At 43.2% G+C, this 255,629-nt stretch overlaps 1 protein-coding gene, 1 non-coding gene and 4 pseudogenes across 3 annotated transcripts; 3 read left to right on the top strand and 3 right to left on the bottom strand.

Moving 5' to 3' along the window:
- Positions 1-91,012: 91,012 nt before the first annotated feature.
- LOC142449224 (gamma-aminobutyric acid receptor-associated protein pseudogene) lies at positions 91,013-91,565 on the bottom strand (annotated as a pseudogene).
- An 8,403-nt stretch (positions 91,566-99,968) lies between these two features.
- Positions 99,969-254,093, top strand: IARS1 (isoleucyl-tRNA synthetase 1). 2 transcript variants are annotated; one of them, XM_075549827.1, is made up of 34 exons: positions 99,969-100,085; positions 123,740-123,862; positions 125,061-125,217; positions 125,457-125,576; positions 129,060-129,142; positions 132,118-132,235; positions 135,654-135,801; positions 144,329-144,416; positions 144,656-144,716; positions 154,038-154,133; positions 156,786-156,908; positions 157,528-157,619; positions 162,889-162,987; positions 164,368-164,494; positions 168,678-168,751; positions 169,143-169,337; positions 171,222-171,308; positions 181,573-181,656; positions 185,881-186,025; positions 188,504-188,624; positions 190,066-190,157; positions 194,508-194,585; positions 195,102-195,223; positions 196,934-197,036; positions 197,276-197,359; positions 203,312-203,486; positions 204,830-204,942; positions 212,831-212,926; positions 215,675-215,851; positions 216,394-216,499; positions 220,812-220,937; positions 242,810-242,953; positions 243,554-243,706; positions 253,936-254,093. In XM_075549827.1, exons 2-34 carry the CDS (start codon positions 123,744-123,746, stop codon positions 254,016-254,018), a joined length of 3,789 nt encoding a protein of 1,262 aa, XP_075405942.1. In that variant the 5' UTR covers positions 99,969-100,085; positions 123,740-123,743; the 3' UTR covers positions 254,019-254,093. The 2 variants fall into 2 exon arrangements, with proteins under 2 accessions (XP_075405942.1, XP_075405943.1); XM_075549828.1 differs by lacking the exon at positions 212,831-212,926.
- Positions 104,320-105,006, bottom strand: LOC142449223 (peptidyl-prolyl cis-trans isomerase FKBP3 pseudogene; annotated as a pseudogene).
- LOC142448895 (malate dehydrogenase, mitochondrial pseudogene) lies at positions 138,752-139,456 on the top strand (annotated as a pseudogene).
- On the top strand, positions 189,008-189,136 carry LOC142449739 (small nucleolar RNA SNORA84). The gene has a single exon (XR_012784853.1). It is a non-coding gene; the product is annotated as a small nucleolar RNA SNORA84 (small nucleolar RNA).
- Positions 203,054-203,175, bottom strand: LOC142449447 (U4 spliceosomal RNA; annotated as a pseudogene).
- Positions 254,094-255,629: the final 1,536 nt, after the last annotated feature.

The following is a 255,629-nucleotide window of genomic DNA, read 5'->3' as shown; positions in this document are numbered from 1 at the left end:
AGCCTAAGCCTAAATCTAACACTAACCCTAACCCTAACCCCAACCCCAACCCCAACCCCAAACCCAACCTCTACCCTCACCCTCACCCTCACGCTCACCATAAACCCTAACCCCTAACCCTAACCCTAACCCTAAACTTAACCTTAACCCTAATCGTAACCCTAACACTAACCCTAACAACCCTAACAACCCTAACCCTATTTCTAACAACCCTAACCCTAACCCCAACTCTAACCCTAACATTAACAACCCGAACCCTAACACTAACAACCCTAACTCTAACAGTAAAACAAACCCTAACCCTAAACCTAACAACCCTAACCCCAACCCTAACACTAACCCTAACCCTAAACTAACCCTAACCCTAACCCTAAACCCTAACCATAACCCTAACCCTAAACCCTAAACCCTAAACCCTGAACCCTGAACCCTAATCTTAACCGTAACCCTAACCCTAACCCTAATCCTAACCCTAACCCTATCCCTAAACCCTAACCCTAACGCTAACCCTAATCCTAAACCTAACCCTAACCCTTACCCTAACCATAAACCCTAACCCTAACCCTAAACCCTAACCCTAACCCTATCCCTAACCCTAACCCTAACCCTAAACCCTATACCTAACCCTAACCCTAACCCTAACCCTAAATCCTAAACCCTAAACCCTAAACCCTAACCCGAACCCTAACACTAACCCTAACCCTAACCACAACCCTAACACTAACCGTAACCCTAAACCCTAACCCTAACTCTAACCCTAACCCTAAACACTAAACCTAACCCTAAACCTAACCGTAAACACTAACCCTAACTATAACCCTAACCCTAACCCAAAACTAACCCTAACCGTAACCCTAAACCCTAACCCTAACCCTAACCCTCACCCTCACCCTCACCCTAACTCTAACCCTAAACCTAACCCTTAACCCTCACCCTCACCCTGACCATAATCCTAACCCAAACCCTTAACCCTAAGCCTAATCCTGACCCTAACCCTAATCCTAACCATAACCTTAGCCCTAACCCTAACACATAACCCTAAACCTAACCCTTAACCCTAACCCTAAACCTAACCCTACCCCTAACCCTAACCTAAACACTAACCCTAACCCTTAACCCTAACCTTAACCCTAACCCTAACCTTTACCCTAACGCTAACCCTAACCCTAAGCCTAAGCCTAAGCCTATACCTAACCCTAAGCCTTAGCCGAAGTAGAACCCTAACCCTAACCCTACCCCAACCCCAACCCCAACCCCTACCCTCACTCTCACCCTCACCCTCACCATAAAGCCTAACCCCTAACCCTAACCCTAAACCTAAGCCTAACCTTAACCCTAATCCTATAGCTAACCCTAACGCTAAAGCTAACACTAACACTAACCCTCACAACCTTAACAACCCTAACCCTAACTCTAACAACCCTAACCCTAACTCTAACCCTAACCCCAACTCTAGCCCTAACACTAACAACGCTAACCCTAAACCTAACCCTAACCCTAACAAACCTAAACCTAACACTAACACTAACCCTAACCCTAACCCTAACAACCCTAACCCTAACACTACCCCTAACCCTTAACGCTAACCCTAACCCTTAACCCTAACCTTAACATTTAACCCTAACCCTTAACACTAACACTAACCCTTAACCGTAACCCTAACACTTAACCCTAACCCTTTACCCTAATCCTAACCCTTAACACTAACACTAACCTTTAACCCTAATATTAACCCTATACCTGACCCTAACCCTAACCCTTAACCCTGACCCTAACCCTCACCCTCACCCTAACTCTCACCCTAACTCTAACCCTAACCCTATCCCTTAACCCAAACCCTAAGCCTTAACCATAACCCTAACGCTAACCCTTAACCCTCACCCACACCCTAACCATAACCCTAACTCTAATCCTAACCCAACCCTTAACCCTAAACCTAATCCTAACCCTAAACCTAACCCTTAACCCTAACCCTAACACATAACCCTAACCCTAACCCTTAACCCTAACCCTAACGCTAACCTTAACCCTAACACTAACACTAACCCTAACCCTTAAATGACCCTAACCTTAACCGTAACGCTAGCCCTAACCCTAACCCTAAGCCTAAGCCTAAACCTATCCCTAAGCCTAAGCCTAAATCTAACACTAACCCTAACCCCAACCCCAACCCCAAACCCAACCTCTACCCTCACCCTCACCCTCACCCTCACCATAAACCCTAACCCCTAACCCTAACCCTAACCCTAAATCTAAACCTAACCCTAAACTTAACTTTAACCCTAATCATAACCCTAACCCTAACACTAACCCTAACAACCCTAACAACCCTAACCCTATTTCTAACAACCCTAACCGTAACACTAAAACTAACCCTAACCCTAAACCTAACAACCCTACCCCAACACTAACACTAACCCTAGCCCTAAACTAAACCTAACCCTAACCCTTACCCTAAACTCTAAACCTAACCCTAACCCTAACAACTAAACCCTAAGACCTAAAGCCTGAACCCTGAACCCTAATCCTAACCCTAACCCTAACCCTCACCCTAAACCTTAACCCTAACTCTAACCCTAACCCTAAACCCTAACCCTAACCCTAACCCTATTCCTAACCCTAACCCTAACCCTAACCCTAATCCTAAACCCTAACCCTAACCCTAACCCTATACCTAAACCTAATCCTAACCCTAACCCTAAACCCTAAAGCCAAAACCCTACCCCTAACCTTAACCCTAACCCTAACCCTAACGCTAACCCTAACCCTAAACCTAAACCCTAAACCCTAAACCCTAACCCGAACCCTAACCCCAACCCTAACACTAACAGTAACCCTAAACCTAACCCTAACCCTAACACTAACCCTAACAACTAAACCCTAAGCCCTAAACCCTGAACCCTGAACCCTAGTCCTAACCCTAACCCTAACCCTCACCCTAAACCTTAACCCTAACTCTAACCCTAACCCTAAACCCTAACCCTAACCCTAACCCTATTCCTAACCCTAACCCTAACCCTAACCCTAATCCTAAACCCTAACCCTAACCCTAACCCTATACCTAAACCTAATCCTAACCCTAACCCTAAACCCTAAAGCCAAAACCCTACACCTAACCTTAACCCTAACCCTAACCCTAACCCTAACGCTAACCCTAACCCTAAACCTAAACCCTAAACCCTAACCCGAACCCTAACCCCAACCCTAACACTAACAGTAACCCTAAACCTAACCCTAACCCTAAACACTAAACCTAACCCTAAACCTAACCGTAAACCCTAACCCTAACACTAACTCTAAACCCTAACACTAACCCTAACCCTAACCCTAAATCGTAACCCTAACCCTAACCCTAACAATAACCCTAACCCAAACCTAACCCTAACCCTAAACCGAAGCCCTAACCCTAACCCTGACCCTCACCCTAATTCTAACCCTAACCCTAACCCTTAACCCAAACCCTAATCCTTAACCATAACCCTAACCCTAACCCTTAACCCTCACCCTCACCCTAACCATAACCCTAACCCTAATCCTAACCCAAACCCATAACCCTAAGCCTAATCCTGACCCTAACCCTAATCCTAACCATAACCCTTAACCCTAACCCTAACCCTAACACATAACCCTAACCCTTAACCCTAACCCTAAACCTAAGACTAGCCCTAAACCTAACGTAAACACTAACCCTAACCCTTAACCCTAACCTTAACCCTAACCCTAACCTTTACCCTAACGCTAACCATAACCCTAACCCTAAGCCTAAGCCTAAGCCTACACCTAACCCTATGCCTTAGCCGAAGTAGAACCCTAACCCTAACCCTAACCCAACCCCAACCCCAACCCCAACCCCTACCCTCACCTTCACCCTCACCCTCACCATAAACCCTAACCCCTAACCCTAAACCTAACCCTAAGCCTAACCTTAACCCTAATCCTAACCCTAACCCTAACGCTAACGCTAACACTAACCCTCACAACACTAACAACCCTAACCCTAACTCTAACAACCCTAACCCTAACCCTAACCCCAACTCTAGCCCTAACACTAACAACCCTAACCCTAAACCTAACCCTAACCCTAACAAACCTAACCCTAACACTAACCCTAACCCTAATCCTAACAACCCTAGCCCTAACCCTAACACTACCCCTAACCCTTAACACTTACACTAACCCTTAAGTGTAACCTTAACCCTTATCCCTAACCCTTTACCCTAATCCTAACCCTTAACCCTAACACTAACCCTTAACCCTAACATTAACCCTATACCTGACCCTAACCCTAACCCTAACCCTAAAACCTAACCCTAAACCTAACCATAACCCTAACAATAACCCTAACTCTAACCCAAACCTAACCCTAACTCTAACCCTAAACCCTAACCCTCACCCTCACCCTCACCCTAACTCTAACCCTAACCCTAACCCTTAACCCAAACCCTAAGCCTTAACCATAACCCTAACGCTGACCCTTAACCCTCACCCACACCCTAACCCTAATCCTAACCCAACCCTTAACCCTAACCTAATCCTAACCCTAACCCTAACCCTAACCCTTAACCCTAACCCTAACACATAACCCTAACCCTAGCCCTAACCCTAACACTAACCCTGACCCTTAACCCTGACCCCAACCTTAACCCTAACGCTAACCCTAACCCTAACCCTAAGCCTAAGCCTAAGCCTAAACCTAACCCTAAGCCTAAGCCTAAATCTAACACTAACCCTAACCCTAACCCCAACCGCAACCCCAAACCCAACCTCTACCCTCACCCTACCCTCACCCTCACCATAAACCCTAACCCCTAACCCTTACCCTAACCCTAAATCTAAACCTAACCCTAAACTTAACGTTAACCCTAATCGTAACCCTAACCCTAACAACCCTAACCCTATTTCTAACAACCCTAACCCTAACCCCTACTCTAACCCTAACATTAACAACCCTAACCCTAACCCTAACACTAAAACTAACCCTACCCTAAAAATAACAACCCTAACACTAACCCTAACCCTAAACTAACCCTAACCCTAACCACCCTACCCCTAACCGTAACCCTAACCCTAACCCTAACCCTAACAACCCTAACCCTAACCCTAACCCTAACCCAAACCCTAACAACCCTAACCCTAAACCTAACCTAACCTTACCCCTTACCCTGACCCTACCCCTAACCCTAACCCTAACAACCCTAACCCTAACCCTAGCCCTAACCCTAACAACCCTAACCCTAACCCTAACCTAACCTTACCCCTTACGCTGACCCTACCCCTAACCCTAACCCTAACAACCCTAACCCTAACCCTACCCCTAACCCTAACCCTAACAACCCTAACCCTAACCCTAACCTTAACCTTAACCCTAACTCTAACCCTAATCCTAACAACCCTAACCCTAACCCTAACAACCCTAACTCTAACACTGACCTTAACAACCCTAACCCTAACCACCATAACCTTAACCCTAACCCTAACCCTACCACTAACCCTAAAAACCCTTACAACCCTAACCCTAACTCTAACAACCCTAACCCTAAACCTAACCCTAACCCCAACCCTAAACCTAACCCTAACCTTAAGCCTAACCCTAACCCTAACAACCCTAAACCTAACCCTAAGCCTAACCCCACCCTAACCCGAACCATAACCCTAACCCTAACCCTAAAACTAACCCTAACCCTAAACCCTAACCCTAACCCTAATCCTAACCCAACCCTTAACCCTAACCCTAATCCTAACACATAACCCTAACCCTAACCCTTAACCCTAACCCTAACCCTAACACTAACCCTTAACCCTGACCCTAACCTTAACCCTAACGCTAACCCTAACCCTAACACTAAGCCTAAGCCTAAGCCTAAACCTAACCCTAAGCCTAAGCCTAAATCTAACACTAACCCTAACCCTGACCCCAACACCAACACCAAACCCAACCCCTACCCTCACCCTCACCCTCACCCTCACCATAAACCCTAACCCCTAACCCTAACCCTAAACCTAAACCTAACCCAAAACTTAACCTTAACCCTAATCGTAACCCTAACCCTAACCCCTACCCTTAACCCTAACCCTAACCTTAACCCTAAACCCTAACCAATAACCCTAACCCTAACCCTAAGCCTAAACCTAACCCTAAACCCTAACCCTAATACTAACCCTAACACTACCCCTAACCCTTAACCCTTAACCCCTACCCTAACCCTATTCTTACCCTAAACCTAACCCCAAACCCTAACCCTAACCCTCACCCCGAACCCTAATCCTAAAACTAACCCTAACCACTAACCCTAACCCTAACCCCTAAAGCCCAACCCTAACCCTAAACCTAACCCTAACCCTAACCCCGAACCCTAACCCTAACACTAAACCCTAACCCTCACCCTAACCCTAACCCCTAACACCAACCCCAACCCCAACCCTAACCCCAACCCCAAACCCAACCCAAACCACAACCCCAAACCAAACCATAACCCTACACCGAACCCCAACCCCAACCCTAACCCTTATCGTAAACCTAACCCTAAGGCTAACCCTAACTCTAACACTAACCCTTACACTAACCCCTAACCATAACCCTAGCACTAAATCTAAACCCTAAACCCTAAACCCTAACCCTTACCCTAATCCCTAACCTTTAACCCTAACCCTTACCCCGAACCACTAAACCTAACCCTAAACCTAACCCCTAACCCTGACCCTGACCCTGACCCTGACCCTGACCCTGGCTCTGACCCTGACCCCGACCCCGACCCCGACCCTGACCCTGACACCTAACCCGACCCTGACTACGACCCCGACCCTGACCCTGACACCTAACCCGACCCTGACTACGACCCCGACCTCGACCCCGACCCCGACCACGACTCCAACCCTAACACAAAACCTACCCCAACAGGACCCCGAACCTGAACCCCGAACCCATATCCCTAACCCTAACCCTAACCCTAACCCTAAGCCTCACCCTCACCCTCACTCTCACCCTAGCCCCTAACCCCTCAAACTCAAATTCACCCTCACCCTCACCCTCAACCACACGCCTCACCTTCCCCTCACCCTCACCCTCACCCTAACCCCTAACCCTAACCCTAACCCCTAATCCTAATCCTAACAACCCTAACACTAACACTAACCCCAACCCCAACACCAACCCCAACACCAACCCCAACCAAAAACCAAAACCCAACCCTAACCCCAACCACCACCCCATCCCCAACACCAAACCTAACCCTAAACTTAACCCTAAGCCTAACCCTAACTCTAACCCTAGCCCTAACACTAACCCTAACCATAACCATAACCCCTAAACCTAACCCTAACCCTAAACCATAACCCTAATCCTAACCCTAACACCTAATATTAACCCGAACCCTATCCTAACCCCTAAACCTGGCCCTAACCCTGACCCTGACCCTGACCCCGACACCGACACCGACACCGACACTAACCCTGACCCCTAACCCGACCCTGACGCCGACCTCGACCCCGACCCCGAACCCGACCCCAACCCTAACCCCAAACCCGAACCTGACCCTGACCCAGACCCCGACCCCAACCCTAAACCTAACCCTAACCCGAACCCGGACCCTGAACCGGCCCGGACCCGGACCCTAACCCTAACCCTAACCCCTAACCCCTAACCCTAACCCTGACCCCTAACCCTAACCCCTAACCTTAACCCTAATCTTAACCCTAACCCCTAACCCCTAACCCTAACCCTTAACCTAACCCTAACCCTAAGCCTAACCCTAACCCTAAACCCTAACCCTAACACTAACCCTAACCCCTAACTCTAACCCTAACCCGAACCCTAACCCCTAACCCTAATCCTAACCCTAACCTTAACACTAACCCCCTCGCCCTGACCCTGACCCTGACCCCAACACCGAACCCGACCCCGAACCCGACCCTGACCCTGACACCTATCCCGACCCCGACGCCAACACCGACCCGGACACCGACTCAGACAATAACCCAAACCCGACACCGAATCTTAACCCCGAACCCCAACCTAAACCCCTAACCCTAACCCAAGCTCTAAACCTAACCCTCACACTCACCTTCACCCTAACCCTTAACCCTAAACCCTAACCCCTCCCCCTAATCCTCACCCTCACCCTCACCCTCAACCTTCACCCTTACCCTCACCCTCACCCTAACCCTTACCCTAACCCTAACGCAAACACTAACTCTAACCCCTAACCCTGACCCTGACCCTGACCCCTAACCCGACCCTGACCCCGACCCCGACCCTGACTCTAAACCCGACCCTAAACTCAAAACCAAGCCCGACCCCCGAACCTGACCCCGAACTGAACCTAACCCTAATGATAACGCTAACCAGACACCAAACCCGAACCCTAACCCGAACACGGACGCAGACCGGGACCCGGCTGGCACCCGGACCCGGACCCTAACCCTTAACACTAACCCTAACCCGAACCCTAAACCCTAGCACTAACCCTAACCCCTAAACCTAACTCCAACCCTAAAACTAAACCTAAACCGTAACCCGAACCCTCAACGTAACCGTAACCATAACCCCTAACCGCTAATCCTTAACCCCTAAACCTAACGCTAACACTAACCCTAACCCCTAAACTAACTCGAACCCTAACCCTAACATTAACCCTAACACCTAACACTAATCCTAACCCTAACCGTAACCCAAACCCTAACCCTAACCCTAACCCCTAACCTTAAACCTAACCCTAACCCCTAAGCCTAACCATAACCCTAACCTTAACCCTATACCTAACCCTAACCCTAACCCACCTAACCCTAACCCTAACCCTTACCCTAACCCTAATCCAGCTAACCCAAACCTTAACCCACCCAGCCCTAACCCAAACAATAATCCGCCTAACCCTATCCCTAACCCCACGAACCCTAACCCTAACCCCCTAAACCTAACCCTAACCCCCTAAACCTAACCCTAATCCCCCTGACAATAACCCTAACCCCCTAACCCAAATCCCCCTAACGCTAAACCCTCTAACCCTAACCCACCTAACACCCCTAACCCTAACCCCCTAATCCAAACCCCCCTAATCCTAACCCTACCCCCTAACCATAAGCCCCCTAACCCTAACTCTAACACTAACCCCCCTAATTCTAACCCTAACCCCCCTAATCCTAACCCCCCTAATCCTAACCCTCTAACCACAACCATAACCATAACCCATCTAACCCTAATCCTAACCCTCACCCTAACCCTAGACTTAACCACCCTAATGCTAACATTAACCCTAACCCTAACCACCCTAACTCTAACATTAACCCTAACCCTAACCACCCTAACTCTAACTACCCTAACCCTAACCACCCTAACCCTAACCACCATAAACCTAACCCTAACCACCATAAACCTAACCCTAACCACGCTAACCCTAACTCTAACCCTAATGCTAACCACTCGAAATCTAACCCTAACCCTAAAGCTACCCACCCTAACCCTAACCCTAACCACAACCCTAACCCTAACCACGAAAACCTTAACCCCCTAACCCTAAGCCTAACCCTAACCATAAACATAAACCTAACCCTAACCCTAACCCTAACCCTAATGCCCCTAAACCTAACGGTAACCCTATCCTCCCTAACCCTAACCCTAAACATAAACCTAAACCTAGCCCTAATCCAAACCCAAACCACCCTAACCCTAACCCTGACCCTAACCCCATCCCTAATCCTAACCCAAATCCCCTTACTCCGCTAACCCTACCCCCCTAACCCTAACCCCCTAACGCTAACCCCCTTAAAGCCCCTAACCCTAACCCCCCTAACCCAAACCCCAATAACCCTACACTAACCCCCCTAACCCTAAGCCTCCTGACCCTAACCCTAACCCACATAATCCTAACCCTAACCCTAAACCCACTAATATTTACCCTAACCCTAACCCCCCTTACCCTAACCTTAACCTCAACCATAACACCCCTAACTCTAACCCTAACCCTAAACCTAACCGTAAACCTAACCCTAACCCCCTAACCCTAACCCTAAACCTAACCACCTAACCATAACCATAACCTTAACCCACTAAACCTAAACCTAACCCCCGTAACCCTAACCCTAACCTTAACCCCCCTAACCCGAAACCCCTAACCCCCAAATCCTAATCCCTCTAACTCTAACCCCCCTAACACCCCTAAACCTAACCCCCTAACCATAACCCACCAAACCCTAACTTTAACTCTAACCCTAATACCCCTAACCCTAACCCTAACCCTAAACGCCCTAACCCTAACCCTAACCCTGCTAACCACAACCCCCCTAACCCTAACCCTAACTCTAACCCCCCTAAACCTAACCCCCCAAAATCTATCCTTAACCCCCCTAACAATAACCCTAACCCTAACCCCCCCAACCCTAACCCTAACCCTAACCCTAACCCAACACCTAACCCAAAACCCCTAACCCTAACCCTAACCCCCCTAACCCTAACCATAACCCCCCTAACCCTAACCGTAACCCTAACGCCCCTAACCATAACCCTAATCCTAACCTCCCTAACCCTAACCCTAAGCCTAACCCTAACCACCCTAACGTTAACCCTAACCCTAACCACCCTAACCCTGACCCTAACCCTAACCCCCCTAACACTAAACCCCCTAACCCTAACTCACCCAACCCTAAGCCTAACCACAACCACAACCAAACCGAACCCCCCCTAACCCTAACCATAACCCCCCTGACCCCCTTAACCATAACCGCCTAACTCTAACCCTAACCCCCCTAACCCTACCCCCTACACTTACGTTAACCCCAACCCTAACCCTAACCCCAACCATAACCCCCCTAACCCCAACCCCAACCCCAACCTTACCCCTAACCCTAACCCACCTAGCCCTAACCCTAACCCTATCCCACCTAACCCTAACCCCCCTCACCTAACCCTAACCCTAACACCCCCAACCCTAACCCTAACCCCCTAACCCTAACCCCCTAACCTTAACCGTAACCCTAAACTTAACCCCCCTAATCCTAACCCTAACCCCCCTAACGCTACCCTTAACCCTAACCCAACTAACCCTAAGCCTGACTCCCATAACCTTAACCCTAACCACCCTAACCCTAACCATAATGCTAAACACACTAACCCTAACCTTAACCCTAACCACCCTAACCCTAACCACCCTAACCCTAACCCTAAACACCCTAACCCTAACCACCCTAAACCTAACCCTAACCTCCCTAACCCTAACCAAGCTAACCCTAACCACCCTATCCCTAACCACCCTAACCCTAAACCTAAGCCTAACCCTAACCAGTATAACCCTAAACCTAACCCTAACCCTAACCACCGTAACCCTAACCCAAACCACAACCCTAATCTTAACCATCTTAACCATAACCTTAACCCTAACCCCCCGAACCCTAAACCTAGCCCTAACCCCCCTAACCCTAACCCTAACCATAACCCTAATGCACTAACCCTAACCCTAAACCCCGGAACCCTAACCCTACCCCCCCTAACACTAACACTAACCCTAACACTAACCCCCTTAACCCTAACTCTAAACCTATCCTTAACCACCCTAAACATAACCCCCCTAACCTTAACCCTAACAGTAACCACCCTAACCCTATCTCCAACCCTTACCCTAAACCCCCTAATCATAACTTTAACCCTAAACCTAAACCTAAATCCCATAACCCCCCTAAACCTAAACCTAACCTTAAGCCTAACCCCTCTAACCCTAACCCTAACACTAACCCCTAAGCATAACCCTAACCTAACCCTAACACCCCTAACCCTAACACCCTAACCCTAACACTAACCCACCTAACCCTAACTTTAACCCTAACCTTAACCCCCCTAACCCATACCTCCCTAACCCCCAAAATCCTAATCCCTCTAACCCTAACCCCCCTAACACCCCTAACCCTAACACCCTAACCCTAACACTAACCCACCTAACCCTAACTTTAACCCTAACCCTAACCCCCCTAACACTAACCCTAACCCTAAACCCCCAAATCCTAACCACCCTAACCCTAACCCCCCTAACCCTAACCCTACTCCCCTAACCCTTTTCCCCCAAACTCTAACCCTAACCCTAACCCCAAAACCCTAACCCTAACCCTCATAACACTAACCCACCTAACCCTAACTCCCCCAACCCTAAGCCTAATCACAACCCCAACCAAACCGAACCCCCCTAACCCTAACCATAACCCCCTAACTCCCCTAACCATAACCGCCTAGCTCTAACCCTAACCCCCCTAACCCTAAACCTAAACCCTACTCTAACCTCAACCCCAAACCTAACCCTAACCCCAACCATAACACACCTAACCCCAACCCCAACCCTAACCCTAACCTAACCCACCTAGCCCTAACCCTAACCCTCTAACCCTATCCCACCTAACCCTAACCCTCTCGCCCTAACCCTAACCCTAAACCCCCCAACCTTAACCCTAACCCCCTAACCTTAACTGTAACCCGAAACTTAACCCTCCTAACCCTAACCCTAATCCCCCTAACCCTACCCTTAACTCTAACCCCCCTAACCCTAACCCTAACCCTGACTCCCATAACCCTAACCCTAACCCCCCTAACCCTAACCACACTAACCCTAATCCTAACCCTAACTACCCTAATCCTAACCACCCAAACCCTAACCCTAAACACCCTAACCCTAACCACCCTCAACCTAACCCCAACCCCAACTCTAAACCTAACCCTAACCCTAACCACCCTAACCCTAACCCTAACCACAACCCGAACCTTAACCACCTTAACCCTAACCTTAACCCTAACCCTCCTAACCCTAACCATAACCCTAACACCCCTAACTCTAACCCTAAACCCCGGAACCCTAACCCTAATCCCCCTAACACTAACCCTAACCCTAACACTAACCCCCCTAACCCTAACCCTAAACCTAAACCTAACCACCCTAACCCCCCTAACCGTAACCCTAACCGTAACCTCCCTAAACCTATCCCCAACCCTAACCCTAACCCCCCTAACCATAAATTTAACCCTAATCTAATCCTAAATCCCATAACCCCCCTATACCTAAACCTAACACTAACCTTAATCCTAACCCCTCTAACCATAACCCTAACCCTAACCCCCTAAGCCTAGCCCTAACCCTAATGCCCCTAACCCCCTAAACCTAACCCTAACCCCACTCACCCTAACCCGCCTAACCCTAACACTAACCCACTAACCTTATCGCCCCTAACCCTAACCGTAACCCCCCTAACCCTAACCCTAACCCAAACCCCCCTTAACCTAACCCCCCTAAGTCTATCGCCCCCCAACCCTAATCCCCCTAACCCTAAGCACCCTAACTCTAACCACCCCACCCCCAAGCCCTAACCCCTAACCCACATCAATTTTTGAGATCAGATCAGGGTGGCCTGGATGCCCAGAAACAGATCTATGACCTCTGAGAAATAGGGGAAGGGAAAACGTGTCTTGTTTGAGCACATCGGGGACTCTTTCTGCCCAATCACCTTTAAACAAATTGCGGAATCTCCAGGCTTTTGGGTTGAAACCACATTCTCTTTGTGAGTGCCTAGAGCAGGGGTCCTCAAAAGACAGCCGGCGGGCCACATGGGGACAACCGAGGACATTGATCCTGTCTGCTGGGTGTTTGTGCCCCGTTTGTTGGTTTGTTTTTTAACTCCAAAATTAGATGTTTGCAGTGTGCTTTGGAATTTGTTCGTTGTTTTTTTTTTAACTTCATTCTGGCACTCCAACGGGTCGGAGGGACAGTGAACTGGTCCCTGTTTAAAGAGTTTAAGGATCCATGGCCTAGAAAAATCAGAATTCCCCTAGTTCTGGGGACAGCCCTCCTGTACAGGTGGTCTCCTTTCTATGCAGGCCCAGAGAAGTGGCAGTCGGAGCTCAGTGCACCTCAAAATGTTGTAGCCACTGTCCATTCCCAGAAAAGAACAACTCACACCGTCAGCAAGTTCAACAGAAAAAGTTTTATTTCCTGAGCAGGGTCGGTCAGCCATCTTGAGAGGAGTCTGAGCAGCCCGGAGTAGAATTTTCCAAAGGTTTTAAAACTTTTGCAATGTGCATGTGTGCAAGCAGGCAGAGTGAGATGCGGGGTATTAGGGTTAGCCATTCTTAGTTGAAGCAAAACTGCTATGGTCGTTCTCGCAAGCCTTCTGAACATCCATTTCCTTTGTGACATTCCCTTGGGTGATGTCTGCACAGCCTACCTCCCCAATATCAGCTAGTTGATTTACACTTCCTAGCTACATTATTTTCTTTTTGTGGTGGTTTCTGTCAGCCCCCAATGGCTTCACTCTTGTCAAAGCTGTTTCAGCTTTTCCCAGAGATCCTACACAGTCGCCATTGTAGCCGAATAAAAACCAAAAAAAAAAAATTTCCTGAATTTAAAACCTGAGGCGTTATAGGGCTAGTGTTCGTCCATTTTAGATTTGTTCCTTGTTACAGGCTGGTTTTCCATTGCCCACGCTTAGGCCAATGGCGTTCAGAAGCCTAGGCGGAGCCACTGTTACCTTTAGGCTTTCAGTGATGCTGCTTCAGGCACTTTTGGGGACAGCTCTAAACTTAATACACATCTCCTCTGCCATGATGTTCCAGCCAGAAATTCCAATTTCCCTTAAGGTTCCCTGAGCTGCCACGTGTCCCTTCCCTTCAGAGATTTGAGCGTCAGCCCTGCCAGCAGGCGTCTTGGAGGGCTTTGGGGCCATCCCAAGCAGTGGTCGTCCTAGCCTATTGTCCAGAAAAATGGTTGGACCTAAAGGTCTCCCTCGACAACTGGTCCTTGACCCCTTCCCTCGGGCTGAGGCATGAGATTCAGGGCAACCCAGGGGTGCGCTCTCAAGTGGGGGTTATTGACATGGATGCAGGAAGCTCTCAATCGCCTCCTTGTTTTGTGTTTTCTAGATGGGACTTAGCAGCTTGATGCTCAGGAATTGCCCCCTTGCATGAATCCTGTCCAATTGGGATAGAGTTGATACAGAGTGGCTGGGCAAAAAAAGCTGATAGATTCACTTTGCAACTCTCTTTGGCCACAGTATCATTTTGAGAAAGGAGAATGGTGGGCAGAGAATGGTACGCTTTCCCTTCCAACCATGATTCACCTGGAACAGTTCGGTAGAGTGCCAGGAAAGTGGGCAGAGATGCCAGAACTTAGAGCTTTTCTCCTCTCAAGGAGCAGTAGGAGACTTCATCCCCAGTGCACCCAGGAACCCCTAAGGCAGGCGTCCTCAAACTGTGGTCCATGGGGCACATGTGGCGTGATGCCATTTATCCCACCCTCGGGATGTTTTTGCTGCCACTGCCTGTCCTGCTTAGCAGCCGACTCGTGCAGTGTGCATAGGAATTTGTTCATATGTTTTTTGAAAACCATAGTCTGGCCCTCCAATGGTCGGAGAGACAATGAACTGGCCCCCTGTGTAAACAGTTTGAGGACCCCTGCCCTAAGGGATCCTGGACTTCAGGTCACTATTCTCCCAGCCCTGAGCCATCCCTGAACATTCTACCCCTAGTAGAGGCACCAGGAGCATTTGGTCCCCGGGTAATTTACAAGCCTGTTACTCAAATGGAACCCGAGAAAATTAAAAATGACACAGGCAGTTACTTTACTTGTGATCCCTGTTGACTCCGTCTGTAGTATCCCAATATTACAATTTAACCCTATAACGCCGAGCATGACCTTTCCCTAACATTTAATGAAATGAATATAAATGTATATATATTGATAACTGTGAAAGTAATGAATCAAAACGAAATATTTATTGGCCCCAAAATTTAAAAGTTAGGCGTTATAGGGTTAAAAAGAAGGATGGTTCTTATCAGAGGGGCCAATGCCTTAGGATCATAAGTGAAGCGGTGATCCCCCTGCACCCAGTAGTGCCCAAAACCTGGACCCCTCTAGGGGAAATTGTGAATGCTTTTACCCCCGTGCCGGTACTTAGAATGAACAAACACACACGCCTGATAATCCTAAGATTTTTACTTACTTCCTGTGATACTCACCTACTTTCAAGGGCAGTCCCACCTCACAATCCTAGCCTTGTCTCAGTTAAACTGTTCACCCTTTTGTGCATTTGTTGGTTTTCCCAGAAGTTCTCAAGTTACGAAGGCCCCTAATCTAAGTGTGCCAGCTCCAGGACCACCATCTCCTGGACCACTTCAAGCTTATCCATCCTAGGGCTGAATGGACAACCCCTCCCAGCAGAGCAGGAAGGGTGTGGACCCAAAGCCCCACTTCGCCCCTTATGCCAGCAGGAAGTAGCTAGAGATGTCGTCGCCCAGTACCCCAAAGATTGGGGTCCATATCTCTTCAGGGTGGAAATGTTAGGTAGCTAGCATAGGGCCTGGGGTGTCCATTACACATGCTCAGAGGGTCCAGTTAGCGGCCCAGTAAGGGGTGGCACACTGTGCGTGCTCAGAGGTCCAGATTTCCGGCCAGGAAGGGCAGGTCCACCTGGGTGGGCGCTGCACCTGCATCGACCCACCTCGGCCAAGTATATACAATTCAGACACTGGGATCCACCAGGGTTGCCCACCACACCTCCCTAACTCTCCTAAACCTCACTTGGATCACAAACCAGGCTTTGGCGTGAATTCTTTCTCACGCAGAACCAAGGACCAAGGCATATATGTCCCCAGAGAGATTTGACCAACCCAGGAAAGCTCTTTGGAGGCAGCAGGAGTGGACGTGAGTGGCTGGTGGATACTGTTCACATGCATGGCTTTCTGCTTGGAAGGGTTTTTAGTCTCGGCTGACAGGATCTGAGGAGGTAGTATGTCTGGATCACATAGTATCCATGTCCACAAATGAGCTGCCCATTCCAAAGTCCTGACAGTGCCTTTGGAAAACACTGTGCTTTGGAATGTCACCCCTTGCAGAGGGCAGTGGGAGGTGCTGGGACCCAGGTATGCTGCTCCTTACTCCCAGTTGCCGGTTTCTGGATCCTGATCATATCTCTCACAGGATCAGTTAGTGGGCTTGTTGTCTGCCTCAGGCTTTGTTCACCGAGGTCCTCCAGCTAGGTGGTGGTGTGTGTGCATGAGCAGTGGCTTCCTGCCAATCCCCAATGAGTTGTAGAGCTCCCCTGGTGTGGGCTCCGTGAAAGAGGTGCCCAGACAGCAGGACTACCCAGGAGGGTGGGCCCTGCAGGAACCGGAGGGCCATTCCCGCTGTGGAATGACGTCAGAGCCCCGCCACACTCACTGTCCAGCTGCCGGGGCTGTGGACTCTAAGCTTCATGCCTCACACAGGAATAGACTCAGGGTGAGGCGACTGTAGCACCTGATTTTGCTGGTCTAATCCAACCCTCTGCCAGGGTCTTTTTTTCTCTCCTTTTATGGGGGCTCATTCAACAATAACCACAATACGTGCAAACATCACTGATATAAGGCACATTTGTACATTCATTGCCCTCATTATTCTAAAAATATCATCTCTCCACCCAAGCCCGTGGCCTCAGCTCCTCATTCCCCCTGCCCCCATTCTCACTACCCCTCCCTCATAAATCCTTCGTCATTTACTAATTATTATTTTGTCATATCTTACACTGTCTGATGTCCCCCTTCACCCCCTTTTCTTTTGAGGTGTATGTAGATCCTTGCCATCGGTTCCCTGGTGCCAGCCTACCCTCCCTCCACCCTTCCAGCATCCCCATTCATAAAACTGGTCCTAAAGGGCTCATCCACCTTGAAATCCCTATGTTTCTAGTTCCTATCTGTCCCAGTGTACATTCTCTTTTCTAGCCAGATTTGTAAGTTATAATTGGGATCTTGATAGTGAAGGGAGAGGAAGCATTGAGGAGCTAGAGGAAAGTTGTGTTTCATCGTAGCTGTCTAGTAACCTGTGTAGGCTTGTCTCCTCCCTGAGACCTTTCTTAAGCGAATGTCCAGTGGACTGCAAATGGGCTTTGGCTCTCTACCCAGCATTCCCTGCTCATTCGCAATGATGAGATTTTTTTGTGCTGATGATGCCTGATCCCTTTGAAACCTCGTGATCGCACAGGCTGGTATGCTTATTCCATGTGGGCTCTGTTGTTTCTGAGCTACATGGCCGCTTGCTTACCCTTCAAGCCTTTAAGACCTCAGACGCCATATCTTTTGGTAGCAGGGCACCATCAGCTTTCTTGACCACATTTGCTTAAGCAACCGCTTAGTCTTCAGGGATCGTGTCGGGAAGGTGAGCATCATAGAATGCCAATGTAATAGAACAAAGTATTCTTGCAATGAGAGAGTCCTTGAGTGGAGGCCCAAAGGCCATCTGCTACCTTAATAGGAAACCTATAAAGATATGGACATAGGTGTATTTCCCCATGCTCACAGATAAATATATTTACATCTGTTCGTGCCTTTCTTTAGACCTCTACAACTGGCCAGTGCTTCCTAGGTCGCTCTGCTATTCCCTTTCATTTCCCTCCTGTGCCCACTGCCATGCTCAGTCTTCATTTGGGTTTCAGTAAATCCTCTTGGTTCCTTTACCCTTGATCACGCCCTACCAGGATTCTTACATCGCCCTCACCACTGATTTGCATCCACTTGTTGTTCCCTTGTTTCTGGGTTTCTTGACACCACTCCCTTTCCCCCCAACTCCCTCGTTCCCGTGGCCCTCCCCCGGAGCGTTGGTCCCCTGTTTCTCTCCTGCAGATTGTGCATCCAGCATCTCTTTTTAGACATACAGTAGAGGTAATAACATGCACAAACACAAGACAGAGCAAAAGCAAGCACCAAAAGAAAGAAAACAGCCCAAATCCATTACCATAAAAGAAAGCACAACTCATCAAGAAAGGAAAGCTCATAGTTAGTTCACGGACTGTTTGTTGTCCCTTAGGAGTGTTTTCCAGTCCAGTCTGTGCGGGCACCAAGTCCTGCCCCAAAGTCCTCCTTTGGCATTCCCTGGGGACCTTGCTGCTCCACTTCCTTGCTCTTCTGCTGCACCCCCTTAGTGCTATGCCTCGGTGTGGCGGGATCCGTTCCCGCACTGTGTCTCCAGTGTTGTCCCTTCTAGGGCTATGTGTCTTTGACGGACGTCGTGTCTCATCTTCGGCTGGCCATGTGGTCTTCTGTGTGGACTGTCTTCTCTGAGTGGGAACATCATCCTCAAGGCCTGGTGGGCCAGGATGTGCTCCACTCTCCCCTCCTCCCCCTTTGTCTGCTCCGTGTGCTCCCAGCAGCTATGTCCCTCTCCCCCAGCTGCAGATACGGTGCCATCCTATGAAAAAACATATTTGGGCAGGGGAGGGGGGCACGGGGGTGGAGGATCTGCTCAGATCTTTTAAGGGCCCAGGAGAGAGTGACTGCTCAGCTGGGCACAGGCATGTGGGGCTCCGAGCTCTGGCTCCAGACACTGGTTGGGAGTGTGGCTTTGTTGTTACCCAGTTGTGTTCCTATGGGTCAGTACCTGTGTCTTTTTGAGTGAGTTTTCTCATTTGGAAAGTAAAGGTATTCCATGCTCTAGTGTCCCATGTCACTAAGTGATCGAGAGGGGTTAACCCAAACCTGATTCAAACCATGTGCACATGTCAGGTGCATTCTAGATCTGGGATGGTGATTCCGAGCCTAGGACAATGATAATGCCCAAGAGGTGATATAGGTGGCTTCGTATTGAAACAGGAAGCCCACTGTGGAGGTTTTGTCCTTCCGATGATGGCCACCTCAACTCCTGCTAAAAGAGTTTCACTAGCTCAACAGCCGAGCCGGGAGCCAGTGCCATGAAAACCATGTGGCTAACTGGAACATAGGGCAGATAGACATTTTTTACCTTGATGGCTTGGGAAGCCCCCCAGTCTCCATGCAAACCTTCTGGTATGAGTTATCTTTGGAAGCAATCATAGGCTGACAGTAATTCCAATCTTTCCTTTGACAATGTGCCTGTTCTCTTTTTTGAACCTGAGAAGATGGCCCCTGTGTCCTCCAAGACATTTCCTGGCTGGCCCCCGACTTGGACAGTTAGCACGGGATCTTGGGGGCCAGTGAAACAGAGCCCTGAGACATTCCTTCAGCTTCCTCAAGCGTTATTGTCTCTCGCTTGGGTTTTTCTAGGCGAGGACGGGCCCGTCCTCTCTAGTGGAGGTTTGTCCGTCTCTCCTGGGGTTTTCAATGCAGTGGTTTTTCCAATGTCTGTCTCTCTGTAGTAGGCACATGGATCCTTCCTTCCTTGGAGCTTGGCGATGCCACAGGTCAGTCTCTCTGTGAATGGGCCATGATCACTTTTCCTGAGTCTCTGGTGTGTCTCATGGCAATTCCTAGTATTTTAGCTATTTCTTTTTAGCTATTTCTCTGTCGTGGTAGGGTCATCTGTGTTGTGATACACCCACTAAGACACTTCTCCCAAATAACTAAGATTTTTCCCTTCAAATGCTTCCCATTTCTTTTTCATGTCTGAGGCGGGCTGAGTAATAAAGGCAATACTTATTGCCCTCTTGTTCTCGGGTGCCTCTGGGTCCTTGGGGGTACAAAGACCTCAGGCTTCCATCAGCCACTCTAAAAAGGAAGGCAGGCAGGCAGGCAGACATTCTCTTGTAGGCGCCTGAAAATTCTCACTGACCTTAGATAAATGCATAGGTTTCCTAGCTGTCCCGCGGAGGCCCTGCAAGAGGAACTGGTGATACCTGGTTAAGCCCTCGGGGCCTTACTGGGAGTTTGGGTCCCACATTATTTGTGGAGTGGCAAAAAAGAGTTTCTCTCCAGTGGGGAGTGCCGGCTGGCTGACCATCAGGTCTATTGACTGCTTTCTGGGCCTCTCTCTGGAAGGGCTCCCGTTCCTCTGTTGTGAACAGCACCTGGAGAAGTGGCTGGCACTTGTCTGAGGTGGGCTGATGCATGTGGAAAAGCTTGTCTAGCAAAGAATCAGACCTTGTGGTTTGTCAGATCAAGGGGGTTTGTTGATTCCAATTATGCAATCCCTGGAAGAAAAGGAGACATAGACCCAAAGAGGGACTCCGGGGGGTTTCCTCAGGTGTTGGGGCTGCTTGCCTTAAGCAGAGAATACTGCTGCCCAGTGATCCTTCTGGGGGGTGGAGAGGACATGCCAGCCCTTGGGGGGTGACTTTAAAAGGGGTGGTATTTCTCTCTCTCTCTCTGGCCCCCCATGAACTGATACGCAGGCAGCGGTCAAAAGGGGTGTTAAGCCAGCTCTTCCGCTCCCCAAGTCCTCCTGCAAGGTGGGATAAAGACGATGGGGATGGGGATGGGACTGGAGGGGAGGGGAGGGACGGCCTCCACCTCGGTGGCCATAGGAACTTGGACCGGTTGTCTTTCCCGGTCATGCCATGTTTCCTGAAATTGGGGGAAAGAACCCATTCTTTGGGGAAGGGAGTAAGTCTTTTATATATGCTGGCTTATTAGAGGCCCTGTCAAGTCACACATCAGTTTTATTTATTTTTTCCCTAACCATAACCCTAACCCTAACGCTAACCCTAACCCTAACCCCCTAACCTTAACCCCGTAACACCCTACCCCCTAACCCCCTCAGCCCCTAACCCCCTCAGCCCCTAAATGCCTCAGTCCCGAGCCCCCTTAGCCCCCTTACCGCCTCAGCCCCAGCCGCAGCCCCCTTACCGCCTCAGCCCCAGGCCCAGCCCACTAACCGCCTCAGGCCCCAGCCCCAGACCCCTAACCGCCTCAGCCCCCTAACCGCCTCAGCCAAAGCCCCAGCCCACTAACCGCCTTAGACCCAGCCCGAGCCCCCTAACCGCCTCAGCCCCAGCCCCAGCCCCCTAACCGCCTCAGCCCCAGCCCCAGCCCCCTAACCACCTCAGCCCCAGCCCCATCCCCCTAAGCCTCAGCCCCAGCCCCAGCCCCCTAAGCCTAAGCTCCAGCCCCAGCCCCCTAAGCCTCAGCCCCAGCCCGCGACCCCTAACCGCCTCAGCCCCAGCCCCAGCCCCCTAAGCCTCAGCCCCAGCCCCAGCCCCAGTCCCCTAAGCCTAAGCCCCAGGCCCCGCCGCAGGCCCCTAAACCTAAGCCCCAGCCCCAGCCCCCTAAGCCTAAGCCTAAGATCCAGCCCCAGCCCCCTAAGTCTAAGCCCCAGCCCCAGCCCCCTAGCCCTAGCTTAAGCCCCAGCCCCAGCCCCCTAAGCCTCAGCACCAGCCCCAGCCGCCTAAGCCTAAGCTCCAGCCCAAGCCCCAGCACCCTAAGCCTAAGCTCCATCCCCAGCCTCCTAAGCCTCAGCCCTAGCCCCCACCCCCTAACCGCCTCAGCCCCAACCCCAGCCCCCTAAGCCTAAGCCTAAGCTCCAGCCCCAGCCCCCTAAGGCTCAGCCCTAGCCCCCACCCCCTAACCGCCACAGCCCCCTAAGCCTTAGCCCCAGCATCAGCCCCAGCCACCTAAGCCTAAACCCCAGCCCCAGCCCCAGCACCAACCCCTAAGCCTAAACTCCAATCACAACCCCAGTCCCCTAAGCCTAAACCTCAGCCCCAGCCCAAGTCCCCTAAGCCTCAGCCCCAACCCCAGTCCACAAAGCCTCAGCCCCCACCCCCTAATCCTAAGCACCAGCTCCCTAAACCTAAACCTAAGCCCCAAAGCCAGCCCCCTAAGCCTAAGCCCCAGGCCAAGCCCCCTAAGTTGAAGCCTAAGCTCCAGCACCAGCCCTCTAAGCCTCAATCCCAGCCCGAGCCCCCTAACCGCGTCAGCCCCAGCCACAGCCCCCTAAGCATAAACCCCAGCCCCAGCCCCCTAAACCTAAGCCTAAGCCCCGCCCCAGGTCCAGCCCCCTAAGCCTAAGCCCCAGCCCCAGCACCTAAGGCGGAACCACAGCCCCCTAAGCCCCAGCCCCGGCCCCCTAACCACCTCAGCCCCAGCCCAAGCCCCCTAACCGCCTCAGCCCCAGCCCCCGGACCCTAACCACCTCAGCCCCAGTCCCATCCCCCTAAGCCTCAGCCCCAGCCCCTAAGCCTAAGCCTAAGCCCCAGCCCCAACCCCCTAAGCCTAAGCCTAAACCCTAGCCCCAGTCCCCTAAGCCTAAACCTAAACCCCAGCCCCAGCCCCCTAATCTCCTCAGCCCCAGCCCCAGCCCCCTAAGCCTCTTTCCCAGCCCCAGCCCCCTAAGCCTGAGCCCCAGCCCCATAAGCCTAAGCCTAAGCCCCAGCCCCAACCCCCTAAACCTAAGCCTAAGCCCTAGCCCCAGTCCCCTAAGCCTAAACCTAAACCCCAGCCCCAGCCCCCTAATCTCCTCAGCCCCAGCCCCAGCCCCCTAAGCCTCAGCCCCAGTCCCCTAAGCCTAAGCCTAAACCCCAGCCCCAGTCCCCTAAGCCTAAGCCTAAGCCCCTGCCCCAGCCCCCTAAGCCTCAGCCCCAGCACCAGCCCCCTAAGCCTAAGCCCCAGTCCCAGCCCCCTAAGCCTAAGCCCCAGCCCTAGCCCCAGCCCCCTAAGCCATAGCCCCAACCCCCTAAGCCTCAGCCACCCTAAGCCCCAGACCCAGTCCCCAAAACCTCAGCCCCCTAAGCCCCAGCCCCAGCCCCCTAAGCACCAGCCCCAGCCCCCTAAGCCCCAACCCCCTCAGCCCTAGCCCCAGCCCCCTAACCACCTCAGCCCCAGCCCCAGGCCCCTAACCTTCTCAGCCGCAGCCCCTAACCATCTCAGCCCCAGCTCCAGCCCCCTAACCACCTCAGCCCCAGCCCCCTAACCACCTCAGCCCCAGCCCCCTAACCTCCTCAGACCCAGCCCCCTAACCATCTCAGCCCCATCCCCCTAAGCCTCAGCATAAGGCCCAGCCCTTTAAGCCTCAGCCCCAGCCCCAGTCCAGCCCCCTAAACCCCAGCCCCCTAAGCCCCAGAAACAGCCCCCTAAGTCCCAGACCCAGCCCCATAAAACCCAGCCCCCTAAGCCCCTGCCCCAGCCCGCTAAGCTCCAGCCCCAGCCCCCTAAGCCCCAGCCCCCTAAGCCCCAGTCCCCTAAGACCCAGCCCCAGTCCCCTAAGACCCAGCCCCAGCACCCTAAGAACCAGCCCACAAAGCTTCAGACCCCTAAGCCTCCGCCCCCTAAGCCCCAGCCCCAGCCCCCAAACCCCAGCACCCTAAGCCCGAGCCACTGCCCCCTAAGCCTCAGCCCCCTAAGCCCCAGCCACAGCCTCCAAAGCCCCAGCCCCTAAGCCCCAGCCCCATAAGACCCAGCCCAATCCTCTAAGCCCCAGCTACCTAAGCTCCAGCCCCAGCCCCCTAAGCCACAGCCCCCTAAGCCCCAGCCCTAGGAGCCACAGCTCCCTAAGCCCCAGACCCAACCCCCTAAGCCATAGACCCAGCCCCCTAAAACCCAGCCCCCTAAGGCCCTGCCCCAGCCCCCTAAGCCCCAGCACCCTAAACCCCAGCCCCCTAAGCTCCAGCCCCAGCCCCCTAAGCCCCAGCCCCCTAAGCCCCAGCCCCCTAAGCCCCAGTCCCCTAAGCCCCAGCCCCAGTCCCCTAAGACCCACCCAGCACCCTAAGAACCAGCCCACAAAGCGTCAGCCCCCTAAGCCCCAGCCCCAGACCCCTAAGCCTCCGCCCCCTAAGCCCCAGCCCCAGCCCCCAAAAGCCAGCACCCTAAGCCCCAGCCCACTAAGCCCCAGCCCCAGCCCCCTAAGCCCCAGCCCCCTAAGCTCCAGCCCCAGCCCCCTAAGCCCCAGCCCCCTAAGCCCCAGTCCCCTAAGCCCCAGCCCCAGTCCCCTAAGACCCAGACCCAGCACCCTAAGAACCAGCCCACAAAGCTTCAGACCCCTAAGCCTCCGCCCCCTAAGCCCCAGCCCCAGCCCCCAAACCCCAGCACCCTAAGCCCGAGCCACTGCCCCCTAAGCCTCAGCCCCCTAAGCCCCAGCCACAGCCTCCAAAGCCCCAGCCCCTAAGCCCCAGCCCCATAAGACCCAGCCCAATCCTCTAAGCCCCAGCTACCTAAGCTCCAGCCCCAGCCCCCTAAGCCACAGCCCCCTAAGCCACAGCCCCCTAAGCCCCAGCCCCCTGAGCCACAGCTCCCTAAGCCCCAGACCCAACCCCCTAAGCCATAGACCCAGCCCCCTAAAACCCAGCCCTCTAAGGCCCTGCCCCAGCCCCCTAAGCCCCAGCCCCCTAAACCCCAGCCCCCTAAGCTCCAGCCCCAGCCCCCTAAGCCCCAGCCCCCTAAGCCCCAGTCCCCTAAGCCCCAGCCCCAGTCCCCTAAGACCCAGACCCAGCACCCTAAGAACCAGCCCACAAAGCTTCAGCCCCCTAAGCCCCAGCCCCAGACCCCTAAGCCTACGCCCCCTAAGCCCCAGCCCCAGCCCCCAAAAGCCAGCACCCTAAGCCTCAGCCCCCTAAGCCCCAGCCACAGCCTCCAAAGCCCCAGCCCCTAAGCCCCAGCCCCATAAGACCCAGCCCAATCCTCTAAGCCCCAGCTAACTAAGCTCCAGCCCCAGCCCCCTAAGCCACAGCCCCCTAAGCCCCAGCCCCCTGAGCCACAGCTCCCTAAGCCCCAGACCCAACCCCCTAAGCCATAGACCCAGCCCCCTAAAACCCAGCCCCCTAAGGCCCTGCCCCAGCCCCCTAAGCCCCAGCACCCTAAACCCCAGCCCCCTAAGCTCCAGCCCCAGCCCCCTAAGCCCCAGCCCCCTAAGCCCCAGCCCCCTAAGCCCCAGTCCCCTAAGCCCCAGCCCCAGTCCCCTAAGACCCAGACCCAGCACCCTAAGAACCAGCCCACAAAGCTTCAGCCCCCTAAGCCCCAGCCCCAGCCCCCTAAGCCTCTGCCCCCTAAGCCCCAGCCCCAGCCCCCAAACGCCAGCACCCTAAGCCCCAGCCCCATAAGACCCAGCCCAAGCCCCCTAAGCCCCAGCTACCTAAGCTCCAGCCCCAGCCCCCTAAGCCCCAGCCCCATAACCACCTCAGCCCCAGCCCCAGGCCCCTAACCTTCTCAGCCCCAGCCCCTAACCATCTCAGCCCCAGCCCCAGCCCCCTAACCGCCTCAGCCCCAGCCCCAGCCCCCTAACCACCTCAGCCCCAGCCCCAGCCCCCTAACCTCCTCAGCCCCAGCCGGAGCCCCCTAAGCCTCAGCATAAGGCCCAGTCCTTTAAGCCTCAGCCCCAGCCCCAGTCAAGCCCCCTAAGCCCCAGCCCCCTAAGCCCCAGCCCCAGCCCCATAAGCCCCAGCCCCAGCCCCCTAAGCCCCAGCCCCCTAAGCTCCAGCCCCAGCCCCCTAAGCCCCAGTCCCCTAAGACCCAGCCCCAGCACCTTAAGAATCAGCCCACAAAGCTTCAGCCCCCTAAGCCCCAGCCCCAGACCCCTAAGCCTCCGCCCCCTAAGCCCCAGCCCCAGCCCCCAAACCCCAGCACCCTAAGCCCGAGCCACTGCCCCCTAAGCCTCAGCCCCCTAAGCCCCAGCCACAGCCTCCAAAGCCCCAGCCCCATAAGACCCAGCCCCATAAGACCCAGCCCAATCCTCTAAGCCCCAGCTACCTAAGCTCCAGCCCCAGCCCCCTAAGCCACAGCCCCCTAAGCCACAGCCCCCTAAGCCACAGCTCCCTAAGCCCCAGACTCAACCCCCTAAGCCATAGACCCAGCCCCCTAAAACCCAGCCCCCTAAGCCCCTGCCCCAGCCCCCTAAGCCCCAGCCCCAGCCCCCTAAGCCCCAGCCCCCTAAGCTCCAGCCCCAGCCCCCTAAGCCCCAGTCCCCTAAGCCCCAGCCCCAGTCCCCTAAGACCAAGACCCAGCACCCTAAGAACCAGCCCACAAAGCTTCAGCCCCCTAAGCCCCAGCCCCAGACCCCTAAGCCTCCGCCCCCTAAGCCCCAGCCCCAGCCCCCAAAAGCCAGCACCCTAAGCCTCAGCCCCCTAAGCCCCAGCCACAGCCTCCAAAGCCCCAGCCCCCTAAGCCCCAGCCCCATAAGACCCAGCCCAAGCTCCCTAAGCCCCAGCTACCTAAGCTCCAGCCCCAGCCCCCTAAGTCACAGCCCCCTAAGCCACAGCCCCCTAAGCCACAGGCCCCTACGCCACAGCCCCCTAAGCCACAGCCCCCTAAGCCCCAGCCCCCAAAGCCCCAGCCCCCTCAGCCCCAGCCCCAGCCCCATAACCACCTCAGCCCCAGCCCCAGGCCCCTAACCTTCTCAGCCCCAGCCCCTAACCATCTCAGCCCCAGCCCCAGCCCCCTAACCGCCTCAGCCCCAGCCCCAGCCCCCTAACCACCTCAGCCCCAGCCCCAGCCCCCTAACCTCCTTAGACCCAGCCCCCTAACCATCTCAGCCCCAGCCCCAGCCCCCTAAGCCTCAGCATAAGGCCCAGCCCTTTAAGCCTCAGCCCCAGCCCCAGTCCAGCCCCCTAAACCCCAGCCCCCTAAGCCCCAGAACCAGCCCCCTAAGTCCCAGACCCAGCCCCATAAAACCCAGCCCCCTAAGCCCCTGCCCCAGCCCCCTAAGCCCCAGCCCCCTAAGCCCCAGAACCAGCCCCCTAAGTCCCAGACCCAGCCCCATAAAACCCAGCCCCCTAAGCCCCTGCCCCAGCCCCCTAAGCCTCAGCCTCCCAAGCCCTGGCCCCATAAGCCCTAGCCCCAGTCCCCTAAGCCCCAGCCCCAGCACCCTAAGCCCCAGCCCCCTAAGCCCCAGCCCCAGCCCCCTAAGCCTCAGCCTCCCAAGCCCTGGCCCCATAAGCCCCAGTCCCAGTCCCCTAAGCCCCAGCCCCAACACCCTAAGACCCAACCCCCTAAGCCCCAGTACCCTATGCCCCAGAACCAGCCCCCTAAATCCCAGACCCAGCCCCATAAAACCCAGCCCCCTAAGCCCCTGCCCCAGCCCCCTAATCCCCAGTCCCAGCCCCCTAAGCCCCAGCCCCCTAAGCCTCAGCCCCAGCCCCCTAAGCCCCACCCCCCTAAGCCTCAGCCCCCCCAAGCCCCGGCCCCATAAGCCCCAGCCCCAGTCCCCTAAGCCCCAGCCCCAGCACCCTAAGACCCAGCACCCTAAGCCCCAGCCACAGCCTCCTAAGCACCAGCCCCCTAAGCCCCAGCCCCATAAGACCCAGCCCAAGCCCCCTAAGCCCCAGCCACTTAAGCTCCAGCCCCATCCCCCTAAGCCCCAGCCCAGCCCCCTAAGCCCCATCCCCCTCAGCCCCAGCCACAGCCCCCTAAGCCACAGACCCCTAAGCCACAGCCCCCTAAGCCCCAGCCCCCTAAGCCACAACCCCCTAAGCCACAGCCCCCTAAGCCACAGCCCCCTAAGCCACAGCCCCCTAAGCCACAGCCCCAGGCCCCTAAGCCCCAGCCCCCTAACCGCCTCAGCCCCAGCCCCAGGCCCCTAGCCACCTCAGCCCCAGCCCTAGCCCCCTAACCTCCTCAGCCCCGCCCCAGAACCATCTCAGCCCCAGCCCCAGCCGCCTAAGCCTCAGCCCCAGCCCCAGTCCAGCCCCCTAAGCCCCAGACCCCTAAGCGCCAGCCCCAGACCCCTAAACCCCAGCCCCGTAAGCCTCAGCTCCAGCCCCCAAGCCCCAGCCCCCTAAGCCCCAGCCCCAGTCCCCTAAGCCCCAGCCCCAGCACCCTATGACCCAGCCCACAAAGCTACAACCCTCTAAGCCCCAACCCTAGCCCCCTAAGATCCAGCCCCCTAAGACCCAGCCACCTAAGCCCCAGCCCCTGCCCCCTAAGCCCGAGCCCCCTAAGCCCCAGCCCCAGGCCCCTAAGACCCAGGCCCAGCCCCCTAAGACACAGCCCCTGCCCCCTAAGCCCCAGACCCCTAAGCCCCAGCCCCAGCCCCCTAAGCCCCAGCCCCCTAAGCCCCAGCCCCAGCCCCCTGAACCCCAGCCCCAGACCCCTAAACCCCAGCCCCGTAAGCCTCAGCCCCAGCCCCCAAGCCCCAGCCCCCTAAGCCCCAGCCCCAGTCCCCTAAGCCCCAGCCCCAGCACCCTATGACCCAGCCCACAAAGCTACAACCCCCTAAGCCCCAGCCCTAGCCCCCTAAGATCCAGCCCCCTAAGACCCAGCCACCTAAGCCCCAGGCCCTGCCCCCTAAGCCCGAGCCCCCTAAGTCCCAGCCCCAGGCCCCTAAGACCCAGGCCCAGCCCCCTAAGACACAGCCCCTGCCCCCTAAGCCTCAACCCCCTAAACCCCAGCTCCAACCCCCTAAGCCCCAGCCCCAATCCCCCTAACCTCCTCAGCCCTAGCCACAGCCCCCTAACCGCCTCAGCCCCAACCCCAGCCCCCTAACCGCCTCAGCCCCAGCCCCAGCCCCCTAACCACCTCAGCCCAAGCCCCAGCCCCCTAAGCACCTCAGTCCCATCCCCTAAGCCTCAGCCCCAGCCCCCTTAGCCTAAGCCCCAGCCCCAGCCCCCTATAAGCCTCAGCCCTAGCCCCAGCCTGCAAAGCCTCAGCCCCAGCCCCAACCCCTTAAGGCTAAGCCCCAGCCCTGCCCCAGTCCCCTAATCCTGATCCCACCCCCTGCCCAGCCCCCTAAGCCCCAGCCCCCTAAGCCCCAGGCATCCAAGACCCAGCCCCCTAAGACCCAGACACAGCCCCCTAAGCCCCAGCCCCCTAAGCCTCAGCACCAGACTCCTAAGCCCCAGCTCCCTAAACCCCAGCCCTAGACCACTAAGCCCCAGCCCCAGCAACCTACCCCCAGCCCCAGCCACCTAAACCCCAGCCCAAGCCCCCTAAGCCTAACCACCATCCCCCAAAGCCTAACCCCACTAAGCCTAACCCCCACCCAGTAAGCCTAAACCCTGTAAGTCTAAGCCCCCTAAGCCTAAACCCCCTAAGCCTAAACACCAGCCCCCTAAGCCAAACCACCCTAAGCTTAACCCCCCTAAGCCTAACCCCACTAAGCCTAACCCCCTAAGCCTAACCCCCTTAATCCTAAGCCTAACCCCCCTTAGCCTAACCCTCCTAAGCCTAAGCTTAAGCCCCCTAACCCCCCAAGCCTAAGCCTAACCCCCCTAACGCTAAGCCTAAGCCTAACCCCTCTAACCCTAACCCTTGCCTAACCCTAATCCTAAGCCTAAACCTAACCTAACCCTAACTCTGAGCCTAGCCTAACCCCCTAACCCTAACCCCCCTAACCCTAACCTCCCTAACTCTAACCCTAACCCTAACCCTAACGCCTAACCCCTAACCCTAACCCTAACCCTATCCCTAACCACCGTAACCCTAACCCTAACCCTAACCACCCTAACCCTAACCCTATCCCTAACCACCGTAACCCTAACCCTAAACCTAAAAACCCTAACCCTAACCACCCTAACCCTAACCCCCCTAACCCTAATCCCCTAATCCTAACCGCCCTAACCCTAATCCTCACCCCCCTAAACCTAACCCCCCTAACCCTAACCCTAACCTTAACCCCAACCCTAACCTCCTAACTCTAACCCTAACTCCCCTAAACCTAACCCTAACCCAAGCCGAACCCCAAACCCATCCCCAACCCTAAACCCCCCAACCACAAGCCTAACCCTAACCCACCTGACCCTAACCCTAACACCCCTAAGCAAACCCTAACCCTAACCCTAACCCTAACCTCCCTAACCCTAACCCTAACCCTAACCACCGTAACCCTAACCACCCTAACCCTAACCCTAAACCCCCTAACACTAACCCTAACCCTAACCATTAACAACCCTAACAACCCTAACCCTAACCCCCCTAACAACCCTAAACCTAACCCTTCTAAACCCCCTAACTCCCCTAACCCTAACACCTTAAAAACCCTAACCCTATCCCCCCTTACCCGCCTAACAACCCTAACCCTAACCCCTCTAACAACCTTAACCCTAAACTCCCTAATCCCCCTAACCCTAACCCCCTAAAAACCCTAACACTAACCCCCCTTACCCTAACCCCCCTAACCCTAACCCTAACCACAACCCTAACCCCCCTAACCCTAACCCGAACCCCCCTAACCCTAACCCTAATTCCAACCCCAACCCCAACACTAACCCCCCTAACCCTAACCTCCCTAACCCTAACCCCTAACCCCTAACCCTAACCCTAACCCTATCCCTAACCACCATAACCCTAACCCTAACCCTAACCACCCTAACCCTATCCCTAACCACCGTAACCCTAACCCTAACCCTAAAAACCCTAACCCTAACCACCCTAACCCTAACCCCCCTAACCCTAATCCCCTAATCCTAACCGCCCTAACCCTAATCCTCACCCCCCTAAGCCTAACCCTAACCCCCCTAACCCTAACCCTAACCTTAACCCCAACCCTAACCTCCTAACTCTAACCCTAACTCCCCTAAACCTAACCCTAACCCAAGCCGAACCCCAAACCCATCCCCAGCCCTAAACTCCCTAACCACAAGCCTAACCCTAACCCACCTGACCCTAACCCTAACACCCCTAAGCAAACCCTAACCCTAACCCTAACCCTAACCACCGTAACCCTAACCACCCTAACCCTAACACCCCTAACCCTAACCCTAACCTTAACCACCTTAACCACCCTAACCCTAACCCTAACCATTAACAACCCTAACAACCCTAACCCTAACACCCCTACAACCCTAACCCTAACCTCCCTAACAACCCTAAACCTAACCCTTCTAAACCCCCTAACCCCCCTAACCCTAACACCTTAAAAAACCTAACCCTAACCCCCCTTACCCGCCTAACAAGCCTAACCCTAACCCCTCTAACAACCTTAACCCTAACCTCCCTAACCCCCCTAACCCTAACCCCCTAAAAACCCTAACACTAACCCCTCTAACCCCCCTAACCCTAACCCCCCTAACCCTAGCCACAACCCTAACCCCCCTAACCCTAACCCTAACCCCCCTAACCCTAACCCTAACTTCAACCCCAACCCCAACCCCAACCCTAACCCCCCTAACCCTAACCCCTAACCCCTAACCCTAACCCTAACCCTATCCCTAACCCCCCTAACCCTATCCCTAACCCTAACCCCTCTAACCCTATCCCTAACCCTAACCCCCCTAACCTTAACCCTAAACCTAACCCCCCTAACCCTAACCCTAACGCTTCTAACCCTAACCCCCTTATCCCTAACAGCCTAACCCTAACCTCCTTATCCCTAACAGCCTAACCCTAACCTCCTTAACCCTAACCCCCTAACCCTGAATCCCTTAACCCTGTCCCTAACGCCCTACCCATAACCCTAATCCTAACCCTAACCCTAACGCTAACCCTAACCCTAACCAACCCTCCTAACCCTAACACGCCTAAACCCTAGCCCCCTTAGCCCCCTAACCCCCTTAACCCTAACCCCCCTAACCCTAACCCTAAAGACCGTAACCCTAACCCCGTAACGCTAACCCCCCTAAACCCCTAAACCTAACCGCCCTACCCTCCTAACCCTAATCCCACTAACCCCCCTAACCCTAACCGTAACCCCCCTAACCCTAACCCAACCCTAACTCTAACCCTAAGCCCAAGCCTAACCCGAACCTGAACCCCATCCCCAACCCTAATCCCAACCCCAAACCCAACCCTAACCCTAACCCTAACCCTAATCCCCCTAACCCTAACCTCCCTAACCCTAACCCCCTAACTCTAGGCCCCTAACCCCCCTAACCCTAATCCCCCAAACCCCACTAACCTTAACCCCCTAACCCAAATCCTAACCCCCATAACCCTAACCACCCTAACCCTAAACCCCCAACCTTAACCCCCCTAACCCTAACCCCGCTAACCCTACCCCTAACCCTAACCCCCTAACCATAACCCCCTATCTTTAATCTCCCTTACCCTAACCCCCCTAACACTAACCCTAACTCCCCTAACCCTAACACCCCTACCCGCCCTATATCTGACCCTAAACTTAACACCCCTAACCCTAAGCCCCCTAAACCTAACCCAAACACCCCTAACCCTAATCCCCCTACCCTAACCCCCCCTAATCCTAACACCCCTAACCCTAACCCCCTAACACTAACTCCCCAAACCCTAACCCTAAGCTCCCTAACCCTAACCCCCGTAACCCTGACCCTAACCCTAACCCCCTAACCTTAACACCCATAACCCTAACCCAAACCCCCCTAACCTAACCCTACCCCCCGAAACCTAACCCTAACCCCGCAAAACCTAACCCTAACACCCATAACCCTAACCACGCTAACCCTAACTCCCCTAACTCTTACCCTAAACCTAACCCTAACCCCCAAAACCCTAACCCCCATAACCCTAACCCCCCTACCCCTAACCCCCCTAACCCTAACCGTAACCCCCCCAACCCTAACCCAACCCTAACTCTAACCCTAAGCCCAAGCCTAACCCGAACCTGAACCCCATCCCCAACCCTAATCCCAACCCCAAACCCAACCCTAACCCTAACCCTAACCCTAATCCCCCTAACCCTAACCTCCCTAACCCTAACCCCCTAAATCTAGGCCCCTAACCCCCCTAACCCTAACCCCCCTAACCCTAACCCCCCTAACCCCCCTAACGCTAACCCTAATCATAACCCCCCTAACCTTAACCCACATAACCCTAACCCAAACCCCCCCTAACCCTAATCCTAACCCCCCGAAACCTAACCCCGCAAAACCTAACCCTAGCACCCATAACCCTAACCACGCTAACCCTATCCCCCCTAACCCTTACCCTAAACCTAACCCTAACCCTAACCCCCCAAACCCTAACCCCCATAACCCTAACCCCCCTATCCCTAACCCTATCCCTAACCCCCTAACCCTAACCCTAACCCCCCTAACCTTAACCCAAACCTCCCTAACCCTAACCGGCCGAAACCTAACCCTAACACCACGAAACCTAACCCTAACCCCCATAACCCTAACCCTAACCCCCCAAACTCTAACCCCCCTAACCCTAACCCCCCTAACCCTAACCCCCTAACCCTATCCCTAACCCCCTAACCCTAACCCTAACCCCCTAACCCTAACCCTAACTCTAACCCCCTAATCTTAACCCTAACCCTAACCCTAACCCTAACACCCTAACCCTAACCCCCCAAACCTTAACCGCCCTAACCCTAACCCTAGCCCCCCAAACCTTAATCTCCCTAACCCTAACCCCCAAACTTTAACCCCCCAAACCTTAACCCTAACCGTAACCCTAACCCTAACCCTAGCCTTAGCCCTAGTTAGCCCTAACCCTAACCCTAACCCTTACCCTTACCCTTACCCTTACCCCCCAACCCCCAACCCCCATCAATTTTAGAGATCAGATCAGGGTGTCCTAGTTGCCCAGAAACAGATCTAGGACCTCTGAGAAATAGGGGAAGGGAAAACGAGTCTTGCGTGGGCCCATCGGGGAGTCCTTCTGCCCAATCACCTTTAAACAAATTGCGGACTATCCAGGCTTTCGGGTTGAAACCACATGCTCTTTGTGAGTGACTAGAGCAGGGGTCCTCAAAAGACAGCCGGCGGGCCACATGGGAACAGGCGAGGACATTAATCCTGTCCGCTGGGTGTTTGTGCCCCGTTTGTTGGTTTGTTTTTTAAGTCCACAATTAGATGTGTGCAGTGTGCTTTGGAATTTGTTCGTTGTTTTTGTTAAAACTTCAGTCTGGCCCTCCAATGGGTCAGAGGGACAGTGAACTGGTCCCTGTTTAAAGAGTTTAAGGACCCATGGCCTAGAGAAATCAGAATTCCCCTAGTTCTGGGGAGAGCCCTCCTGTACAGGTGGTCTCCTTTCTATGCAGGCCCAGACAGTGGCAGTTGGAGCTCGGTGCACCTCGAAATGTTGTAGCCACTTTCCATTCCCAGAAAAGAACAACTCACACCGTCAGCAAGTTCAACAGAAAAAGTTTTATTTCCTGAGCAGGGTCCGTCAGCCATCTTGAGAGGAGTCTGAGCAGCCCCGAGTCGAATTTCCCAAGGGTTTTAAAACTTTTGCAATGTGCATGTGTGTAAGCAGGCAGAGTGAGAAGCGGGGTATTAGGCTTAGCTATTTTTAGTTGAAGCAAAACTGCTCTGGTCGTTCTCGCAAGCCTTCTGAACATCCATTTCCTTTATGACATTCCCTTGGGCGATGTCTGCACAGCCTACCTCCCCAATATCAGCTAGTTGATTTACACTTCCTAGCTACTTTATTTTCTTTTCGTGGTGGCTTCTGTCAGCCCCCAATGGCTTCACTCTTGTCAAAGCTGTTTCAGCTTTTCCCAGAGATCCTACACAGTCGCCATTGTAGCCGAGAGGTAACAGGGTCTGTGACCATGGCCAAGATGGCACCCACCAGTCCAAATATGTGGAAGGGCGCTGCCTAGGGAGCTGGGTAAAGAGGCCTGGAATTAGTCCTGCCTGGTCCTGGGAGCCAAAAGTTTCCCTTTTCCCCTTCATTCCCTTTGCCTTTCTCCTGGTTTTTCAAACAAGTTGCTCTAGCCCTATAATGCCAAGCACAAAATTGTCATAATTCTTAATGAAAACGTATCTGGTACCCAAATTATAAATGTGACTATTTGGTCACATTTCAAAAACACTGAAAATGTTATGCTTTTACAATATATTTTGAATGCCATATATATTGATAACTATGAAAGTAAAGAATAAAAACCAAAAAAATTTTCCTGAATTTAACACCTGAGGCATTATAGGGCTAGTGTTCCTCAAGTTTAGGTTTGTTCCTTGTTACAGGCTGGTTTTCCGTTGCCCACGCTTAGGCCAATGGCATTCAGAAGCCTAGGCGGATTCACTGTTACATTTAGGCTTTCAGCGATGCTGCTTCAGGCACTTTGGGGGACAGCTCTTAACTTAATACACAGCTCCTCTGCCATGATGTTCCAGCCAGAAATTCCAATTTCCCTTAAAGTTCCCTGAGCTGCCACGTGTCCCTTCCCTTCAGAGATTTGAGCGTCAGCCCTGCCAGCAGGCATCTTGGAGGGCCTTGGGGCCATCCCAAGCAGTGGTCCTTCTAGCCCATTGTCCAGAAAAATGGTTGGATCTGAAGGTCGCCCTCGGCGACTGGTCCTTGACCCCTTCCCTCGGGCTGAGGCATGAGATTCAGGGCAACCCAGGGGTGCGCTCTCAAGTGGGCGTTATTGACCTAGAGGCAGCAAGCTCTCAATTGCCTCCTTGTTTTGTGTTTTCTAGATGGGACTTAGCAGCTTGATGCTCAGGAATTGCGCCCTTGCATAAATCCTGTCCAATTGGGATAGAGTTGATACAGAGAGGCTGGGCAAACAAAAGCTGATAAATTCACTTTGCAACTCTATTTGTCCACAGTATTGTTTTGAGAAAGGAGAATGGTGGGCAGAAAATGGTACGCTTTCACTTCCAACCGTGATTCACCTGGAACAGTTTTGTAGAGTGCCAGGAAAGTGGGCAGAGATGCCAGAACTTAGAGCATTTCTCCTCTCGAGGAGCAGTAGGAGAACATCATTCCCAGTGCACCCAGGAACCCCTAAGGCAGGCATCCTCAAACTGTGGTCCATGGGGCACATGTGGCGCTATGCCATTTATCCCACCCTCGGGTGTTTTTGCTGCCACTGCCTGTCCTGCTTAGCAGCCGACTCGTGCAGTGTGCATAGGAATTTGTTCATAGGTTTTTTGAAAACCATAGTCTGGTCCTCCAACGGTCGGAGAGACAATGAACTGGCCCCCTGTGTAAACAATTTGAGGACCCCTGCCCTAAGGGATCCTGGATTCAGGTCACTATTCTCCCTGCCCTGAACCCTCCCTGAACATTCTACTCCTAGTAGAGGCACCAGGGACATTTGGTCCCCGGGTAATTTACAAGCCATTTGGAACCCGAGAAAATTAAAAATGACACAGGCAGTTACTCTACTTTTGATCCCTGTTGACTCCGTCTGTAGTATCCCAATATTACGATTTAACCCTATAATGTCGAGCATGACCTTTCCCTAACATTTAATGAAATGAATATAAATGTATATATATTGATAACTATGAAAGTAATGAATCAAAACGAAAATTTTTGGGGCCCAAAAATTTAAAAGTGCGGCGTTATAGGGTTAAAAAGAAGGATGGTTATCAGAGGGGCCAATGCCTTAGGATCATAAGTGAAGCGGTGATCACACTGCACCCAGTAGTGCCCAAAACCTGGACCCCCCTAGGGGAAATTGTGAATGCTTTTACCCCTGTGCCGGTACTTAGAATGAACAAACACACACGCCTGATAATCCTAAGATTTTTACTTACTTCCTGTGATACTCACCTACATTCAAGGGCAGTCCCACCTCACAATCCTAGCCTTGTCTCAGTTAAATTGTTCACCCTATTGTGCATTTGTTGGTTTTTCCAGAAGTTCTCAAGTTACCAAGGCCCCTAATCCAAGTGTGCCAGCTCCAGGACCACCATCTCCTGGACCACTTCAAGCTTATCCATCCTAGTGTTGAATGGACAACCCCTCCCAGCAGAGCAGGAAGGGTGTGGACCCAAAGCCCCACTTCGCCCCTTATGCCAGCAGAAGTAGCTAGAGATGTCGTCGCCCAGTACCCCAAAGATTGGGGTCCATATCTCTTCAGAGTGGAAATGTTAGGTAGCTAGCATAGGGACTGGGGTGTCCATTACACATTCTCAGAGGGCCCAGGGAACGGACCAGGAAGGAGTGGCACACTGTGCGTGCTCAGAGGACCAGGTTTCCGGCCAGGAAGGGCAGGTCCACCTGGGTGGGCGCTGCACCTGCATCGACCCACCTAGGCCAAGTATATTCAATTCAGACACTGGGATCCACCAGGGTTGCCCACCACACCTCCCTAACTCTCCTAAACCTGACTTGGATCACAAACCAGGCTTTGGCGTGAATTCTTTCTCACGCAGAACCAAGGACCGAGGGATATCTGTCCCCAGAGAGATCTGACCAACCCAGGAAAGCTCTTTGGAGGCAGCAGGAGTGGACGTGAGTGGCTGGTGGATACTGTTCACATGCATGGCTTTCTGCTTGGAAGGGTTTTTAGTCTCGGCTGACAGGATCTGAGGAGGTAGTATGTCTGGATCACATAGTATCCATGTCCACAAATGAGCTGCCCATTCCAAAGTCCTGACAGTGCCTTTGGAAAACGCTGTGCTTTGGAATGTCACTCCTTGCAGAAGGCAGTGGGAGGGGCTGGGACCCAGGTATTCTGCCACTTACTCCCAGTTGCCCGTTTCTGGATCCTGATTATATCTCTCACAGGATCAGTTAGTGGGCTTGTTGTCTGCCTCAGGCTTTGTTCACCGAGGTCCTCCAGCTAGGTGGTGTGTGTGCATGAGCAGAGGCTTCCTGCCAATCCCCCATGAGTTGTAGAGCTCCCCTGTTGTGGGCTCCGTGAAAGAGGTACCCCAGACAGCAGGACTACCCAGGAGGGTGGGCCCTGCAGGAACCGGAGGGCCATTCCCCCTGTGGAATGACGTCAGAGCCCCGCCTCTCTCACTGTCCAGCTGCAGGGGCTGTGGACCCTAAGCTTCATATCTCACACAGGAATAGACACAGGGTGAGGCGACTGCAGCACCTGCTTTTGCTGGTCTAATCCAGCCTGAGATCATCCTAGCATCAGCCCTCTGCCAGGATCTTTTTTTTTCTCTCCTTTTATAGGGGCTCATACAACAATAACCACAATACATGCAAACATCACTGATATAAGGCACATTTGTACATTCATTGCCCTCATTATTCTAAAAATATCTTCTCTCCACCCAAGCCCCTGGCCTCAGCGCTTCATTCCCCCCCACCACCATTCTCACTACCCCTCCCTCATAAATCCTTCATCATTTACTAATTATAATTTTGTCATATCTTGCACTCTCTGCTGTCCCTCTTCACCCCCTTTTCTTTTGAGGTTTTATGTAGATCCTTGTCATCGGTTCCCTGGTGCCAGCCTACCCTCCCTCCACCCTCCCAGCATCCCCATTCATAACACTCGTCCTAAAGGGCTCATCCACCTTGAATCCCCTGTGTTTCTAGTTCCTATCTCTCCCAGTGTACATTCTCTTTTCTAGCCAGATTTGTAAGTTATCATTGGGTTCTTGATAGTGAGGGGAGAGGAAGCATTGAGGAGCTAGAGGAAAGTTGTGTTTCATCGTTGCTGTCTCGTACCCTGTGTAGGCTTGTCTCCTCCCTGAGACCTTTCTTAAGGGAGTGTCCAATGGACTGCAAATGGGCTTTGACTCTCTACCCAGCATTCCCTGCTCATTCGCAATGATGAGATTTTTTTGTGCTGATGATACCTGATCCCTTTGAAACCTCGTGATCGCACAGGCTGGTATGCTTATTCCATGTGGGCTCTGTTGTTTCTGAGCTACATGGCCGCTTGCTTACCCTTCAAGCCTTTAAGACCTCAGACACCATATCTTTTGGTAGCAGGGCACCATCAGCTTTCTTGACCACATTTGCTTATGCAACCGCTTAGTCTTCAGGGATCGTGTCGGGAAGGTGAGCATCATAGAATGCCAATGTAATAGAACAAAGTATTCTTGCAATGAGAGAGTCCTTGAGTGGAGGCCCAAAGGCCATCTGCTACCTTAATAGGAAACCTATAAAGATATGGACATAGGTGTATTTCCCCATGTTCACAGATAAATATATTTACATCTGTTCGTGCCTTTCTTTAGACCTCTAAACTGGCCCGTGCTTCCTAGGTCGCTCTGCTATTCCCTTTCATTTCCCTCCTGTGCCCACTGCCATGCTCAGTCTTCATTTGGGTTTCAGTAAATCCTCTTGGTTCCTTTACCCTTGATCACGCCCTACCAGGATTCCTACATCGCCCGCACCACGGATTTGCATCCACTTGTTGTTCCCTTGTCCCTGGGTTTCTTAACACCACTCCCTTTTCCCCCAACTCCCTCTATCCGGTGGCCTTCCCCCGAAGCGTTGGTCCCCTATTTCTCTCCTGCAGATTGTGCATCCAGCATCTCTTTTTAGACATACAGTAGAGGTAATAACATGCACAAACACAAGACAGTGCAAAAGCAAGCACCAAAAGAAAGAAAACAGCCCAAATCCAATGACCATAAAAGAAAACACAACTCATCAAGAAAGGAAAGTTCGTAGTTAGTTCACGGACTGTTTATTGTCCCTTAGGAGTGTTTTCCAGTCCAGTCTGTGCGGACACCAAGTCCTGCCCCCAAAGTCCTCCTTTGGCATTCCCTGGGGACCTTGCTGCTCCACTTCCTTGCTCTTCTGCTGCACCCCCTGAGTGCTATGCCTCAGTGTGGCGGAATCCGTTCCCGCACTGTGTCTCCATTCTTGGCCATCTAGGGCTATGGGTCTTTGAGGGACATCGTGTCTCATCTTGGGCTGGCCATGTGGCCTTCTGTACGGACTGTCTTCTCTGAGTGGGAACATCATCCTCAAGGTCTGGTGGGCCCGGATGTGCTCCTCACTCCCCTCCTCCCCCTTCATCTGCTCCGTGTCCTCTGGTCAGATATGTGTCTCTCCCAGTGCTGCAGATTCTGTGGCATCCTCTGAAATAAGATCTTCGTGCTGGAGCACACTAAATGGAGCACACTGATTGAAAGACAAGGTAGATGACTGGGACATGCCCTAAGAGTCCTTAGAATCACTGTATCCGCAATAAAAAAATTTTTTTAATGCTAAAACCTAGCCTAAAAGTTCTGAAATACCCAGTAATACCCAATAAACACTAAAAAAGTCTTAAAAAATTAAAAGCCCTAAGAACCTCTTACAAACATATAAAACACCCTGAATGCAATATAGAACACACTATAATCTCCAAAACACAACCTAAATGTCCTCAAACACACTAAAGGCCCCCAAACACCCTTAATGCCTAAACACTCTAAAAGCCATTATGAAAACCCTAAATGGTCCTAAAAACACACTAAAGGTTTTTAAGAAGCACAGGAAGATCTTTAAAACACACTGTAAGAAACTAAACCGAAACCCAAGGCTCTGATGGTGTAGTGGTTACACATTGGGTGCTAACCTCAAGAGCAACAGTTCAAAACCACAACCCACTCCTCGGGAGAAATAAGAGGCTTTTTCTACTCCCCTAGATTTCTCATTGAAGGTGTAAAATAACAAAGTGGCAGCAGCAATGTCTCATAACCATGGGGAAATCTAGTTTAAAAAATTCCAGAAGCAAGCATCCACCAGTAGCAGACTGACCAGCACTATTGACTTGGGCAAAGAGAAGGTGACATGGAAGGGTAAGGAGAAGAATGAGTGCAGAGGAAAGCTTGGCAGATGAGACTAAGTCCAGTAGAAACGACAGCAGAATGGCCTGTTCCTGGAGGGTCACAGGAGATAGTGTGACTTCATGTAGCCCCATACTTACATGTGTAACAGCAGCAATTGCCTTAACACGTGGCCTCCCCAAGGAGGAGCCTTTGTGTGGTGTTAAGATGCTGGTACTGTCTGTTGTTCTGTGGTGGCTTGCATTTGGCTGTAATGGTGAAAGCTTTGCAGCCAGTAGTTCAAATGCCTGCTGGGTCACTCCCTGCAGGTAGATTTCAGCAGTTTCCAGACAGACAGTTTCAGAGAGTTTCTCCCACTGAAAGAACTGGCCACTGTGAGCCTTGTGAATGTTAGAACACTCTACCTGAACACGAGTGCCTCAGATTATAAGACATGATGGATTGACACAGTGGCTGCAGCAGTGGGCTCAAAGATGCGATAGTGCTGGCCTGGAAAATAGTTCATCATCCTTTTTTTAAAAAAAATCATTATACAGGTGCTCATACAACTTTTTTTGTTGTTGTTGTTTTCCCCCAGGAGAGAGCAGAGTATTGGTACACTGAGAGATATAAAGATCAATGGATCAGAACAGAAAACCTACACATACATGTATCAGCCAACAGAAAACTAACCTTCACAAAAGGACACAGAAATATCCAATGGGACAAACTCTGCTTCTTCAACCAAAGGTGTTGGAGAAACTGGGATACCATATGCAGGAAAATGAAGCAAGCCCCATTCCTCTGCCCATGCAGGGAAATTAACTGAAGAGGGATTAAAACCTGAAAGTAACCTTCAGGGCTATCAAGATCGTCAATGAATGAGAAAGCTGGAACAAACTTAATGGCCCTAATTCAGGGTATACATAGACTTTCCAGTACAATCAAGGGGCACACTGAGTGGAAGACCAAATAGATGACCGGGACATGCCCTAAAAGTACTTACAAATACTGTAACAGGATTGTAAAATTCTTCAATGCTAAAAAATAGCCAAAAAGCTCTGAAATACACACTAATACCCAATAAACACACACAAAAAAAGTCTTGAAAACATTGAAAGCCCTAAGAAGCCCCTAATACCCTATAAAACAACCCGAAAGCAATATAGATCACACTATAATCTCCAAAACAAACCCAAATGTCTCCAAATAAGCTAAAGGCCCCCAAACACCCTTAACGCCTAAACTCTAAAAGTCATTATAAAAACCCTAAAAGGTCTCAAAATAATTCTAAAATGCTAAAAACACCCCAAAGCACCACCCACCCTAACATCTTAAGACCATAAATACATGGTAAAAGGCTTCCTAAAACACCCTAATGCACCATAGGTCTTAAAGAAAACTCTCTTAAAGTCCCGAAAACACAATAAATGCCCTAAAAATACCCAAATGCCCTAAACCGCAAAATGTAGCAGATCCAAAGGCCTAAAAAAACGCTAAAAGTAATTTTAAAAAACCAAGAAAATCCCTACTAAGCAACCTAAACCACTATAAAACACAGTAAAAGCCCAATAGCCTAATAGCCATGAATTCACCATGAAAGCCAAGAAACAAGCAAACAAAACCTAAAGTACTAAAAGCAAACACCTAATCCTGACACACATAGCACTTGGCACTTTGGTCACGGATCTGGGAAACTGAGGAGGTGGTTGACAGGCAGTTAGCAAGTGTGGCCAGCACTTGGGCATACCTGATGTCCTTCCTTCTCACCTCCTGAACCTGCACCTCCAGTACCCTATTGTAAAATGTCGAATAACCAATCCCCATCTAGAAAACACAGCAAAAAGTTACTGGGAACTCGATGCCTCAATGTCAGTAATGCACTTTGAGCGTGCACTTCCAGGGTGCCGTGAAGCTGGGCCTTCAAGCAGGTGCCCTGCTTGAGGGAGAGAGAGGTTGAGGATGCCAGTCTTTGCTGGCAAATTGGGCCCTACTATTTTCTAGACAGCAAGAATTCGCCACCAACTTGGGTCACCTTACAGGGCCTATGGAAGGAATTATTGGCATGAGTAATTCACAATGCTGCAAAGGGAAGACCACTGCTTAGAGTGGCCTTGGAATAGCTTCAAAGGCACCCACTTCCAGGAGTGGACTCTCGAACGTATGAAGGGGAGGGACTGGTCCGTAGTTCAGGGAACATTTTAGGGAAATTAGAATCTTAGCTGGACACATATTGTAGCGAGCTGTATTAAGATCTGTCCCAAAAGATGTATCACTGAAAGGCAAAAGTTTAGTTACTCAGGGGCTTGGCTCCTAAAGGCCTTTGGCCTAGGCTTTGGCAATGGACAACCAGACAGTAGGAAAAAGGAAAAACCTATGTGGGGCAGAACACTAAAGTAGCTTGTTTGTAAAACTAGGAGAAAGCGCTGGCCCCAGCACCATAAGTGAAGTGGATTCCTGCCCCTCCCCAGAAAAGAATTTGTTCCAAAGGACTACATTGACTCTGCAACTCTGGGAGATGGACATATGTGATCAGAGCACACGGGAGCAGATGAAGGGGCAGGAGGAAAGAGTGGAACACAGTCTGGCCCACCAGGCCGTGAGGAGGAAGTTCCTGAGTAGAGCAGCCAGTCTACAGAGAGAGAACAACATGGCTGGCCCTACTATGAGAAATTATGCCACTCAGTGACTGAGGGCCATACAGGGGACAGCACCGGAGACACAGTGTGGGAATTGCACCAGACCTGATCTCACCACACCGAGGCGAAGCACTGAGGGAGAGCAGCAGAACAGCAAGGTCCCCAGGGAATGCTGAAAGTGGACTTTGGGGCCAGGGCATGGTGCCCCAACAGACTGGACTGGAAAATGCTCCTAAGGGCCAGCAAACGATCCCTGAACTAACTACAAGCTTTTCTCTTGTGAAGTGTTCTGTTTTGTTCTTTGTCAGTGGTTTGTTTTTGTTGTTTTGTTGTCTGGTTGTATACTGTTGCTTTGTTTTCCTCTATCTTCTTTTTGTGCATGTTAGTGTCTCCACAGGGCTGTCTGAATAGGACAGGCTGGATGAACTATCTGGAGGAAAAACAATGGGACCAACAGTTCCGGGGGGACTTTGGGTGTGGGGGTTAAGGGGGTAAGGAAGTGGGGTTAACAAACACAGGGATAAGTGAACAACATGGGACCCCCAAATGGTAGAGAAGGGGGAGTGGCAGGCCTGGTGGGAAATGATCAAGGGTAAGGTTGCTTAAAGAAGAGGTATACTCTACCCCAGGTGGCAACGAAGCATGGTAGTAGGGCAGGAGGAAAGTCAAGGGAGATGGAGGAAAGAGCTAGGAGTCAAAGGGCATTTATGGAGGTCTAGACATGCAAATATATATAGGAGGATGGGGAAATAGCTCTATGTGTCTATATTTATAGGTCAAGTATTAAGGTGGCGGAAGGACCTTGGGCCTCTACTCAAACACTCCCTCAATGCATGAATACCTTCTTTTATTAAATTGGAACTCTATGACACTCACTCTCCCGACACAATGGCTGGAGCCAAAGTGGGTGAACAAGTAAATGTGGTGAAGAAAGCTGATGGTGCCCGGCTATCAAAAGAGATAGTGACTGGGGTCTTAAAGGCTTGAAGATAAACAAGTGGCCATCTAGCTCAGAAGCAACAAAGTCCACATGGAAGAACACACCAGCCTGTGTGATCGAGGGGTCCCAAAGGGATCAGTTACTAGGCATCAAAGAAGAAAAAATCATATCATTGACTGCACACCTCCACGATAGGATCGCTGAAGACAAATGGGTGCATAAGCAAATGTGGTGAAGAAAGCTGATGGTGCCCGGCTATCAAAAGAGATAGTGTCTGGGGTCTTAAAGGCTTGAAGGTGAACAAGCGGCCATCTAGCTCAGAAGCAAAAAAGCCCACATGGAAGAAGCACACCGGCCAGTGCGATCACGAGGTGCCAAGGGACCAGGTATAAGGCATCATGCAAAAAAAAAGATATATGTGTGTGTATGTGTATATATGTGTATATGTATATATATATATATATATATATATATACATATATATATATATACCATATTAAATGAAGGGGGAAGTGCAGAGTGGAGACCCAAGGCCCAAGTGTCGGCCAATGGAGATCCCCTCATAGAGGCATTTAGGAGAGGAGATGGGTTAATTAGGGTGCGAGGTAGTACCGATGAAGAACACAGCTTTCCCCCAGATCCTGGATGCTTCCTCCCCCCAACTACCATGATCCGAATTCTACCTTGCAGGGCTGGATACGGCAGAGGCTGTACACTGGTACATATGAGGGCTGGAGGCACTGGGAATCCATGGTGGATGATACCTTCAGGACCAAGGGTGTGAGGGGCGATGCTGGGAGAGTGGAGGGCGAGTGGGTTGGAAAGGGGGAACTGATTACAAGGATCCACATGTGACCTCTTCCCTGGGAGAGGGACAGCAGAGAAGGGGGGTGGGGGAAGAAGACTCCAGATAGGGCAAGATATGACAAAATAACGATGTATAAATTACCAAGGGCACATGAGTGAGGGGGGAGCAGGGAGGGAGGGGAAAAAAAGAGGACCTGATGCAAAGGGCTTAAGTGGAGAGCAAATGCTTTGAGAATGATTGGGGCAGGGAATGTATGGATGTGCTTTATACAATTGATGTATGTATATGTATGGATTGTGATAAGAGTTGTATGCATCCCTAATAAAATGTAAAAAAAGGGAAAAAAAACTAGGAGAAAGCTAAAGGAAATGGAGGGGAGAAAGGGAAGCTTTCACAAAGAATTAGTCTCAGAAACCAGAGGGCTAGTTCTACTCTGGCAGATAAGGCCCCTAGAATCAGAATCCACTTGATGATGTGAGTTTGGGAGAGGGAAACTTCTTCAAAGAGCTATGGCTTCCCCTGGACCATCAGACAGAGAGAGCTAGGAAGAAGGTGGAGAAGTCAACTAACCTGAAAGGAGTAGCAATTTTACACAGAATGAACCAGAGATGGTTCCTGTGGAAATGCTGTGTGGAACAGGAAGGAACATGCTAGTAAGAATTCTACTTGGAATCACAGGGCTTCCACAGCTCTAGCAAGCACAGTAGACATGCTGGGTGAAAGCGACACCAGTACACACAGAGAGAATAAAACCTGCACACAGCACCTCACCACCACCGAGCTTCCAGATACCCACGAGTCAGCAAAGTAACAGCCAGGAGCTTATTGCTCCCGGTGGAGGAAAGAGCACTAGTAGCAGGGCATTCACAGATAAGGATGAAGTGTGTGTGGGGAAGCTAAGAAGAATCTCTTTAAATTTTCTAAAATGTGAATACATGCCAGGGGACTTGAAAATGTGAAATAATTCCATTACCTTTTAACTCTCATTTTCTATGGACTTTTTGAAGGCCACTTAAGGGACACCCAACTATTTGCACCTCCAAGGATCTGTAAGAACTTATCTAGGAGGGGGCTTCAAAAAGGTCATGGAAACATGGAATTAGGAATGTGATGATGGAGGGAGGGAATAAAAGAAGAGCAGACACCAAGAGTTGAAATACAAAGTAAATGTTTACAAAATGATGTCAACATATGTACATACATGCTTAAACAATTGATGTATGGGATGTTATAAGAACTTTAAGAGCCCCTAATAATAAATTTTTTTAAAAATAAGAGTTACAGCCTCAGACACCCTAAGGAACAGCTTTACTCTGTCCTACAGAGGAGCTGTGTGTCAAGCGGGTTTTTTAAATGATTGTATAGCAATACTTTATTGGTCCTCTTATGGAAAAGAGAATGTTTCCAAGGGCATTTATAGAGGTCTAATTAAAGGCATGTACTTTTGTAAATAAGTAAATATATTTTTATATGAGGATGGGGAAATAGATCTATATGCATATATGTATAGGTTTATTATTAAGGTAATATTTGGGCTGGGTTCGAACTAGGCAGCTCCCATCTCCTCTCTAGTTCCTCAGGAAGATAAAACTTCTAGGACCCCATTTCCAGCCTCTCGGGAAGATAAATGACTTACTGAAGTATGCAACTTCTGCCGCAACATTCCAAGGAGCTATCTCTCCAGACCAAGGTTGTGCAACCCCTTCCACCAGTACCCCAGGAAGCAACTTATCTTCCCAAGCACTTTTGTATAGTTCCTGTCCCAGCACTCCAGGGAGTAGGATGGCAAACAACAAAGACACTTTCTACGGATCGAATCCTGATTCAAGGCCCTGCAGCTGCAAGCAATAAAAAAAAATCTCCCGTCCTGTTGTCAATGAATACCTCCTTAGCTCGAGCCCTATATATCTCCCACCGGCTCACCGACAAACTATTTCCCTGACCTAACTCATTGAGTCTCAGAACCTGCCCAGAAGATGCTCCTGTTCCTTTCTCTGCTCTCCCTTTGCTCCTGGGATCTCTTTCCCTACCCTAATAAAGCCGCACTTAACCTCACGGTCTCAATCCTTTCTCCGTTCAGTGTCTGTGTTGATCTCTCAGGTAGCAAATGGATATTGGGCCTCTACTCAAGTACTCCCTCAATTCAAGAATATGTTCTATTAAACTGGCATTCCATGAGGCTCACCTTCCAGACACAATCACTGAAGACAGGGCAGGTGTGTAAGCAAAGGTGGTGAAGAAAGCTGATGATGCCCGGCTATCAAATGATATAGCATCTGGTGTCCTAAAGACTTGAAGGTAAACAAGAAGCCATCTAGCTGAGAAGCAACAAAGCCCACATGGAAGAAGCACACCAGCCTGTGTGATCACAAGATGTCAAAGGGATTGGGTATCAGCCATCAAAGACCAAAAATGAGAAGGAGTGTGAAGTGGGGACAAAAAGCCCATCTGTAGGCAACTGGACATTCCCTTATGGAAGGGTCTCAGGGAGAAGATAAGTCAGTCAGGGTGCAGTGTAGCAATGATGAAACACAACTTTCCTCTAGTTCCTAAATGCTTCCTCCCATCCCCACTATCATGATCCCAATTCTACCTTACATATCTGGCTGGACCGGAGGGTGTACACTGGTACAGATAGCTACTGAAAACACAGGGAATCCAGGATGGATGATCCCTTCAGGAGAAGTGGTGAGAGTAGCAATACTAGGAGGGTAGAGGGTGGGTGTAGTGGAAAGGGGCAACCGATTACAGGATCTACATATAACCTCCTCCCTGGGGGACAGACAACAAGAAAGTAGGTGAAGGGAGATATCGGACAGTGTAAGATATGACAAAATAATTTATAAATTATCAAGGATCATGAGGGTAAGGGAGTGGGGAGGGAGGGGATAAAAATGAGTTGATGCCAGGGACTTAAGTGGAGAGCAAATGTTTTGAGAATGATGAGGGTAACAAATGTACAAGTGTGCTTTACACAATTGATGCATGTATGGATTGTGATAAGAGTTGCATGAGCCCACAATAAAATAATAAAAAACGTTTGATGACTTAAAAATATATTTAAAATTTATTAAATCAGATGAAATTTATGAAAAAAAATGTGACAACATTTGGACAACTGGAAATATGCCTATACGCTGGTGGCACTGTGGCTTACACATTAGGCTGTTAGTTACATGGCCAGCCATTCAAACCACCATTTGTTCTGTAGGAGAAAAATGAGGCTTTTCAATTCCATGAGTGACAGAGCTAAAAATTATTCTATTAAAACTACATGAAAATGCCAGATTTGAAAAGTACCATAACTGAAATGAAAAATTTATGAGACTCAGAAGAATTTGAGATTTCAGAAGAATCCATATTCTTGAAGATAGTTTAATAAACAAAGAGAAAAATTGAATACAAATGCCCTTGAGATATCATTTTAAAAAGTGCCAGAAATATACCAATTGTCACCTTCCATGGGTTAAATATTAAAATGGCTTCATACTTAGTTAAATCTTTTTTTGATTCTATATAAATTTATGAACAAGTCTGGTAAAAGATGTTGAATTTAAAGCTTTTTAATCAACATTCGTAAAGCTAAATAAATATAAAATAAACCTAAGTTCTCTATCTTGGAACAGGCAAAGTAAAATCATGACTTGGGAAAGTTCGCATTGATGACAGAAACAGCTTCAGATACTTGAAGCCTGTGAAATTGGTCATGATCGAGGAAACTTGCCACAGAACCAGGTAATACCTAGGTTGGAGGTAGAATCTATAAGAATTTGCAGTAAGATTTCAGGATTAGCTGGTGAATTTGGAAGGCCCAGAGCAGAGGAGGGATGTGATGAGCTGAATGATCTAGGGAGGGATTATGAGTTCAGTCCTGTTATCACCTCCCACCTGTGTGAACCTTCAGTGATGTGGCCCCAGGTCTGTGATGCAAGTGAGCTTGAAGCCAGAGGAGGCTCAGAGTGCTCAGTTGCCTGAGTGCAAAGCTGAATCCAGAAAATGGAGGAGGTTCTCTTTCAACTGGAAATTAATAGTGCTTCCTGGCTCACCTACTGGTACCCCAGTTGGCTCATTGAAATGATTGTGGCCATCCTGTATGGGGTGGACTGCTTCTTCCTGTTCCTCCCCTTCCTTCCACACAAGAAAAGGATAAAGGTAAGAAATTCCCAACCCAGCCATGGGAGAGATTGATTTTTTTCCCCATTGTATATTTTTTTTATTTTATAAATTAATTTCCTGATAGGGGAAATCACAATAAAGAATATAACATCATCACTTCAGGGGCAAGACAAGCAAGGCAGGGGCTAGAGATAGCATTAATTATCTCCTACTTGTTTCATGATAGAAATTTCGTCCCTGGCTTTTGGAACGTAGATGAGGGCTGTTGCTTTCTTACTCACTATTTGTATTTTGGTCACTATATTAACATTTTATCTTTGCCACCGTATTTTGATTTTGGTTTTTATTATTTTTTGTTGGATTTCCCTGTTTGTGAAACACGGGAGGCGTGGATTCATAGTAATCATAATGGATACAAGTGTGGACAGGGATACAAATGGAAGGATCTCATGGCAGAGGGAGGGATTGTGAGTTCAGTCAGGTGGTCAACTCCCGCATTGAGGGTGATAGGGAGGGAAGGGGGATTTGAGGAATAAAAAATGATGCTGGAGAGGACAGAGAGCACTAGAACTGACTGATTGCACAACTCGTTTTTAAGGAGATTTAACCATGGGGGGTTGTTCTAAAATGGATATGGTAATGATTATACTATTGCCCTTGATCTGATTGAATGACTGAATTATTGACTTGTATGATATGTAAATCATGTGCCAATAAGTTTGCTTTTTAAAAAGATTTCTCTCTGAAGACCTCAGACCACCCATCTCTTTGGCTGTTGTAGAGGGCAACAGGTGAAAATCCCAAATAAAGTGATTCAGTGGTTGAGGACTAGATGACTAGAAATTTCAAGGGCCAGATCTAATCACTGGGTTCTCGGTCTCCTTCCTACAGTTAGTGTCTCCTGGACCAAGGACTCCATTTCTGTCTGGGCTAATCTAAAAGCAGTGCTGAACCCAGGTATAAACTGATCAAGGGGCTGGTCAGAGCTTCAGTCTCCATAACAAAATTATGTCCAGCAGAGCAGACAGATCTGAGAGTATTGCCTTCCGTGAGCAAAGGAAAGCTGACATAAGAAATCCAGACTAGATCTCACACAGAAGCTGTTTTTCTGGGCTATGAAAACCCAGAGCTGTATTTATTTATTTGTTTGATTGTTTTTAATCATTTTATAAGGGGCCCATACAACTCTTATCGCAATCCATACATACATCAATTGTGTAAAGCACATCTGTACATTCACTGTCCTCATCATTCTCAAAACATTTGCTCTCCACTTAAGCCCTTAGCATCAGGTCCTCATTTTTCCCCTCCCTCCCTGCTCCCCTTTATGAGACCTTGATAGTTTATAAATTCTTATTTTATCATATCTTGCCCTGTCCCACGTCTCCCTTCATCCACTTTTCTGTTGTCCGACCCCAGGGTGGAGGTCACATATAGATCCTTGTAATCAGTTCCCTCTTTCCAACCCGCTCTCCCTCTACCCTCCCAGTATCGCCACTCACACCACTGGTCCTGAAGGGATCATCCTCCCTCTATTCCCTGTGCTTCCAGTTCCTATCTGTACCAGTGTACATCCTATGGTCTATCCAGACTTGCAAGGTAGAATTAGGATCATGATGCGGGGGGCGGGGGGGGGGCATTTAAGAACTAGAGGAAAGTTGTATTTTTCATCGGTGCTACATCGCACCTTGACTGGCTCATCTCCTCCCCTAGACCCCTCTGCAAGGGTATCTCCAGTGGCCAACAAATGGGCTTTGGGTCTCAACTCTGCACTGCCCCACTCATACACTATGGTAAGGTTTTTTTTGTTTTGATGATGCCTTATACCTGATCCCTTCGACAACTCATGATCCCCGAAGCTGGTGTGCTTCTTCCATGTGGACTTTGTTGCTTCTGAGCTAGATGACCGCTTGTTTACCTTTAAGCTTTTAAGACCCCAGATGCTATACCTTTCGATAGCTGGGCACCATCAGCTTTCTTAGCCACATTTGCTTATGCACTCATTTGTCCTCAGCGATCATATCCTGGAGGTGAGCACAAAATGATATGATTATTTGTTCTTTGATGCCTGATAACTGATCCCTTCGGAACCACGTGATCACACAGGCTGGTGTGTTCTTCCATGTAGGCTTTGTTGCTTCTGAGCTAGATGGTCACTTGTTTACCCTTAAGCCTTTAAGACCCCAGACACTATATCTTTTGAGAACTGGGCACCATCAACTTTCTTCACCACATTTGCATATTCACCCGCTTTGTCTTCAGCAGTTGTGTTGGGAAGGTGAGCATCATAGATGCCAATTTAATAGAAGAAAATATTCTTGCATTGAGGGAGTACTTGAGTGAAGGCCCAATGTCCTTCTGCTACCTTAATACCAAACCTGTAAATATAGGCACAGAGATCTATTTCCCCATCCTTCTATATAAATATATTTGCATATGTACATGTCTTTTTCTAGACCTCTATAAATACCCTTTGCCTCCCAGTTCTTTCCTCTATTTCCCTTGATTTTCCTCCTGTGCCACTATCATGCTCCATCCCCACATGGGTTACATTACCCTTGATTACATTACCCTCTTGGTTACATTACCCTTGATCATGGTTACAATACCCTTGATCATGCCCTACCAGCCCTCCCACACCCTCCTCACCACCAATTTGGATCACTTGTTGTTCCCTTGCCCCTGGGTTTGTTAACACCACTTCCCTTTCGCCCACCTCCCCCTATCCTATGTCCCCCCGGAACTGTCAGTCCCATTATTTTATCCTCCAGATTGTTTATCCAGCCTATCTTATTTAAACAGACCTGTGGAGATAATAACATGCACAATAACAAGACAGAAAAAACCAAGCACCAATATACAACAAAACAACAACAACAAAAACCCACTAAAAAAGAACAAAACACAACAAGAAAAAAAAAGCTTGTAGTTAGTTCAAGGATCATTTGTTGCCTTTAGGAGTGTTTGCCAGTCTAGTCTGTTGGGGCACCATGCCCAGGACCCAAAGTCCACCTTCAGCATTCCCTTGGGACCTTGCCACTCCATTCCCTTGCTATTAAGCTGCACTCCCCCAGTGCTTTGCCTCGGTGGAGTATGCTTTCCCACACTGTGTCTCCGGTGCTGTCCCCCGCAGGGCCATGGGTCAGTGAGGGATGTCATGTCTCATAGTGGGGCTGGCCATGTGGTCCTCTCTGTGGACTGGCTGCTCTAATTGGGGTCATCGTCCTCAAGGCCTGGTGGGCCAGGATGTGCTCCACTCTCTCCTACTACCCCTTCATCTGCTCCTGTGTACTCGGATCAGATATGTCCCTCTCCCTGAGCTGTAGATTCAATGCAGATTGAATTCTTCTGGGTGGAGGGGCAGGCATCCACTTAGTATTTGATACTGGGGCCAGCCTCCCACGCCTCTCCACTGGTTCCCTACTGCACGCTGGAATGTTGCATTCACACCTTGGGGCACTGGGTTGAATTCTGGTCCATCTTGCCCTTTGGAGATATAAACAATACCCTCCCCTTGGGTGGGTTAGTGTCCCATGCCACCACTCCCCTTTTCTTCCTTATATTCATCCTTTTATTTTCCTTTCCCCACCTTCTCCACCATTGTCTACCATGTGCATCCCCGGTTTTGATCTGGTCTCTGCCATACTACACGGTCCTCACCTCAAGAATGTTTGTATACAGTAGCTTTTTCTCTATGGCCCTTTAGCATTTTTTAAATGCTTACATCAGCAGACTCATGTTATGCTTGTCCTTTTGTGCCTGACTTACTTCGCTTAGCATGTTTTCTTCCATTTCTTCCCATGCAGCATTGAGCTTCATACATTCATCACTGCTTTTTAGCGATGTGTAGTACTCCATTGCATGTATACACCACAGTTTTTTAATCCACTCGTCAGTTGATTGAAATTTGGGTTGCTTCCAACTCCTTGTGATTGTGAACTGTGCCGCAATGAACATTGGAGCACAGATGTCTGGTCTTGGTTTGTTTCTTGCCTCCTCTGGATATATGCCCAGTAGGGGGATTGTTGGGTGGTATGGTCACTCGATTTCCATCTGTTTTAGGTATTGCCAGATCAATTTCCAAAGTGGTCATACATACTTACAAGTCCACCAGCAGTGGATGAGTGTTCCCATCTCCCAACAGCTACTCCAACACGTGTTGTTTTCTGATTTTTTGAATTGGGATACCTTTGAGGGTGCTAGGTGGTAGTTCATTATTGTTTTAATTTGAATTTCTCTTATGGCTAAAGATTGGGAACATTTTCTCATATGTTTGTTGGCCATTCAGATTTCTGTTCCTATGAAACTTCTGTTCAAGTCCATTGCCCACCTCTCAAGTAGACAATTCGATTTTTTTCTTTTTGAAAGCTAGCAGAGTATTGCAAATTTTAGCAATAAGACCTTTGTCTGATGTGTCATTGCTAAAGATGTCTTCCAAGTCCGTGGACTCTCTTATTATTCTCTTGGTGAATTCTTTCGATATTCACAGGTGTTTTATCTTCAGTATATCCCATTTGTCAATTTGTGCCTCCTCTGTGTTTGTGTCCTTCCCTATTTCTGATAGCCTATGTATTCCCTGTGCCAGAGTTCTCAAGTTGGTCCCAATTCCCTCATTGATAGCCCTAATAATTTGGGGTTTAACTTCAAGATCTGTGATCCACCTTGAGTTTATTCTTGTGCATGGAGTGAGATAAGGGTCTTGCTTCATTTTTCTGCAGGTAAATATCCATTTTTTCAGCACCACTTGTTAAAGAGTGCATCTGCTTCCCATTTGATATCTTGGGGGCCCTTATCAAAGATCAGCGGTCTCTATGCTGATGCTTTTATTTCTGGGTTTTTAGTTCTTTTCTATTGGTCTGAGTATGCCATTGTACCAATACCTTGCGGTTTTGACAACTGTGGCTGTATAGAATGTACTAAAGTCAGGTAAAGCCAGCCCTCCCACTGTGTCCTTCTTCTTGAGGAGTTCTCTGCTAATTCTGGTCTTCTTCCCTCTCCATATGAATTTGGTAATCAGTTTTTCCATTTCTTTGAAGAAAGATAATTGTATCGGGATTGCATTAAACTTATATAGTGCCTTTGGCAGAACTCACATCTTGACTATATTGAGTCTTCCAATGCATGAGCAATGGATATTCTTCCATTTGTTGAGGTCGCTCTTGGTTTCTTGTAATAGTGTTCTATAGTTTTCCCCATATAGATCTTTTGTTCTTTTAATCAGGTATATCCCTAGATATTTCCATTTGTATTTGCCTATTGTGATGGGTACCACCTTTTTGATCTCTTCTTCTGTGGTCTTATCTGATGTGTATAACAGTCCGATGGACTTCTGTTTGTTGATCTTGTATCCTGCCACTCTGCCAAACTCCTCTATTGCTTCCAGTATTCCCCTTGTGGAACTTTTGGGATTTTCCATATATAAAATCATATCATCTGCAAATAACGATAGTTTCACCTCTTCCTTCCCCAGACGAATACCTTTGATGTCACTTCTTTGCCTTATGCTGTTAGCTAAAACCTCCAGCACGATATTAAGTAAGAGTGGGGACAAGGGGCATCCTTGACTGGTCCCCTCTTTCCATGGGATTGTGTTAGTCTTTTCTCCATTGACTACCACATTGGCTGTTGGTTTCTCATATGTAGCTTGTTTTGTCGTGAGGAACTTCCCTTTCATTCCTATCTTCTCAGGTGTCTTAAACAAGAATTGGTTTTGGATGTTGTCGAATGCTTTTTCTGCATATATCGATATTATCATGTGATTCTTGTACTTTTTCATGTCAATGTGACTAATAATATTAATGGTCTTTCATAGGTTGGACCATCCCTGGCATCAATCCCACTTGGTCATGGTGAATTATTTGTTTTATATACTTTTGTATTCTGTTGGCTAGTATTTTGTTAAGGATTTTTGCATTGATGTTCTTTGCGGACATTGGTCTGCAGTTCTCGATTCTTGTGGGTACCTTGTCCAGTTTTGATATCCGAGTTATACTAGCTTCATGGAAGGAATTTGGGAGTTTTTCATCTTTTTCTATGTTCTGGAAGAGTTTGTGTAGGATTAGTGTTAGTTCTTCCCTGAATGCTTGGTAGAATTCTCCAGTGTAGCCATCTGGTCCAGGGGATTTTTTGTTGGTAATCCCTTGATAACCGTTTCTACTTCTTCTATTGCTATGGGTCTGTTGAGAATTTTGAAGTCCACCGAGGATAGTCTAGAAAGGGATGGTTTTACCAAGAATTTGTCCATGTCTTCCAAATTGTTGAATTCATTGGAGTACAATCCTTTGTAGTACTGTGTAACTATGTAATGTCCCCTCTTTCATCACTTATTCTTGCTATTGGAATTTGTTCCCTCCTTTCTTTGGTTAGGTTTGCCAATAGTCTATCAATTGTGTTTATTTTTTCAAAGAACCAACTTTTAGCAGAATTAATTTTTTCCATAATTTTTTTAAATTTCCCTCTCCTGAATCTCAGCCCTGATTTTTATAATTTCTTTTATTTTGCTATTAGTAGAATTGTCCTGCTGACTCGGCTCTACTTGTTCTAAATTTTGTGCCAGCATATCAGTCATGTGTCTCTTCCTTTCTCAAGTATGCATGTATTGCTATGAAACTTCCTCTCATGACTGCCTTTGCTGTGTCCCATAAGTTTTGGTACATCATGTGCTCATTCTCATTGGTTTCTAGAAATTTCCTAATTTCATCTCTGATCTGTGCCAGTATGTACTCCTTTTGCAGTGGAAAGTTATCCATCCTCAAATTGTTTGCTCTTATTTTCATTGTCTTCCTTTTGTTGACTTTAAGCCTTATGGCACAGTGGTCAGAGAGAGAGGTCTGTATGATTTCAATGTGCTTAAATTTATGTAGATTTGCCTTATGCCCCAGCATGTGGTCTATCTTCGAATATGTGGTATGAGGGCTTGAAAAGAATGTGAAAATTTTGTATTTGGATGAAAATCTCTGTAAATATCCATCAGGTCAAATTGTCTAAGTGTTTCAATAACTAGCCTCGTTGAGTTTCTTTCCCTGTGATCTATCTTTCTCAGAGAGTAGTGTGTTGAAGTCACCCACTATAATTATTGAGGCTGTGATTTCTTTTTTAATCTTTTGGAGTGTTTGGTTGATGTATTGAGCTGCTCTCTCATTCAGGGAATACATGTTTACAATGCTTAGTGGTTCATTGTCTACGATTCCCTTGAGCATTATATAGTGTCCCTCCTTATCTCTTTTTATGGTTAGCACTTTGAGGTCAATTTTATCCGAGATTAGGATTGCAACCCCTGATTTTTTTGAATTGCTATTTGCTTGGTATGATTTTCTCAAGTCTTTGATTCTCTGCCTATTTTTGTCTGTAGCCTTGAGATGTGTCTCCTGTAGGTAGCAGATTGATTGTGTTTTCTAAGCCAGTCTGCTAGCCTCAGTCTTTCAATGCCTGAGTCCAGGGCAATAATATTCAGGGTTATTATCTCTATCTGCGGACTCTGTGATGTCATCTTATATCTTTTTTGTTGGGAGTTGTCCTACTTTCCTTTCTCATTAGTGTGTTTTTCATATATGTGTATGTTTTCATTCTTGACTTCTTTCCATCCTTAAGCCAATGCTATCTTGGGGTCTGTTTTCTCTTTGTTGCCTTCTGGGTGAGGTTGTTCTATGTGGCAGTCTCTTATTTATGCTTGGTGAGTGTTGTTCTTCTGTCCATACGTGGTCGACACGGATTGTTGTAGGGCTGGGTTTCTTCTAACTATTCTTTGAGTTTTTCCTTGTCTGGGAAGACTCTTTCTGCTCCATCTATCTTGGTCAATAATTTGGCTGGGTAGAGTATTCTTCAGTTTGCATTGTTTTCCTTCAATTTACTCCACTCTTGCCTCTTCTTCATAGTTTCTGCTGTTAGGTCTGAGCATATTCTTATTTGGGAACCTTTATATGTGATTGCTTGTTTTTCCCTAGCTGCTCTCATTATTTTCTCCTTTTCCTCAAAGTTAGATAGTTTAACTATTATGTGCCTAGGTGACTTCTTCTTGGGATTCAATCTAGTTTGTGTTCTTTCGGCCTCCTGAATGGCTGCCTGGTTTTCATTCATTAAGCTGGGGGAATTTTCCTCCAAGAATTCTCTCACTATTATTGAAGATAACTTCTTTGTTGTGTCTTCCTCCGGTAAGCCAATAATTCTAATGTTGTTCGGCTTCATAGCATTGGACAAAGCTCTTAAGTTTTCTTCAGCTTCTCTGATGATCTTATTAGATTTTTGTTCACGTTTGTTAAAGTCTGCTTGGCTGTCTTCCAAATCACTGATTCGGTTCTCTGATTCCTCCATTCAATTCTCAACGTCCGTGTTTCTGCTACTGGCTTTGTTATCTCCTCCATAAGCTCCTATATTTCCCTTTGGTGTATGGCCTTTATCTCCTCTATCATTTCATCCTTTTTCTGTATTGTGTCCCTCATATCCTGTATGACTCCAAGCAGCATTCTGAAAATTTCTTTCTGAGGCAGCTCAATGTCTGCTTCTTCTATATATGTTGTTATGTTCAGGACATCTTCTGCCATTGCCTTTGTTTCTCCTGTTTTTTGTTGAGGTTGTTGGGGCTGATGGCTGTTTGCATTGTGTTGTTTTAGAGGAGCCATGTGACATTTTACAGGAAGTCGAAGAGCACTGGCTCTCCCTGGGAGACTTGTAGGAATGCTTCTTCGAACTGCCTATAGCTAATTTTCTATGGGATTAACCTACCATTTTATGCTCCTGTGGCTTCCCTCTCAGGGGAGTTCCCCAGAAGGCTGGTGGGTTGCCTGCTTTGGTGTTGCAGAGGTTAGGCAGAGGTCCCTGACATGGCTTGGAATGTGGATGAGTGTTGGCTGAGCTGCCTTATGCCCCCAGGTACACAGGCAGGAATCCCCTGGTGAGAATTTGGGCAGAGTATCCCTTGGCGGTAAACAGGGCTTTCCCCTAGCCTCAGACTAGCTACACAGGGTAGAGTTCCCCTAGCTGGTTGTGGTGCAGGCGTAAATGCCCTAGGCTAAGGGGAGTCATCTGGAGGTCAGTAGTGGAGTTAATAGAACAGGAAAGAGACAAGAGGAGGAAAAAAATTAAAGTAAGAGTGTTTAGAAAGTGCGGGAATATAGGGAAGAGAGGGAAACAAAAGCAACCATATAACTGAATCCCACTCCCTGCCAATGGAGCTGCAAGGGTTTAGTCCCTGCCAGAGGCAGCAGTGGCAAGCCACAGCTGAGCCAAGAAAAAAGCCCCTGCACAGCTCTCAAAGACTGGGGGGGACAGAGAGCAGAGATGTAAACAAAAACAACAATGTAGCTGAACCCCGATCCCTGCCCATAGATCTACAAGGGGTTAGTCCCGGCCAAGAGTTGGCATGGCAAGCTGTGGCTGTGCCAGAAAAAACCACTGCACAGCCTTCTAGGGCTGTGGGGGAACAGAGAGCAGAGATGTAAGCAGAAGCAACAATGTAGCTGAACCCTGATCTCTGCACAGAGATGCAAGGGTCCTGTCCCTGCCCTGAGGCAGGCGGGGGAAAACGCTGGCTGTGTTGAGACCAAGCCCCCCTACCGACTCCAAATTGTCCCGGCTCCAGCAGAGACAGTGACGGGGCCAAGGTCAAGCCCCAGCCAGCTTCCAATGAGGTAAGCCAAAAGCCCCCTGCCCCTCAAGACCCCGTGGGCCTGTGCCTACTTATCTTTAGGATGCTCCTCCTGCATTCCAGCAGTGTTGAATTTCCCTCTAAGCAACTCTCCTGGGAAGGATTCTGCGGAGTCCCTCTGTTACGTGTCACTCCATCGCCATTTTCCCTGTTTTTGCTGTGTTTTATAGGGTGCCTCTCCAGAGCTTTATTTACTCTATGGAGATTGTCATTCTCCTAATCATAAGTGAATGCCTGCAGTTTATCACAAAGAACAGAATTAGACTTCGATTCCAGCCTAATTTCTTTTCCTGTGCCCCAGCCTCAGGAGGAGACAAGGAGAAGCAGCAGGATGAGAGACAAAGGTGACGTTGTAAAAAGTAAGGTTCTGCCCATTCAACCAACCTCTGCAACCTCTCCTGCCCCCACGGTCCCCTCATCTTCAGGATGCCAGTGGCGGGAGCTCTTCTCTGTCAGGTGACAATGCTAAGCCGAAGGCTACTGGGAATGGAAACAGACCCAGATATTTCCCAGATCCCCCCCGGGGCCCTAGGGTGGGATGTTGGCTGGCTGAGGTATGCCCCAATAGGGGAACATTGGGGGTGTCAGGAACAGATCCTGGTGGATTTGGAGATGGACCATCCAGCTGAAACTGGGATAAACTGTGTAACTTTGCCAATGTTCAGATTCCTCACTGAGACCCCACAGAGGGGAGTGGAAACCGATGCCCATTTGAAATGACAAAGTACCTCCTGCACATGCGCCTTACTTTGAGAGTGAGCTATCATTTGACCTTGGGCTCTGAAGAGTCTAACTACTACCCAAGGACATAGCCCCACTACATTCCTTTCAGTCTTCTGTGAGGTCTCTAGGCAGCCTACATCATAATGGTTCTCTTGATTTCCAGCTTTACGAAGCTGCCTGAAAGAATTACATGGTGCTTTCAGAGCCTGCTTTTGCTTCTGCAAAAGTAAGTAACCTTCCTGCTTCTCCCTGCGGTCCATCTTCTGACCAGGGTTCCTGTGTCACCCAGAGCTGCAGAGCAGCTGAGATGTGCTGATTTGGGGGACATATGTGAGGATGGAGAGGGAATGACAGGAGCCCAGGGTTTGGGGGTGGGGTGCGGGAAGAGGAGTCATGAAGGCTTGGGGAGGTCTGGCTTGCACCCCAGGTACCCCACCCCCACTCCACCACACTACCCTTCTAGGTCCTCCTTCCCCTTCCCTCCTGGCTGTATTCTTGTCCTCTGTCTCCTGCAGCCACTTTGGAAAAAACCCTGAAAGGGCAGATTTTGTCAACAGAAAGCTCAAGACTTTTCTGGCAGCTCACTAAATAGAGGGACTGCTAAAGCTCGCTCAGGTGTGGAGGCCCCAGAAGGTTCTGCAGCTCATCCATCCTGGGCCCCTCGGTCTCAGACCTCCACCCTTCCGCAGGGCCTGATGACTCTCTCAAGTTCTCATCTCTTACCTGCATTGAGTCGATCACCAGACAGGCAACCTTCCCGTGACTGTGACAGTCTTTCACCCACACCACTGGCTCTTGCCTCTCCCAGTACCTACCCCTGGATTCACTGACCAACCTGCAGCCTTCAAGTACTCTCTCTGGCTCACCACCACCACACCCAACATTGACTCTTTCTCAGAATGGCTTAATGGCAGGCCCCAGGAGAGCTCATCTCCACATAATCGCTGCTCTACATCTTCTTTCACAGCCATTGCAAGCCATAATCTCATGGGCCACTCCACTTATTCCCCATCTCTGCATCAGGAAGCTGACGCAGCTTCCCTCCTTGGAATACATTGAGTCTCTGAAGGAGCGCACTACCTGCCGCCACACCCCCCCCCCCCGAAGACATTCTTGTGGGAAGACCCACAAAGAGGCAGGTGGAAGTAAGGAGCACCATCTTACTCAACCCTGCTGTCCAGAAGTTGAAGGAAATAGAAATCACAAAGGGAGAGAAATGGAACATTAGGAAATAAAAAGGAAAGGGTGGATCAGAATACCATCCGAAAGCATTAAATATATTGAAGGCACTAGATGGGGACTAGATCATTGTACCTCCCCAACCCTTCTGGAATTCCAGCATCCAAGCAGAGCAGTGATCCAGCCCTCAGAATCATTTTCAGCAAAAAGTCAATGAGTTTTTCTTGGGTGTCCCTCTTCTGCACAGCAAGTCTCTAGTGGCTGCTATCTGGTTCCACATTCGAGTTTCCCAATGTCTTATTTAGTGAAATTCCCAATGCCTTACCAGCCCAAATGCAAGCTAACGAGTACCAACTCTTGTTGGAACCTCCCTCCTTGCCCTACCCTGAAGCCTGAGTCCAACCTTCAACTGCATGCCAAGCCCAGGCCCCACCTCTGACTACAGTCCTGACTCCGCCCCATCCACAGCTCTGTGGCCCATTCACACTACCTTTTTCTCCTACTCATACTAGTCTCGGTGATGAATCCTGCCCTACCATCCAGAATAAGTCCCAATCACTCATTCCAACTGCACTTCAACACCTGGAATGGATTTTCTGAAGAAATAATGGGAAAGTTAGAGTTCTTTACCATTTATTGTGCAACGATCCCAGGAAGCTTTCTGTCTTCTCAGTCTCACTCTTTTCCAAGAAAATCAGATCTTCCAGACCCCAAAGTCAGACTCCATCTTTCCTGGCTGTTTTGTCAATCCTGAGTTCCCGAAGCAATGACAGCCACACCTCCGATAGAACTTCCCTCAATTGCAGGAGGAACTGAGCAACAGGATCCTGGAGTCTATGGCACTCAAGAAGCCTCAAAAAAAAATTGCCAGGGACATGTCAGGAAATGAAGCAGCCCGAATGCTCCTGCTCCACATCTAGAGACAAGCACAGGAAGAATGCAAAGAAGACCACGCCCCCAGGAAGATGCAGACACTCTGGACCATCTGATGCATGCTGCAGAGCAGGTGCCCAGATGAGGAACAACTTGGCCAATGAGCAAGGGAGTCTGTCAGAAGGTAACCTCTCTATCCAGGGATCAGGAAACTACTTCCCAATGGGAGCTCTGGGAGGGGACTCCAAGGAGTTAAGTGATTTGAGGATACACACAGGGATTAACACAGGAACTTACACCCTTAGGTGCCCAAACAAAATCTAACTAGAAAACACCCTGAAATTCCAAATGTGCAGGAAGGTGGAGCCGATTAGAAAGAATCAGATCCCTGCCATTGTATGTCATTCCTGGCTTATTGCCATCCACGCTTTTTCTAAGTCTCTGACATACCCAAATGTTGTCAATCTGGCATCCTGGAGAGCACTGGCAGGTCACGTGAACACAACTCAGAACCTTTCCCTTCTCAATCTGTGCACTCAACAGGTGCCGGTATCACATATCATAAGGCTTCAAATGAGGCACAGGTGGTGTCTACCCCTCAAAGTCCTTGAGCCCATAAATCTCTTTAAGACAAGAAAATGCAACACATTGTCCTTTCCACAGTCCACTTTTCCCTGCTTAGCCACCCATACATCTTCAACTAACCCAATAGCTGATGCTGTCAATGTCCTGGGAGAAGCCTAATAGATTGGGGAGTGAGAGTGAGAACAAAGAATCAACCCCTACCCTGGAGAGTCCTTTTGCTGATTACTTGCCTACAGATGAGCAAGTTCAGAGAGCCCTAAACTTCCCCCACCTGATAATGGCAATGGATGCTCATTGGCCATCAGGCAGCCTTTCCACTCTTCCTGCCCAGCATCCCTGGCAGAACCTTCCAGAATGATGCTGCCCTGGGGATCCAGAGAGAGAGCCTAGAGCAAACCTCAAGTCCAGTATTGACCTTGGAAGGCGCCAAGGAAAGAGGGTGCTGGTTGTGCCCCAGGGGGGTCCCAGCCATAGCCTAGGTAGATTTTAAATGAACTACAGATGTCTGCTTTCAAGAACCAAGAGACGGCAGGGATGGTGACATTCAAAAAGTCCTTTGTAATACAACTAGAAGATATATTTTTAAATCCAGTCTCCTGGCAGAAGCCCAAACCATAGATGTGGATCTGAGGGGTTTCGAGGTTCCAGAATGTACTAAAAGCCTCCTGCTACCTGGAAAGTGTGCTCAAATTCCTGAAAAATCAAGACTTACAGCATGAGTGTGCAGTGAGGTTAAGCTCAAAGTGGAGGTAGAGGCAGAGGTGGGTCTCATGCTCTCCGGTTGACGTGCTCCTTCAGGACTGCACCACTGATGTGCTCCAGGCCATGGGTAATATGGCTTCTCAGGTTATCCAGTGCTACCCCGCAGAGTTTGTTCAGTGGAGATAAGCCAGTTTGTCAAGGGCTAAGTGGCTTCGTGGTGACTAGAGCAAGTTGCAAGGGGCAGCTGAAGGCCAAGAGCCCCAACCTTCAGGAACCCTTGATGAGGAAGAAGAATTCTGTTCCCACTGACAAGAGGAAAGCCCCTAAAATGCCCAAGCCAGAAGAGCATGGAAGAGGATTAGCGGTAATAGGCATCTCCCAAGTGTGTGGGATAAGCCCTCCTGTATAAGACAAGAAGCTGGCTAAGTGCCTTAAGATCAAGTCCCCACAGCTCCCACCAGTGGAGGGACAGCTTCCTACAGAGGACCACTGCAAAAAAAAATGGAGGAAGCACTTTGTCCAGTGGCTTTCCTCCAGCAAAAAATCTACAGGACACAGTGATCCTTTGCAAAAAGGAAAGCCCGTATTGTCCTGTGGTCACAGCCTTGGGCCCCTTCAAAGACAACCAGTGTCTCCTAAGAAGGTCACGGAGGCTCGGGTACTCATGAGAGATGGTGGCCAAGTTCTAGAGGGGAAACCAAGATGTCAACATAAGTATCATGCCTCAAAGTTAAGTTCACGAAAAGAAATGCAGGCCTCAGTTAATGGATGTTCCTCCCGGTTCAGGGCTCCTTCCTGTGCAGAATACAGGAGAGTGACAAGTGTCAGACCCTGTCTCCACCAGGCGATACCTGACTGCCAGGGTCTTCCTACCAGAAGCATTTGCATCAGGGATGTAGTCACAAATTTCTGGAAGTTCATGGGATTCAATTTCAAAAGCAACAATCAGATATTGGCCCCCAGGGAGTTCATGTCCCAGCCAGTTGCCAGTATCACAGAGTGAGGAGGTGGGCTTACTACAGTTACTTATCACTTCCCACATCACTGACTTTGAGGATGCATCTTATCTGGCAAACTAGAAGATGCTTCTCCTGCCCTGGTTAGTAGGAAAGTTATTATCCAAGAAATTAATCCATGCAAGCCAGGTTAGCCTATTCTCCACAGGCTATTGGATTCTCTCAGCCAAGATATTTACTTTTCTGTAATAAAGATTTTTTTTCATCCTACATTAAAGTGTGACTTCTGTGCTGTGTGGTGAGGATCTAGCGGAAGTATCGGCATGTGTTAGTTGGGGTAGACTAGAACAACAAAATTCATAGACACACATTTTGTAAGAGAGGGTTTTATATAAAGGGTAAGTGTACATTAAGAAAGCATCCCAACCCAGTGTTGCCCAAGCGCCTCAGTCAGACAGAAGCCCATATGTCTGACATCAGTCCTCAAACTCACAAAACAATGACACCAAAGCAGGAGGAAAGCCGAGTCAGTGAGTATATAAGCATCACAGCACTGGCAGGGGTCTCCACATGGCTTCTCTACCACCCAGGGATGCATCAGGGTAAGGCCATATGGCTGATCATCAGGGATGTCTTGTAGGAAGTAAGCCTTGCAAGCGAAAGCAGGGAACTAGCTAAGGCAACTGCTCCCTGGTCCGACCACCAGAGACTAAGAGACCAGAAAGGCGAGGCTCGCCTTAACTATTACACCATGTCTATTTCCTGAGTGCTAGCTCAGACTTCTTGCAGGGCTGGGGTATAGAGGAGGTTGACAACAGTGTTGCACACCCACGTCTATCCCAATTTCTTCAGTTTGAGTCTTTTATGATTTATCAGAACACTCATAATGGGGAAAACTAGGAAGGTCCCAACCCAGTAAAGAGTGTCCCTGGGTGTCTTTACTTTCTTCCTTGACTTTTATGTGGCTGCAGGTGGGTACGTGTAGATAGATATAATCCGGCCAAGAAATTCCAACTCAGGCTTCAGAAAGGTTCAGACCAATGTAGCTTCCCATGTCACAGAGTGGGCATGTGACATGTGGGGGCCTCCCTAAATCCCACTTTTCCATTTGATGCAAGCTGGGGGGTTTGGCCAAATGGTCTCCCCTCAATATGCCCATAAAGAAATGTGAAATGACCTACTTTTCCCACCTTCACCCCTCTCCCACCCTAGGGTAGCACAAGGATGGGACTCCAGTTCTGAGGAATGTGGGTGGGAACTGCTGGGGAACTGCTAAGGGCTATGCTTACCCACTGCACCAAATGAAAATCCTGTTCACAGCTTACCTGCCTTCCTCTGTGTATAACCCCGGAGAAGGAGCAACAGCTCAGGCTGAGAGGTACAGGGTGAGTGTGTGTGTAATAAGCACTACTTGTTAGGCACCATGGACATAGGTTAGGGTAGTATACACTGAAGAAAACTAGCAAGGGTAGGAGCTGGAAAAGGGGAACAAAGGGCATAAGAGTCCCCAGAAATAATGCAAGACACAGCCTTAGAAAGAGGAATAGGGAAGGTGCTTCACCCCAGCTTCAGCTAGCTCCCCCCACAGCAGAACTCTCTCTCCTACAGAGAGAACCACATTTTATAGAGAAGGCATGGCTTTCAAGAGGGGAAGTTTATCAATAATATCTTTAACGGGGTGGCATATTATTATTTTACTTAATTTTCAACTCTTTGGTGGTAGAAGGATGAGTTGATAGCGAGGGTGAGGTGGGGTGGGGATGAGTCAATAAGGGAGTGCCAGGACTCAGGAGACATGACTCCTAGTCTGGTGCTCTTCACACACACACATATGCTCTGGGAATGTTCCCCAGAGAGGAGGTTTCAAAGGACTGAGGTCTGCAAAGGAAGTCACAACTGGGAACAGAACTTCCCTTCCCCTCGAGGCTCCTGGGAAATCAGTTAAGATGTGCAAGGAAATTGGATGCTGCGAGAGTTAAGATTTATTGTGCCAACATAGCCAATGAACACGTGGGATTAATTGAAGGGTGGAGAGATAAATGGCTGGGCAAAACTCGCCTTCCTTGTCTCTTGGTCTTTGATCATCGGACCAGTGTGCGGCTGCTTTGCTTGATCTATGCCTCAATTTGCAAGCTATACTCTGTGGGACACCTAACCCGTGGACTGTGTCACTGTAATTTGAGGTTCCTTCAAGACCTGCTTCATCCAGCTACTGGAATTTACATCTCGAGCTGGGGACTGTCGGACCTTGTCATCTGGCTGACTGTTGGTGACCTGCCTTGCTGGTTGCTGCCTGTGGCCGGATAGCTTGAATTGCTCTACAGAGGACTACCTGGCGGCCCTCAAGAACTTGAAGAAATGTCAGTGTATTAGCTGTTTCATGAAAGTGAGTTGCACTGAGCCATTTGCACTGCTTTATAGATTGATTGTTTATTTCTTATGTTATCTATCAATATAAATATATTAAAATTATTAGTGTCCTGGTTTTCTTTCTCTAGAGAACTTGAACATAATTGGTCCCAGAAGTGGTTCTAAACAAATAAAATCATAAATATGGGCTTCTTAAATTGACTCTGCAGTCTGATTAGTGTTAACAGCAGTGATAATGCTATCTCTAAACCTAAAGGCATGGCTAAGTCAGACACTTGTACTAATCCATGGTGTGAAATAGAAAAGCCAATATCTACAGTACCACCACCAATAGATGAGGTGCTGGTTAAAGGAGAGGCTCTGGGTGATTGTATGTTTGATATTTTGCAGCAGTTTTGTCAGGGTGGCATGTATAGGGAAACTGGTGGGCTGGTCCTCCTTTTTAAATTTTTATTTAATCATTTATTTTGGCTGGTCCTCCTTACAATGGAAAGTGTGATTTAGGAGAGGGATGGTCTCCGAACCTCAGAAGCACACCTCCAGTGCCGACTAGCAGACTTAAAAGCTGTGCTATGAAGGAGAGCCTTCTCTCCTCTAGTGATAGAGCTGACATTGCTGAGAACCAGGTCCAGAGTCTCATGAGAGTGGATGAATTACATCAGCTGAATTGCAGATCTAGAGCAGTGTCTGGTACTACGGTGAGGGCATTTATAGGAAAAAGTTTGACACTGAAACCTGGAATGGGAACATATGTGCTGATCCAGATGAGGAGGATATTGAGCCCCTAGAAGTGATTAAACCATCACAGTCAATAGATTCACCCTTCTCAGGTGAAGGTATTAATTCACTATCAATAAAACAACTCGTACCAGAGCAGATCAATCAAACAGTTCAAGTGTTCAAGCTGATATGCCAGTTGGGTCTGTACCTGTAGCATTGCCTGAGGGAGATACCTTACAAGATATTGCTGAGAGGCGCCTGGGAAACACCCTATTCACCCATTATTTCCTCTCGACCTGTAATTAAAATTAACGTTCAGAAAGCTCCTAAAGGTGAGGTTGAGATGATTGACCAAGAGGAATCACGTTACACTCACACAGAGTTCTGTTCGAGTTTCGAATATGAACAAGCAGAAGCCTGGGGCATGTCCCTGGGAATGGTTACTATGGGATACTGGTGCACAAAATGTAATATTAGACTAGTCTGAGATTCTGAATTTGGGAGCCCAAAGTATTGTTCTTTCAATGTCTCAGAGAGTGGGGCTCAGAGAGGTTCAAATTTCTTATTTGTTTGATTCACTGAAGCATGGACTGCCAGATGGCCTAAATAACACCAACTTGAGGTACCTGACCTACCTTGGTACACTGTAGAAGAAAGCATCCAAAAGCTTAGGGAAATTGATATATTGGATATTCCCATAGAAGCCAAAAGGGGCAGTTCTGAGGAAATATCCTTTACAACAACCATAAGGAATGTTTGGGAAGTGGGCCCCAGCATCTCTTAAGACTCCTACAATTGCTAATTAATGTGCACCCGGATTAACAGTGGGAACTGCCCTAAGCAAACGCTGACATTTTCCCACAAAGGGACTGATTGGGTCCAATGGGTGCTGACTGGGCACTATGGTGGTAGAGGGCAGGTGTCACTACTGAATCACAAGAGATAGTGTGGATGTGGTTACAATAGGCATCAAGGTTTCCATAGTAAGCAAAGCAACCTGTCTCGTGGAATATGGCATTGGCTACTTAGCCATGGTGTCCCTGGGAGTGAAATAGATGGGAAACATACTAAATATGTACGTGATCTATACAGGCGGAAGAATGCTAGATCAGGTGAACAGCAGAATAGACAGTCATGATCACTCAGTAAATTCCAAGACCTGATCCAGTTTACGGACCCACAATCCCTTGAATGAGGGGGAGGCCAGGTTCCTTTGAAGGAGGACTCTGCTACATCGTTGAAGGTCTATACTGTTAGTCTTTTTTCTAGCCTTCCCCAAAGGGACCTGCGGACTTTCACAGGAGTGACAGTTCATTGGGGAAAAGGAAATAATCAAACTTTTTGGGGATTACTGGGCACTGACTCTGAACTGACACTAATTCCAGGAGACTCAAAGTGTCTCAAAGGCCAACCAGTCAGAGTGGAGGCTTATGGAAGTCAAGTTATCAATGGAGTTTTGGCTCAGGGATGCCTCACTGTGGGTCCACTGGGCCCCCGAGCCCATCCTTTAGTTATTTCCTCAGTTCCAGAATGCATCATTGGAATAGACATACTTACTAAATGGCAGAACCCCCATATTGGATCCCTGAAATGTGGAATAAGGGCTATCATAGTAGGGAAGACCAAGTGGACACCATTAGAACTGCCATTGCTTAGGAAAATAGTAAACCAAAAGCAGCACGTTATTCCTGGAGGGATTGCAGAGATCAATGCCACCATCAAAGACTTGAAAGATGCAGGGGTGGTGATTCCTACCACATCCCATTTAACTCATCTATTTGGCCTGTAGAGGAGACAGATGGATCCTGGACAATGACAGTGGATTACAATAAACAACCAGGTGGTGACCCCAATTGCAACTACCGTTCCAGATTTAATTTCATTGCTTGAGCATATCAATATTTCTCCTGGTACTAGGTACGCAGCTATTGATCTGGCCAATGCCTTCTTCTCAATACCAGTGTTGAAAGACCACCAGAAGCCATTTGCTCTTAACTGGCAGGGGAAACAATACACTTTCACAGCTCTCCCGCAGAGGTACATCAAATCTTCTGCCATGTGCCATAATTTAGTCCAAAGGGACCTTGATTGCCTGTCTATTCCAAAAAACATCATGCTTGTCCATTATATTGATGGCATTATGCTGATTGGACCCACTACGCAGGATGTATCAAAGACTCTAGATTCATTGGTATAACATCTGTATACAAGAGGTTGAGAAATTAACCCAACGAAGATTCAAGCACCCTCCACCTCAATAAAATGTCTAGGGGTCCAGTGGTGTGGGGCATGAGGAGATATTCCTACTAAAGGGAAGACTAAGTTCTTGCATCTGCCCCCCACCCCAACAAGTAAACAGGAGGCACAATGCCTAGTGGGTTTCTTCAGATTTTGGAGACAATATATCCCTCACTTGAGTGTTCTACTTAAACCTATTTATCCAGTGACATGAAAGGCCTCCAAATTTGAGTGGGGCCCAGAACAAGAAAAGGCTCTTCAATAAGTTCAGGCTGCCATGCAAGCTGCTTTGCCACTGGGTCCCTATGATCCAGCTGACCCAATGGTGCTAGAGGTGTCAGTTGTAGATAAAGATGCAGTGTGGAGTCTTTGGCAGATCCCTATTTGTGAATCACAGCGTAGACCGTTGGGATTTTGGAGTAAAGTTCTGCCATCCTCTGTAGACAACTACCCCTTTGAAAAACAGCTGTTGGCCTGTTACTGGGCCTTGGTGGAGACTGAACGCCTCACCATGGGACACCAAGTCACCATGAGGCCTGAACTACCCTTCATGAACTGGGTATTGTCTAACCCACAGAGTCATAAAGTTGGTGCTCAGCAACACTCCATTGTTAAATGGAAGTGATATATACGAGATCAGGCCAAAGCAGGACCTGAAGGGACAAGTAAGCTGCATGGAGAAATGCCCACAGTCTCCACTCCTGTCACATTACCTTCTTTCTCCCAGTCTGCACCTATGGCCTCCTGGGGAGTTCCTTACCATACTTCAACTGAAGACCAAAAAAGTCATGCTTGGTTTACTGATGGCTCTGCACGATATGCAGGTGCCACTCGTAAGTGGACAGCAGCAGCACTGCAGTCCCTTTCTGGGATCTCCCTAAAGGACAGTGGTGAAGGGAAATCCTCCCAATGGGCAGAACTTTGCCCTGGCGATCCAGTTTACCTGCAAGGAAAAAGGGCCAGATGCGAGACTGTATACTGATTCATGGGCTATGGCTGATGGCTTGGATGGATGGTCAGGGAATTGGAAGGACCATGATTGGAAATTTGGTGACATGGAGGTGTGGAGTAGATGTATGTGGATGGACCTCTCTGAATGGGCCAAGAAAGTAAAAGTAATCATGTCTCATGTGAATGCTCACCAAAGGCTTACCTCTGAAGAGGAGGACTTTAACAATCAAGTGGATAAGATGACACACTGTGGAGACTGGTCCTCCTCTTTCCTCTGCCACTCCTGTTATCGCCCAATGGGCATATGAACAAAGTGGACATGGTGGAGGGATGGAGGTTATGCATGAGCGTAGGAGCATGGACTTCCACTCACCAAGGCTGACTTGGCCACTGCCACTGCTGAGTGCCCCGTTTGCCAGCATCAGAAACCAACATTAAGTCCAAGACATGGGACCATTCCTCGGAGAGATCAACCGGTGGCAGGTTGATTACATAGGACATAGCACTACTTCCAGCATGGAGGGGCTAGTGTTTTGTTCTAACTGGAATAGACACCTACTCTGGATATGGATTTGCCTTCCCTGCACGTGATGCTTCTGCCAAAACTACTATTTGTGGATGTACAGAATTCCTTATCCACTGGCATCCACTGAATGCCACTGCTATGTGGCATCCCACATAACATTGCTTCAGATCAAGGAACTCACTTCACAGCAGATCTAGTGTGGCAATGGGCCCATTCCCATGGAATCCACTGGTCGTATCATGTTCTTCATCATCCTGAAGCTGCTGGCTTGATAGAATGATGGAATGGGCTCCTAAAGACACAAGTACAGCACCAACTTGGTGACTACAACTTGCGGGGCTGGGGCAATGTTCTCCAGGAAACTATATACGCTCTAAACCAGCGGCCAATATAGGGTGCTGTGTCTCCAATAGGAACCAAGGGGTGGAAGCTAGAGTGACACCACTCACTATTACTCCTAGTGATCCCCTTGCAGCATTTTTGCTTCCTGTGCCAGCAACCCTGTGTTCCTCAGGCCTGGAGGTCCTGGTCCCAAAGGAAGGAACTCTCCCACCTGGAAACACAGCTCAGATTCCACTGAACTAGCAGCTGAGAATGCCCCCTGGCCACTTTGGGTTTCTCATGCCTTTGGATAAACAGGTCAGGAAAGGTGTCACTGTACTGAGTGGTGTGATTGATCCTGATTACCAAGGAGGAATTGGACTGGTGCTACATAATGGAGGTAAAGAATATGTCTGGAATCCAGGAGATCCCATACGCTGACTCTTAGTGCTGCCATGCCCTGTGATTTATGTAAATGGTAATTTACAGCAACCCAATTCTAACAGGATATATAGTGACCCAGACCCCTCAGGAATGGAGGTCTGGGTCACCCCAACAGGCAAAAAAACCACAACCAGCTGAGGTGCTTGCTGAGGGAAAAAGCAATACAGAATGGGTAGTAGAAGAAGGTAGTTCTACCTATCAGTTACGACTACATGATCAATTGCAAAAGTGCGGTTTGTGATTGTCAGTGTGTTTTCTTTATATGTGCTTATTAAATATCTTTCCTTTGTTCATGTATGATATATCAGATACAATTGGACACAGTGTGTTTTCATTTATATGTATAATAGATATTTGATGTTAAGTGTAAGTGTGTTTTCATTAATGTCTGGAAATTATATGTGGCTAAAGAATTGTGTACAGGTGCCAAGTTGGCAAAGGGTGGATTGAGATAGTTAATGTATATTGTGCCAACATGGCCAATGAACACGTGTGGGATTAACTTGAAGGGCAGAGAGATAAATGGCTTGGCGAGCCTCACCTCTCTTGTCTCTTGCTCTTTGATGATCAGAGCAGTGTGTTGCTGCCTTGCTTGTTCTGTGCCTCAATTTTCAAGCTACACTAACTGTGGGACACCTAACCCGTGGACTGTGTTGCTATAATTTGAGGTTCCTTCAAGATCTACTTCGCCCACTACTGTAATATACATTTCTTAAGCTGTGGACTGTGTGACCCTGTCATCTGGATGACTGCTGTTGACCTTCCTGCCTTGCTGTTTGCTGCCTGTGCCCGGATAGCTTGAATTGCTCTACAGAGGACTTCCCGGTGGCCCTCAAGACTTAAAGGACTGCCAGTGTCTCACAACTGTCTCACGGGAATGAGTTGCACTGAGCCATTTGTACTGCTTTATACTTTAACTAACTGTTTACTTCTTATGTGATATATATATATATATATATCTGTATAAATATATATAAAATTATTAGTGTTCTGGTTTTGTTTCTCTAGGGAACCCTGTCTAATACACAGGTTAATAAGCCTTTCTCCAATCTTGATGCTATAGTCTTCAGATAATCCAATCTCAGTTTATTTGTTCATACAGATGGAATAATCATGGTGAAAGGATACAACCCTGACACATCTTTCATGATTTTAAATCATGCAGTATTCCCTTGTTCTGTTCACACAGCTGTTTTTGATCCATGTAGAAGTTCCTCATGAGCACAGTGCATTGCTCTAGAATTCCCATTCTCAAGTTTATCCATAGTTTATTATGGTTCACAGAATTGAATGCCTTGACATAATCAGTAAGATACAAGTTTACATCTTCCTAGTATTTTCTGCTTTGAGCCAAGATCCATCTGATGTCAGCAATGTTATCATTGTTCCATGTCTACTTCTGATTCCAGCCTGAACCTCTGACAGCTCCCAGTTGTTGTGCTGCTGCAACAATTGTTGAATGATCTTCAGTAAAATTTTACTTTCTCATGAACTTAATGATATTGTTTTATAATTTGAGCAGTCTTTTGGGTGACCTTTCTTTGAACTGGGTACAAATGGGGATTTCTTCCAATCAGCTGTCTTCCAAATGTGCTGGTTAGATAAGTAACTGCTCCTACTGCTTCATCAGATTGTTGATACATTTCAATTAGCATTCTATCAATCCCTGGAGCCTTGTTTTTGGCTAATGCTTTCAGTGACACTGGAATTTCTTCCTTCAGCACCATTGGTTCTTGGTTACATACTACCTCCTGAAATGGTGGAATGCTGACTAGTTCTTTTTCTGGTACAGTGATTCTGTGTATTTTTCCCATACTCCCTGCATCATTCAATATTTTGCCCATGGGATCATTCAAGATTGTCATTGAAGCCTTGAAATTTTTCTCAAGTTCTTTCATTTCAGATATACTGAAATTGTTCTTCCTTTTTGTCTTTTAAAATGTGGGTCTTCACACATTTCCTTATAATATTGGACTTTGTCTTCTTGAGTTACCCTTTGAAAATTTTTGTAAAGGATCTCCTTTTCTTCCATTCGCTTTAACTATTCTATGGTGAAGAGCAAATTTCAGGGTCTCTTTTGGCATCCCCTTTGATCTTTCTTTCCTGTCTTTTCAATGATCATTTGCTTTCTTCATAATTGATGGTGTTGATGTCCTCCCACATCTCATCAGATCTTCTGTCATTCAAAGTTTCAAGTCTGGTCTTGAGATGTTTTCAAAATTCAGGTGGGGTACACTTAAGGTCTTATTTTTGGTTCTTGTGGACTTGTTTGAATTTTCTTCAAATGAGCAATTGATGGTCATCTGTTCCATAGTCAGCCCCTGGTCTGCTTTTAGCTGCTGCTATTGAGCTTCGCCAGCAGCTCTCCCCACAGATGTAGTAGATTTTGTTTCTGTTTATTCTATCTGGAGAAGTGTTATTGAAAAATGACATCTGTCATGAGCAAGTTTTTGGTCTTGTAAACTTCTATTATGCAATATCTAGCTTTGTTTCTATATATTTCATCTTTCATGTGGCTGTTCTAAATATGATTGATTTCTTGATATATTTGAGAGCTCTCTTCGCTAGTATATAGGAATCTGATTGATTTCTGCTACTTAATTATATCTTGCGACTTTGACAAATCCTTCACATTATTCCAACATTTGTTTTGAGTCATTGGGGTTCTCTCTATAAAATCTTATAATTTTCAAATAATGAGACCTTCACTTCCTTTTCCCTTGATTTCTTTTTATTGTCTAATATTTCTGGCTAAGACTTCCATTTCTGTGCTGAATGAGAGTGTGATAAGGGATACCCTTTTCTACTTCCCATTTTCAGAAGAAATGTTTTCAGTTTTTCTCCATTGAGTGATACTGACCATTTAAGAATATATATATGACTTTTATTATGTTGAGGAATTCCCCTCCTATTCCTATTTTAGTCTGTGTTTTTATTAGAAATGGATGTTGGATATTAGCAAATACCTTTTCTGAATCTATTGATATAAACATTTATATCTGATTCTTTGCTTGTTTATATGGTATATTACATTGACTGTTTTTCAAATGTTTAAACCCCCTATATCCCTGCTATGAATCCCAATTGGTCATGATGAATTTTTTTTTATATTTTGTTGGGTTTTATTGGCCATAATTTTGGGAGTGTTTTTGTATCTTTGTTTATAAGGGATACTGATCTGTTGTTTTCTGTGTTTGTGGGGCCTTTGTATAGTTTTTAAATCAGAATTAAACTATTTCATTGACTGAGTATGGAAGTGTGTTGTGTTGTCCTTTCCTATATTTTGGAATAGCTTGTGTAATATTGGTGACAAGTCTTCAGTGAATAGTTGGTATAATTACCCTGTGAAGCCATCTGGTACTGAGATTTTCTTGGTGGAAAGTTTCCTAATGGAAACGGGAAAGGGAGACCAGACCTAAACCTGGTATACCAAGCTTTGAGGGCAACATACCGGTATGAAGCAGTGAACTAATGGAGGTCTGTAGGGCCAGCCACAATCCCAGGTACATCAACCCCCACCCTAGTATATTGCACTCCAGAGGACAGCATTGAACATACATCCTGGGGAGAGTGTCAGGTCTGCCCAGACCACACAAAAGAAAACTCAGAGGTAAAGAAAGAGAGTGGACCAGATCCTGGTCTACCAAACCCTGAGGACAACACTCCTGCTCAGAGCCATCAAGACACAGAGAGGACCATAGGACTGGCCCCACCATGAGATGTGCTCTGACTGACCCACAGCACTGCAGGGGACAGCACTGGCGTTACAGTGAGGGAATTGTGTCTGGTCTGACACCTTACCCCCCGCACCCCCCCCCCCACACACACACACTGGGATGAAACAGGAATGGAAGGGAACAGAGCCACAAGGGGAGCAAAGCAATGAATGTCCCTGAGGAATCGTGAAAACAGACTTCAGACTGGGAGGGCAGGGCTTGGCACCTCATAAGACAAGGTTTGAAAACATTCATAAAGGTCAGTGGAAACCTGGAACTATTTAGAAGCTTTTGGGGGTTTTTTCCGTGTCTATCTATAGAAGATAGGATTGTTTACAAACCCGAGGAGAAAGCAATGGGACCGATGGTTCCAGGGGGACATGGGAGAGGAGAAGGTGAGTGAAAGGGTGTGGGGAGCCAACAAACCCAAGGACAAGAGAACAAGAAGAGATCTAAAATTGATGGTGAGGAGGGCATGGGATGCCTGGTGGGGGTTAATCAAGTACAATGTAGCTGTGAGGAATTACTGACAGCTGAATGAAGGTTGAACATGATAGTGAGAAAGGAGGAAAATAAAAGGAAATAGAGAAAAGAACTAGGAGGCAAAAGACATTTATAGAGGTATAAATATAGTCATGTGTATATGTAAATACATTAACATAGAAACTATCGGGATATAGGTCTATGTACATATATTTTATATGTTAAGTATTAAGGTAGCAAATGAACATTGGACCTCTACTCAAGTCTTTCCTTAATGCAAGAACACTTTATTCTAATGACCTGGCATTCTGTGATGCTCACCTTCTCAACAGGATGGCTGAAGACAAAATGAGTGTATATGCAAATGTGAAGAAAGCTAATGGTGTCCAACCTTAAAAGATATAGCATCTGGGATCATAAAGGCTGGAAAATAAACAAGTGGACATATAGCTGGGAAGCAACAAATCCCACATGAAAGAAACCCACCAGCCTGTGCATTTATGAGGTATCAACAGATCAAGTATCAGGCATCAGAAGACCCAAAACAAACAATCATATTGATGTGAGCAAGGGGGGAACAGAGTGGAGACCCAAAGCCCATCTGTAGACAATTGGATATCCCCTCACAGAAGGGTGACAAGGAAAGGACACGTCAGCCAGGGTGCAGTATAGCACTGACAAAACATACAACATTCCTCTAGTTTTTTTAATGTTTCCTTCCTCACCCCCTCCCCACTATCATGATCTCAGTTCTACCTTACAAATTCAGCTAGACAGGAGCTCTTGACACATGGAATCCAGGACAGATAAACCCCTCAGGAACAATAATGAGTAGCAATACCATGAGGGTAGGGGAAAAAGGAGGAACCAATCCCAATGATGGATGTATAACAACCCTCCCCCCACCCCAGGGGAACAAACAACAGGAATGTGGGTGAAGGGAGACAGCGGACAGTGTAAGATATGAAAATTTAAATAATTTATAATTTATCATGAGGGTGAGGGAGGGAGGGAGCAAAGAGGAACTGATACCAAGGGCTCAAGTAGAATGAAAATGTTTCAAAATGATGATAGCAACACATGTACAAATGTGCTTGATACCATTGATATATGGATTGTTATAAGAGCTGTAAGAGCCCCCAATCAAATGATTTATTTGGAGGAAAAAAGTCTTAAAGGACAAAATCAGGTTATTGGAATAAAGTTCCTCAATGAAATTATTATTATTAGTTGGGATTTAATATATATCATATTCCAATTGATGTATGGATTTTTGCAAGAGCCCCCAGTAAAATGATTTCTTTAAAAAAAAGAAAGTTTCCTGATGACCCTCTCTTCATCTTTTGTCATGGACTGTTGAAGATATTACCACCTCCATCACCAATTCTAGATATTTACATTTTCGATTTTCGCTTTGTTTGCTTAACAAAGTTTTGTTAATCTTTTCAGAAACCCAACGTTTTGTCTTGATGATTCTTTTCCATTATTTTTCTGTTTCACAATTTGGGTTTGTTCCCCCACTCTAATTGTTATTTTTTATTTTCTTCTCTTAACGGAGGATTTATGTAGTTGCCCGTTCGAGAGTTGTTGGGGTTTTTTAATTCTTAATTTTGGATTTCACTGTTTGTCTTAAGTATGATTGGCTTGGTATAAATTGTCACCGATCTCTGCTTTGGCTGTATCCCAAAGGTTTTGGTTGAATATATTGTCATCCTCATTTGTTCCAGTAACTTCTTAATTTCATCCCTTATTTGATCTATTACCCAGTCATATTAAAGTACTAGGTTGTTCAGCCTCCATGTGTTTGTCTTTATGTTCCTGTTCTTTCTAGTGTTGATTTTCAATTTTATAAGTTGATTTATCAGTTTGGATCTGATCAAATGTATGATAGGATCTCAATGTGTTGTAGGTTGTTGAGACTTGCTTTGCAATCTAACATGTGATCTATTCTGAAGTGTGTAATGTGTGCACTGAAGAATGTATACTTTAAAAATAAAAGAATGTATACTGTGTTGTTGGGTGGGGTGCTATGAAAATGTTTAGGCGGTAAAGCCGGCTAGTATTATTAGTTTGCTCTTCTGTTTCTTTGTTAAGTTTCTTTCCTGATGGTCTTTCTTTCCTTGAGACAGGTGTGTCAAAGTCTTCTACTATTATTCTTGAACTGTTTGTTTCTGTTTCAATCTCTATGAGGATTTGATTGAGATATTTTGAGCATCATTCAGTGGGTGTTTTGCTCCTTTAATCATTATATGTCGTCTATTTTTGTCTCTCATTGTGTTATTTACCTTGAAGTCCATTTTATCAATGATTAATATGGCCATTTTGCCTTTTCATGGTTGCCATTGGTTTGATAGATTTTTCACCATTCTTTGATTTTTAGTATATTTTTGTTGTTGAGCTTAAGGTGTGTATCTTGTAAACAGTATATAGACGGATCGTGTGTGTGTGTTCATCCAATCTGTGATTGTCTGTATTTTGACTGGTGCATTGACATTCAGTGTCATTAATGATATTGGACAGTTTGGTCTGTCATGTTGCTGTGCTTGTGTTTAGTTTCTTTTCCCTTTATTGGTGTAGTTTTATTTCCCTTAAAATCATTTTATTGGGGAGACTTCCGGGAAGATGGCGACGGAGTGACACACACCAGAGGGACTCCACAGAATCCAGCCCAGGAGAGTTGCTCAGAGTGAAATTCAACGCCACTGGATCGCAGGAGGTGCATCTTAAAGATAAGTAGGCACAGATCCATGGGGTTTTGAGGGGCTGGGGGCTTTTGGCTTACCTCAGTGGAAGCCGGCTGGGGCTCGACCCTAGTCCAGTTGCAGGATCTGCCCAAGCCGGGACCATTTGAAGCCTGTAGCAGGGCTTGGTCTCAGCACAGCCACAGTTTTTCCCTATTTGCCTCAGGGCAGGAACAGGATGCTTGCGGCTCCACTGGCAGGGATCCTGGTTCATCTACATTGTTGCTTCTGTTTGCATCTCTGCTTTATATTCCCACACTGCCTTGGAGGGCTGCACAGGTGCTTTTTCAAGGCACAGCCGCAGCCGCAGCCGGGCCGCGTGGTCTGAGCAGGGAATAAACCCAACCCCCCACAGCTCCATAGGCAGGGATCAAGCTTCAGCTACACGGTGGCGTCTTTAACATCTCTGCTCTCTGTCCCCCTATTTCTCTGGGGGCGGCTCAGCAGTTTTCTTGCGACCCTCCTTGGGGCTCAGCGGTGGACTACCGCTGGGGTTTGGGGCAGGGAGTAAGCCCTTGTAGATCCACAGGCAGGGAGTGGGACTCAGCTACATAGTTTCTTTTGCTTCCCTGTACCCCTGCACAGTCTAGTCTCACTTTTTGATTTTTCTCACCCCCATTGTTCCTGCCCTGCTCTCTCACACTCCATTACTGACTTACGGTCACTCCCATTGCCCTAGGGCATTTGTGCCTGGGTCACACCCAGCTAGGTGAGCTCCACCCTGCATAGATAGCCCAAGGCTAGGGAAAGGCCTGCTTGCTCTCCAGGGGATACTCCTCTGACTCCTCACCAGGGAGTTCCTGCCTGTGTACCTGGGGACATAAGGCAGCTCAGCCAACACTTATCAATATTCAAACCAATAGCGGGAACTTCAGCCCAGCCTCTGCAACACTGGTGCAGGCAGTCGATCTGCCATCTGGGGCACTCCCCTGATAGGGAAGCCACAGGAAGATAAAGTGGTAGGTTAATCCCATAGCAAAATCAGCTGTAGGCTGATCGAAGAAGAATTCCTATAAGTCTTCCAGAGAGAGACTAGAAAATGGCACCTGGTCCCTCAAAAACAACTCAACGCAAACAGCCATCACCCCCAACGACCTCAACGAAAAAACAGGAGAAACAAAAGGCAAAGGAAGAAGATGTCCTGAACATAACAACATACATAGAAGAAGCAGACATTGACATGCCATACAAAGAAGCTCTCAGAATGGTGCTTGGAGCCATGCAGGATATGAGGGAAACACTACAGAAAAAGGATGAAATGATAGAGGAGATAAAAGACATATACCAAAGGAAAATACAGGAGCTTGAGGAGCAGATAATGAAAAACAATAGCAGAATCATGTTCCTTGAGAATCGATTGGAGGAATCAGAGAAACGCATCAGTGTCAAGGAGGACAGCCAAGCAGACTTTAATAAACGTGAACAAAAATCTAATAAGAGCATCAGAGAAGCCGAAGAAAACCTAAGAGCTATGTATGATGCTATGAAGCGGAACAACATTAGAATTATTGGCCTACCGGAGGAAGACACAACAAAGAAGTCATCTGCAACAATAGCGAGAGAAATCTTGGAGGAAAACTTCCCCAGCCTAATGAATGAAAACCAAGCAACCATCCAGGAGGCTGAAAGAACACCAGCACGACAGGACCCCAAGAAGAAATCACCAAGGCACATAATAGTTAAACTATCCAACTTTGAGGAAAAGGAGAAAATCATGAGAGCAGCTAGGGAAAAGCAAACAATCACATATAAAGGTTCCCACATAAGGATATGCTCAGACCTATCAGCAGAAACTATGAAAAAAAGGAGAGAGTGGAGTAACATATTCCAAAAATTGAAAGAAAACAACGCAAATCCAAGAATACTCTACACAGCCAAATTATTGATCAAGATCGATGGAGAAGTAAAAGTCTTCCCAGACAAGGAAAAACTCAAAAAATACGTTACAACAAACCCAGCCTTACAAAAGATCCTCGCCTACTCAGTATGGGCAGAAGAACAACACTCACCAAGCATAAATAAGAGACCAACACATAGAACAACCTCACCCAGAGCACAACAAAGAGAAAACAGACCCCAAGACAGCAATGGCTTAAGGATGGAAAGAAGTCAAGAATGATACACACACAAAACACATACTAATGAGAAAGGAAAGTAGGAAAACTCCCAACACAAAAAGTATAAAATGGCATCACAGAGTCCACACATGGAGATAATAACCCTGAATATCAATGGCCTGAACTCAGGCATTAAAAGACTGAGACTAGCAGAATGGCTTAGAAAACACAACCCATCAATTTGCTGCCTATAGGAGACACATCTCAAGGCTACAGATAAAAATAGGCTGAGGATCAAAGGCTGGAGAAGGACCTACCAAGCAAACAGCAATACAAAAAAAGCAGGGGTTGCAATCCTTATCTCGGATAAAATTGACCTCAAAATGCAAACCATAAAAAGAGATAAGGAGGGACACTATATAATGCTCAAGGGAATCATAGACAATGAACCACTAAGCATTGTAAACATATATTCCCCGAATGAGAGACCAGCTCAATACGTGAACCAAACACTCCAAAAGATTAAGAAAGAAATCACAGACTCGACAATTAGAGTGGGTGACTTCAACACACCACTCACTGAGAAAGATAGATCACAGGGAAAGAAACTCAACAAGGAGACTAGAGAGCTAAACTCCACAATTAGACAATTTGACCTACTAGATATTTACAGAGCTTTTCATCCAAATACAAAAAATTTCACTTTCTTTTCAAGTCCCCATGGCACATATTCGAAGATAGACCACATGCTGGGGCATAAGACAAATCTACATAAATTTAAGCACATTGAAATAATACAGACCTCTCTCTCTGACCACTGTGCCATAAGACTGGAAATCAACAAAAGGAAGACAAAGAAAATAAGAGCAAATAATTGGAGGATGAATAACTCTCTACTGCAAAAGGAGTGCATACTGGTGCAGATCAGAGATGAAATCAGGAAATTTCTAGAAGCCAACGAAAATGAGCACACAACGTACCAAAACTTATGGGACACAGCAAAGGCAGTCATCAGAGGAAGGTTCATAGCAATAAAAGCACACCTCAGAAAGGAAGAGAGAATCATAACGGATACGCTGACACAAAATTTACAAAAACTAGAGCTGAGTCAGCAGGACAACCCTACTAATAGCAAAAGAAAAGAAATTATAAAAATCAGGGCTGAGATTCAGGAGAGGGAAAATGAAAAAACTATGGAAAAAATTAATATCGCTAAAAGTTGGGTCTTTGAAAAGATAAAGAGGATCGATAGACCATTGGCAAACCAAACCAAAGAAAGGAGGGAACAAATCTCAATAGCAAGAATAAGGGATGAAAGAGGGGTCATTACAACAGACCCTAATGAAATCAAAAGGAGAGTTACACAATACTATGAAGGATTGTACTCCAATGAATTCAACAATTTGGAAGACATGGACAAATTCCTGGAAAAACAATCCCTCCCTAGACTATCCTCGGTGGACATCAAGAATCTCAACAGACCCATCGCAATAGAAGAAATAGAAAAGGTTATCAAGGGATTGCCAACAAAAAAATCCCCTGGACCAGATGGATACACTGGAGAATTCTATCAAGCATTCAGGGAAGAACTAATACCAATCCTACACAAACTTTTCCAGACAATAGAAAAAGATGGCAAACTCCTTCTATGAAGCTAGTATAACTCTGATACCCAAACCGGGCAAGGATCCCACAAGAAGTGAGAACTACAGACCGATATCCCTAATGAACATTGATGCAAAAATCCTTAACAAAATACTAGCAAACAGAATACAAAAGTATATAAAACAAATAATTCACCATGACCAAGTGGGATTCATACCAGGGATGCAGGGATGGTTCAACATACGAAAGACCATTAGTATTATTCGTCACATTGACATGAAAAAGTATAAGAATCACATGATAATATCAATAGACGCAGAAAAAGCATTCGACAACATCCAACACCGATTCCTGTTTAAGACACTAGCGAAGATAGGAATGGAAGGAAAGTTCCTCAAGACAATACAAGCTATATATGAAAAACCAACAGCCAAAGTCATAGTCAATGGAGAAAAGACTAACACAATCCCACTGAAAAAGGGAACCAGACAAGGATGCCCCTTGTCTCCACTCCTATTTAATATCGTGCTGGAGGTTTTAGCTAACAGCATAAGGCAAAGAAGTGACATCAAAGGTATTCGTCTGGGGAAGGAAGAGGTGAAACTATCGTTATTTGCAGATGATATGATTTTATATATGGAAAATCCCAAAAGTTCCACAAGGGGAGTACTGGAAGCAATAGAGGAGTTTGGCAGAGTGGCAGGATACAAGATCAACAAACAGAAGTCCATCGGACTGTTATACACATCAGATAAGACCACAGAAGAAGAGATCAAAAAGGTGGTACCCATCACAATAGGCAAATACAAATGGAAATATCTAGGGATATACCTGATTAAAAGAACAAAAGATCTATATAGGGAAAACTATAGAACACTATTACAAGAAACCAAGAGCGGCCTCAACAAATGGAAGTATATTCCATGCTCTTGGATTGGGAGACTTAATATAGTCAAGATGTGAGTTCTGCCAAAGGCACTATATAAGTTTAATGCTATCCCGATACAATTACTATCATCTTTCTTCAAAGAAATGGAAAAACTTATTACCAACTTCATATGGAGAGGGAAGTAGCCCAGAATTAGCAGAGAACTCCTCAAGAAGAAGAACACCGTGGGAGGGCTTGCTTTACCTGACTTTGGCACATACTATGCAGCCACAGTTCTCAAAACGGCATGGTATTGGTACAATGACAGATACTCAGACCAATGGAAAAGAACTGAAAACCCAGAAATAAAAGCATCAGCATACACACAGCTGATCTTTGACAAGGGCCCCAAAAATATCAAATGGGAAGCAGATGCCCTCTTTAACAAGTGGTGCTGGAAAAAATGGATATCAACATGCAGAAAAATGAAGCAAGACCCTTATCTCACTCCATGCACAAGAATAAACTCAAGGTGGATCACAGACCTTGAAGTTAAACCCCAAACTATTAGGGCCATCAATGAGGGAATTGGGACCAACTTCAGAACTTTGGCTCAGGGAATACACAGGCTATCAGAAATAGGGAAGGACACAAACACAGAGGAGGCACAAATCGACAAATGGGATATACTGAAGATAAAACACTTGTGTACATCTAAAGAATTCACCAAGAGAGTAATAAGAGAGTCCACAGACTGGGAAAACATCTTTAGCAATGACACATCAGACAAAGGCCTTATTACTAAAATCTACAGTACTCTGCTAACTTCCAAAAAGAAAAAAACCAATAGCCCACTTGAAAGGTGGGCAAAGGACTTGAACAGAAGTTTCACAGGGGCAGAAATCCGAATGGCCAACAAACATATGAGAAAATGTTCCCGATCTTTAGCCATAAGAGAAATGCAAATTAACACAACAATGAGGTACCACCTGACACCCTCAAAGGTAGCCCAATTCAAAAAATCAGAAAGGAACAAGTGTTGGAGGGTTTGTGGGGAGACAGGAACTCTCATCCACTGCTGGTGGGACTGTAAGTACGTACAGCCACTAGGGAAATCAATCTGGCGATACCTAAAACAGATGGAAATAGAGTTACCATATGACCCAGCAATCCCCCTACTGGGCACATACCCAGAAGAGGCAAGAAACAAACCAAGATCAGACATCTGTGCTCCAATGTTCATTGCGGCACAGTTCACAATTGCAAGGAGTTGGAAGCAACCCAAATTTCCATCAACTGACGATTGGATTAAAAAACTGTGGTATATACATACAATGGAGTACTACGCATCACTAAAAAGCAGTGATGAACGTATGAGGCACATAGCGGCATGGGAAGAACTGGAGGAAATCATGCTAAGCGAGGTAAGTCAGGCACAAAAGGACAAGTACAACATGAGTCTGCTGAGATAAGAATTTAAAATTTTTTTTTAAAAAGCAAAAGTGGCTAGGGAAAAAAGCTACTGTATACAAACATTTTAGGGGTGAAGACTGTGTAGTATGGAAGAGACCAGACCAAAACCAGGGATGTACATGGTAGACAATGGTGGAGGAGGTGGGGAAAGGAAAACAAAAGGATGAATACAAGGAAGAAAAGGGTAGTGGGGTCATGGGGCATTAATCCACCGAAGGGGAGGGTATTGTTTATATCTCCACAGGGAAAGTGGGACCAGACTTCAACCCAGTGTCGCAAGGTGTGAATGCAATATCCCGGCATGGAGGAGGGAACCAGTGGAGAGGTCTGGGAGGCTGGCCCCAGCACCATAAATTAAGTGGATTCCTGCCCCTCCCCCGAAAAGAATTTGTTCCACAGGACGACATTGACTCTGCAGCTCCGGGAGATGAACATATCTGATCAGAACACACAGGAGAAGATGAAGGGGCAGGAGGAGAGAGTGGAGCACAGCCTGGCCCACCAGGCCGTGATGATGATGTTCCTGAGTAGAGCAGCCAGTCCACAGAGAGAACAACATGACTGGCCCCACTATGAGAAATTATGCCAATCCGTGACTAAGGGCAATACAGGGGACAGCACCAGAGACACAGTGTGGGAAATGCACCTGACCTGATCCCACCACACCGAGGCAAATAACTGGGGGAGTGCATCGGAACAGCAAGGGAATGGAGCAGCAAGGTCCCCAGGGAATGCTGAAAGTGGACTTTGGGGCCAGGGCATGGTGCCCCAAAAGACAGGACTGGAAAATGCTCCTAAGGGCCAGCAAACGATCCCTGAACTAACTACAAGCTTTTCTCTTGTGAACTGTTTTGTTCTGTTCTTTGTCAGTGGTTTGTTTTTGTTGTTTTGTTGCCTGGTTGTATACTGTTGCTTTGTTTTCCTCTGTCTTGTTTTCGTGCATGTTAGTGTCTCCACAGGTCTGTCTGAATAGGACAGGCTGGATGAACAACGGGACCGACAGTTCCAGGGGGACTTGGGGTGGGGGGGAAGGGGGTAAGGAAGTGGTGTTAACAAACCCAGGGACAAGGGAAAAACATGGGACCCCAAATCGTAGAGAAGGGGGTGTGGCAGGCCTGGTGGGAAATGATCAAGGGTAAGATTGCGTAGAGAAGAGGTATACTCTAGCCCAGGTGGTTACGAAACATGGTAGTAGGGCAGGAGGAAAGTCAAGGGAGATGGAGGAAAGAGCTAGGAGTCAAAGGGCATTCATGGAGGTCTAGACAAAGGCATGTACATGCAAATATATATGGGAGGATGGGGAAATAGATCTATGCGTCTATATTTATAGGTCAATTATTAAGGTGGCGGAAGGACCTTGGGCCTCTACTCAAACACTCCCTCAATGCATGAATACCTTCTTTTATTAAATTGGAACTCTATGATGCTCACTCTCCCGACACAACGGCTGGAGCCAAAGTGGGTGAACAAGTAAATGTGGTGAAGAAAGCTGATGGTGCCCGGCTAGCAAAAGAGATAGTGACTGGGGTCTTAAAGGCTTGAAGATAAACAAGCGGCCACCTAGCTCAGAAGCAACAAAGTCCACATGGAAGAACACACCAGCCTGTGTGATCGAGGGGTCCCAAAGGGATCAGTTACCAGGCATCAAAGAACAAAAAATCATATCATTGACTGCACACCTCCATGATAGGATCGCTGAAGACAAATGGGTGCATAAGCAAATGTGGTGAAGAAAGCTGATGGTGCCCCGCTATCAAAAGAGATAGTGTCTGGGGTCTTAAAGGCTTGAAGGTGAACAAGCGGCCATCTAGCTCAGAAGCAAAAAAGCCCACATGGAAGAAGCACACCGGCCAGTGCGATCACGAGGTGCCCAAGGGACCAGGTATAAGGCATCATGCAAAAAAAAAAAGATATAAGTGTGTGTATGTATGTGTGTATATGTATATATATATACCATATTAAATGAAGGGGGAAGTGCAGAGTGGAGACCCAAGGCCCAAGTGTCAGCCACTGGAGATCCCCTGATAGAGGGGTTTAGGAGAGGAGATGGGTTAATTAGGGTGCGAGGTAGTACCGATGAAGAACACAGCTTTCCCCCAGATCCTGGATGCTTCCTCCCCCCAACTACCATGATCCGAATTCTACCTTGCAGGCCTGGATAGGACAGAGGCTGTACACTGGTACATATGAGGGCTGGAGGTACAGGGAATCCAAGGTGGATGATACCTTCAGGACCAAGGGTGTGAGGGACGATGCTGGGAGAGTGGAGGGTGAGTGGGTTGGAAAGGGGGAACTGATTACAAGAATCCACATGTGACCTCTTCCCTGGGAGCGGGACATCAGAGAAGGGGGGGAAGGGAGACTCCGGATAGGGCAAGATATGACAAAATAACGATGTATAAATTACTAAGGGCACATGAGGGAGGGGGGAAAGGGGAGAGAGGGGGAAAAAAAGAGGACCTGATGTAAGGGGCTTAAGTGGAGAGCAAATGCCTTGAGAATGATTGGGGCAGGGAATGTATGGATGTGCTTTATACAATTGATGTATGTATATGTATGGATGGTGATAAGAGTTGTATGAGTCCCTAATAAAATGTAAAAAAAGAAAAGAGGAGAAAAAAATGATTAGGGCAGGGACTGTACAGATGTGCTTTATACAATTGATGTATGTATATGTATGAACTGTGATAAGAATTGTATGAGCCCCAATAAATTGTTAAAATAAAATAAAAATCATTTTATTGGGGGCTCATACTACTCTTATTACAATCCATATATACACCTATTGTGTCAAGCACATTTGTACATTTGTTGCCATCAGTCTCAAAACATTTTCTTTCTACCTGAACCTGTAGTATCAGCTCCTCATTTCCCCTCCCTCACCCACCCCCTCCACCACAAACCCTTGATAATTTATAAATTATTATTTTGTCGTCTTACAATGTCCAATGTCTCCCTTCACTCATTTTTCTCTTGTCTGTCCCCCAGGGAGAGAGGGTTATAGATAGATCATTGTGATCTCTTCCCCCTTTCTCCCTCCACCTTACCCTTACCCACCTGGTATCGCTACTCTCAATATTGGTCCTGAGGGGTTTATCTGTAATGGATTCCCTGTGTGTCCAGCTCTTACCTGTACCTGTGTAAATCTGGTCTAACCAGATTTCTAAGGTAGAATTGAGGTCATGAAAGTGGTGGGGAAGAAGCATTAAAGAACTAGAGGAAAGATGTATCGTTCATAGGCGCTATACTGCACCCTGACTGGCTCATCTCTTCCTTGTGACCCTTCTGTAGAGGTAATTTCAGATTTTTATATACTTCATTCCTTTTTTTCTCGCCTGCAAACTTTATACTGCAAAATCTGACTTATCCTCGTCTGTATTCCTTTGTAGGTGACAGATTTTTTTCTTCTTCTACCTTCAGGATTCTCTCCTTTCACTTGAAATTGAAGATTCTGACTATGAAGTGTCATAAATGGTTTTGTCATGGGATCTCTCCTATTTGAGGTGCTCAACTTTTTAAATAGTTATTTCTCCTCACTTCTGATCTTGGGTAAAGATTCTTCCCTGATTTCTTGTCCTATTTTCTCTGTATATTTTCTACCTGTTTTGTGAACCCTGTGAGATGTAGGCTGTGTCTCTTGAGAGTGTTCCAAATAATTTCCAGATTTCTTTCTTCTTTTCAATAATTTTATTGATTTTGAATTCATATATCATATGTTTCCATAGTTAATTTACTTTGTTAAAGAGTTGTGTATGCATCATAATAGTTACAGTGTACCCTCTCCCCCTCCCATATTCATTATTTACTCCCCAATTCCCCTCAACTTCCTCCATCCTCAATAATTACATCAGTCATTATCTCTATGTGTCCACTCTCTCTATGCTTCATAAACTGGGAAACTAAGCAGAAACAATAAAAGTAAAAATAAGATAAAGAAAAGGCCATTGACAATATCAGGATGTGTCATGATGGAGGTCAAGTAACCAGGTATCAAATTGTACTGTAGTTCCAGCCACCATAATCAAGTTTACAAAAATCTCTGATATTAAAGCCGTTTGTGTCTTTTGACTGTGGTTGAAGGGGATCTGCCGGTTACTTGATCTAAATAGGTACTCTGCAGCTGGGTTTGGGGCTCCCACCATCCTGCATAGCCTTCTTTAACTTGGGTGTTTACTTTTGAAGCTCTGATACCTTTTCTTTCATCATACTTGGACTTTGTTATTGTCACCCTGGGATCCACAGGCTGGTGTGCTTCTTCCATGTGGGCTTAGTTGACACCTCACTTAGATGGCTGCTTGTTGGGATACAAGTCTTTAAGACCCCAGACACTATTCCAATTGATAATCGGGCACCATCTGCTTTCTTCACCACACTTTTCTGTAGTACCCATATTTTCAGTGGTCGCTTCATCTAGAAGGGTCAGGCTATCTCTGATCCCTTTGCTTATTTTGTTGGTTGTTTCTCTTATCAACTGTAGTCAGGGTGATTGTTTTTTAGCTTAATGAATCAAGCTTTCCTTTTTTCTCAGATCTTTTACTATTGCCTAATTCTGTTATCTCTTTGTTCACCTTTTCAGATTCCTTTCTGTTAAGGATTTTTCATTTTCAAATTCTTCCATTGTTTTCGTGCATGTTCCCAACATCATTTGACAAGACCTAAACATCATTCTTCTAAATTCTGTGTGAGTACTTTCATGGCCTCTTCTTCAGAGTAGTCCATTGGGTTTAGTTGTTTCTCAGTTGTTTACTTCTTTTTCTCAATTTTTTAGATTTACTGTGGTTGCCTGCTGCTTCTTTGGCATTGCAGTACAGCTATTGTTGGTGTGCTTGCTGCTAGGCCATGCAGAGGTAGTTTGCTGTATGGAATGACATGGGGTAGGTGTAAAAGAAGCTAAAATATATATGGTATTGAAATGGAGAAAGGGCGAATGAAATAGGTAAGTTGGGAATATTGGAGGAAAGAAAAGAGACTAAAATAAAAGTTATGATAGTAATAAATGATTGTCTGAACAGGCCAACAGATTTGTAAAAAATAATGGGAAAATGCAATTTAAGAGGTGCAAACAAATTTCATGGAAATATGTTGCACACGGAAAGAGAGAGAGAGCAGAAAGTGATAATGGATGGATGTTCAGGGAAAAGGAGAGTTAAAGGAGAAAAGACCCAGTTGTGGCTGGGTACTGAAGTTCTGGTACTATGGGAGCGTGAATGTTCGTATGTTTGTTCATTCAGTGGGGGAATAAAAGTCCTTGTTAGGTGCTTGTGTGGGTGGAATGCATTTTCTCAGGAGGATGGGTAGCTCCAGAAGAGAAAACCAAGGCAGTAAAGGGAGCGCACTACAAACAAATTATTATAGTAGAACAAAAATACAAAGCACAAAGAAATTAAAATAAAGTAAAACATGACACGTTTGCCTTAGAGGTATGGCTTCCTTAATCTTTGGTAGGGTTATTGTGTGTGCATATGTATGCTATGTGGGGAGGTGTGGCACATGGTGGGGGAAAGGGGCATCAGAGAACAAGACAAGAAAGAAGAAAGAATGGCACGACTTTTAAGGCAATTTGATTCATTAAGAGTCTTGAATTTAAGAAAACACTTCAACATCTACTTATTCTTATTTATTCCTTATAAACATTCTCTGTTACAGATGGGGTTATCTCTGATTTATAGTTGAAAACATCATTGTTAATGTAACTTATTAATTCCAAGATTCTCTATGTTCAACTCAAATGTTCCAGATTGACCACAATTCTTTTGTCCCTAAACCCATTCTCAACCTTCCACATTATGATCTGTTTAACATATGAATCATGTTGCTAACACAGGACAAATGTATGTCTTACAAAATTTAAAAATACATATACATGTATATACATTTATTTACCCACACATATATACCACAAAGACAATGAGGTAATTATTTTTTTTCTAGGTTGAATTTCTAATATTTCATTTCTCATGTTTAGACTACAAGTAAATTTTAATTTTGGTATAATATAGAAAATTATTTATCTTTATGCCAGAGTGTGGGATTCTTTTGATATTCAGTAGTTGGAAACTTTCTAAAGTTAGTACTTTTTCAATGTATACCATATATACTTGTGTATAAGCCGAGTTTTTCAGCACAATTTTAATGCAGTTTTGTGGTAAAATTAGGTGCCCCGGCTGATATTCAGGTCAGCTTATACTCGAGTATATATGTATTTTAAAATTGTATATAATCCCAAGAAAAGTAGATTCTGAGTATTTATATATTAAAAACTTTTTTGAGGGGGGAAAAAAAAGAAAGAAATGGCACAAAATAAAACTTGTGTACTGATTATGTCTACACCAAGCTGTCCACATAAGCCTCATCTACCAGTGCCCCCAAGGGCCTGTGAGGGAAGAGGCTTGACTGGCTGTGTTGCCTCATGACTGGCTGTGCTGGGTAGAAGCAGCTCATGGGCTGAGCCTGAGGGAGGGACGGGTCAAGAAAGGGGGCCACCTTTCTCTTTGCAGAATGCAACACCCCAGCTCCAGGGCAGCAGCTTCACGGACCGCACACTTTCGTCACTGTGGGCAATGTATAGAAAGCAGTCTTCTTGGTGGTGTGCCGGGTCCAGCTGGCCCACTGTGGCACTGGTGGGCAGGATGGCATTGCTGACAAGAAAAACAAGGCATCTGCAGCTCGGAGATGACTTCGCATCCGGACCAAGAAGTAGAATTGACCAACTGTGGGATCAGACGCTCCCACGTATTTCTTTTTGTCCCAATCACCTATCCGAGCTTTGGGGGCCTTTTCTACTACCACCGGGACCCGGTCCGGATATATATTTTTTTCCGGGTCTTCTCGAATGGCTGCTCCTCTTTATACACGAACTTTATCCTCCCGGAACCGGGCTGGACCGGGTTGGGCTGAGGGAGCGGGGGTGTAGGGGGCAGTGGGGTGTGGGGTGTGGAGGGGGAGAAGGGGGACCGGGACAGGGGGCGGCAACGGAGGCAACTCGCAGGCAGATTCAGCCTGGTAATTTTTTTTAGCATGATCTTGTATTTCGAGTGATCTTTGAAACCACTGATTTGTATTTCCATTGTTTCCCTTACTCTGGTTTATCCTTTCAAAATGTTATCGAGTTTTATTATCTTCCTGTTTGCTTTTTCTGTTTGTAGTTGTTGAATTATTTCTAGTTTTTAATTTATTTCATCACATTGGTCTCATAGTGTTGTCATGAGTTGTTCTATATTTCCTTCTGTTTTTTTTATTTCTGTAAAATATTTCTTCCTGTCATTTATAGCAGCAATAAGATCATTGCCCTAAACTCCCTCATAGGAAGATCAAAAGCTCTCTCTTCTCCAAACCCACATGTAGTGCACCCAATTGAGCCACTTTGTCTTGTTTTCATTGTGCACAGGGATTGCTGGCTCCGAGGCATGGTGTAGTTTTGATATTTGTCTCTAGCTGAAAAGCAAGCCTCTAGCACCTGTGATAGATCCCCAAGAGCCAAGGGTGGCCAGGCCGTTTAGTCTTACCTTAGCCTTCTTTGAGGAGAAGCCAATGACAGAAAACAATTTAATACTGCCCCTGTTAAGATCTCAGTTCAAAGTCAGTCCTCAAGCCTGCAGGCAGTGCAGGCCAATGATCAATCCAATTGACATGAAGGGAGGGAAGAGAATATTCTAGACCTCTTGTTCGCTTGTCCACTCAGGCTGTATTCAGTGACTGTGAATACAGTCAGGGTCCAGGAGCTCTTTTGAGCTGACAGGCAGGTGTTATAACTTTTGACCTGGTGTCCACAGAGAGAAGAGGTTCAAACTCGCTTGTGCTCATCTTTCCCTGGCACAAGCTCACCTAAGTCTGCTCCCCTAAGGCTGGTCCCTGTGGTGTTCTGGGGGAAGCGTCACACCACAGTCTGTTCCTGAGAGCTCCAGCCTGGCATTGCTAGTTATTCTCCAGCTGACCTGTATTTCAACAACCCACCTGGAATGCAGTGAATGGACGGGTACTCTCTTAACCCTAGGGTGTGGGAACTTGTGCATTTTCTTGTTGGAGTTCAATCATATTTGCCTTTCTTGAGCATGGACCTGTCCCCACGCCAAGTATGTTAGGGGAGCAGTGCTAGTGTTAGTTAGGGGTGGGTGTGGAGATGACGCATAGGCTCCTTTCTCCTCTGCTAAGGGTAGGGGGCTGTTGGGAGGGGCAGCTCTGCAGGCATCTTGCTGTGTTGGCACAGAATGCTGGCTGTGGGGAGGTGGGGATTCTTTTTGGTAATTCCTCCCTCTGAAATACCAGGGTGTAATTGGTAGAGGTTTCTGTACCGCAGGGAAAGTTCAGAAGTCTGGTCTTGACTCTTCTTGGCTTTCTCAAAAGTTTTATTTCAAGAGGGTTTCACAGAGCCTTTGACTGACTACATGGTCATATGGGATCAAACCATCTTTCCTCTAGTTTTAATTACATCTTGCTTCCTTCATGTGTGATGTTCTTGATGGCTTCCCACAACCCATCAGGTCTTCAGTCATCAGTGTTCAATGTCCTAATCTTTTCTTGAGATGATCTCTAAATTCAGGTGGGATACATTCCAGGTAATATTTCTAATTTCATAGATTTGTTTTGATTTCCTCAGCTTTAGCCTGAACTTACAGATGAACAATTTATGGTCTCCTCCACAGTCAGCCCTTGTCCTTGTTTTGGCTAAGGATACTGAGTTTCACCAATCATCTCTTCCCACAGACGTAGTAAAATTCATGTCTGTGTATTCCCTCTGGTAAGTCCTTGCATAATTGCTATTTATATTACTGGGGAGAAAAGTATTTTTAATGAAGTCATTGGTCTTGCAAATTTTATTCTGTGATCTCCACTTGTATTTCTATCACCAAGACCATATTTTTCAATTATTGCTCCTTCTTTGTTTCTAATTTTTGTGTTCCAATTTCCAAAATTATCAATGCATCTTGATTGTATGCTTGATGAATTTCAGTCTGGTAGAATTCTTGTTTCTTCATCACTAGCTTTAGTGGTTGGTATGTTAATTAGAAAAGTAATTTTTAAAATATCTGTACTTATTTGTAGGTATATAGATGTTATCACAGACAGAATTATACTTCAAGACAGATTTTGAAATTTTTTTATGATGAATACAACACCATCCCCATTGAAGTTATTTTTCCTGGTATAGTAAATCATGATTGTTGGACTAAAAATGGCTCATTAATGCCTAGGATATAGGTATGTTTATGTGTTTCATCTCATTTTTGACAACTTTCTAGTCTCCTAGATTCATGGGACATTCTGTGTTTGGATTATTTGAGGACGTTTTCGGCCATTTCGTCTTATTTTCAGTTGTGTCCCATCAGAAAAGGCCTTGAAAGCTTTGTTCCATCCATGTCATTGACATCAACTCTAATTTGAGGTGGCACCTCCTCCTGATTATATTTTGAGTCTCTCCCAAGCTGAGTGGCTCATCTTTCCTATATCAGACAATGTTTTACTGCTATTAGTAAGGTTTCGATGGACCATCTCTTCCTTTTCCTTAGTCTGCTCTTAGTCTGGAAGTGCCGCTGAAACTGTTCACCAAAGGTAATCCTGGTGATCTGTGAAATACTAGTGACCTAGCTTCCAGCATCAGAGTAACATGCAAACCATCACACTCTGACAAACTGACAGATGAATGGGAGATCAAAAGGGCAGCACTTGTCCAGTTTTAAGCTCAAAAGACACGAGGAATAAAAAAAAAGGAATAGAAACAGTAAACACAAGGAAGAAGTGGGAAGAATGCTGTTCCATTATGTGGATCAAAATCAATGCTAAGAATCAAAATGTAAAAAAAAATCAAAATGGATATCAATTGATGGTTTCTTTGAAACTGTCACTGAAGTCATAGAAAAAAAAATTTTTTTTTAAAGAAAGAAAGAAAAAATGACAGGAAAACCATGCTTCCAACTTCAGAGGGGAAAAAGCAAGTACTGGTTGGAACTGTTTTCTATAATTGAAACTTCACTGTAGTTTTCCTCTCCATTCCACCTAATCAAGATACTTACCCTTCTCATTTGCTCTTTCTTCTGCTTTGAATATACTCTTTCCCCCAAAAACTTCTTGTGAGTCACTTCCCATACACTATAAGCTTAAATGTCTCTTCCTCAGTTTGTGACCATTCTAGCTGTCGAGCCCCGTCCTGTACATGAAGTGTCCTAATTGAAGTCTGACATAAAGCTCGCTCCCATGCAGGCAATCGCATCGCATTCTTTCTTGTTGTTTTCAGTTGTTATTGTTCTCCCACTAGAATGTAACCTCTGGGAAGTAGAGATTGGTGAGGCATAATAGGCTGCTGTTAGAAGGGGGGAAGCACTTATTTGTGGAGGCATAAAGATGACAGGCTGAAATCTGGGTATATGATGCTGCAGAAAAAAAGAGGACAATGTTAAGGGTGTTCTGAACTATAAAAGGGTCATAGAATGGGGGTGGTCTAGGGGAGGTGTGGCACAGGACTGCTTTCAGTGCAGAAGAATTTTTATTTATTTATTTCATGAAAGTAATATCTCAGCCAGTACTGTCCGTTGGGTTGATTCCATCTCATTTCGACCTTATGAGACAGAGTAAAACCTCTCCATAAGGATTTCTGAGACTGTGGATCTTCACAAGGTCAGATACCCTGAAGTAAGAGATGCACATTACTTAAAAGTTAAATAGAACTATAAACATGTGCTTCTAGATATGATAAACAGAATATAGTAACACCACTGCCTCATTCTTGTCACAAAAATACAGCATGAATATGATCATGATTAAATATATTAACCTAATGAATCCATGAAACGAAATGAGAGAGTAACTTATAGAGAAAAGAAACCTGATAACTGAAAGTAATTCCTATCTGTGATAGGGAGGCTTATTGTGCCAACCTGGCCAATAAACACGTGGGATTAATAAGGTTGCACTTTAATTGAAGGACAAAGAGAAATGTTTCAGCGAGCCTTGCCTTTCTGTCTCTTTTGCTATGATGATCAGACCAGTGTGCAGCTGCCTTAGCCAGTTCTCTGCCTCAACTTACGGGCTACACTACCTGTGGGACACCCAAATTGTGGACCATGTCGCTATAGTGTGAAGTTCCTTCGAGACCAGCTTCGCCACACTGCTGGTGTTTACATCATTTGAGCTGGGGACTGTCAGACACCGTCATCTGGCTGACTGTTGGGGATCTGCCCTGCTGTTTGCTGCCTGTGGTCAGACGGTCTGTGTTGCTCTACAGAAACTCAGCTGTCTGCTTCCTTGACTTGCACCCAGCAGCCCTCGTGAGGTGAAGGACTGCCAGTGTATTAACTGTCTCACGGAAGTGAGTTGAACTGAGCCATCTATAATGCTCTGTGGACGAATTAGCTGTTTATTTATTTATATATAAAATCATAAGTGTCCTGGTTTTGTTTCTCTAGAGAACCCTGTCTAACACCATAACACAGTATTTTTTTGGTCAGGTTGGTAAATTAGATATGTATTACATCAATTTTAATTTCTGATTTTCATGCCTATACTGTTGTTATGTATATAAGAAAATATGCTTGTTTTTAAGAAATACACAAGTGTATCAATCACAAGAGTCAACCTATTGTCCCCCTCCCAGGGGGACAGACAACGGAAACGTGGATAAGGGGCGACAGGGAACTATGTAAGATATGAAAATAGTAATCTATAACTTATCAAGGGTGCTTGAGAGAGACTGGGAGGGGGAAAATGGGGAGCTGATACCAGGGGCTCAATTGGAAAGAGAATGCTTTGAAAATGATGATGGCAGCATATGTGCAAATGTGCTCGACGCACTGGATAAATATATGGATTGTGATAAAAGATGTAAGAGCCCCCAATAAAAATATTTAATAAATTTTTATTAAAAATAAATACACAAGTGTTAAAGGATAAAGCAGTAATTCTCAACCTTCCTCATGCTGCGACCCCTTAAACAGTTCCTCATGTTGTGGTGACCCCAACCATAAAATTATTTTCATTGATACTTCACAACTGTAATTTTGCTACTGTTATGAATCGGGTGACCCCTGTGAAAAGATCACTTGACTTTCAAAGGGGTCGCGACCCACAGGCTGAGAACCGCTGGGGTAAAGGAACAGCTTGTCTGCCACTTACTCTAATAGTAATAAATAATATATATTACGTGTGTCTAGAGAGAGATCAAAAGAGAATGATAATGCAAATGAGGTAAAATGTTAGCATTTGGGAAGTCAAGATGAAGGGTATACGGTAAGTATTTGTACTATTTTGGCAACTTTTCTGAGTCTATGATGTGAAATTAAAATATAAAAAGAATTATATAATTTAACATTAAAAATCATGTCTCTGGTACTGATCTCCATATTTCTAGCTAACATAATTATCCTATAATTTTTTGTTTTTTGTAGATATCGACAAGTGACATGTTATATTTTAATTCAGTCTCCCAATATATATGTTGTAAATTCTAACCTCTACATCTATGATTAAAATTCCATTTGAGGGATGTCCAATTACTACAGTACCATTTGTTAAAAAGGTTGTCCTTCCCTCAAAATGCTCTGGCTCCCGTGTCAAAAAATCAGTTGAACATACTTAATGGTCAATTTATGAGACCTTTATTCTGCTCTATAGTTGTTTTTTTTAATCATTTTATTGTGGGCTCATACAACTCTTTTTTTAAAAATCATTTTATTAGGGGCTCATACAACTCTTATCACAATACATACATCAATTGTGTAAAGCACATTTGTACATTCATTGCCCTCATCATTCTCAAAACATTTGCTCTCCATGTAAGCCCCTGACATCAGCTCCTAATTTTTCCCCTCCCTTCCCTCTCCCTCATGAACCCTTGATACATTTATAAATTATTATTGTGTCATATCTTGGCCTGTCCGACATCTCCTTTCACCCACATTTCTGTTGCCCATCCCCCAGGGAGGAGGTCACATATAGATCCTTGTAATCGGTTCCCCCTTTCCAACCCTCTGCTCTATATTTGTATATGTACATCCCCAACTTAACCATTGGCCAGAGAGATTCCTCCATTTTTTTTCCTTTGCAAAATTGTGCCAGCCATTGCAAGCTTTGTCACTTTTCATATAAATTTTGAAATAAACTTATCTATATCTCTAAAAAATTCCATTTGGAAATGAGTTTAAAAATAATTTTATTGGGGGCTCGTACAACTCTTATCACAATCCATCCCTCAATTGAATCAGGCATGTTTGTACTTATGTTTCCCTCATTATTTGCTAGATATTTACTTTCTATTGAGCCCTTGGTATCAGCTCTTTCCCACTCCCTTGGGAATGAGCTTTTAATCATTGTGTTAATGATACAATAGTGGTGTAGGATGTGTGTTAAGTCAATCTTTATTGGTATATAATTCCAGTAGACTAGATTCACAGAATCGAGTGCAGATGGCAGAAGATAGATGCCACACCACAGGAAGATCATCAAGGAACTAAGGAAAAGGACTTACCCCTAGTGCTGACAGAAAGAGTAAGCCATCCTCCAGAGCCAGTGTCTTGAATTCAGACTTTTAGCTTAAATTACAAGAAAATAAATATGTTAAAGTATGCACATGCTATTTTCTTTGTAGATCACTAGATAACTCAGATAGAATTTGGTATCGAGAAATACCTAAGATGTGGAAGTGGTTTTGAAATTGAACAAGAGTTATAAGGAATTTTGGTACAGTCAATTTCTTAATCTGCCCCCCCCTCGCTATTGTCTTGGGATCTCCTATCAAATAACTTGAGTCAAAATATTTACAGCCATCAACTCGATTCTGGTCCATAGCAACCCTAAAGGACGGAGTAGAATTGCCCCTGTAGGAATAAAACTAGGTAAATAAAACTATGCAAATATGAGGTGTTTGTGGCCCACTCAAAGGATTGCACACCTTGTTAATGTAAATAAGGGGCATGGTACCCTTCTGGAGGTAGGACCATGAACTAAGGTGTATGGAACTGTAACATGGGGATTGTTGTAGGCACACCATTAAAATAAAGTGGACAGAGGACCTCATGACCATCAAGGAAGAAGAGTCAGGAGGCTGAGTGAGATCTTCAGATTCAGGATCCATGTACTGGGAATCTCCTTGATCAGAAGGTGGAGACAATGGAGATAAAGGGATGGTGAGAGGCAGTGGGAGAGAATGGTGACGCGGAAACAAAAGTCCAGCAGGAAACCGGAACAAGACAGAGCAGTGGTCTTCCCAGCCCATGGAGTGAAAAAGCTGAATGCTTTCAGGTAAAAGGCTTGCTGTCAGAGCAGGGTCCCTCTGGGCACATAATGCAAGGGCTTAAAGAGTTTGAAATATTTGCACAAGCAGGGCCAAGGTCAGTGGGCCTCAGGGACAAGAGGCTGATGATTCAGAAGATGAGTTGGAGTTGGTTTAAGACTTTTAGGGTGCTATTATAGGACAATTGTGTTTGATATGTGAGGAGATGAATTTTGGGTATCCAAAGTATGAAATGTCATGCTTACAGTACTTCATTAGCTTGTTAGAACATTTCAATTGGTATTTCATCAATTCCTAGAGCTTTGTTTTTGGCTAATGCTTTCAGCTCAGCCTCTACTTCTTTTATATCAGTACTATTGGTTCTTGCTCATATGCTACCTCTTTAAATGACTGGATGTCGACTGGTTCTTTTTCATCCAGTGATTCTTTGGATTGCCTCTATCTTAATTTTCCCCCTATGTTCTTTAGATGCTTCCTGCATCATTCAATATTTTGCCCATGGAATTTTTCTTTCTTTTTTTTTTTGCCCAAAGAATTTTTCAAGATTGAAATCTTTCAAGATTGAGGCTTGATCTTTTTTTTTCTTGAGTTTTTTCAGTCTAGGATATGCGTTCTTCATTTTTTGGTTTTCTAACTCTAGGTCTTTGAACATTTCATTTGATTTTGTCTTCTTGAACTGCCCGTTGAAATTTCGTGTTTCCTTTCTTCAATTTACCTTAGCTAATCAATGATAAAGAACAAGTTTCAGAATCTCTTTTGACATCCACGTTTCTCACACAGCACACCCGTCCGCTGTTTTTAATGACCTTTTGCTTTCCCCGTGAATTATGTTCTTGATGTCGCCCCACAGCCCATCAGATCTGTCACCCACCCCAGGTCACCATTATTTATTTCCATTACGTTGCCCACTGTAGAACTTTACATACACAGAATGATACAGCGCGGGCACTTTGATGTCTGGTGCTTTTCTGTCCTCTGCCATGATGAGGAGTATTCAGTGTGACGGAGTGTATCCACCGTGCATTTCTTTTTTTTTTTTCGTGCATTTCTTTTGACAGCTCTCGGTGACACCAGCATTGCGGTTCCACCAGCTGGGCAGGTGGGCGTGGCGCTGGTTCCAGGTCGACCAATGGGCTCACTGTTTGTTGGGAGGTTGCCGGTTTCGCTCAGCGATTGGCTGTTGCTTGTTCTTCCTTTCGCTCCGTGTGTTCCGGGCGTTGCATCAGTTCTGCGCTCTGTCGTTGCGGAACGTGGGTCCCTGTCCTCGATCTGCGGGCCCCGGCTAGGCCTTGGCCCCGGACCCGCCTGCCTTGCTCAGGTACGTTCTGCCCACGGGGCTTCTGTGCGCCCCGCGGGCCGCGCGGCTGGGGCGCTCAGGGGTCCCAACCCCGAGCCGGTAGAACTCAGAAACAACTGGTTTTGAGTGCTTGCCGTTTGTTAATTCATTGTACAGCAGGTTTATTTCCAAGCATACTTTTAGTAGACCGTCCTTGGTGGCTTTAGGCTGTTACCAAATAAATGCCTGTCTTGACTCTTTGTCTGTGAGGCTTTGAACCAAGCACTGCGATCCTCAACTGGATTCTGGGATAATGAAAATAATTAAATTACTGGGTGGTGGTAACTTGCGCGAACTCGAAATTCGAAGGGTTCAGAAGAAGAAATCAACGCATGGTTTGTCCCCTGGGCTCCTTCCCCAGTTGGTTCACGCGAACAGCCTTTTATTTTTTGGAAACCTGTTCTTAGCTTACACGTGTCTGAAAATGCAGTATTCCAAGTACCGTTGACGTTTACACAAATCACGGGGAACAGAGAGAAGCAAGACCAGCCCTCTGGGACTTGCCGGTGGGAAAAGAAGAGTACCATCAGGGGGGAAGGGAGGAAGAGACCACGTTTGAGAGACTTGATCATAACTGAAATATGGCACGATTTGAATTTACCACGTGTTTGCCAGCTTTGTTATTGCAGTTTAAGGTGTGTGCCAGAAACCGTTGTGAGGGGACACTTAAGTCTTTAGAGTTTTTGGTAGCAGGGATGGCGGTGGGGTAGGGAGAATTTATGGTTGCGAATGAGATGCTGATTTGAATTCAGGGAAATAATACTTTTGACATTCAGTTTTTGCAGAGAACTGTGGGGAAAAAAGGGGGCGGACAGTGGAATTAGGGGGGAAATCATTGATTTAAGGTATCACTTGTAATGTGATAGAAGTTCTTCGGTGATTTACGTACTTAAAGTTTGGTGGTCCAAACCTACACTGAGGGGCTTGGCAGTCTGCTACTAAAGATCATAGCCTTGTAGCCTTAACAACACTGTGTGCGGTGGAATAGACTTTTTTTTGTTTTAAATAATATGATAAACTTTTTTTAAAAGCAACTATCAGCAAAATAATAAGGAACGTTCTCATTTTAAATGACTGAAGACTGAACTATGTTTCCAAGATGGCAGCTAGGTATACATTTCACTCTTTAAAAGGCTTACAAGTAAATAATGTGACCTTTGGTCCTGGAAACACAACCTGAGTCCATTGAGTGGGGGCTCCCTACAGACCCAAGAAGAATCACTTGTGACCCACTCATGGATTGAGCCTTAGGAATCCACTGCCAGTGACTTGATTCTGACTGAGTAAATATATAGGGTCTAATGAAACTGCTCCTTAGGATTTTTGAGACTAAAGCTTTACATGAGCACACAGCCTCATCTTTCTCTCACAGAGCAGCTGGTGGGTTTGAACCACCAGCCTTGATGTTGAATCCAGTGCTTAACCCATGGGACCACTAGGACTTCTGAAGACTTTGGCAGCAAGATGTAATTCATCTACTGTGGCCCTGGAGGACTGACTCAGAGCTTCCTGGATAGAGAGAGGCAACATCTACAAGAGGTTAAAGGTGTCCCAGGAGACAAACATGCTCTCACCCAGACCCTTCCCTGAGGTCACTGTGTGTTTATATCCTTTTTGTGCTAAATTAAAGCTAGCCCTTTCCTTAAAGTTAATGAGTCATTTATAGCACTTTTGGATTTAGGAAATACAGAAAGCCAAAAACTAAACTCCTGCCATTAAGGGGATGCTCACTCGTGGCAACCCTATAGGACAGAGTAAAAGTGCCCCTTGGTGTATTTTAATTAACATTTATAGAAATGGACAACCTTAGTTTTCTTCTGAGGAGCAACTGAGGGGTTTAAAGTTAAACCTTGTGGTTAGCAGCACAGTGTTGGAAGCCACCAGAGCTCCTTAAGAAGCGAGAAGGCTGGAGTCTGCTGGGTAGAGCTGGGTTCAGCTGGGGTCTGAATTGATCTAGAAAAGGAAAGTTGGGAAGTGGTGTCATGTTGTTTGACACTGACAACACAGTAAAACAAAAACCCAAGGTAAACCCCATGTAGTATAGATTTTCTTAGCTGTACTGTTTGTGGAAGCAGATCTCTATGCCTTCTCTTTCTTCCATGTAACCACTGCATGGGTTCAAAACCACCAACCTTCAGCTTGGTAACTGTAATTAGTAAACAAACAGAAAACCAAACCCATTGCCATCAGTTCGATTTCATCTCATAGCAACTCTATATCTAGGGCTTCGGAGGATGGAAATACTTGCAGGAGTCCCCAGAGTCGCTTATAGCACTGTGTGTCGTCGGCTATAAAGTAGTCATTGGCAAGGGCAATATAACAGTTTGTGGACAAAGAAGTAATAACAACATAGATGACATTTGTATACTTTGAACTATTGATAGCCATTATTTTACTTAATATTAAAATAGCTTTGTGAGCATTTATGTGCTGTCATCCTATTTTTTTAAAACAAATGATAGTGGAGATTTAAAAGTGGGGTGATTCTGCCTTTAGATTCCATGTAAAATGGTGGTATCAAAACTGTAATTAAGCCTGCTCTCTTGAGTACTCTCCTCCTCAAGAAGGCCCCTATAGAGTAGGATAGACGAGATGGAGCTAGGCAGACATATCGCTGATAGGGAATTAAGGACCCAGAGAAAGGGTTTCATTTGTTTAACAAATGTTTACTGAACACTTGCCATGCACAGGCACACTGGAGATTAGGTTGTAAAAAGGATTCTTTTGAGCCACGGTCTGAAAATTGACTTGAAGAATGTGTGATGTGCAGTACAAATGCACTACAATATGCAGTATAGGACAGATAAAGGAGTTCAGGGAAGAAAGATACTTGTTTTAAAAAAGGAGGACCTGTGAAAGTCTCATGGAAAGTACATTTAAAGGTAACTTGTGTGAGATTGTGTGGAGGAGCCAGATATAGAAAAGTAGGGTTTTTTTTTTTTCTTAGTAGTATCTGAAAGTGTAGTATACCTGGAGATTGAGTTTTCTGAGAGATGATCAAGAGTAAATGTAGTTATTTGGATTAAAGCTATGGTGGCCATGAGTGCCCACTGAAAAGCTTTAAATTTACTTGGAGTGACGAGCCATTGAATATTTTTTTAGAATCCAGAAATAATACTTTCATAGCTTTCTATTGGTAAGAATAATCTACAGTGCTAGGTAGCACGCAGTTAAGTGCTAGATGCTAACCACAATATTGGTGATCGGAACCGTCCAGGGGCTCTGCAGGAGAGAGACCTGACAGTCGACTTCCATGAAGGTTACAGCAGATAAAATCTTATGGGGCAGTTCCAGTCTGTCACATGGAGTTACTTTCAACTTAATGCCATCCAATATCATCAACAACATAGACAATGTAGGAGGAGGCTTCATAAAGTTTGTGGAAAATGGAATTAAAAGCTATCTCCATGGATTTTTTTAAGTCCCCTTGTATACTCCTTAGTTTTCTCTTTTCATGTCTTTTTTTTTAATAAATCATTTTATTGGGGCTCATACAACTCTTAATCACAATCCATACATACATCAATTGAGTAAAGCACCCTTATACATTTGTTGTCCTCGTCATTCTCAAAATTCACCTTCCACTTGGATTCCTGGAATCAGCTCATTTTCCTTTTTCCCGCTCCCCCCTCCCTCACGAACCCTTAATAACTTATAAATTATCACTCTATCCTATGTTACACTGCCGGCGTCTCCCCTCACCCACTTTCCTGTTGCCCATCCCCCAGAAAGGAGGTTACATGTAGATCCCCGAGATCGGTTCCGCCTTTCTACACCCCCTTCCCTCCCGGTGTCGCCACTCTCACCATTGGTCCTGAGGGTTCATCTTTTCGTGTCTTTATTGCTATGACAGTGATAGTTAAGTTTGGTATATAAACTTGTAAATTCAAATACAAAACACTTAAACATTAATGTAAATATATTTGTCTTTTAAAATTAATATATTGCACATACAGTGACTTATTTTTTAAAATATGTAAGGTAATATGCATATTTAATATAGTTTTATGACTGATGCTCATTTATTTTTCAGTGGATAAATTTGTACTGAGCCTTTTAATTAACCTGTGGTAAAAGGAAAATCAATTCTCTTTAACCAATATCTTACAGAATTTTAAAATGCTTTAGATTTCAAGGATATGGTGTTACTTTTCTCAAAAGCTGGGGATCAGTTGAACAAGTTTCAACTTCTTGACTCAATAGTTACCAGTTCTACTTAGTTACATAAAGTTTCTTTAAGGCCAGGTACTATCATTGTTGCTGTTGCCTTTAGACTTGAAGCATTGCCATTTCGATCAATAGCCACTAATCTTACTTTATAATTAAGTCTTCCACTTGGTGGAATTTTGACATCAGGCTGTCCTTTCTTTCCATGAGCCCATTCTGGGTCACTCAAAGTAGAGCCTTTTCTTATTTATCGTCGGGAGTGCCTCATCCCATCCTCCTCTGACAGCTTTGCCAGCTCCAGCCTTGGAACTTACAGGCCCGGCATTTTTCTTCTTCTTCTTTGTATGCAAACAGTCCCGCCCTGTCGTGTTCCTGTATACCAACAAGGAGCATCGTCCCTTTTGGGCAAAGTGGGTTTTATCTCCTTTTTTAAGAACAGATTTTGTAGATTTTGGTGTACCCGCTTCCAGAGTCTCTTCAGACTTGTTTTCTTTGGGTTTGTTGTCAGTAACCTTCACGTTTTACACCTGTTCAGATACTGTATGTTTTTCGTACCTTTGAAAGACTTCAAAAAGATGGTTATAAGCTGCAATCAAATGGTCCTTCTTAGTGTTTTAACCACAGTTTTAATATTTCCTAATAGCTTATGTTCTAAAAGAAACATGTCTGAACCCTGAGCCAGCAGGACCTTGGTAATGTCCTTCTCAGGCAGCTGCTCCCTGTGCAGCTGCTCCATGATCCACACACTAGAATCCTCGCCATGAACTTCCCTTCTGCCTCAGCTCAAAGGCGCTTATTTGATTGATTTGACATTATTTATTTTAGGGAGCGAGCCCAGGAATTGCTGACTAAGAAGTTTAGATAGGGAAGAGTGGAGCTTCTCGAGTATAGTAAGAGGGAAGAAAGGGACAGGACTTCTTAGGGGCTGGCTTGATGAGGTTAGCCCTTCCCTTCACCTCATAGCCAGTGGTTGCTAGATGCTAATTGCAGCTGTAGCTCTCCTGCGGATACAAATGGGCTAGCAGGCATCCTCAGATTAAGGCCACGGCCCACATGCGGCCTGCCCAGGATATTTAGCCGGCCCGCCGGGTGTTTTTGCCCCGTTTGTATTTTTCACTTCAAAGTAAGTTATGTGCAGTGGTGCATAGGAATTTGTTCATAATTTTTTTTTAAACTATAGCCCGGCCCTCCAACAGGTCTGAGGGACAGTGAACTGGCCCCCTGTTTTAAAAGTTTGAGGACCCCTGGGCTAGAGCAAAACGGTAGTGTATCCAAGTTAGCTGCCATAGATTTATTTCTTGTATATGGCTCTTCCTAGAAAATTTATGAAAAATTTTAGATTTGTTGCTCAGGAAACTTAATTTAATTCCTGTCGTTTCCTATCCCCACCCCCAAAAAATCCAGATCTCTGTGGTTCAGTGAAGTACTTGATATGACCCTTTAACTATTGTCTATTTTCTCTTGCCTTTTCTGTATCAGTGAACTCAAACAACAACGATTGTGAGGATGTTGCAGGACTGGGCAGGGTTTGTTCTGTACGTAAGTCCACAATGAGTCAGGACCAAGTGGTGGAACTATGCATATAAGATGCTTGGCATCATCCAGAGGATTGAACACTTTGCTACTACTGTAAATGAGACTCACGACATCCTTTTGAGAATCACAACTCAAACTCCTTTCCGTTTAGCTGATTTCGACTCAAAGTTGCCATATAAGATACAGCAGACCTGCCCTCGTGGGTTTCTGAGGTTACTTATAAGAGTAGAAATCTTCATTACTCTCCCTGGGAGCAACTGGTGAATTTGAACCACTGGCCTTGTGATTAACAGCCATGTTTGTAATTCACTATGTGAACAGGGCAGTTCCTTTCGGGAATGGAACCACGTGGTTAAGGTGTCTGGAACCTGAACAAGGGGATTGGTCAGTTTTGCCATCCTACTAGGCTAAGCGGAGGGGGGCCTCGTTCAGCTAGAGCTCGGTGCTCTTAGCTCCGAGGCGTTTTTGTGGAGTGTTTGTGCCTCCTAGCAGAGCTAAAAGAGCTTTGTACCACTTGCCTGAGTAGTGCAGAGAGGCCACGCTAGAGAGAGATCTGTCTGGGCGCGCAGCTGAGGAGAGACGGACAGAATGTGCCTCAAGTGTTCCAGCACCTGAACTGTAACCGGTTACTTCACTAATAAACCCATAACTGTGAGAGCGGTCTGTCAGTTCTGTGTGGCCTTTGCAACACATTATTGAAGCTACCTGACAAGTGCAGTGCCGCGGTTGAGCAGAGCCATGTCTGATCGCCGTCTTTTAGGAGTGCACATTGGGATGATGGTGATTCTCCTTTCCGGAAGTTAAAGGAAGTCAGACACCTCTTTGAACAAGTTTGAACAAGGTCAGAACATTGCAAGTGTGATGAGCGCTTGAGTGCTGAACTGTGATGTGACTGCTCAGTCCCTGGAGAAACGGGTTGAAATGTAGATTCTGACTTTTAGGTCCCAGGTGGCATGTTTGAATTTCTAAAGAACTCTTCTAGAATCTATGGGATTGCTATCGACTGTAATTGACTCAGATTCTATGTCAGTGAGTTTAAGGCTTTTTTCTTTTTCTTTTCAGTTTGATAGAATCTGGTTGTGGTAGACTCTGTTGGTCATCATAGAACTGGCCAGTCCTGTCTAGTAGATTGGAGGTGACAGGTGAATATGTAGTCTTCAAATGTACTCCCGTAAATTTTCAATTGTTTATAATAACGTAGCCACTGAACCAATTCTCTTTGTAAAAACTGAATAGGACAATTCTTCTCTGGTGTTTGCTATGTGTAACAACAACCTTGACAGCAACCGACTTAATGGTATTCTTTGATTGTATTAAGTTAATTAAGTGTCCTATTTTAATTTTGTTCTATGTAAAACTCAGAGGTAATGTTAATCTCAAAAGTTAACAAAAAGCAAAATTTTACAGACCAGTTTGTTTTATGAGAAGAAAGGGCAGGGTTTGGGAGTTGTCTGTCTCCCACCCCACTTTTTATAAGGCTCATTGACTATGCTTAGTAGATGTGACGCATTCAGAACTGGTTAAGAGTATGCAAATCTCTTTGCTGTTGTGTTGTGATTCTTATTATTTTCCTCATTAGCAACCTGTCTCTTACTAATCTGACACTAGCTTACAAGTCCGATTACCAACTTTACTAGAATTGTGTCAGGATAAATAGACTTTGAAAAGGAAAGGATTCAAGGATGTGCAGTAAATAAAGTTTCAGATTGATAATGATTGAGGTTCTTAGGGAATATATTTGAAAAGATATATTCAGGATTTCAGGATTTCTCAAAGATATATAGAGTTCTTTACAAAAATCATGAATAAGCAATAAAAGCAGAGACAATGGAAAATTGGCATAAATAGGAATTATTTAAATGTAGAGTTCATATAATTTCAGCTTTATAGTTTTTTAGATTTTATCATTCTTGAAATGGAGATGAAATTATTTTAAGAGAAATACTTCCTGCAATAACGTGATTTGATGAAAAGCTCTTTCCTTTGAGATTTTAAGAAACAAGTCAAGTGTGTAATACAAGTGTATACAATTCTTGGAATAATTTTAGAAGCACTATGTTACTTCTTCGTGAACAAAATCAACTTGATGAATCAATAACATACATCAGAGCTCAAATTATAATATTCTTAGTAAATCTCCTCAATTTATGCAAGGCTTTCTTAGATATGACACCAAAACTTCAAATGATAAAAATAGGGAAAGAGGGCTTCTTTAAAATTTAAAACATCGCATCCAGTATGGCCATGTAATTTCAGGCTCTTTGAAACCCTCTTCTAACAAAACTTTTGAAAAAAAAATTCTGGACCTCCCCTGAGGAAGAGAAAACTCTACTAATTAATACCCTGGGATTATAGTGGAGAAATCAAGCTTCAGATTCTGGGCTGCCCTAGCAGGATGCCTGCAGAGTTGCTTCTCACCCGAGCACTCTGGCCCTCATGTGAGGAGAGGGGAAATGATGAGCTGACGCCTTGTTTCCACACCTGCCCCTAATTAACACCATAGAGGACACTAGCACCCCTTCTCCAACAGAGCATGGAAGGGTTGAGTCCATGTTGGGGAGGGCTGAATGGGATTGAACTAGGGTGGAAAAATTCACAAGGTTCTTGCACCCTGGAGTTAAGAAGGTCATGGTCTACCCACTGCATTCTGGCCTGATGGGAGATTCAAATTAGGAAGCTGACTGAAGGCCAGACTAGATCTCTTGGGAATGGACTGGGTGACACTTCCCTGGAAGACTGAGGGGCGTTAGTCATCTCTGGGGGAGGCAGGATTTGGCAGGCATGTGTGTGGGAAGATTAGTGCCGAGCAGACCCTTTCTGTGGCTGTATCGCTTTACTGTAGACTTGATATACAGAGTCAGTGACGACAGCTTGGCAGGGGTCCGAGCATGGAGGTAGTGTCTTGGATATTCTCTTCTTTCCCCCTCTTTGTTGATTGTATTCCTTGTTGGCCAGAGCTCCCTGAAGACTCAGGAGCTGACCTCAACACTGGGATTTTAACTGGACTGTATTTGTTTCCTGGTGGCAGCCCCTGTTCAAGATAGGCTTGTGCCAAAAGACCTGGGTCACTGGTCAAGATCGTCAAAAGATGTGTGGGGACTGTCTGGCCAGAGGCAAATATAAAGACAGCATCCTATCTCAGAGACAGCAGTCAATCTCTTTGCACATGTGCAAACAAGGAAAAATGTCTCAATTGAGTCTAATACATGCAGAAAAGCTTTAGATCTTTTTCTGACTGTTTCGCACAGTGATCTTCAGCGTCATGGAACAGGAAAAATTTGATGGAAATGCAGAAAAGAAGATAGAGGAATTCAGGAGAGCACTACAAGATCAATCCAACAAAATAAATGGGAGGAAAAAACTACCTCAAAAACCCCTAGGAACAGTTGAACCACTCCAAATAGAAATTCAGAAGAAAAGCATTAAAATATTAGAACTGATTAACATTTTGAAAGAATAAAACAGAAGAATTGGAACAATGGAAAAGTGAATCAGTAACCTTGAAGAGCAAGCTTTTGAGACCAAAATATAAGATCAAGCTATAAAAAAGAACAGCAAAGAAAACCTAAGGATTCCATGGGATGCTATCTATTACATTTGATAAACACCCCAAAACATAGAAGGAAAGTGAATTACAGAGAAAATATTGGACAGATTAAAGGGAATGTCATGCCATTATGACAGAAGAGAGATAGAAGCCCACAGTACTCAAAACAATCAATCCCAAAGAAAATTGCCATTACACATCATAGTCAAACTTTCTAACATTAAAGAAAAGGAAAGAATCCTGAGAGCAACACATAACAAGGAGTAATCACCTACACAGGGGAACCAATTAGAATAAGCTCGGATTTTTCTAGACCATACAGGCAAGAAGGCAATAGATCAGTATATTCAAAACCCTGACAGAAAACACTGCTAACCAAGAAACACCTATGTCTGTGGTGAGCTGCAGTGGAGGTGGACATATCTGACCTCTTGGTTTCCCTATTGCCGTGAGGAAAGGATCAGACTTTTCTTTTTTTAAAATCATTTTATTGGGGGCTCTAACAACTCTTATCACAATCCATACATACATCCATTTTGTCAAGCACGTTTGTACATTTATTGCCATCATCATTCTCAAAACATTTGATTTTACTTGAGCCCTTGGTCTCAGCTCCTCATTTTCCCCTTCCTCCTCATCCCCCCTCCCTCACAAACCCTTGGTAATTTATAAGTTATTATTATTTTGGCATGTCTTACACTGTCTGACGTCTCCCTTCACCCACTGTTCTGTTTTTCATCCCCCAGGGAGGGGGTTATATGTAGATAGACCCTTGTGATCGGTTCCCCCTTTCTACCCCACCTTGCTGGTATCGCTACTCTCCTTATTCTATGCCTTCTTTACCTGTGCTGACCCCAACAGTTCCTCCCATGGCACTTCTATGCTGGGTTCTGTAATTTGTTGCAATGGCACACACAAGCCAGAACTACCAACCTATAGTGATGCAGTCATTGTTGCACAGCAGCACCATTCTGTAGCCAACAGCCAAGTCTCTCTACCATTCTTGGTCTCTGCCACTTCCACTTCACAAGTGTATCCTGATGGTCACACAGGGAGTACACCAGCCTAACTCTTTGCTCAAAATATATATATTTTTAAATCACTTTTTTCCTTCAGTTGCTCAGCATTTTTAGCTTTCTTTTCAAATGCAATTGTACTATTTCTCAAGGATGGTTCTGGGGCTTTTCTAAGCCCCCTTACTTGCTTTGTTTTCAAACAATGCCTGTCCTTCTGACAATTTCTAACTCTTCTTTTAACAAATCTCATTGTAAAGAATGAAGGTGGAGTTACAAGCACTCCTTAATCATACTTTCCAGTGTTCATTTCTATCACACATTATGGTTATAACACAAGGTAGGAGAAATCCATATCATCCTAAACAGCCAACTAAACATGTTCTAAGCACAAGTTGAATTCTCCTCTACCCAAGACCATGGAATTCATATGCATGTGGCCTGAGGATCTCTCTAAGAAGTCCTGGTCTCTGTCAGCCAAATCTTGTCTGAATAGTCTAGATTTGTTCTGGGCCAGCAAGCTGCAGTTTAAGGGACCTTACGTTACTTTCGGCCATTTCAGGAAAGACTAACCAAAGAAAGCCATGCAATAATAAAAAATTTTTTCACTTCTTATGCCCTTGTGCTTCTTTGTCTTACTAATTACCCTGAGCCTGGGACCATTGCTAATAATCTCATTTCAGACACAGTGTTGAATGGCAGTGGAGGTGGACATATCTGCTCTCCTCTGACTTTCCTGTTGCCAGGAGATAGGGGGATCAGACATATACCACATACCATCCTTCTTCACCTATTCTGACACCAACCTCTTCTCCCACAGCAACACAACACCTCTCCATCTCTTCAGACAACAGCCAAATTTCTCTCTATTCCTCACTATCTCTCCCACATGGTCCCTTTGCCTTTTCTTCCATGGACCAGGAATTCAACCTTCCTGTTGCTCTGTCTCTCTATCTGACAGTTCCACAGACCTGGGCTGTATCAGGAGAAGGTATCCCACAGTCTCAGTGTTGCCGCTTCTCTTAGGCATCTGGTCTTGATGGCCTTCAATACTTCAGAGATCTTGGACGGGCTCATTCAAATTATCCTGCTAATTTTTCTTTGACCCAGATGGCACTTACTTAATGAGGGATGGCCTTTAAAAAAATTGACATTTAATTTACATATTATAAGCTTCCACTTGTAGTTGAAAAGAATTGTATATACATCACCACAATCAGTTCTAGTGTACCACCCCCTCTCCTATATTCCTTAGAACTCATTATATCAATTATTGTCTATACATCCGCCCTTTCTGTGCTTCATAAACTAGAACATTAAAAAAACACAAAATCATTAAATACACAGATTTTGAAAAAGAGAAAAGACCACTGGAGTATTTAAATAAGCCAGGTGAACAAAACCTTTTCTTAGGAAAATGCAAGAAATATTTAAACAAACCTGGAATGGGTCAAGGGAGATGAAATTGCTGGGTTTTATATTATACTGTAATTCCATCCGTGATAATCAAGTTTACAATAGTTTGATAGCAAAGTATTTGAGTCCCTCCACTGTGGTTAGAGGGGATCTGCCAAGAGTCTGAATCCATCTAAGTATAATGTAGGTACCTTGAATTCTTAAATGATCGAGCTCTGCTTACATTGACCATGGGAGTTGCTAGGGGAAATTTCCAGTAACATTCATTTACAAGGTCAGAACCTTGCCTTTCAGATTAATGTCACAGTAAAGCAAGGAGTGATTAAAACTAAATATTTGGTGGTTCTGGGCCACCTTTCATTGGACTCCTGCAAAACCAAGGATCCTAACAAAGGTCCAACAATTGCCAATTCCAAAGCCTATGGTGGCAATCATTTGTTTATTCTCATACTAGGGAATTTTGGCCTTAATTCCAAGGATTACAAGTAACTTTGAGGTAGAGCCCAGTTCATTCAGTGGGATCCCCACTTTGAGTCCTTCTGGTGTGCCTGTGAGGGATGCCATGTCCCCTGAAAGGACAGAGTCTATGGTCATTGTAGTACATAGCACATGGTTCATAGCATGTGGTTCACCAAGGATTGGGTAGAAACTAGTTTTAAAATGTCTAACTGCGGGGAGAGTGTGGAGTTGGGGACCCAAAGCCCATCTGCAGGCAGCTGGGCATCCCCTTACAGAAGGGTCGTGGAGAGGAGATGAGCCAGTCAGGGTACAGTGTGACAACGAAACACACAACTTTCCTCTAGTTCCTAAATGCTTCCTCCCCGGCCCCTACTATCATGATCCTATTTCTACCTTACAAATCCGGCTAGACCAGAGGATGTACACTGATACAGATAGGAACTGGAAATACAGGGAATCCAGGACAGGTGATCCCTTCAGGACCAGTGGTGAGAGTGGCGATCCTGGGAGGGTGGAGGGAAGGTTGGGTAAAAAGGGGGAACCAATTAAAAGGATCTACATATAACCCCCTCCCTGGGAGATGGAAAACAGAAAAGTGGGTGAAGGGAGACGGACAGTGTAAGATATGACAGAAAAATAATTTATAAATTATCAATGGTTTGTGGGGGTGGGGGGGCCAAATGAGCTGATACCAAGGGCTTAAGTAGAAAGCAAATGTTTTGAGAATGATGATGGCAATAAATGTACAAACGTGCTTGACACAATGGATGGATGTACGGATTGTGATAAGAGTTGTATGAGCCCCCAATAAAATGATTTTTTTAAAACTACCCAAAAAAATGTCTAACTGGGAACACAGTATTAGGCTTATTCTCCCTTTGGAGTCCCTATAATTATTGTTGAGCATCCCTTCCTGATTTGAATGTAGTCCTCCCTGGTTCCTCGCCAACAGAAGTGTAAACACTGCTTCTGAAATCTGGATGCTCCTGTCCCCTGATCTTGACTTAACTTTCAAGTAAGGTTTTCTTCTTCCTCCTGTGGAGTGTCTGTTGACTTGACACAGCCTTACCTCAGTGATGTATGCTTCAAGTGGATAGTTTTCTTCCCTTATCTTGAAAGACTGATCCCAGTTGATGTGAAGTCTCTTCTTTTGAGGTTGTTCTTGTTGTTGAGGTACCATTGAGTTGGCAATATGTGACCTTACACATAACAAAACACTGCATGGTACTGTGCCATCCTCACAGTTGCTCCTATTGCCTCAGCCCATTGACACAGCCACCGTGTCAGTCTATCTCATTGAGGGCTTTCCTTGTAAGGCCTTAAAACTGAGAGTGCCCTGAGGAGCACTTGTGCAATGAGGGAAAATAGACAGATGTAGCATGCAGGGTTCTCACCTTTCCATGAAGCCAATAAGTAGACAGAGCAAATTCTCTAATAGTCATGGGACTAGCAAGCCCAGTTAAGTACATGTGTACTTAACTGGATCAGCAGGTATTGTCCTTAATCTTGGATGCCCCTGAGCTGACTCAACCTCGGATGTCTCTACTCTCTCCAGGGGGAACAATCTGTGATCAGTATCAGAAGGAAGTAGGCTGTGCTTTGAGAAAGGTGGACAACTATTTAGGAAGGATGTCCACCCTCGTAAGTACAGATAGCCTCCAGGCTTCTAAGAATGATCTTAAAAGTAGCACTATTATGGGGGACGATTGTGGGAATGATTTTTAGTCTGGAGAATTTGACAGATTCATTTCCAACTCACCAATGTGAAGGCCTTCCTCCACCAGAATCTTGTGTCCTTCCAGACTTCTATATTTTGAGCATATTAAATTCTCTAATTTACTTACATTCACTCTCTTCCCGGTCCTCAGTTTTCCACACATCCTCTTTTTCATCACCTCTCCACTATACCAAACATGATCTCCTCCAGGGACTGTGTCTCTCCTGACAAATAGTCCAGAGTGTATGTATGACAAAGTTTGCCTTCTTTGCCTCTACGGAACACTCTGCCTTTACTTCTTCCAATACAAATCGGTTTGTCCTGCAGTAGTTCATCACGGTACTTTCATGTTCTCCAGCACCAAAGTAAGTGCATGTCATCTTTGGTTTTTCGGATTCAGTGCCCAATTTTCACCTGCATACGATGCAGTGGAGAACACCATGGCTGCTCGCGGCAGGCATAGGAGAGTGAGCCCTCTGGAAATTGATTTTTTTTCCCACAAGCTTTGTATTTAAGTTTTACAAAACAACCCATCTGACCTTCACAGTACTCACCATTTAATACATTTGTCAAATCTGCAATTCATGGAAACATTTTTCAAACTCATCTTTTTGGATGTCTGACAGCACCTCCCTTGTTTTTTTGTTTTGTTTTTCTTCAACTCTTCTATTCATCAAATCAATGGTTCATTCATGGGAACAAAAAGAAGCACAGAGCGAGGTCGGTTGAGTACAGTTCGTGGAGCAAAAGAGGCATGCTATTTTTTTTTTACATTTTATTAGTTGCTCATACAACTCTTATCACAATCCATACATATACATACATCAATTGTATAAAGCACATCCGTACATTCTTGAGGCATGCTATTTTATGCCAAAAACTGGTACACTGAGATGGCTGCCTGAGCCAAATCAGCTTAAAAATCAGAGGATGGAAAAATTAATCAATCTAATGATAGTCAAAACAAAGGAGTTGTGGTATTAATTCTGACAGACAACAAAGTGAAAGCCATCGTGAGAGACAAAGTAGGCAATTAAATCATGATGATAGCCACAATTAAACAGTAACAAATAACCATAAGAAACATTTATGCATCCAATGAAAGGCCATTAAAATACACTACTAATCAAACTTGCAGAATTAAAGAGACATATAGACCCTAATAAAATAAAACTGGAAGACGTCAATACATCACTTTCAAGCAAAGACAGATGAACTAGAAAGAAAACCAACAAATAAAAAGGACTAAACAACACAATCAGCTTGATCACATAGACATACAAAGAACACATAACCAAACAAGAAAATCAGTAATACACTTTTTTCTGGTGCACATGGAATATACTCCAGACTAGATAACATGTTAGGCCATAAATCAAGCATTAGTAAATGTGAAAACTAGAACTCAGCCATTGAACTGTCAACCCTCAAAAGTCAGTTATATGGAAATTGAACAATACATAAAAAAACACCAAGTAATTACAGAAATAAAGAGCCCAATTAGAAACTTACCTAAGACAAATGAGTAAGAAAATACAACGGACCAAATCTCTGGGACACTGCAAAAGCAGGACTCAGAGACAATTTACTGCAATAAGTGCACACATCAAAATGAAAGAATTAAACAGCCAAACACATCAACTACCACAATTAGAATAGCACCAACAAACCAACCCTCAGACACTAGAAGAAAAATAAAGAGTATAGCACAAATAGATGAATCAGAAAACACAAACACACAACAGAAAGAATCAACAAGATGTGAAATTGCTTTTTTGAAAGGATTAACAAAATTGATTACTGTCAAACCTAGCGAATGAGAAATTGCAAATATTATGAATAAGAGATGAAATGGGCAATGTCACAACAGAACCGACTGAAATGATCATGGTAATTATACATTATGAAAAATTGTATTACAATAAAATTTAAAATCTTGTAAAAAATGACCACTTCTAAAATTACATTACCTGCTTAAATTAACCCAGAATGACATGGAAAACCTCAACAGACTTATTACACAAGAAGAAATAAATCTGATCATTAGAAACTCAAAACATAAAACATTTGAAGACCAAATGGTTTTACTATGGAATTTAAGCATTTAGAGGAGTTAACACCAATTCTATATAAAATGTTTCAGAATATGGAAAAAGGTACTAACATACCTAAACTAGGCACCTAATTGAAAGATCTAGCAAGGTGTAGTAGGCTATGAGATCAGCAAACAAAAATCCGTTACATTCTTGTATATTAAAGAAGAGGACTCTAAAAGGGAAATAATAGAAACAATACCATTTGTAGCAACTCTTCAGAAATACTTAGAATAAATCTAACCAAACAAGATTTACATAAAGAAAACTGTAAACCACTTGTACAAGAAATCCAAAGGCACAAAGAATGCCCCATGTTTGTGTACAGGAATATTAATATAGTGAAAATGTCACTATTACCAAACACTCTGTAAATTCAATACAATTTCTGTCCACATCCCAGCACACAATTCTTAAAAGAAGTGGGTAAACTAATTACCTTATATGGAAATTAAAACCCAGTATAAACAAAACATTCTTGAAAAGCAAAGTGGAGAAGGGCTTTTCTTTGATGATTTCAAAACTTGTTTTATAACCATGATAATAAAAACAGCCTGATGTTGGTACAATGATATATTTATAGACTGATGAATTAGAAAACAGAGCATCCAGAAATACAACAAAGTACAGACACACCTAATTTTTGATAAGGACTAAAAATACATATAGCGGGGAAGAGTAGCCTTTTCAATAAAGGGTGCTACGAAATTGAATCCCCACCTGCAAAACAATGAAATTAAACCATTACTCATGCCATGTATAAAAACAAACTCAAGGTGTTATTTTTTCCCATTGGTCTTTTTTTTTTTCAATCATTTTATTAGGGGCTCATACAACTCTTTTATCACCATCCATACATACATCAATTGTGTAAAGCACATTTGTACATTCATTACCCTCATCATCCTCAAAACATTTGCTCCCCACCCAAGCCCCTGGCTTCAGGACCTCATTTTTTCCCTCCCTCTCCACTCCCCCCGCCAGTGTTGAATTTCCCTCTAAGCAACTCTCCTGGGCTGAATTCTGCGGAGTCCCTCTGGTATGTGTTACTCCATCGCCATCTTCCCCTTTTATTGTTCCTTAGGACACTTCCAGCAACTGGGATACTGTATGTTTGTCTTATCTGGATCAGCTCTAATCATGGTCACAAATTTCAATCTCTATGAGGACATCCCAGAAATAATAATACCTAAACGCTCAAGGGACGCTCACTCAGCCTTCTCAGTCCTAAAGAGTAGGTCCAGCAGGAAATTCACTCAAAGTGTTTTTAAGACCTTAGTAGAAACCCTAGAACCATAGGATCATCAATGAGTTTCGATTAATTGGTACTTAGAATAGTTGCATAAATTGAAGAGTGTCATTAATGTCACTGATTAGTTTATGTAGAAAATTTTGATGGCTTGTATTTTTTGAATATTTGTTTACTACAGTTTAAAATGAAGCCTTTGAGGGGTGTTAGCCTTCAGAAAGACCGTTTTTACCGCTGTCTTTTCCTCAACCTGTGATGTGGGTGTCACGTGGCCGCTTAAGGCGGCCATTTTAGACTCTGCAGGAGCCCGCCTTGGCTTTCCCTCCTTTCAGGCAACCTGGTTGTCTGCTGTGGGAGCCTCCACTCTACCCAGCAGTGCCTCAGACAAAAGCTTGGTCATCTGCATTTGGAACATCCGTCATTGGGAGTACGACCCTACTCTGACACACCAGTCACATGGTTCCATCACTTGGGTGGCAACTCGTTACTGAATAGCATATGCTTCACTGCGAGGCAGGCCTAATGCCAAGACAAGTTAAAGTCATTGAGGACTTGCCGGCGAGAGAGCTGTAACCGTGGCAGTGAGAACCTTCTCGGCAGTCGGGATGACTTCCTTCTGGGCTGGAATCTCTGTTGCCTACAGGGTTCTGCAGACCTGGGCGCATACTGCATTGCAATGGAGTTTCTATGGCCCTATGATGTAGTCAGTTCATACAATGCAAACTGAAGACTACCAGCTTAACTTTCTTGTCTCCTACCTTCTGGAGTAGGAGTACTTTTAACCATGTGAAGTCCTCCAATGGGAAGTGAGTTTTCTTCAGCATCCTTTCTTACCAGAACAAGGCCTTATATCCACCATCCCTCAAGGGGCCTCTGCCTCAATCTGGCCCTAATTCCATTTGAAAAGTGCATGTTTTTCTTCACCTTGAGACTCATAATTCCGAAACCCTTCCCCACAGCCCTCCCCTAACGGACTTTAGACTATGCCTAATTCTGCCATTCCTGTCCATAAAATACAGTGTGACTCCTCCATCCCCCAACTCTTCTTTAATACTGGGAGGTCCATCTCAGCATCTGCACCCAGGACCCTTGCCATGCCCTTTGCCTCATATGGTTTCTATTCCACCAGCCTCTTGAAGTGCCACATCTCCCACTAGATGTCTGTGAATGCGGAGACCCTACCTACCAAGAGGTCTAGTGCCGAGACTCATCGAAATGTGCCATCGCCACTACTCACTGGAGATGGTCCTGCAGGCCAAAGTAGTCGTTCATGCCTACTGAGCACCAAGTACTGATGGTGTGGTCACTGCTGAAGTACCTGCCTGGTCTTGGCACAAGGGACTCCATTTTGAGTTCGGCGCCTCCACCTTAGCTCTCAGAACTCACCACTCGCTGGCCTCCCCTCCCCTCACTGAAAACCGCAAGTTCTGAGAACCAAACATCCCCAGAGCCAGGACATTCTTTGAAGATATGGTCACTCCATCCTTCCTTGACATATAGATAAGATTAACGACCTTCTCCCTTTGAAGCACCTGTGTGTGCAGATCCTCCCCAGCTATGATCCTCCCCAGCTGTGCCTGCCAGCAGTGGGCATAAAAACGCTGCCAGGATTTTTTCCCCGGCGCAGCTTCAATAGCTCAGTATCCTGAGTTGCTGAACCCGCCCGCAAGCTTCTCAATAAAGCCTGCTTATGAAACTTTGCCAATTGGATCTTTGGTTCTGTATTGCGCCCCAATAAACCTTACAGTGCCTACATGCTTTCTTCAGCAACCTGACTTGTCCCATGCCCAAGCTGCCAGCCTCCCCAGACACATTCAAATGGACTTCCGTCTCCTTCCTTCAGCAAAAGTTCTACTTCCGGTAACACCCCTTTAGCAACTGGCCCTGGACGCATCTTTTAGACTTTTACTGGAGAGGTGGTTAACTGTGAAGTGAAGATAATGTGCCTGAAAAACAGGCCCAGAGCAATGAGGTGCAACTCTGCAATGTTTGGGAAAGATGGATGCCGATTGTTGTGGAGAATCTGCTGATGTGCACCAGGCTACTCATAGGCTTTTTGAGCCATGTGCTACTACACAGAACTTGTCATTTCCAAGCGTGGGTTCATGGTGTGTTCGGTCACCAAAGTCTTTGCCTCACCCAACCTGATGCCTGAGCTTTTCCTTCCTCATTGCCAGCACCTCAACATTGTGATGCCCATGTTTACTCACAGCTTTCTGGTGTCCTAGCCCCTCTGCTTTTCATTCCTTGTCTGCAGCTGGAAGGGCCAGTACTGCATGAACACCCTGATGTTTGGCCTTGGTCATGCACCTGGCTCAGCTCATCACCTAGGCCAGGCAGATCCATCCCTGACCATGTCCCTTGAGAACACAGCTGACCGCTTTCTCTCGTGGCTAGACTTTGCCTTTCTCTTGCTAGACTTCTGCCTTATTTAGCTCCTGCCCGACCAGCCAGAATGAAGTGGGCCAGAATAGCACCTGCAGGATGGACAAGTGCTGGCAAAGGCCCTACTGTACTTGTGCCACATTTTCCAACTCTGCAAAGCCCAACCGGCCTGGCTCACACTTTTCTTGGGGGTGACACAGCAAAAGAATGAGAGAGAAAAAAATGCTCTTGCACTGCGCTGTGGAAGAGAAAGGGCTGCTACTTACCCCTTCTGCGCTGTTACCAGATGATCACTGGGATTATCACTGGCTTACAGAGGTTTGAGATGGAGCAGCTGCAACCCACCTGGAGATAACGAGATAGCTTGCGTGGTTCCACCTGCTTTTCCGATTATCCTCTGCCATCAGTCACAGGTTTGCAGGCCAGATGGTTGCCCTTTGTTCCTGAGTCAGTCTCTGAGCACTTACCACTTCACTGGGCCTGTGCTGCCCTGGAGGCACTGCTAAGCCATAGGAAATGGGTACATTACATCTTGACAACTAGTCCTGGAGCCCCAGGCTCAGCCTGCACTGCCTCCTCTTACCTGCGCGCCTCTTCTGCTTTGAGCCCTCTCCTGCTCCGCCTCATCCTTGTTTTACACTTCAGTCAGGTGGCTGGCCCTGTGCACGCTTCCTTCTGCCATTGGCAAGCCTGGGTACAATCTTGTTCAGAAATGAGACTGGCTTTCAGGGAAGGCCTCACACTGCTGGAGGAAGAGCGGCTGTTGGGACTGTCCGCTGGCCCCGCTCTAGAAGCTGGGGCTCCTCGCAGCATCGCTCTGCCAAAGTGGTCAGGTGAACAGTGTGACAGCAACACGTGATTTTAGCCTCTAGATCCCCAGGAACAATCAGTTTCCAAATGAGATTCCTGAAGAAATCAAATCGTGACTGCAGTTTGCATCCACACCAGGTAAATGAGGGACCCTTTTCCCAGCTGGCCCACAGAATTCCATTTCTGTGGAGATGAAGGTCCTTCCTGAGCACAGCTGCTTCCTGAGGAACTTCAGCCTTAAATTCCTTAACTCCCAGGCCCTCAAGTATCTGGCCCACCACATTAGCTGCCTTGTCATGGCAGTACACTCATTGTTAACAGGCATTGCCAGCACAACCACGCTGAGGAGTCTGATCTTACCAAGATACACTGTACAACCAAAGATAATCTAACGCTTTGTATTGTCTATAAAATCAACTATTTAAACCTCTTAATAAAAGATAAATAAAACAAAAACCTGTTGATAGAATTTCACACCCATTAGGATAGCTTTTTTTAAAAAAGGAAAATGTTTACTTATGCTGTAGAGAAATTGGAACGCCTCCTCCCACCCCTGCTATTACTTTGGGGGGAAATAGTATGGGATAGCCACTTAGGCAGTTTCCAAAGTTAAACACATGCTTTTCATGTTAGCCAGCAACTTCACTTTAGGTATATTTCCAGGTGAAATGAAAACATATGTATGGGAAAACATTATACTTCACTGTTCACAGTGTTAGTCATAATGGCCAAGATGTGAAAACAAACCATATGTTTGTTAACCGATAAAAAGTAATAAAAGCCATAGAAAGTACTAAATACTAATACATGTTACATCATAACTGAACCCGTGGAAAAATGAGTAGTGAAAGAAGTCAGTCACAAAGACTATATATGATTTCTTTTATATGAAATATCTAGAATAGGCAAATCTATAGGGGCATAAAAGAAATAAAGAGTGACTTAATAGTTTGTTTTTTAATGGGGCTAGATGAGTAATGAAATATTCTGGAATTGATTATGATTTCACAATTTTGTGAATATGCAAAACCATTTTAATTCTATACTTTAAAATACTTTGTAGATTTTATTTAAGTAGAGCTGTGAGGAAATCACATAATCTGTTGTCAATTTGAGACTATTAAAAGTGAAGGTGTGGCAATTCTACCTTACAAATCCTGCTACACGAGAGGATGTACACTGGTACAGATAAGAACTGGAAACACAGGGAATCCACCAGGACAGATAAACCCCTCAGGACCAATAATGATAGTAGTGATACAAGGAAAGTAAGGGGGAATTGGGGGGGAAAGAGGGAACTGATCACAATGATCTACATATAACCCCTCCCCCAGAGGACGGACAACAGAGAAGTGGGTGAAGGAACACATTGGACAGTGTAAGATATGTATGTTAGTCTGGGTACATTAGAGAAAAAATCCACAGGAACTCATGTATCAGAGAGATTTTTATTTGAAGTTTAAATGCACATCAAGAATACATCCCAACCCAGTGCTGCCCAAGCTCACAAGTCCAACATTAGCCCATATGTCTGACACCAATCCATAAAGTCCTCCTCCATCTCACAAAACACACAGTGACTCTGACTGCAGGAGGAAAGCCAAATCAGTGAATGTATAAGCATCTCAGCGTCTGGCAGGGGTCTCCACACAGCTGCTCCAACACCCAGGGCTGCATCGGGGTAGGTCCATATGGGGTGTCTTACAGGAAGTGAGCCATGCTAACCTAACCCAGCTAAGGCAGCTGTACCCTGGTCCAACCATCAGAAACAAGAGACCCGAGAACTCGAAAGGTGAGGCTCACCGAGCCATTTATTGCTCCACCCTTCAATTAACCCCACATGTTTTCATCAGCCAGGTTGGCACAATAAACTTTACCTCAATATGAAAAAAAACAATAATGTATAAATTATCAAGGGTTCATGAAGAAGGGGGAAAATGAGCTGATACAAAGGGCTTAAGTAGAAAGAAAATGCTTTGACAATGATGATGGCAACAAATGTACAAATGTGCTTGACACAGTAGATGGATGTATGGATTGTGATAAGAGTTGTACGAGCCCCCAATAAAGTGATTTTTAAAAAGTGAAGGGGTGGAGTTTATCCTGTCAATCAGGTCACTGCTTGATGACCTCATTTGGAGGCACTAAGGAGATAAATAGCACACTGGAAGCCAGACCCACAATCTCTGCTTTGTCTTCCTGCTGATTAGAGACATGGAGCTATGCTGACCCACAATCTCTGCTTTGTCTTCCTGCTGATTAGAGACATGGAGCTATGCTGATGGAGCCAGAGCTCTGGAGCTGGAGGAGCCACTTGGAGACCCACGCCAGTACTGAGATGCTTTGATTGCCACTGGATCCACAAGACTTTCCACCCACTGGCCTGTGATCTTCCTGTGTTTGGCATCATTGCATGTGCTGTGTGAATTTGAAGAGGAATTTATAGACTGGTATCAGACATATGGGCTAATAACGGACTTATGTACTTGATCTGCCCTGGGCTGGTATGTTAGTCCAATACACTAGAGAAACAAATCCAGGGAGACTCATATGTAAGGGAAAGAGCTTTATATACAAGAGCAGTTGAGAAGACTCAACTCCACTCCAGATAAAGTCCTTAAGTCTGATATTAGCCCATATGCCCGTTACTAATCTATAAAGTCCTCTTCAGACTCATGAAACACATGCAATGACACCGAATGCAGGAAGATCACAGGCCAGTGGGTGCAAAGTATTATGGATCCAGTGGTGGTGGAAGCATCTCAGCACTGGCAAGGGTCTCCATGTGGCTCCTTCAGTTCCCAGGGCATGGGGTCTATCAGTGTAGTGCCATGTGTCTTGTCAGTAGAGCCGTCTCCAAGACAGTGAGCACAGAGAGGTCTCCTGCCTCCAAGGAGGAAATATAGGAATTCCCAGAATCCTCAGGGGAAGGCCATGCCCACACAAAGGCCTCATTGTCTGTGACCTGATTGACAGACTAGAGTCCACCCCTTCTTTCTTAATCATCTCAAGTTCCAAATTGACACCAGATTATGTGACTTTTGCAGCTGGGAAATTTTCTTAATGTACAATTGCTTTTTATATAAAGCTCTCTCTTATACACTATGAGTAGCTATGAATTTCTTTCTCTAGTCAACCCCGACTAACACAAGCAGTAATTTTTAAAACTATGTAGTATACATAGCACTATGTATGTGTTATTCCTGACATCTCCTGAAAACAATGCATTTGATTTTTCTTACAGCAAAATGGTTCACCAAGTTCCAGAAAACATCAGTTTTCCTGCTGAAGAGGAGAAAATCTTGGAATTTTGGTCCAAATTTAATTGTTTTCAGGAAAGCTTAAAGCAGTCAAAACATAGACCACGGTAAGCAGATTTCTATGGCCCAAAAAAAAAATCTCTTTACTCGTTTTTGTATTCCCAGAGTTTTATAGCCCTATTAATGGGTACCAGCAGTATATGCCAAGGGAATTAGTTCTAAGTTAGTGGTAGGTTCAGTTTCTTTAATAGGCCATAGTTTGGATATTACCCTCTTTCTCTACAACTTTGTTATCACTGCTTCTGTTTAGACCAGGGGTGCTCACACTTTTTCAGCGTGCTAGCTACTTATAAAATGACCAAGTCGAAATGATCTACCAACCGCAAAAATGCTAAATATGTATTTATATATTACATTTATTCATAAATGCATTGAGAATTCTTTATATGTATAATATATGTTTATGTACCTTGCATAACCGCATGAGTCCATTTTTGTACAACACAATTAACTATGTACATTTTTGGTCATTACCTGAGTGTAGTCTGATGACTTGCACTGAATGGACTGATCCAGGGATGCATAGTCGGACAGTAGGGGTGACAGCAGCACACTTCCAAATGATCCTCAGTCGTGGTGGAACGGTACTTGGACTTAATGACCTTTATGTGGGAAAGGCTGACTCACATAAATAAGTAGAGCCGAATCATGCCGTCAAGGAGGGAGCACATGTTCTCATGTGTGGCACTCCCTCTGCGAGTAAGTTCCAGAACTGTTCATGCGCTCTGGACTTAAGCTGAATGTCGGCTTCTAGTGTCAAAATCTCCCATTCCGTATGAAAGTGATACGTTTCTGTCTTCTTACTTGGTCCAGCTCCCCCACTCATTTTAATACCCTTTCTTACATTTAAGGACAAAAAATAAAAGCAAGTTCTAAAAATTGGCTACAACTTAGCTTGTCAGTTTTGCGGCACTTAGCGCAGTTGTTTGCGCATGCGTTAGACACGTAAGCTTGCATCTGATTGGCTGTGCTGTATATCAGTTAAGTGACGGCATTGAGGATAGGCTTCCGTCTATTTTTTTAATGCCATGCGATCTACCCACACTACATTTGCAATCGACTAGTAGATTGCGATCAACATGTTGAGCATCCCTGGTGTAGACCCTTACCATATACTTAGTTTTTAAGAACTTCTTGCCATTTTCTGATTCCATTGTGACCTTAGCTATCCGTAGAAAAATGATTTCCTATATCTTTCTTGCTTTAAAGTGACTTAATGTAATGAATTTTTATGATCTGTTTTAGATTTACCTTTTATGATGGACCTCCTTTTGCAACTGGATTGCCTCACTATGGACATATACTGGCAGGGACAATTAAAGACATAGTTACAAGATACGCTCATCAGAGTGGATTTCATGTTGACAGAAGGTTTGGATGGGATTGTCATGGCTTACCTGTGGTATGTTTCACTCTGTAGCCTTATAGTGTTGTGGTTTTTGTTTTGTTTTTTAAAGCACTAGATTTTACATTTGAAAATATAATGGATTTTGAGTATATGACAGACTTTTATTTTTATAAAGATATCACTTATATGCCATTTCCTGAGAACTGACTTTTTAGGTCTGTTTTAATGTCTAGAATTGTACAGTTGTAATCATTTAGTTAGGCAAGGATGTTAACAGATTTATCACATTTCAGGAATATGAAATTGACAAGACACTAGGAATCCGAGGACCAGAAGATGTGGCTAAGATGGGAATTGTGGAGTATAACAATCAGTGCCGTGCAATTGTGATGAGGTATTCTACTGAGTGGAGGGTATGTGGAGTTTTGTTATTTCCAGGAAATGAATAAAAATTTCAGTTTCTAAATAATAACTGACAGGATTTTTATTCCTTTGTGAGGCATGGTACAAGGGAATTAACTCTCTGTAACCAAGTGTTTATCAAAGAACTGGTCTTTGGCTTCCTCTTAAAACTCTGTTTCAGTTTTAACTGATTTCTCTGCTTCTTTGGCTTTCACTTTTTAATCATATACCTAGTCAGAGGATATGAGAGGATTCAGATTTTCCTAGAAAGCAGCTTAGCTTGAATATTACAATTCAAAAATCCGGATATTAAAAAAAGAAAATTGCCATTTAGACCCATTCTTGTAATAGTAATTTGACTCCTGTGTTGTTCTTATCTTTTCTTATCTTGAACCTTCCTGTTCCTTTTGGAAGTGTCAAAGAACTGACACAGATCTCTAGCCCTCGCATTTTTAGGGACTTTAGAACAAAGATCCTCAGCTCCCCCTTTTTTCTCTGGCTTTCAGATTCTATCTGTTGTGTTAGATTAGTCTGTCTGAGGTGAAGGATGCCTGCCCTTCCCCACATCTCCAGCTCATCAGTTCTCCTCTATTCTACTGTACGCTATTCTGCCAATGATAGTATTCTTACAGTGTTCATGCGGTTACCCTCTTGATCAAGTCAGACACCACCAGGTCCTCAATCATTCTTAAGGTCTTTGTCTAGTGTCTTTTCACTTCTTTTATTTATTTTTTGTGTGTGTGTCTTTTCATTTTGACAAAATTTCCCTCACATCTTACCTACCGATACAAATAGGGGATCGATCTATATTATATTGATTAGTATATTATACTGATTAGTATAATATAGTCTAGTCTCCTTTTTATTTTTTGATTTTGACAACTTATTGATATTTCAGTAAAGACCTTCATCTCAGTCATTTCTCTCTCTCCCATCTTAACCCTAGATAAATATTTCATTTTGGTCCAGAAAAGTATATGTAGAAGAGAAATAATTATTACTCTAACATAAACAGTAAAATGAATACAAATGGATAGTTTGCCTAAGTTAAGTTTATATGTATTGATATAATTGAGTCATGTAAGTAAGAACAAATATTTCTGTATATTTCCATTGTTTTACTTTGGCTTTATTTTAAATTTAAGTGTAAATGAACAAAGTATTAAGAACCTACAACCAGCTGCTTCTCAGGAGTATCTATTAAAGGAGCTCAGTGGGCAGTTGGAACCAGCAAAGCCTGAAGTGTTCTCCAAACTTGACATTGTAAAAATTTCAAGAAAATCATTATATTTTATGCTTGTTTTTTACTATGCCGCTAACTGTCACGTTCAGGTATCAGGCATCAAAGACCAAAAAAAAAATGATAGCATTGTGAATAAGGGGGAGTGCAGAGTGGGGACCCAGGGCCCATCTGTGGGCAATTGGACAACCCCTTGCAGAATGGTCATGGGGAGAAGACGAGCCAGTCGGTGCAGTGTAGCAATGATGAAACATACAATTTTCTTCTAGTTCTTGAATGCTTCCTACCCCTCCAGTATCATGATCCCAATTCTATCTGACAAATCCGCCTGGACCGGAGGATGTACACTGGTACAGATAGAAACTGGAAACACAGGGAATCCAGGGCATTCTCATGTTTGAGCCTCTTGTTGCAGCTGTCTGGTTGAGGGTCCTTTTCACTGACCTTCCACTTTTCTCAAGTATGATGGTGTTAACGAGGAGCTGGTCTCTCCTGGCAACACGTCCACAGTATGTGAGAGAAATTCACGCCAGCCGTGCCTCTAAGGAGCATTCTGGGTGCACTTCTGAGACAGATGTATTTGTTGTTCTTGCAGCCCATATGCTTTCAGTATTCTTTTCCAGCATGATTTATGATTCTTCTTTGATCTTCCTTATGTCCAACTTTCACAAGTAAATGATGCACCTTTTTCCTCAACGTAGCATCCTTGTTTCCCGATACTTTAAAGAGATCTTGTGAAGCAGATTTACCTAATGGAATGCTTCCTTGATCTCTTGACTGCTTCTTTCATGAGCATTGACTATGGATCCAAACAAGAGGAAATCTTTGACAACTCCAGTCTTTCCTCCATTTATCATGATGTTCCCTGTTGGTCCAGTTGTGAGGATTTGTTTTCTTCGCATTGAGCTGACATCCTTACTAAAGGTTGCAATACTTGATCATTATCAGTGAGTGCTGAAGTCCTCATTTTCAGCAAGCAACATTGTTTCCTCTGTATATCAGTGGTTGTTAATAAGGCCTCCTCCATTCCTGATGCCACATTCTTCATACAGGCCGATTTCTCTGAATGTTTGCCCAGCATGCAGGGTGAGTAAGTACAATTGTGGAATATAGCCCTGACTTTAGCTGATTTTAGCCATGAAGTGTTCCCGTGTTTCATTGGCACACCTGCCCCTTGATCCAGGTGTGAGCACAATGAAGTATGTTCTGGAACTCCCAATATTCTTAGGCTATCCGTAGTTTGTTGTGTACATTTAAATTTTTTGATGTTGGTTAATATTTTAAAAGAAACAGCTTCTTCACATTCTGCTGGAAATAATAAAAACCAAGAGAAGCACTTTCAAAATACTGGTTTACTTTGGTAGTTAGTGGTTACTTTTTTTAAGACTCCTGAAGGTAGAAAATAATAATCATTCGTAATTTATCAAGGGTTCATGAGGGTAGGGGGTGGGGAGGGAGCGATAAAAGAGGAGTTGATAGCAAGGGCTCGTGATCAGGTATCACAATTCCTTGTCTTTTGTCCGTACGCTCTTCTAATCCCTAATGTTCCTCAGTGTGTCTTCATAACTTAATTCCTTTGAAGAGTACAAACCAGTCAGTTTATAAAATGTTCCTCCATGTTTGATGTTTCTTCATGACTCAGTTTAAGGTTTGCATTTTTGGCAAGAATGCTTCTGGTGTGGTGTTGCCCCTTTCTCAGTGTATCCTCTCACAAGGCATGTTGATAGTCTCTGGTAATGTTTACTTAGTTTGCTTCGCAGAGTGACTATTTGGTTTCTCCTTCATTACAATTTCCCCTGTGTAAGAAAGTGTTCTGTGGACATTTCTCACTATGTCGATATGGTTTACATCGATAGGTGGTTCTTATCAGCAACAGTGAACCTTGTGGTGGTGCTCTTGGCTATATTTTAGCCCCTACGCGCAGTGTTGATAGATCCAACCCACCAGTTTCTCCAGGGGAGGAAGATGAGGCTGTCTACTCCTCCCAAGACTATAAAGATTTGTAATCTTGGAAACCCAACCGAGTAGTATAGCATCATCTGCATTTAAAGAATGCCAAGAAAACTTGTCCTTCATCTATATAGTGTATTTTCAAAAGTAAATGTACTTGAACCATTGATTATTCTGTTTCCTGAAATAATCATGTGTTGGTATTAGAAGTAGAAAATAAACTTGGCACAATAAATACCGTTGCATGATAACATTCTAATATTTGTATTTTTTTTTCTTTTTTTTAATATTTGTATTTTTAAAGTCTACTATAACCAGACTTGGCCGGTGGATTGACTTTGACAACGACTACAAAACTCTGTATCCACAATTCATGGAATCTGTTTGGTAGGTTTATTTGAAATTATAAATACTCTATTTTGTTGTATTATTTAGTAGAGAAATGTTCATTTAGTAGAGAAATGTTCTAGCATGAGTCAATTTGTTTTCAGGTCCACAATCATTTATCTGAATACTTCAGAGCCATGTATGATTTTCAGTTGGGGCATTTTTGGATTCTGGAAAGGTAATAGGGTGTTCATATAATTTTGTAGTACCATATGTTAGTAGCCCCAGCAAGCAGACCAACAACCTGTAATCAAGTACTTAAGTATTTCTGCAGCAGAACACATATTTACATTAAAAATGAATAAAGTTATAAATTGCTTGCTATCAGTTGTAAGTTTTGTGTTTTGTTAAATTAGTTTATATAGTTAGGGAAATTTCGTTTTCAGAAGTGTTTTGATTGTGTTTTCCAGTTAAGTCTAAGAAATTGTGTACTTCAATTTAACAATCAGGCATTTTAAAATTTGATGAATGTTTCACCATAGTTACAAATGAAATTTCATGGTTTACTATTGTAAGGAGCCCTGGTGGGCTAGGCGTTGGGGCTGCTAAATGCAAGGTTGGTGTTTCAAACCCACCAACTACTCTGTGGGAGAACGATCAAGCTGTTAGCTCCGGTAGAGAGTTTTGCTCTTATAGAGATTGAGGCTACTATAAATATTTATGGTCTTGAGAGCATTGCATAGGGTCAGTGTGAGTTGGAATGGTAGGATAGGTTTGGTTTCTGATATAGCAATTAGAGCTATTCTCAGTTTTGGTTTAGCTTGGGTCTTATATAATCTGCAAGTTATTACTTATTAACAAATAATTAGCAAATAGATAACCATTAATGTGGTTATAAAATGCCGTATGTACATAACTAAGCCACTTTTGAGGAAATTTTACGTCTTAAAAAGCATTCATAAAGTACAAGAGAATTGCAATGCTGTGCTTATTTGTATTGCAGGGTGTGTTATTTTGTAGGTGCTATTACTTTTGCTACCTTCAAATATAAATATTTACATTTCTGTTAGTTAAAAGCTGCTCCACATATTTGGACTGTTATCTTTGCCTTTTTGGAGTTAGTACTAGATACTCTGGAATGATTCCCAGATTCTCTGACATTTTCCTGTAAAACAGCAGTTCTCAACCTTCCTGATTCCATGACCCTTTAATACAGTTCCTCATGTTGTGATGACCCCCCCCCAACAATAAAATTACTTTCGTTGCTACTTCATAACTGTAATTTTGCTACTGTTTTGAATCGGGCGACCCTGTGAAAGGGTCCTTTGATCCCCCAAAGGGGTCGCAACCCACAGGTTGAGAACCGCTGCTGTAGAAGCCTGTTCTGTCTCATGTACTCAAAGGTGGGAAACTCAACAAGTTTTCTGACCAGCCAGAGAATTTAGATGGGCATCGCCGGTTCATTCAGCAACTAGGGTGTCATGATTAGGATATTTTTAAAACCTGGTTTTATATTAAACATCTGAGAAAGACGATCCCATTTATATTGTGAATCGGGGCTACTTAGCATGTGCTGTAGCTTGGATTGCTAAAAAGGTGAAGCTAGCACTTAGATAGCCATTCTCAATGTACTTAAAGCGTTTCTTGAATCAGAAGGAAAACAGTTTTTAAGCCTCTTGGCATTAGAATGTTAGTTCTTCCTGAGAAACTTGTTGGCTTATAAATAAGGCACACATACTGATGTATATAAAAAATAGTAGATGATGCCTTTCATAGTACTAATATTAGTTAGTATGTAGTTTGTAAGTATGAAAAGTACTTTCATGTAATTTTCTCCGTATACACCAGAGAGCCCCATACATTAGTGAGAACATTTGAGGTGAGAGCAAGTTGTTGTGACTAGTTTAAGATAATCCAGCTAATTTTATGGATGGTAGATATTTAACATTATATCCTCGATAGTCTTCTATGAATGCCCCAATATCAAAGAGTATCATATAAGAATGATGTTAAACTTATTTGAAGACACTTTTTCTTTTTCAGTTTAAATCAAAAGAGTAGCAGGAAAATATGTGTTCATTGCTTCATTAAACAAATGAAATGGAAATAAATTATTCTACCAAGTACATAGTAACCAGAATATAAAAATGAATTAAATAAGGGGAAAATTAAATAAAGGTGTTTTGATCAATACTAGATCCAACTGGAAGATAAGAATAATCACAAGAGTGGACTGGGTTCATTTTACCACTTAATTTTGCAATTTCTTGTTATATTTCGCAAAATGCAACATACTTGAAAGGTTAATGAAAGTTTTCTTGCTGTGAGATAGCTGTCCGCTCCTAACCCAGATAGGTTTGTGGTTTGGGCTTTTTAAATTGTTGTAAAATGACCCATTAAAATTCAACTTAAATACTACTTCAAGAAAACTGTTTAAAGAAAACAGACACCCAAACTTTCTGCGTCATCTAGATTCCGACTCAGAGCAGCCCGATAGGCCAGGAGAGAGCCCCCTGTGGGTTTGCAAGACTGAAACTTATGGGAGCAGAGCCCATGGAGTGAGCTGGTGGCTTGACTTGCCATCAGGACTTAGATTTAAAAGAACTATGAAATTACAACCGTCATTACCCTATTGGTGAAAATGTATTTGGGAGCATCTCTTAAACATGTAAATATGTTTAGTGATATAGGTGTATACTTTATGTAAATGGTACGTAACTGTTCGAAATTATCTGTCAATTGCTTTTGTCAGTCAACATATCATTAGTATAGTTCCATGTTAGTAGATATTGGCATTTTATTTTATTTTACGTTAGCATTTTAAATACCTATGTCATGTCCCCTTATACTGATTTGTAATTTACCAACTGTTTCATGCCCCCCACACCATTGTAGACAACTGCTTTTTATTTTAGGTCTTTTTTTATTCCCTCTAAAGTTTAATTCTTTTGGTAGGCAGAAACTATGAACAAAAAGCAGTATCAATTTTTGTAGGAACGTTGGTATGTAATTATTGAAAACTCTTTTCTTGCTAGGTGGGTTTTCAAGCAACTCTATGATAAAGGCCTCGTTTACAGAGGTGTGAAAGTCATGCCGTACTCCACAGCATGTAGCACTCCGCTTTCCAACTTTGAGTCTCACCAAAATTACAAGGTATGTGACACGCAGAGACATCATTTGAGATTAAATTACGGGGTGGGGATTGTGGTTTGTATTCCCAAGTGGTCCCCCTTGTGAATGTTTCACTTGACTATTCAGTTTCTGCCAGTTCGTACTTAGAAGCTGGTAATGTTGCCAGGGCTTTAATCTGTTTAGAGTGAATCGGTTACATCTTGGATTGTGTTTTCAGCCATGATATATAACAGTACATACACATAATACTAACCAGAAAAGCTCATTTGAGCCTTCGTTATATCAAGGTATTTTATTTTTAACAGTTTTTTTGATACATAATTCATGTGTCATACAATTTAGTGGCTTAAATGTATTAAAAAGCATTATTCACCCTCAGGGAGAGGGACATGTCTGATCAGAACACACGGGAGCAAATGAAGGGGGTTGGAATAGAGAGTGGAGCACATCCTGGCCCACCAAGCCTTGAGGATGATATCACTGCTCACAGAGAGGACCATATGGCTGGCCCCACTGCGAGACGCAACATCCCTCACTAACCCATAACGCCACAGGGGACAACACTGGAGACACCGTGTGGGAATTGCGCCCCGTCTGATCCCACCGCACTAAGGCAAACACTAAGGGCATGGAACAGAACAGCAAGGGGAACAGAGCAAGGAAGTCCTGAGGGAGCCATACCCTATCAGATTCGACCAGAAAATATTTATAAAGGTCAACAAAGAGACCTTGAACTATTTATAGGTTTTTCTGTGTGTGTGTGTGTGTGTGTGTGTGTGTCTGTCTGTCTGTCTGTCTCTTGGGCTTTTTGTTGTGGTTTTGTTTTCTTTTGTTGTTTTGTTTTGCTCTGTCTTGGGCATCCTATTATCTCTGTAGGTCTATCTAGATAAGATAGGCAGGACAAACAATCTGGAGGAGAAAACAATGGGACTGATGGTTCTAGGCAGACATGGGAGAGGGGGAAGTGGGGGAAAGAAAGTGGGTGTTAGCAACCCCAGGGACAAGGGAACAACAAGCGATCCAAACTTGATGGCGAGGAGGGTGTAGGAGGCCTGGTAGGGCTTGATCAAGGGCAGTGTAATGGAGAGGAATTACTCAAACCCAAATGAAGATTGAGCATGATATTGGGACAAGGGGAAATAGAGCAAAGAACTAGGAGGCAAAGGGCATTTATAGAGGTCTAAATACAGGCATGTAGATATTTAAATATATTTATATATGACAATGTGGAAATAGATCTATGTGCATTTATTGAATGTACCTTTAGTATTAAGATAGCAGATGGACATCGGGCCTCTACTCAAGTACTCCCTCAATGCAAGAACACTTTGTCCTATTAAACTGGCATTCCATGATGCTCACCTTTTGAAGACAAAGTGGGTGCATAAGCAATTGTGGTGAAGAAAGCTGTTGGTGTCCAGCTATCACAAGATATAGCATCTGGGGTTTTAAAGGCTTGAAGATAAACAAGCAGCCATCTAGCTCGGAAGCAACAAAGCCCACATGGAAGAAGCACACCAGCCTGTGTGATCACGAGGTTTCAAAGAGATCGGGTACCAGGCATCAAAGAACAAAAAATCCTATCATTGTGAATAGTGGGTGTGTGGAGTGGCGACTCAAAGCCCCTTTGTAGGCAACTGGACATCCCCTTACAGAAGGGTTGTGGGGAGGAGATGAGCCAGTCAGGGTGCAGTGTAGTATGATGAAACATAACAATTTTTCCTGTATTTCTTTAATGCTTCTTCACCCCCACTATCATGATCCCAATTCTACCTCAGAAATTGGGCTAGACTTGGGGGTGTACACTGGTACAGATGAGAGCTGGAAACACCGGTAATCCAGGACAGATAAACCCCTCAGGACCAACAATGAGAGTAGCGATACCAGGAGGATTAGGATAAGATGGAGTAGAAAGGGGGAAGAGATCACAATGACCTACATATAACCCTCTCCCTGGAAGATGGACAACAGAAAGTGGGGGAAGAGAGTCAGACAGTGTCAGGCATGACAATAATTTATAAATTATCAAGGATTCATGAGGAAGGGGTTTGAGGTAGGAGGGGAAAAATGAGGAGCCGATATCAAGGGCTCAAGTAGCAAGCAAATATTTTGAACCCAAATGTACAAATATGCTTGACACATGGCTGTATGTGTGAATTGTGGTAAGAGTTTCACAAGCCCCCAATAAAATGATTTTAAAAGGAAAAAAATCAAAAGTATTGTTAACTCATTACCACAATCAGTTTTAGAACATTTTTTTCATTTTTGTATCCATTATTTTTAACACTCCATTTCTCCAACCTCCCCTGTCATAACTCTAAAAAATTATTAATCTAGTTGCTATTTGTGTATATGTACCTATTAAGAATTTTATATAAAGAAAATCATTAAACAGGAAAAACTCCAACAACATCAAAACATGGAAAGCTTCAGTTCAAAATGTAGCAGAAAATAATACAAGCTAGATCAAATTAGTAATGAGTCAAAAGAGAAAACAAATAATATGGATTAGTTTCACTGTTGTCACGTGGGGTCAATGTGATCCAAATCAATTGATGGTAGTGGGGCTATGTACTTAGGTATCTATAACAATAACATTGTCTTGTATAGTCTGTATGTTTTTAAACCTTAAAAACTGCTCCTTCTGAACCGTGCTTTTTATGTTAAGCATTTCAGATTGGTGAATGTTTTATGTGTAAATAACTTGAAATTTGTCAAGCTCTTTTTTCTTGTGGCATTTCATTTAAGTTGTATTTTGGTCAATGTTGGGTTAGTTAATACTGAATACTGGTCTGTTATATTTTCAAGTAAATGGCATTTCTGTTTATTCTTTTAGATGTATTGGGTAAAGTATAGCTCTGTTTTCCAAAACATTTTTTTTTAACCTATTCTTCACGGACTTAAACAATAGATCAATTTAATCATGGACTCTCCATTATGTATGCCCTTCCTCTTGATAAATAAACAAAGTTACCTGATGTTTTAAAATGGTTTATATTTTGTCTACTAAAACCAAACGCAAGTTCATTGCCATTGAGTCTATTCTGACTCATAGGGACTCCATGGGCTGGAGTAGACCTGCCTCTTTAAGGATTCCTGGGTAGTAAGTCTGTATGGGAGAGGAAACCCTGCATTTTGTCCACTGGAGAGTGAGGGGTTTCACCGCTGATTTTTGGTAACCAGCTCAATGCAGAACCCACGATGATTCCAAGGTCCCTTTGTGACCACCACAGTAACTCTTAATATTTGAATATTAAAAATATGTTTTGAAGTTTATGCTTTCTGTTTACTTTTTCTAAATTTGCCCCAAAAAAGTTTTCAAAAAGATTTTTAAGTGGTCAGTGTATTCTGAAAATGGGCTTGTTTCATTCTTCAGGGAATAAAACATGTCTATCTTGATGCTATATTTTGTAAAATAATTTACCTCTATTTATTTCAGGATGTCCAAGATCCTTCCGTATTCGTAACTTTCCCTTTGGAGGAAGATCCAAATGTATCTTTAGTTGCTTGGACAACCACCCCGTGGACTCTGCCTAGTAACCTGGCCCTCTGTGTTAATCCTGATATGCAGTACGTCAAAATTAAAGGTAAGCATGAGCCTGGGTACTTAGGAGATCAAAGTTACATTTCATTTGGGAGCAAAAACAAAATGCTTTGATATATGTTTCACTTATCAGAAAAACAACCTCTAAAACAGCCTTTTCCTTTCTGACGGAAAAAGTACTGGAAACAAAAGAGCGTAGAAATATAAAAAGTGGAAAATACAGATTTCTGGTTTTTGCCCAAGGTATCATAAACAGCATGTATTACCTTGGGATATCTCTAGTCTTGTTGCTTTTCTTTCACTTTTCGGTGGTTTTCTGGACCGTGCGTGCTTGAACTGTCAGCCCCCGCAGCAACTTGTTCTTCTCTGTCCCCGATATTCATTCACAGCGTTAAAGTTCTGGTCCAGCAATCTTTCTCTAGGAAGTTAAATGATGTGGAAGAACTTAGTGGTCTCCTTGTACCCCCAGCTCCTCGTCAGTCTCTCTTGCACACTGATGAGAACATTAAATACACAGGGTAGTGTGGTTCAGCCTGTTAGTGCCCTCTGAGTGCGAAGCTGATTTATGTGCTCTTTCTCCACAGCGTATGTGATGCATTTCGTTTCTTCAGCCCCCACTTGTCAAAGGCTTCTCACCTTCCAGTATAGTTTTTGCCAAGGTCCTTTCCTGTAGGCGTGCATTTTGGACGTCATGGGGTTGTGGAAAGACAGGGAGGCGTAATGTACGCACTCCTCCATCTCTGCCAACATGTCATCTGCTTCCTCTTGTTTTTCATCAAAACCCCTGACCCGTTTCTCCTCAGTCTGTGCTTCCCTTAGCAGGTACGCAGGCACTCCCGTGGAGGCAGCAGGTTGTACTTGGACCATGGCCACCTAGAGTCTGGGCACTGGACCCACCCCTCTCCCTGGAATTACTTACCCAGCCCTGAAGCCATGAGTATAGCTGCCCCTCTGTCCTGGAAAGTTTCTGGTTTGCAATGTGTTTTACATATCATGCCCCAATTACAGGTGAAGAATTAAAAGTTCTGTAGGTACCTGTCTTAAGAAATACGTGACTACAGTTTTTCTAGGAGAGTTACCATATTCATAAAGAGTTCTTTTCCTTAGAGATTTATATGAAAAAGTATTGGTACTTTTTGAACATTCGTACCGTCAAGTTAAGGAAGAATTTTATTTTTTGGGTGGTGGTGGTGGTAGGAGGGAATAGAAAAACAAAAGAGCAACCTGAAGCCATTAAAACCTATATTTTAAGTTATTTTGATTCATAATACCTGTGCTGGCAAGTAAAATATAGTCTACGAAAATGGAAAGAATTCATTATATAATTCTTGGGAATTTTATAGGACCAAGAGTGATCTTTTCTAGGAAGAAACGTGTCTGTATGAATTCTTGGTCTGAGTTTTGCAGCTGCTTCTCAGGAGCCTTGGTAGAATAGTGGGCCAAAGTGGGATTGCTCACCATGAAGCCACCAGTTTGATCCCACCAAGCATTCCACAGGAAAAGATGAAGCTTTCTGTTCTTCCGTAAATCTTTACGGTAGAACCCACAGGAGTTCTGCTCCTGTTCATAGGTTGTTATGAGCCCGAATTGACTTGATAGCGGTGAGTTTTTTCTATTCTCCAGAACACATACCATGAAGTCTTCACAAGTTAGTCTTGTACAGTTGCTTCTATAGCAAGCCTTACTGCTTTAGGAGCCCTGTCTCACGTCATTTACGTGTTTCTTCTGGATGGTAAATATTAAGCAAAATAATATGCTTATTATCAGTAATAATATTATAATATGCTTATATTTATATCTGGTGATGGCGTGAAAGGGAGATGATGTCAAGGAATCCATGTAGAAAAGTGTGTGCAAACGACTGTGGTAGCAATTGTACAGTTCCACTTGATGCGATTGAATTAGGAATCACAAAAGTATATGCTCTCCTGATCAGAACATTCTTAGAGGTCAGTGAATCGCAGCCTTATTACAAGCTGTTTTTCACTGACTGCAATGGCCTTTGCAGTGATTCATATATTTCTTATTTTTCTTTTAGTTACCTGGTTATATGACTTGTTTTTAGTATTAGTTGTCATCAGTTTCACTGAAGCTCATAGTGACCTCCTTTACAAAGTAAATGACTCCTCATTGTTTTCAAGACTTTGGCCTTTTGAAACGTAATCTATCAGCCTCTCTTCCAAGGCCCTCTTAAAGATTTGAATAGCCAGTCTTTAGATTATTAGTTGAGTGTTTAACCAATTGCATCATCCCTGGACATTATAGGATAATCTAGATTTTTTAGTGTTTGGAAATACATGATCTTTTCTTTCTTTTATTTGAAACCCCTTGTATTATATTTCACATGGTGATTTGTACCAGATTTTCACCTCTTAGCATATGTACCATAAACATTTCCAATGAAAAGTTGTTTGAAAAACAAGGAAATTCATTACTCACTCTTCATAATGGGGAACCATTTTTAATATTTGTTGTTAAAAATAATGTATGGGGGACTGGTATCATCCCTGCCCCCCAAAAAAAATCAATTTCACGAGTCCTAGCTGAGCTTTCATAGTGTGTTAGTCTGGGTTGACTAGAGAAACAAATTCAGAGACACTCGGGTGTTTAAGAGAACGCGATGCCACTTGCTCGCCACCAGCTCCTTTGCTCCCCGGCCTGTGCCCCTCCCGCCCAACCCTGCTCTCCGGCCTCACCCGGCCGGCGGCCGCTGCTCCGCCGCAACTTCAGCACCTGGCCCAGAACCATGCTAAAGTAGCCTGCTGGGCGCTTCTGGAGGAATCGGGCAGCCCCTCTCACTCCTGAAGAACAGCCCCGTGGTGAGCCGCCTGCCCCTCGACGATACCTCTCACACCCCTGGAGGAGCCGCCGGCCTGAGCCACATCGAGACAGGAGCCCACGTGAAAGGGTCCCGCGGACCCCAGCAGCTGCCCGACTGCTTGAAAGGTTGCAACGTGGTGGTCATGCCAGCGGGAGTCCCAAGAAAGCCAGGCATGACGCGGGACGACCTGTTCAACTCCAATGCCACGATCGGGGCCACCCTGGCTGCCGCCTGTGGCCAGCATCGCCCCGAAGCCATGATCCGCATCATCGCCAATCCGGTCAGCGCCACCATCCCCATCACTGCGGAGGTGTTCAAGAAGCACGGCATGGACAACCCCAAGAAGATCTTCGGCGTGACCACCCTGGACGTCGTCAGGGCCAACACTTTCGTGGCGGAGCTGAAGGGCTTGGACCCGGCTCGAGTCAACGTCCCCGTCATTGGCGGCCACGCCGGGAAGCCCATCATCCCCCTGATCTCCCAGTGTACGCCCAAGGTGGACTTCCCCAGGATCAGCTGATGGCCCTCACGGGGCGCATCCAGGAGGCTGGCACGGAGGTGGTCAAGGCAAAAGCGGGGGTAGGCTCTGCCACCTTGTCCATGGCCTATGCGGGCACCGCTTCATCTTCTCGATCGTGGACGCGTTGAACGGCAAGGAGGGCGTCATCGAGTGCTCCTTTGTGAAGTCCCAGGAGACGGACTGCACCTACTTCTCCACGCCGTTGCTGCTGGGGAAAAACGGGCTGGAGAAGAACCTGGGCATCGGCAAGGTGTCCTCATTCGAGGAGAAGATGATCGCCGAAGTCATCCCCGAGCTGAAAGCCTCCATCAAGAAGGGGGAGGAGTTTGTGAAGAACACGAAGTAGACGCTGCCAGAGGAGGCCACTGGTCCCTTAACTTATTTGGGCTTCTTGTCACATAAAGTCATTTCAGACATCTTCGCTGCTTTTCTAACTTGCCCTGACGATGTTTGTTGTTAAGAATGTTACCACCCCTTCCAAATCAGAGCATCAATAAAAGCCATCTTTGATTTCCCCCCCCCCCACAAAAAAAGAGAAAGCAATATATCAAAGGGTAATTGTATACTCAGAAAACATGCCAAGTCAGTCCAGATCAAGTCCATAATCCTGATGTTAGTCTATATGCACGGTGCTAGTCCATAAATTCCTCTTTAGACTCACGTAGCACATGCAGTGATGCTGATTGCAGGAAGATCGGGGGCGGTGAGTAGAAAGTGTTATGGATCCAATAGTGGTGGGCACATCTCCAGTGTTCTGCCTACCATCAGCATGGTTCTGTGTGACTTGTCAACAGAAATGTGAAGCAGAGAGAAAGAGTGGGCCTCCTCCAAGGAGAAAAAGAGGAAGTACCCAGAATCCTCCTGGTGGGTGTTACCTTGTGACTTGATTGACTATCAGGCCTAGGCATTCAGGGTTAGAGTCCACTCATTCTGTTTATCAAGTTGACATGAAATTATGTAACTACCACATACCGTATGCCTTTTCCTGCTAGGTGGGCATTGAGTAACTCATTTTGAGTTACTGCACCTAGTGGTGTTACCTGGGAAGTTTCACTCTGGTCACAGTGATTTTTTTTTTTCCTTAAAAGTAATTTTGCATGAACCTCATTTTTAGTGATAGCCAATTTCAGAGAATGGTGTGCAGCTGTGAAATTTTGTTTCCCGTTAGGGAAAGGTTCCACAGAAACTGTTGTGTTGAACACAGCTAAAAAGGACAGCACTATGGAAAAAATTCAAGTGTACAAGTGGTTTTCTCATTTCAAAAAAGGTGAAATGTTGAAGATAGCAAACCCTGTTCTGGAGTCTGTCAACTTCCTGAACAAACGGACTACAATGTTGAATTGTAATGCATTTGGAGTTCATGCCACCAGGTCAGACTGTTAATCTAGCTTTCTATTTAGAGGTTCTGAAAAGATTGCATAACAGTGTTAGACAAAAAAGGCCTGATTTGTGGCAGAGGGGGGACTGGTTTTGCCACCACAACAATGCACCTGCTCATGTAGCCATCTGAGTGTGCCAGTTTTGGGCAAAAACAGTATGCCTCTTGCCCCACGCACCTTACTTACCTCACCTTGCTCTGTGCTACTCCTTTTCTTTCCCCAAATGAAGAGGAACATGAAAAGATACTGATTTCATGATGTAGAAGAGGTGAAGAAAAATACTAAGAATGTGCTTGGCAGCCACTGAAACATGAGTTTGAGAAAATAAAAAAGGGGTAACATTGGAATGGATCAGTGAAGTAGCAGAGAGGACTGGGACCAGCCCCAGTCCCAGCTACATTTACCCCCTCCCTAGAAGAATGCACGACAGAAGATAACACTGAAGAAATAGCCCAGGGAGAGCAGTAGGTCTGTCTAGACCACATGGAAGGAAACTTGAGAGAGAGAGAGCCCACAAAACCCCAAGGACAACACTCCTGCTCACTGGCCCCACAACAAGACAAAATATCCCCTCACTGACCCACAGTGTGAGAATTGTGCCTGGTCTCACACCCCCTTCCCCCCCCCCCCCATGTGCGGGGTGAACCACGAAGGGAGCACACTGAGCTTCAGGGGAGCAAAGTAATGAAAGTCCCCGGGGAATCCCGAAAACAAGGCTTGGTACCTCATCATACCCAATTGGAAAACATTAGGGCCAGCAGACAGACTTGGAACTATGTATAGGCTTCCTAATTTAATTTTTTCTGTCTCTATATGATAGGCAGGATAAACGATCCTGAGGAGAAAACAACGGGACCGGCGGTTCTTGGGGGAGACAAAGGGGAGAGAGGTGGGGGATAAGGAGAGGGAAGCCAAAAATCCAAGGACCAGGGAAAAACAAGAGATCTAAAACCAATGGCGAGGAGGCTAAAGAATGCCTGGTGGGGTCTGGTCAAGTCCGATGTAGCTGAGAGGAAGTACTGAGGGCTGAATCAAAGTCGAGCATGAGGAAAGTAAAAGGAAATAGAGGCAAGTGGTTGGAGGCAAAAGCCATTTATAGAAGTATAAAACATAGACATGTACATATGTAAGTGTACATGCTCCGGTCTAGTCAGACTTGTATCCTTATCGTTATGTTTTAATATGTTTACCTATGTACAGAGCATGATACTCTTGCTCTATGCCATAGCAGGGAGGCACTTATCTGCAGCTTCCATAGATCATCAAACCGGCTCCTCACTCCATAAGCTGGCCTTCCTCCCCAAAGCACTCAGTCTTACTTGCATTATGGGCTGAGAAATCCACCCTTCTGTCTCATGTTCTGACTTCTGAATTTGCTATTGTAAATTCTGCCTTTTCTATGGTGTCACAGTTGTCTGCTGGATCAAGGAGGGTCAGTGTGAAAAGGCTCCAGATGATGTGCTCCATTCCTAATTCTTTTCTCTTGCTGATAGTAAGACTCTCCACTTCCCACTTTGTGGCCGACTCATTTTAGATCCAGTAGGGTGGCAGTTATTGTCAGTTACACTCTGCTAATTATTTAATCCAATCAGTATCTTCCCTTGTTTTCTTACCCAAACCCATTAGGAAGCAAAAGGTTTTTGGTGGGATTAGAAAAGGCTACAGTATATGAATCATTAATTACTACATTGCAATGAGTTACTTTGTTCCTTTGTGCTATGATTTTTATACATCAGCATAGTGTCATTGGAAGGAGAATATGAAAGATTGATTTATTTTTAAGATCATTTTATTGGGGGCTCTTACAACTCTTGTTACAATCCATACAATCAATTGTATCAGACATATTTGTACATATGTTGCCTTCGTTCTTTTCTAGACATTTATTGTCTATTGAGCCCTTGGGATCAGCTCCTCTTTTCTTCCCTTACCCCTCCCCACCACCACCACCACCCTTGTGGCCCCTTGAGTGATTATAGATTGTTATTATTTTCATATCTCACACTAACTGCGGTCTCCCTTCCCCTCTGGTTTCAGTTGTTCTTTCCCCTGGAAGGGGGTGGTGGTGGATATATGCCATTCATTGTGACCGGTACCCCCTTCCTACCTCCCGCTTCCCCCCTTCCTTCTATGCTTTTGGTATCTGTATTCCCATACCTGTTCCTGGGTTCCATGTGTCGTGAGCTTTATCTCTTGCCTATACCTATGTACGTGGTCCAGTCCAGAGGGGGAAGCTGCACTGGGGTCATGAGAGTGGGGGGGTGAGGAAGCCTCAAGGAACCAGAGAAATACTGCGTGATCCATCGGTGCGCTACTGCACCCTGATTGACTCATCCCTTCCCTGTGACCCCCTCTGTGTATTGGGGGGGGGGTGTATTCCATTGTCTACAGATGGCTTTGGGTCTCAGCTCCAACCTCATTCTCACCAACGTGTTTTTGTTTGTTTGTTCGTTGTGAATCTTGGTATGCCTGTTACCTGGTTCCAGTGATACCCCGAAATCACACTGGCTGGTGTGCTGCTTCCATGTGGGCTTGTTGTTTCACTGTTAGATGGCCGCTTATTTAACTTCAAGACTTTTTTTTAAATTAAATACTTTTGGTGGAGGGGGGGGTTCTTACTTCTCTTATCACAATCCATACATTCATCCATTGTGTCAAGCACATTTGTACTTAGGTTTCCATCATCATTTTCAAAGCATTTTCTTTCTACTTGAGACCTTGATATCAGCTCATTTGTTATAGATTATTATTTTCCTATTTTAAATTATATGTTGATCCATATGATAGATTCCCCTTTCTCTCCCCACCATCCCCTTATCCTCTTGGTATCTCTATTCTCATTGTTGGCCCTGAGGGGTTTATATATCCTGGATTCCCTATGTTTTGAGCTCCTCTCTGCAGCAATGTGCATGTTCTGATCTAATCTGATTTGTGAGGTAGAATGGAGTTCATGATAGTGGGGAGAAGGAAGCATTAACGAATTACAGGAAAGTTGTGTACTATACTGCACCCTGACTGGCTCGTCTCTTCCTTGTGAGCCTTCTGTGTCTATAGATAGACATTAGACCTCTACTCCATGCCACCGCTCCCCATTCACATTGGGTATAATTTTGTCTTAGACCCCTGATACCTGATTCCTTAGATACCTCATGATCACATAAGCTGGTGTGATTCTTCCATGTGGGCTTTGTTGCTTCTTGGCTAGATGACCACTTGTTTCTCTTCAAGCCTTTAAGACCCCAGATGCTATCTTTCCTTAGCCGGCACCATCATCTTTCTTCACCACATTTGTCTTCAGTGATCATGTCAGGTTGGGGGATGAGTATCACAAAATGTCGTTTTGTTAGAAGAAAGTGTTCTTGTAATGAGAGAGGGTATGGGCTGAGGCCCAAAGCCTGTCCGCAACCTCAGTGTATAAGCCTTATAAATATATGTACATAGACCAATACCTCCATTTCTATGGATTAATGAATTTACATAAGTACATACCTGTTAATACCTCTATCTGTAACTTTGCTTCCTATAGCCTTCCTCTGTTTCTTTTATCTCCTCTTGCCCCACCATCACATTCCCCCTTCTTCCACCTCTTAGTATTTCTTCTCAACTAGATTGGATTGATTTATTCATAATGGATATAAGTGAGATGGTAAACACACTTAATGATTTTTTATCTTAGAAAGCAATGTACTCTAGTAGTGTTCTTTGCAGTATTCTTCATTAAGTACTGTGCTAAATAACTACGCAAGTGATAAAAGGTTTTCCTTGAGAAGATGAAAAATGCCAGATATGTATCTTTTACAGTAAACAAAAGTGAATATTAGTGAAATCCACTTCTGCCTTGCTTTTACAGATAATGTCAAAGGAAAACTGCTCATTTTAATGGAAGCCAGATTATCAGCACTCTATAAAATGGACAATGACTACGAAGTCCTTGAAAGGTGAATAAACCAGTTTGTTGGTGTGTGTGTGTGGGTCTACTTAACTTTTAAAAAGTGTTAAAAACTATATTACCCCAAAGTTATATTGATCAGGTTTCGTTTCAAACTAGTCAGTCATTTTTTCAAATATTGAATGCATTGATTAAGCAGGCAAACTAGAGAGAATGATGTTAACAGGATATGACTGTAATTTATTTTTTAATTTTAAGTTAACTCTAAGTGGGACTTTCTTTTCCTAGATTTCCTGGTTCCTATCTCAAAGGCAAGAAGTACAGGCCACTGTTTGACTACTTTGCAAAGGTAAAATTGAACTGCAGCTTCAGTAGCTTCTCAGTGTTATTTCTTAATAAATGACATGATGTGATGAGTGCTTATATTTTTTTGCTGGTTATCTTGTTGGTCTGAATGTTCTTTTATTCAAAAATCTGTTTAAATATTAATGAAATTAAATCCTGGCTTGTTTTTCATAAGGAATCACTCAGCCTTGTAATCTTTTTGGAAAATGAATTAAAAGATAATACCATTTTGTATTAACTTTTTGAAGCCCCTCATGTATGTGTATATTTTTATTATTGATTAATTGTCACACATTGAATTTATTGAGGCTTTTTGTGTGTTTCAAAAGAAACACTCAGAATTAAACATGTAAGGCTAATAGAGTTCATTTAAAATGAGATGACGCAGGTGTTTAAATCTAGGTACAACAAGCTCACATACTTGTCACACCTCAATGTTTTTACGAGTTCTAAAGCTGTTTTATGATTTTATTATTGGGTGCTTTCTATTCAGTTCTGACTCATAAGAAACATTTGTACAGCAGAACAAAATGCTTCTGGTTCTGGGCCATCCTTACAGTTGTTCTCGTGTTTCAGCTCATTATTACAGCCACTATGTCAACTCATCTTCTAGAGAACCTTTCTCCTTTCCCTGCACCTCTATCTTTCCAAGGATAACATCTTTTTCCAGGGACTGGTCTCTCCTTACATGTCCTAAGTATGTGAAATGAAGTCTTGCCATCTTTGCCACTAGGCAGCATATTCGCTGTATATCTTTAAATGCAAGCTTGTTTTTTTAGCAGTACCATAATTCAAATTTATTGATTCTTTGTCAGTCTTCCTTATTTATTGTTCAAATTTCACATGCGTATGAGGCAATTGACATTACCCTGGCTTGTGTCATGTACATCTTAGTCCTAAAAGTAATATCTTTACTCTTCAAGAGTTTAAAGAGGTCGTGTGCAACAGATCTCCCCATTGAAATGCGTTCTTTGATCCCTTAAGTGCTGCTTCTATGAGCATTGATTGTGGATCCAAGCAAGACAAAATCCTTGACAACTTCTTTCTTTTATCCGTTGAACATGATGCTTACCCAGACCTATTGCTCCGGTTGTGAGGACTTTAGCTTTCTTTACATTGATTTGTAATACATACTGAAGACTGCAGTCTTACTCAGCAAGTGCTTTAAGTCCTCCTCACTTTCAACAAGCACGGCTGTGGCAACTGCCTCCTCCATTCCTGATGCCTCACTCTTCCTCGTATAATCCAGCATCTTTGACGATGTGCTCATCAGACAGATTGAATAAATATGAAGAGAGGATATAAGCATCGTGTACACCTTCTCTGGTTTTAAATCATTCAGCACTCCCTTATTCTAGTCGCACTGTTGCCATTTGCTGCATGTGAGCACAATGAAGGCTTCTGGAATTCCTGTTCTCCTCGATGTTATCCGTGGTTGTTATGCTCCACACAGTGGAAGTCCTTTGCATAGTCAATGAAACTCATCTATATCTGTGGTCTGGGTTGACTAGAGAAACAAATCCAGGGAGACGCGTGTATAAGAAAGAGCAATTGAATCAAGTCGGTCAATTCTTGAGTTTAAGAAATGCTGAGTGTGTTCTTCCTTTCTGGTTTTCTAACTGTAAGTCTTTGCACATCTCATTATAGCAGTGTACTTTGTCTGATCGAGCTGCCCTTTGAAAGTGTCTGTTCTGCTTAAACTTTCTTGTTTTTTCCATTGTGCTAGCCACTCTGTGATTCAGAGCAAGCTTCCAAGTCTATTTTGACATCCAGTTTGATCTTTTCCTGTCCTTTTAGAGCTTTTGATTTTTCATAAACGATATTATTGATATCTTCAGTTCTTCTGTATTAGTGTTCAGTGCATCACATTTTCCCATGAGATGCTGCTCTTTAATTTCAGATAGGATAGCACCAAGGTTGTGTTTTTGCTCTGTTGTACTTGTTTTCATTTTCTTCAGCTTAACCTTCAACTTTGCACATGAGCAATTGATGATCTGCTCTACAGTCAGCCCTTGGCCTGGCTTTAGCTGCAAGTCTGTTCCCACAGATGGAATGGTTGGGTTTTTGTGGATTCTATGTGGAGCAGTCCATGTGTAGAATCACCTTTTGTGTTGTCGAAAAAAGGTATTTTCAAGGAAGAAATTCTTGGCGTTGCAAAATTGCATCGTGTGATCTTCGGATTCAGTTCTGTCACCCAGTCTATATTTTCCAGCTACTATTTTTCTTGTTTGTTTCCAGCTTTTGCATTCCAATTGCCAAAAATTATCAACGCGCCATTATTGTTTATGATCTGTTTCAGACTGAAGACTGGTGGAATTCTTCCATTGTTTTTATCACTAGCTTTAATAGCTAGTGTTTGAATTTGAATAATTCTGATATTGATTGGATTTCCTTGTATTCTGCAAGACATTTTATCACAGACAGGTTTGTACTTCCAGATAGGCCTTGAAATGTCCTTTGTGAAATGTCACTTGACTACGAATGTGATGGCATTCCTCTTGATTCTGTCATTTCTAACATCATAAACATTCGGTTTTCTGATTCAAAGTGGCATTTCCAATCCAGTTGACCACAATAATGCAGAGAACATAGTTCTATATGCATTCTATTACCTTTTAAAAATTTCAATTTCCCTAGATTTATACTTTGTGGCATAGTGGTTATGCTTTGGGCTGCTTAACCTCCAGGTTGGCTGTCCAAAGTCACCAGTGACTCCTGTAACAAGTTACCATCTCGGGAAATCGCTGGCATTGACACAATGGTTGTGCATGTATTTGCATATTCCAGGTTCTGACTGTTTATTGATGTTTACAGCTTTTTCATCTCATTTTGAGTTCTGCCCTATCAGCAAATGAAGGTCTCACGGGTTTTACTCCCACAAACGTACTACATCCCAGTCATTTGGGTCAACCCTGCTTTGAGAAGGGAGCTCTACTTCAGTTGTATTTGGAGTGCCTGTGACCCGAGGGCTTCATCTTCGGGCACTACCTGTGTCTATGCTTCTGGTTCTGTGGTCTTGAATAGCGGACAAGGATTCAGTGCTGTGCATAAGGTTTTCAACAACTTATTCCTCAGAAGTGGGCTGCCTGCTCCTTCTTCATAGTCTGTTCTTAGTCTTGAAACTCTGTTGAAACCTTTTGATTTGGGGTTATCCTCCTGGTATTTGAAATACCAGTAACAGTATATAAAACCTTTTTAATGTTTTATTTCATGTAGGACCAGAATTTGGTTCATGCAGGTGAAGTTTGTCACTCGGGTTCTATCCATAGTGCCTTCACTTTTTCTCTGATTTTATGTACTTTAATGATTTTTCTATTTTTCTCATATTGAATATTTCTGAATTAATAGGCTCATTCTTCTTCCTTCCATACTGTTGCTGGATAGATTCCCTTTCACTCTAACATGGCCTAGTCCCCTCTGTGACCTTTAGTCTTGTGCAATGTCCATATATTCCGGATGCGCCCTTGCCTGGCATTTTCTACCTGAGCACAAAGAACTTTTGATGTTACTTTGAACACATTATTTGATCTACTCACATTTGATTTTTCCTTTCTGTCTTTCTGTCCCTGTTTTCATCTGATTTTAAAAGTCCTTGGACTTTCTGAAATGTATTACCTGATGTTCAGTCTGCCTTTCAAGTCTAAATTTAGTTTCTTTCTTAAGTAAATGCTTTATGAAATGCCCCTGAGATATTTTTCCATGGTAAAACAGTATTACTGTATGTTTGTTTTATATATCGTAACAGGTTTTGTGTACATTTGTATTTGGCGGTCTTAAAACTCTTCCATCAAATCAGTGACTTAATCTTTCTGAATAACAGGCCCTTTGGAACCTGAGGAAAGTTCATCCCATTAGAATAATATACCAGGACTTAATTGAAATAAACTCTATTGCAAGAACTTTGAGTATTTGACAGGTGACACAAAGTTCTTTTATTTATGACAAAATCGTCTGCTGTATAGTTACATGTAGATTAAATAAATACACATTCCCTGTCATCAAATCCATTCTGGCCCTACAGGGCTGATGAAGAAGCCTTGATCATGCAGTGGTTCTTTGATGGGCTGCTAACCAGAAAGTCAGCAGTTCAAAACCACCACCAGCTATACCTGGAGAGCAGGATGAGACTTTCAAGTTCCTTAAAGCCTTAGTCTCAGAAAATTAGAGGGGGCAGTTCTGCCCTGTACTGTAGGGTTGCTGTGAATTGGAATTGACTTGATGGCAGTGCGTTTGGTTTTTATTTTTGAATAGGAATGAGCAGAGTAACTCTGATAACATAAATCTTTATGATAACAGACAGCTTTATCTATTTCTTGTTGCGTGACTGGTGATTTTGAACTGCCATTCTTGTGGCCATCAGCCCAACACCGCTCATGTAGTGCTGCCAGAACTCCTTGGCCCCGGTCATCTGCGCACTGCATCGCGTCGAGTAAGCCCACGGAACAATAGCTGATGAGGTTGGACTGCCGGCCTTGTATTTAGTGTTCTGAACCACCAGCAGGGGTCCGATTAGATCACTTCCCAACATCTCAAATGATTTGGAATGTGTCAGTATACATTCTTCATTATTTTTCAAGTTTACTTCTTTTAATTGCAAAAAACCACCCACAACTGTAATGTAGTTGAAAATAATATTGGAGAATATCTGTAGTCAAAACGACTTCCTTTAGTTCCTGGTTCCATCATTGTTGATTTCAGCAAGCCATTTAATTTTTGCTCTGAGATTGTTCTTCTGTGAAGTTCAAAATAGTGCCAGAGTATTTTATAAATGTAGTGCTAATACCCTTTCAACAGGATTATAGAAGTTAAATGTGGCAATAACTTGTTCACCTGTTTTCTTCAAAGGCAGAGCAATAGAAAAGCAGAATCAGTTTGCCTGAAACAAAAGACATTCAAAAGAAATATGAAGAGATGAAGGTAGAAAAAAATAGATCTCTTTATTTGTGTTAAGCTGCTGCTCTCTTGCTTGAAACCTTAGCTCTTATTACAGATTTACTTAGGATGCCTGAAATACAGAATATTCCAAAAAGTAACTTTTTAGAGAGCACATTTTCAGAACTAAATGTTTTGGGTTTTTTTTAATCATTTTATTGGGGGTTCATACAAATCATACATACATCAATTGTGTAAAGCACACGAGTACATTCGTTATCCTCATCATTCTCAAAACATTTGCTCTCCAATTAAGCCCCTGGCAGCAGCTCCTCATTTTCCCCTCCCTCCCCCTCCCTCATGAACCCTTGATAATTTATAAATTCTTGTTTTGTCATATCTTACACCCTGCGACGTCTCCCTTTACCTACTTTTCTGTTGTCCATACCCCAGGGAGGAGGGTATATGTAGATCCCTTTAATCGATTCCCTCTTTCTACCCGACCTTCCCTCCATGCTCCCGGTATCCCCACTCTCACCACTGGTCCTAAAGGTATCATCCATCCTGGATTCCCTGTGTTTCCAGTTCCTATCTGTACCAGTGTACATCCTCTGGGCTAGCCAGATTTATAAGGTAGAATTGGGATCATGATAGTGGGGGGAGGAAAGAGCGGGAATAAGGAAGCATTAAAGAACTAGAGGAAAGTTGTGTTTCATTGTTGCTACACAGCACCCTGACTGGCTCATCTCCCTGTGACCCTTCTGTAAGGGGACGTCCAGTTGCCTACAGATGGGCTTTGGGTCCCCACTCTAGATGGGGAAATAGATCTATGCGCATATATTTATAGGTTTAGTATTAAGGTAGCAGATGGACATTGGGCCTCCACTCAAGTACTCCCTCAATGCAAAACATTTTGTTCTATTAAACTGGCCTTCCATTATGCTCACCTTCCCAACACAATCGCCGAAGACAAATGGGTGCATAAGCAAATGTGGTGAAAAAAGCTGATGGTGCCCAGCTATCAAAAATTACAGCGTCTGGGGTCTTAACAATTTGACGCTAAACAAGCGGCCATCTAGCTCTGAAACAACAAAGCCCACATGGAAGAAGCACACCAGCCTGTGTGATCATGAGGTGCAGAAGGGATGAGGTATCAGTCATCAAAGAACTCAATGTTCTACTGCATGGTTTGGTATTGTAATCATTGTGGCTCTTCAGGCAGTTTTATTTGTAAGTCTTTAGATAATAATTTCATTTGTAAGAATATAACTTCTCATATTTTTAGGATTTTGGTATTGTGACAATTCTGACTCATAACCATACCATGTACAACAGAATTCTGGAGCCATCCTCACAATTGTTTGAATTCGATATTGCAGTCAGTGTTTCAGTCCATCTCCATGAGGATCTTCCTCTTTATTACCCTTCCATTTTACTAAACATGATGTTCTTGTCAAGGTACTGGTGTCTCCTGATAACATATTCAGAGTACACAAAGTCTTCCATCCTTGTTTCTAAGGAGTATTTTTATTTTATTTTATTGGGGACTACTACAATTCTTATCACAATCCATACAAACATTCATTGTGTCAAGCACATTTGTACATTCATTGCCCTCATCGTTCTGAAAACATTTGGTCTAAGGCGTATTCTTACTGGATTTCTTCCAAGACAACCTTATTAAATGTCCATCTTTCGAGTGCATATGAAGTATATATGATTGAAAATCCCATGGCTTGTACCAGGCATACCTTAATCCTCTAAGTAATATCCTTGCTCTTTAATACAGCGGAATTACCTAGTGATCTCTTTAGTTCTGCTGCCACAAGCACTGATTGTGGATCCAAGCAAGAGAAGTCCTTGAGAATTTGCTTGATCTGTTTCTTATGTTGTTATCCATTGGGCCCATTGTTGAGGATTTGGTTGTCTTCACAGTAGGATGTAATCTGTGTTAAAGGCTGCAGTCCTTGATCTTTATCAGCAAGTCCTTCATTTTGCTTCTAACAAAGAAGGTTGTGTCATCTGCTCATCTCAGGTTGTTAATGAGCCTTCCTCCAATGTTGATGTCATATAATAAACCAGGTTCTCTGATTATTTGCTTAGCATACAGATTGTATGCGTATATAACCCTGTTATATACCTTTCCTGATTTTAAATCACCCTGTTCTTGTCATTCAATTGCCTCTTGAGCATGTACAGGTTCTGGATGAGCACAATTTAGAGTTCTGGAATTCCACCTGTTCTCAGTGTTATCCATAATTTGTTATTAACAACCCAGTTGAATACCTTTGTACAGTTAGTAGCACAAGCAAACGTTGTTCTGTTATTCTTTGCTTCCGGCCACGATCAATCTGACCTAGTAGATGATATTCTTTGTACCACATGCTCTTCCGAGTTCAGCATGTTTCTGGCATCTGTCATGAATTGCTGGAACTTTTTTTAATGATCTACAGGAAAATTTTACTTGCTTGTAATATTAATGATACTGTTTGATACTTTCGATAAAAATCTTTGGAAATTGGTACAAATATTGCTCTCTCCCATTCATTTGACTATTTTACTGTCTCCTGAATTTCATGGCATAGGCTAGTCAGTGGTTCAAGAGCTTCACCAGCATGTTGAATGCTTTCAGTTGGTGTCATCAATTCCTGGAGTCTGGTTTTTAGCTAATGCATTCAGTGTAGCTTGGACTTCTGCCTTCAATTGCATCAGTTCCTAATTACATGCTACCTCTTGAGGCTGTCACCCAGTTATTTTGGCACAGTTGAATGTCACCTGGTTATTTTTGGTATTGTTACTTTGTCCTTCCTTCACCCTTTGATGCTTCTTGCATCCTTGAATATTTTGTCCATGGAATCTTTTAATACAAAGGCCTGATTGTTTCCTTTAATTCTTTCAGCTTAATGTATGCTTAGCATTTTATACCTTTTTGGTTTTAGAGTTGTCTTTTTTTTAGAATTCTTTCTTTGTGTATTTCATTTTAATACTTTTTTGTATTTTCAAGTTACCCTTTTAAAATTTTCTTTTCTGCTCATTGCTTCACTTTCTAACATTTTTTAACTTCTGTATGATCAAGAGCAATTTTCAGATTCTATTCTTTAATCTTTTTTAATTTCCTGTGTTTTAAATCACTTTTTTCTTACTTCATTTATGATGTTATGTCACAGCTCATCAGATCTTCTGTCATTTTTCAGCGCATCAGATCTGTTCTTGAGTGTTCTCGAAATTCAGGTTGGATAGACTCAAAGTTGCAATTTGGTGTTTGTGAACTTGCTTGAATTTTCTTCAACTTAGATTAAATCTGTAGATGCGTAAGTGGCCTTGTTGTCAGATAATATTGAGCGACCTCACAGTCTGTTCCCACAGGTGTAGTCAGGTTGACCACTTTGTTGTTGGATAAAAACTATTGGTGATGATTCATTGGTCTTCCAAAGCCATCATGGAATCCCAGCTTTGATTATGTCACTCGCATCATGCTTTGCACCTGCCATCCCTCACTCATTCTCAGTGTTTGCCTTCCTTCCCCGGTAATTGTCAGTGAATCTCAAGTGCATGTTTGATCAATTTCAGAGTGAAGATGCTGGTAGAATTCTTCAATTTCTGCATCATTCGTTTTAGTAGTTTGGTGTATAAACTTGAATAATATTTTCATTAACTGGATTTCCAATTCCTATCAGTTTGTCAGCCCATGTTGCCTTAGGTATTTCTGTGATGCTTGAAACTATGTCATCGGAATTTCAAATACCAGCAGTGTCACCATGGGATTAAAAATAGACTGTGGAGGAGAAGTAGGCTGTCCACTTCTGTGGAATTACCCACCGAGAACCGTACAAACAGCAACAGAACATTGTGAAGTGCAGTGCTGGAAGATGAGTCCTTCATAGGAGCGCTTGAAATGTGATTAGGAAGAGCTGCCTTCTCAGAGTAGAGTCAGCCAGGATGGGAATGCAGTAAAGCTTTGCAGACCTTCATTTACGAATGGGTCATGCCCCAAAATGAGAAGATAGGCTGTAGTGATGGGAAATCGAAACATCTGAATTATGAATCTCTGAGAATTGGAAGTCATTAAAATGAAATAGAATGTATGAGGATTGATATGTTGGGCATTATCTGAAATGGGTTTGGGCCATTTTGACTCAGACAATCATGGTTTACTATGCTGCATGACAAATTCAAGCAGTGTGGTATCTCATCATTAAAAACTACATTGGAATTTCTTTCTTGATGTACAATGTTGTCATTGACAGGATAATGTTTATATGCATATAATGAAATTAATGGGATCAGATGTATTGAATAGTGTTATTTTTCCCAACCAGAATGATTCTTTTGTTCTGAAAACATTGTTACAAATTATGAGTGTTTTCAGGCTTTTACAAGAAAAACGTATAAAACTAATACTATGGTATAGAAATGTGTCATCCATTAAATTCTCCAATCCTTTCTTTTCTAGTATAAAGAGTGTGGTGCTTTTACTGTGCTCGTTGACAACTATGTGAAAGAGGAGGAAGGCACTGGAGTTGTCCATCAGGCTCCTTACTTTGGTGCTGTAAGTAAGAGAAATCTTGCAGTAGTGCTTATGAGCAATAAATGTCAGACAACTTTTTGTGCATGGTGTTCTTTGGGTATAATTGTTCTTACTCTTCTTTGGACCATGAGGTCTGTCTGGTTTAGCTCAGTGCCTCTCGAGACTGTTTATAGAATGTACATCTACCTTGCTAGTATTCCTCGAAACCCTGGTCGGACTTTGGAAAGCGCTCAGTTAAACCTAGAGTACTGGAGAGGCAAGAGAGTCTTTCTAGTAAAGCAAAGCCTAAGAAGTGTCTTGCCTTTCCTCATAATGTGTGTATGTTAAATTTGTGCTCTTTTTGATATACATTTGTAATAGTTTTGGCAAGTGCAGAATGGAGCAATCATCACAAAAATTAAAATGTGCAATAACCCCATTTTCTCTGATGTGGTCTTGACTAAATGCTACACGTAGTTTCCTGAAATTGGGCAGAGGGGAGAATTTTATCTCTCCACTCAGAATGGTACTTAATGGTTCATTTCGCATTTTGCCCTGAGTATATTTGCTGTAAACTAGATCATATCTTAAATTATGCCCTACTACTGATTGGCAATTCTTGCATTCCCTTAGCCATTTTATACCACTCCTCCTTGAACCAGATAGTAATACCTATTTACATCATTGATTGTGAGGCTTAAGTAGAGTCCTTTCCTTTCCACCCGATGTCTAAAACAGGGCCTCCTGGGGCCTGCAACTGCCTAGTTTGTATTTGACCTCCTGGTGAGGATAGTGCTTGTAGTTTTACTCAAAGAGCAGTGAAACTAATGATTCATGTCCTTTTTTCTACTTCATCTCTGAAGGGTTTTTATTTTAGAAAATTTCAAATGTACATAGAAATAAACATAGAATGACAATAAATCTGACAATGTAATAATAATCTATATGAAATGTATGAAAATAATCTATAACTTATCAGGAGTTCATGAGGGAGGGTGGACAGAGGAGGGAGGGAGGGGGAATGAGCTGATATCAAGGGCTCAAGTAGAAAGAAAATGCTTTGAAAATGCTGATGATGGCAGCATGTGTACAAATGTTCTTGACACAATGGATGAGTGTATGGATTGTAAGATGTAAGAGCCCCCAGTAAAAGTATGTTATAGTAAAAAAAGAAATAATTACAGTAAATCCTTACATTTACCTCAGCCAGCTTCATTAATTATCAGCAATTTGGGAATCTGTCATGTCTTTCCCTACTTCCTACACTACCTTATTTAGGCTTGAAAATTTTAAAATACAATCTTCATCTTTTGTTTTATTTGTAATAAATACTTTTCTATATATCTGATTGAGACGCTTTTGTATATCTACCATATCATATTCTTTTTTTTTAAATCATTTTATTGGGGGCTCGTGCAACTCTTACCATAATCCATACATCCATCCATGTGTCAAGTACATTTGTCCATGTAATATTTTTAATACTACTTAATAGATGTTTAGGAATAAGTAGTGAATATTGATTTTTTTTTTTAGGACATGGTTACATAATTTAGAATCAACTGGTATGGCTAATCCAACAGGATGTAATAAAAATAAAATCTGGATTTTGAATGATATATTTTTCTCTTTATATTTGGAGATTCATTTACTAAACTATATCTCCTATCTGTCCTGAATGTATATATTAATTTATAGTTGAGCAAGTGTTTAAACTGTTGCCCCACTCTAGCTATTATATATTAACATTTACATTGCTTGTGTCTGAGCTTGGCAGGGAGACCCTGCACATACCACACTATGTAGCTTTTAGTACTCTGTTAGCATTGAGAGAGGTGACCAGAAGTCCAAGTGGAAGTACATCAGATTTGCAGCTTGTCTTTGAGTCAGACTGGTTATGATTTGGTTTAAACTCCCAACAGTCAGTTTTCTTGCAGATTAAGGTAGCACAGCACAGTAGTTAAGACTTTAGCCTCTTTAGCAAAATTGCTTGGATTTGAATCCTAGCAATTGTTGATTTTTATGAGGGAGCCCAACTTTAAAACCTAGTAAACCTACCTTCCCCACAGATTTGTTATTATTAAATGAGTTAATATAGTAAAACCTAGTAGTATGTGATGTAAATGGTTTTACCAGTTTTCTGATTATAGTTATTGCTAACACTCTTAAAAATGTATTTATGGAACATTGTATTAGAACCTTGGTTAAACTGTACCACCTAGAAGCTATTTACTAACTTGTGAATAATAGATTTCAGCCAGTCTTGCCATTCCTTGGGCGCTCTGTGACAGGATGCAAGTCCTTACGTACATCAAGCATTCCCTGGCATTAATCTGGTAGTGCTTTATACTTGTATACACATCTGACTTTCAGATGTGCACATGAGTACGCCATTCTTATGTATTACCTATCTTCTCATTAGTCGAAGCTAACAACTATAAGTTCATATGTAGATAACGCTGAAATAAAGTATGATATGGCTTAATTACTTTCCTATGAAGCTCTGCCATTCTCTAATCAGCCCCTCTGTCAATTTCAGTTAGGATGATTAAGGTTTTTTCCATCCATTTTTCAGAACATTGAGAATCTCTTTTATGTCTATTGCCTCACACTCCCTTTAGTTCCTCTATCCTTCCACATACACATACGTATGTGTTTTGTTATTTCCCTCCCTTCACTACCCTTTTTCTCCAGGATGACTATCGGGTCTGTATGGAATTCAATGTTATTCAGAAAGACTCACTGCCTGTGTGCCCCGTTGATGCTTCAGGATGTTTCACCGCAGAAGTGACAGATTTCATGGGACAGTATGTGAAGGTCTGTAATCAATATGGTCACTTGGATCACACTTCTTTGAGTAGCCACTTTCTGATAAAATAGGTTTCATCTTCAGATTTCTCCATTTCTTTTCCTGTGACCCCTGCTAGCATACTGGAGCACATGTTCGGCTGCTAATAGCCACAAGATGAGCTGTTCCATCGTACTAGCCACTCTAGAGGAGAAAAATGAGCTTTTTGCGCCCATAAATAAATTTTTGCAGCCCTGCAAACCCACAGGGGAAGTTCTCTATCCATTATCTGAGTCATAATCACCTTGCTGGGACTGATTGTGGTCTGGGAGTTTGAAGTGCTATGCAAGAAAGACCTGTCAATTTCCTCCCCACTGATTTGAAACCGTTTATAGTACAGTTATGCATTTCCTCGGGAAAACGTTTAGGCTTTCCGCTCCCACAAGCAGTTCCGCCTCCTAAACTGACGGGGGCATTTCTGCCCTGCCCCACAGCATTGCTGTCAGGCAGCATAGACCCAATGGGAATGAGTTTGGTCTTGGTTCTTCGTATTAGAGGCAAGAAAGTAATAGATTTGAGTGATATATTTAATTATGTTGTGTCATTAATACTGTAGAACACTTTAATGGCTCTATTGATTTTTAACAGGATGCTGATAAATATATCATCCGGATGCTGAAGGAGCGAGACCGCCTTCTTGTGGCCAGCACCTATACTCACAGCTACCCCTTTTGCTGGAGGTGAGCAGGGCCTTTGCTGGAACCCATGTCTGCCTTCCCACTTAGAGTGTGTCCGCACATTTTTGTGTTCTAGAAACTGGCTTCTTAATTTATTAACTTTTATTGTGCGTTAGCTGGGGGTTTGCACATTCACTTTATCATTTTTGTATTAAACAATTTATTAAACCTTCAAAGCCTCCAGTGGGAGCCCCACTTCCCCCTTTTCTGTCTTCCTTCGTACAGGGTATTATTTCCCTTCATCCAAGTTACCACCTGTTTACCATCATCTTCCTTCCCACTCCTGGGAAACATCAAAGTCTGTTCTTTTGATAATAAAACCTAAATCTTGTTTTTTTATTATTATTTTATAACTGATACAATACTTGCCCTTTGGATTAGCTAACGCAGTGAAAAGTCCTCCCAATCTGTCCACGTCATGAGTTTTACAGCTTCATCATTATTCTTCAGGGAGGTCTGCTTTTCCACTGGGTCTATGTGCCAACATTTACTTACTCACTTTTCACTGATGAGCATTTGCTCTTTCCATCTTGTTATTGTTATGATGAACATTGGGTGTGCCTATGCGTCTTTGTTCCTTATTTCTTTAGGGCATATAGACTGACTAGAGAGGTAGCTGGGTCACATGTTATTTCTATTCTCCTTTCTCAGAGGAAGCATCAGACTGCTGTTCACTGACTGTGCTTATATAGTTTAACACTCCCCAAAGCAGTACATGATGATTTCAATTTCTCCACACCCTCGTCAGCATGCTTTTTGTTTTTAATTATTGCTGGTGTGAGGTGCTATCCTCACAGTTTTCATTTGCATAGTCTTTTGCTTTTATTGACATTTTTGTTTCCATTTACATCTTTTGAATGCCAAGTGATTGTGAGCATTAACATGTTTGCTGGCGACCTGGGTGCCTTCTTTGAACCTTCTATTAATGTTGTGCATTTAAAAAATGAGATCACTTACAGCTTTTTATAGCTTTTAGAAATTAGTCTCTTATCTGATATATCGTTGCCCAAAACCCCACACACACACACACCCAATTTTCTCTTTACTCTCTTGCAGAAGTCTTTGGTTGCACGTGTCATGGTTTTAGGAGGTCTCAGTCATCTATTTTGTCTTCTGCTGTGGGTTCATTTTTCATTATGTTCTATGATGGTTGTGCATTGGGCTGCCAACTATAGGGTCAGCAGTTCCAAACAACCAGCTGTTCCTCAGGAGAAAGACAAGTGAGTTAGTTTATTGTGCCAACCTGGCTGATAAACACATGTGGGGTTAGTCGAAGGGCAGAGAGACAAGTGGCTCAGGGAGCCCGCCTTTCTAGTTCTCGGGTCTCTTGTGCTTTCTGATGGTCAGACCAGCATGCAGCTCCTTAGCCAGTTCCTTGCGTTAGTTGGTACGGCTTGCAAGCTCACTTCCTGCAAGACATCCTTGAGGAGAAGCCACATGGACTTACCCCGATGCAGCCCTGGGTGCTGGAGCACCTGTGTGGAGACCCCTGCCAGCGCTGAGATGTTTACACGTTCACTGACTCGGATTTCCTTCTGTAGTTGACATCATTACGTCTGTAGATGGAGGAGGACTTTGTGGATTGGTTTTGGACATCTGGGTTAATGTTGCCTTGTGGGCTTGGGCAGCACTGGGTTGGGATGTTTTCTTGATGCACATTTAACCTTTATATAAACCTCTCTTTATACATGAGTTTCTGTGGATTTTTTTTTCTCTAATGTACCCAGACTAACACATTATGGTACCTGGGGAGTGCGGTACTAGAGACACAAATCCTAAGATGGAGAGTAGATGTTTCTTTGACCTCTCATGAAAGTATCTCTTTGTCTATCCAGAGGTCAGATAAAACCACAGTGTTTACTTGGTTGTTTGTGGGAAAAATATGGGAAGTAGGAAAATAGAAAGTTTGTGAGCCCGCTTGCTTCAGCCATTAAAATTTGATCTTTAGATGGGTTTAGGACATGCCTGTAAAACTTTGGAAAGATATGTCCCACCCAGTGCTTTGAAGTACTCAGGAGCCAGTAGTCTTTGTCAAAGCTCGAAAAAATCTGGAACCATGAGGAAAACTTCCCTCTAGGACTGAATGTTAAAGGGAGCCTGAGAGCAGGCTAAAAAACGCTTGCTAGGTGACCACCTGGATCTACTTGTTGAGTGGAAGTGGGAGAAATGCAGCAATAAAGAGATGAGTTGAGTTTGGCCACTGACACCTGTGGACTTGGTTTACAGGAAAATGAGAAGATGGAGAGAGTGGTCTAAGGTTGACTGGTCTAAGGTTCATGACCTAGCCTGAGGGGGTCTAGGCTTGTTGAGTATTGGTGAGAGCCCATGGTCTAATAGCAAGTGACCAATGGGCACCCTGTGGAGGCTGAGTGAGGCCACCCACATTGAGTTGACCAGAACCCGACCAGATGGAGATTTTTGAGCCTGTGAATTGGTACATATTGTTGCTAACTTTATGAATAGCCTATCCAGATTTGAAATCGCTTATGGATGCAGACTTTACAAGGTTCCAACTGGAATGAAGACTCTTCATAGCAAAAATATGATTGTCTTCTCAGAGAACTGGGTTGATGTAAGTGAACAGTATATAAATTGGATGCTCAAAATTGAGATAAAGGCATGCAGTGGTTGGCTTACACACTTTCATAGGTGGGGGAACATATTCACAGGATTAGAGGATTAAGGTGTAGATGCTACTTAATTGCAATCATGAAGCTAAGAAATTACGTACAGGTGCCAGGTTGGCAGGAGGTGGATTGAGTTTATTGTGCCAACCTGGCTGATAAACACATGTGGGGTTAATTGAAGGGCAGAGGGACAAGTGGCTCAGCGAGCCCGCCTTTCTAGTTCTCGGGTCTCTTTGCTTTCTGATGGTCAGACCAGCATGCAGCTCCTTAGCCAGTTCCTTGCCATAGCTGGCAAGACTTGCCAGCTCACTTCCTGCAAGACGTCCCTGAGGAGAAGCCACATGTACGTACCCCAATGCAGCCCTGGATGCTGGAGCACCCGTGTGGAGACCCCTGCTAGTGCTGAGATGCTTACACATTCACTGACTCGGCTTTCCTCCTGCAGTTGGTATCATTACGTCTGTTTTGTGAGATGGAGGAGGTCTTTGTGGATTGATGTTGGACGTATGGGTTAATGTTGGACTTGTGGGGACTTGGTGGGCTTGGGCAGCACTGGGTTGGGATGTTTTCTTCATGCACATTTAACCTTTATATAAAACTACCTTTATACATGAGTTTCTGTGGATTTGTTTCTCTAAAGTACCCAGATCTAACACAACAAGGCTTTCCACCCCTGGAAAGTTAGACTTAGAAATCCACATGGGTAATTTTATCCAGTTCTGTTGGGTTGTGAGTTAAATTCTACTCATTGGCAGTGGCTTTTGAGTTTGTGGCTATTTTCTCGTTTATGTTCTTTGTGATTCTGTGGTTTGCATTTACAGTCTTCATGGATCTTGGGCTCATTGTTTATAGATTAAGTGTGTCGACCATATATAAATAGAAATCCAAGTTTGTGAGCACGATTTGTTGAGGAGAGTATCTCTTCCCCACTTCCTGGATTTCAGCTCTTTGTCAAAAATCAGTTGTCTCTTCGTAGGATTAATTTCTGTGTTTATATGGTAGATTTACATGGATTTTTTTAAACGTTTGTTTTTGTAGTCCTGAACTATCTGTGCATATCTAGAATGATTTATAATTTTTCATATTTTCTTGGATTCTCTTGGCTATAATTTGTTGAGGATTTTTGCATCTATATTCATAAAAGCTACTTAGCTATTTTCTATTCCGGTACATTGTGGCATTGTTTTCATATCAGGCCTATTCCTAGTTGATAAAATTGGTTTGGAAGCCGGCCGCCCTTTTCTATATTCTGGAATAACTTGGTTGAATTTGTGTCAACTTTTCTCTGAACGCGTGGTAGAATTCCCCGGCGCAGCTGTCTGCTCTTAGATATATTTTTGTTGGGAGTTTTAAATGGCTTGATCTATTTCTTCTGTTATGGATCTGTTTCGGTTTCCTCTTCAGCCTCTATGTAGTTTGCTAGTGGATTTCCGTGGGGCCTTGGCGGCATAGTGGTTACACATTGAACTGTAACTCACAAAAAGCGTCGCATGTCCCCAGTAAGTGCTGTTATTTCTGATGCCAAGCACCATTGGGTTTTTCTCACCACGTTGCTATATGATCATTTCATGAGGGCCAGTATTGAGCAGGGCTTCATTTCACACACTGTTGTCTGTCGACTCCTCTCTGTTCTCCCTTAATATTTTTTGAAAGGTTTGTCTTGTTTTTCAAATTCTTTTACTTTCTTCATATCTGAAAATTTCCCTGTGGCTTCCTGTATATCAGAGATAATTTTGTGGGATATAAGAGTCTTTGTTGACAATGCGGTTGTTTTTCCCAGTGTTTTATATATGTCATTCCACTGCCATCATAGTTTCATGGTTTTGCTGAAAATTACTGCATCCCCAGATATGTAACTTTTTTTATTCCTCGAGCTGCTTTTAGGATTCTTTCCCCCCCTTTTAATATTGGAATGTTTATTATATGTTAAAATCTATTCTTTTGGGATGTGTACTTTTTTAATGCAAGGATTTTATAAATGTGTTTACTAATATTATGTCACTACACAGGAATTGGTTGTAGAAAATAAATATATAATAGCTGTTTTCTATTGGAGTCTATTTACTTTAGGTTGGAAATATAAATTTTCTAATGTAGCATTATAAATATTAGATACTATATTTTTTAAGTTGTTGGATGTTGCTTAGAATGATGTATGTTCACAGAAATTCCATTCAGTTTACTCGTATCCTCCTCTTTTCTGAAGTTGTCATGCTTTAGACTACTTGTCACTTCCTACTCTGAAGTATACATTCTAATCTTATTTTAGTAGCCCTGGTGGTATCATGGTTATGTATTGGGCTGTTAACTGTAAGGTCAGCAGTTCAAAACCGCCAGCTTCTATGCAGAAGAAAGACAAAGCTTTCTACTCCCATAAAGAATTGCCATTTCAAAAGCTCACAGGAGCTGTCCTGTCGGGTTTCCTAGTTGAAATGGACTCATTGACAGTGAGTTTGGTTGCTCTTTTTGAGTCTTATTTTACTTGCTCATGCTTTTCCTTGTATTGTGAAGTGAGATGGCTTGTGAAACTTGCATTTTATCATGCCATTTGGTAATCTTTTAATTTGTATTACAGTAAACATGAATATCTGTAGAAGGCTACATGCCAGTGTCTGATCACTATGGCCTATGTCTTTGTGTCCCAGATCAGACACTCCTCTGATTTACAAGGCGGTGCCCAGCTGGTTCTTGCGAGTGGAACACATGATAGACAGACTGCTGAGCAACAATGACATGTGCTACTGGTAAGCAGGCAAACACTATTATTGGTTTCTATTTTCTCCAAAATTGTAATAATTTTAGTAGACATTTTTATTTTGTATTGCAGGTATAGCCCCTTTTAAGCCTATCTTGTAAAGAACTCCAAGTTAAAAGTATTTTAAGAATACTTTTCTGATCCATAAGGAGCCCATAAAATGTTTCTCATGCTGTAAATCTCTTTGGGAGCAGACAGCCTCATCCGTCTCCCCCAAAATGAATCATTGGTTTGATCTGCCAACTGTTCCAGTAACTTCTCAGTGCCTAATCCATAGCACCACCTGGCTTCTTTATGGCATCTATAAGCACTTTATTTTCTTTTTAAACTCATTGGAGATAAGAAATTGCCCTTTATTTAGTTTATAGATTTTAGATTGTGTGGAGTATGGCTGTACTCTCATTTAACCTATGGTCATTTTGGATAAACATTTTTTAGTGGTACCTACAAAAGAGTCTTTTATGGAACCCTGATGGTCTAGTGGTTATGTGTTTGGTTGCTAACCTCAAGGCCAGCAGTTTGAAATTACCATCTGCCCCTTAGGAGAAAGACCAGGCTTTCTACTCCCATAAAGAGTTACAGTCTTAAAACAGAGCAGTTTTATCTTGTCTTTGTTATGAGTTGGCCTCAGCTCAATGACAGTGACTAAGTAAGTGACAAAATCCTTTTGTATTTATTACTTACACTACTTTTGTATTTTCTGGAATAAAACACTATCTTCGCATTGGCTTTATGCTGATACAAGAGTGTGTATTAAACTTATAGGTGCCAAAGTGAAACTACTTGAACATGTGATTCTGGAGCAGTTTATTAAAGCCTTTGCCTGGGAAACTTGCCGTGTAGGCAAGCACTGCCAGTGTGGATTTATTATGCATTGTATTGTGAATTACTTTTAGTCACTTTCTCTTCAGAAACCTTTCGCTACTGCAAAATTTTTCGCTACCCTCTGATTCAATTATTCGATGTCATGTGGAGTCTTGACACATATGTTAAGTAACTCTGTTCTAGAAGAATGGTTTTAATGAGTTAGCACATAGTCTTTTATAAGGACTCAATAGACTTAAAATTACATTTGGTTTCTGTGAGAGTCTCATGATTTAAAAGGAAATGGTTTTAAGCTGGGGTTTTAGTCTAAAGAATTAGTATTCCCATCTTTAAAAGTAGTGGTGCCATTACATAAATTACATTTAGTTGGGGCTCTAAGGTGCCAGGGACAAGTATTAAGTGACTCACTCTTTGTATTCCTGGGGGTTTAGACTCTTGAAGGATATTGTTCAATGGTCTACAAAAATTTGCAGTTATTTTGGGTGTAATATAAAATCATGAATTATTAATGTTCTAACATGATTATCTAATTTATTTATTATAGGGTTCCAGAATTTGTGAGAGAGAAACGGTTTGGAAACTGGCTGAAAGATGCACGTGACTGGGCAATTTCTAGAAATCGATATTGGGGCACTCCTATTCCACTGTGGGTCAGTGATGATTTCCAAGAGGTGAGTGTACACTTGATATCCTTGTTTCATTTTTACTGAAACACTTTTTCCATGTCATCTAAATCCAGGAAAAAGAAGTTGATTTTGTTTTCCTCTTACATCTCTCTTATATTTAAATATTCTATTTTCTTTCTCTTTATTGACATGACAGAATAAGAATACATTTTTAAATTTTTGATTATATTTTAAATGTTTCTTGCTGTATATGTGAAGAATGCATTTTTTATGAAATTCTCACATTAAAACTTTTTTGTTTGCTCAGATCTTTTGTTGTGCATTATTTTTTTTTAATCATTTTATTGGGGGCTCCTGCATCGCTTAGCACAATCCATACATACATCCATGTGTCAAGCACATTTGTTTCCAACAAGTCATTATTATGTTGTCATGTCTTATACTGTCCAATGTCTCCCTTCACCCACTTTTCTGTTGACCGACTTCCAGAGAGGAGGTTATATGTAGATCCTTGTAATAGGTTCCTCCTTTCTACCCAACCTTCTCTCCCCCTTCTCTCACCACTGGTCCTGAAGGCTTCATCTGTCCTGTATTCCCTGTGTTTCCAGTTACCATCTGTATCAGTGTACATCCTCCAGTTGGATTTGTAAGGTAGAATTGGGATCATGATAGTTGAGGGGAGGAAGCATTTAAGAACTAGAGGGAAGTTGTATGTTTCATCGTTACTACACTGCACCCTGACCAGCTCGTCTCCCCCTGTGACATTTCTGTAATGGGATGTACAGTTGCCCGTAAATGGCCTTTGGGTCCCCACTTTGCACTCCCCCTCATTCACTAGGTGTATATTATTTTTTACCTGCCTTAAGTTCATAATATCTTAAAATATTATATATAAAACACTTTTAAGTTTACTAATGCATTTCAGATCTTTAATTTGTAAATCAAGTGAAAAATAAATATGTTCACACACCAAGAGCATTGAGCAGTGATGGAGATAATGATGGTCAATACAGTGACCTGTAGATACTTTAAAGATAAAGTTAAGTAACCTGATCAAGGTTTAGAAGAAGAATATTTAGAGAAAGAGATCTTAGTTTGCAGACCAGCAAAAGCCCTTGGGATACCTCTTCATTCTGCGTTTTCCAGGTAACCTCATACGTTAGCCTCCTTGCTGGGGCAGAATCCTGACATCCTGCAATCTATTCGGATTATTTTGTGTTTACTCAAGCATAGTAATTTAGTTCTAGCTTTGACTTCAGTGATTCTAGGGTACAAAGTTCAAGTGCCCGGAAAGAACCTAAGATTCCTTAGCACAGTGATTTAAGGCATCTGTTACTTAGACTGATTATTCTCAGTAGTGGCTTCATGGAAACGTTGACTTGCTGGCTATGCAGGTTTACAGTAAGACTAAAGGGTCTCTATCTCTACAGTAACTTACTCAAATATAAGGAGCAGTAGGCATATGTTATAATGAAGTCTCGATGATTACCGCTTCAGAAAGTTAACGAGTCTTTGAGAAACATGCCAGTTGTTTATAAATATCCAGGTGGCACTTTTGCTTAAGCATTGGAATACTGACTACAAAGTTGGCTGTTCAAAACCATCAGGTGTTCCATAGACGAAAGATGAGGCTCTCTGTTTTAGTTAAGATTTGTATCCTTGGAAACCCTGTACTTTGCTTTCATGAGTTGGAATGTGCTTGATGTCCAAAGGCTTGATTTGAGTTTGGCCAGATCGCTAGTCCATGTTAACATGTGAATTAGCTCTTTAAATAAATCAGTTTCACAAAAACCTAAGCATAGAGTGCTACATAAACTTCCTGCATCAGTTCTTTACTTCTGAGGCATTCTAGCTTTTTGACTTTGCTTTTCTTAAAAATCATTATATTGGGGGTTCGTACAACCCTTATCACAGTCCATGCATGCATCCATTGTCTCAAGCACATTAGTACACATGTTACTATCATTGTTTTCGTAGCATTTGCTTTCTACTTGAGTCCTTGGTATCAGCTCCTCATTTTTCCCCTCCCTCCCCCGCCTCCCTTCCTCATGAACCCTTGATAATTTACAAATTATTATATTTTCATGTCTTGCATTGTCCGGTGTCTCTCCCCACCCCCTTGTTCTGTTGTCCAGCCCCCTGGGAGGGGGTTATAGGTAGGTCATTGTGATCAGGTCCCCCTTTTTACCCCCCACCTTCCCCTTACCCTCCTGGTATGGCTACTCTCAATATTGGTCCTGAGGGGTTTATCTGTCCTGTATTCCCTGTGTTTCCAGCTCTTATCTATACCCATGTATATGTTCTGGTCTAGCCAGATTTGTAAGGTAGAATTAGGATCATGATAGTGGGAGGTAGGAAGCATTAAAGAACCAGAGGAAAGCTGTATGTTTCATCGGTGCTATACTGCACCCTGACTGTCCCATCTTCTCTCTATGACCTGTCTGTAAGGGGATGCACAATTGCTTACAGATTGGCTTTGGGCCTCCACTCCGCACTCCCCACCTCATTCACATTATGATTTTTTTCCTCTGGGTCTTTGATGCCCGCTACCTGATCTCATTGACACCTCATGATCACACAGGCTGGCATGCTTCTTCCATGTGGGCTCCTTGTTTCTCAGCTAGATGGCCACTTGTTTATCGTCAAGCCTTTAAGACCTCAGATGCTGTATCTTTTGATAGCTGGACATCATCAGCTTTTTTCACCACATTTGCTTACGTACCCGCTTTGTCTTCAGCGAGTGTGTCGGGAACGTGAGCCTCTCAGAGTGCCAGATTATTACAACAAAGTGTTCTTGTGTTGAGGGAGTACTTCACTGGAGGCCCAATGCCAATGACCATCTGTTTCCTTAATACTAAACCTATAAATGTATATACATAGATCTATTTCTCCTTCGTCATTTATAAATATATATACATGCCTTTATTTAGATCTCTATAAATGCCCTTTGCCTCCTAGTTCTTTCCTCTTATTTCCTTTTACTTTCCTCTTGTCCCACTATCATATTCAGCCTTCATTTATGTTTCAGGAATTCCTCTCAGTTACATTGCCCTTGATCAAGCCCTACCATCTCCTACATCCTCCTCACCATCGATTTTCCATCACTTGTTGTTCCCTTGTCCCTGGGTTTGTTAACACCTACTTCCTTCCCCCCCCCATGTCCCCCCAGAATTGTCATTCCATTGTTCTCTCTTCCGACTTGTTTATCCTTCCTATCCCATCCAGATGGACATGTAGTGACAACAGTATTCACAAACACAAGACCACAACAAAACACCAATAGAAAATAAAACAATGGCTACAACAACAGCAAAAAGGCAATAACACTACCCCCCCCCAAAAAAAAAAAAAAAGAAAGAAAAGGTCTATTTGTTGTCTTTTATGGGTGTTTTCCAGTCGAGTCTGACGGGGGGGCACCATGCCCTAGACCCCAGTCTATTTTTGGTGCTCCCTGGAGATTTCATTGCTCTGCTCCCATTGCTGCTCTGTTGCACATCCCCACTGCTTCACCTGGGTGTTGTGGGGTCCGGGCGGGCACAATTCCTGCCGCATGTCTCCAGTGTTGTCCCCCGTGGTGCTATGGATCAGGGAAGAGCATTGTGTCCTGTGGGGCTGTCCCTGTAGTCCTTTCTGTGCATTGGCTGCTCTGAGCAGAAATAGTGTCCTCAGGACTTATTGGGCCAAGATGTGTTTCACTCTGTTTTCCTACCCCCTTGTTGGCTCCTATGTCCTTTGATCAGACTGTCCCTCTCCTTGAGCTGTAGCTTCAGTGCTGTCCTCTGAAATGAATTCTTCTTCTTGGGGGGACGGACTGTCCACTTAGTTGGTAATGGGGCCGGCCCCTCACGCCTAGCTATTGGTTCCCTGGTTTATGCCATTGTGTTGCGTTCTTGTCTTAGAGCACTGGGTTGAAGTCTGGTCTGGTCCCTCTTTCCCTGTGGAGATATAAACAACACCTCCCCTGGATGGGTTAGTGCCCTGTTCTCCTGGCTACCCATGACTTCCCCGCCCCCCTCCTTTTTGGTTGGCTACCATGTGTAGCCCTGGATTTGGTCTGGCCCCTGCCATACTACCTGGACCTCACCCCAGGAATGTTTGTATACAGTAGCTTCTTCCCTATGCCCCTTTTGGATTTTTTGAGCTCACTTCAGCGGACTCATGTTGTACTTGTCTTTTTGTACTTAGCTTACTTGACTTAGCATAATTTCTTTTACTTTGCTTTCTGCAGGTTGTATGTGTTGGATCAGTGGCAGAACTTGAAGAACTTTCAAGAACAAAGATCTCCGATCTCCACAGAGAGAGGTCAGTTTCTGAATGATTTAGATTCACTTCAGTTCAGTCCACATTCAGCCTAATTCCTTGCCTGTTAAGATGTAATGCAGAGTACATGTAGAAATTGGTATTACTGAATTTCTATGCTACTGACTCAGTTCACATTGAGATAATAAGCATGTGACCTCTGTGTCCTGGTCTGGAGGGCAGAATTCTTCCCTTCTCTGCAGTAGACTAGGGTAATGGAAATGGGGAATCCGGGGAGTAATTTGGAAGAATGTTGTTACATTGATTATATTGCAACTAATGCCATAAAACAAATATGTATAAATTGTTGATTGGGAAACTAATTGACTCTAAACTTTTGCCTAAACCACAATAAAATGTGTAAAGTTAATAAAAATGATCTGTTTTTTATTAGCATTGACCACCTGACTATCCCTTCCCGCTGTGGGAATGGGCCGTTGCATAGAATCTCTGAAGTGTTTGATTGTTGGTTTGAGAGCGGCAGCATGCCGTATGCACAAGTCCATTATCCATTTGAAAACAAAAAGGACTTTGAGGATGTTTTTCCAGCAGACTTCATTGCTGAAGGTATTGACCAAACCAGAGGATGGTAAGTCCTTTATTTGTCATCAAATATTTTACTTGTGTAGGATTTTACTGAGTGACTGCTATTTATTTGCTGCATAATGAGGAGATAGTTACAAGCCAGGCTCTGCTCTTGCCTTCTGCCCCTTATCACCAAAGCATGGGCACTGAAGGGGCCTTTTGAGATGGAATTTCACTATAGTGGACATAGAGTCCTGCAAGTTCAATAAGTTTGCTTACAGTTTGGAATATAGAAGCTAATAAGGGAAATTTAAATGACAGAATAATTAATGTGTATACTTAGCTGATTTACGTCATACCATATGCTCAGCTGCTTAGTCTTTGTATGCAGACTCGTGTTGAGGATATACAGATGTTTGCTTTATAAATGAATATTCTTTAAAATTTTCATATTAAAAAAATAAACGGGGAGAATTTGGGCATTAGGCTTATCTGGTGCTTTCTTTCCTGCAGTTCCATCTTTCTCCTAATTAGAGATAGCTAATTTTTCCTATCCGATGAGATTTTCTGGCCCAAATTGGAACCATACTTTCATTAGTAAAGTTTCTGTTGTTGCATGTTTAAACTATGTTGGTTTCACTCTCTGCCACAAGTACAACTTTGTAGTCGTCATCACAAACTGAATTACAATTTTAATATTCTAGAACGGGGTCAGAAAACTTTTGAGATGGAAGAGCCAATTCTGTTCATCACACCAATTTAAAAATTATTCCGGAGCCATAAATATATTCTTACAAACCAATAAAATCACCATGATCTGAATAATTTCCTTTAAATTTTTCAATTTTACTTGAGAGCAAAAGAAATATAGATGACTCAAGCTGCAGTTTGCTGATCCCTATTCTAGAATGTGCTTTGAAGCAAGCACAGTTTCACATTCCGAGCCCTTTAGGTTATTTTCTATTTAAAATCCATTTATTTACATATGACTAGTTCCCCAAAATAGATTCCTAGTTTTACGGAGGGCCCAGCTTGCTTCCCACTAAGCCTGTTTCTCGGAGAAGCTGCTGACCCTGAGGGCCATTAAAATTCTTCAGAGTGGAACCTATTATCCGTGCTGTCACTCTTCCTACATTTTGAGCTGTTTACATCATGCCCTGAGCATCCTCCTAGTTCTTCTTTGGGAGATCGTATGGAAGTTATAGATGTCAAGCTCGAGTTCTGATAGCCGTCCTCATTCATTCATGTTCAAAATCAGGTCACAGGTGGCACAAGAGGATCATTTTTTGGAAAGCGTGTGGAAATGTGATACAGGCCTTTCAGGGAACAAGCTAACTAGGAAATATGAAGTGTATATTGCTTGGCAGTCAAAGTCTTTTCTTTGTTCTCGTAGTTTGGGGTGGAAATCTTATCATCCGCTTATCCATCCAGCATGATTTAAGTGTTAGATGTGACATGCTTCTTTGATTTTATTCAGCCAGTCTTTCTTGGCTGGTCATTCGAGGATGCCAAGCTCCATCTCCTTCCCTGTGACCCTTTATTGCATGGCACGGCTCCGTCTCCTTCCCTGTGGCCCTTTATTGCACGGCACGGCTCCAGAGGAGACAGGAGAGCGCCACTGCTCTGGTTTCATTGGAAGGGTCAGCACATCAGTGCAAGTCTCTCTTTGCTTCAGCTTTGTGCTTCCCCATCCCCACAAAAGTAAATACTAAATACATTGATTGGATTGACATGGGTTAGGCCTGTGTCTCAATAGCTTTGCAGTGCTCCCTAGATGCTTGGTGTGTCTAGACAGGATTGAGAACTGAGTTTTTAAAATTGATCACAAAGAAGTATGACAACCAAGAATGGAAATGAGGTCTAACTAAGCAAACAAAAACTAAAACAAGTTTATCCTATGCTTTTAATTCTTTTCTCTTGAAATGTTTCAAACATTTTTTTCTTCCAGGTTTTACACACTGCTGGTTCTGTCCACAGCTCTCTTTGGAAAGCCTGCTTTCAAGAATGTGATTGCCAACGGGCTCGTCCTTGCTAGGCAAGTGTTTGCGTGTGCAGTTTCTGACGCCTTTCTGCCTTGCGCCCCCGGGTTGTTCCTTCTCAGGGCAGTCAGCTTCTGCCAGGCCCCTGATGCTGTGCGGGTGCTTGCTCCCTGAAGAGGAACTCGGGAATTTCTGGTTCACTTCTTATCCCTCTCTTCTCCTCTGGTTAATACTATGTGCTGCTTTTCCTCTTCCGTGAAATTCCAGTCGTTTAAAAATGTATAGTTTTTATTGATATAAAATTCACTGATCATATACATCCATAGGCGCTTTTGAAAACAGTTGTATATGCATCATCACAATTGGTTCTGGTGTTCTCTTACCCTCCTGTATTTATTATTTGCTCTCCAATCCTACCCACCCTCCGTCTCTGGTAAACCACTGCATCCGTTATTGTCTTTTATCGCTATTAATGGACTCTATCTGTACTTCATAAACTGAGAGACCTAACAGAATCATAAAGAACAAAACAGAGGTTAAAGATAGATAGATAGGTAGTATACTTAGGCCTTGATGTGAACATTTACATTTATTAATTCTTTTAGCCCTCAGAGCTCCGATGGGTCTTGTATTTTGAGGCGCAGAAAAATGAAATAATTTGCCCAAAGTCACAAAACAAATTGTAAATATAGAGTTTGAACCTACCAATATGAATATGCAACCTGTCCTTTTATAGGTACATTTCATTGACATTAATTACATTCATGTTAAGCAATTTTTTTTTTTTACTAGTCAATAAACTTCTTTTTTTTTTTTTTTAACAATTTATTGGGGCTGATACAATTCTTTTCACAGTTCATACATATACATACATCAATTGTATAAAGCCCATCTGTACAGTCTTTGCCCTAATCATTTTTTTCTCTTTTCTTCTTTTACATTTTATTAGGGACTCCAACAACTCTTACCACAATCCATACATATACATACATCAATTGTATAAAGCACATCCATACATTCCCTGCCCCAATCATTCTCAAGGCATTTGCTCTCCACTTAAGCCCCTTGCATCAGGTCCTCTTTTTTCCCCCCCCCCCTCCCTCCCCTTTCCCCCCTCCCTCATATGCCCTTGGTAATTTATACCTCGTTATTTTGTCATATCTTGCCCTATTCGGGGTCTCCCTTCCCCCCTTCTCTGCTGTCCCTCTCCCAGGGAAGAGGTCACATGTGGCTCCTTGTAATCAGTTCCCCCTTTCCAACCCACTCACCCTCCACTCTCCCAGCATCGTCCCTCACACCCTTGGTCCTGAAGGTATCATCCACCCTGGATTCCCTGTACCTCCAACCCTCATATGCACCAGTGTACAGCCTCTGTCCTATCCAGCCCTGCAAGGTAGAATTCGGATCATGGTAGTTGGGGGGAGGAAGCATCCAGGATCTGGGAGAAAGCTGTGTTCTTCATCGATACTACCTCACACCCTAATTAACCCATCTCCTCTCCTAAGCCCCTCTATGAGGGGATCTCCATTGGCCGACACTTGGGCCTTGGGTCTCCACTCTGCACTTGCCCCTTCATTTAATATAATATATATATACACATACATATATACATATACACATATATATACATACATACACACACTTGTATCTTTTTTTTTTTTTTTTGCATGATGCCTTATATCTGGTCCCTTGGGTACCTCGTGATCGCACTGGCCGGTGTGCTTCTTCCATGTGGGCTTATTTGTTTCTGAGCGAGATGGCCGCTTGTTCACCTTCAAGCCTTTAAGACCCCACACACTATCTCTTTTGATAGCCGGGCACCATCAGCTTTCTTCACCACATTTGCTTGTGCACCCATTTGTCTTCAGCGATCCTATCATGGAGGTGTGCAGTCAATGATATGATTTTTTGTTCTTTGATGCCTGGTAACTGATCCCTTTGGGACCACTCGATCACACAGGCTGGTGTGTTCTTCCATGTGGACTTTGTTGCTTCTGAGCTAGATGGCCGCTTGTTTATCTTCAAGCCTTTAAGACCCCAGTCACTATCTCTTTTGATAGCCGGGCACCATCAGCTTTCTTCACCACATTTACTTGTTCACACACTTTGGCTCCAGCCGTTGTGTCGGGAGAGTGAGCATCATAGAGTTCCAATTTAATAAAAGAAGGTATTCATGCATTGAGGGAGTGTTTGAGTAGAGGCCCAAGGTCCTTCCGCCACCTTAATACTTGACCTATAAATATCGACACAAAGATCTATTTCCCCAACCTCCTATATATATTTGCATGTACATGTCTTTGTCTAGACCTCCATGAATGCCCTTTGACTCCTAGCTCTTTCCTCCATCTCCCTTGACCTTCCTCCTGCCCTACTACCATGCTTCATCGCCACCTGGGCTAGAGTATACCTCTTCTCTAAGCAACCTTACCCTTGATCAATTCCCATCAGGCCTGCCACTCCCCCTTCTCTACCCTTTGGGGTCCCATGTTTTTCCCTTGTCCCTGGGTTTGTTAACACCACTTCCTTACCCCCCACCCCAAGTCCCCCCGGAACTGTCGGTCCCGTTGTTTTTCATCCAGATAGTTCATCCAGCCTGTCCTATTCAGACAGACCTGTGGAGTCACTAACATGCACGAAAACTTGACAGAGGAACACAAAGCAACAGTATACAACCAGACAACAAAACAACCAAAACAAACCACTGAAAAAGAACAGAACAACACAGTTCACAAGAGAAAAGCTTGTAGTTAGTTCAGGGATCTTTGCTGGCCCTTAGGAGCGTTTTCCAGTCCAGTCTGTTGGGGCACCACGCCCTGGCCCCAAAGTCCACTTTCAGCATTCCCTGGGGACCTTGCCACTCCATTCCCTTGCTGTTCCGCTGCACTCCCCCAGTGATTTGCCTCGGTGTGGTGGGATCAGGTCAGGTGCAATTCCCACACTGTGTCTCCGGTGCTGTCCCCTGTATCGCTCTTAGTCACTGAGGGGCATCATGTCTCATAGTAGGACCAGCCATGTTGTTCTCTCTGTGGACTGGCTGCTCTACTCAGGAACATCATCATCACGGCCTGGTGGGCCAGGCTGTGCTCCACTCTCTCCTCCTGCCCCTTCATCTGCTCCCGTGTGCTCTGATCAAATATGTCCATCTCCCATAGCTGCAGGGTCAGTGTCGTCCTTTGGAACAAGTTCTTTTCGGGGGAGGGGCAGGAATCCACTTAATTTATGGTGCTGGGGCCAGCCTCCCAGACCTCTCCACCGGTTCCGTCCTCCACGCCGGGATATTGCATTCACACCTTGCGACACTGGGTTGAAGTCTGGTCCCACTTTCCCTGTGGAGATATAAACCATACCCTCCCCTTGGGTGGATTAATGCCCCATTTCTGTCATGCTGATTGTACTTACCTCAGGGGACTCATGTTGTACCTGTCCCTTTGGGTCTGGCTTACCTCGCTTAACATAATTCCTTCCAGCTCTTCCCATGAAATAACGTGTTTCATGTGCTCATCGGTGCTTTTTAGTGCTGCATAATACTCCATTGTGTGTATGTGCCAAAGTTTGCTAATCCACTCGTCTATCGATGGAAACTTAGGCTGTTTCCAAGTCTTTGCTATTGTGAATTGTGCCGCAATAAACATTGGAGCGCATATGACTGGTCGTGTTTTATTTGCTGCTTCAACCGGGTATATGCCCAGTAGAGGGATGGCTGGGTTGTAAGGTAGATCAATTTCCATTTTCTTTAGGTATCGCCAGATTGCTTTCCACAGTGTCTGTACAAATCTGCACGACCACCAGCAGTGGAGGAGGGTTCCTATTTCACCACAGCCCCTCCAACACTTGTTGCTCTCTGATTTACTGATCTGGGCTAGCCCCAGGGGTGTTAGGTGGTATCTCATGGTTGTTTTGATTTGCATTTCTCTTATGGCAAGGGACTTCGAGCACTTTCTCATATATTTATTGGCCATATTGATCTCCTCTCTAGTGAAAGTTCTTCTCATTTCTTTTGCCCACTTCCATAGGGGGTTAACTGTTTTCCTCTTTTTGCAGGTCATGATGGTGTTGTAGATTTTAGTAATGAGCCCTTTGTCTGACGTGTCATTACTAAAAATCTTCTCTCAGTCTGTGGGTTGCCTTGTCACCCTCTTGGCAAAGTCTTTCGAGGTGCACAGGTGTTTTATTCTTATTAGATCCCATTTGTCGATTTCCAGATCACCTGTGTGTGTCCCCTTCCCTGTTGCAGTGAGCCTATGTGCTCCCTGGGCCAGTGCTCTGAGATTAGTCCCGATTCCCTCCTTAATGGTCCTGATGGTTTGGGGTTTGACTTCTAGATCTGTGATCCACCTTGAGTGTATTCTTGTGCATGGGGTGAGGTAGACGTCTTGTTTCAACTTTCTACATGTGGATATCCATTGTTTCCAGCACCACTTATTAAAGAGGGCATCTGCTTCCCACTTGACGTTTTTGGGACCCTTGTCGAAGATCAGTTGTCTCTATGCTGATGATTTTACTCCTGGGCTTTCTATTCTTTTCCACTGGTCTGAGTGTCTATCATTGTGCCAGTACCATGCTGTTTTGACCACTGTAGCTGTGTAGTAGGCATTAAAATCAGGTAGGGCGAGTCCTCCAATTGTGTCCTTCTTCTTGAGGAGTTCTCTGCTAATTCTGGGTTTCTTCCCTCTCTATATGAAGTTGGTGGTCAGTTTTTCCAATTCTTTGAAGAAGGTTGATGGTAATTGGATTGGTATAGCATTGAACTTGTAGAGTGCTTTAGGAAGAACTGTCATCTTTACTATGTTCAGCCTACCTAACCATGAGCAGGGGAGCTTCATCCATTTGTGAAGGTCACTTTTCGTTTCCTGTAATAGGGTTTTATAATTATGCTTATATAGGTCTTTAGTATTTTTTGTTAAGTATATTCCTAGGTATTTCAGTTTGTTCTTGGCTACTGTGAAGGGTACTTCCCTCTTAATCGCCTCTTCCATGGCCCTGTCCGATGTGTATAGAAACCCTACCGACTTCTGTTTATTGATCTTGTATCCTGCTACTCTTCCGTATTCCTCTATTGCTGTAAGTATTCCAACTGTGGAGTTTTGGGGGTCTTCAATGTATAGGATCATGTCATCTGCAAATAACGATAGTTTCACCTCCTCCTCTCCCAACTGGATCCCTTTGATGTCCTTCCGCTGTCTTATGTTGTTAGCCAGAACCTCCAAAACAATATTGAATAGAAGAGGGGACAGGGGGCATCCTTGTCTTGTACCCTTTTTCAGTGGTATTGTTCTTGTCTTTTCTCCATTGACTATGATGTTGGCTGTTGGTCTTTCATAGATAGCTTGTATGAGCTTGAGGAACTTACCTTCCAATCCTATCTTCATGAGGGTTTTGATTAGGAATGGATGCTGGATGTTGTCAAATGCTTTTTCTGCATCTATGGATATTATCATATGGTTTTTATCCTTTTTCTTCTCGATGTGGTGTATGATATTGATGGATTTTCGGATGTTAAACCATCCCTGCATCGCTGGGATGAATCCTACTTGGTCGTGGTGAATGATATGTTTGATGTTCCTTTGTATTCTATTGGCCAATATTTTGTTAAGGATTTTTGCATCTATGTTCATTAGAGATATTGGTCTATAATTCTCTACACTTGTGGGGTCTTTTCCCTGTTTGGGTATCAAAGTAATGCTGGCTTCGTAAAATGAGTTTGGGAGCTTACCATTCTTTTCTATGTTGTGGAATACTTTGTGGAGGATCGGTGTCAGCTCTTCCCTGAATGTTTGGTAAAATTCTGCTGTGTAGCCATCTGGCCCTGGGGCCTTTTTCCTTGGTAGGTTTTTGATGACACTCTCTATTTCTTCCTTCGCTATGGGTTTGTTGAGGTTCTTGATCTCTGTCTCAGATAATCTAGGGATAGATTGTTTTTCTAAATATTTATCCATGTCTTCCAGGTTTCTGAATTCATTAGAATACAAACCTTCATAGTACTTTGTGATTATCCTTTTTATCTCATTGGGGTCTGTTGTTATTGCCCCCGATTCATCCCTCATCCTGGCTATTGATGATTGTTCCTTTCTATCTTTGATAAGCTTTGCCAGGGGAGTGTCAATTTTATTAATTCGTTCATAAAACCAGCTTCTAGTTGCGTTAATCCTTTGCATTGTTCTTTTGTCTTCCCACTGGTTTAACTCCGCCCTGATTTTTATTACTTCTTTTCTCTTGCTATTGGAGGGGTAGTTCTGTTGACTCTGTTCTAGTTGTTGGAGGTTTTGTGTTAGCATATCTGTCATACGCCTTTCTTCTTTTTTCATGTATGCATTCAGTGATATCAAGCTACCTCTGATAACTGCCTTTGCAGTGTCCCATAAGTTTTGATATGTTGTATGCTCGTTCTCATTAGTTTCTAGAAATTTCCTGATATCCTCTCTGATCTGGACCTTAACCCATTCATGTCGCAGGAGATCGTTGTTTATTCTCCAATTGGTGGCCCTTGCTTTTCTGGGTGCCCTTCTATTAATCTCCAGCTTTATGGCATGGTGGTCTGAGAAAGACGTCTGGATAATATCTATGTGTTTGAATTTACTCAGGCTGGCCTTGTGCCCCAGCATGTGATCTATTCTTGAGAAAGATCCGTGTGGATTGGAGAAGAATGTGAAACCTTTTGCTTTTGGATGAAAGGCTCTATAGATGTCTATCAGGCCCTGTTGCCTAATTACATTGTTTAGCTCTCTGGCCTCTTTGCTGAGCTTCTTTCCCTGTGACCTGTCTTTCTCTGATAGTGGAGTGTTGAAGTCCCCCACTATTATTGTTGTTTCCGTGATTTCTTCTGTCATTTTTTTAATAGTTTGTTTGACGAAATTTGCCGCACCATTATTAGGTGCGTAAATATTCAGTATGCTTATTGCTTCCTGGTTTACTGAGCCTTTGAGCATTATGTAATGTCCCTCTTTGTCTCTTTTTATGTTTTGGATCTTGAGATCCATTTTGTCGGAGATTAAGATAGCCACTCCTGCCTTCTTGGAGTTACCATTTGCTTGTTAAACTTTCTGCCAGCCCTTTATTCTCAGCATATGCTTGTCTGCTTGCTTAAGGTGTGTCTCTTGCAGGCAGCAGATTGATGGGTTATGTTTTCTAATCCAATCCTCCAGCCTCTTTCTTTTAACATATGAATTGAGCCCATTTGTATTCAAAGTGATTATTACAATCTCTGGCTTCATGGTTGCCATATTCTTTTTTGTGTTTTGGGTCTTTGCCTATCTTCCTTCATATCAGTGTACTGCGTTTGAGTGAAGGGTTTCTATCCTGTCCTCTTTTCCATCTGAGACCGTGTTGTCCTGGTACGTGTTGCTGGCATGTTGGCTTCTAGATGGAGATGGGCTATATGGTGGTCTCCTGGTGGTTCTAGTTGGAGCTTGATCTTCTGGCCATAGTGAGTCAGCCAGTATGTTCTGCAGGGTCGGGTGACTTGCAGTATATTTTTTGAGTTCTTCCTTGTCCTGGAAGACCCTTATCTTACCCTCTATCTTAATGGATAACTTGGCAGGGTATAGGTTTCTGGGGGAGGCATTTTCATCTTTTAGTTTTTGGAAGATGTTGCTCCATTCTCTCCTCCTCTTCATGGTTTCTGTTGATAAGTCTGAGCATAACCTTACCTGCGCTCCTTTGTATGTGACTGTCTTCCTTTCTCTTGATGCTCGTAGAATTTTCTCTTTTTCCTCTAAGTTGGATAATTTTACAATTATATGCCCTGGCGTGTTCTTCTTGGTGTTTGTTTAGCTTAGCCGGCGTCCTCTCTGCTTCCTGTATGAGAGTCGGATTCTCCTTTGTTAGGTTGGGGAAATTTTCTTCCAGGAATTCCTTTGCTATCTTGGCGGTCGATTTGTGTGTTATGTTGTGTTCCGGTAGACCGATTATTCGAATATTATTCCTCTTCATAGCATCTGTCATTGATCTCAGGCTGTCTTCTGTTTCTTTAATTTTCCTATCTGATTGTTTTTCTCACTTGCTTCGTTTGGTTTGAGCGTCCTCGAGTTCACTGATACGGTTCTCAGCCTCCTCAAGCCTAGATATAGCTTCTGTGACCTTTTGTGTGGCCTCTGCTACCTCCTCTGTTAATTTCTGCAGTTCCTTTTGGTGGATAGTATTCATCCCCTCTATTGTGGACTTCATCCCCTCTATCGTTGCATCCTTATTTTGGTTTGCTTCTCTAAGTTCCTGTATTACTGCAAGCAGAGTTCTGAAGATTTCCTTTTGTGGCTGATCTATATCTGTTTCTTCTATGAGTGACGTTAGGTCTGTTAAAGTGCCTCGTTTCTCTGATTTTTTTGTTGGGAGTGATGTGGTCTGTTTATTTTTCCTTGATCCTTTAATAGGCCCCATGCTTCTGGGAGACAGGAGTAACCTTATTGTGTGGAGGCTCAGGCCACTGTGCAGTCTCCTGGGGTGGCTGGGGCAGGCTGCGGCAGGCTTAGGGCTGGCACTGGGGACCCAACAGGGCCCCAGGTGGTGAGAGCTGGCTGGAGCTCACTGATGGCTCCTCAGGGACTGCAAAGCTGAGACCCAGGCTCCACTGCAGGTGGAGTGTTTGATCTGCCAGGGCTGTGAGCGGGCGCGGGGAGGCCCCTTGGATTGCTGCGCAGGCAGCTGCGGGACACTGCAGGGAACAATGGTGTTCGCTCTCCGCCCTTTTGGCGCGAAACCGCAGGGGGTAATGGTAGGCAAAGGAGGCTTGGCGCAAAAGGCAAAACCGCAGGGGGCAATGGCGCCCTTCCTCTGCTCAGGCTCAGAGTCGCGGCCGCAGGGGTCCCCGCAGCACCCTGGGGAGGGCACCTACTCTTGTGCCTTGCGCAGGGGGGGGCCCTTGGTGGGCAGACTCAGCAGCGCGGGGCACGGCGCTTCGCGGAAGCTCAGGGTCCGGGACAGGCGCGGGTTGGGCTATGGCTCCTGTTGGCGGGAAGTGCTCAGCACAGGGTCCCCGCCAGGAGTGGAGCTGGCGCTAGGCTGCCAGGGGCTGGCGGGGGCGGGCGGGGGTGGGAGGCCAGTGCACGGAGGGCAGGTGGAGAGGTCCGTGGCAGCGGTGCGGGTGGATGGTCCCCCTTGGGGGTCGCCAGACAGCCCGCGGGTCCGCTCCCCTGAGCTTGGATGAATGGAGGAAGGGACGTGGGCCCGAGGGCAGATCGCTGCCCTGTGGGGAGAGGGGAACTGCGGGAGAGGAAAGCTTCTCTCCCAGTGGGGATCCGTGATAGGGAGTGGGGAGTGGGCTGCTGGAGTAGGCAGGGCAGGCAAGCGGCTCTGGGCTGGCGTCGGGTTTTGGGATGGAGCCTAAGCCGGTCGCCAGTGAGCTCACGGCAGCTTAGTGGCCAGAGATGTCCCACTAGTCCAGTCCTCTTTCACCTAGACCCCTGCTCCGGACAAATACTTGGGGTAGGACTGGGGTGCTGTCCCAGGGGGATATTTCACTCACCAGACTCTTACTAATCAGCTACCTGGTCGCCAATCCCGCTTTGTTTGGAGGAGCTCTCAGAGTATGCGGGTGTCCCTGTCGGCCATCTTCCCCCTCTCTCAATAAACTTCTTTTGAGACTCACACAACACATTCAATGATAACAAATTCAGGAAGATCACAGACCACTAGGTAGAAAGTCCTGTGGATCCAATAGTGGTAGATGCATCTCCAGGGCTCTGGCTGTCATCAGTATAGCTCCATGTGGCTTTTCAACAGGAATGTGTAAGAGCGAGAGAGAGAAAGAGATGGGAAGTTCCCAGTACCCTCATGAGAAGGTCCCATGTTAAGCAATTATAAGCACTATCCATTTCCTATTTATCTTACTATCCTTAACAACTTCGAAATACTCCCATTAGCAATGGCTTTTCTCTGACATTTGTTACCCACTAATAAATTTTGTTATGTATACACTTGCCTAGTTCATATAAGTGAGATCATACTATATCATTTTGTGATTGAATTATTTCAGGATTCAATAGTACAGCATAATATAGTGTATACCTGGACTTTATTTTTTAATGGCTGAATAAATAAGTCCACTGCATGTATACAACATTTTGTTTATCCTTTATCAATCTTTTGATTTAACTGTTAAACTGCAATATCTATAGTTTCAGTTTTAATGAAAAATCTTTTGCATCTTATCTTTTAAAAAAATTTTCCTGTTTTATATATTTTTGTCATATCTTAACACTAATTTGGATCTAATTTATTTTTTCCTTCTTGTTTGTGTTAGTTCATTACAATTTATAAAAGATCTAAAACTATGCAAAAATAAACTTTGATATTGCTGTAATTGGCATTTTCCTTTTGGTTTGCAAGTGATGGTCAAAAAATGAGCAAACGGAAAAAGAATTATCCAGATCCAGTTGCTGTCATCAATAAATATGGTGCTGATGCTCTCAGGTAAAAAAGATGTATATTGCTCTCTGTGTACTTATCATTTGTAAATGGTAAATTTCTCCTTCCATTAATGATGCTTCCTGTATTTGGTTTATAATTTGTCTTTAAAATGTACCACTTTGGTAATGCATTATATTAATATATAAATATTGAATTTTAAAACCCAAAAGTAATTTTCTAAGTAATAAAAATCTCAAGATTGATTTGGTTGGGTTCCAAGTTCTCTGTTGTCTAAGTGCTGATCTGTTTATTTTAATTTTGGATTTAATCCTCAAAAGAGTCATGTAAGATATATGCTAGAGAAATAAAAATAGGGACTTTTTAAAAATCATTTTATTGGGAGCTCGCACAATTCTTATCACAATCCATGCATACATCCATTGTGTCAAGCACTTTTGTATATTTGTTGCCATCATCATTCTCTAAACATTTTCTTTCTACTTGAGTCCTTGGTATCAGCTCCTCATTTTTCCCCTCCCTTTCCCTCCCTCCCTTCTTCATGAACCCTTGATAATTTATAAATTGTTATTATTTTTTCATGTCTTACACTGTCCGATATCTCCTTTCACCTACTTTTCTGTGTTCGTCCCTCGGGAGGGGGTTATATGTAGATCGTTGTGATTGGTTCCTCCTTTTTCCCCCCACCTTACCCTTACCCTCCTGGTATCTCTACTCTCATTATTGGTCCTAAGGGGTTTATCTGTCCTGGATTCCCTGTGTTTCCAGCTCTGATCTGTACCAGTCTTCATCCTCTGGTCTAGCCACATTTATAAGGTAGAATTGGGATCATGATAGTGGGCGGCAGAATGTTTCTTCGGTGCTATACTGCACTGTGACTGGCTCGTCTCATCCCTGTGACCCTTCTGTAAAAGAATGTCCACAGATGGGCTTTTGGTCTCCACTCCACACTCCCCTTTGTTCATAATGTATGATTTTTTTTTTTGTTCTTTGATGCATGTTACTTGATCCTATTGACACCTCGTTATCACACAGGCTGGTGTGCTTCTTCCATGTGGGCTTTGTTGCTTCTCAGTTAGATGGCCACTTGCTTATCTTCAAGCTTTTAAGACCCCAGACTATGTCTTTTGATAGCCAGGCACCATAAACTTTCTTCACATTTGCTTACGCACCCGCTTTGTCTTCAGCAATTGTGACGGGAAGGTGAGCATCTTGAAATGCCAATTTAATAGAAAAAGTGTTCTTGCATTGAGGGAATACTTGAGTAGAGTCCAAATTTCTATCTGCTACCTTAATACTAAACCTATAAATATATGCACATAGATCTGTTTCCCCATAGTCATATATATATATATGCCTGTATTTAGATCTCTATAAATGCCCTTTGTCTCCTAGTTCCTTCCTCTATTTCCTTTTACTTTCCTCTTGTCACACTGTAATGTTCAGTCTTCATTTGGGTTTCAGTAATTCTTCTTGGTTACAGTGCCCTTGATCAAGCCGTACCAGGCCTCCTACACCTTCCTAGCCATCGATTTTGGATCACTTCTTGTTCCCTGAGGTTGTTAACACCCACTTCCTTTCCCCCACGTCCCCCACTTCCATGTCTCCCCCCCAGAACCCTCAGTCCTATTGTTTTCTCCTCCAGGTTGTTTATCCTATCTTATCTAGATAAACCTGCAGAGATAATAATATGCACAAAAACAAGGTAGAAAAACAAAGCAACAAAAGAAAACAAAACAAAAAACCGATGACCAAACAAATAAAAGATTGTAAATAGTTCAAGGCCTGCTTGTAGACCTTTAGGAGTGTTTTCCAGTGCCATCCCCTGGCCCCACAGTCTAGTTTTGGTATTCCCTAGGGACTTCATTGCCCTGTTTCCCTTGTTCTATAGCACAATGTTAGTGTATCGCCTCAGTGTGGTGCTGTCAAATCAGGCACAATTTAATATGGAATTTTTAAAGAGAAATTAGATCTGCTCTTTGAAATATTCTTAATTTTGAAATTACACTATCTTAAAAGCAGCCAAAGATATCTTGTTCAATAACAAAAAACACAGCAGAGGGCAAAAAATAAATAGCTGGGATCTCCTAAGTATAGAAACTGCATCAACATACTTCATCAAAAGAATAAAACGAGAACTCACAAAATTGAAAAAGTTGTCTTAAATCCATAGGAAATTTCATTACCTCAACACAAAAATGACAAAGATTCAATTATGGTATGACCAGACAACATGAACAGACAGTTCAAAGAAGGCATCTAGGAAACTAATAACCGCAAGTAAATGTTCACGATCACTAGCCATTCAAGAGGTGCAAATCAAACTACATGAGTTGCCATCTCAAACTAGCATTGAGAACAAAGTTATTAAAAGAAAATACCTGAAAATTACAAGTGCTGGAGAGGGAATTGAGGGATTGAAACCAAAAGTGTACAATTACTGAGGAAACTGTATGATGTTTCATTAAACATCTTGGATTAGAAGTAACTTATGATTCAGCAATCACTCTACAGCGTATACCTTGAAGAAATAAGGGAAAAAAGAACAAACCGGCGGGTACCCCCCAAAAACCAGAGCTGTGCTAGGCAAAGTTGAGCTTTCGTAATTTGCATTTTCCCACTAGGGGAGCTAGTGCACCCAGTGGCGTAGCCCAGGAAGGTTCTCTCATCACTGAAATTTTTTTGTAAAAGCACTTTTGCCCGAACCTTGTTTATTGTGATTGCAATTTTAAGAGAACAGTGTGCGGCTGTGAAATTTTGTTTCCTGCTTGGGAAAAATGCCACAGAAACTGTTGAGATGCTGAACACAGCTTACACAAGGACAGCACTATGAGAACAGCTCAAGTGAATGAGTGGTGTTCTCATGTGTTTTGGGGTGGTCCTCCCCATCTATATACACATCCGTATTCACGGTAGTGCTATTCGTGTAAGCAAGAAATGGAACACACACACACCCCAACTATTCATTAGTGGAAGAATAGATAAATAAATTTTAGCATTTATACACATACTCATTGCTAAAGAATAACGACGTTATGAAAACACTTCATGACATGGATGGATTTAGAAGATATCCTGAGTTAAGTTAGTTAATCGCAAAGGGATAATTACTGTATGATCTGTTAAAAAGAAAAAAGTCAAAAGAAACTAGAAAAGCTCAAGAGACAGATTTTGATGCTAAAACAAACAGACTTTAATGATTCACCATGGTCTGAAGGAAAGGAAGGAAGGGGGAAGTGATAGGCTAGAAGATAGGCAGCTGTTACCGTGGCCAAAGAGAAAGATGATATGTGGAGAATAGAGGAAAGGGGTGAGAGAGGACAATGGGCAAGCTAATAGAAGATTCGATAAATTACTTGTTTAATAATGTAACCCACCTAATACATAGTGAAAACGAAAAAAAATCTTGTGTAATATGTGCATTCATAGACAAAAGCCCGAGGACTTGGGGGTTTTAAAAGTTTTGGATTGGCACACTTTCCCATTACCTACTTTGCTTAGGAGTGAGTGCTTACTAAGGCCATGCTGTGGCTCCCGGCGACCTACGCCAGAATGTTCACTGTCGCCAATGTTAAAGATAGGTCAGACGGTTCTTCACGTAGGGCTGCCCTGTAGGACAGAGCAAGTTCTCTGGCCTCGTCTCACCAGATGCTGGTAGCACTGTTGCCCGTTACCCAACACTCTACTATAGGTGCCCCACCCTCTGAAAGGGAATTACATGCATTTTCTCTGCTGTGAGTACTTGCTACCGAGTACAGTGTAGAGGGAAAAAATCATTGTGTGCCGAATGTGGAGATCGACTTTTCGGTATGCCCAGGTGTGCTTTGACCCTCGTGATTGCCACTGGCAGTTGTTCATGTTTGTCTAGTGTACTCTTTCCCAAAGTGGATGACAATGACCTCTGTGGCCTTTGAATGATTCATGGGAAGCGGGGGGAGGGGCAGCTTTATCCGGGATTACAGATTTTGTATAGTTTTAAATGTTTTTATTTGTCAAGGTGGTGGCGTTGCTTAGTAATTTATTTTCCAGAAGAGGCTTGATAGGCCAAATAAGTTTGAGGACCTATGGCCTACATCTAATGGATGGTGTATACTCTAATGATTTTCTAGTCCTTTAAACCAAAGTTAAGATTTTTAAAGCTTACCGTTATTAAACCATATTCATGATTATGTAGAAAGTATCCAAATGTTAGTCTTGCATGCTCAAGAATTTATCAGTAATGTGTGTTTTATTATCTATGTGCCTTCTCTGTATAATTTTTCTTTCCAGGTTATACCTGATAAATTCCCCAGTGGTGAGAGCAGAAAACCTCCGATTTAAGGAGGAGGGTGTGCGAGATGTGCTGAAGGATGTACTGCTCCCTTGGTACAATGCGTATCGCTTCTTTATTCAGAATGTGCTGCGGCTCCAGAAGGTACGGCTGATCCTGATGACACACTCAGGCCTCCACACACAGGGTGCGGGAGCTCCAGGAGGGAACTTGCTGTGCACGTGTGCGGAGATGACCCTTCTGGGTCACAGGTGTTCTTTCTAGAACTAGTCCATTAGCTGAAGTAACTCAGAGGTATCGGTGAAGCTGTAGCCGGAGGTAAGACTTGGAGCCAAGCTCTGTGGGGATTAAGCCCCTTCTTTAGGACACACAGCAACCTTCCCAGGAAAGCAGTATTTTTTTTCCAATGTTCACTTAATAAGAGAGTTGTTGGTTGCCTTCTGCACGGGTGCTAGGCAGGCATCATTCAACAAGACGTTCCTCTCGCACCTAGCTAGGTCCTAGGGAGGATATAGACCAGGGGTTCTCAACCTGTGGGTTGCAGCCCATTTGGGGATCAAATGATCCTTTCGCAAGGATTACTCGATTCATAACAGTAGCAAAATTACAGTTTTGAAGTAGCAATGAAAATAATTTTATGGTTGGGGGGGTTTCACCAAAACATGAACCTGTAGTAAAGTGTCATGGCATTAGGAAGGTTGAGAACTACTGATAGAGACAGTGACAAATTCAGCTAATGTCAGAAAGCGCTCTGAAGACAGTAAAACTTGGCAAACATGGAGCGGTGGGTGGGTTACCTTAAGTGGTGGTGGTGGTGATGAGGAAAGGCCTTATGTGTGGTGATTTTCGCTCAGACTATGAAAGAGACGCTCTAAGCACGTCATTAGTATGAAAGTAGCCATTATGATGCAGATTAAAGTGGTGCCCTTTTAAACAGTTACCTACTCACCTCTTGACATTGAACTCCGTGGTCATATCTTCTGAGTTCTCCGAATGGAAATGATCAGTCAGTCTCTGGGCCATGGGGCTGTTCCCTTCTCCTAAGTGAGAGATGCTTGAAACAAAGTCCAAGTGGATTTCCAATATGAAGCTATCGTGTCCCTTCCACAATCATTCATACATATCAAGAGTTGTTAATAGCTACATAACATACTACTGGTGGAGGCCCATTTAATATGCGTAATTCATAATTCATTAAATCATGTCTCACCCTCCCTTCCAAAGTGTTAGTTAACAACTCTCACTCATTTGCACAAGTCCTCATCTGTAGTCTGAAGATTTTAGAATAATAAAGTTGTCTCAACTACATCATAAACACCAACTTTTAACTGGCTTCGAGTCAGTTCTGACTCAGTTGACCCTGAACAGTGCTTCTCAACCTACCTAATACCGCAACCCTTTAATACAGTTCCCCGTGTTGTGGTAACCCCCAACCTTAAAAATATTTTCATTACTACTTCCTAACTGTAATTTTGCTACTGTTATGAATCGGGCTGCCTTTGTGAATGGGTCGTTCGACCCCCCATAAGGGGTCGCATCCCACAGGTTCAGAACCGCTGCTATAGAACAAGGTAGAACTGCTAGAACCTCTACTTTGTGAATCTTGAAAGTTTTAGACTTTTCTCTTGAGAAACAAGGATAAAGGGAAGATTGGTTCTTGTCTGACAACATCCGTGATGTTAGAAACTATACCAGATGTTGCATAGTAGAATTAGGCAAAATTATTCATTGTAAATAACATTTTCAACATTATTTTACTGCTCTCCATATGAACTAGGAGTCCTTGTCCTATAGTACTTACATGTTGGGCTGCTAATTGCAAGGTCAGCAGTTTGAAATCACGAGCAGTTCCATTGGAAAAAGACTGGGCTTTCTCCTCCTGTAAAGAGTTAGTGTCTTGAAAACCCACAACAGTAACCATACTCTGCCCCACGGATCATTATCATTCAACTCTATGGCAGTGAGTTTTGAGACAGATGAACTACTCAGTAATCATTTTGCTACATCTTTGGAAAGTTACAGTGAATAAGTTCAATATTATCATTTAAGGCAAAATACAGGACTTATTATTTTTTCAGACTAAATTTTTTATGTTCAAGCAAGTGTTGACAGATAGAAAAGCAAGTCCTCAAGGGTCAAACTTGAATAGGTCCTACCTGAACTTGGAGCTATCTCAGAAGTAAATCTGATATAACAAATACTAACCACTCAACCAGCTTTATTGTCATCAAGTCAATTCTGCCCCATTATTAGGTGCTGTTGATTGTTTTTCAACTCCTTGTGCCCCTGTGTGCAACAGAAAAAACACTGCCTGGTCCTGCACCTTCCTCATAATTGTTCTGTGTTTAAACCCATTGTTGCAGTCATGCGTCGATTCATCGCATCTGGGCCTTCCTATGTTTTGCTACCCCTGCTTTACCATGCATGATATCCTCCTCTAGGGAATCATCACCTGGCAGTATGTCCAAAGTACATGAGACAGTCTCACCACCATCCTTGAAATGACCCAATGACAGTGGATTTGGTTTGGGTTAATATCCCAAACCAAATTTAGTACCTCTCTTGTTCAGAAATTTAAATTTAGGTCTGAGTTTTAAAATATCTGTCATTTTAAATCTCTAGGAAGAAGAGATACCATTCCTTTACAATCAGAGTACAGGTGACGTCAGCACCAACATTACAGATCGCTGGGTCCTGTCTTGCATGCAATCACTCATTGCTTTCTTTGAGACGGAAATGGCAGGTCGGTATCTTCCTGACTACTCTCAATGTAGACTGTTGGTTCTTTTATGATTTTTTTTCATTTTTATTTATAAACTAAAACAAAAGAAAAGTAATATTTAAATAGAAATTGTCCTGTATCTTTATTACCCCATTATAACAAATTTATTTTAGGCAATTATACCTTAGGTATTGAATTGGCTTCTTAAAAATATGTGATATGCAACCATCTATCAATATGTGAAATTCTAGAATCTATTGATTAACATACATAAGATCTTTTTATAAATTAAGACAAAAGGAGTCTCATAAAGTAAATGTGGAGAAAATACAAAGTATGCGTTAAGAGAAGAGGTTGCATCCCTTAGCCTGACTTAGTGAGGTCAGGCTTATCCTCGCTCATATGCCCTGTGGCTGCTGGGTGCTGTTCAGGCACAGCTTTCCAGTACTTGGAGTGGGCCAGAGCAATAATGGGATGTATGCATGGGGGCTGCTCTTTTCAGCAGCCTCCTCGGCCCTGTCACTGATACATGGCCCTTCATGGTGTCACTGTTGTTTGCACAATAGGACTATTAATTCAAAAAATAAATATGTATAAGGATATATATATAACTGTCAAAATATTGCTCAAATGGTGCTCCTCTTACGGAGCTGTTGAAAACTCAGAAATCCATGTGAGTGACAGAGAGTGATCACAATTTTCCTAAAAGGGAGTAGGAACGGCAGCGATGGGAATGCCTTATGCCCTCCATTGGATGCCTAGGCCCTGCTTCTGTCTACTTTCCCCTCTTCATGAACAGTGAACTGAGAGGAAACACTGATAACAGTTTAGCCCCAGAACCATTTTATGTACCAGCCTCAGCCGGCAAATGGACATCTCTTGTCTCACTGGATGTCAGTAGCACCCTTTCCCCTGGTTTTGACAAATAAAAGGGTCATGGACGTTTCCATTGTCTGCTTGGTAGCACACTTGCTCCTGGATGAGAACCATTGGCCTAAGCTGTGCTGTCTGGGACATGATTAAAACCTTTTTCTTTCTTTTGACTGTAGCCCCATGTAGCACAATAGAAGGAAGCTGGAGTTCGCACAATCATTATTGCAGTGTGTAAATGGTCCTTCCAGGCTTTGGGTGGTGAGCAGCTTTCAGCTTTTCCCCACATGGTGTAGTTGTACTTCTCCTTTTTAACTGGGTTTTCTGAGATATGACTTGCTTTTCTGACCCTTAATTTGTTTACTATCCAAATAGGAGATTCTCGTTCATTCAGAATGTGGTTTTGATGGCTACATGAGGTTTTGTTTTACAAGCTCTAAACCTCTTCACTGCCTACAGCACATTATAGCTAAATCAGCTATTTAGTATGTTGATTTTTTTAAATAGAGATGCTGTTGATTCTTTATATCCACTCTTGAGGCCCCTACATGTTAGTATACTTACTGCCTGCTTGACTCATCTTCATCTTTAGCTTACAGGCTTTATACTGTGGTCCCTCGCCTAGTCAAATTTGTGGATATTTTGACAAATTGGTATGTCAGAATGAATCGCAGAAGGTTAAAGGTAAGTATATACTACTGTTGATAAGCAAAAAAGTATGTGACCTTGGAGAATTGAGAAAAATCAAGAGTGGGAAAATGAGAGCGATCGTTCTCAAGTGTTTGGAAGTTTTTGTTTTACATTGTATTTTAAATATACTAGTTGTCCTTCAGTGTAGTCCTGGTGGCACCAAGAACATTGCAGTTTGAATCAAAGAGCTCTCTAAGCTATAAACCTGGCAGTAGGTTCCTGTAAAGATTACAGTTTGGAAAATCTGATGGGGCAGTCCTACTCTGTCATATAGTGCTAGAATCACAACAGTGCACAACATCATCACCTTTAAAATGGACCTTCTAAAGTCATTTATCATGTTTTGAAATCAAAATTGTAGAAATATTATACTGTAAAGTCCAGACTTTAAAGTGATACCACCTGCCAGTGGGCTCATGGCCAAGGAGATCCTGAATCCTACTCTGATAGGCAGCGATTAAATATTTTGATTCTTGGTCAGCACCCCCCGAGGACATAGGAATTGGCCTTCCACCAGGGATTTTTTTTTTTTCAGCAGCAGTATTTTTCCTGCCTTCGACTCCTGCTCGAGGTAGGCGAATTTCAAATGATCTGTCTTCCCTGGACTTGTCGAGATCTAGTGCAGGTGCATGAGATTGCTATTTGGCCAGAAACAAATGTAAAAATAATGCCGCGTCTGGGAGACAACGTCAATCTTGCTACATACATCTCTCTAGAGAAAGGGTTCGACTGAGTGTGATGCATGTAGGTGTGCACTCAGGAGTTCTTGAAAGATGAGAGCGCTTTAGACCTTCCTATGGGACAGTGGTGGACATGGTCTTCAGCTGATTGAAATGAATGGATGAAAAATCTCTCAGAAATACAGTGAAGACAGAAGAACGCCAGACATTACTAAAAGACCAAGCTGACAAGATAAGTGAAAAGATAGGAATAATTCAGGAACTCAAAATAGAAATTCAGAAGGCAAGTTGTAAGATATTTTACCTGGATAACATTTTGAAAGGCCAAAAGAGAAGACTTGAAACATTGGGAATACAAATAGGTAATGTTGAAGACAAATAACTTAAGACCAAAATACAAGAAGATCAAGCTATGAAAAGACCAGAAAAGCCAAAGAAAACCTAAGGATTCCATGGGACACTATCAAAAGGAGCAACATATGTTTGATATACAGCCCAGCACAGAAAGAAGAAAAATGAACTATAGAGAAAACAGCTGAAGAGTTTTATAGAAGAGTTTTCCTAATTTATGACAGATTAGGAAATAGCTATCAAAGAAGCCTATGTTGTTGGGTGCCATCTAGTTGGTTCCAGCCCTTAACAACCCAGTGCACAACACAACGAAACACATTCACGGCCGCCCTAATAATTGTTCTTCAGTCTGAAACTAGATCTGCACTCATGGTGTCCAGCCATCTCATCTTCCTCTTTTGTTGCCCCTCCACTTTATCGAGTCTGATCTCCTTCTCCAGGGACCTGTCTTTCCTGACAATATGCCCCCAAAACGGAAGATGAAATCTTAACCATCCTTCCTTCTAAAGAACACTCTAGCCGGACTTCTTCTAATGCAGATTGGTTTGTCCTTTTAGCAATCATCTCCAGCAGCTAATTCAAATGCATCGATTCTAATGTAGTCTTCCTTACTTAATGCCCAATCTTTACATGCATATGAGGTCATGGAAAATGCCATGGCTTGGGTCAGACGCATCTTAGGTCTCAAAGAAACCCTTCCTTTCCTGTACGCCTAAGACATCTTGTGCAGTAAATTGACCTAAGGAAACACATCTTTTGATCTCTTCCATGAGCCTTGAGTGTGGATTCAAGCAAGACAAAAGGTTGGACAAATCACCCTTTTCTCTTTTTATCATGTTGGTCTAGTTGCAAGGATTTTAGTCTTGTTTACATTGAGTCCTAATCTGAACTGAAGGCTGTAGTGCTTGATCTTCATGATCAAGCACTTCAAGTGTTACTTTCAGTGAGCAAGGTTGTGCCATCTGCATTTCTTGGATTGTTAATAGGCATTTCTCCAATCTCGATGCCACATTCTTCATATAAGCAAGTTTCTCTGATGATTTGCGCAGCATACAGATTGAACATGTATGGTGAGAGGTTACAACCCTGACACACACCATTCCCTTGTTCTGTTCGCACAATTATCTCATCATCCATGTTCAAGTTGTTCATCAGCACAATGAAATGTTCTGGAATTCCATTCTTCTCAAAATTATCCACAATTTATTATTGTCCACATAGTGGAATGCCTTTGCAGAGCCAAGAAAACATAAATAAACATCCTTCTGGGATTCTCTGCTTTCAGCCAAGATCCATCTGTCAGTAGCCATAATATCCCTTGTTCTACATCCTCTTCCGAATCTGGCCCGAAAATCTGACAGTTCCCTACCACTGAACTGCTTTTGGGTGCTCTTAAGCAATGTCTTTCAGTTTGTCTTACTGTAGTAAGTAGTTTGTGTGTCTGGAAGCTATGTCCCTGGTATTTCAAATGCAAGCAGGATCACCCAAAGTGAACAAGAGTCAGTATACCTTCCAGACTAAGAGCAGACAATGCAAATGGACTTGGCTCCCCACTTTGAAGAAAGATGCTGCTGAAAACCTTAGGCATAACTTGGAAGTATTGTCAAATACTGAAAGCTTAAACAAAGGAAGCAGGACATTTTTGGAGATGCTGCCAGATTCTGGGACCCTCAGGTCAGAGGGCAATCGAAATGTGACTGCAGGGGAGTTTATTTCTTGGAGGGGAGTCAACCATGGTGATGTGAGTCGGGTAAAACCTGCAGGATTGGAGCTTTTAGGATCTTCATTTGCTGATAGGAAATAGCTGCAAGAATCTTGTCATCTAGGAGTGTGTGCACAAGTACACTTTTGCTTAAGATCCGCAAAGTTAGTCAATAAAAGTTAGTCATCAAAAAGAATATTTTATTGACACCATTATTGTTAAGGAAAAACCGTAGTTTTCCCACCCAAGAAAATAATTTCCCAGCAATAAAACTTACGACAATGATGAGGCCTGTTGGCAATGGTGGGAAGAGTCGGGGGATAGGAAGCTAAGGAGAGAGGGTAGGTAGGAAAGGAATTACGTACATGGAGTGGGTTTATTAGGATGCTGTGACTGGTGTCATGTGATGGACTGTGCAGCTACATACAGTACGGTTGCCTTTCCAGTACTCCACGAAAAGGAAAAATAGCCATCGAAATGACAGTGATTCACAACGAGAGAGAAAGGATCGCAGCCTTAAAGTCCCTCTGCATTTCTTACCAATCAGACCCAAACTGTGGTCTCAGTGGTTATGAGAGGATCAATTTGAAGGTGACTTCTTTTGTGGCAGGCTTATTTTTTTAAGTAGTCTTTTTTATGAAGACAATAGTCACTGTTTTATTGCATGTCATTTTTATACTTACAGAAAAATTTTTAGTATTGTCTTTAATAATGATATGCAGTTACAATTTTGTAACTATAAAAATTTATGCACATATGCATACCATTTGATCAATCTCAATACATTTAAGGCAGTTTTAGAGACACCAAATAAAAATGTAAGGCAAATAGCAGTATACAAAAAAACATGTATTTCATTGAAGTAGCACATATTAATACCAGTTAGACAAAAAGGTTTCAGTATTCCCATCATTGGATTAAAGGATAACTTTGTGAACATAACTTCAGTCGACTTTAAGTCTTTGCATCAGCTTAGCAGAGCCACTTCCTAGTCTCCCTCATAAATGGGGAATAACAAGCCCCCGTACCAAATTTAGGATCCTGGTGGCGTTGTGGGTCTGTTTTGGGCGGTGATCCACATGGTTGGCAGTCCAAAACCACCAAGCAGTTCTGGAAGAGGAAGACTGAGCTTCCTACTCCCGTAAAGAGTTCGTCTCAAAACCCACAAGAGGGTCGCTTTGAGTCAGCAACCTCTCAGTGGCAGTGAAGTTTGGTTTATACCAAATCTGTTGATGTGGAATAGATTGCAGCACAGAGTAGAATATCCAGGTTGTGCCCTCTATTTCCCCTGGAATGGTTGGTGGGTGCCATCTGTTGCACTTTTTTAAACATCTCAGCTTATAACCACTGTACCACCAGGACTTCATGCCAGGCAAACATCAATAGATAGCGAAACACTCACTCCTTCCCTGTGCCCTCAGGAGAGTGCCTATTATTACTGTTGACGAATGTGTACTTTTGGTATGCGTATGCGCTGGAGGCTGCTTCTTTGAAATAACCTTCTTAGATTCATGATAAAGATTTCATTTGAATACTGTAAAATAAATGGCTTGTTACAGAAGTGGTTTGTGTCTTCCCCTCCTCCCCTCCCACCCTTTTCCTTTTCTCTAGGGTGAAAATGGGAAGGAGGATTGTGTTATTGCATTGGAAACCTTGTTTAGTGTTCTGCTTTCTTTGTGCAGACTTATGGTAAGAATTTTTATTCCTTTCTTTGGTTTGAGGCAGCCCTGTGATGCTGCATTGCTGCCTCTGTGGCATGACGTTTACTCCGCAAGCGATAGAAATAGAGGTTTTAAAATAGCTAGAAACTCTTAAGTTCTTTTCGGATATCTTTTTACATATATATGAGGGTAAAAATACATATTTTTTAAAGAAGCTCCACTGGACAGAGCTTTCATATTACAAATATTTCCTGCTTGTGTAACATTGAGCTCTCTGAGTTAGTGCACCGAGTGGTGTCACCTGGGAAGGTTCTCTCTGGTCCCAGTTAATTTTTTTGTAAAAGTAGTTTCTCGTAAACCTCCTTTTTTGGTGTGTGATGGCCGATTTAAGAGAATAGAGTGCAGCTGTTCTCTTAAATTCTCCCCATGTGAATGTCTGTATTTATTGCTATGTTGTTTTCTGTAATGTTTAGATGGTTTTCAGTCTAAGAGAAGTTGGTTATAGTTTCATGTGAATGAAATGGTGTTACCTGTTCTCATATAGGCCCCCTATACACCTTTTCTCACGGAATTAATGTACCAGAATCTAAAGCTGCTGATTGATCCTGTTTCTGTCCAAGATAAAGATACAATGAGTATTCACTACCTCTTGCTGCCCCATGTTCGGTAAGAATCAAGCTTATGTAAGCCAAAGTCTGCCTCCAGCCTTTTGTGTCTTGTAATGAGGTGATTCTGGAGACCTTCCTCTATGGGTCCGTATCTCACACATTCCTGGCCAGGGAGGAATGGAGAGATCGAGCAAGTCCCTTCCCTAACACTTGGTGCTTTTCCTCACAGTTAGTAGCTGTGTGGGTGACAAATTGAGAGCTGGGCAGTGGTGGGATTAAAATAATAACTGGCTCACTACCCTAATGACCATTTTACATATAAAAAATAATATATACCAAATGGTACTTTATTCATACAATAAAAACAAGTATGAACAATAAAGAGGTACACAAAACTAGATTTAAGAAAGTTTTAAAGTGTTAATTTAAAATATTAAACAATACCTGATAAAAATCCATAAAATTGTTTTTAAAGATATTTCCAGATTGCTTTTTTTTTAAATCATTTTATTGGGGGCTTATACAGCTTTTATCACAATCCATACATACATCCATTGTGTCGAGCACATTTGTACATGTGCTGCCATCATTTTCAAAACATTTTCTTTCTACTTGAGCCCCTGGTATCAGCTCCTCTTCTTTCCTTCCCTCCATCCCTCTGACAATTTATAATAATTATTATTTTTTCATGCCCTGCACTGACCAATGTCTCCCCTCACCCACCTTTCTGCTGTGCGTCTCCCTGGGAGGGGACCATATGTACATCATTGTGATCGGTTCCCTCTTTCTCCCCCAACCTTCCCCTTACTCTCCAGGTACAGATTGCTTCTTGATTGGCATTCTCACTTGGCAGTATTCTTTGGGTGCACCTGAATATATTTAACTCTGGTTTATCATTAACCTTCTTTTTCACTTTAGGAGTGGGATTCCATTCCTTTAGAGGTAGACAGTAGTTTTTGTGTTTGATATAATTGGAAATAGATGACTTCTCTTCTTTGAACATCTGTTCATCTTTGAAAAACCCCTTTCTACTTCTGCTGAACTTAACAATTTTTCTGACTAGTTTTAATCTTAGAACACTTTCATGAATTGGGTAATTCACTCATAACATCTTACAGGAATTTAGGGTGTAACACAAAGCTAAAACGAATGACAGCATGTCACTCTGGTTGCTGGGCACTTTTATCTTTATGGCATGGATTCATTGACTGAAATAATACTCCAGGGAATAAAAATGTAGTATTTCATCAAAAATATGAGTTTTGTGAAATGAATAAGTATTACAGGCATAATTCCATCTAATTATACCTATAGAAGGAATGAACATTACTAAAGGTACTTAGAATACACTGTTGTGCAGATGAGCAATAAAAAAGACTAAGACATGTAAATATGTGATTTTCACATTGCACAACTGCCCAGCTAGCTGATCACCTTCAAGAGAACCTTGGTTGAACTCAACAAAAAAAATTAGGTATTGGTTCTGGTGAACTGGTGTGAACCAGCTAAATCCCACCACTGGAGATAGGTGTTTGGCTACCCTCCTTAAAACTGGCATCTGACTTTACATGGGTCCTTGGAAGCTCTGTTGGGGTGGTGAAGGGCAAGAAGGAACAGGCTCAAACACTGACCTTCTACAGCTACCTCACCAGGTCTTAAGCTGAATACACAATTAGATCTTGAGCCTGTCCCCCTTCCTCAGGGAAGCCTGCCTTTTATGGTTTGATTTAAAATCTAATTACTTTCATATCCCTACCTCTATAATCAGAGAAGAATTGATGGACAAGAAAACCGAGAGTGCGGTTCTGAGAATGCAGTCTGTGATTGAACTTGGGCGAGTAATCCGAGATCGTAGAACTATTCCAATAAAGGTTTGAAACTTTTGTTTTTATATCATACAGACTAAATAATTAGGCTTTGGAATGTTTTCTGAATATAAACACTTTTCAGCAGTTGTTTAACGTTAAAAATGTTTTTGCTAAGATGTCTGTTTCTGACTTAGTAGTAGCCAAGACAGATAAAATATTATTCTTCAGATTCACATTCCATTTTTCTGTTGTTTAGAGCATTGATTGCCTAGTTAAAGTTTCCTCCTCTTTTTAACTCCTAGTATCCTTTGAAAGAAATTGTGGTTATCCACCAGGATCTGGAGGCTCTTAAAGAGATCAAGTCCTTAGAGAAGTATATAATTGAGGTAAGATAGCATCTGTTGGGGGTCCATATCAAACATGCATCTTAAATTGAAATGCTTATAATCTCTCCTTGCTTTTTTTCATTTTTTTACCCCTCCAGGAACCAGATCATTTTATGAAAACTGACATAAAAAAATTGGAGAATGATACATTATTATATAACTTAAGTTGATACATAACCTTAACCATCTTAGCCAGAAATAGTCTTTTTTGTTTGTTTTTTTCAGCAGTAGCCTTAATTCACACCTTGGCATTCATTACTACCACTGTGTATTGTTAATTGTCTAATTAATTTTTAAACTGTTTCAATTGTACACTGTCATAGAAGAAGATAGTCAATAATCAAAACAGATATATTTTGTTTTACTTCAATTAAGTATCGTTTGAATTTTCCTGTATTCTTTCTCTGTGTACTAGTATGTATCCATAAGACTTAAAAGTGTTAAAGCTTGAATCCTAAATTTCTAAAAAAATGTTGAGTGGTAAAGGTTTGCAGAAGAGGTCATTTGTTTTAGCATCTCATACATATTCTTTTTTTTAAAAATTATTTTCTTGGGAGCTCCTACAACTCTTATCACAGTTCATACATACAATTGTTGTGTTAAGCACATTTGTACTTATGTTGTCATCATCATTTTCAAAACATTTTCTTTCTACTTGGTATCAACTCATTTCTTTTTCCCTCCTTCCCCCACCCTACCTCCCTCATAAATCCTTGATAATTTGTAAGTTATTATTTTTGTCCTGTCTTGCACCAACTGTTGTGTCCCTTTACCCACTTTTCTGTTGTTTGTCCCCCTGGGAGGGGGTTATATGTCCATCATTGTGATCTATTTCCTCTTATTCCCCCCACTTTCCCCTTCCCCTCCTTGTATTGCTACTCTCATTATTGGTCCTGAGGGGTTTATCTGTCCTGGATTCTCTGTGTTGCAAGATCTTATCTGTACCAGTGTGCATCTTTTGGTCTAGCCGGATTTGTAAGGTATTAATGGGGACTTGATAGTGGGGAGAGGAAGCATTAAAGACCTAGAGGAAGTTGTGTGTTTCATCAGTGCTACGCTGCACCCTGACTGGCAATTCTCTCTTCCTTGTGACTTCTGTGAGGGAATGTCCAATTATTTACAGACGGGCTTTGGGTCTCCACTCTACACTCCCTTATTCACATCAATATGATTCTTTGTTCTGGGTCTTTGATGCCTGATACCCATCCCATTGACACCTTGTGATCACACAGGCTGGTGTGTTTCTTCCTTGGGAACTTTGTTGCTTCTGAGCTATATGACCGCTTTAAGCCTTTAAGACCCCAGCCATTCTATCTTTGATAGACACCCTCCATCAGCTTTCTTTACCACATCTGCTTATGCCCCCATTTTGTCTTCAGTGATCATGTCGGGAATGTGAGCACCACAGAAGCTGGGTTATTCAAATGTGCTTGACACAATGGGTGATTGTAAGGATTGTGATAAGAAATGTAAGAGCACCCAGTAAATGTATTTAAATTTTTTTTAATGCCAGGTTAGTAGAACAAAGTGCTCTTGCATTAAGGGAGTACTTGAGTAGAGGCCCAATGTCCATCTGCTACTTAGCATATTGATATATGTACATAGATTTATTCCCCTATGCTTATATATAAATATATTTACATATGTACATGCCTCTATTTAGACCTCTATAAATGTCCTTTGCCTCCTAATTCTTTCTTCTTTTTCTTGTTACTTTCCTCTTGTGCCACTGTTATGTTCAGCCTTCATTCTGGTTTCATGAATTCCTCTTAGCTACATTGCCCTTCATTAAGCCCCACCAGGCTTCCTGTACCCTCTTCGCCCTCTTTTTTAAATCACTTGTTGTCCCTTATCCCTGGGTTGGTTCATGCCCTCTTTCCTTTCCCCCACCATTTCCAAAACATTTTCTTCCTACTTGAACCCTTGGTATCACTTCGTCTTTTTGCCCCTCCTTCCCCTCCCCGTCACCCTTAAGAGTCCTTGATCAATTAGCTATCATTGTTATTTCCTTTCTTGCACAGTCCTTTGTCTCCCTTCACCCACATTTCTGTTCTTCAGCCCCGCACTATAATCTATTGATTTCCCCTTCCCTTCATTTCCTTCTTACTCTTGGTAACTATAGCAGCCTGTTTCTTTTGGTAGGAAAACCTTCGTCTTAAGTTTTCTTTTATGTATCGTTTCATAGTTGACTAATTTCACTCAGCATTGTGTTCTCCCAGTCCACCCTTGCCATTAGATGTTTAACAATTTAGACTTTAGTCTTTGATATTCATTCCATTGTAGGTGCCCAACTTCTTTACCCATTTTTCCACAAGTGGGCATATAAATCGTTTCCATCTTTTTTTTGCAATTGTGTACAGTGTTGTGTTGACCTCTGTTGTGTATTATATTTTCTATAGAAATGCAGATATTTGTATTTTAGACATTTGGCCCTTGTTCCATGCATTATCAAGAATGTTTTCCATTCGTTTTTTTATTAATCATTTTATTGAGGGCTCTTAAAAATATTCTTAAAATCCATCATTCATTTGTATTAATTAAGCACACTGTACATACATTGCCATCAACATTTCCAAAACAGTTTCTTTCTACTTGAGGCCTTGGTATCAGTCCTTTTTTCTTCATCTCCTCCCTCTCCCACCCTTCCGATGTTTTCTGTTCTATAGATTATCTTTAATGAAAAATTTTCATGCACATAAGCGTTTTATATATATATTGAAAGTTCCAATCATCTATATCGTCTTCTGCTGTGTGTGAGTTTTTTATTATGTTTTGTAGTGTGATTATGCCCTTTTTCAGGCCCCTATTTTGTCATTGTTGATTTTAAATTCTAGGATTTACACGTAGGTTTTTTATGTATGGAATGAGGTGTAGGTTCTGATTTTCATTCTTCAAATCAAAGTCATACTTTGCCAGCACCATTTGTTGAAGATACTGTTTCCTCCCCATGTAGTGTATTTCTGCCCTTGTTGAAGATCGCTTGTTTGTTGGTGGATGAATTATTACTGGATTTTCTATTGTGCTCCATTAGACTATGTTTCTTTTGTAGAACCAGTATCAGTGTTTTTTTTAACTACTGTTTCTGTAGTTGCTTTTGAGGCTGAGAAATGTGACCGTCTATTTCATTTTTCTGGTTCCCTATTTTCAGTGTTATAAGTTTGTTGTGTTTTGGGGTCGTCCTTTAAAGAAGTAGGTTGATCTTGGTGTGGTTGTATTTTCTATGTGTATATCAGGTTTTTGTCTGCTTTGATTGATTCTCTGTTCAAAGAAATCCCCTTAGTATTTTTTAATACTAAATACTAACAATTTTAATTTTTTAAGAACGATTTTGGTTTTGCTACTTTCTTTAATATCTATGTATCTTGAAATGCCCACATTTTAACTATTATATTTGAGAGATGTTTGCTGACTGTAAGATTCTTAATTAACTATTTTATTCTTTTTATGTTTATTTGTCTTCAGACCTGCATGGTATGTGCTGAAAAATCTGATCTTCTTATTTGGCTTATCCTTTTGGTAACTTTTCTTTCTTTCAGAGCTGCAGTAAGGAATGTCGCCTTCCCTCGATACTGGCTTATTTGACTGAGATATTTGTTGTGGTACTCTGTGGGTGTCTATATTGTTTGGGGTTCTTCCAGCATCTTGAATTGTTACTTTATTTTTTTATGATGTTAGACACATTTTCATCCAGCCATTATTGGATACTTGCTCCGTAGATCTTTTGGGTTGTTTTTTTCCAGTCCTGGAAAGTCAGTGAAATTTAATTTATTTCTTTTGATAGGGTTTCATCTAATTATTGGACTTTGTTCAGATTCTCTTTATTGGCTATATCAGAATTGAAAGATTTGTCCTCAAAGTCACTAACTCAGTATTTCATTGTTTCAGACCTATTACTTTGTCCTTTCGAAGGGTTTATTGGCCAACTATTTGAAACAAAAATTATCTTGTGCAATGAGCTCTTATGAAGACATATATTTCTTTCAGAATTATAAGTGTAAACTCCATTTAATTTGTGACCATTTCACTATTTAGGTTTGATAATAAGAATATAGAATCAGTAATGCTTCCGTATTTCTACTTGACCCTTTCTCTTTTTTTCATAGTCCTCTAAATTTTTTTCTCTTTTCTGGTAAGTCCAGTGCTACTTCTTCCTCTGGTCATTTGTTTGTGCTTGACTAATTTGAATTTCTCTTACAAACCAAGATTTCTTTTCCTGTCTCTGGACATTATGCTGCAGTTAATTGAGGTGTGAGGTTTCCTGGCCCCACGGGGACAGTTGGCTCCATCAAGTGCTGTGATTAAAAGTAATAAAAATAACAGCATAAAATCACCAATATGGAACAAACTTGCAACCCATGTTATTGGGGACCTCACATGACCTTGCTCAGCACCTCCGTAAACAGCAGCTGCCGTCCTTTCCTCAGTCATCAGTGCCTGTGAGTGTGCAACCCAGAGTTTGCACAGCTGGTGTTGACGCAGGGGAATCTCACTGGAATGTGGAACGTGTTGTGGAGAGTTATGAATTATTTTCACTTCTGTGTTCGCTCTCTCTTGGTGGTTTTTGAAGAGAACCATAAGATAGATAGACAAACCAACTTCTGTGGGTACAGTGTGTGTAGTTATAAATGTTTTGTTTTTCCCCGTTTTGTCTGGTAGTATGTATGTATCTGCCTGATGTATGTGAGGGATGACTCAAGGATGACTCACTGCCGGATGTATGTGAGGGATGACTCACTGCCTGATGTATGTGAGGGATGACTCACTGCCTGGTGTATGTGAGGGATGACTCACTGCATGGTGTATGTGAGGGATGACTGACTGCCTGACGTATGTGAGGGATGACTCAAGGATGACTCACTGCCTGGTGTATGTGAGGGATGACTCAAGGAGCCACTGAGTCCATTGGATTTGGCATTGCCGCTCTCCTGTTCTGATGAGGATTGTGGGGATCCATGGATACACCACCTCTACTATGATGTGAGAGGTGTTGTTTTGCTGGTAGTTTTCCCAGGGGTAAGTCTCAGTAGCTCTTTCCAGTTAATGTGTGAAATCTTGTCCTGCACCAAAAGCATAGCAGTTAGTTTGCTGCAAGCCTTATGCATAGCTTTGAAACACTGATCGGCAGACTAAACTCTACCCCTTCACTCATAAGCTGCAAAGTGACAACAGATTATGTACCTACCACACTCCTATAATCAGTTACAGTCTCAGGATCCCAAGGGACATCACTCTGAGTCAACCTTGACTCAATATTGTTGAGTTTGGGGTTTTGGTATACTATACTTTTACTGCTCCCCATTGTATCGGTTACCTGCACCATGGTGGATACATGACCTGTCATTATGAACTGATATTCTTCATAAACTTGTAGTACTCTTAAATATTCTGGAGTAAAAGTTGCCCCTGAAAAATGTTTGTATTTCTAATTTTAGAACATTCTTTTATTTGTACTGAGCTGTCTTGCTTTGTCTTGAGAAGAATGGTTTTGCATAGTACTTATTTTAGGTGTTCAGTTCAGTAGTTTTAGCATTGTTCTGAGATGTACATCCATCACTATAGATTTTATCATTTTTATTTTTCTCTATATAGAACTCTGATCATACTCTACGTGCCCCTCAATATCTCCCACAACTCCTGCCCTTCTGTGTTCTACTAATTCTTCATATTTGGAATGAAATAGATGATTGATATAAGCATAATGCTTTCAGTCCAGACATTCATGCTACAGCTCTTCGAGATTTCATTTCTTTTTCAGTTAGCATTAATTGCACCGTGGATAGACCTCATTGGCTACAATATTGCCGCTGCGCAAAGCTAGATTTAATTTCTTTTTATATCACTTATTTTCCACCTTTTTTTTTTTAGAGTAATGATGTTATAAACATTGTGTACAAGTTTTTATTTGGACATATATTTTCAGTTCTTTTATTTGGGATTTCCTCTTGTCACCAGGAATTGAATGTTAGGAAGGTTACACTGTCTACAGATAAAACTAAATATGGTATTCGGCTAAGAGCCGAACCTGATCACATGGTCCTTGGGAAGCGACTAAGGGGAGCCTTTAAAGCAGTGATGACGTCAATCAAGCAGCTAAATGATGAGGAGCTGGAGAAGTTTCAACAGAGCGGTAGGTGTTTGGTGTAGCTACTCTCCTCAGAGCTGTTAAAGTGGGTGTTTACTATCCCAGATATTTTTTTTTCTACAAGTCAACAAATTTTTGTAATGTTCGCTGATAACTTCGTAGAAATGAATGATAATAAATCATCACACAATTGTTAATATGTGTTTAATGTCTGCTGTGTTTAACTTTCTGGGTAAGGGCTGTAATAAAGCTACTTAATATTCTTCCATTTATGTCTCAATCTCACTGCCATCAAGTTGCTGCTGATTTGTAGATACTCTGTAATTCACGGTAGACATGCCCCTCTGAGTTTCAAAGACTAACTCTGTACTATGGGAATAGAAAGTCCCCTTTTTCTTGCTCAGGCAGCTGATGGTTACAAATTGCTGACTTGGCAATTAGCAGCCTAACATATAACCACTTTGCCACCCGGGCTCCATTAATATATAGGCATATAATTACAACCTTTCAAAATTGAGATCACACTGTAATTAGAAACAATTTCACTAATATTTTTGTGCCTCTTTAATTTTCATTCATATTTTATTGTACATTGCTCATTTTACATTACAAACATGGTAATATGAATGCTATTTTATAACAATTTTTCTGTTTTATGAATATCTTATATTTAACCAGTCTTTTTATTTTTTATGCTTTATGCTATTCCCTGTTAATATTATAAATGATATTATACTGCATATTTGTACATGTGAAACTTTGGAATATATTTCCTTAGGCACTACTTTTTTCACAAGGAATCTTATGATGCCATGGGTTATGCGTTAGGCTGCTAATTACAAGGTCTGCACTTTGAACCTACCTGCTATTTTGTGGGAGAAAGATGAATATTTCTGATCTGGTAAAGATTTACATCCTCAGAAGCCTAAAGGAACACTTCTGCTCCACCCATAGGGTATCTATGACCGTAAATTTACTCTATGGCGGGCGATAGGTTTGGTTTGGTGTCTGTCACATTCAGCATCAGTGAGATGAGTTAGAACAGTGGTTCTCAACCTTCCTAATGCCATGACCCTTATATACAGTTCCTCATGTGGTGACCGCCTCCCCAACCATAACATTATTTTCATTGTTACTTAATGCCTGTAATTTTGCTAATGTTATGAATTGGGCGACCCCTCAAAGGGGTTGCGACCCATAGGTTGAGAACTGCTGAGTTAGAAGGTGATTATCCTTTGCAACTCTGTCATGATGATTTCAATAAAAAGTTGTGCAATATAGAGTACACAAAAATAAATAAAATAACAACAACAAAAGTGGTGTCATATTGATGGTGGTATAAATTGAATGGAAGAGTGGGCTGATTGTAACAATTGTTTATCCAAAAGGAACCATTGTGGTGGAAGGCCATGAATTGCACAAAGAAGATATTCGTCTCATATATACTTTTGATCAAGCTACACAGGGCACTGCACAGTTTGAAGCACACTGGGATACTCAGGTAATCTCTGATCCCCAAAGTATTTCTCTAAAGAATGAGGTGAGAACATAAGTGTGCCTTTGTTGATAATGATTCCTTGTATTAGGGTTGCATTGACTTCACTGTAGAATTTTGAACTTAGCATTTGATTAGTGAATGCATAAACTTTTTTCTTTGTTTTTTTTTAACATTTTATTAGGGGCTTATAAAAGTCTTATCACAATCCATACATACATCAATTATGTAAAGCATATCTATACATTCATCACCCTCATCGTTTTCAAAGCATTTGCTGTCCACTTAATCCTTGGCATCGGGTCCTCTTTTTCCCCCCCTCCTTTCCTGTTCCCCCCTCCGTCATGAGCCCTTGATAATTTATAAATTATTATTTTGTCGCATCCTGCCCTGTCCGACATCTCCCCTGTTTGTTTGTTTGTTTGTTTGTTTGAAGATCATTTTATTGGGGGTTTCTGTTGTTCTTCCCCGTGGGAGAGGTAGGTACTGGGTGTTCTGTGTCATTTATTTCTCCCCACCTTCCCCTACCCTCCTGGTTTCGCTACTCCCATTTCTGTTCCTGAGGGGATTATCTGACCTGGATTCTGTGTGTTGTAAGCTTTTATTTGTACCAGTGTTTATGCTCCAGTCTAGCCAAAGTGAAAGACAGGACTGGGGTCATGATAGTGGGGAGATGACGAAGCCTCAAGGAACCCGAGGAATAATGTTTGCTTCATCAGTGCTATACTGCGCCCTTATCGACTCATCTCTTCCTTGTGACCCTTCTGTGAGAGGTTACCCCATTGTCTACAGATAGGTTTTATTTTTTAATTCATTTTACTGGGGCTCTTACAGTTCTTGTCACAGTCCATACATATATCTATTGTATCTAGCATATTTGCACATATGTTGCCATCATTTTCAAAACATTGTCTTTCTTTTTGAGCCCTTGGTATCGGCTCCATTACCCCCTACCCCTCCCACCCTCATTATCCCTTAATTATAAATTTTTATTTTCATGTCTTTCATCGACCATTGTCTCTCCCTTCATCCACTTTTTTGTTGTCCATCTCCCTGGGAGGGTGATGTGTTGATCATTGTGATCAGTTCCCCTTTCTCCCCCCACCTTCCCCTTACCTTCTTGGTATTGCTACTCTCATTATTGGTCCTGAGGGGTTTATCTGTCCTGATTCCCTGTCTTACAATCTCTTATCTCTATCAGTGTATTTTCTCTGATCTAACCGTATTTATAAGGTAGAATTGAGGTCATGGTAAGATATAGAGAGGAAGCATTAAAGAACTAGAGGTAAGTTGTGTGTTTTGTCGGTACAATACTGCACCCTGGCTGGCTCTTTTCTTTGTGACCCTTCTGTTAAGGGGATGTCTAATTGTCTACAGATGTGGTTTGGGTCTCTACTCTGCCCTCCCTCTCATTCTCATCAATATGATCTTTTGTTCTGGTTCTTTGATGCACGCGCGCGCGTGCGTGTGTGTGTGTGTGTGTGTGTGTGTCTGTGTGTGTGTGTTTCATTCTTGCCCTCTTTTCACTGTTGAGCTAATGCTATCCTGCAGGTTTTCTTTGTTGACCTCTGGGTGGACTAGTTCGTTGTGGTGGTCTCTAATTTGTGCTCAGTGAGTGGTGGTGTTCTTTCTGTACTGGGTCGGCAAGGATCTTTGGTGGAGCTGAGTTTCTTTTCATGTATTCTTGGATCTTTTCCTTGCTTGGGAAAAACTCTTGACAGATGATTTGGCTGGATAGAGTATTGTTGGGTTTGCATTATTTTCCCTCATTTTTCAGAATATATTACTCCCTATCTCTTCTTCATAGTATCTACTGATAGGACTGAGCATATTCTTATTTGAGTGCCTGTGTAGGTAACTGCATCCCCCACCCCAGCTGTTCTTATGATTTTCTCCTTTTCCTCAAAGTTGGATAGTTTAACTCTTAATATCCCTTGGTGGCTTCTTCTTGGGATTCATTCTAGCTACTGGTCTTTTGGCGTCTTGAATGGTGGCCTGGTTTTCATACATTACGCTGGGAAAGTTTTCTTCCAAGAATTCCCTCACTATTTTTGCCCTGACTTGTTTTTCCAGTAATCATGTTCCAATACTCCAATTATTCTGATGTTCCTTTTCATAGTGTCAGACATGCTCTCAGGTTTTCTTCAGCTTCTCTGATTATGTTATTTGACTTTTTTCCTGTTTGTTGAAGTCTGCCTGGTTTACTGTAGGCCACTGGTGCTATTCTCATTCTCTGTCTCCTCTAGTCTGTTGGCCACATGTGTGAATTTGCTACTGATTTTGTTATTTTGTCCTTTAGCTCTTGTATTTCCCTTTGGTGCGTGGCCTTTATCTCCTCTGTAATTCCATCCTTTTTCTGTATTGCTTCCCTCGTATCCTGTATGACTGACTCTATGCTACATTCGAAAGATTTCTCTCTTTGGCAGGTCAATGTCTGCCTCATCTATGACTGCTATTAGGTCCAGGTCATTCTCTGACATTAGCTCTTGTTTCTCTTGTTTTCTTGTTGAGGCTTTTTGATGTAGCTTGTTTCTGTGTCAATTTTGAGGAACTAGGTACCCTTTTCCTGGGATTCAAAGATCTGAGCTCGCTCTTTGGGAGATTGATGTTAATGCTTCTGCAGGCTGCCTGTGGCCAACCAATTTGGATGTTGCATTTCACCTTTGTCCCACTGGAGTTTCCCTCTCACCCTAGCCTGCTGGGAATCTGTTGTTTGCAGGGCAGGTTGTATGGCCCTCTCAGTACTCAGGTTTTGAGGTCAACCTGCCTTGTGTTCAAGCAACCCTTAGGCCTTCATTGATTTCCAGTTTTATGGTGTGGTGATCTGAGAAGGAAGTCTGAGTAAATAATCTCTATGTGTTTGAATGTACGCAGGCCCGACTTGTGCCCCAGCATGTTGTTTGTTTTCAAAAATGCGACATGTACACTGGAAAAAAATGATTTTTTTTTATTTGGATGGAAAGCTTTTTATATGTCTATCTGGTCTAGTCGCCTAATTGTAGTGTTTAGCTCTGTAGCCCCTTGCTGAGATTCCTTCCCATTGATCTATCTTTCTCTGATAGCAGTGTATTTAAGTCACCTACTAGGATTGTTGAACATGTGATTTCTCTTTTCATCCATTGAAGTTTTTTGACAAATTTCACAGGTTTCTCGTTAGGTGCATGTGTATTCTCACTGATTCCTAATGAACTGATTATTTGAGCATTATATATTCCCCCATGGTCTCTTGTTATGGTTTGCACCTTAAAGTTAATTTTGTTGGAGTGTAGGATTGTAACCCCTGCTTTTAGTTGCCCTTTGCCGAATATATTTTAAGCCAGCCTCTTATTCATAGTCTATTTTGTCTGTGAACTTAAGATGTGTCTCTTGCAAGCCACAGATTGATGGGTGATGTTTTTTGAGCTAGTCTGCTAGTCACTGTTTTTTCACCTTCTGTGTATTCATTGCTGTCATCTTGTACCTTTTGTGTTGCGTGTTTTTTTAATCTCCCTTCATATCTTTGTGCTGTGTTTGTTTGGGGGCTTCCTTCTTGCCTTCGTTTCCCTGTGAGTCCATGTTATCTTGGTTATTCTCAGCGCATTGGCTTCTGTGTGGAGTTGGGCTATATGGTGGTTTCTGGCTTTTGCTTGGTAGGTGTTGGTCGTCTGACCATGAGTCAGCAAGGATCTTCTGCAGTGCTGGGTGTCTTGTGGGGTATTCTTTGAGTTTTTCCTTGTCCTGGATGACTCTGATCTCACCATCTATCTTAATAGGTAGTTTGGCAGAGTAGAGAATTCTTGGGCAGACATTTTTTTCTTTCAGCTTTCGGAAGATGGGACTCCACTCTCTCCTCTGCATGGTTTCTGCTGATAGGTCTGAGCATATTCTTACCTGAGCACTATTGTGTGTGACTGCCTTTTTTCTCTTGCTGCTTTTAAGATTTTTTCTTTTTCCTCGAAGTTGGACAGCCCCACTACCGCTAATGCCATTGCCAGTGCACGACAGGGAGAGCCTGGCTGTACATACAGCTGTTGGACCGCCCTCCTCCTTAATGAAATCACTTACTGTGGCGTCAAGAAAAGGGTTTTACTGCAATCCTCCCACCCCCTTCTGCCTCTGCTCTGAAGTTAAAAAGTGAGGAATGTGCAAAGATGCTTCCTGCCCCTGATTTCAGCAGGGGTCCTCAAACTACGGCCCACCTGCCACATGCGGCCCGCCGAGGACATTTATCCAGCCCGCCGGGTGTTTTTGCCCCGTTTGTTTGTTTACTTCAAAATAAAGATGTGCAGTGTGCATAGGAATTTGTTGATAGTTTTGTTTTGTTTTTACTATAGGCCGGCCCTCCAATGGGTCTGGGGGATAGTGAACTGGCTGGCCCCTGTTTTAAAGTTTGAGGACCCCTGGCTTGTGGGTGAGGAATGGGGGTATCACACACCCAATCTAGGTAACTGTGCCTGTGTCAGAGTAGATGAGGGAGGGGTGCTCTTTTTGGAGAGGGAGCTTGATGTACGTCCTCCCTCTTTCATCTCCCATCAGATGGGGGTTTTGAGAAGCTATCCTTGTATAGCTGCTTGTAACTCCGCCCCTATCCCTTCCTAAAAAGCCCCAGTTTATTGTATTGCAATAATTGGGAGGAACTTAGATGAGGTGGCCCTGCCCTTGGGGTGAGGCATTAGCCCTGAATATGAAGAGGACATCATCCCTGATGAAATCATCATCCATGTAGAAACTACTCTACATGAGCACTAGGAGACTGGGTCCCACGTGCTGGGGCAAAGGGTATATACATGTCACTGGTATATACATGGACTGTTTCTGTTGCTGGCCCTGGAAGGGACAATCCATCCATGTCTCTGTAAGGGTCCCTTAGCGACCTGCTGATAGCTACACACACTGAGAATTTCTTAATTCCTTGGTGAACTTCTGCATGAACTTGAGCAACATGATTTGGGGTTGTTGCCCGTTTTTTCTGAGTAGTAAACCCAGGAAGGAATTTGTTTTTTTAAAGCAACCTTACCACCTATTTCAAGTTTTAAGGTTAGAGGTTAAAAAAATGAGCATCATGTTTGGCTACTCAAAGAAGCCAGGTCTGGGCTGTGGACAAAGAAGTGGCACCTCTACTTGTGTGGCCTTGAAAAGGGGCCCATTTACTGGAGAGGAAGGAGTACTCTATCCCCGCAGAGAAGAATAAACTGGTTGACTATCAGTGGCCTCACCGCACAGCTGAACTGGAGCTGAAGAAGCCCACCTAGGTCCTGGTTCTGCACTCCAGTCCCCCATCCCCTTCAGCAGGACAGTCACAGGCAAAGTAGTCCTTGACGGGGGGCAAAGAGATGTCTAACAGGCACGCCCCAGGACCTCCCAAACAGCTTCTGACCGGCACCTGGGCCCATATTGGACATATCCTTGTAGTTTACGTGGAAGTCACTGTGGCTGATGAGGGCCTGTCCTGCCACATGCCATCTCTTTAGTCAGGCCTTCATGACCCTTCTCCTCACTCCAAGGCCCTGGTGCTCCAGAACCTATGGGTGCAAGGGGTTCTCCTGAGTGGTTCCACTTAGCCACTTCCTTTGTTTAAAGAAGTACATTCCCCAGGGTCAGCCCATGCTCGGGGCACATAATTAGTGCTCAGTGGGTCTATTGTGAATGTATGGCAAGCAATGTGGTCAAACAGAAGACAAACGTGTCAGTCTGTAATAAAAAGTGTATGCCAGTTTTCAACACAGTGGTGGTATCAGTTAAGCAATTCATAGAACCTGGAATAAGAACAAATACAAAATAGACCACCTTTCGGTCATCTGATGCTCAGGCAGCATGAAGACACTCGACCATCCCAAGTTTCTTCTCTCTCAGTTTCCATGCCAAGGTGAGCCAAAAATGTCAAGTCTCCTTTATGGGATTCTATCAGACCCTGGAAAAAGGCTACAGAAATGGTGGACCTAGTTCTTTTAGTGGCTGGGTAGGTATGAAAGACATTTGAAAGATAACACCACTTTGGGGCTGTGTCTTGCTTTTCCTCAACAGGTACATCCTAGTATAGCCATTTGCACCGCTGTACTCTCACACACGGGTATAGCCCACTGTGGTGGAATTGGGTCTCAAAATACTCAATAACTCATCGTGTGAATACTGCAGGCAAAGTTACCATCGGCTTCACTTAAAAAAACTGATTTGTTTTGTTTGTTTTTTGCATTTAGTTTTCCTTTATGTATCTGTTTTACAGATAAAGGAGCCGAGGCTCACGCTACTTAGGTGGCATGACGAGGGTTCTACAGTTTCTAAGTGGAGATGACAGAGGCAAATCTCCACTTAAAAAACTGAATGTTTATGGTAACTTTAAAACCTAAAAAATAAAACCAGTGACAGACCTGAAATATAAAAGCCTTGGGGAGGAAATCTCAGTGTTAAACAACTTTATTTCTAACAACAACAAAAGAAACCAAAGTGAAGAAGCAGTGAAAAGAACCTGTGCCAAATCCAGGGGAGGAAAGCACTGAAGCTCCAGCACGAGTCCAAAGCGCCCAGTAATGGGAAGAGGGAGGCGAGACGGACTGAGACTGGCCAGACACTTGGCAAAAGGAATGTTTCAAGCAACAGCATGTCAGTGTTGCTTTAACTGGTTCCTCCTACCTTGGCGTCCCCAACATGTGGGGGCAGGCAGATGGCAGCGCAGTGAAGCCAGACAGATGGTGCACTCCAAAGGCCTCATTTTTCAACCTCCCTTCCGCTCACAAATCATCCTTACCTACCATTTCTAACAGAAATTAATACCTCCAAGGAGCTATTGTGGTCAGCTCACAATGACAGACCTAAAGTACAAGGGAAAGCACCTTGTCTACAGTTCCCCTTTCTGTCTCTGGCTGCACCATTTCACTGTCAGGTCAGTCTTGCTCACCTTTTAGCTCATTGCACCACAAGACAGCGTTGTCATTCATGACGACGTGGAGAGTTGGTTTTCCCCTGTCTGTTCGAGTTCGACTTGTGGTTATTGTCTACTTGCTGTCCTGTGTTGTACTTACTTGCCGTGGCTGCAGAACAGCAAATATTCTTATTTGCCACTGTTGTCAATCTCATGTACAACAGAATGGCATTTTTAAAAATTTATTTAAAGCGAGCACTTACTAAATGGTACAAGGACAAGATAACTACGAAATCATTTCATTTGGATGATGAAGGCCATTACCTCCAGTTATAATGATGTTCAGGGTTTGCAAATAACAACTTTTAAAAGGACATGGACGGTCAAAGAAAACTCACAAAAACATGGTGGGCAGCAGAACACCATTTTTTTCTATTGCTAAGTCAGTCACTTGTGCATCATTGAGGGTGTGTGTTAAATTTTTTTTAAAAATCATTTTATTGTGGGCTCTTACAGCCCTATCACAATCCTTACATCCATCCATTGTGCCAAGCACTTTCATACATATGTTGCCATCATCATTTTCAAAATCCTTTCTTTCTATTTGAGCCCGTGCTATCATTTCTTTGAGGTTTTTTGGGGTCAATTTCTAAAATGTTTTGATTTTCACAAATTTGTCCATTTCATTTTTAATCTTGTTGGCATATAATTGTTCATAGTATTCTTTGTTAACTTTTTATTTCAATATTGAGCAATAGTGATATGCTCATGTGTATTGTTATTCTTAATTGTTTTCGTCATTCTAAGTAAATAGAAACTTATATTGATTGTCAGAGAACTAACTAGGTTTCATTGGTTCTCTATTGTTTTTGTATTTTATTATATTTCTGCTCTTTTTTTTGTTTACTTTCTGAGTTTTGTTTTTCAGTTACACTTCTTTTTAATTCTTTAAAGATTTGAAATTAGGTTTTGACCAAAATGTATTCTTAAATAGGTGTTGAACATTTGAAAGTAGTGTTTATCTTAATTTCATAGGGTACATGTTTATTCTTTTAGGCTTTGATTCTCTTAGATGTCACTCCAGACCAGTCATTGGTTGATGAAGGAATGGCTCGGGAAGTCATCAATCGCATCCAGAAACTTAGAAAGAAGGTCTGTTTGTCAATTTAAGGAAAGTAGAGTGAGTGAGAGAGAGAGAGAGAGAGAGAGAGAGAGAGAGAGAGAGAGAGAGTGTGTGTGTGTGTGTGTGTGTGTGTGTGTGTACACGTGCGCATTGGTTAATGATATTACTCAATCATCTCCTAACCATTCAAATTATACTCTGTGGCAATGATGGGCCTTTTTCTTTCCCTTTTTGTTCAGCTGGATATTTATTTTAACTAACCTGTACTTTTACTGCTTTCATTCTTTTTTATTTCCTTATGGTTTCTACACAGTTACTGCTAGGGAAACTCTCTGGTGAAATTAACATCCAGAAAAATTAGAGGTGACTGGTTGTGCTTTGGGAAGGCAGAAGTGACTATGTATTGAAAAGCTCTTACTTAGAAGATTAAGTTTTGCTGGACAGATGTGTTAGTTTGGGTTGACTAGAAACACTTGTGTGTAAAAGAGCTTTTTATCAAAGAGGAATTATATATTGAGAAAACATCCCTACCCATTCCAGGTAAGTCCTTAAGTCTGATATTAGCTCAGAAATCCAATATTAGTTGATGAAACCTTCTTCGGACTCACATAGCCACTCGCACTGATGCCAGATGCAGAGAGCTCACAGGTTGGTGGGTGAAAAGTCTTGTGGATCCTGTGGTGGTGGAGGCTTCTCAGAACTGGTGTGGGTTTCCACATGACTCTTCAACAGAAAGGGAAGCAGAGAGAGAGAGAGGCTCTCGTGTGGTGTGTTAGTCTGGGTACATTAGAGAAACAAATCCACAGAAACTCATGTATAAGAGAGAGTTTTATATAAAGGGTAAGTGCAAATAAGGAAACATCCCAACCCAGTGGTGTCCAAGCTCCACAAGTCCAACATTAATTCATATGTGCAACACCAATCCACAAAGTCCTCCTCCATCTCACATAAGACAAGCAATGATGCTGACTGCAGGAGGAAAGCCGAATCAGTGATCGTGTAAGCATCTGAGTGCTGGCAGGGGGCTCCACACGGCTGCTCCAGCATCCAGGGCTGCATCAGGGTAGGTCCATGCAGCTTCTCCTCAGGGATGTCTTGCAGGAAGTGAGCCTTGCCAGCTGAAGCAGCTGCACCCTGGTTCGACCATCACAAAGCAAGAGACCCAAGAACTCAAAAAGCAAAGCTCACCAAGCCATTTATCGCTCCACCCTTCAATTAACCCCACATGTGCTTATCAGCCAGGTTGGCACAATAAATTGACTACCTCATGTGGCTTGTCAACAGAAAGACAGAGAGAGGAAGTTCCCAGAGTCCGCATAAGAAGGCCATGCCCTCATGCAAAAAAAAAAAAAAAACAAACAACGATATAAGTGTGTGTATGTATGTGTATATATGTGTATATGTATATGTATATATATACCATATTAAATGAAGGGGAAAGTGCAGAGTGGAGACCCAAGGCCCAAGTGTCGGCCAATGGAGATCCCCTCATAGAGGCATTTAGGAGAGGAGATGGGTTAATTAGGGTGCGAGGTAGTACCGATGAAGAACACAGCTTTCCCCCAGATCCTGGATGCTTCCTCCCCCCAACTACCATGATCCGAATTCTACCTTGCAGGCCTGGATAGGACAGAGGCTGTACACTGGTACATATGAGGGCTGGAGGTACAGGGAATCCAGGGTGGATGATACCTTCAGGACCAAGGGTGTGAGGGACGATGCTGGGAGAGTGGAGGGTGAGTGGGTTGGAAAGGGGGAACTGATTACAAGGAGCCACATGTGACCTCTTCCCTGGGAGAGGGACAGCAGAGAAGGGGGGAAGGGAGACTCCGGATAGGGCAAGATATGACAAAATAACGATGTATAAATTACCAAGGGCACATGAGGGAGGGGGGAAAGGAGAGGGAGGGGAAAAAAAAAGAGGACCTGATGCAAGGGGCTTAAGTGGAGAGCAAATGCCTTGAGAATGATTGGGGCAGGGAATGTATGGATGTGCTTTATACAATTGATGTATGTACATGTACGGATGGTGATAAGATTTGTATGAGTCCCTAATAAAATGTAAAAAAGAAAAGAGGAGAAAAAAATGATTAGGGCAGGGACTGTACAGATGTGCTTTATACAATTGATGTATGTATATGTATGAACTGTGATAAGAATTGTATGAGCCCCTAATAAATTGTTAAAATTAAAAAAAAAAAAAAAAGAAGGCCATGCCCACATGGAGGCATCATCAGTCTGTGACCTGACTGACCAGCTTAGACTCCATCCATTCCCTCTTAATACCCTCCAGTTGACAAGAGATTAGATTGATAAGAACCCATATGAATATAGAGTGAAGATGCTGCCAAATTCCTGCCAGACAAGGTGGCTTACGAGTTCATACCCCAAAGAAGTTGTTGACAAATAGGATTCCCCAGGAGAGCTTCCACTCCCAGACAGACATTTGAGACCTGTACTTTAAGGAGACTAGTTTAGCAGAAATTAAGAGTGTATTGGAGTGAGCTTTGACTCAGTGGGTTCTTAATTTCTTACTTTTTGTGTAACGAACGTGCGTGAAATGTTGATTTGACTAAAAAAGATATGCCCTACCTTAAAAGATAGAGCAGATGAACCAGAAGCAGTTTACTTTAATGCATTTTATCACCCAAGGAGGAATGTGGCAGGTAATTGCCCTTTATAACTTTTTAGAATGTGTTTATTGATCCTGTTCAACAGTCTATGTTTTTATTAACAAAGTATTATTTTCTGTTTCAATTTTCTGTGTATTCTTTCAGTGCAATCTGGTTCCAACTGATGAAATAATGGTTTATTATAAGGTAGATTCAGAAGTAAGATATCTGAATGATGTTATTGAAAACCACACAGATTTTATATTTGCCACTATAAAGGCACCCTTGAGAGTGTATCCAGTTCCTACATCAGATAAAGTCCTTATTCAAGAAAAAACACAGGTAAATTCTTCATTATATTGACCTATTTAAGATTTTCAAATTGTTTTTACGTTTATACTGTTACATCTTGCTTTTCTCCAACAGAGAATGATAACGTATTGGTTACTCCTGTAGTCTTGCTTAGGTCATGAGTAGAGAATGTTCAGAGGAGAAGGGGAGAGGAGCTGATACCAAGGGTTCAAGCAGAAAGCAAATGTTTTGAGATTGATGATGGCAACAAATGTGCTTGACACAGTGGATGGATGGATTGTGATAAGAGTTGTTACGAGCCCTCAATAAAATGATTAAAATAAATAAATTAAATATTTTTAAAAGAGAGAGAAGAAGAAATTATCTCACAGCACCAGAAGAGTATTTTAAATTTTCCAGGTGATGAGATGGCTCTGGGTGCTTATTTTTAAAACCAAACAAGTCAAATATGTTCATGGGGAGAATTTTTATTGAATGTAAACAGCAGTTGGTTGAAAAGCAATAACTTTATGTTAGTAGTAGTTATTAATTCCTTTTTGCAGCTATTTCATCACATATTTTCATGTGTTCAGTTAAAAGGGTTTGAACTGGAAATTACACTCACCACAGGATCATCCCAGCCTGGTCCTGCTTGTGCATATGTTAATATTAGCATTTGTACAAATGGCAATGAGCAAGGTAAGAGTAAATTAAGTTCATGATTTGTGTGCTACTTTTGTAGTTAAAAGTATGGGTATAGGGACGATGCTGGGAGAGTGGAGGGTGAGTGGGTTGGAAAGGGGGAACTGATTACAAGGATCCACATGTGACCTCTTCCCTGGGAGAGGGATAGCAGAGAAGGGGGGAAGGGAGACTCCGGATAGGGCAAGATATGACAAAATAACGATGTATAAATTACCAAGGGCACATGAGGGAGGGGAAAAAAAAAAGAGGACCTGATGCGAGGGGCTTAAGTGGAGAGCAAATGCCTTGAGAATGATTGGGGCAGGGAATGTATGGGTGTGCTTTATACAATTGATGTATGTATATGTATGGATGGTGATACGAGTTATATGAGTCCCTAATAAAATGTAAAAAAAGAAAAAAATGATTAGGGCAAAGACTGTACAGATGTGCTTTATACATTTGATGTATGTATATGTATGAACTGTGATAAGAATTGTATGAGCCCCTAATAAATTGTTAAAATTTAAAAAAAACAAAAAAAACTATGGGTATCTTCAAGGAGATTGTAGGCAGTTTCTTTTTTTGACTATTTTGTACTTTCCTCCGCATGGTATATCCTTCTCCAGAGAGTGGCCGCTCCAAATAACATGTCCAGAATACATGGGATGAATGCTCGCTGTACTGTCTTTAAGGAGCGTGTTGGCTGTACTTCCAAGACTGATTTAGTTGTTCTTCTGGCAATCCAGGGAACTTTAAATACCTTCCACTAACACATAATTCAAATGTATCATTTCTTTTTCAATCTTTCGTAATCATTTCCTACTTCCACATGCATATGAGTTGAGTGCAAATCACATGGCTTGAGTCAGACAGACACACCTTAGTCTTCAAAGTCACATTCTTGCTGTTTGAAACTTTCCAGAGGTTTTGTGTAGCAGATGATCCCAGTGTAGCATGTTGTCTAATTTCTTGGCTGCTGCTTCTATGAGATTGATTGTGGATTCAAGCAAAATCAAATCATTGGCAACTTCATTGGTTTCTCCATTTATCATGACGGTGTCTGTTGGTCCCGGGAGGATTTTCGCTTTCTTTACATAGACGTCTAGCCCACACTGAAGGATCCAGTCCTTGATCTCCTGCTAGGGCTTCAAGTCCTCCATACTTTCAGCAAGCAAGTTTGTGCCATCTGGTCGTTTGTAGTAAACCTTTCTTCAGTCCTTTTAGGTATACAGCATATAGGTAGATAAAAATTCGAAGGTTAAAAAAAGATACCTTCCAAACATTAAACAAAGGAAAATAGGAAAAGCTGTTCACATCAAACAACTAGACTTCAGAGCGTTGAAAACTGTCAGGCACATTTAGTAATGATTCAGGTGTCAGCAATTTATATCTCATGATTGTAGATTTGTATGCACCAAATAATAGCTCACTGAACGGAAATAAGTTCTGACTCATATCTAGTGACCCTACAGGACAGGGTAGCCTGGTGGTTTTGAACTGGTGACCTTGCGTATTGAAGGCCAACTCCTAACCACAAAGCTACTAGAGCTCATCACCAAAAAATAGGACTACAAAATACATGAGGCAAAATCTAATAAACATTAACAGAAGAAATAGATACATGGACAATTATATTATGAGAATTCTTTTTCAAAATTTGATAGAACCACTCCGCAGCAATACTAAGAGCTCGCCGTTTTTATCCACATGTGATTCACATTTATAGACTGCATTACCCAACAATTACAGAACACATTCTTTTCAAAGGCCCACAGAAATCCAATATAGCTTGGCCCATAAAATGTACCTCAACACATTTACAGGGTTTAAACCATGCAAAGTTTATTCTCTGAACTCAATGGAACCAAGCCAAAAACACAGAGATAAAATTCTTGATACACTTAAAACGCTTGGGCAGTCAGGGCATTCCATGCTGTCCCTCTTCAGTGTTCTTTGAATGTTGTTAGGTGTCATCATGTCTGCCGCACACAAAACGCCTGTGCATAGCAAACTAAACACTGCATGATGCTGACCCGCACTAACCACACTTGGTCCTTTGCCTCCGCCCTTTCATGCAGCCACTGGCCGTTCATCTTATTGAGGGCCTTCCTCCCTTTTGCTGCCCCTCTGCTTTACCAAACATGATGTCCTCGAGGGACTAGACTCTGAACACGTCCACAGTATGTAGGATGAAGTATTGTCATCCTTCTCTCTAAGGCGCACGCTGTCCTGACTTATCGGAATTGCGGGAACCAATGAAATTGGGAGAGCCAAGATTAGGCCTTAGGGTGGGTGGGCAAGGTCTTCTAACAGTTCTAGTAGAACAGTACTTGCTGCAGCCACAAAGAAACAGCAGGTTCATATTGTGACCGAAATAGCTTCTTTACTGGTGCAACTTTACTGGCTTCTTCTCACCAGTGCAGTTTTAACTTTCCTTATAACTTCTTCATAATAAGCTTCTGTGATTATCTTGTGCCCTTTGAGAAAATCTATCAAGCGTATTCTGTTCGTTTCATAACCAAGCAGCTGCCGTAAATCTCTGATTTGACCCTGTGGAAGCTTAGACAAGTGCATTACTGAGAAAGCTTGTCTGCACCATCCCCTGTAGTAGAGACAGCATAAAAACACTTTCTGTAAATATATCAACTATAACCCTTGTAGCAGTATTTTTAATGCTTACTAATTTTGTCCGTGTCTAAGGTATTTGACAGGCTCAGTATTTTTGTTTTTTAAAAATGGTTTTATTGCCATTTCATCCTCATGTCGTATAATTCAATAATTTAGTCATATCAAGAAGAATTATACAATCATTAGCTCAATCAATTTTAGATCATTTTCTTCTTCCTTTGCCTCATTATTATTCGTGTTGCTAATTTGTAAGTTTAGCAAAAGTATACATAACAAAACATTCTCCAATTCATGAACTTCTACATATATAATTGTCATTGATTGTACCCTTGGTTTTGTACAACTATTTTTTATATACTTTTCCAAATTATCCTACCACTATTGACATAAACTCAATATCCCCTAAGCACAAACTCTTCCTACTTCACCCATGGTAACCATTTTGGTCATGCTTGTTTTTTTCCTTTCTTTTTGCCCCATTTATGCTTTATATAATATTTACATACACGTCCATAGTTAAATGTAGCAATATTTTATACATACCTAAGGAATTGACAACAAATTCAAACAGACTTACAGTAGCCAAAAATTGGAGCTCATGAAGTATTATTCACCACAAAGAAAATTTTGGGGTTACAACATAAATGAACCCTAAAAATGCTAGCTAAGTTAAATAAAAGGGACAGTAAAGGACAAATACTGTATTATTCTACTTATGCCAAATACTTAGAAATAGACAATAGGTTGGGTAAAGAGTTTCTGATTGGGTTGATGGAACAGTTCTAGAAATAGCTGGTTTACAGCAAGAATGTTGTCATGCTCCCGTTGTTCACTAGTAGTAGTTGGCAATAGCTGACCGCACGCACTGAGTAAATCTGCAGAAGACCTAGCTCTTGAAAGAGCATGCTTGCCACTTTGAACTGAGATTTCCGTGGTACACGCAGGCGCTGCATATGCATGGGACAGGAGGAAGTGAATGAGGAAAATTGAAGTTGGAAGAAGACAAAACAAATCTGTCTTGGAAGAGGTATAACTAGACTGCTTTTAGAAGCTAGCATGGTGAGACATGCTGTGGACATGTTGTCCAGAGAGACCAGCCCTAGAAAAGGTCGTCATGCTTGGTTAAGGAGGACGGCAGCGAAAACGAGGAAGGCCTCAATGAAATGTAGCAATGTTCATGTAGTGGCAGCGGCTGCACATTGAGCACCAGTGTGTGAATGCTGCCAAATCGGGCAATTTTTTGTTCTGTTGTACATAGTGTTGCTGTGATTTGGAACTGAGTCCGGAGACCTCACAACAGCAACCTTTACCATAACAAAGAACTAACCCAAAATAAATCATGAAATTAAATGTGAAAAATCAAATGAGGATGTAATAAAAACCTCAGACTTCACGGTGAGGAAGAGAGTTAAGACAGGGCAGCAGAAGACCAGCTCATAAAATGATGTGCTGCATAAAATCCCATAAGAAGTGTAGTCTGGACTACTGACTGCAAGGCTAGCCTTTCAGACTCCCGAGCTCCATTGGAGAAAGTTGATGCTGTCTCTTCCCATAAAGATTTGCAGTCTCCAAAAGCTTGCACAGGGTTACTGTGAGTCAGAATTCACTCGATGGCAGGGCGTTTCCTTATGGTTTTAAGCTTTCTCTCTTCCCAGCCACAACTCGCTCTGAGTCGTTTATTTTTTATGCTTTTTAGGTGGAGTTTTGCTTCTAGAAAATCCAAAAGGTGATAATAAGTTGGACCTTTTAAAAATGAAGAGTGTTGTTACTAGCATTTTTGGCATTGAAAATAGACAGCTGGCTGTCTACTGTGATGAAACAGGTATGTGGAAAGTCATGAAATGTCTATGTCCTGTGACTTGTGTTAAATTGATTTTTATGTATTATCACTTACATTACATAACCTTTCCTGTTTCTAAGGGAAAGAGTGCTTACCATATGTACTCAAGTATAAACCGACCCGAATATCAACTGAGGCACCTAATTTTACCATAAAAACTGCATTTAAAATGTGCTGGAAAAACTCGACTTATTCATGCGTATACAGAAATTAAAAAAGACTTTGTCACTACTTCGTTTTGTGATCGAGATGCAAGAACACATTAAATGATGTGGGTTTAGGAGCACTGATAAGCAGTTACATATTGGGGTGCCAACTGCAAAGTTAGCAGTGTGAAACCACCATGAGTTACAGCCTTAGAAGCTCAGAGATAGCGTTCTGCCTTGTCCTGTAAGGTATCGATGGCTCAGAAACCACTCTGGCAGTGAGAGAGAAGCTTGCATGTTGGGCAGCTGTCCATGAGTTTGACTCCACATTTTCTCCATCGGAGAAAGATGGGGCTTCATTTTACTTACTCACTTTATCATTTTAATGCTAATTTTTCTGAAACAGCCAAATAATTTAACTATAGAGCAAATTTAAATAGCCAACACATAATGGAAAAATAGCTGAACTTCAAGAGAAATCAGGAATAATATGTGTAACTAATAATAATAAGTTATTATTAACTACTGGTTATCCACAAGGTTGGCAGTTTGAAACCACCATTTGTTCTGCTCAAGAAAGATGGGGCTTTCTGTTTTCTTAGAGTTAAATCCTTGGAAACCCACAGGGACAGTTCTAACCTGTACCATAGAGTCACTATGAGTCACCATCGCCTCAGTGGCAGTGTTTTTATTTGTTTTGATTTTTGCTTCTGTTTCTAATTACTACTTTGATGAGCTCTGCTGCCAGCAGCCAGTCAGCTGAAAGGGAATTTCCTCAGGTATGTACCCTGCTTCCAAAATCTATAGACCTTTTTTGTCAAAGTCTCTTGACTTTTCACTAGATCTGGCTCACGAATATCTTGGCTACCACATTGTCTGCCCAACATGGGAGTCCTTGTGTCAGCACCCTGCCATTTTATCTGCCAACCATGGACTCATTCACCTCTGTATCCACCAGCCTGCCATCTGATCTGCCAATCTTGGGTGTATCAGCTCCGAGAGATTTGTGTAGATCAAGAGAGGCCTCTAGCCTGGAATTGACCCATGGACTTAGAACTTGCCAGCCTCTATAACCACATGAACCATTGCTATAGGAGAGTTCTCTCCATAAGAGTGACTTCAGAAAGTTAGTCCAAAAGTTCCACTATTTTTAATTCCATTTTCCCACAAACTTTTCTTAGCCCCTTACTATTATTACTGTTACTCATATGTAAGTTTTACTGACTTTGGTTCTCTAAGAGAACCCAACCTATGGCTATTGGTAAAAACCTCAAAAGTGGTATGGCAGAAACTGGCAAAGTAGTCATGTATTCACTTAAGATTAAGAAAATTTCTGACTTGGATCCACAAATTTACTTTGTAAGTTAGTAGAAAGCACTAATCTCTGTCTCCGGTGTCTGTAGAATGAGATAGGAGAGTGAGGACAGACTGGAATCCACATCTGTGTAGCACATATCTACTGCAGGCAGCCTGCACAATACAGTGTTGATGACTTTGCCCTGGACATGAGTGCTCCCCGCAGCTGGGTTCACGGTCCTGCGTGAAAGAAGCAGTAAAAGCACACTGAGGCGAGGAGCAGCAGGCCGAGCTCTCCTAAGATAAGGGAAAATCCAGCAGATCCCTGATAGATGTGCTTTCTGCTTTTATTTTCATGTGCCCTTTTTTTTTTTTTAAACGTTTTATTAGGGGCTCATACAACTCTTATCACAATCCATACATTCCCCACCCCAATCATTCTCGAAGCATTTGCTCTCCACTTAAGCCCTTTGCATCACGTCCTCTTTTTTTTCCCCCTCCCTCCCCGCTCCCCCCTCCCTCATGTGCCTTTGGAATTTATACATCGTTATTTTGTCATATCTTGCTCTATCCGAAGTCTCCCTTCCCCCCCTTCTCTGTCCTCCCTCTCCCAGGGAGGAGGTCACATGTGGATCCCTGTAATCAGTTACCTCTTTCCAACCCACTCACCCTACGCTCTCCCAGCATCACCCCTCACACCCTTGGTCCTGAAGGTATCATCCACCCTGGATTCCCTGTGCCTCCAGTCCTCATATGTACCAGTGTACAACCTCTGCCCTATCCCGCCCTGCAAGGTAGAATTCAGATCATGGTAGTTGGGGGGAGGAAGCATCGAGGATCTGGGGGAAAGCTGTGCTCTTCGTCGGTACTACCTTGCACCCTGACTGACCCATCTCCTCTCCTAAGCTCCTCTATGAGGGGATCTCCAGTGGCCGACACTTGGGCCTTGGGTCTCCACTCTGCACTTCCCCCTTCATTCAATGTGGTATATATATATATATATATATATATATATATATATATATATATATATATATATATATATATATACATACACATACATTCTTTTTTTTTTTTTTTTTTTGCATGATGCCTTATACCTGGTCCCTTTGGCACCTCGTGATCGCACTGGCTGGTGTGCTTCTTCCATGTGGGCTTTTTTGCTTCTCAGCTAGATGGCCGCATGTTTATCTTCAAGCCTTTAAGACCCCAGACACTATCTCTTTTGATAGCCGGGCACCATCAGCTTTCTTCGCCACATTTGCTTATGCACCCATTTGTCTTCAGCGATCCTATGATGGAGGTGTGCAGCCAATGATATGATGATTTTTTGTTCTTTGATGCCTGATAACTGATCCCTTTGGGATCATTTGCTCACTCAGGCTGGTGTGTTCTTCCATGTGGGCTTTGTTGCTTCTGTGCTAGCTGGCCTCTTATTTATCTTCAAGCCTTTAAGACCCCAGTCACTATCTCTTTTGATAGCCGGGCACCATCAGCTTTCTTCACCACATTTACTTGTTCAGCCACTTTGGCTTCAGCAGTTGTGTCGGGAGAGTGAGCATCATAGAGTACCAATTTAATAAACGAAAGTATTCATGCATTGAGGGAGTGCTTGAGTAGAGGCCCAAGGTCCGTCAGCCACCTTAATATTAAACCTATAAATGTAGACAATTAGATCTATTTCCCCAACATCATATATATGTTTGCATGTACACGTCTTTGTCTAGACCTCCATAAATGTCCCTTGACTCCCAGCTCCTTCCTCCCTCTCCCTTGACTTTCCTCCTGCCCCACCACCATGCTCCATCCCCACCTGGGCTACAGCTATACCTCTTCTCTATGCAACCTTACCCTTGATCGTTCCCCATCAGGCCTGCCACTCCCCCCCACTACCATTTTGGGTCCCATGTTGTTCCCTTGTCCCTGTGTTTACTAACACCACTTCCTTACCCTCCTCCCCCTCCCCCACCCGGATCTGTCTGTCCCCCCGGAATTGTCTGTCCTATTGTTTTTCCTCCAGATAGTTCATCCAGCCTGTCCTATTCAGACAGACCTGTGGAGACACTAACATGCACGAAAACAGGACAGAGGAAAACAAAGCAACAGTATACAACCAGACAATAAAACAACAAAAACAAACCACTGACAAAGAACAAAACAAAACACTTCACAAAAGAAAGGCTTGTAGTTCGTTCAAGGATCGTTTGCTGGCCCTTAGGAGCGTTTTCCAGTACAGTCTGTTGGGGCACAATGCCCTGGCCCCAAAGTCCACTTTCAGCATTCCCTGGGACCTTGCCACTCCATTCCCTTGCTGTTCCACTGCACTCCCCCAGTGCTTTGCCTCGGTTTGGTGGGATCAGGTCAGGTGCAATTCCCACACTTTGTCTCCGGTGCTGTCCCCTGTATCGCCCTTAGTCACTGAGGGGCATCATGTCTCATAGTAGGGCCAGCCATGTTGTTCTCTCTGAGGACTGGCTGCTCTACTCAGGAACATCATCCTCGCGGCCTCGTGGGCCAGGCTGTGTTCCACTGTCCCCTCCTGCCCCTTCATCTGCTCCTGTGTGCTCTGATCAGATATGTCCATCTCCCGGAGCTGCAGAATCAATGTCATCTTTTGAAACAAATTCTTTTTGGGGGAGGGGCAGGAATCCACTTAATTTTTGGTGCTGGGCCCTACTCCACGCCGGGATATTGCATTCACACCTTGCGGCACTGGGTTGAAGTCTGGTCCCACTTTCCCTGTGGAGATATAAACAATACCCTCCCCTTGGGTGGATTAGTGCCCCATGCCCCCACTTCCCTTTTCTTCCTTATATTCATCCTTTTATTTTCCTTTCCCCACCTCCTCCACTGTTGTCTACCATGTGCATCCCTGGTTTTGATCTGCTCTCTGCCATACTACACAGTCTTCACCCCAGAAATGTTTGTATACAGTAGCATTTTCCCCTATGCCACTTTTGCATTAAAAAAAAAGTTTAAAAAAAATTTTTTTAATTAAAACAATTTTTTTTAATACTTACCTCAGTGGGCTCGTGTTGTACTTGTCCTTTTGTTCCTGACTTACCTCGTTTAGCATGATTTCCTCCAGTTCTTCCCATGCCGCTGTGTGCCTCATACGTTCATCACTGCTTTTTAGTGATGCGTAGTACTCCATTGTATGTATATACCACAGTTTTTTAATCCAGTCGTCAGTTGATGGAAATTTGGGTTGCTTCCAACTCCTTGCAATTGTGAACTGTGCCGCAATGAACATTGGAGCACAGATGTCTGGTCTTGGTTTGTTCCTTGCCTCTTCTTGGTATATGCCCAGTAGGGGAATTGCTGGGTCATATGGTACCTCTATTTCCATCTGTTTTAGGTATCGCCAGATTGATTTCCATAGTGGCTGTACATACGTACAGTCCCACCAGCAGTGGATGAGAGTTCCTGTCTCCCCACAGCCCCTCCAACACTTGTTGCTTTCTGATTTTTTGAATTGGGCTACCTTTGAGGGTGTCAGGTGGTACCTCATTGTTGTTTTAATTTGCATTCTCTTATGGCTAAAGATCGGGAACATTTTCTCATATGTTTGTTGGCCATTCGGATTTCTGTCCCTGTAAAATTTCTGTTCAAGTCCTTTGCCCACCTTTCAAGTGGGCTATTGACTTTTTTCTTTTTGGAAGCTAGCAGAGTATTGTAGATTTTAGTAATAAGTCCTTTGTCTGATGTGTCATTGCTAAAGATGTTTTCCCAGTCTGTGGACTCTCTTATTACTCTCTTGGTGAATTCTTTAGATGTACACATGTGTTTTATCTTCAGTATATCCCATTTGTCGATTTGTGCCTCCTCTGTGTTTGTGTCCTTCCCTATTTCTGATAGCCTGTGTATTCCCTGCGCCAAAGTTCTCAAGTTGGTCCCAATTCCCTCATTGATGGCCCTAATAGTTTGGGGTTTAACTTCAAGGTCTGTGATCCACCTTGAGTTTATTCTTGTGCATGGAGTGAGATAAGGGTCTTGCTTCATTTTTCTGCATGTGGATATCCATTTTTTCCAGCACCACTTGTTAAAGAGGGCATTGGCTTCCCATTTGATATATTTGGGGCCCTTATCAAAGATCAGCTGTGTGTATGCTGATGCTTTTACTTCTGGGTTTTCAGTTCTCTTCCATTGGTCTGAGTATCTGTCATTGTACCAATACCATGCCGTTTTGAGAACTGTGGCTGCATAGTATGTGCCAAAGTCAGGTAAAGCAAGTCCTCCCACGGTGTCCTTATTCTTGAGGAGTTCTCTGCTAATTCTGGGTTTCTTCCCTCTCCATATGAAGTTGGTAATCAGTTTTTCCATTTCTTTGAAGAAAGATGATGCTAATTGTATCGGGATAGCATTAAACTTATATAGTGCTTTTGGCAGAACTGACATCTTAACTATATTCAGTCTCCCAATCCAAGAGCATGGAATATTCTTCCATTTGTTGAGGTCGCTCTTGGTTTCTTGTAATAGTGTTCTATAGTTTTCCCTATGTAGATCTTTTGTTTCTTTAGTCAGGTGTATCCCTAGATATTTCAATGTGTGTTTGGCTATTGTGAAGGGTACCACCTTTTTTATCTCTTCTTCTGTGGTCTTATCTGATGTGTATAACAGTCCGATGGACTTCTGTTTGTTGATCTTGTATCCTGCCACTCTGCCAAACATCTCTCTTGCTTCCAGTACTCGCCTTGTGGAACTTTTGGGATTTTCCATATGTAGAATCATATCATCTGCAAATAATGATAGTTTCACCTCTTCATTCCCCAGATGTATACCTTTGATGTGACTTTTTTGCCTTATGCTGTTAGCTAAAACCTCCAGCACGATATTAAATAGGAGTGGTGACAAGGGGCATCCTTGTCTGGTCCCCTTTTTCAGTGGGATTATGTTAGTCTTTTCTCCATTGACTATGACTTTGGCTGTTGGTTTTTCATATATAGCTTGTATTGTCTTGAGGAACTTTCCTTCCATTCCTATCTTCGCTAGTGTCTTAAACAGGAATTGGTGTTGGATGTTGTCAAATGCTTTTTCTGCATCTATTGATATTATCATGTGATTCTTATACTTTTTCATGTCAATGTGACGAATAATACTAATGGTTTTTCATATGTTGAACCATCCCTGCATCCCTGGTATGAATCCCACTTAGTCATGGTGAATTATTTGTTTTATATACTTTTGTATTCTTTTGGCTAGTATTTTGTTAAGGATTTTTGCATCAATGTTCATTAGGGATATTGGTCTGTAGTTCTCGATTCTTGTGGGATCCTTGCCCGGTTTGGGTATCAGAGTTATACTAGCTTCATAGAAGGAGTTTGGGAGTTTGCCATCTTTCTCTATGTTCTGGAAATGTTTGTGTAGGATTGGTATTAGTTCTTCCCTGAATGCTTGGTAGAATTCTCCAGTGTAGCCATCTGGTCCAGGGGATTTTTTTGTTGGTAATCCCTTGATAACCTTTTCTATTTCTTCTATTGCTATGGGTCTGTTGAGATTCTTGATGTCTGCCGAGGATAGTCTAGGGAGGGATTGTTTTTCCAGGAATGTGTCCATGTCTTCCAAATTGTTGAATTCATTGGAGTACAATCCTTCATAGTACCGTGTAACTATCCTTTTGATTTCATTAGGGTCTGTTGTAATGACCCCTCTTTCATCCCTTATTCTTGCTATTGAGATTTGTTCCCTCCTTTCTTTGGTTAGGTTTGCCAATGGTCTATCAATCCTGTTTATCCTTTCAAAGAACCAACTTTTAGCGATACTAGTTTTTTCCATTGTTTTTTTATTTTCCCTCTCCTGAATCTCAGCCCTGATTTTTATAATTTCTTTTCTTTTGCTATTAGTAGGGTTGTCCTGCTGACTCAGCTCTAGTTTCTGTAAATTTTGTGTCAGCGTATCCATTATGATTCTCTCTTCCTTTCTTAGGTGTGCTTGTATTGCTATGAACCTTCCTCTGATGACTGCCTTTGCTGTGTCCCATAAGTTTTGGTACGTCGTGTGCTCATTTTCGTTGGTTTCTAGAAATTTCCTGATTTCATCTCTGATCTGCACCAGTATGCACTCCTTTTGCAGTAGAGAGTTATTCATCCTCCAATTATTTGCTCTTATTTTCTTTGTCTTCCTTTTGTTGGTTTCCAGTCTTATGGCACAGTGGTCAGAGAGAGGGGTCTGTATTATTTCAATGTGCTTAAATTTATGTAGATTTGCCTTATGCCCCAGCATGTGGTCTATCTTCGAATATGTGCCATGGGGACTTGAAAAGAAAGTGAAATTTTTTGTATTTGGATGAAAAGCTCTGTAAATATCTATTAGATCAAATTGTCTAATTGTGGAGTTTAGCTCTCTAGTCTCCTTGTTGAGTTTCTTTCCCTGTGATCTATCTTTCTCAGTGAGTGGTGTGTTGAAGTCACCCACTCTAATTGTCGAGTCTGTGATTTCATGTGTGGACTCTGTGATGCCATTTTATACTTTTTGTGTTGGGAGTTTTCCTACTTTCCTTTCTCATTAGTATGTGTTTTGTGTGTGTATCATTGTTGACTTCTTTCCATCCTTAAGCCATTGCTGTCTTGGGGTCTGTTTTCTCTTTGTTGTGCTCTGGGTGAGGTTGTTCTATGTGTTGGTCTCTTATTTATGCTTGGTGAGTGTTGTTCTTCTGCCCATACTGAGTAGGCGAGGATCTTTTGTAAGGCTGGGTTTGTTGTAACGTATTTTTTGAGTTTTTCCTTGTCTGGGAAGACTTTTACTTCTCCATCGATCTTGATCGATAATTTGGCTGTGTAGAGTATTCTTGGATTTGCGTTGTTTTCTTTCAATTTTTGGAATATGTTACTCCACTCTCTCCTTTTTTTCATAGTTTCTGCTGATAGGTCTGAGCATATCCTTATGTGGGAACCTTTATATGTGATTGCTTGCTTTTCCCTAGCTGCTCTCATGATTTTCTCCTTTTCCTCAAAGTTGGATAGTTTAACTATTATGTACCTTGGTGATTTCTTCTTGGGGTCCTGTCGTGCTGGTGTTCTTTCAGCCTCCTGGATGGTTGCTTGGTTTTCATTCATTAGGCTGGGGAAGTTTTCCTCCAAGAATTCTCTCGCTACTGTTGCAGATGACTTCTTTGTTGTGTCTTCCTCCGGTAGGCCAATAATTCTAATGTTGTTCCTCTTCATAGCATCAGACATAGCTTTTAGGTTTTCTTCGGCTTCTCTGATGCTCTTATTAGATTTTTGTTCACGTTTATTAAAGTCTGCTTGGTTGTCCTCCAAGACACTGATGCGGTTCTCTGCTTCCTCCAGTCGATTCTCAAGGAACATGATTTTGCTATTGTTTTTTGTTATTTCCTCCCTAAGCTCCTGTATTTCCCTTTGGTGTATGGCTTTTATCTCCTCTATCGTTTCATCCTTTTTCTGTACTGTTTCCTTCATATCCTGCATGGCTCCAAGCAGCATTCTGAGAGTTTCTTTTGTATGGCTTCTCAATGTCTGCTTCTTCTATGTATGTTGCTATGTTCAGCACATCTTCTGCCTTTGTCTTTTGTTTCTCCTGTTTTTTTGTTGAGGTCGTTGGGGCTGATGGCTGTTTGCATTGAATTGTTTTTGAGGGACCAGGTGCCATTTTCTAGTCTCTCTCTGGAAGACTTATAGGAATTCTTCTTCGATCAGCCTACAGCTGATTTTGCTAGGTTATTAACCTACCACTTTATCTTCCTGTGGTTTCCCTATCAGGGGAGTGCCCCAGATGGCAGGTGGGCTGCCTGCCCCAGTGTTGCAGGGGCTGGGCTGAAGTTCCTGCTATTGGTTTGAATATTGATAAGTGTTGGCTGAGCTGCCTTATGTCCCCAGGTACACAGGCAGGAACTCCCTGGTGAGGAGTCAGAGGAGTATCCCCTGGAGAGCAAGCAGGCCTTTCCCTAGCCTTGGGCTATCTATGCAGGGTGGAGCTCACCTAGCTGGGTGTGGCCCAGGCACAAATGCCCTAGGGCAATGGGAGTGTCCCGTAAGTCTGCAATGGAGTGTGAGAGAGCAGTTCAGGAACAAGAGGAGGGGACTATGCTGGGGTACAGGGAAGCGAGGGAAGGAAAAGCAACTATGGAGCTGAGTCCCACTCCCTGCCTGTGGAACTGCAAAGGCCCACTCCCTGCCCCAAGCCCCAGCGGCAATCCACAGCTGAGCCCCAAGAAGAGTCACAAGAAAGCTGCTGAGCAGCCCCCAGAGAAGTGGGGGTACAGAGAGCAGAGATGTTAACCGGCACCGCAGTGTAACTGAAGCTTGATCCCTGCCTATGGAGCTGTGGGGGTTTGGGTTCAGTCCCTGCTCAGCCCATGCGGCGCGGCAAGCTGGGGCTGTGCACCGAAAAAGCCCCTGCGCAGCCCTCCAAGGCTGCGTGGAAATATAGAGCAGAGAAGCAAACAGAAGCAACAATGCAGCTGAACACCAATCCCTGCTGGTGGAGCCTCAAGGGTCCTGTCCCTGCCCTGAGGCAGGCAGGGGAAAACTGGCTGCGCCGAGGCCAAGCCCTGCTACAGGTTCCAAATGGTCCCGGCTTGGGCAGACACAGCGGCTAGGCTAGGGTCGAGCCTCAGCCGGCTTCCACTGAGGGAAGCCAAAAGCCCCCAGCCCCTCAAAACCCCGTTAATCTGAGCCTACTTATCTTTATGATGCGCCTCCTGCGATCCAGTGGCGTTGAATTTCCCTCTGAGCAACTCTCCTGGGCTGGATTCTGCGGAGTCCCTCTGGTATGTGTTACTCCGTCGCCATCTTCCCGGAAGTCCCCCTCATGTGCCCTTTTTGGCATCTGTCAAATTGGGTGATGGAGTTAACAATTTTGATGTCCTCATTGGAACTCACTGTTTGCACCTGAAGCCAGAGTCTTTTGTGTAAACAGCAAAATCCTAACTATACTAATAATTTTTAGTTTGCTATTTCTATCATTCAGGGGAAGTGGGTGTAAATTCCACAACAAATTGGGCTCTAGCAAACATTATTGAAGTAGACCTGAAGGCTAATGGAATACTTATCATCCCTGTCCCTGTTCATCTGGAGTACTAAGTCCAGGAGGGAGCTCAACTGTAACAGGAGCTCTAGTGTCTTCAGTAAGATAAGAGCCCAAGGGCTGATTGCACTTTGTATCCAGACTTGTGCAGGTTATGATGGCGAAATTCTGATTATGAGTTCACATCATGACAATTTCTGATCATCTGAGATTTTATGTGACTGAATGCAATGCAGTGAATTATATAATATGACTCTTAATACCCATAGCCTTTCTTTCTCCAGCCAAATGACCTTCATTTTCCTGATAAGTCTAAGTAAGATTGTAAGGAAAGAGACTGATCAGATTATATGATTCAACTCTGAGCAGCTATTGACAGGGTTACTTGGAATTGCCATCCTACTGCCATTCCTCTCACAAGCAGGAAGGTGGGATCTCTACCAGAGACAAAAGAATGAGGATTGGAGCATGTCCTTTGAATCCCAAGATCTCCTCACATGGACCTCCTTGATACAGAAGACAGCATTGACACCAGAAGAGAAGCGACAGCAGACCAGGACTAGAGCAGGAAACATAGCTTTCAACTGTCCAGCCCACACAGCAAGTAAAGCTCAGTGTTTTTTTGCAATGGGGCCTGACTTCGGAAGTGGGATGCATCCGGGAACTTGGAGGAGCTGGATTTGCTGACCCAGAGAAATTGGAGCGGAGTGCCTTCAGGCTGAAGCTTACAATAGGGTATCATGCTTCCTGGGCATTTATGGGCTTCCCTGAAAGAGCATTGTAGCATTACCTGAGCGGGGCAGAAGTTACGCCAAGTGACAGTGGACTAGGCCTGCATGGAGACCAAAAATATATATCTGAATTAGATAGCCTGTTGTAGCGATTATGTCAAAAAGACGCTCCTGGCTAAAGTAGGTGTGGAGCTCGACCTCTCAGTTACAGAGCCGCCTGATGACAGCTCCTTGATGTCTTCAACCTTTTTGTATGAGAGAAAGGAAAGAACAGAGAATTGCTCTTTGGCCCTTCACCTTCTGCCAGAGCTGAATCTTGCATCTGGCTCCTCGAACTCTTCTTGTGTTGCTTGCCAATCAAGGAGCCATAAGTGAACTGCAGTCTGTGGGTTTATTCCCATCCGCATCCATCAGACTGTGTCTCCTGCTGTCTCTGCTGGCTCATCTGCATCCTGCTCCTCATCTTCCACGTGTCAGGAGCATGTCAGCATAAGCCTGACTTAAACCCGATTAGACTTAGGATATTTCTACACCTGTGTAAGCCATTTTAATGTAAATTTTTCTATATATAATCACATACAAGAATCACTGGTTTAGCTTTTCTAGAGAACCCAATCTAACACACCTGTTAACTTCCCTAATAAACTCCCAAATCATGAGCATTCTTTGTTCTGTGTGTCAGTCACATTGACTTCTAGAGTGCAGCTGAAGAGTGGAGGATGCTGTGGAAGGGACATAGTGTCAGAGTTGGGACGGTGGGTTGTGTCATACCTCAGCTTCATGGAAATCTGCCATTGGTGATGCCGATGATGGAGTTGTCCCCACATGCCTTTTTTAACACAGTGACCAAAGCATTGCCAAGGGAGTTTTCAAGTTTCTGCCAATTGCGCATTGTCTCAGTCATCCCCGTTTATACTAGCTGTGGGAACAGTCAGAATTTCTTCACAGGGACTGGACCATTCTGGTAATGTCCAAATACGCTTCATCGTCCTTGCCTCTAAAGAACATTCTGACTGTACTTGCAAAAGATATGTTTGTTCTGGCTGCCCGCTGTACTTAGAATGTTTTCTGTCAACATCATAATTCAGGCACATTCGTCCTTCTATGGTCTTTCTTATTCATTGTCTCGCTTTCAAGTTGTGACTGAAAATACCATAGCTTGGATCATGCATGATATTTTAGTTTTCAATGTGATATTTTGGCTCACTTTTAACACTTCAAAGAGCTTTTACAGCAGATTTCCCCAATAAAATTTGTCATTTGATTTTTTTAGCTATTGTTTCCATGAGTGTTAATAGTGGATCAGAGTAAAATTTAACCCTTGACAATTCCAGTCTTTTCTTGATGTACATAACCATTTTCTGTTGGTCAAGTGGTGTGTTTTTGTTTTCTTTATATTGCAGTTTAATCAATCCAGTCTGAAGGCTGGATTAATCAAGTTTCATTAGTCAGTTTTTCAGTTGTTCTTTGCTTTCAGCAATCAAGGCTGTGTGATCTTCATGTCACAGGATGTTCATATACCCGTCCTGGTTGAGCAAAGTCAGTAAAAGTCACTCTTTTGGGTGAAAATTTAACAAGTTGTATTTATGTGGTCCTAAACATTACATGATTCTGTTATAATCTTTCTCCTACAAACGAAACTCGAAAATCACCCAGAGATAGGCCAACACAAAGCAAACAAACTTGTTGCTAGTGAGTTGAGGTTGCTGTAAGACAGACAGAATTTGAAGGAATTCTCCTTTGTCTTAGCTCGCACATGATCGTGATAAAGTTGTGCTTCTGCTCATCTCAGTTTATCTTCATTGGCTTCGGTCTTGTTGTGCAATTGACTTGGCTTTTTGTTGGATAACAGAAGGGTACTTTATCCTGGTCCAAATCTTGGACAAGTATGAGAAAAGGTCACATATGACCTGTGTATTATCAAACTCTTTCACAAACAGATCAACAACAGCTTCCTGTGGTTGTTAAACGTTTCTTTGTCTTATCTTTTTTTTATTAAAACATCATTTTATTGGGGGCTCTTACAGCTCTTATAACTATCCATATATCAGTTGTATCAAGTGTATTTGTACATATGTTGCCATCATTTTCTAAACATTTACTTTTTTAATCATTTTATTGGGGTCTCATACAACACTTATCACAATCTTATCATGCATCCATTGTGTCAAGCACATTAGTACATTCTTGCTCTCACTCATCATTCTCAAAACATTTGCTCTCCATTTAAGCCCTTGATATCAGCTCCTCATTTTTCCCTTCCCTCCCCACTCGCCCCTCCCTTGTGAACCCTTGATAATTTATAAATTATTACTTTGTCATATCTTGCCCTGTCCGATGTCTCCCTTCACCCACTTTTCTGTTTTCATCCCCCAGGGAGGAGGTTATATGTAGATCCTTATCCATTCCCCCTTTCTACCCCACCTTCTTTCCACCCTTCGGTATCGCCACTCTCACCACTGGCCCTGGAATCATCTGTCCTGCATTCCCTGTGTTTCCAGTTCCTATCTGTACCAGTGTACGTCCTCTGGTCTAGCTGGATTTGTAAGGTAGACCAGGGATCGTGATAGTGGACGGGGGTGAGGGTGAGCATTTAGGAACTACAGGAAAGCTGTATGTTAAATCATTGCTACACTGCACCCTGACTGATTCGTCTCCTCACCACGACCCTTCTGTAAGGGGATGTCCTGTTACCTACAGGTGGGTTTTGGGTCCCCAATCTGCACTCGCCCTCATTTATAATGATACAATTTTTTTTGTTATTTTATGCCTAGTAGTTGATCTCTTTGACACCTCGTGATCACACAGGCTGGTGTGCTTCTTCCATGTGGGTTTTGTTGCTCCTCAGCCTTTAAGACCCCAGACTCTGTATCTTTTGATAGTCAGGCACCATCAGCTTTCTTCACCACCTTTGCTTATGCACACATTTGTCTTCAGCAATCATGTTGGGAAGGTGTGCATAATGGAATGCCAGTTTAATAGAACAAAGTATTCTTGCATTGAGGGAGTACTTGAGTGGAGGCCCAATGTCCATCTGCTGCCTTAAAACTAAACCTATAAATATATGCACGTAGATCTATTTCCCCATCATCATATATAAATATATTTACATATGCACATGCCTGTATTTAGACCTCTGTAATACCCTTTGCCTTTTACTTTCCTCTTGTCCCTCTATCATGCTCAAGCTTTATTTGGGTTTCAGTAATTTCTCTTGGTTACATTGCCCTTGATCAATGCCTACTAGCCCTGTCACACCCTCCTTGCCACCAATTTTGGATTACTTGTTGTTCCCTTGTCCCTGGGTTGGTCAACACCACCTCCTTTCCCTCACCTCCCCCTCTCCAATGCCCGCCCCCCCAACCATCAGTCCCATTGTTTTCTCCTCCAGACTGTTCATCAGCCTATCTTACCTAGTTAGGCCTGCAGAGATAACAGTATGCACAAAAAAGACATAGTAAGACAAAGCAACAAAAGAAAACACTGCAACAACAACAACAAAAAAATGGCCAGAAAAAATAATAATGAATAAATAAATTTAAAAGGAAAACCTGTAAATAGTTCAAGGTCTGTTTGTTGACCTCTAGGAGTGTCCTCCAGTCGAGTCCAATGGGGTGCTACACTATGGCTACAAAGTCTATCCTTTGTACTCCCTCAGGACCTCCCTGCTCTTCCCTGCCCCCCCCCTCGCCCTGCTGCCCGCCCCTAGTATTTTGCCTCAGTGTGGTAGGGTCAGATTGGGCCAGTCCTGACACTGAGTCTCCAGTGTTGTCCCCCATAGGACCATGGTTCAGCGAGGGACATCATGTCTCATAGTGCGACCAGCCATATGATCCACTCTGCATTGCCTATTCTCAGCGGGGATATCGTCCTCCAGGCTTGCTGGGCCAGACTGCGCTCCGCTCTCTCTTCCTCCCCCTTCACTTGCTCACGTTTGCTCTGATCAGATATGTCCCTCTTCCCGAGCTGCAGCTTCAGTGCCGTCCTCTAAAGTAAATTCTTCTGGAGGGAGGGGCCATTTACTTTTTATTTGAGCCATTCGTGTCAGCTCCTCTCTTTTCCCTCTCTCCCCTCCCACCCTCATGACCCCTTGCTAAATTATAAATTATTATTTTCATATCTTACAGCAACCACTGTCTCCTTTCACTTATGTTTCTGTTGTTTGTTCCCTCAGTGCGGTGGGTGTTATATGCTGATCATTGCCCTCCGTTCCCCATTCCTCCCTTTGTCTCCCCACCTTCCCCCTAAACTTCCTGGTATCATTACTCCTGTTCCTGGATTCTGTGTGAGCTCTTATCTCTTATCTGTACCTCAGTACCTGATGTGGTCTAGCCCACAGTGAAAGGCAGGACTGGGGTCATGATAGTAGGGGGTGAGGAAACCTCAAGGAATCAGAGGATATTGTGTGTTTTATCAGTGCTACACTGCACCCTGGTTGACTCATCCCTTCCTAGTGACCCTTTTGTGAGGAGATGTGCCATTTTCTTCATATGGGTTTTAAGTCTCTGCTCCAACCCCCCTCATTCTCAGCAATATGTTGTTTGTTTGTTTGTTTGGGGTCTTCTGATGCCTATTACTTGATTGTGTTGATGCCTAATGATCGCACATGCTGGTGTGCTTCTTCTGTGTGTTTGTTGCTTTTCTGTTAGATGGCCACTTGTTTAACTTCAAGGTTTTAAGACCCCAAACACTATGTCTTTTGATAGCCAGGTACCATCTTGCTTCCCATGCTTATTTTATGTGGGTAGACAAAACCAACAATAACAGTGACAAAACAAAAGTTTGAATAAAAGAGGGAAAAAAAGAAGAGAATAACTTGGCGATAAAAAGCATACATAGTTTCAGGTCTGCCTACTGACCTTTATGACTATCTCTGTTAAGCTTTTAAATATAATAGCTGTTGTTAAAAAGGTTCTACCAAAAAAAATCAAAAACAAAGCTCTGCCTCTCAAATTCTGAGCAGAACTCTTTTGTGATCAACCTTTAGCCACAGCCATACAGGCCAGAGATTTCTGGGAAACATAATTTTAGCTTACTGAGTCAATGTCCTGTTTCACTACAGTTCACCTTTGTTATCTTGGCATTTAAGCATGACTCTTTAAACCAAGGGTCCTCAAACTTTTTAAACAGGGGGCCAGTTCACTGTCCCTTAGACCCGTTGGAGGACTGGACTATAGTTAAAAAAAAAACTATGAACAAATTCCTATGCACACTGCACATATCTTATTTTGAAGTAAAATAACAAATGAGGCAAAAACACCCGGCGGGCCAGATGTGGCCCGTGGGCCATAGTTTGGGGACGCCTCTTTTAAACCATATTTAGCTTCCAAATAAAATATTCTTTCATCTAACAGGATTCAAGTATTCTTTGTACAATTAAAAACATAACTCTTCCCCAAAGGAAAGCCATCTTTGAGTGAGGTTTTTTTGTTCTACCTGAGTCTCCCATTTACTCTGTATTAACTTTCATTTACTTTATGTTGTACAAAAACCAAACTCATTGCCATTTAGTTGATTTCAACTCATAATGACCCTTTAGAACAAGAAAACAGTAGAGCTGGACCTATGGATTCTCAAGACTATAAATCATTACAAGTTTTGAAACTCTCGTCTTTTTTCCCAATTTCATGTTTTAGAGTTGAAAAAAAATCTTAAAATTGTTACCATTTTTCTTTTCTATGAACTAATTGTGTAGTCAAATATTTTAACACTTCTTCCCCTTTTCATTAGAGTGAGGTTTTTTTTCTTAAATGGGTTAGTCATTAACATCCTTGGCCTATATTGAAATTTTGTAATTGTTCGTTTATCACTGGATATAATACAATGTATCTTCTGTATAGCATACATATTCTTTCCCTAATTTTTTAGTTAGGAATGACCCTTAATCAGTACAGTAAATCCCCACTTCGCTTTTTGGTTCACTAGCTAACGGAGTCCCAAGTGGTCAGGTCACAGCTTCTACTTTTATGAAGTCATTTCTGTACATTTTGCTCCTAGTTTTCCTCTCTCATGGAGCGAGCAGAGCTCACGTTTTCAGACTGAATACTTTCACTGGTCCATGTTTATGAATAATAGTGAGAAATGTGAGCCACATCTAATTCAATGAATCCTGGCTATAAGAGAAATAGCACCATGTTTTTTGTTCTCATGTGGAGCTATACTCAGCAAACATTTTCTCAGAGAGCAGGTAGTAAATATCTTAGACATGGCCATATATATAAGCCTCTGCTGCAGTCCTGCCATTGTAGTGAAAAGCAGCTAAAGACAGTAGGTAAACAAATGGGCATGGTTGTGTTTTATTAGAAACATTTCTATAAAGTGACAGCCAATCTACAGAGCATAGTTTCCACCTCATTTCAATCAGTAACTGCATCCTGGTGCCATCTGTAAGGTGTTGCCTTCCAGGATGCCGACACTGAGTCCTCAGCCAATCCATTGTTTTGTTACTGTAGTTAATTTAGAATAATGAGGTATTGATAGGGCCATTTAATTTCAAGAAAATTTCACTATTTCACTTGCTAACATTAATTCCTTGTTCAGAAACAGTTCTGAATTGGGATAGCTTAATAGTGGCTAAGAATTTATATGAAAGAAATGTTTACTTCAGTGAGAACGGTGATTCAACCTTATTAGATCAGGTCTCATTCTAATATGATAATAGAAGCTTTGGCCCCTGCCATTTGTACGTGAGATGCATAATCGCAACTATATTAGTCATCCCTGGGGAAGGAAAATCCAGATTACTGTGCTGCCAGCACAACTGCTGTGTCCAGTGATCTATTGGACAGGGAGAGTAGTAGTGTGGGAAGAGTATGGTTGACATCCAAAGAATCAGTCTTCTTGTCCATCCATTTTTTAGGGTCTTTGTTCCCACACTCTGCCCATTTAGAGAGCTCAGTAATTGGAAAAGCTGGACAGAGAAGAACTCTGCTTCAGGATTAGAGGAACACTCGTAACAATCTTGTTATGCAGCTATCACAGTCTAAAACCTGCAGTATGCGTTATACTTCAACATAAAGAAAATAAACATTCTCATACCTGGACAATTAAGTAACATCATGATAAACAGAAAATATAGCCATTGTCAAGGATTTCAGTTTGCTTGAACTCAAAATTAGCTCCCATGAAAGCAGTAGTTGAACACTCAAGTGACATTTTGGAAAATATACTCTAAAAGACCTTTTTACTTGTTATACAGCAAAGATCTCACTTTGAGAATTAAGATGTCCCTGGTCCTGGCCATATTATTTTCAGTCATCTCATATGCATGAGAAAGCTGGACAAGAATCGATGCCTTTAGAACCGTGGTTCTCAGCCTTCCTAATGCCCTAACCCTTTAATATAGTTCCTCATGTTGTGGTGACTCAGAACCATAAAATTATTTTCATTGCTACTTCAGAACTATAATTTTGCTACTGCTATGAATTGTAATGTAAATATCTGATATGCAGAATGTATTTTTATTGTTACGAAGTGAACATAATTATAGTGATTAATCACAAAACTATATAATTATATATTGTGAAATATTTATTTCTAATTACAAATAAATGAAATTTTGACTTGAAGCAGGGTGTAGCATGGGAAACAGCCGTAATGTAACAACAGTTAACTGTGTTGCTACATTTTGCGACAGTATGTATAAAATACCAGCGTCCTGTGAAGGTTGAGATAGCTTCTTTCTCACCAGAACAGAAATTCTCGGGGCAGTCTTTGTAAGAGCACAACGAAGATCATCTTCCACAACAAGTCTACTTCTGTATTTAGACTTGATAATCAACAAGCTGGAAAACCCTGTTTCACAGAGATATGTTGTTGGAAATGGAAGAAGAAGGTGCAACCCAGTCTCAGACAGAACAGGATGTGACTGCAAACACTTGATCCAGAATTTTGTAACTGGCATGGTAGAAAAATAAGTTCTCGATGCATCGCTGTTAATAATTTCAATGAACTCCGCTTCTGCTATCTCAGGAATATCTTCAACTTTGACTGTGAATGGGCTTCTGGCAAGTGCAAAAGGGGTGTCAGATAGATTTGGAAAGTACAACCAAATTTCATCTGCAAGCATGTGCAAGTGTTGTTTCACACAAATTGTCGTAATCCTTTTGTCTGATTTTAATGTCTTTTTCCTCAAAGCAGAGAAGGAAGGCAACATGTAAATTTTTTTTCCTTTTTTTTTTTTTTTTGCCAAAGCTGAAGTTTCATTTGGAATGATCGAAGCTTTTCAGACAAATTAAGGCAAAGATGTCACCCAACTAAGCAATTTTTTCTGCAGTTCACTTACATCTCTTCAAACTGCGGTCTTGCTTTCGGATTGGAAAATGTTTTGAGTTCATCACGAAGCTAAAAACATGTTCTAAAACTTGTCCTCCAACAACCATCTCACTGCAGTATAAAATAGCACAGCATTTTTCAGCACATCCAATTCATTGCACAGTTGCCAAAACAGTTGACTGTTTACAAAATTGAAAGAACTTATGACGCTTTTCATTACTTCTGGTAATTCTTGTGGCAATGTCTTCATTGCTAATATTTTCCGATGAATCATACAGTGCGTTCCTATGACTTTTGGTGACTCATTCAGTACCAAACATTGAAATCCAGATCAACATCCTAGCAAAGCTGGAGCACCATCTGTGCAAACACCACAAACCTTTTCCCAAGAGATCTATGCTCTTTCCGAAATGAACCAACTGTGTCAAATACAGGTGCAGCAGTAGTTGTTGGAAGAGGTTTGCAAAAAAGAAACTCATCTTTAAAGTCGCCATCATTAATATACCTCAGGTAGTAACTGTGAACAGTTTGTAATGTTTAATAATACAAAAGATGATACATGGCATAGTTCAGTCAATACAGTTCATTAAAGTTTCCTATGATTTATCATTCTTAGTTTTTTTTTACATACCTGTTACTATCACAAGGGGGCAGTATTCACATCAACCACAGCTGAATATTAAAAGACCAATTAACATCCAGATTAAGTTCCCGTAGTACAGATATTTTTTACTGCAGTAGTTAATGATTTTTTTTTTTTGTGAACCCAGGTCTGGTTTATTAGAAAAGGTGTGAACAGAGGTGCACCAACAGGAGCAGTCTCTCCCCCGCCCCCCCCCCTGGACCTTCCCCTCCCCCCACCCCTGGTTGTAGTGCCTCTTGGGGGCGCAGCCTCTGGCGGCCTGGGCAGTAGGGTTCCCAGACCCCTGGGTGCCCCCTGCCCCAGCTCCCTGATAGATTTATTGCACTTAAGAAAACAAAGCTCTGATCTGCTGCCCCTGTCCCCCACCCGCCCTAGCCGGGCTCCACTCCTCGAGTGCCACCACCGCCTGCCCTTCCTCCTACCTGGCCGTGGAGGCTGTACCACCCCGCCGGCAAGCCTGCCAGAACCAACATAGTTAATGATTTTACAGTATATGATTTTACATTTACCCAGTCATTATAATTCATTATAATTCATGAAGTGTCATTATAATTCATGAAGTGTCATTTTACCTCCAATACTGCTTCTCTCTACACAGTAGCTGCTCTCTGCACATATGTGACTGGTCCACATAAGTATATTATGGTGCCAACCCTGTCACATACCCCCGTATTTGTACGGGGTATATGTGATGGGGTTGGTGGGATGATGTCATCACGCCAGGTACTCGTATTTGGGCATATCTGCATGTGGACAGAGCCCCCTGGAGACATATAGGAGCAGTGTCTCGGTTCCTAAGACCATAGGAAATATGTGTTTTCCGATGGTCTTAGGTGACCCCTGTAAAAGGGTTTTTTGACCCTCAAAAGGGGCCGCAACCTACAGGTTGAGAACTGCTGCTTTAGCATAAGATATTGGTATAGAATATTAACTATGTTAAGGATTGCCAAAGAACAAACAAATCTTTCTTGAAAGAAGTATTACCATATGTTCTTAGAAATGATGATGGTGGTTGACATGTTACCAAGAAGGACCCAGTCCCTAGAGAAGGACATAATGCATTGCAAAGTGGAGGGCTAGAGAGAAAGAAAATCCTGAATGAGATGGATTTGACACACGAGGTGCAATAATAGGCTTAACCCTACTGGGCAGTATTTGATTTTGTTGTACATATGATCGCAGTGAGTCATAACTGAGTTGATGGTACCAAATGAAAATTGAACATTCCACTAAGACTTCAATTTCAAAGAAATGCATGGCAGATGAAAACTCTTTAATGGATAACGATGTAGCTGATTGTCAAACACTTTAACTCCCAAAACAACTAAGTCAGCAGGAAGTTAACAGCACCTAACAACAACATGCATCTCTAAACAGTGTTTAATTTTTTAATAAAAGAAATTGTATGTATTATGTGTCTTGCTTATTTCAGCATGTTTATAAGTCAAATGTCTTGTTTATCTCACTTGTATCATCAATTTTTAATGTAAGGTGTCTTTTGTTGTAAAGTTTGAGGCTTCGGTTTTTAATGAAGTTTTAAGGGGCACTATAATCAGAGCAAATTTTAAAAGGGGAAAACCAATTTGCCTTGTAGTAATGAATATTTGTATCATTTCATAAGTCAGATTTAATGTATTTTCTTTTATAAATTAAGAAAATACAACTACAAAAAGATATATAATGTTTTAATAGTAGGATGAAATAAACAGCTTTACCTTTGAAATGTGTAGCCCTGAGAATGAAAAAAAAACATCTTTTTTTTTCCCCTGTCATTTTCAGAAATAAAAGACCAAACTGACCTTCTTAGTCTTAGTGGGAAAACACTTTGTGTGACGACAGGATCAGCCCCCTCGAAGATCAACAGTCCCAGCACTCTACTCTGTCAGTATATCAACCTAAAGCTCTTAAACACAGTACCACAAGGTATGGTATCTTACACTACCCTGGGATATCTACAGCCATCAGATTGTGGAATCATGGGCATCAGTGCAGTGTCACTGAAAGATATATCTTTCAAGTCTGTTTACTGGAACAATTTGAAATATGTGATTTGGCTCTTTGGTTCTTTGTGTAGAGTATTTTGGTATAAATGCTCCTATTCATCTCCAAGGTCAGGAAATTAAATGAATGAGTAAATAAATAAGGGTAAAAATTAAAACACAATGAAGCGGAATTATATGCTAAAACTATTTTAATTTCACCTTACTATTTTCTAGGAAAATGTTCTGAAAATTGCTATGCCATTTAAGATTCATATGTGTTTTGGGGTCCTCATGGTGCAAATTTGTTACTTGAAGTTCCAGGGCTCCTCACTTGCCTATTTAGTCAAGCTACTGGGGCTGTTGCACTTGTTCCTTGTTTCTCATCATCTCTGGAAATGTATGAGGCTGTGCTGTGCAGTAGTACTTCAGAAGCCTCAGCATTGCTCGTTGGAATTATGTGGAGTTCCAGCCAACTATTTAGATACCTAGGAGGTGAGGGTTACATTCATGAGATCTAATCTAGCCTGTTCTTTAACAACAGAATGTTTAATGGGAACCGTTGGGATGCTTCTACTTGAGAACCCATTTGGGCAAAATGGACTCACCTACCAAGGTCTTCTGAATGAAGCAGCCAAGATATTTGGCCTTCGGAGCAGGAAGCTAAAGCTGTTTCTGAATGAAACTCTAACACATGGTGAGGAAGTTACAGAGCATGATAAATTGATTTTATATTGAAAGGTTTTAATGCAATCAAGCTATTATAGATTGTCTTGTTTGTGAAAATAATACTATATGTCATTTTTCAGAAATTTACCATCATATTTTAAAGAATGGGCTGAAGCTTAAGAACAAATGTAAGGATAATATAAGACCAGGCAGTGTTTTGCTTTGTTGTTCATAGGATCACTATGAGTATTAGCTGACTCAATGACTTGATAGCATCTAAATAAAACAATAATAACTTAAAGAATAATAATCTTGGGTTCTAAATAATCTTAAGAATGGCATATTAATAAACATAAATGCTTATTAACGCATAAGTATATTTTAATAATGTATCTGCTGTTCCAAAAATTGTTTCTTCCGTAGAGATTAAATTTATCAGAATATTGTAAGAGTATAGCCTAAAAGAATCTTATAAATGACATTGTGCCTCCCTTTTACAGTTTATCAAATATGCTCACTTGCATTTTCTCATTGTCTTAGAGGAGAGCTTGAAGGGATGCATCATTTTTCACTATATGACTCAGAAAACTATGACTTGGAATACACAGCTAGTATAAGCAGATCCTTTATTGTTGTTCCTGTTCCTTAAACCAAATTTCCTGTCGTCTGCTTCTTGAGCGGAGCTTCTATGACTGTTTGAAAGCTGCTCTGTAGATGCTGTACTCCTCCCTTCTGCATTCTGTTTCTGTAACCCATAGTACACACTGGGTATGTGCACTCTAAGATTGTTGCCTCTGGAGTCATTTGCCTTAATAACTTCTCTTTGTGGCCTCTACTAATAGTCATCCTTTTCGTCATATCAGCTACACCATCCTTTACTCATATGTTGTCACATATACTAGATATTCTACATCATAATTTGTACGTTTCAGCACTTACCGGAAATTGCCGTTCTACTTCTACGTCACCTCTTCTTTCTTAAGTATTACCTCTTTCGGGAAGTTTCATTAGGCATTTTTTTAATAATTCTTTTCATTATATCCTCCCTGTTTCTTGTTCTCTTGATATTTTCCCTCTTTCCATATTAATATACATTTTTTATAATTTGGACAAAATCATCTTAATCTTTGTACCTCTGTAAGTAATAAGGGTTTGTTTGTTTGTTTGTTTGTTTTTTCCCTTCTGCCTCCTCTCAATATTTATTATTTGGACAACACAAGATTGTTTAAATATAATATTGTTAGGTATAGATTTTTGTTGTTTAGTCTTTAATGTTATCTGAACTTTCTGGCCATTATTACTCTGTTTCTTCTGTTCCTTTTTATCTTTCTATTTTTCTTATTTTTAAATCATTTTATCGGTGGCTCATACAACTCTTATCACAATTAATACATCCATCCATTATGTCAACCACATTTGTACGTATGTTGTCCTCATCATTCTCAAAACATTTTCTTCTACTTGAGCCCTGATATCAGCTACTCATTTCCCCCTCCCTCACTCATGAACCCGTGATAATTTACAAACTATTAATATTTTTTCATGTCTTACACTGTCCAATGTCTCCCTTTACCCACTTTTCTTTTGTCTGTCCCCCAGGGAGGAGATTGTATGTAGATCATTGTGATCAGTTACCCTTTCTCCTCTACCTTACCCTTACCTTCCTGGTAACTCTACTCTCATTATTGGTCCTGAGGGGTTTATCTGTCCTGGATTCCCTGTGTGTCCAGTTCTTACCTGTACCAGTGTACATCCTCTGATCTAGCCAGATTTATAAGATAGAATTGGGGTCATGATAGTGGGGGGGAGCATTAAAGAAATAGAGGAAAGTTGTATGTTTTATCAGTGCTATACTGCACCCTGACTGGCTTGTCTCCTCCCTGCAACCCTTCTGTAAGGGGATGTTCATTTGCCTACAGATGGGCTTTGAGTCTCCACTCTGTACCACTCCTCCTTCACAATGATTTGATTTTTTGTCCTTTGATGCCTAATGCCTGATCCTGTCAACATCTCGTGCTTCTCCCATGTGGGCTTTGTTGCTTCTCAGCTAGATGGTTGCTTGTTTATCTTCAAGCCTTTAAGACCCCAGATGCTATATGTTTTGATAGCTGGGTACCATTAGCTTTCTTCACCCCATTTGCTTATGCACCTGCTTAATCTTCAGTGATCATGTCAGGAAGGTGAGCATGATGGAATTCCAGTTTAATAGAACAAAGTACTCCCTCTTGCCTTGAGGTAGTACTCAAGTAAAGGCCCAATGTCTATCTGCTAGTTTAATACTAAACCTATAGATATATGCACACAGATCTATTTCCCCATCATATATAAATATAGTTACATATGTACCTGCCTGTATTTAGACCTCTACAAATGCCCTTTGCCTCCTAGTTCTTTCCTCTATTTCCTTTTACTTTCCTTTTCTCCCACTATCATACTCAGCCTTCATTTGGGTTTCAGAAATTCCTCTGTTACATTGCCATGATACTGTCCTAGCAGGCCCTCTACACCCTCCTCACCACTTATGTGGATCACTTGTTGTTCCCTTGTTCCTGGATTTGTTAACACCACTTCCTTTCCCCCAACCTCCCCCTCTCCCATGTCCCCCCCAGAACCGTCAGTCCCTTGTTTTCTCCTCCAGATTGTTTATCCTATCTTATCGAGATAGACCTGCAGAGATAATGATATACACAAAAAAGACAGAGCAAAACAAAGCAACAAAAGAAAACTAATGACAAATAAGAGCCTATAAATAGTTCAAGGTCTATTTGTAGACCTTTAGGAGTGTTTTCCAGTTGAGGCTGATGGGGTGCCACTCCCTGGGTGCTAAGTCTGTTTTTGGTATTCCCTGGGGACTTTGTTGCTCTGTTCCCCTTACTGTTCAGTTGCACACTTTTAGTGTTTCACCTCAGTGTGGTGGGGTCAGATAGGGTGCAATTCCCACACTGTCTCCAGTGTTGTCCCCACTAGCGCTATGGGTCAGTGAGGGACGCTGTGTCTTGTAGTGTGGCTGGCCCTATGGTCCTCTCTGTGCTTTGGCTGCTCTGACTGGAAATAACGTCCTCAGAGCTTGGTGGGCAAGGATGTGTTCCACTCTCTCTTCCTCTCCCTGAGAGCTGTAGCTTCAGTGCTGTCCTCTGCAGTCAATTCTTTTGCAGGATGTAGTTGGGACTGGGGCCGGCCTCTCAGACCTCTGTATTGGTTCCCTGCGTCATGCAGGTATGTTACATTCACCTCTTGGAGCACTGGGTTGAAGTGAAGTCTGGTCCCTCTTTAAGGAGGGTATAAACAATACCCTCTCCTTGGATGGGTTAGTGCCCTGTTCCCCTGCTACCCATGTCTTCTTCTTTCTTCCCCGCTCCCTCCTTTTTATTTCTCTACCATACATAATCCTGGATTTATTCTGGCCCCTGCCACATTACCTGGTACTCACCCCAGGAATGTTTATATATAGTAGCTTTTTCCCTATGCCCCTTTTGCATTTTTTAAGCTTACCTCAGCAGACTCATGTTGTGCTTGGCTAACGCCATTTAACATGATTTCCTCCAGTTCCTCTCATGTGCTTTATGCGTTCATCACTGCTTTTCAGGGATGTGTTGTACTCCATTGTATATATGGATCATGATTTTTTTATTCATTTGTCTGACCACTGTGGCTGTGTAATATGTGCTACAATCAGGTAAAGGAAGGCCTCCCACTGTGTCCTTCTTGAGGAGTTCTCTGCGAATTCTGGGCTCTTTTCCCTCTCCATATGAAGTTGACAATCAGTTTTTCCATTTCTTTGAAGAAAGATGATGGTAATTGTATCGGGATTGCATTAAACTTATATAGTGCCTTGGAAAGAACTGACATCTTTACTATATTGAGTCTTCCAATCCACAAGCATGGGATATTCTTCCATTTGTTGAGGTCACTCTTGGTTTCTTATAATAGTGTTCTGTAGTTTTCCTTGTACAAATCTTTTGTTTTTTTAGTAAGGCGTATCCCTCGGTATCGCAATTTGTGCTTGGCTATTGTGAAGGGTACCACCATTTTTATCTCCTCTGTGATCTTGTCTGATGTGTATAGCAGCCCAATAGACTTCTGTTTGTGTATCTTGTATCCTGCCACTCTGCCATATTCCTCTATTGCTTCCAGTACTCCCCTTATGGAGCTTTTTGAATTTTTCATATATAAAATCATATAATCTACAAATAGCGATAGTTTCACCTCTTCCTTTCCCAGGCGAATACCTTTGATGTATTTTCTTTGCCTTGTGCTGTTAGCTAAGACCTCCAGTACGATGTTAAATAGTAGTGGGGACAAGGGGCATCCTTGTCTAGTCCCCTTTTTCAGTGGTGGTGTTTCCATCTTTTCTCCATGACTACTACGTTGGCTGTTGGTTTTTCATATATAGCTTGTATTATATTGAGGACTTTTCCTTCCATTCCTGTCTTCTAGATGGTCTTAAACATGAATTGATATTGGATGTTATCAAATGCTTTTTCCGCATCTATTATTATTATCATGTTGTTCTTACAGTTTTCATGTCAGTGTGGCGAATGATACTAATGGTCTTTCATATGTTGCACCATCCCTGCATCCCCAGTATGAATTCCACTTGGTCATGGTGAATTATGTGCTTTATATACTTTTGTATTCTATTGGCCAGAATTTTGTTATGGATTTTTGCATCAATATTCATTAGGGATATTGGTCTGTACTTCTTGATTCTTGTGGAATCCTTGCATTATTTTGTTATCAAGAGTTATACTGGCTTCATAGAAGGAGTTCATGAGTTTGCCTTTTTTTCTGGATTAATGTCAATTCTTCCCTGAATGCTTGGGAGAATTCTAATGTGAAGCCATCTGGCTTTGATTACCTTGTCTATTCTCTTGATTACCTTGTCTGTTTCTTCTATTGCTATGGATATGTTGAGATTCTTGATATCTAGCAGGGATAGTCTTGAGGGGTTGTTTTTGCAAGAATTTGTCCATGTCTTCCAAGTTGTTGAATTCATTGGAGTACAGTCCTTCAATTTACTGTGTAATTATCCTTTTGATTTCAGTAGGGTCTGTTGTAATGTCCCCGGTTCATCCCTCATCCTTGCTATTGAAGTTTGTTCCTTCTTGTCTTTGGTTAAGTTTGCCAGCGGTTTGCTGATTCTGTTTATCCTTTCAAAGAACCAACTTTTAGCAGCATTAATTTTTCCATGGTTTTCTTATTTTCCCTATCTTTGAATTTTTCCTTGTCTGGGAAGACTCTAATCCATCTATTATGATAGATAATTCAGCTGCATAGAATATTCTTGGGTTTGTGTTATTTTCCTTTAATTTTTGGAATATGTTACTCCACACTCTCCTCTTCTTCATAGTGTCCACTGATAGGTCTGAGCATATTCTTATTTGGGAACGTTTATATGAGATTGCTTGTTTTTCCCTAGTTTTTCTCATGATTTTCTCCTTTTCCTCAAAGTTGGATAGTTTAACTATTATGTGCCTCGGTGACTTCTTGGGATTCAGTGTAGCTGGTGTTCTCTCAGCCTCCTGGATGGACTCCTGGTTTTCATTCATTAAACTGTGGAACTTTTTCCTCCAAAAATTCGCTCACTTTCGTTGCAGATGACTTCTTTGTTGTCTTCCTCCAGTAATCCAATTTTTCTGATTTTGTGCATCTTCATAGCATCAGACATAACTCTTAGGTTTTCTTCAGCTTTTCTGATGATCTTATTATTTTTTTTCGTTTGCTTTTGGTCACTGGTACAGTTCTCTGCCTCCTCCAGTTGGTTGATGAAGTCCCTGAGTCTGCTACTGGTTTTTGTTATATCGTACCTAAGCACTTGTATTTCCCTTTGGTGTATGGTCTTTATCTCCTCTATCATTTCATCCTTTTTCCGTATTGTTTCCCTCATATCCTGTATGACTTCAAACAGCATTCTAAAATTTTTCTCTGTGGCAGATCAATGCCTGCTTCCTCTGTGCATGTCGTTATGTTCAGGACATCTTCTGCCATTGCCTTTTGTTTCTCCTGTTTTTTGTTGAGGTCGGTGTGGCTGATTGCTGTTTGCATTGCATTTTTTTCAGAGGAGCCAGGTGCCATTTTCCAGAGTCGAAGAGTATTGGGCTCTTTCTTGGAGACTTGTAGGAATGCTTCTTCAAACTGCCCACAACTAATTGCACTATGGAATTGGCCTACCACTTTATCCTCCTGTGGCTTCACTCTTTCCCTAGTCTACCAGTATTCTGTTATGTGGAGAGCGAGTTGTATGGTTCTCTCAGGGGTCGCTGGTTGTGTGGTTGTTGACCCGTGAGGCCACGGCAGCCAGGGGCACCTCATTGGGCATACAGGGGTGGCTGCTGCAGCAGGAGTGCCACAGAAGGCTGGTAGGTGTGCCTTCTTTGATGTAAAGCACCAAAAATTTGGAACAGAATTGCCCTGGTCAGGGAGATTACTGGAGAGGTTGGGCAGAGGATCCCAAAGCAACATGGAACATTGACTAGTGTTGGCCAAGCTGCCTTAGGCTGCGTGAGGCACTAAGGCAAGAGGGAGCGAGTTTCCTCAGTCATGTTATACCACAGAGGACAAGTATTTGCTCCCCCAGTATGCAGCCAAGATTTCCCCTAGAAGAAGGTGGATGGGATTTCCCCAGACACAGTGTTAAGCCCTGCAATAGGCAGGTGGGTGGGATTTCCCTTAGAATAGTGTGGGCTGGGTTGCCCCAGCCTCGGATTATGCTACAGAGGGTGGAGCTCTCCCAGCTAGGTGGAGGCCAAATGGTCAGGGGTGGCGTGTGAGAGAAAAGGTGGGGGGGGGGGGGAAGAAAAAAAACTGAGCCTTCTCAGACTTTGGTGGGTCAGAGAGATGAGAGGGAAACAAAAGTAACAAAATAGCTGAGCCTTGATTCTTGACCTTGGGCCTGGAAGGGTTTAAACCTTGACTTTAGGTGGCAGCAAGCTTTGGATGTGTTAAGATAAAGCCCTTGGGCCTGCTCCAAATGATCCTTCTTCTGGCTGAGACAGTGGTGGGGGTAGGTCAGGTCAAACCCTAGCCAGCTTCTACTGTGGTAAGCCAAAATTCCCCAGCTCCTCAAAGCCTAGTGGATTTGTTCCTACTTATCTTTATGAAGCTCCTCTTATAACTCTCTTGCTTCAGTTTCTGGGAAGACCCATTGGTGTGTGTTAATCATTGCCCATCTTGCCAGAAATCCCCTGCTTAAAGTTTTAAGAAAACTTTGTTCCCTGTTCCAGTGGACTCTAAAGACCATTTCCAGACCTCTTTTAATTATTAAAGCGGAAGCTTTAGGAGTATTTTCATTGACAGGATTACTGACTGAGGAGATAGCTGTTGCTTTTCTTTGAATTCAGGATTTGCTAGAAGCAAAATACCCCTTAGTAGGCAATTAACTGTAAAATTAGTGAATCAATATGACAAAGTAATAATTATTTATAAATTATCAAGGGTTCATGAAGGAGGGGGGGAGAGAGAGGGAAAATGAGGAGTTGATATCAAGCAAATGTTTTGAGAATGATGATGGCCAAAACTGTACAAATGTATACTTGACACAATGGATTTATGTATGGATTGTGATAAGAATGGTATGAGCCCCCAATAAAATGATTAAAAGATAATTTTTTTCTTTTTTTACATTTTATTAGGGACTCATACAACTCTTATCACAATCCATACATATACATACATCAATTGTATAAAGCACATCCATACATTCCCTGCCCCAATCATTTCTCAAGGCATTTGCTCTCCACTTAAGCTCCTTGCATCAGGTCCTCTTTTTTTCCCCTCCCTCCCCTTTCCCCCCTCCCTCATGTGCCCTTGGTAATTTATACATCGTTATTTTGTCATATCTTGCCCTATCCGGAGTCTCCCTTGCCCCCCTTCTCTGCTGTCCCTCTCCCAGGGAAGAGGTCACATGTGGATCCTTGTAATCAGTTCCCCCTTTCCAACCCACTCACCCTCCACTCTCCCAGCATCGTCCCTCACACCCTTGGTCCTGAAGGTATCATCTACCCTGGATTCCCTGTACCTCCAGCCCTCATATGTACCAGTGTACAGCCTCTGTCCTATCCAGCCCTGCAAGGTAGAATTCGGATCATGGTAGTTGCGGGGAGGAAGCATCCAGGATCTGGGGGAAAGCTGTGTTCTTCATCGGTACTACCTTGCACTCTAATTAACCCATCTCCTCTCCTAAACCCCTCTATGAGGGGATCTCCATTGGCCGACACTTGGGCCTTGGGTCTCCACTCTGCACTTCCCCCTTCATACATATATACATATACACACATATACACCTACATACACACACTTATATCTTTTTTTTTTTTGCATGATGCCTTATACCTGGTCCCTTGGCACCTCGTGATCGCACTGGCCGGTGTGCTTCTTCCATGTGGGCTTTTTTGCTTCTGAGCTAGATGGCCGCTTGTTCACCTTCAAGCCTTTAAGACCCCAGACACTATCTCTTTTGATAGCCGGGCACCATCAGCTTTCTTCACCACATTTGCTTATGCACCCATTTGTCTTCAGCGATCCTATCATGGAGGTGTGCAGTCAATGATATGATTTTTTGTTCTTTGATGCCTGGTAACTGATCCCTTCGGGACCACTCGATCACACAGGCTGGTGTGTTCTTCCATGTGGACTTTGTTGCTTCTGAGCTAGATGGCCGCTTGTTTATCTTCAAGCCTTTAAGACCCCAGTCACTATCTCTTTTGATAGCCGGGCACCATCAGCTTTCTTCACCACATTTACTTGTTCACCCACTTTGGCTCCAGCCGTTGTGTCGGGAGAGTGAGCATCATAGAGTTCCAATTTAATAAAAGAAGGTATTCATGCATTGAGGGAGTGTTTGAGTAGAGGCCCAAGGTCCTTCCGCCACCTTAATACTTGACTTATAAATATAGACACATAGATCTATTTCCCCATCCTCCCATATATATTTGCATGTACATGTCTTTGTCTAGACCTCCATGAATGCCTTTGACTCCTAGCTCTTTCCTCCATCTCCCTTGACTTTCCTCCTGCCCTACTACCATGCTTCGTCGCCACCTGGGCTAGAGTATACCTCTTCTCTAAGCAACCTTACCCTTGATCATTTCCCACCAGGCCTGCCACTCCCCCTTCTCTACCATTTGGGGTCCCATGTTTTTCCCTTGTCCCTGGGTTTGTTAACACCACTTCCTTACCCCCCCCTACCCCCCCACCCCAAGTCCCCCCGGAACTGTCGGTCCCGTTGTTTTTCATCCAGATAGTTCATCCAGCCTGTCCTATTCAGACAGACATGTGGAGACACTAACATGCACGAAAACAAGACAGAGGAAAACAAAGCAACAGTATACAACCAGACAACAAAACAACAAAAACAAACCACTGACAAAGAACAGAACAAAACAGTTCACAAGAGAAAAGCTTGTAGTTAGTTCAGGGATCGTTTGCTGGCCCTTAGGAGCGTTTTCCAGTCCAGTCTGTTGGGGCACCACGCCCTGGCCCCAAAGTCCACTTTCAGCATTCCCTGGGGACCTTTCTGCTCCATTCCCTTGCTGTTCCGCTGCACTGCCCCAGTGCTTTGCCTTGGTGTGGTAGGATCAGGTCAGGCGCAATTCCCACACTGTGTCTCTGGTGCTGTCCCCTGTAGCGCCATGGATCAGTGAGGGGATAATTTAAAGAAAAAAATTAGTCAATCAGTCACTCTCTTCTGTTTTGTTTCCATTTTGAGTAATTCTCTATTTGATGTATTTTAGTCAGCTGTTTTTTGTTTGTTTGTTTTTATTGTTGGCTCTTAAAGCTCTTATAACATTCCATACATCAATCGTATCAAGCATATTTGTACATGTGTTGTCATCATTTCCAAAAAGTTTTCTGCTTGAGCCCTTGTAATAAGTTTTTTTCCTCTCCATCCCCCATGCCTCCAATTAATATATTGTTATTATTGTTTCATATCTTACACTGTCCAGGCTGCTCCTTTTATGTATTCATATTAGCCATTTTTTGTTAAATTGGTTTGACATCATCTCTTGAATGTTTGATAAACACCTTCTAGCATAGTCTTTTTATGTATTTTACACTATGAAATGTTGGTACAAGAACACTTATTGCTTCTGGGTTGGTATTGCTACTAGGCCATTTTGTGGGGTTTTTTTTATGGATGTAAGAAATGTCATTGAGTAAAGTGGAGGAAATTTTTAATGGTTAATGATTAAAGTAGTATTTGTCTTCAATGGCAGAACATTGATTTTTTTAAAAATATCTTCTTTCCATTTCTATTAGAAATTACAGAGGATATCCCCATGAAGACTTTGAATATGAAGACTGTGTATGTTTCTGTATTACCAACAACGGCAGAGGTCTAACATGTGTCTATAAATGTGGTCAGTCAGCTTTTCCCTATGTTACACCATCCCTAATAAACACAGAGATACCATGAAGGTATTTTCTTCTGGTATATTTATAATACGCTGCTTTGGGCCCAAAGTTCAAACTAGATTGATTAATCAAGTATTGACATCTCACAGTAATAGGAACATTTAACCTTAAACACCTGTGCAGTCATATTGAAGAATGGTTGCAAAGTTATCAACCTCAGCACTTCAAACTCATTTAGGTTCTCAAAATAGAAGTTACTGAAATAGCACCTTATAGGTATACATTAAAATGAAACCACATGCAACAGTGGACTTTTTTCTATTTCTGCTACCTGGGTTTTCCTGGGCAATTCAGTGGAATATTTTAAGTTTCAGTAAATCTAACAATAAGTTTTTCTTTCACATAATAAATGTATTGGATGTAATTCTTTCTCTAGTTATTTAATAAAACTTGTTAATTATATTTTTTGAAGAGCACAAAAAATTTTGTATTAAGATGATGCTCTAAATGTCTGATTTTGCTTCTCATGATAATTTGAATCCTCAAACTGAGACCAAGACTAAATTATATATGTAAAAGTTTATTCAGGGAGGATTTATGAAAACCTTTTTGGAGAAATTACATATGGAGGTGTTGAGATCCTTCAAAGTATAATGTAAGTCTGATACCTTTGAAAGACGACAAAGGGAAGATTGATTAGAACAAAAATCAGATTATAGTACAACTTTGAGACTGGTTAGAACAACAGTTTTATCAGGCTGGGTCAAAATGACATAGATGTTCCATTTGCCTGGGTCACTGAGTTGATATGAACTTACAATAGCAGTTAACACTGGAAAACTATTGCTTTACCCTTTGAAATCTAGACACCTGGGCCACCGTCCTTTAAAACCTAGGAAGCTGTGCCTCTACACCCTGAAACCTAGTAGGTTTTGGTTCCACCATTTGAAACATGCATTCCTACTTAGTGCTTCATATAATAGATCTGATCTAAAAACAGGTTTATTCACAAATCATACCATTCATTACAGCAGTCATATTAAAAGGAGTTGTATAATCATGTCCACAATCAATTTTAGAACATTTACTTCTTTCTTGTACTCCGTTTTATCAGTTCCCTACCTCCCCTCCCGTACCCCCTAAGAAACCTTCAGTGCACCCACTGTCTCTAGAGTGCTCCCCATCCTGGATTCCATGCAGAAAAGTAAAGCCACTATACACTGCATGACAGCAAAGCTAGTCCTAGCTCTGGTCTGCGGTCAGAGGAGAGTCCCTGGAGGCCTAATCCATGTGCGGCGCCGCCAATGGGTTGTGGACTCCCACGGCTGGGTGTTCACAGTTTAAGGTGTTCCCTCCTTAGGATTTGGCTGTTGGCGTTCACAATCCTTCCATCACACCGCTGGCTGTGCTTCTGCTTTTTGGGCCTGGTTGATGTCTCCCTCAGATGGCTGCTTGTTTGAAGACTTCCTTTCATTATAACTCTGTCCCTTTAATCTGTGTAAATGGATTTTATGGTGCAATAGTTGATTGGATCCATCTGATACAAGGCTTAATTTCTTTAACAAAATATTGAATTATCAAGTTCTTTTTGAAGATTT

Source organism: Tenrec ecaudatus, chromosome 5 (assembly GCF_050624435.1).
Source record: "Tenrec ecaudatus isolate mTenEca1 chromosome 5, mTenEca1.hap1, whole genome shotgun sequence".
NCBI classification, from domain to species: domain Eukaryota; kingdom Metazoa; phylum Chordata; class Mammalia; order Afrosoricida; family Tenrecidae; genus Tenrec; species Tenrec ecaudatus.
This window is presented reverse-complemented; position numbering and strand designations above follow the sequence as displayed.

Coding starts and splice junctions, on each gene's coding strand:
- IARS1 (XM_075549827.1), top strand. CDS start 123,744: ATGGTTCACCAAGTTCCAGAAAACATCAGTTTTCCTGCTGAAGAGGAG. Junction 169,338..171,221: donor ATTGACCAAACCAGAGGATG/GTAAGTCCTTTA, acceptor TTTTTCTTCCAG/GTTTTACACACTGCTGGTTC. Junction 197,360..203,311: donor TAGAGAAGTATATAATTGAG/GTAAGATAGCAT, acceptor TCTTGTCACCAG/GAATTGAATGTTAGGAAGGT.